Genomic DNA, 288358 nt, shown 5'->3' with positions numbered 1-288358 from the left:
CTATTTCAGAAATGGAGCTCACAAAAATAATCAAAAAATGCATTGCATTTTTTATTTTGTGTTTATTCTGTGGTGCATGCATGAATGGAAAAAGGTGTTTTTAAGCTGCAGCACCTGAGTAGCCCTCCTGGGACCCAAGTGCGATTAGTGGGGCAAAGGTGCTTCCAGCAGCTTCTAAGCTGCGGGGGATGGACCCATTAAATCGCCACCCAGCGATTTAAGGGGGATCCCACCCCCATAATGATGTGGTAAGTGACACGGCACGCACTCAGGGGAACTATCAGTAAGTCTCCCCCGCACCCCCACTGGCCATCAGTCGCCCCCCCCACCCCTCTCCTCTCCCCCCCCCATGGCAGCGACCCCCTCCTCTCCCCCTGCGGCAGCAACCCTGATCCTCTCACCCCCACAGCAGCCGACCCCTCTGCCTCCGCAGCAGCTGACTCTTCTGCCCCCCACCCTGCCGATTGTGGCATCAACCCCCACCCCATGGCAGTGACTTCACCCCCCATGTCAGCGACCTCACTCCCCTCAATTGTGGCAACCCCTCATGGCAGCAACCCCTCTCTCCCCCTGATCATGGCAGACACTGCAGCCAGGATTTCCCTGGGACACCAGCGCGCAAGCACTGACGACACAAGGGTAACTGGGACGGCCATTTTTGTTTTCAAGCTGCCGGTGGCCTTGACCTAGGTAAATTTATCTGGGTTCCCTGACAACTCCGAAGTAGGGCAGGGACCCCATTGATTTTGGAGCCCGCTTACAGGGTCAGATCCTTTCAAGCTGCCTTGTGAGTGGGATATTAACCAGGCAAATTGCCCAGTTAACACCATTTTACAAGGCAGCTTGAAAGCGCCTAATGTCGTAACATGTAGGTTATGTCTGTGTAAATTGATCTTGCTAAGTATTTCTGCTGGGTTTCCAGTGAAATAGCAAATACTTCACTAACAATTTCTGAATTGTTTAATCATTAGTTAATATTTTAATACTTACAGGTTATGTCTAGGGAGATGGAGTTAGTTCCTTTGGGATGTTGGCTGCTTTCCTGACTCAACACCTCATGTAGATGTCTTCAGTGGATAACACAAATGACAAAATGTAACACTTGCTCAATGTTAAGAGGGGAGGCACAGTTGTACAGCTGGAAGAACTGCTGCCTCACAGCTCCAGCAGGCTGGGCTCATCCCTAATCTCCAGCATGTCTGTGTGGAGTCTGCATGTCCTAGCTGTGACTTTATGGCTTCCCTCAGGCTGCTCCAATTTCCACATACATCCCCACAAAAAAGTTGATAAGTTATCTACTGTAAGTGCCCCAGATGTGGAAATAAATGGTAGAATCTGTGAGACAGGGGTGGTGGAATTGATGGGAATGTTTGGAGAATAAAATCGTTTAGGATAGGATTTGTGTGAAAAAAAAGAGGTGGTCGATGGTCAGTGTGGATGCAATGGCCCATAAGGTCTGTTTCCATTGTGATTCCCTTTACGACTCCATGTCCTTGTCAGCAGGAAAATGCAAATGGATTTTGTGTGGAGCTAGAGAGAGAGAGACCACAAAAGCATTGATGACTTATAATAGAAATTTAGAAAGGAGAAGCCACAAGGAAATAATGCAGAATGTTGAACCAATCACATGATCCAATCACAAAACAGCAGTCTGAAATCAATATTCATTTATTATGAGATTCATTGATTACACCCCCATAATACAATGCAGAGGCCACCAATTTAATTACTTAAATTGCACTCTGAGCTTCATACTGTACACTTCACAGAATCCAGAGCAGATAAGCACATTTCAGTTCCAAATCAAAAGCAACATTACACATTCTCTTCCATTTTAATAAGAAATTAGAGCATGCAAAATCTCAAATTTTGGGGACATTATGATTTAGAATAAAACTCTTTTTTTTCAAACATGCAAAACCAATGGCAATGAATTGGCTTCCCGCATACTATTCTGATGAGCAGACTCAATGGGCTGTATGGCCTGATTCTGCTTGAAAGTATTATGGCCTAAACCTTATGATGTTAGGAACTTCAATCACCTATGTTCTCAATCTTGTAGGATAATACTGCTCAATGCTAAAGCCGTGTGGAGTGTCAATAAGTAAAATGGCAAGGAATTTATTTTTAAGGTATTATTGTGAAGAAAATCTCAGTCATGTGTAATCTCTATGAGCTGAACGTTTGAATGAAAACTCAATTAACTTAGAACTCAAGTTTTTATAAAAATTAATTTTTGAAATGTGCAGGTACTGTATTACATTCCAATTACATTTTACTGCAATATGTCAAGTTTATTATCATCAGATTATACAGGTACAACCTGACAACACAGCAATCCCTGGTTTTCAGTGTAAAACATGCAGACACGCATACATACAGATATTCAATGCATATACAGGACACGTATTTCCTCTATACAAATAAATAAACACCGTTTCATGAATATGAGAGACTCGGATGGTTAGTGTGAACAGTTCCTTTGGTCGTTCACCATTCTCACTGCTAGAATAACAAGCTAGATAGCTAGAATAAAAATTAGTGAAACATTTCAATGGGTGAATCAAGATTCTAGGTACGGATGGTCTATCAGAATTAGTGATGTTATAGACGAATGGAACAAAAGCAAAAAAGATACACACAGGCATTAATTAAACGAGAGTAGCTGTAACATTCTTAAGTTTAAGTTTAAATTTATTAATTATAATATACTTTGTGCAGTGAGAAGGTGACTTTTGCAGGTTATCTCTCACATTCATTCAGCCATGCAAAGAGCACATTTCATAGGGCATAGGATTACAATGAATATAAATATCAATTAGAACCAAGCAAGGACAATATGATAGTACTGTTAGGATTCAGGAACCTGATGGCTATAGGAAACAAATGGTCTTTTGACTATTAGTACATGTTTTCACAGTGTTAAATCTTCTCCTCGGTGCGAGGACGAGAAGGTAGTGTATCAGGAGTGTTATGGGTTCTCTACTATCTTTGTAGAGAATGATTTATATCTCACTTACATTTTAATGCTTTTAACATATCTCAATGCTAAAGCTTTTGCTTTTCACACAAGATGGCTGACAAACCTTTAGTGTGACATAAGATGGCTGAAAACAGATCTTGCAAACATGCTTTAGAATAGGCACTGATTGTGCAGACTCTACAAGGACAGATACAATGAAAAGCAAAGCTAAAGTTAGCATAAATATCATTAATTATGTATTTTTCAGGGCAGTCTCAGACCATAATATATTCTATTTTGTCTTATGAAAACTAAACACCAAAAAGCCAGGTGTCAGGGCTGGGAAACCATTTTATCATATATAGAATGATGTAACATTGAGAGTAAGGGTCGTTCAGCCCCTTACTCATTTGAAATTGTATAAATATAGAAGCAACCATCTGTATCTTTGAAGTGAGAGCTGAAACTTCAGAAAGATGACTGCTTGAAGCATCTCCTGACTAATCATCCTCACTTCCTATATACGAATTGATCATTTATAATAAAACCTGCATGCTTTGAAGAGATATTTTTGCTGTGCCTTCTTTAGCAGTCTGATTTCATTTCAGAGGTACGGGCTAACTTGCACATCTTGGGCTGCTTTTCCCAGACAGCAGGAGTAAATGAAGTTCATGAAGGGGAGGGAAGTTTTCCTCATGTTCTTGAACTGATTGCCTTCTATAACTTCTAATCTTGAGCCCAGCATCTCCCATGCCCCAGTTTGATGCATCTAGCAAAAATCCTTTTACGATGAACCTGTCGAAGTTTTTGAGCCACAAGGGGGATATGTCAAATTTCCTTGGTCTTCCAAGTAAGTAGAGGCTTTGCTGCATTTCCTTAATCATTATGTTAACATGTTTGTCCCAGGTTAGATTGTTGGGATATTTATTTCAAAGAATTTAGTTATCTACTCTTAGGTGGAAAACGAGATGATTAAATGTCCAAAATTAAATTCATGTGAAATGACAGCAGGTGTAAATAAAAATAAGGAGCAAAGAAAGTAATTGATTGGTTGACTTTTTGAGGGTGGAGGTTGTTGGCTCCTAAGAAATCCAGTGGGAAAGCAGAGGTGGCACCTGTGAGGAAACAACGTTGTTTAGAAAGGGAAGTCCTTTAGAGGGAAAAATAGCTTAATTCAGAAAGGGAAGTCCTTTAGAGTGAAGAATAGCTTAATTCAGAAAGGGAAGTCCTTTAGAGTGAAGAATAGCTTAATTCAGAAAGGGAAGTCCTTTAGAGTGAAGAATAGCTTAATTCAGAAAGGGAAGTCCTTTAGAGTGAAGAATAGCTTAATTCAGAAAGGGAAGTCCTTTAGAGTGAAGAATAGCTTAATTCAGCAAGGGAAGTCCTTTAGAGTGAAGAATAGCTTAATTCAGAAAGGGAAGTCCTTTAGAGTGAAGAATAGCTTAATTCAGAAAGGGAAGTCCTTTAGAGTGAAGAATAGCTTAATTCAGAAAGGGAAGTCCTTTAGAGTGAAGAATAGCTTACTTCTCATTATCCCATGATCCAAAACGTTAGCTGGTAACTTCATGGATTGTTGCTGATCTATAAAATACATCCCAACATCTCATGGAATGATTTTGGATTGAAATAGCACTAATTTGAACGATTCTCACATGTGCACACTCTAACTTCTGTCATCAAAGTGGAATTCCTGCTCTGCAATCTCAGGTAACAGCCATCAAGTGCTTGGTTTCGAAGTGTTCTTGGGAGTATTTTGACAACAATTTGGACTCCAGTCAATTACAATGATTAATGATGCCCTGCCCCAGGCAGTAATAGCAGCTCTGAGGAGAATGGATGGTCTGCTCCCTCTCAGAATTACAGTATTTATGCTTCTCTCATTGCCCTCATTGTTACCTGTATGTAGCCAACTGGTCAAGAATGCTGCCAGTCATGGAAAGAAGGCACATTCCAAGACCAGGACATCTAGATTCCATAGTTCCATATCAACTTCATTTTAAAATAATTTTTATTGTTCTGCAGCATGTGAACAACTACTGAGCTTAGAAGAATCAAAGTAAGCAGAGACATTGAGGAAAATGCAGGGTGATTCTGCAACACTTGTTTTTGACTGGATATATGTGATTACTTATAAAATCAATGTACACAACTTCATGGATTGTGCTCAATGGGCGGAGAGGTTATCAACAGAAGAGGAATGGTTACAGTGTCATTATGGGGAGTCGAGTTACCTTTCGTCCTAATTCCACATGAGAAATGGCCAACATTGTAAAATTATCAGTGAGGAAATGGTCTGCTGACCTCGTGAAGTGAATCTGGTGAAGTACCACCACAAATGTGGGCAGTTCAACAGCATGAATGAGCATGTACAGAAGAACAGAAATACTTAGATCCATTTTATTATGATATGTGACCATTGCTGTCTTTCCCCTTCTAAGTCATAGTGAGCAAACATTTTCATCTGCCAGAGATGAAGCCTTGAGGAAAAGTAGAATATGGATCGAGGCATGGGTAAGCGCAGTAAAAGTTCTGTGGAACATGTTGCTTTGTGCTGAAAAAAGTTGAAGCTTCATAATAGCTGGACCCATATTTTTTCTCAGATTATTTTTTATATTTTATTTTGGCTTTGAACTCTCAGATCGATCTTATTCCTTCATTTAATTCTATTCTCTCTCACAAGTCATTCAATGGCTCCCAATTCTCCTGCAATCCACCTACAACACAGGTAATTTTAAGTGCCCAACTATTTTAACAACCAAAGGAAGAGAGGAAACCAGAGCATTGCAAGGTCACATGGACAAAATGAGTGGAATAACGTGCACTTGTTTGTTCTTCCTATTTGAGACACAATATAAAAAAGAGATTCATCTGTCAGCTTCCTGATATGAAACAATTGTTCCAATTAGGGAATTAGACCTATATTCAATAAAATGAGGAATAATATTATTGAGAGATACTTATTGAAAGATATTTAAAGGATATTAAAGGACAAAAAGAATAGAAAGGAACAAAATTGGTCGTCTTGAAGATGAGAGTGGTCAGCTTAGTATGGAACCAAAAGAGATGGGGGAGATCTTAAATGTCTTTTTTTCATCAGTATTCACTCAGGAAAAGGGCACAGAGCTGTGGGAAGTAAGGAAAACAAGCAGCGAGGTCATGGAACCTATACAGATTAAAGAGGAGGAAGTGCTTGCTGTCTTAAAGCTGTCTTAAATCCCCAGGGTCTAACAAGATATTCCTTTGGACCTTGAGAGAGGCCTAGTGCAGAAATTCCAGGGACTCTGGCAGAAATATTTAAAATATCCTTAGCCACGGGTGTGGAGCCAGAGGATTGTTTAAAAAAGGCTTCAAAGTTACCTGGAAATTATAAGCCTGTGAGCCTGATGTCAGTAGTAGGTAAATTATTGGAAGGTGTTCTATACAATTATTTAGATAGTCAACATGACTTTGCGTGTGGTAGGTTGTGTTTAACCAATCTTATAGAGTTTTTCAAGGAGGTTACCAGGAATGTTGGTGAAGAAAAGGCTGTGCACGTTGTCTACATGGACTTTAGTAAAGCCTTTGACAAGGTCCTGCATAGAAGGTGAGTCAGGAAGTTTCAGATGCTAGGTATTCGTGATGAAGTAGTGAACTGGATGCGACGTTGGCTGGATGGGAGAAGCCAGAGAGTAATGGTGGATGAATGCTTCTCAGACTGCAGGCCTGTGGCTAGTGGTATGCCTCAGGAATCGGTGCTGGGATCATTGTTGTTTGTCATCTATATCAGTGATCTAGATGATAAAGTGGTAAATTGGATCAGCAAGTTTTCTGACGACACTAAGATTGGAGGTGTTGTGGACAGCAAATAAGGTTTTCAAAGCTTGCAGAGGGATTTGGACCAGCTGGAAAAATGGGCTGAAAAATGACAGATGGAATTTAATGCAGTCAAGTGTGAGGTGTTGTATTTTTGAAGGACAAACCAATGGTAAATGGTAGGTCACTGAGGAGTGTAGTAGAACAGAGGGATCTGGCATTACAGATACATGATTCCCTGAAAGTGGCGACACAGGTGAAAGGTAAAGGTAAAGTTCCATTATTGTCATGTAATACAGCATTTAGAATATAACATACATGGAATTCTTTAACTTTGTCTCCCATAAGGAAGACAGAGAGTTGTCACTTTATCTAGTGCTCCTTACAGGATCAAACTCGTGACCCCTAGTTTACAAAACCAGTGCTCTAACAACTGAGCTATCAGAGCCAGAAACTTGGAGCATATTCCCTGGAGATTTGATAGAGGTATTTAAAATTATGAGGGGAATATAAACAGAGTAAATGTAGATAGTTTTTTTTTCCACTGAGGGTGGGTGAGATACAAACCAGAGGAGATGGGTTAAGAGTGAAAGGGGAAAAGTGCAGGAATGAGCTTCCAGCTGAAGTGATGAACGTAGACTCAATTTTAACATTTAAGAAGAATTTGGATAGGTATATGGATGGAAGAGATATGCAGGCCAGTAAGACTAGGCAAAAAAAAATGGTTCGGCACAGTCTAGAAGGGCTGTGCTGTAATGTTCTATGGTTCTAAAATCCTGAGTAGGCATGACAGGGTGGATATTAAAAGCACTCAGGTGGATAATGGCTGACAGGATATATCTCAGGTTATTAATAGAGACAAGTAATTAAATTATTGGGGCTTTATGAAGATCTTTATATGCCCAGTAGCAAGAGGCGAGTTCTCAAAGGACTGGTGAGTAGCCAATGTTGCTCCTTTGCTCAGAAAGGGAAATCAATATAATCTAGGAAATTGTAGATCACAATAACATCATTGGAAATTATTATTCAAGTTCAAGTTCCGGTTCAAGTTTATTATCATCTATACCACCCGATGAAACAGTGTTCTCCAGTCCTCAGTGTAAAACATGCAGACACACACGAGATGTAACACACATACAAACAAACAATTCATATGCAAGACAAATATACATATATATATATATATAAATAACTAAATAAACATTTTTAGTAAATAGTAGATGGTTAGTGTGAGCAGTTCCTTTAGCCTTTTAGCATTCTCACTGCCCATTGGAAGAAGCTGTTCCTCAGCCTGATGGTACTGGCTCTGATACTCCTGTATCTCTTTCCTGATGGGAGTAGCTGGAGGATGCTGTGTGTAGGATAGTAGGCTTCCTCAATGATTTTGTCTGCCCTCTTCAGATAATAATCCCAGTAGATCCCGTCGATTGTGGGGGTGGAGGGAGATTCCAGTTATCCTTTCTGCCACTCCTACGTTCCTATGGATTGATTTACGATCCAATTTTCTACAGCAACCTTACCACACTGCAATGTAGCCGGCCAGGATGTTCTCAATAGAGCTCCCATAGGAGGTTGATATGATGGAGGCCGGTAGCCTTTCCCACTTCAGTCTTCTCAGGAAGTGCAGTCGCTGTGGTGACGAAAGATTGGATATGTCGTGCTTATTTTTCTTGGAACAAAGAAGGTTGATATAAGTACAGAAAGTTATAAGAATCATAGAAAGTATAGGTAGTCAGATTCATTTTCCCATGGTAGGATGTTTCTATGGTATGCAACACCTTGGACACATGTCACACAGGCCACCTTAATAGTCAGGGCTTCAGAGCGTGTGACAACATCAACTACTGGAAGTAAGGAGAATAGGCATATAATTATGGCAATTCAGTGTATAGCCCCAAAATTAGACTCAATCCTTTACTGACACCTTTTCAACATCACCTATTTCTCAGTTCTTTCACAGTTCTTAGGATCATGTCACTGTGTGTACCTTCCTTTAGTTGCCTTCTACAAATCCTTTCACTGAACAGATCCTCAATCTGTCACAGGTTGAAGAACCATTTTATGAATTATTGAAGGCAAGAAATTATTTAATTATATTGTAGAATAACCACTTTAATAACTCTCACTGACAAAAGCATATTTTCTATATAAAAATATCCCCAGGCTACAGTCAGTACAAAATTACACCAGAAAACTATTAAGTTGCATTAATAATGTAATCTGACTGACTTGAGAGCAAATTTGTTCTGATAATGGATGGATTATCATAAAATTAAGGCTATAAGGACAATAAATATAAGGGTTATTTTTGCACCTTCCAAGTAATAAAGCTTCTTGTGACTCTTAAGATAGCTTTAAGGTTACTTTTTATATTCTATAATTAATAAAATCTATAAATGAATCTATTTTTCCAAAAGGTCAATTCTTCTATATGAAGTTTTAATCACTGTATTATGAATGAGAACAAAATACAAGGGAAAATTACATTTGAAACAAGTTCTATAGATTAAAAAAAACTTGGTTGAAAAGGGGAAAAAAAAGCACATTCCTTAGGAACAAAATTACTTTGTAAAGAACAATAGGATGATTAATTATTAAACTGTTTTCTTGCAAACACATTAATTATTTGGCTCTTACTCCTGTGAAGAAAAGGGATGGCTTGGGCCATTGGTGAACAATGGCATAGAATATATTGAAAGAATATAAGTTAAGGTTGTTTGTCAACTTGTCAGCCACTTAGATGTATTGGCCCTGTGAAGAACCTTTGGATGGAATTTGCAGTAAAACTTTATCACAGCCTATATTTTCAAGCAGGATGTATGCAGCGATGGAAAACTCTAACAAATTGGTGAGATTACATCGGGTGGGTACAGGGTAGCTCTAAAGTAATATGAATCATGTGAAACCCCTTCAGTAATCTGTCTCTTATTTTTCCAAGATACTGAATACATTGCTGGGAAATCCAATATACTATAATCACTTACTGCATATAGGAGAAAATATCAGTGGCTGAACAATTATACAAAATTAAACACTGGCAAGAGAAACATCAATTCCTTTTGCTCCCATCTCAACCCCTACCCCTGCCCCCACCCTCAGAAAAGGCCTCACTGAGTTCTTACATGTTATTTTTTTTAAAATTTGATAAATAATGTAGCTCATCATAGCATTAGTCAAAAAAAGAAATGCTGGAGGGACTAAGTCAGTCAGGTAACAAACATAGAGAGAAATAGACAGTCCTCACTTTGGGTCGGGTCCCTTTTTATGAGACTGTTCTGCAGCTTATCTCAAGATTCCAGCACCTTCAATCTTTTGTGTTTGTAGATTTGCATAAGCTTATTTGATTATATGTGAATCAGCAAAATCCTAGTCATGTAATCTGTAAGATTACACTTATATATAATAGGCAACAAAAATTCAAAGCCACCTCCAGGCATAGTTAGCGTAGCGGTTAGCACAACTCTGTTACAGCTCCAGCGACCTGGGTTCAAATCCAGCTCTGTCTGTAAGGAGTTTGGAAATTCACCCCACCTCTGTGTGGGTTTTATCCAGGTGCTCCAGTTTTCTCCCACCCTTCAAAACGTGCGGGGCAATTGGATGGCATGCGTTTAAATTGTCATAAGGCTTCTCCGTACTGTAAAATTTTATAAAAATTAAGGAAAAATGTCTGAAGGCAAAAAGTGATGGGTTTGCTGAAATGGTGAAGAATAAAGGTGATTAAAGCTTTCAGTTGCTCTGGCTGATTTCTGAGAAAATCCATTCAAAAGATTATAGCAACCATCTCAAGGAAGTCATGTCATTGTCATTCATTTTATGACTGAAGTATTCAGTAAAGTTTTTGCAAGAAATGGATTATTCCTATAATTTGAATATGATTTGCTAGCTCATAAGATCTTCACTCAGGATTGGCTCTTTAGCAGGAGGCATAATGAGAATGTAAAAGTGCATGATTTAAGATTAAGAAAAAGGGAGGCCTTAGGAATAATTTAGAATTATCCTGTTCCAGTTGATTCATTCTCTCTTCTCAGTTCGTTGGTGACTTCTAAAAATTGAGTTCTGTTCATCAGATTTTCTGCAGCATAAATTAATGGATAAGTAAGTATTCTCATTTACATAATAAAGGAATTTCATTGCCTTCCACCATATTTATAGTCAAAGAATCGTTGGCTATTTGGCAGTGAAATAGCTATGAATGAGGTAAACCATTCAAATTAGATCCAGTGAAGTGCCATTGTTGCAGTTAATCTTAAAATGGAATAGGCTTGGGCTGAATATCTTTTTCTCTTGTGCCTTTTTGCGAGTTTCATTATTTTGCATTGTGAGCTGATGGGAAGATGATAGCAGGTGTAAAATGTAGGGAATGAACACAAATGCAATGAACTTTTCTACTTTTGGGAAGACATTCTTGAATTCAAATTTGAACTCTCTTCCCAAATTGGACATCTAATTTACTGGACATGGAACAAAAGTTACCCCTGCAATCCTGGGTCTTGAGGAATCTGGTTAGGGCTTTGTACTCCTTTACATCTGTTCTTTCCCTCTTTTGCTTAAAACTAGCAAGAGATATTTCATCATTTTTAAAATAATTCTAACTTAGAACTTAAAACATACAGCTTGCTTCAAATGTATTTTAATGTATAGTTTCAGCCTTTTCTAATTTACAGTGTTATAATTGTATACTATTTTGAAAATATGTAAAATAATTAATATATTTCACAATCATAACATATATTTTAAAAATCATCTTTAAGGTAATGGGTTCCAAATCTTCCTTAGGAGTTACAGGAATGACCTGATACTCATCATCGATATACTCCTGACTTTAAGTGAGATGATGGTCTAAATCTCAGAGGCTCGGTGAAGGCTTCTATTCGAAGCCTCATCAATTCTTTTTCTCACACTGATGCTGCTGGACCCATTGAATTCCTCCAGCAGATCGCTTTTTGCTCCGGATTCCAGCATTTGCTTTCTTTTTTGTCTCTAATTCTCAGAGACATTTTGCTTTTAGTCGACCTTTTACTGGTATCATGCGGCAAGATTTTCTTTACCTCACTACTTAAATTGGTTGCACGTACTTGCCAACTTACATTAGATTTATTTTATGACACCAAAGTTTAGATACTGGATCACATTGTGCTGATATTCAAGAGCTACAAGTCCAGTTTTGATTTCATCTTGTAGTTCATGCTGGACTCTATTTCTGAATGCAATTGCACCAGAGGTGATTCTGTGTCTGATGCTTCCTGGCATAAGGTGCACACTAAATGCTCTAATGTTCAACACAACATACAGTATCCTCTAACAAATTTGAAGGAAATAAGTTGGAGCAAGTAGCTGCAAATTGTGATCACAGTAGAATGAATATCAGGACTGCACCTCATGAGAGTTTGATGATTTTTCTCAGTTTTAAAGCCCAATTTGCTGGCATGATATGACCTGACTAAATACACAGAGTGCAAGTGATTTTTTTCAGCACTTTGTTACAGATATTCATATCAGGGGTACCTCATTAATAACTTTCACATCAGCATTTTATTTCTTGTGTAAATATTTTGAAAGAATGATGATCAAAGACGATAGTGCATTTGTCAATAATTTTCATTGGACCAGAGTAATATAAATCAATATTATAGGAAACACAAGTCAAGGAAAGCACATTTGTGATGGACTCATTTGGAAAGGATTCTTTGTTCATCCTTGGCCAGTCCATCATTCAATAGGAACAGGACAGAGCATTTAAGCTTTTCTTCCAGCGTCACAAATGATCCTTCATTATCAAAGTGATCTTTCCTTCAACTCAGCACAAGTAAACTCTTTTCCTTAAAGTTTAAATATATTTAAATATATGAACAACTTACCAATGTATTCACAGACATCTTCAATATCTCACTCCAGCAGTGTGTTGTACCCACCTATTTCAAACAGGCATCAATCATATAGGTGCCCAAGAAGGGTGCAGTAACCCGCCTTAATGACTATTGACCAGTAGCACTTACACTTACACTTACATCAGCAGTGATGAAATGTTTTGAAAGGCTGGTGATGAAGAATTTCAGCTCATGACTGAGCAGTGACATGGATCCATTCCAATTCACAATGTGATGGGCCCAGAGGACCCCAAAACCCAGCAGCAATAGAAATTCACCAAGACAAATGGTTACTTAAATAAAAGTTGACTTTAATTATCTTTAAACATGAGAACAGGATCAAACTTTAACTTAACCTAACTTAACCCCCCTTCTAATTCTAAGCGCACATGTATGTAATGTGTTTGTAAGTTCAGAAAAATTATTTGATTCACAGTCCAATCTCATTTCTCACTCCTCCAAGTTCACTGGTTGCAGTGAATTCTTATACTGTGCACAGAATTGAACATTTATGAAGTTCACCAGGCTTTGGGGCTTGAAAGGTAAATGGTTACTGCTCAGGAAGGTTCTTGTAAGTTTTCAGAGAGAGATTTGTTGCTGATTCCTTCTGATCAGCCACTTCAGTGTCATGCCAAAGAAACTTTCCCCAGCACGGTTTTCTAGATGATAATCTCTTTCTTTCAGGTCATCACAGAGTTCCTTTTCTGTTTCCCTTATCTCAGGTGAAACGTTATACAGCCAGCCATCTCCTCTTGAATGGACCACAAGGGCTTTGATGAGGCTGAACTAAGAACTCACAATCCATCTTCAAAATGGGGTTTTTAAACATAGAAACATAGAAGATAGGAGCAGGAGTAGGTTATTCGACCCTTCGAGCCTGCTCCGCCATTCAACGAGATCATGGCTGATCTTAAAGTTCAGTACCCCGTCCCCGCCTTCTCTCCGTAACCTTTAATACCCTTATATTGAAGAAATAGATCTAATTTCCTCTTAAATAGATTTAATGAACCTGCCTCTACTGCCCTCTGTGGCAATGAATTCCACGGATTCACCACCCTCAGGGTAAAGAAATTCCTCCTCATCTCGGTCCTAAATGGTTTGTCTATTATCCTCAAACCATGGCTCCGGGTTCTGGATTTTCCTATCATTGGAAACGTCCCATCTGCATCCATTCTGTCCAGTCCTGCCAGAATTTTATATGTCTCTATGAGATCCCCTCTCAATCTTCTAAACTCCAGCGAGTACAATCCCAATTTGTGCAATCTTTCCTCATAAGTCATTCCTGCCATTCCAGGTATCAGCTTGGTGAATCGCCTCTGCACTCCCTCCATTGCAAGAACATCCTTAGATAAGGTGACCAAAACTGCACACAATACTCCAGGTGTGGTCTCACCAAGGCCCTGTACAGCTGCAGTAAGGTATCCTTGTTCCTATACTCAAACCCTCTTGATATGAAGGCCAACATACCATTTGCCTTTTTAACCGCCTGCTGTACCTGCATGCACGCCTTCAGAGACTGATGTACAAGTACCCCTAGGTCTCTCTGCACTTCCCCATCTCTTAATCTATTGCCATTCAAATAATCTGCCCTCCGGTTTGTATTACCAAAGTGGATAACCTCACATTTATCCACATTGTAGTGCATTTGCCATGTATCTGCCCAGTCCCTCAATTTATCCAAATCACACTGGAGCTTCCTGACCCCCTCTTCCGCGCACACAACCCCTCCTAGCTTAGTGTCTTCTGCAAATTTGGAGATATTACACAAGCTCGCCGGCTTGTTCTCTTCCAGTCCCAGCTGCTGCTGAACTCTCTCTCTCTCTCTCTCTCTCTCTCTCTCTCTCTCTATCCCTCTCCCTCTCTCTCTCTCTCTCTCTCTCTCTCTATCCCTCTCTCTCTCTCTCTCTCTCTCTCTCTGAGAAAAATGACATGACCCTACTGTGTAATTGCATCACAGATTTCCTTATCTTCAGACTACAATCAGTGAGGATTGATCATTCTCATCCACAATTTTCATCAGTATCAATGTACCATAGGGCTGTGCTCTTAGCCTCCTCCTCTAGTCACTTTTCACCATTGACTGTGTGGCTCTGAATGACAATAGCACCATCTACAAATTTGCTGACAATAGCACAGTAGAGAGTATATTAAAGAAAGGTGATGAGTCAGCATACAGGATGGAGATTGAAAACAGCTAAATGTTGCAACACAACATTGCACTCAATATCACCAAAACTAAGGAGCGGATTGTTAACTTCAGGATGGGAAAAACAGAGGTATATGATCCAGTGCTCACTGGGGGATCAGAGGTGGAGAGCTGAACTCATTTAGGTTCTTGGGAGTCTCTATCTCAGAAGACTTTTCATGGACCCAACACACGAATGGCATCATGAAGAAAACATGTTAGCACCTCTTCTTCCTCTGGAGCTTGGTATGACACCAGAAACCCTGGCAAATTTCTACACGTATGGTGGAAAATGTGCTGACCACTTGAATCATGGTCTGATATGGGGACACCAATACAACTGAATGTAAAGCCCTGTAAATGATAGTGGACACAGCCCAGAACATCACAGGCAAAACCCTCCCCACTATCAAGAACATCCACAGGGAATGGTCCCATCGGAGAGCAGCAACAATCATCAAGGATCCACACCACCCAGCACATGCTCTGTTCTCGATGCTGCCATCAGGAAAGAAGTTTTGGTACCACAAGACTGGCACCACCAGGTTCAGGAACAGCTGCTCCCCCTCCACCATCAGACTCCTTAATAATAAACTCAATCAGGGACTCTTACTTGTGTGTTTTATTGATTTTTAAAATTCTTTCTGTATTGTACAGTCCATTTGTTGACATTCATTATCTTTCTACAATTCTTTATTTGGTTACATTTTTATGCTGTGTACAGTTTTATTGCACTACCAATAAGTTGAAATTCTGTCTCACCCACAGGAAAAAGAGTCTGTGGGTGAGGTAGTGCCCACAGAGTACATACATGATATGTATGCACTCTGACAATAAATCTGAAATCTATTTATCACAAAGTGCCTGGCAAAGGGAGAAGAGTTCTGCAAACAGACCAACAGGTTATTTTTAATAGGAAGGAGCGGCATGTTGGCATAGCAATTAACGCAACGACTTTACAGCACCAGTGATCGGGACTGGGGTTCAAATCCCACGCTGTCTATAACGAATTTGTACATTCCCCCATATCTGTGTGGGTTTTCCTGGGGGATCCAGTTTCCTCCCACCCTTCAAGACATACCATGGGTGTAGGTTAATTGGGTGTAAATTGGGCAGCACGGACTATCAGGTTGAAATGGCCTGTTACTGTTCTGTATGTTTTAAAAAAAAGATATTGAGTTTATTGTCATATACAATGTACAATGTACATATACAACAAAATTCTTACTTGCTGCAGCCAAACAGATATTCATTTAAAAAACTATAATAGTAACTTAATTGAATTAAAAAATATAATGAGCACATAAGATAGAGATAATAAATATTCATGGTAATCCTAGTGCAATAGTGCAGAGAGTTCTTTAGTGGTATCGGAGAGGTCCAGGAATGGTGTACCAAGGGGAGGTTCAAGAGTCTGATACCTGAGACCATGACATATAGCCATGTAAAGAGCACTATTTACAGAGGATAGGATTACAATGAAAAGGAAGATCAATTAGCACCAAGCAAGAGCAGCATGAGAGCACTGTTATGGGATTATTAGGAGCCTGATGGCTGCAGGAAAGATATTGTCTTTAAGCCTGTTGGTGACTCTCTTTAAGCCACTCTTCTCCATAGTGAGGAAAAGAGAGGGTGCCTGGGGTGTGATGGGTCCATCAGTATAATGCCTGCATTTACAAGCCAGTGGGATATGTACATGGAGCCCATGCTCTGGAAGGAAATTCACTACCCTCTGTAACTTCCAATCTTGAGCAGAGCAGCTCCATACCACAATGTGATGTACAAAGTAGCTATGTTTCAATAGTGCACCTGTGGAGCTTGTTGATAAACAAAAGGGATATGCCAAATTTCCTTCAAAGAAAGTAGAGGCATTGATGCCACTTTTAACACCATCACATCAATGTACTTGTCCAAGATCAGGTCGTGGGAGATATTTATTCCTAAGTGTTTGAAGCTATCTCTTTGGCTTGGCTTCATGGACGAAGATTTATGGAGGGGGTAATTGTCCACGTCAGCTGCAGGCTCGTTTGTGGCTGACAAGTCCGATGCAGGACAGGCAGACACGGTTGCAGCGGTTGCAGGGGAAAATTGGTTGGTTGGGGTTGGGTGTTGGGTTTTTCCTCCTTTGCCTTTTGTCAGTGAGGTGGGCTCTGCAGTCTTCTTCAAAGGAGGTTGCTGCCCGCCGAACTGTGAGGCGCCAAGATGCACAATTTGAGGCGATATCAGCCCACTGGCGGTGGTCAATGTGGCAGGCACCAAGAGATTTCTTTAGGCAGTCCTTGTACCTTTTCTTTGGTGCACCTCTGTCACGGTGGCCAGTGGAGAGCTCGCCATATAACACGATCTTGGGAAGGCGATGGTCCTCCATTCTGGAGACGTGACCCACCCAGCGCAGCTGGATCTTCAGCAGCATGGACTCGATGCTGTCGACCTCTGCCATCTCAAGTACTTCGACGTTAGGGATGAAAGCGCTCCAATGAATGTTGAGGATGGAGCGGAGACAACGCTGGTGGAAGCGTTCTAGGAGCCGTAGGTGATGCCGGTAGAGGACCCATGATTCGGAGCCGAACAGGAGTGTGGGTATGACAACGGCTCTGTATACGCTTATCTTTGTGAGGTTTTTCAGTTGGTTGTTTTTCCAGACTCTTTTGTGTAGTCTTCCAAAGGCGCTATTTGCCTTGGTGAGTCTGTTGTCTAAGTGTTTGAAGCTATCTACCCTTTCAACATCAACACCATTAATATAGACATAGGTATTGTTATGTCTCTGTGTTACTTGGGACGCTTCTAAAATAAGTTAAAGATGCAAGATTCAAATAACAGAAGAGACTTTACTTACTGATACCTTCCCCCATCACAGAGAACTGTTCACACACATATATATGTATACATACGCCCCACAGTGGTGCACTACAGTTACTACAATGAGAAGGGTGTATTCATGATTACAAAATATTTTACATTATCCTGACTATATAACATCCCTCCTTCTCAGGGTAAAAATAATTGTGTTCTTTCTTACTTTCTTTCCAGTGCAACTTAAGTAACTGAACTTGTACACTAGTTTATTTACATAATTATTTTCAAATAGTTCTTATCGATATCGGACTAGTGGCAGTATGTTCCTTCACCATCTTGTGGATTTGGCTGCAACCATTTGTCTCTGATAGATGCATCTACTTGCAGAGTGAGGGCTTTTTCTCTATCATAGTATCTCAACTCCACTTCTCTGCATATTATTTCTTTGAGCTGGTCAAAACTTCTCTGATGTGATGGTGACCACTGAAATTCCACATCTTCCTTCAGCAACTCTCTGATGTTTTCTGTGTAGTATGACATATATGGTATGAAGAAACTCATGTAATGGACCAAGCCAAGGAAATGTCTGAGTTGCTTTTAGTCCTTTAGGTGGCCATCTCGGCAAAGGCTTTAACCTTCTCTGGGTTTGGTTTACCCCATCAGGAGTGTACACCATTCCAAAGAATTGGTATTCCTTCTCTTTTATTATGCATTTGTCTGCATTAAGTTTAATACCAGCTCTCTTGCTCTCTCCATGGCCTCATGTAGATGAAGATCATGAGCTTTTCCATCTCTGCCAAAAACCTGTCTCATTGATCTTCTGTTGGAACACGTCCTGGCTCACTGTTGGGCTGAAAACTAGTCACAGGAACTTGTATTCTGCCCCCTCTCCTCGAGTCAAAGATCATCTCCTTTGTCTTAATGATGTTGAGAAAAAGATTAGTATCTTGACACCATGCCACTAAGACCTTCAGTTTCTTTTCTGTATTCCATCTCATCGTTATTTGATACCAGACACACTACTGTGGTGTTTTTGGCAAAATTGAGTTGGAATGGTGATTATCTGTACAGTTGTGGATGTAGAGGGAAATTGTAATGGATAAATATTGGGAGGAATTTGGTAAGATTAGTGGGTTACATACATACACACATTTTAAAATAGATCTAATTTGAAATGCTGAAGAATTCATATTCAGGAACATTGCAAAAACTATGGAGAATGTTAAGCACATTTCACAAGTAGGTGCTAATTGAAATGACATCATGAAATAAATAGACCATTGTGTGGACTGGAGCCAGGCTGACTGGTTGAATAACTGCAATGAGAATTTATTTAAGACAACAGATGGGAGCAGAAGGATAACTCATGTTGTTTGCTGAAAAAGGTGGGGTTTTTTGCAAGTGAGAGAGTCACATAGGCTTCCTGGCAGTTGGCAGTTGGAGAGAGAGAGGGAGAGGAGACAAGCTCTCTCAGCCAGTGTGTGTGATACTGAAAGCAGCTGACAGTGCAAGCCAGGAAGCTTGTTGAAACAGAAAGCTCCAGAGCAGTGGATGGCTAGAAGTGCTATCTGTCTGATGTTACTCTTGGAATAGAGGATGGGATGGAACTCTGTGGTAGCTTGAAGAAAGAGGTTACCATCTAGAAGATCCTGATGGGGAAAGTTTCATCAGCAAGACCCTGATGTCACTAGTGGTGGTACCTCAGTTGTGGAAATCCTGGAGCAACAAATGTCTCTTTCTGCAAACCCTACAAGAACCTTCCTGAGCACCAAAGCCTGGTGGACTTTATACGTGTTAAATTCTGTGCACAATATAAAAATTGCCTACAACCAGTGAACTTGAAAGAAGGAGAAGTGAGATTGAACTGTGAACCAAAGAACTTATTTACACACATTACATACACGTGTGCTTAGAATTAGAAGGGGGTTAAATTTGGGTTAGTTAAGTATAGAGATAAGTTAAAGTTTGATTCTATTTTCATGTCTAAAGTTAATTAAAAATAACTTTTGTTTAAATAACCATTTGTCGTGGTGAATATCTATTGCAGCTGGATTTTGGGGTCCTTTGGGCTCGTAACAAAATGAGTACATGTCCTTTAAGAGTGTCAATGTTGAGTATGGTCATGGAGGAGATGTTATCACTCTTCTTCACTGACTGGCATCTGTTAGACGGAAAGTCAGGAATCCATTTGCAGAGTGGAGCATTGAGGCTAAGATCCTGTGAGAGATGAGAAAAACTGACATTGCAATATGAACATGAAGAAATGAAGAAAATAAAATTGATACATAAGTAAATGAATGAAGCCAGTGCAAACAACATGAGACATGGATATTAGAAGGCAGGAAGCTGACACTGTCTGAGTAAGATAAGAATCTCCTACAGCAGCAAGTTCACTGATTGAAGGAGAGAAGGACAGACAATTGAGAATAGAAGTAGAGTTAGTCTGAACGAGATAAGGGTAGCCAAGCCCCAGATAGAATTAGCAAGGCTTGCATAAATAATTAGAAGACCTTAGACAGTATTAGCAAGTTATACATATATAATTAGTAAGCCATACACAGATTTTTCAAGTATGCATATTTAACTAGTAAACCCTAGACAAGATTAATGAACCCTGCAGATGAAGGGACTGTAGCCTTGAGAGTCGGGAAGGTGTGAATGGGGACAAGGGCTAGGATGTGAATAAGGACAATGGGAATAATGGCATAAGAAGACACCGACAGGATACCCCCTGGTCCTCCAAGTATACTGAAACTGCACGTAGGCAGGAAGGATTGCCTCTGCCAAACCCATCCAGGGGGCAGAAGAATGTAAGGGGGAGGGTATTCTGATACTGAAATTTACTGTATAAAAGTTGGGTGAGCCCCAGTGTATGTGTGTATTCCCAGGGTAAGGGGAAGCACCCAACTTTGCATTGTTGTTGTAATAAATGTTCTTTGTTCTCAATATTTGTCTCGAGCAATTTCTTTAAAGGTTCTTCTATTTCTAACAATCCTGAAAGTTTGGAATGGCTTTGCTGTGGAGTATGGAATTGGAGGCAGAGCTGCAGACTATGAACAGGAATCTAATGGCATCCAGGTGTTCTGGGGCCTGTTGAAAGCTAGGGAGATGCATTTGAGATGGATCTGTTTGGCTAATAAACAAATTGAAGTGGATTTAAGTGAAAGACCAACAGTTTATCTCCAGCATGACAAACAGCTATGTATAGAGTAGAAATTAAAGAATGTAGGCTAAATGAAAATCAATTAGCACAAACAAGGGCAGTATGAGAGCACAACTGTTAGAGATAGAGAATTTAGGTTAAAATGGCTTAAGTTAAAATGTGATGATTAATCATAAAAAGGGAAGCCAGAACGGACAGGGAGCTTACTAGCAGCCAAGGGCAAAAAGTTCAGCTGGATATGTTTTTTTAAACATATCTTTTCATGGTCATAGTGAGAGACATGCAGGAGACAAAAGATTGATAAAAAGGGTGAGAAACAGAATTTAGTGTATGTAGAGTTCGCAGCGTAAGTAAAGAACGTGATAATTAAAAATGCAGTTGTACAGAATGCTTTTGCAATACTAACCAATTAAAACAGTATTAATAAGAAGGGGAAGGGCAAACAATAAGGGTATAAAAATCAATGCACTGTATGTATCGGGGCTTAACTGGTGAGAAACCAGTTGAGTCCAACTCTGCAGACTTGTAAATAAAGCTTGTCGTGTCATCAGTTTTAAAGAGACTCATGTGTGAGAAGTTTTATTTCTGACAACAACCATGGGGAAAATTCAGGAGCCTGATGGATGCAGGGAAGAAACTGTCTTTAAGCTTGTGAGAAACAGAAGTACCTTCACAGAATTTGCTCGAGACAAAAATTGAGAACAAAGAACATTTATTATACAACAGTGCAAAGTTGGGTGCTTCCCCTTACCCTGGGAATACACACACATACTGGGGCTCACCCAACTTTTATACAGTTCATTTCAGTGTAGAGATAACCCCCCCCCCTAACATTCTTCTGCCTCCTGGATAAGTTTGACATTAGGCAATCCTGTCTGCCTACGTGCTGTTTCTGTGAACTTGGAGGGCCAGGGGGTATCCTGTCTGTGTCCCATCATGTCATTGTCCTTATTCACCTGCCTTTCCTTATTCACACTTTCCCAACCCTCAGGGCTTACTAACTCTTATATGCAGAACTTGCTAATTCTGTCTAAGGCTTACTAATTACATATGCGGAACTTGCTGACTGTCTCTAAGGCTAGAAGACCCTTATCTTATTCAGACTAACTTTACTTCCTACATTCTATTATCCCTTATCCTATTCATACTGGCTTTATTCATTACACATATATCCATACTAGCTTTCTTCATCTCTCATATTTTCATATTAGTTTTACTCATCTCTCACAAGCTTGATGATGCATGCTTTCATAGTCTTAAGCCTTCTCACCAATGGGAGAAGAAAAAGTGATTCCTTCCAGGGCGTAATGGGCCTTTCAGAATGTTGGTTGCATTTTCTAGGCAGCAGGAGATGTAGTTGGAGTACACGGAGGGGAGGGATGTCCATGGACATCGATATTAAAAAGTCTGCTGCAAGGCCTGTTCTACAAGGTGATCTAAACCTCAGTGGCATCTGGGCACCTTAACTGGAGATTCATGTGCACCTCCTCCAATCTCCTTGACTAATGCTCACACTGTGAACTCTTCTAATATTGGCAAGATCAGGTGTAGATGAGGTGACCTTTCTGCACAGTACTTGTGCTCTGTCAGCAACAGTTTTCAAAAGCATCAGGTTGCATGTCACACAATCGCCTTCACATTCTCACACCAACCTGTCTGACCTCAGACTTCTCCACTGCTATTGTGAGACCAAAAGCAAACTAGCAAAATAACTCCTCGTATTCCACTTGAGTAGTTTTCAAACTGATGGCAGGAACAAGGAATTTTCCAGTTGCAGGTAACCCATACTCCTTAGTTATAGCAAAGGTTAAAAATACATAACTGACTGGAGAAACCACTATTGTACATATTCACTATATGTAAATTACATGACCTTTCCTAGTTGACCCTGCTCTCACTGGCCAGCTCACGACTCCTCCCTTTTCTTTCCCATAAAGGCTATCATGCCACAAGCCCGAGTCCAGTTCGAATCCGGGTCAGTGTGAGTGGCCAACACAGGGATGCTGTCCATCTCTTCCAAATAAAAGCCTTCTTTCAGTCTTTGTGTAACTGATCATTCATCACTGATGTTTCGGGTTTGAGCCCTTAATCAAGGTATGAAAAAGTGCTGACATTTTTCTATATCTTGATAAACGGCTCAAGCCTGAAACATCAGTTATATATTTTTACCCTTTGCTATATAAAGATCACTGTCCTGTTGAGTTTCTCCAGCATTGAACTTTTACTTCAAACACGGCATCGACAGATTTTCATATTTTACTTCCATGTGTATTATTTTCCTACTCCCTCAAGTCCACCTAGGTTCTTTCTTCCTTTGTTCATCTTTTCAATCCTTCACCCCCCCCCCCCCACTCTTCCTGGCTCAATTTAATTATTATCCACCATCAACTGAGTTTCACCTCACTTTCCAGCCCCTTTCACTCTGCTACGCTGTCCATCTTTCCAGTCCCCCTTATCCCAATGGTGTCTTGACCTGAAATGTCAACACATGTCCTTTAACTCACAAACTGTCTGACCTCCTGAGTCCCTCCAGTTGTTTATTTTTGTCCACATCCCAGCACCTTCAATCTCTACTCCCTTTATTGGAATACTGAATTTGGATTTGAATCCTGACAATGGAAATCAATCCTGATTAGAATAGGCTTGTTTTCCTTGGATTTGAAAAGGCTTACTTAATTGAAATACACAAAATAATGAAGGGTGTAGATGGGGCAGATAGTGTGACACATTTCCATTCAGCAGATCTGTCCATAACAAAAAGGCATAGGTTAAAGTTAAGGAGCAAGAGGTTTAGCAGGAATCAGAGGTGAAATCTGTTTTTTACAAACATGCATGGTGAAGGCCCTTCTGGACCATGAAACCCATGCAGGCCAATTTTACCCAAATCCCATATGTGTTTTAAGGGTGAGAGGACACCAGAGAGCCCCAACAAAACCCATACAGGTCACGGATGTAGCGAGAAAAAAAGCTCTCATGACTGGAAGGAGAACACATGCCTTTATTAACTTATAACAAAGGGTAGGATCTTTCAAGGGTCTTCAGTAGGACTCTGGGTTTATGCGGAAAACCTGGGTTATATATAGGTAGATTGGGGTGGACCCTGGGGGAGGAGCCAGCCATCTACACAACCCATCACCAATGAATCTCAGTTCACTGCATTCACCCCTTCCAGCAGAATTAGAGTCTGTGGATGAAGACAGATAACAGAGACTCAACACAAAAAAATATACAATTATTTACAGTTTTAAACGATCTGGAGGTCAGGAAATTCTGGAGGAGCACCTCAGCACCAGTGGGCCTTGGGTTCCTTGCGTCTCCTGGTCCCCTTGTAAGGGAGGCAAGATGGGTGGTAGGGTCTCTGGTTCAGTGTCAATTAAGCATCTAGTTGAGTGTCCATTTACCTTGACAGTCACTAAAGAGTTGCTGAGTTGATGTGGTCTGTCTTGGCCCAGAACCATCGATGCTAGGATCCTCGAGACTCTGCAGTCCTCCTCACTTGAGTAACCCCCTCCTTCCTGATGCGCCAGCAGGCAAGATGACTTCGACCTCTTGACGCAGCAAGATGGCCGCTCTTCTTCTTCTAATGAAGATGATCGCACTAAATTCGAATTTGTATCGTGGCAAGATGGCCACTGAGACTTCTCGTGCCATTTTCCAACTGCCATCCTCCTTTGGCGAGTAGCACAGCAGGTAGGCTCTGGCAAGTTCAGAGCTGAGGGGGATGGCTTGGGGCTGGAGTCAGAGTTGGGAGCTGTGGAGGCTGTGGATTTCCCTAGGGTTCCCTTCACAGAGCAGAACCACCCTCTTTCCACTGCTGGAGCAGACAGAGTCCTTAGCTGGGCTTCGAGCATGAGGATGCTGGCTTCTACCACAGAAGAAGCGCTCCCCAGCACGGGAGTGCACTCTAACATTAGAGGCAGCAGCCGTTAGGGCAGGGGTAGTGGGGGCTTGAGCTGGTCTTGTTCATGGGATTTGGCCAGTTTAATGTGGCTGGCCAAGTCTTTCTTACCCAACTCAAGTAGTCGCTGCCTCATGTATCTCGAGTGGACCCCTGCAACTAGTGCGTCCCGGATCTGCTCTTACTCACAAAAACAGCTGGTAGCCATTTCATATTGGCACTTCTTGGCAAGAGTCCACAGGTCAAGCAGATAGTCGTTGATGGGCTCTCCAGGCCACTGCTAACATAGAGTGAGTTGATGCCTCGCTAGGTCCTTGTTTTGAGACCAGGTACTGAGCCTTCAAAGTCTCGATAGTGGCATCATAGGTTGCACAGTCCTGAATGACTGCATACCCTGGAAATGAGGGCTGACTTCTTGAGTTTGTCAGTGTTGAACACATCCCTGGTCACGTTCAGGTAGGCCTGGAAGCAGCAGCAGCATCTGGGGACAGAGAGTCGATCGGAACATACTCGGTTTGAGCAGTGCTTCCATCTTTTTGTTAATAAGCTAATAAAATTGTAGTGCGAATAAAAGCTCTCACAACTGGAGGGAGAACATGCACTTTTGTTAGCTTATAACAAAGGGTAGGGTCTTACAAGTGTCTTCAATAGGGCTCTGGGTTTAGGCAGAAAACCTGGGTTATATATGGGTAGATGGCGATGGAGCCTGGGGGAGGAGCCAGCCATCTGCACAACCCATCACCAGTGAATCTCAGTTCACTGCACAGGGAGAACGTACCTACAGCGGTGGATTCAAATCCAGGTTGCTGAGGCTGTAATAGTGTTGCATTAACTTCTAACATCATAGCTCAAAAGTTACAGGCCAAATGGTGGTCAATTGAAATAATATGAATAGGCTTCAGATGGCCAGCACAGGGATGGTGGGACTAAGGATCTGTTTCTGTACAACTTGATGACTTTAATATTGTGGGGAGAAGACAAGAAGATCATAGATAAGAGTGAAACGTGAAAGTCTACAGATGTGGTGATTGAAGTAAAAATAGAATACTCGAGAAACACAGCAGGTCAAACAATGCACTCTATATAGCAAAGAAGATGAAACATTGGTTATGTATCTTTATCTTTGCTGTATACAAGCCGCTGCAACCATGTCTGCCTGTCCCGCATCGGACTTGTCAGCCACAAACGAGCCTGCAGCTGACGTGGACTTTTACCCCCTCCATAAATCTTCGTCCGCGAAGCCAAGCCAAAGAAGAAAAAAGAAGAAAAGATACAGTAACCCTATACACTATTTGACTTGCTGTTTCTCCAGCATTCTGATTTTACTTTAAGATTATTGATAAGATGGAGGAAGGCAATTGTGCAGCATAAAATCAATTTGAACAGATGGTTTGCTTCAGCTTTTGCTTTTTGTGTCAGATATTTAATTATATGGTACAAGCCCTTTAATTTTCTGATGTTCTAGTTTATTTTGTAAGAAGCAATTGTCTTAACGAGCAAATAAAAGAACAAGATCAAGCCAAACCTGATTTTTATTATGATTTTATCCTGGAAAGTGATCTGGAAATAATTTTAACACCCTTGAAAGTCAATAATTTTCAAATAATCACTGAGCAATTTTCTCATTACATCTGGCTAATAGAATTTATTTTTTTTAATTTTATCTAGATATTTAAGTATCTTACAATTAAATTCTCATTACCATAATGGGTTAGAGTGAAACAATCTTATCATCATAAAATTTCACAGAATTGATGACGATTTTTGAAAAATTATTTTTATATAATTATACCAGTTGAAAACTGACTGTGTGCAAGTGTGTGTGTGTGTTTGGGGGTGGGGGGGGGAGGGGGAGGGAGAAGATAACCCGAACCATTTCAGATTAGGCACAATTCTGGAAAGTCATTCCTAAGTTCAGTCTTAGAATCCATTGCCAAAATGCAGACTTTTAAACTTTTGCACAGAAGTAATCTTGAAGGAGATGAGAAAGACTGAATGACCGGACTGCAGAAAACTCACAAATCCTCATTGAGTCTCTTCCATAGAAATACCCTTTCATATGAATGGTTGTCACAACTCCCCTTTTCCTTGCATAGGGGAAACAAAATGCATGACTTCCATGATGCTTTCAAAACCCAGGTATGGGTCAATCGAAATGATCATTACTTTGGACAAGATCTGATGCAGCAATTCTCCTACTTTGAAAACCCAGCTATAGGTCAATCAAGGTGACCTTTCCTTTGGTCACATTGGGGATTCAATAATTCCCCTGACAAGGAAAATCAGCTGAATTGTCCATTATCACATCGAGTCATTACTGCTCTGTGTTCAACGAGATGGCAACTCATCAATCAAGTGCTGTTCCTTTACTGTTCCACACACACACAGAACTCCCTCATCACCTGTGTCCTGGAATAAACACCCAATGTCCTTTCCCCTCTCCAAAGCAGAGAATTTGGTACAGCCTGTACAAGCTGTTGCCACCCAGTCTCTCCAAAGCTGTGAATAGTTGCAGCTTATACTAGCCCTTAAAATGATACTCACACTAAATTAAATGGGTGCTCATAATACATTGCGCCAACAAATACAATTTTGCTCTATAAGAGCAAAATTTTAACTGCAAACTACAATGTTTGAAATAATACATTTTCTATAGTTACATGATATAATGCAGACAAATATAACATTTTTCAGCAGCTGATATAAATAATATGCTTCAATTTGCTGCTAAACATTGCAGGCTTCACATATTGAAAGGCAATCAGCAATTACATTATCCTTGCCTCTAATATGAGTTATTATTAAATCATATTCCTGCCGAATTAGACTCCAGTTTAACAACCGTCAATTTTTGCTTTTCATTTTAATCAAAAACACTAAGGGATTATAGCCAGCATACACAAGAAGTCCCTGAGCTGTGTAGATGTAAACATCAAAATGCTGACAATAATTCTTTCTCTATGGTAAAATAATTCTTTTGATGTTCATTGAATTTCTTAGATAAGTAAGTCAATGATGGTCAATATAATCACAACTGTTCTTTTGTACCAACACTGGTCTCGCAGTTTCATCACCAGCATCTATTGCTCATGAAAATGGCTTCTCAAAGTCAGGTGACTTAAGCACAGGCTGGTGACATAAAATGGCTTTCAGTTTCTCAAATTCTATCTGAGACAGTTCTGTCCAAACAAACTTTTCACCCTTCTTCAGAAGGTTACCCCAAGGAAGGGCGATATCAGGAAATTTTTTACAGAACTTTATATAATACCCTTTCATTCCCAAAAACCTCCTAACGGCTTTCTTACCCATGGGAATGGGAAACTCACAAATCATTTGAACTTTTGCCTGGACAGATGCCAACTTGCCTTGACCAACAACACAGAATCATGGCCAAATTCACTTTTAGCTAAATTAACAGTAAGGTTTGCTTTTGAAAGTTTATCAAACTTATTCTCTAACTCCGAGATATGATCTTACCAGGTGTCATTCCCCATAACCAAATCATCAATATAAGCATCCAATTGCTCTAAACCTTGGATCACAGAGTTAATTATTCTTTGGAATGTCCCTGGAGCATTTTTCATTCCAAATAGTAAAACATTGTATTCACATAACCCTGACGAGGTTACAAATGTAGAAATTTCCCTACCCCTGTCTGTTAAGGGAACACATTAGTCCATCTTCATAAGAAACTTAGTCTTTCCAACCTTGTCTGCCCAATCATCCACTCTAGGGATAGGATAAGCATCTGTGCTTTTACCACATTAACTTTTCTATAATCAGTGCAAAATCTAACCGTCCCATCTGATTTAGGCACAAGTTGAGCTTGAATCTGAGGCAAACGTCTAATAATATCATTCTTTAGCATATATTCCATCTCTTGATCTACCAATCTGTACTTTTCAACATTCATTTGATAGGAATGTTGTTTGATAGGTTTGGCATCAACATCATGACAAGTTATTAGGGTTCTCTTAGGCACATCTGGAAACAAGTTTGTAGATTTTAAAAGTAGCTGTTTTATTTGCTCCTTTTCCTGGGGCTGAAGATGAGCCAACTTAGCATCCAAATTCTGCAAAACAATCAAATTGGACAGATGAACTGTGTCAAAGTTTTGTTTGAAGTATCCCATTTCATGGCCTGAAGACTCCTTAGTTATATCTACAACCAATACTGCTGGTGAAGGCTGCTCCTTGCTAAAAACCAAATTCTCAGGTAAGGTTTTAATACGATGACATGGCAACTCTGCATTTTATATCTCCAATCAGGTGTTCTAACTACGTAGCTAACTTCATTCACATTTGACTCTACCTCATACGGGCCTGAAAATGTGGCCCTAAGAGGATTGGAATTTGTTGGGAAAAGGATTAACACTTAATTCCCCGGTTTAAAAGTTCTCACACTGTGTACTAGAGAAATTTAACCAAGGTTCTTGATTCATTAATTGGATTAAACTGATATATCTATCCCCTATAGCTGCAATTTTCTCTAATTCAATTAAATCCAAACCCTTTAAACTGCATTTTAGAACCCTTAAGCCCTCTTCTATTTAATTTAGCAGTCACTTGTCAGCAATCAACAGATATTGCTGGAATCTCTAGATCAGGAAATACTCATAAGGGGTCTCAATATGATGACGATCTTCTGCTATACATATCCAATCCTGACCGTTTGATTCCACAATGATGCAACAACAATAATCACAACATACTTGAGTTGTGAAACTATCAGGCCTTTATTAACTATAGACTGGAACAGCCATCAATCTCATTGACTGATCAAGGCAGAGCGGAATGGGGAGCATACAAAGGGCTATGGGTAGGATCGGTCTCAGGAGGCCAGCAGCAGCCAATCATTCACCCCTCCTTTTAAGAATAGTCCAGCGGTATGAGGAAAAGAAGAAAATATACATACACATATTTTACAGATTAAGTCTGTCAGGGGGTCCCCTCTGCCTCAGCAAATGATATAGGAATGGTTGGGGCACTGCCATAGTGTCCTGACCAGCTTGTGGGATTAGCCTATTGTCACCAGTTAAAGTTTGTCGGGGGGGGGGGTGCAGTTGAGTGGATAAGGGAGTGTGGTGCTGATGCATCATTGGTGAAAACAGTGGCCATGGGTGGAGAGTGGTCAGCTGTAAGCTTAGAGACCCCTAAGATAGAAGTGGGGGAAAGTGTTTGTTGGTGGTCAGTGATGATCGGAGGGGCGCCTGATGGTGCCAGATCCCTGATTGAAGTAAAAATCTGTTATGGAAAACAATGTAGGCATACTGTGGGTTAGCGTGGAGGAGGCAGATCCTTTCGACCAGTGAGTCAGTCTTAGATTGCCTGGCGTGCTTCCAAAACAGGACCGGTCCTTGGGAGATAAGCCAGGTGGGCAGCATAGTCTATGACACAGACTTCCTTGGGAAAGCAAACATCTGTTCATGAGGCATGTTGTTGGTGGCGTTACAAAAAAGTGACCAGATGGAGTGGAGTGTGTCAGGGAGGAATTCTTGCCATTGGGAGATGGGGAGGCCCCATGACCACAGTACCAGAAGGATGGTTTTCCAGACTGTGGCATTCTCCCTTTCTATATGCCCACTTCCCCTAGGATTGTAGCTGGTGGTCCTGCTCGTGGTGATGCCCATGGCCAGCAGGTACTGTCACAGCTCATCACTCATGAATGATCTTCTGCTATACATATCCAATGATCAGGCAATCTAAGACTGACTCACTGGTCGAAAGGATCTGCCTCCTCCACGCTAACCCACAGTATGCCTACATTGTTTTCCATAACAGGCGTGAGGACTCAGTCTCAATAACTCAGTCACTGTAGATGAAGCTGGGGGTACCCAAAGAGTATGAAGATATTGCAGAGGGCCTTGGTAACTGTGGCCATGGTTCTGTCCGGGCATGGGATGGTAAAAGGGAAACAGGACTATTCTTCGATGATTGTAAGGAAGTAGGCATTCTGGTTAGAGGAGGGGAAGGGCCCCTTAAAATCAATGTTTATGCACTTGAAGGGGCAGGTAGCTTTGGTCAGGTACACCTTGTCCAGCCGCTAGAATTGCAATTTGCATTGATCACAGACCTAACAGATTTTAGTCATTGTTTGGACTTCCTCAACAGAGTATGGTAGGTTTTAGGCTTTAATAAAATAGAAAAACCTTGTTACTCTGGGGTGACAAAAGTTATTATGGAAAGTTTGTAGTCTGTCCATTTGAACACTGGCACAGATCCCACAGATTAGAACATCCAGGGGCTCAGTGATCTGTGAAGAGAGTGAATAGTTTTCCAGTGAAGTAGTACCTCCTGTGACATACTGCTTCCACAATGGCCTGGGCCTCCTTCTCGATGGTGGAGTGGTGAATTTCATGGCCCTGGAGGGTGCATGAGAAGAAGGCAATGGGTCTGCCTACTTGGTTGAGTGTGACAGCCAGGTCAAAGTTGGACACATTGCTCTCCAATTGGAAAGGTATGGACTCAGCTATGGCATGCATGGTTGTTTGGTGATGTCATCTTTGATACAGATGAATGCAGCTTGGGCCTCTGCCAGCAGAGGAAACATGGTGGCTTTGATTAATGGACGAATCTTGTCCACGTGGTTGAGGACCCCGTACTAGCAATAACCACACCAGCAGTGCAAGTATGTCAGCTACAATTTAATAAACTAATATGTACACTAAGAGGTCTTGTCTCTCTGCAAGATTAACCTGGAAGACTAGACTGTAGCTCTGGACTGCTTTATATACAAGGTCACTGGGATGACCCCTGGTGACCTAGTGATGTAATTACATATCACCACAGACCCATTGAGCCTAATATGAGAATAACCCAAGGCTTTGATGGTATGTGAGAGGGGTAGTCCAGCAACTGATGCATGTGGTCAGGGTCAGGGCCAATTATGTCATTCTCGACCACACAGCCAAAGATGGCTAGTCGTGCTGTCCGAACACACACTTATGATCACTATAAGTAAGATTCAGGCATTTTGCTGCCCGGAGGAACTTACAGAGATTTACATCGTGATCTTGCAGGTTGTGACCGCAGATGGTTATATTAACTAGATATAGAAAGGTGGTCTGCAGATTAAAGTAGTACACCATGCGGTCCATCTCCCTCTCGAAAACAGAGACCCTGTTTGTGATGCCGAAAGGGGCCCAGATGAAGTAATAGAGGCAGTTTCCGCCTCGAATGTGATGTACTGGCAGTCCATTGTGTGGATCGGGAGCTGGTGATACGCTGACTTCAGATAACCTGGGCCTTCCAAGGACTATTGCTCGCCTCAATGATGCCCAACAAGCACTGAATCTCCTACTTGTCTGCTGCACGTACCATGTACTCCTGGAGGCCACTTGCTTGCAGTTAGGGGTGAGGTTGGTGACCTTGGGGTGAGGTTTGGGGGTCAACCTTGAGAGTTGAGAGGCCACGGGGGGATGCGGCCCATCAAATTGGAATGTCACTTTCTGCAGTTGGCACTGGAAGTCCAGCCCTGGTAGCAAGGGGGTGCAGAGTTGTGACATGATGATTAGTCTGAAATGTTTGTAAACTATGCCTCCAACAGTCAAGGTCATTACGCAGGACCCAACGGATGCCTGCCATGTGTGATTTATACGTGAATGATATCTTGTGTTTGGCGGGCCATACTTTAAGGAATAGGTATTTAGCAGTATTTGTGTAGATAAAACTTTCTGTACTCCTACTATCAAATAAGCAGCTGTTTACTGGATGTTCATCATGGACGAGGCAAGCTCACGTGGTGCCTTTTGGTTCAGGCTGTTTGAGTCCGGTGGGTGCTCACAATCCCGAAATGGCTGACCTCACTCCCAAGGTGGCTATCCTTGCTGTTCCCTCATGCTGTTTATGCCTGGGAAGATGGCTTTTGCCATGCAGTCAAAAATGGGGGTCTCCATGAGTTGCACATGACGTCGCTGGTTTGTGGAGGAGATGGCACCAATCACGCTGTCGGAGGTGACGACAGTCCACACTGGTGCTACTAGGTTTTGCAGATGATTTGGACTAGCAAACTTTGGCATAATGTCCCTTTTTCCTGCACCTAGCATTTACCACATCCTTGTCAGGGCAATGTTTTCTCGGGTGCTTACCCTACCTGCAGAAGTAGCAACTGGGGAGATCACCTGCAATGGCAACCGAAGTCAGGTCACTAGAGGAATGGGGAGACCAGTCGCTCAATGCGTAGGATGATCCCCAGTCCCAGTTTAGTGGTAATCATGGTGACCAAATGGCGGCCGAGTAATCATCCAAATTTTGGAGGGCCACCTTACAGTTGCACACTCTGCATAGGCTCCGGAGGGCCCACCGGTACTCAGCGCTTGATTCCCCACGTCACTGCTTTCTGGTGGCCAGGAGGTGCCTGGTTTAGTCCTCATTTACCTTCTTACAATACTGGGCTTTCAGGATCTCCATAGCCACCGGGTACGAGCTGGCGTTGCTGATCATCGGGAATGCATGGGGGCCAACTCGCGAGAAGAGTAATCTCAATTAGTTAGCATCTGTGGTGATAACGTCCGTGGCCGCCACCAGGAATTCTTCAAAACAATGAAGCCAGTGTTCGAACATGTTCATGGTGTCTGGCGATCGAGGGTCGATGTTGAGCTTCTCAGGTTTCAGGTAATGATCCATGATTCTTTTTGAAAAAATATAGTAAGTAAAATTGATTCACCATCAATAATCACAAAAGACTGGAGTTGTGAAACTATCAGGCTTTTATTAACTATAGACTGGAACAGCCATCAACTTCATTGACTGATTGAGGCAGAGTGGAATGGGGAACATGAAAGGGGCTATGGGTAGGATGGGTCTAGGAAGGTGTGTCCATCCGGCAGCAGCAGGAGAGCAGTATAACAGTAGTCTACCACACACATATTTTGCTACTTCTCTGTCAATTTTGTCAGTTTTCAGGCTATAAATTAAACCTGCAGAAGAGTTTGGAACTCTTCCTGCTCCTTAGATTCCTCTGTCCCTTTAAAAATTATTAAAAATCAATGTAACTAATCTGGGCATTATTATTATTAAACAATAAATAATTTGTTTCAGGAAAACTTCCTTATCCTACTGAATCATGTTAAGAAGTCCTTATCTCAATGCTCTCCCCTTTCAATGGCTTTAATTGGATGTGTTAATATTATCAAAATGAATATTTTGCCTAAATCCTCATATATTTTTTTAAGCTGTACCAGTTTATGTTCTTAAATCCTTGTTTGATTCATTAGATTCTCTCATCTCTTCTTTTGTTTTGGGGCAGTAGTCGAGAACTCCTGTCAGCTTTCAAACATTTCACACTCATTCAACCTAATTTTTTTTAACCAAAGTGGCTTAATATTTGTTCCTTCAATATTGAATATCATTGTTTCTGAAAATGATGATGACTAGAGGTGCCAAGGCAGCGAAACATGGTAAAGACTTCAGACCTCATCACAGACATGATGAATAAATGATCACGGGAGATAACAATAGAAATAACTGCGGCTATGAAAGAACACTATCAAGAGATTGATTCCAAGCTTGAAAAGGTTCTACAATTTCAGCAAATGAACATCATTTGGATGCTGTGGAGCTTGGTTTGGTATCTGTTAATAACTGAATTCAGAATTTAGAAACTCATTATGAAGAAATAGCTGCGAGCAATTTCAAGTTAAACTTGAGTGTGGTCGACTTGGAGAGCAGGAGCAGACATCAAAACATTCAAATTTGGGGTTTAAAGGAAGATTCAGAGAAAGGCCAGTTAACTGGCTTTTTCTCTAAATTACTTACGGAGGTGTCTGGAAAATTATTTTTTCATTACAGAGCCCGTGCTTGATAGAGCACGCCAAAGCCTTCCTCAGAAAATCATCCATGTTCAGTAATTCTTCATTTTCATTATTTCCAAGAAAAGGAGTGTGCTATCCCTGAAGCCTGTCGCAACAGAAATCTGAATTATCTGAGTCAACAAATTAGATTAGTTGATGATTTCTGCCTTGAAGTCATGGAGATGTGGGAAAAGTACGGTGTTGTTGTGGCTACACCATACAACAAAGGACTTAAACCTGGTTTGCTGTACCCAGCTCATCTTATAATCACAAAGGAAGATGGCTACAAGAAATTCTTAGACTCATTGGAGGATGCTCCCAAAGTTCTGGCTGACTGGTTTTAATTTTGTCCAATATGAGTTAATACTTTGTGCCTGAAGTTTTCTTTATCCTACAGGTGAGGAGTCTTCAGCCACAAGAGTCACTGGTTATCTGTGAGTAGCTATTAGTGCTTATTGATATTTATTGGCATTTACTTATTTATTTAATTATAAAGGTCAATTTAATTATTTATTTCTATTTATGTATTTGTTTGTTTAATTAATTTTCCCAGTTGATTTTGAAAGTCGGCTGGGGGCCTAGTGCTTAAGCATTGGTGGTCGGTCGTTAGAATTTGCAAAGGTCAGCTGACCTTGCTGTCCAGTTGGCAAGGAGCCTTCAGCCTGGAGAGTCTAGTGACTGCTGTTAATTGATTATTGTGGGAGGGTTTAATTGGGTAATTAAGAAAGTTAGCAGGAACTATTAAAAGGAGGACTTGCTGAAGGAGCAACCTAGGAAGTGAGTGGCCTAGTGAAGGAGTGAGACTTCAAGGCTTTGGTTAGTAGAAGTAAGGTTTGTTAAGTCTTTTCTTTAAGTTTATATAAATTGCTCTAATCTAAATTGAAGAGTAGGTGATGGAGGCAGTTAGGGCAGTTGAGAGTTCTGATTGCAGGATGTGGGAGGTGAGGGACACCACAGATGTTCCTGATGACTACACCTGCAAAAGGTCCATCCAGTTGCAACTCATGGAAGACTGGGTTGGAGAACTGGAATTGCAGCTGGAAGAACTGTGGATCATAAGGGAGGCAGAGGTAGTGAGAGATAGGAGTTATAGGGAGGGAGTCACCCCTAACAGTCAGGAGTTAGGGAAATGGGTGACTGTGAGGAAAGGGGAGGAGTCAGAGTGCAGAGTGCCCCTTGTGGCTGTTCCCCTCAACAGCAAGTATACTGCTTTGGATACTGTTGGGGAATGTGATCAACAAGTCATGGAGGTCAGGTCTCTGGCACAGGGGCTGGACCCTTAGCTCCGAAGGGAAGGGGGGAAAAGAGTAGGGCTCTTGTAGTTGGGGACTCACTGGTTAGTGGAGCAGGTAGGAGGTTTGCTGGATGAGATTGGGGATCACGGTTGGTATGTTTCCTCCCAAGTGTCAGGGATGTCTCTGATCAAGTTCACAGCATTTTGGAGGGGGAGGGAAAGCAGCTAGAAGTCATGGTCCATGTGGGGATCAATAACTTAGTTAGAAGTGGGGATGAGGTCCTGAAAAGGGGATTATATAGAATTGGGGAAGAAGTTGAAAAGCAGGACATCAAAGGTGGCAATCTCAGGATTGTTGCTTGTCATGAGCTAGTGATGATAGGAATTGGAAGTTGCGGAGAATGAATGTGCAGCTCAGGAGCTGGGGTAGGAGTTTAGATTTCTGGATCATTGGGATCTCGTTTGGGGCTTGCTGACCTGTACAAAAGAGATTGGCTGCAGTTGAAACTGGAGGGGGACCAATATCCTGGTGGGCAGGTTTGTGAGAGCTGTTGAGAAGGGTTTAAACTATTTTGGCGGGGTGGGGGGGGGGGGGGGTTGGGAATCAGAATGAGAGTACGGAGAGTAAGGAGGAAGGACACGTAGATTGGAAGGAATGGAGGGAACAGAATGAAAATATAAATGAAGGAGTGAAGGTAAAGATAGTTGGTAACAAAAGGAGTATATCTAGAGGACAGTCTCTCCAGTGGATATATTTTAATGCAAGGAACATTGTAAATAAGGAGGATGATCTTAAGCCATGGATAGACACATGGAAATATGATATTGTGCTCATCAGAGAAACTTGGTTGCAGGAAGGGCATGTTTGGAAGTTAAATATTCCAGGATTCTGTTGTTTTAGGCATGATAGAATGGGGGAAATAAAAGGTGGGGGAGTTGCATTGCTTATTAGAGAGAACATTACAGCAGTGCTGTGGCAGGATGGTTTGGAGGGATCATCATCCAGCAAGACTATTTGGTTAGAATTGAGGAATGGCAGAGGAATGAATACATTAATGGGAGTGTATTATAGACCATCAAATAGGCTGAGGGAATTAGAGGAGAAAATTTGTAAGGAGATTGGGTATATGGTTGTGGGAGATTTCAACTTTCTGAACATTAACTGGGACACCCATACAGTAAGAGGACTGCATCGGTTAGAGTTTGTGTGTTCAGCAAAGTTTTCTTAATAAATAGAACTGACTCAAGAGGGCGCAGTATTGGATCTCCTATTAGGGAATGAGATAGGTCAGGTGACAAAGGATTGTGTTGGGGAACACTTTGGGTCTAGTAATCACAATACTTAGTTTTAGGCTAGTAATGGGAAAAAAAATAGAGGTGGGCCAATGGTTGAGATTCTTGATTAGAAGAAAGAAAATTTTGAGGGGATGAGAAAAGAGTTGGAGGGTGTGGATTGGGTTAAGATATTTTCAGGGTAGGCAGATAAATGGAGGATATTCAAAAGAGAGGTTCTGAGAGTGCAGAGTGGGTATGTCTCTATGAGGATGAAAGGAAAGGATAGAAAATGTAGGGAGCCTTGGTTTCCAAAGGATATTGGGAACATAAATTAGAGGAAGAGGGATGTATACAACAGATATAAACAGCGGGGAATGGATAAATTGCTTGTGGAATATAAGGAATTATTATATATTTTAAAAATCTTAAGAAGGAAATTAGAATGCCTAAAAGGAGACATGAAGTTGCTTTGGTAGGAAAAGTAAAAATATATCTAAAGGCTTTCTATAAGTACATTAAAAGAGTAGTGAGGGATAAAATTGGACCCCTTGAAGATGGGGGGGGGGCTAGGCTCTGAGAAGCCAGAGGCGATGAATGAAATTTTAAACAATTTTCTTTCTTCAGTATTGACTAGATGAAGTGAAGAAATATGGTAGGGAGCTCATGGATAATATAAGAATTAATGAGATAGTATTGGATATATTAAAAAAGATCAAGGTGGATAAATCTCCAGGTCCTGACAAAATCTTCCCTAGGACCCTGAGGGAGGTTAGTGAACAAATATTGGGGGCATTGACAGAAATATAAATGTCACTGGCCACGGGGGAAGTGCCAAAAGGACTGGAGGATGGCTCATGCTGTTCCACTGTTCAAAAAAAGGATCCAAAAGTAAACCTGGTAATTTTCTGTAAGTCTGACATTGGTGGTGGGTAAATTAATGGAAAGTGTTCTTAGAGATGGTATATACAACTATTTTGAAAGACAGGGTTTGATTCTGAGTAGTCTGCATGGTTTTAAACAGGATAGATCATGTCTAATAAATCTTGTAGAGTTTTTTGAGGAGGTTACTAAAAAGTTTGAGGGGAAAGCAGTGGATGTTATCTATTTGGACTTTAGTATGGCTTTTGATAAGGTTGTCCATAAGAGGTAATAAGGAAGGAGGAAGCATTAGATATTAATGATGAAGTGAAATTGATTCAACAATGATTGAATGGGAGATGCCAGAGAGTAGTGGTGGAAAATTGTTTGTCGAATTGGAGGCCCGTGACGAGTGGAGGGTCTCAGGGGTCGGTACGGGGTCCACTGCTGTTTGTCATATATATAGATGATAGGGTGGCAAATTGGATTAGTAAATTTGCAGATGATGCAAAGGTTGGTGGGGTGGTGGACAGTGAGGAAGATTATCAAACCTTACAGGGTGACATAGGACAGTTAGAAGAGTGGGTGGAAAGATGGCAGATGGAGTTTAATACTGATAAATGTGAGGTGCTACATTTTGGTAAGATTAATCAAAATAGAACATGCATGTTAAATGGTAGACAATTGAATGAAGTGGAACAAAGGGATTTAGGAGTCATGGTACATAATTCTTTTTTTTAAATTAATTTTTAAAAATTGAATCACGTGGATAGGGTGGTGAAGAAGGCATTTGGCTTGTTGGCTTTCATAAATCAGATTGTAGATCACAGGAGTTGGGATATTATTTTAAAAATGTATAAGGCATTGGTGAAGCCAAATTTGGAATATTGTGTGCAGCTTTGGTCACCAAAGGAAGGATATAAACAGTATAGAGAGAGTGCAGAGGAGGATTAAGAGAATGTTGCTGGGGTTTCAAGGTTTGAGTTACAGGGAAAGGTTGAGCAGGCTGGGACTTTATCCCCTGAAGCGTAGAGTTTGAAGGGTGATTTGATAGAGGTATTCAAAATTATAAGGGAGACAAATGGAATCAATGTCGATAGGCTTTTTCCATTGAGAGTGGGGGAGATTCAAAAGAGGGTATGGATTGAGAGAAAAAGGGGAAACATTAGGGGGAATTTCTTCATGTAGAAATTCACTAAGGAAAGAAATATTGATTATTTATTGGTGGGGGTGTGGAATGAACTTCCAGCAGTGGTGGTAGAAGTGAGATTGATGTTAATATTGAAGGAAAGGTTAGATGGGTATATGGATGGGAGAGGTAAGGAGGGTCAGTGGGCTAGTGGGAGAAGATGCTTGGCATGGACTAGAAGTTTATTGTTTGATCATAAAAATGTTGGCTTGCGCAGTTAGTTTATTATAGGATCATGGGAAAATGCGGTCAGCATTGAAAAAACGTATACATGTTTAATAAGTCTGGAAAAACGTTATAATATTCAAATATAAGCAATAGTATTTAAGTTACTCAGTTTGAAAAATTAAATGTGGATTTTTATAGTTTAGAGTCTTAAATTTTTAATGAGTAGATATTATTATGAAAGTTTAAGGTTTAATACTTTGTTGATGTTAATGCATCTGCATATGTTTTATCTTGGCTGATAGTGTAAAAGAGACAGTTCACCTGTGCGTGTGCTTGTATTGTTATCCTTGCAGCAAGCTTGGAGTTTTCACTTTGGTTAAATTTCTTCTTAATAAAATTTGTCTTTGTTTTGGAAAAATTAATTATTTTGGTTTTTTTTAATACAAGGCGCAATAATAAAATCTTCAGCAGAAGTGAGTGGGGTTACAATGTATTTTTGAGCTGGTTGCAACTTTGTTTTGAATATTCAGAGCTTGGAGGTTGGGAAGGGAGGGTTTTTCCTTTTAAAATATTTTTGAGTTTTACATAACCATCCATATACAAAATATTAAAAAGCAAAGAACAATAATGTATACATAACAAAATTAAATACACAGTGTCATTTTAAATTTCATCCCTTAATATTAATTTTCATTTTTTGTTAATATTAATTAATTGATTTATATTTATAATTACAACAAATCACAATATATCTTAAGATCTAAAAAAGGAATATTATGCAGGATAATTATAATTAAACCAACAATTTCACTTATCTGAAAGAAAATAAAAATTCTAAAACAAATCTACCCCCACCCTCTAATCAAGGTTACAAGAAAAATACATATTGAATCAGGCATTGGTGAGGCCAAATTTGGAGTACTGTGTACAATTTTGGTCACAAAATTGTAGGAAAGATATAAACAAAATAGAGAGAGTGCAGAGAAGGTTCACGAGAATGTTGACAGGATTTCAAGGTTTGAGTTACAGGAAAAGGTTGTGCAGACTAGGGCTTTTTTCTCTGGAGCATAGAAGATTGAGGGGGGACTTGATAGAGGTGTTTAAGATTTTAAAAGGGACAGACAGAGTAAAGGTGGATAGACTATTTCAATGTGGGGGAGATTCAAACTAGAGGGCATGGTTTAAGATTGAAGGGGGAAAATTATAAGGGGAACATGAGGGGAAATTTCTTTACGCAAAGGGTGGGAGGGATGTGGAATGAGCTTCCGGCAGACGTGGTTGAGGCGGGATCATTGGTTACATTTAAGTATAGACTGGATAGTTACATGGAGAGGAGAGGACTGGAGGGGTATGGACTGGGTGCTGGTCAGTGGGTCTAGGAGGGTGGAGATTTGTTACAGCATGGACTAGTAGGGCCGAACTGGCCTGTTCTGTGCTGTAAGTGGTTATATGGTTATATGTATCAGGTTACAACCCCTAGAAGACAGACGGATCAGCCCTAGAGCACCCAAATCCTCTAAAAATGGCAATTATGATAATATTCAATAAATGGGCTCCATTTATGCACTTTTTCAGATTAGGATTGATATTCCTCTCTTAGTTTGATCATTAAATCTTCATTTTATGCAAGGCACTGTTTATTACAATTTAAGGTCATCCACAGAACACGCATGTCTGACTTAAATTATCCAATTTCTATGTGGATGTTGATCCATTTTGTGAAAAGTGTAAAATTTATGAAACCTCACATTTGTATGTTTTGGGAATATCCTAATTCACAAAGTTATTGGCAGAATATTTTTAATTCTTTGTCAATGGTTTTTAAGATTAAATTAGATTCTTGCCCTGTAACTGCACTGTTTGGTTTTTCACATGAGCCATATATATTTTTATTGGCATCTCAAGAGACAGTTTTAGCAGTTGATAACCAGTTGGGGAGTTTTAATGAAATGGAAAGATGAATTCCCACTGACTTGTGCATAGTGGCTACACAATGTAATGTTATATTTAAGTTTAGAGAAAATTAGGTATAGTAAATTTGGAGTACTGTGTACAGTTTTGGTCACCAAATTATAGGAAAGATAAACAAAATAGAGAGTGCAGAGAAGGTTCACGAGAATGTTGACAGGATTTCAAGGTTTGAGTTACAGGGAAAGGTTGTGCAGACTAGGGCTTTTTTCTCTGGAGCATAGAAGATTAAGGGGGGACTTGATAGAGGTGTTTAAGATTTTAAAAGGGACAGACAGAGTAAATGTGGATAGGCTTTTTCAATTAAGAGTGGGGGAGATTCAAACTAGAGGGCATGGTTTAAAATTGAAGGGGGAAAATTTTAAAGGGAACATGAGGGGAAATTTCTTTACGTAAAGGGTGGTAGGGATGTGGAATGAGCTTCCGGCAGACATAGTTGAGGCAGGATCGGGATCATTGGTTACACTTAAGGAAAGACTGGATAGTTGCATGGAGAGGAGAGGACTGGAGGGGTATGGACCGGGTGCTGGTCAGTGGGACTAAGAAGGTGGGGATTTGTTACGGCATGGGCTAGTAGGGCCAAACTGGCCTTTTCTGTGCTGTAAGTGGTTATATGTATCAGGTTATGACCCCTAGAAGACAGACGAATCAGCCCAAGAGCACCCAAATCCTCTAAAACTGGCAATTATGATAATTTTCAATAAATGGGCTCCATTTATGCACTTTTTCAGATTAAGATTGGTATTCCTCTCTTAGTTTGATCATTAAATCTTCATTTTATTCTTTTCTTTTCTTTGGCTTGGCTTCGCGGACGAAGATTTATGGAGGGGGTAAAAAGTCCACGTCAGCTGCAGGCTCGTTTGTGGCTGACCAGTCCGATGCGGGACAGGCAGACACGATTGCAGCGGTTGCAAGGGAAAATTGGTTGGTTGGGGTTGGGTGTTGGGTTTTTCCTCCTTTGCCTTTTGTCAGTGAGGTGGGCTCTGCGATCTTCTTCAAAGGAGGCTGCTGCCCGCCAAACTGTGAGGCGCCAAGATGCACGGTTTGAGGCGTTATCAGCCCACTGGCGGTGGTCAATGTGGCAGGCACCAAGAGATTTCTTTAGGCAGTCCTTGTACCTTTTCTTTGGTGCACCTCTGTCACGGTGGCCAGTGGAGAGCTCGCCATATAAGGCACTGTTTATTACAATTTAAAGTCAAACACAGAACACGCATGTCTGACTTGAATTATCCAGTTTCTATGTGGATGTTGATCCATTTTGTGAAAAGTGTAAAATTTATGAAACCTCACGTTTGTATGTTTTGGGAATGTCCTAATTCACAAAGTTATTGGCAGAATATTTTTAATTCTTTGTCAATGGTTTTTAAGATTAAATTAGATTCTTGTCCTGTAACTGCACTGTTTGGTTTTTCACATGAGCCACGTATATTTTTATTGGCATCTCAAGAGACAGTTTTAGCTTTTTAGCAGTTGATAACCAGATGGGCAGATTTAATGAAATGGAAAGATGAATTCCCACCGACTTGTGCATAGTGGCTACACAATGTAATGTTATATTTAAGTTTAGAGAAAATTAGGTATAGTATTAAAGATAAAAAGTTTCAGTTTGAGAAGAAAGGGTTTTTGTTTGAGTTTTTATAGGATTTGCAAGGTTATTTGTATTTGATGTTTGACATATTTTGTTTCAGTGTGATTTGAAGGTGACAGATTTTGGAAAGGTGACAAATGCAGCTGGAGCCCTTTTCACAACATTCATTAATATTGATTAAGACTCATGAGTAACCCTATTAGGTTTATATCATGGAATATTAAAGGTATGAAAGGGACAATTAAATGTCATCGGGTATTTGCCAATGTTAAGCATTTAAAGGCTAATATTGTTTTCTTCAAGAAACTCGTATTGAGAATTCTGACAAAGATAGGCTCATGGCCAAATGGAAGGGACAAAACTTTCATTCTTCTGAAGCTAAAATCAGGTGAATTTCCATATTAATTGATCAAAATATTTAATTTTTACTTTATAGCACTATATCAAATAAGGTCGTTCTATTATTCTTGCAGGTAAATTATATAATTAAGTGGTGGTGTTTGCTAATGTATGCGTGCCAAACACTGATGAGCTGGAATTTTTTGAAAGATTTTTGGGAGTGGACTTTCATTGTTGGCTAAATACTGTTCTAAATCATTCTTCATCTCGACTGGCTAAATCTGCTGCAGCAATCCATTATTTTTTTTAAACAATTTTTGGTATTTCAGATATTTTCCTTTTTTTTTAATATCCTAATAACAGGATTTTTTTTTCAAATGTGCATCATTCTTATTCCAGGATTGATTATTTTCTAATAATTAATTGATTTCATCGACCCAAATCATGTGAATGTCAAGGAATAGTAATTTCTTGTCATGCTCATGTTATCTTGTCTTTGAATTATTCCAACATTCTTTTGCAAAAAGACGTTGGCGTTTTAATTCCACCTTATTCTCAAATAAATTGTTTTTTGAATTTTATGGAAAAATTATTTTTCTTCACTACAAAGTCTTCTCCAACTATTTCTAATCTGATTGTATGAGATATTATGAAAGTGTATCTGAGAGGGAAAATTATTTATTGTACAGCTAATATAAAGAAGAAACTAACAAGGAAAGTTTGGAATTAATTAATAGGATTAAACAAATTGATTTACAATCCACATTAAAAATCCTGATTTAAGAGGATGTCGACGTGATGTAGTAGTGGCCGGACGGTGAACTCCAGCCCTCTCCAGAAAAGTCGGGAAAAACAAAGGAAAATACAAAGGCACAGAAATAAAAGTTACAGAAAAGTGAGTATAAAGGTGGAAAGAAGATGGCGACAAAAAAAGAAAAATCGAAAGCAACGGTAAGAAGAGAGGAAGAGAAGACAAAGGAGGAAAAAGGTGAAGGCCTTACCTGTCCGAAGAGGCCCGCTGCGGAGAGAGAAACCCGCTCCCTCAGGTCGGTAAATAATGGACTACAAAAATGGCTATCTGAGCCGAGTAAAAGTGCGATTCCTCGCGCATGCGCGATGCGAATGAAAAAAAACACACCGACGGGAGGGGGGACCAGCTGGGGAGTCGATCTCCATAGCCGGCAACGACAGCTGCAGAACACCTGCAGCAAGAAGAGACCACAGAAGACAATAGAAACAAGAAAGAAGAGAAGGAAAGGGCACCAAAGAAACAACAGATGGCCAACCCAGAGGAAGAGCAAGAGTACAGTGAAATAGAAGAAGAAAAGAAAGGCAAGATAAAGGATATACTTTCTCTTATTAAAGGATACATGGAGTAATTTAAAGAATGGCAAACACAGGAATTTAAGGATTTAAGAAAAAGAATAAACAACACAGAAGAGAAAATGAATAAAATAGAGATGACCTTAACAGAAATGGGAAAGAAAATGGACAAGATGGAAGAGCGGGCAGTAGCAGCAGAACTGGAGGTAGAAGACTTAAAAAAGAAATTGGAGGAATCTAATAAAAAAACTAAAGAGACACAAGAACTACTAGCTCAAAAAATAGATACAATGGAAAATTATAACAGAAGAAATAACATAAAGATAGTGGGCCTTAAGGAAGATGAAGAAGGCAAGAATATGAGGGAGTTTATAAAAGAGTGGATCCCTAAGACCCTAGGATGTCCAGAACTACAGCAGAAATGGAAATAGAAAGGGCACATAGAGTATTGGCCTCTAAACCACAACCACAACAAAAACCAAGATCTATTTTAGTAAAATTCCTAAGATATACTACAAGAGAAAAGGTACTGGAGAAGACAATGGAAAAAGTAAGAGAGGGCAACAAACCACTGGAGTATAAAGGGCAAAAAATCTTCATTTATCCAGATATAAGTTTTGAACTCCTAAAGAAGAGAAAAGAGTTCAATACAGCAAAGGCGATTTTATGGAAGAAAGGGTATAAATTTATACTAAAGCATCCAGCGGTATTGAAAATATTTATTCCAGGACAACAAAACAGACTATTCTAGGATCCAGAAGAAGCACGAAAATTTGCAGAACAATTACAAAAATAGACTGAGGGATGAAGACGGGTAATGAGAGTAAAAATGATCACGATTGATATGTATGCGGGTAAAGAGGTATAAGAGTGAATAGAGACAATGTGCATACGTGAATGTATCTGTACTTAGAGGAAAATATAGATAGTATAGACAAGAATTAATAAGGGAAGGTAATGGAATAGAGAGAATAAGGAGGGAATTAAAAGAGTGACCTTTGTGACATATGAAAAGTGAAATCTTTTCTGGGGGGGGCGGGGTGAGGGGAAATAGCGGTCACTGCAAAATCAGTTGACGCTTGCGAGTGGATTCGCAAATCCAAATGGAGAGGGGAGATGTGGTTGTCCGACAAGGGATAAAGGACAACTCAGGAGGGGAAGGGGAGATTGGGGATAAATAAGATAGAAATAGGAGAATAAGGAAAATGTTGGATGTTGTAGGAATGTTGTCTTGTAAAGAGTTGAAAATAAGAAAACAGAAATGGAAAAGGAGGAAAGGTAATGATGGAAACACGGAAAGAGAAGAAAAACAAAATATAAAAGGGCTACGCTGAACTATATGACTTTAAATATTAATGGAATACATAACCAAATTAAAAGGAAGAAACTACTAAATTTAAATGAATAAATGTATTCCATTAGAAAAAATAACATATAGGTTAAGAAATAATATTGAAATATTCGAACAAGTATAGGAGCCTTACATTAAATACAATAGCGAAAACTTACCAGGGACAAACGTTACCTAAGTTGATGGAAGGAGAAGGAAAGAAAAGAATGGACTCAGTAGAATTTCTGGTGTATTTTTGTTGAATGACAACATTGTCTGACTGGCTTAATGCAACCTAGATTGTATACCTAAAATGGATGGGGGGGGGGGGGTGGGGGGGTGGCTTGGGAGGAGGTGGGGGGGAGAAAAAGTCACTGTATATGTGTAAAAAAGAAATAGTGTATATCATGGCTAATGTGATTTATGGTGTGAAAAATAAAAAATTTAAAAAAATTTTAAAAATCCTGATTTTATATAAAAGAGTTGAACGTAAAACTAAATTTGATCTTCTTTCTACTTATCCCATTGAACAGCAACTTTTCAGGAGTAAGAGTCAGTTCTACATTCATGGTGAGATGTTTAGAATGCTTTTGGCTAGCAAACTGAAAGGAATGGGTTCTAAAAGACAAATGAATAAGATTCAGATGGGAGATGGTACAGAGACTATTGACTATTTTAAAAATAAATGATACCTTTAGAGAATTCTATTCCAGATTGTATACTTCTGAATCTAATAAAGATTGTATTTCAGTAATGGATTTTATGTACTGCCTTTATTCTCAGAATAAATGTACGAGTCTGGAGGCACCTATTTCTCAAGAGGAATTACTTATTGCAATTTCCTCTTTACAATCTGGTAAATTTCCAGGACCTTATGGCTACACCAATGAATGTTATTTTTTTTTCCCCCAAATACCTTGTCTCATTTAAGTTCTGTGTTTAATGACTCATTTATATTTTAATGAACCTTGTATCTCTCTTGAGGGAAAAAAAGGAGGGACCCTCCTAAATGAGCTTCTTATAAGATTACTTCATTATTTAATATAGATATGAAGATTTTATCCAAAATATTGGTCCATAGATTGGAAAAGATTTTACCATTAATTATTTCTGAAGCTAAAACTGGTTTTATTAAGAATCATTATTCTTATTTCAATATGCACCACTTACTTAATATTTTATATTTACCTTCTTCTGCCCCTGAATGTTTTCTTACTTTAGATGCAGAGAAGGCTTTTGATCAGGTGGAATGGGTTATTTATTCAACACTTTGTAAAAAGATAATTTTGGTCCATAGTTTATTAAATGGATTAAATTATTATATTTGTATCCTACTGCCTCAATTCTTACTAATTCACAGCAATCAAAACTTTTTAATTTTCAGTGGGATACTTGTCAAGGTTGTCCTTAAGTCCTTTGCTTTTTGACTTGGTATTAGAACCTCTAGCAATTGCTCCTCATGAATATGGAGATTTCATAGGGATACATCAGAGTGGCTTTGAACACAAGGTTTCCTTATTTGCAGGTGATCTTTTGCTTTTTGTATCCAATCTAGATGTTTCTTTACCAAGCAAATTAGCTTTATTTTCTCATGTTAATTAGTTCTCTGGGTATAAATTGAATCTGCATAAAAGCGAACTAAATCAAAACATTCTAATTTCTGTTTTAAGATTGTGAAGGATCAATTTTCTTATCTTGGTATAAACACCTGTTTAACAACTTTTTTCTTTTTTTATTTAATCAGGCTAAATTATTGTTATTGAGATGGTCATCTTTATCTATTCCCATGATTGTACATTTTAATTCTATTAAAATTAACATTATACTTAAATTTTTGTATCTCTTCCAATCAATACCAATTTTTTATCCCAAAATCCTTTTTTTGATTTACTTGATTGGCTTATCTTCTACATATGGCAAGGAAAGCAACCTCACTTAAATAAAGCTCATCTTGGGGAAAAAAAAAAACTAAAGGGATGGTGGATTGGCATTTCCTAATTCTAGATTTTATTATTGGGTGGTCAATATACATAATTTGCTCCTTTTGTTACATTTCAGTAAATTAGTTGACTGCCCTTTATGGGTAGAAATGGAACTGAATTTTACTAAAAGCACCTCTACGTTGGCAATCCTAGGGTCTTTTTTAATCCTGTTCTTTAAATAAACTGACTAATAATCTGGTAATGAGACATACTTTGAGAATATAGGCACAATTTAGAAAGTTTTTTGGATTTTGGAGTTTTTCTCTTGCCAGTTCTATTACATCTAACCATCTTTTTCAACCTTCTTTACCAGATACCATGTTGAAACTGGCATAGATTAGGTATTAAATGTTTTAGACTTTTTTTTTCACTTGAAACAATTTTGCTTTAGAGCAACTGGTGGTAAAATTTAACTTACCAAACACTTTTAAAATTATTTTTACAAGTTAGATATTTTGCCCTTTTTATCAAAGATCCCTGACTTTCCATGAATTCCCGAGGCAAATATTCTAGTTTTACTTTTTGATTTACAGCTTTCTCGTGAAGTTTAAATATCAATTATTTATAATAATTGGCTGGACTTAAGAATAAGCTCACTAGTTAAGATCAAGAACAATTGGGAACAGGATTTGAATTTATCAGTTTTGAATGAGGTTTGGGATTCTATTTGTAATCTGATTAATAAGACCTTTTGTTCATTACATTTTTTTGTTGTTGTAGTTTAAAGTGCAACAATTGTAAAAAGTTAAATTATCTTGTTTTTATTCAGATATAAATCCTCTGTGACAAATGCAAAATTTTGATGCTTCATTGATTCACATGATTTGGACTTGCTCTAGTCTAGAAAATTTTTGGAAAGACATCTATCAAACTATCAGTAATTCTCAAGGTCAGATTAGAACCTTGTCCTTTAATTGATTTATTTGGATCATTTCAAGAAAATTGTTTTACTGACTTCAACTCTGAATCTTGTATTACCTTTTTCCTCAATGATACCCAGACGTGCAATTCTGATTAAATGGAAAGACAATGCTCCATACACACATGCACACTGGTTAAGTGATATCATGTCTTATCTAACTCTATATAAAAAAAAAATTAGATATGCTATTAAAGATTCAAATATTAACTTCCAAAAGACGTGGGGCCCATTATCATAACCTGAAGAATTAGGGTTGTTTAGATGCTCTGGCGTTGTCCTGTCTAGTTTCAGGTTGGCGTCACTTGATTCCCATGTATCTTTTTTTAACTTTGCTTAGTGGTCAGGGTTTGATTTATAAGGTTTTCCCCTTTTTATTTGGGATTTCTTTTTTCTTTTGAATTTGTTTTCTTCAATTGTGAATAATGTAAACATTGATAAAATTATTATAGGAGAAGGAAAGAGAATTGTAAACCTTTTACAAAAATAAATGTTATAACTTGAAAAGATTTATAATTTCATTTCTTTCCTTTTTTCTCTTTTGGGTTAGATTTTTTGATGTTTTGCTTTGATATACTATTACCAATGTGCTTTGGATTTTTGATTTGTTTATACATGGAAAAAGGTTTTTCCTTTTATTTTAATTATGTTGTTCATTGTATAACTCAATTGTTTATTTTAAATATTAATAAAAATATTTTAAAAAGAAAAGAGAGGGAAAAGAAGTTCCCCCACCTCAAAAAAAATTCCTTCAAAATACTAAAAAAATGGAGGTTTGGTATTACCTAATTTTAGATTTTATTACTGGGCAATGGATATTTGATATTATTTATTTAGATTCATCATAATGAAAACCAAGGTGCTTCAAGATGGATTGTCTACTAAAAGATATTCTCTCCTTTCAATAAATGGAGCATTCTTGCCTTTTTTTTACTTCCAAGTTGACTGATAATTTGGAAGTTGGACACACTTTGAGAATTTGGTTTCAATTTGGAAAACCTTTTGGTTACCATAGATTTTTATTGATTAGCCCTATTCTATGTAAATCATTATTTTTAACATGTCCAAGATATCGATTATACTCAGTAGCTAAGCTTGGGTATCCAATCTTTACTAGATCTATATATTGATCAAAATTTTGCTTATTTTGGACAATTATCTATTAAATTTAAATTACCTAAATATCACATTTTTCATTATTTACTGATTAGGATCTTCTTAAATTCTTTAATGTTGAAGCTTCCCCAGGACTTTAATCTTAACCTTATTTGGGAAGTATACATTTAAACCTAATCATAAAAGATTGCTTACTGCCCTTTATGAATTACTGTTAAGACCTGGGTAGTATTAAGAAAATGTAGGAACCAGACTTTCAACAACCATTTCCCCAAACTACATTCGATTCAATTTTGAAAAATGTTCACTCATCTTCTCTGTGCTAGGCATTCATTAATTCAATTTAAAGTAGTCCATCAGGCCCACTTTTCCAAGGTTCATTTAGCTAAAATTTAACCTAACATCTCCTCTAAATGTGATAACTGCATAACCGAGAAAGGTTTTGGCTCGGTTTTTAATTTCTGGCATTTTTATTTTGCTCCTTTATTGTTAGTTCTTAATATTAACTTGACTCCTTGTCCTTTCATTGCTATTTTTGGAGTGAGTGGGCCATTTGACTTACTATTGACTTTTTCACAATCCCTTGTAGTGGCTTTTGCATCTCTCATCGCTAGAAGGGCCATTTTGCTGAGGTGGAAAGATACTGTTCCTCCCACACAAACTCAGTGGTTGTCAGATGTGATGGCATGTCTGTCCTTTTACAAGTGATATTTAAACTTTAAAACATAATCTAACAAATTCAACTTCTCATCCTCATTAACCCATTGTTCCTCCAACACTAAAGATTTTCTCACTTGGAGTCCAAACACCAGCTCAAAAGAACTAAAGCCTAATGATTCTTGTACAGACTCTCACTGCAAACAAAAGCAAATGAGCACCCTATCCCAGTCCTTCTCTTTCTCAAAACAATAGCTCCTCATCATGTTTTGAGAGTCAAATAGAACCTCTCCAAGGCCCATTGAGATTCTGGATGATATGCAGATGACATGATTTGGTTAGCTCCTAATTTATAAACTATCTTCTGAAACAGCCTTGACATGAAATTGCTTCCCTGGTCTGATTGAATCTCTTTAGGCAAACTGACTAAAGTGAAGCATTTTATAAGAACTTTCGGCAGAGTTTTAATATGTCTAAGTGATATTGCTTCTGGAAACCTGAAGGCTGTGCACATGACGGCTAACAAATACTGATTCCCAGCTTTTGTCTTGGCAATGGGCCAACACAATCCACAATAACTTTAGAAAAGGGTTTATTCAAAACAGGAGTGAGTTGTAATGGAGACACTGGGGGAAACTGATTAGGTTTATGCACAACCCGACAAATGTGACATTTGTGGCAAAATGTCACATCTTTTCGTAAACTAGACCAATAGAATTGTTTTATAATCTTGTACATAGCCTGCCCTCAGGAAGTCAGCTTGGTGTAAGGAAAACTATGGGCCAAGGTTAAAATTTTATCCCTATAGGCTTTAGGAAATACAGCCTGGTGAACAACTGCCCATTCTTCAATTGCAGGGATATCGGGTGGTCTCCACTTACTCAACAACACACCATCCTTGAAATAATAACCAACTGGCACTTTCTTAATTTCATCATCAGTGAAAGACTTGTCTCTCATTTCAGTAAGAATGGGATCTTTGTTCTGCCCTGCTAGAATCTCTTTTTGGAATAATGACCGATCTTTACAGTCAGGTTTAACACCAGAACTCTGGTCCAATAAATGAGAAGGTAAAGTCTTCAGCAACTCATTACAACCTTTTTGGCTATAGTCCAAGTCACTGCAAAGATCTTTGTTTTGTCAGTGATTGGCTTTACTGTCAACCATATTGCAGGGACAATTTTACCCTCTGCAAAGTTATTTCTTAATAACAATGTCTAGTCTGAATAAAAGCTCTCACAACTAGAAGGAGAATATGTGCTTTTGTTAGCTTATAACAGTGTAGGGTCTTCCAGTGGTCTTCAGAAGGGCTCAGGGTTTAGGCGGGAAACCAGGGTAGATGGGGTGGAGGCAGCCATCAGCAGAACACACCACCAGTGAATCTCAGTTCACTGCACAATGAAACTCTCTCCTGATTGGATCCCTATCCTAATAGGTCCATCATCTAATGCTAATTTCAACACCATCATATGCAGAGGAATCTACTCTGATCACAACCCCAGACCTTGAATCAAATTGATCTCACCCATGGCAATCTTATCGCCAAACTCCAAATCACTGTCCAACATGAGCGACTGCTCGACTCCAGTATCTTGAAGGATTTTCATTGGCACTTGTGGTGACCCTTCCTCTACGGAAACCAAACCCTCCGACACAAAATATTTCAATTCATCCCACTACCTTCCACTGTGGAAACACTTCACTTGTAGATCTGCAGGACTTATTTACTGCATCCAGTGCTCCCTTTGTGGCCTTCTCTACATCAGAGAGACCAGTCACAGATTGAGAGATCGCTTCACTTAGCACCTCCTCTCCATCCACAACAACGACCTCCCAGTAGCCAACCATTTCAAATTTGAATCACACTCCCAGACTTGTGTCTATGCATGGCCTAGTGCACTAACCCACCAGACCACCCACAGGTTAGAGGAACCACATCTTATTTTCCGTCTGGACATTCTCCAGCCAGATGGCATTAGCTTTGACTTTTCTGCTTTCTATTAAACCAGCTCCCCTCCTCATTTCCTGTCTTTACAGCTTTCCCCTCCATTCCCCCTTACCCATCCAGCTATCCCTCCTACCCCTCTTTGTTGCTGTCCCCCCACCTACCATCTCCCCCACTCTTTTGTTTCGACACCTGCTGGCATTTTCTCATGCTTTGAAGGGCTCGAGGCTGACGTGTCAGTTATGTATTTTTAACCTTTGCTACATTTAGGACATTGTTTGACCTGCTGAACTTCTCCAGCATTTTGTTTTACTGTTCAAACGTACACTGCTGCTCAAGGGATTTACTCTCAAGGAAACTATTCTATCCTTCCTCTCCACAATTCCCCACTGCTATATAGTTTTTAACTATAAATCTCTTGATCTCTCCCTTTTTTATAGATGGTTTTATCGCAACAAATCCCAACTTTTTGGGCAGTAACCACCAGCTACTCCTTTTTCACTCTCTGCAAACCCACAGATTTCACAAACACATCAATATCCATTGCTGCTGTTTACCCCATATACTCACAAGCCTTTTAATTGGTTTTTAAAAAAGTAATTTAATCAATCAAATTTAAAATCAATCTATCAATAACCTTCAATTTTGGTCTGATCCTGAATGATCCCCCAATTTGTTAAGACACAGACCACCAGCAATGGAAATTCATCAAGGCAATGTTATATTTTTCCTTTTAAAACTATATTTATTAGTAACTATTAATAATATTACACTTTAATCAAATCAAAACCAACTATGTGCAAATGTACATAAAGTGGAGTGTCTGTTTCTGGATTCTGATATCAGTCTGCCCATCGGAGAAGTTTGTGTCTAATTAAAGCTCCAAAGCTGGGGGTATTGTTCTAAGAGAGAATACTGAAATTGATTCACTTTATCCTTCCAGTGAACTTGTTGTATTTAGCAGAGACAAAATTGCTGTTACCTTTCCAGACTGTTGAGGTGCCAGTTGTACTGTAGTCCATGTCTCTGAAGCAAACAGGAGGCAGGATGCGGGTATTATTGCTGCTTCATAGTTTTGAACCACCTTTTTTCTTTTCTTAAACTACCAAAAGTATGTGTGTGTTTTGGGAGAGGGAGGAGATACCCAAACCATTACAGCTTGGGTACAATTCTGGAAAGTTGTTCCAAAGTTCAGTCTTAGAAATCCATTGTCAAAATGTAAAGTTTTAACTGATGCATGGAAATAATAATGAAGGAGATGGAAGAGGCGGAGTGACCAGATTGCCAAAAACTCTCAAATCCTTGTTGAGTTTTGGTCAGAAAAATATCCTGCCATATGAATGGTTGTCACAGCTCCCCTTTGTGAAACGTATGACTTCCACGATGCTTCCAAATCCCAGGTATGGGTCAATCAAAATGACCATTACTTTGGTCATGGTGGGAATTCAATAATTCACCTGAGAGGGAGAATCCGCCAAATTGTCCATTATCACACAATCATTCCTGCTCAGTGTTTGGTGAGATGGCCACTAGTCAATCAGCATTGTTCCACACAGAGGACTCTCTCACCACCTTTATCCCTGGAAAAAGTACCCAATATCCTTTCTCCTCTCCAAAGTAGCAAATTTAGAACAGCCTGTATTAGCTGATGCCATTCAGTCTCTCCAAAGCTGTGAATGATTGCAGCCTTAAAGTGATACTCACATTAAATGAAACAGAAGCTTATAATAGGAATTAATTTCTCTAATCAACAGCAGCATGAGTAATTAATTTGTGGTATTGAACAAATCCATTCTACAGCCTGAAAGTTCTTCCAAAAAGCAGTTTTTAATTTGTCATGTAAAACAATTTAATCAAAAAACTATTTGCTACACAAGAAATTCTCATGGGATGTCAGATTGCTCTGGATACTCAGTATGTGCACCACACAAACACACACAGTGTGGTCAATGCTTTCCTAAAGCAAGCAAGGCTAGTTTCATCATAAACTGGAGATCATTTGTCTGAATAATTACATAGAGATTGACACTTTTCAAACTTATATTCTCCCATCATGCAATTTCACTCAGGCTTGGAACCTTTAGCATATTCTGATCATGTCAAAAGTTCAAAGTTTAAATTGATTGTCAGAGTACATACATTATATCACACAAAACCCTGAGATTTCCCCATTCTTTGCTGAAACAACCAATCATGGTTCTTCTCCCTGCTTTCCACAATTACAGTATCATCACTGAAGATTAAAGCCATTCAGCATAGAGGCAAGCCCATCAACCAGCGCCCACCAGCATTGATCCTACACTAATCCACGGTATCCTTTCCACACACATTCCCTTCAACAGCTCATAGATTCTACCATACATCTACAAACTGTATGCTAGGGCCAATCTCCAGTGCCAATTAAATTACAAGTGTGCAATACTTTATGGTTTCTTTGACTTCCTCCTGTATTTTATCTGAAAATGATTAAGAAAAATGGAATTTATCACATGTGTGCAAAACACTTTCCCAAATCATCCAAAGAAAAGCCTCATTGGTGAGATGTGTCTAGATCAATAAAATAAAACAAATGGATGAGATAAATGTGAATAGGCACACTGGGAATAATAATGGTAATATGAGGTTTAAAGTTCAAAAATTCCACATAAAATGGGAAATTGGAGAAAAGCATCTGCAACCAGAATTAATTGAAATCTGTCTAAAAAGGAAGCTAAAAATGTTCAATATGCATATGGAAAAAAAAGGAAACCAGAATACTGTGGAATAAGCATGGTAGATTGGAAATAAAATTCAAAACATGTTAAACTGAAGTAAGTTAGGGATATGGAGAGAGAAATTCTGAAGAGGAAATTAAGACATTTTTAGCATGAAAATATTCTATAAATTCTATAAATGTAGATTCTGTAGCAGCATGCCACTAGGCAGGAAAACCAGCCCTGCTTGTAATCCACGCGACGGGGCAGCCAGCCAAAATGGCGCCGTCGGGGGTTTCCCCTTCTCAGCACCGGACTCAGAAGCTCGCGCTGGGGGACCACATGATGCTCGAGTGACGTCGGTGTTCCCCCCCCCCCCCCCCCCCCCCCCCCAGCGCGGTTCTCAGCCAGGTCTGGGCTGGGAGTATAAGTCCAGCCTGGCAACCAGCAATAAATCAGTTCTACTCACTGAGCTCAACCCATCTGGTTGTGTGTTCTTTCAGTAGCAGTGTAGCTGTCGCTACAGTTGGTGACCCCAACTGGTTCAAACATCTTTGAACCCAATATGAGCGAATCTGGGATCAGTGCTATAGCCGTCAAGCTGCCTGACTTCTGGGTTCAGGAGCCGGAAACCTGGTTTGGCCATGCGGAGGCCCAGTTTCACTTCCGCCAGATTTCGTCTGACACGACCAAATTCTACCATGTGGTTGCCGCCCTGGACCAGGCCATCGCCAAACATGTGCTGCACCTCATTCAGCACCCACCTGCCAAAGACAAATACGGGACCATCAAGCGAGGGCTCACCAGATCCCTTGGACTATCCAGGTGTCAGCGTGCCCCTCAGATGCTGCACTTCAACACCTTGGGGGACAGGTCCCCAGTGGAGCTGATGGACAAGATGCTCATGCTCATGGGTGATCACACCAACTACCCACTCTTTGAGTGAATTTTCCTCGGCCATCTGCCCAACAACATCCGGCCGTTACTGGCCCAAGAGAGCTTTACGGACCAGAGGAACGTTGCTCAGAAGGCCCAAGTGCTATGACTCGAGTGATTCCCGGAGGGATCGGCGGTCTAGCAGGTCACGAGGCATGGGCATGACCATGCCAAGCCTGCCCCTAGTGCTGCTGTAGAACACCCAGCCCCTGCAGGGGCCACCAAGAGCATAACGAGGGGCACGGCATCCGCTCTGGGCCTCTGCTTCTACCACCAGCGCTGGGGAGTCAAAGCTCAGAAGTGTCATCAGCCCTGCTCGTTCCAGGGAAACAAGCAGGCCGGCCATTGTTAATGGCTGGGGCAGCTGGACAAGGACACAGCCTCCTCTACCTGCGGGACTCAATCAGCAGCCGGCGCTTCCTTGTCGACACTGGGGCCCAGATCAGCTTCATCCTGGCTATGGCCATTGAGTCCAGGAACAGACCTCCCGTCCGTGCAGCCAACGCAACAGAGATCCGGACTTATGGGAACAAAACAGTTCACTGCCAGATCGGCCAGCGAAAGTTCTCATGGAGGTTCACAGTCTCGTCCCTTCCAACTGCCATCCTGGGTGCTGACTTCCTCCTCGCCCATGGCCTCCTGGTGGACATTCAAAGTAGGTGCCTGGTAGATGCCCGGACTTTCCAGGCCATTCACCTCGATGCCTCCTGCTCACATCAGCCGCAGATGGCCATGATCAGCACGCCCAGAGACTAGTTCCAGTGAATCCTGGATGAGTTGCCGGCCCTCCTCAGGCCACAGTTCTCCATTGCCTCGCCGCTCCACATGGTCCTGAAAGCCTTTGGTGGCTGGCGCCCCTGCAGAGAATATCGATGGCTTAATGAGGCGACGGTTCCCGACTGTTACCCCATCCCTCACATCCAGGACTTTACGACCAACCTGCATGGTGCGAGGGTTTTCTCCAAGGTTGACCTGGGGTGCGGGTATCACCAAATCCTGTGCACCCTGAGGACATACACAAGTCGGCCATCATCACCCCCTTTGGCTTGTTCGAATTCCTTTGCCTGCTGTTCGGGCTAAAGAAAGCCACTCAGACCTTCCAGCACCTCATGGACCTAGTAGGCAGGGAACTGGATTTCGTCTTCATTTACTTGGACAACATCCTCTTTGCCAGCAGGGATCGGACACCACACAAGGGCCACCTACGCACCCTCTTCTCCCGGCTGGCCGACTTCGGCCTCACCATCAACCCAGCCAAGTGCCAGTTCAGGAAAGAGTCCATACAGTTCCTGGGCCATACCATCACGGCCGAGGGAGCCATGCCCGCTGCTATGAAGGTCGCTGCTATCAAGGAGTTCCCACATCCAGATAATCTCAAGGGGCTGCAGGAGTTCGCGGGTATGGTCAACTTCTACAACCGATTCATCCCGGGAGCTGTGCGCATCATGCAGCCACTATTCACCCTCATCGCAGTCAAGCACAAATTGCTCACCTGGATCCCAGAGACCTGTAGTGCATTCGAGGCCACCAAGGATGCACTCGCGAATGCTACCATGCTCGCCCACCCGCACACCAATCTGCATATGGCGCTCTCCGTCGATGCCATAGCCATCGGCACCATCCTGGAACAGCAGGTGAATAGACAATGGAAGCCGCTGGCATTCTTCAGCCAGCTTCTCCACCCACCAGAGCACAAGTATAGCGCCTTTGACCATGAGTTACTGGGCATGTACCTGGTGGTGAGGCATTTCCGCTATTTCTTGGAGAGGAGGACTTTTACCATCTTCACTGACCATAAGCCCCTCACTCAGGTGCTCGCAATGGCAAAGGATCCCTGGTCGGCCCGCCAGCAGCGTTACCTCTCCTTCGTGTTGGAGTTTACTACCTATATTCGGCACAAGGTGGGGAAGGACAACGTGGTCGCCGATGCACTCTCATGACTGGCTATCTGTGTGCTGACACCCGGCCTCTACTTTGACCAGCTTGCCTGGGACCAGAAGTCTGAGGAAAAGACACGAGCCTTCAGGACTGCCATCACGGGCCTGCGGTTCTGAGACCTCCTGACTCCTAGTGGCGAAGGCACCGTCCTTTGTGATGTCTCCATGGGCACCCTGCAGCCAGTTGTTCCCCAGCAGGCAAGTCTTCCATCACATCCACGACCTTTCTCACCCGTCCATCAGGTCCATATGGTGGCAGAGCGGTTCATCTGGCATGGGCTGCAGAAGCAGATCGCGGGCTGGACCATATGCACCAATTGTCCAAGGGCGTGTGCAAGAGTTCGAGCACGTCCGGGAATGGTTCAGCCACATTCACGTGGACATAGTCGGGCCCTTACCAGTTTCCCGGGGCAACAGTTACCTATTCATGGTGGTAGACCGCACTACTCGTTGGCCTGATACGATCCCAATGCCAGACGTCTCTACGGACTCCTGCTCCCAAGCGCTGTTGCATGATTGAGTCGCCTGTTTCGACGTTCTGAATCACCTCTGCGCTCTGGGCACAGCTCGTCAACAGGTTGGGGATAGAGCTACACCGCACCACGGCCTATCACCCGCAGGCCAATCGGCTGGTCGAGCGGCTGCACCACCGCCTTCAGTCGGCACTTATGGCCCAACTCACTGGTCCCGACTGGATGGACGAACTGCCTTGGGTGCTCCTGGGCATCCGCTCCATGCCCAAGGAGGATCTGCAGGCGTCATCAGATGAGCTGATCTACGGCGTACCGCTGGCACTGCCCGGTAAGTTAATCAACTCGCCTCAGAACCCCCAGCGGTTGCCACACAAGCTACTTGCCCACTTGGACTTCTTCGCACCCCCACCGCCGCTCAGACACGGCACACAGCCATCTTACATCCCCAGAGAGCAGCATTCCACAGAGTATGTTTTTATTCAGCAGAGCCCGCCCACGGCACCTCTGCAGAGACCTTACGAGGGGCCGTACAGGATTGTCCAGCATTCAGGGTCTATGTTCATGCTGGACATTGGCGGCAGGCGAGAGCCGTTTACTGTGGACAGGCTGAAGCCAGCTCATCTCGACCCCACCGAACCAGTGATTGTGGCCCAGCCCAAGAAGCGAGGCCACCCAGCTAAAAAGGACATTGGCTCTGGTTCTGGGGGGGCGCTGTGTGGTGGCACACCACTAGCAGGCAAACCGGCCCCGGTTGTAATCTACGTGGCGGGGCAGTCGGCCAAAATGGCACCGTCAGGAGTTTCCCCTTCTTCTCAGCACAGGGCTCAGAAGCCCGTGCTGGGGGACCACGTGACGCCCGAGTGACGTCAGCGCCCCCCAGCGCAGTTTTCAGCCAGGTCCAGGCTGGGAGTTTAAGTCCAGCCCAGCAGCCAGCAATAAACCAGTTTTTTTTCCTCATTGAACTCAACCCGTCTGGTTGTGTGTTCTTTCAGTAGCGGTGCAGCTGCCACTACAATTCATTAATTGTTAATTTCTGAAAATAAAAGATAATAAATTAGTAAAAAGTTATCAAGCAATTTGATTGATTTGGTTTTATGTCATTTACTTAAAGACCTGCAAAATGGAAAAAAGTTGGTCCCATGAAAAATGGGAGGCCTTAAGAAAATTAAGAGCAAACAACTAGAGAAAATATTTAAACTAATAAAGATCAAAGTGCCATACAAGGATTCCAAGACACATAGATGAAGAAATAATTGACATTCTCATTAGATCATTTTGATGAAAGGGTAAAAGTAAGTTCTAAATGGTGGCAGCACTACTAAGACATAACCATCTCAACATTTTTTTTTCAACTGAAAATGCTAGATTTATGAATTAAATTTGAAAATACTGAAAATGCAGAAGTGTGGGAATTATCAATAGAAAGAGAAAGAGGGATTACATTTCAGGGCAATCAGCTTCATCTGGACTGTTCAAAAACTGGGGGGGGGGGGAAAGCACTAGGTGACAGGGAGATAGTGCAAACTCCACACAGGCAGCCCTTGAGGTCAGGAGGCAGCTGTGCCAATTTGCCACCCCTCTGCTCCCAGAGCTGAGCACTCATTTTTACATCGCAATTTGTATCAGGCTACTTTGGTGAAATCTTCATTTTAATTTTTCATGAGAATAAAATGTTTCCGAATTCCTTCTGAAATCTTTCCAAACTCCAGCAGCAAGTAATCAGCAATAATTTGTTTCCTCCTGATTGATGACGTGTAATTAAGAGAGAATGTTATAAACCAAAATGTTGTGGCACCTTATTAGTGAGCACAAGTAAGCAATTTAAGTAGCAATTAGCCATGATCTAATCCTCCAGGCAGTTGCCCATGATGCAAGCGTCAACTCCTCCACAGATACTTTGATCACCAGATCAATTCAGGTCTTCTACGTCGTCTTAATGAAGAGACTTGAGGTTTTCAGTACCATCTTAGATGATCCTTCTCCACTTTGAGTACATTTCATCCAGGAACTCCTATGAGTTGTGGAGACATTAATATTTGATCAAAGAGGCTTTTAGAATTTTTCCATACTCAGAATTTATTGTCATCATCAAGGCTTGAAATTCGGTGTTTGCAGCAGGATCCTGGTCAAACATACATATTATAGCCATCTTACAACATTACTATAAAAAATAAAATAATAACAGCATTAATAGAGCATGAAAAGTAAGGCAGTGTCTTGTTCATTGATTATTCAGGAATCCGATGGCAGCGGAGAAGAAGCTGTCCTTGTGCCGCTGAGTGCTCGTCTTTAGGCTCCTGTATCTTTTCCTCGTTGGTAGTAGAGTGAAGAGGGGTCTTTGAGGATAGATGGAGTGAAGTCTGGTGCCTGTGATTTTGCAGGTCAGGTTAAAAACCCTCTGAAGTTTATTCTTGTCCTGAGAGTTGGTGCCTCCAACTAGAATGTGCTTCACGGTACGCTTGTAAAAGTTTACGAGAGTCTTCAGTGACATACCAATCATCCTCAGACACCTCACAGAGTATAGCCTCTGGCAAGCCTCCTTTGTGATTGCATTGAAATCAAAGTGGAATGTCTGAACACAATGGAACACAAAGTCTGTTTCGGGATTCTGTTATCAGTCTGCCCATCAGAGATGTTTGTGTCTAATTAAAGCCCCAAAGCTGGGGGTATTGTTCTAAGAGAGGATGTTGAAATAGATTCACTTTATCCTTCCAGTGAACTTATTGTATTTAGCAGAGATAGAATTGCTGTTACCTTTCCAGACTGTTGAGATGCCAGTTGTAGTCCATGTCTCTGAAGCATGCAGGAATTATTGGTGCTTCATAGTTTTGAACCGCCTTTTCCCTTTTCTTAAACTACCAAACGCTATGCTGACTGGAGGCAGTGGTAGATTTCAGCACCAATTCCTGCCTTTCATTAAAAATGGCCTCTGTGATTTATAATGTAATTCCTATTTTCCAGGGTCTTTAAAAAAATTTTTTTTTAATTTTTCACACTGTGAACCATATCAATCAAAGTAAATACAAACATTTCCCTCTTAAATATACACAGTAGCTCTTTTCCCCCTACCTTCCCTCCCCCCCTTCCCACCCCCTCCCAACCCATTAAACGTTCCACATATACAATACAATAAAACCATTAAACAATGTCATCGCACAAGGAAAATAAACAAGAAAAATGTGTCCTCTACTTTTACACACTGGATCAAGTCATTTTGTCTTATCATTTTATCATTTTAGGATGTGGAGGTCCGAGGCAAGCCCTCTCTGTTGTGTTCCATGTACGGTTCCCAAATTTGTTCAAATAATGTGACTTTATTTTTTAAATTATATGTTATTTTTTCCAATGGAATACATTTATTCATTTCTATGTACCATTGCTGTACTCTCAGGCTCTCTTCTGATTTCCAAGTTGACATTATACATTTTTTTTACTACAGCTAAGGCTATCATAATAAATCTTTTTTGCGCTTCATCCAGTTTGAGGCCTAATTCTTTACTTCTTATATTACTTAGAAGAAAGATCTCTGGATTTTTTGGTATGTTGCTTTTTGTGATTTTATTTAATATCTGATTTAGATCTTCCCAAAACTTTTCCACTTTCTCACATGCCCAAATTGCATATACTGTTGTTCCCGTTTCCTTCTTACAGTGAAAACATCTATCTGATAATGTTGGATCCAATTTTTTTTTAACTTTTGGGGTGTGATATATAACCTGTGTAACCAATTATACTGTATCATACGTAACCTTGTGTTCATTATATTCTTCATAGTTCCAGAGCATAACTTTTCCCATGTTTCATTTTTTAATATTTATGTTTAAATCTTTTTCCCACTTTTGTTTGGGTTTATAGCTTATTTCATCACTTTCCTTCTCTTGCAGCTTGATGTACATGATCGTTATAAATCTTTTAATTATCATTGTGTCTGTAATCACATATTCAAAGCTGCTTCCTTCTGGTAACCTCAGCCTGCTTCCCAATTTGTCCTTCAAGAAGGTTTTCAGTTGATGGTATGCAAACATTATACCATGAGTTATTCCATATTTGTACTTCATTTGTTCAAATGTTAATAAGTTATTTCCCAAAAAACAATTTTCTATTCTTTTAATTCCTTTTCTCTCCCATTCTCTAAAGGAAAGGTTATCTATTGTAAAAGGGATTAGCTGATTTTGCGTCAATAATAATTTTGGTATTTGGTAATTTGTTTTTTCCTTTCTAAGTGAATCTTCTTCCACATATTGAGTAAATGATGCAATATTTATGAGCTTTTATATCGTATCAGCTTTTCATCCCACTCATAAAGTATATGTCTGGTACCTTCTCCCCTATTTTATCTAGCTCTATCTTAGTCCAATCTGATTTTTCCCTTGTCTGTTAAAAATCTGATAAATACTTTAATTGTGCTGCTCTATAATAATTTTTAAAGTTTGGTAACTGCAAACCACATTGGTTGTACCTCTCTGTTAATTTATCTAACACTATCCTCAGTTTCCCCCCTTTCCGTTAAAAAAAATTCTTATTATTCTCTTTAGTTCATTAAGAATTTCTCTGTTAAGGGAATTGGTAATGATTGAAATAAGTATTGTATCCTTGGGAAGACATTCATTTTAATGCAATTTACCCTCCCTATCAACGTTAGCGGTAATTCTTTCCAATGTTCTAAGTCTTCCTGCAATTTCTGTATAATTTAATTTGTACAGGTGGCTTAAATTATTATCTAATCTAATACCTAGGTATTGGATTGCTTGTGTTTGCCATTTAAATGGTGATTCTTTTTTAAATTCTGTATAATCCGCATTATTCATTGGCATCACTTCACTTTTATTTGCGTTGATCTTGTACCCCGATATTTCTCCATATTGCTTCAATTTCTTATGTAGTTCTTTTATTGATATTTCTGGTTCTGTTAAGTATACTATGATGTCATCGGCAAATATACTCCTTCTCCTTTATTTTTATCCCTTTTATTTCCTGTTCTTATCAGTTCTGCCAATGGTTCTACTGCTAAAGCAAACAGTGAGGGAGATAGTGGACATCCCTGCCTAGTTTACCTACTTAATTTAAATTGGTTCAATACATATCCATTTACTGTTACCTTGACATGGGTTGCCTCTCTTGAGAGCCTCCTCTATACAAAGGCAGAGATACACAGTTACATAAAGAGTATATGTGTGCAGGAGGCTGAAACTGACAAATTCTTCAGCTAGCTTGTACTCTTCCCACTCAAAATTTTGGCGACTTCCAGTGGCAAACTCCTACACATGAAGTATAAAATCTTACACAATGAAAATCCTCTGCAAAACAATCATTGTCTCAGAGTGGGATTTGAAGATTTCACAAGGCAGCTTTTAGAAAGTGATCATTTTTTTAAACAATCATCCCTTCATGCCAGATTTGGTAAACTGTACACTATTGGTAGCACTTCAATCATGAGCTGATATTTGATTGAGGGATTATGTGGGATGACTTAATAATAATGTAAGTTTATTTTCCATTAACAGAATAATGTATTCTGACTATTAAACAGCAGGTATCCTGTCTCCTGATGTGTCACCTTTGAAATTGAAATGATCTCTCAGTGCAATGTGCAAATGTAAAATGTAATAACTTCAGTAACTTAAATAAACTTTTAATTAAACAAACAACCTACCAATGAAATATCGTGGATAATAATATAAATTGTGAGATGCTTAGAAAAGAAACAATACCTTTGAGATGCACTCCTAAGAATCAAGATTGAGCTACAAAGTCTCAAAATAAAGTCTTCAGCACTGCAGGAAATATTATAATATAGGGCACCATAAAGACCATAACAAAGTTGCAGAAAAATTCTTGTTAACTGTACTAAGTTGAAATAAAGTTAAAGTACAAGGGTCCAAAAAAAAAGGACTGGGAGAAAGTAGAAAACATCAGAATGGAAGAACTAGGAAAGGAAGGCAGCAGTATGTCCAAAAGGACAAGGGATGGTAAGCAGATTATTATTCAATTATATGTTTTGAAAGTACACATACATTGTGATAGGCTCTACTAATAACCCCAACGAGTGAGGAATGACAGGTTTTATTATACTTTAGACTTGTAGCTGGCCTGATTCCAAGTGCTCGACTGAGGACTGGGAGAGGGAGGTCGACCTTTATTCCAGGGTCACCAGTGGGGGATGGGTCAGCTATCCATCGGCAGTTACATATTTGCATCAATACACATTGTTGAGGGAGGAGTCACGTGATGGAGTAGTGGCCGGACGGTGAACTCCAGCCCTCTCCAGAAAAGTCGGGAAAAACAAAGGAAAACACAAAGGCACAGAAATAAAAGTTAAAGAAAAGTGAGTATAAAGGTGGAAAGAAGATGGCGACAAAAAAAAATCGAAATCAACGGTAAGAAGAGAGGAAGAGAAGACAACGGAGGAAGAAGGAAAAGGCCTTACCTGTTCGAAGAGGCCCGCGGTGGAGAGAGAAACCCGCTCCCTCAGGTCGGTAGAAATTGGACTACAAAAATGGCTCGCTGAGCCGAATAAAAGTGCGCAACCGCGCATGAAAAAAAACACACCGACGGGAGGGGTGACCAGCTGGGGAGTCGATCTCCACAGCCGGCAACGACAGCTGCAGAACACCTGCAGCAAGAAGAGAACACAGAAGACAATGGAAACAAGAAAGAAGAGAAGAAAAGGGCAACAAAGAAACAACAGATGGCCAACCCAGAGGAAGAAGAAGAGTACAGTGAAATAGAAGAAGAAAAGAAAGGCAAGATAAAGGAGGTACTTTCTCTTATTAAAGGATACATGGAGTCATTTAAAAAATGGCAAACACAGGAATTTAATGATTTAAGAAGAAGAATAAACAACACAGAAGAGAAAATGAATAAAATAGATATGACCTTAATAGAAATGGGAAAGAAAATGGACAAGATGGAAGAGCGGGCAGTAGCAGCAGAAATGGAGGTAGAGGACTTAAAAAAGAAATTAGAGGAATCTAATAAAAAAGCTATAGAGACACAAGAACTGTTAGCTCAGAAAATAGATATAATGGAAAATTATAACAGAAGAAATAACATAAAGATAGTGGCCTTAAGGAAGATGAAGAAGGCAAGAAATATGAGAGAGTTTATAAAAGATTGGATCCCTAGGATCCTAGGATGTCCAGAACTACAGCAAGAAATGGAAATAGAAAGGGCACATAGAGCATTGGCCTTTAAACCACAACCACAACAAAAACCAAGATCTATTTTAGTAAAATTCCTAAGATATACTACAAGAGAAAAGGTACTGGAGAAGACAATGGAAAAAGTAAGAGAGGGCAACAAGCCACTGGAGTATAAAGGGCAAAAAATCTTCATTTATCCAGATATAACTTTTGAACTCCTAAAGAAGAGAAAGGAGTTCAATACAGCAAAGGCGATTTTATGGAAGAAAGGGTATAAATTTATACTAAAGCATCCAGCGGTATTGAAAATATTTATTCCAGGACAACAAAACAGACTATTCTCGGATCCAGAAGAAGCACGAAAATTTGCAGAACAATTACAAAATAGACTGAGGGATGAAGACGTGTAATGAGAGTAAAAATGATCATGATTGATATGTATGTGCGTAAAGAGGTATAAGAGTGTATAGGTATAATTTGCATACATGAATGTATCTGTATTTAGAGGAAAATATAGATAGTATAGACAAGAATTAATAAGGGAAGGTAATGGAATAGAGAGAATAAGGAGGGAATTAAAAGAGTGACCTTTGTTACATATGAAAAGTGAAATCTTTTCTGGGGGGGCTGGGTGGGGGGGAGTTGCGGTCACTGCAAAATCAGTTGACGCTTGCGAGTGAATTCGCAAACCCAAATGGAGAGGGGAGATGTGGTTGTCCGACAAGGGATAAAGGACAACTCAGGAGGGGAAGGGGAGATTGGGGCTAAAGAAGTTATAAATAGGAGAATAAGGAAAATGTTTGATGTTTTAGGAATGTTGTCTTATAAAGGGTTTAAAATAAGAAAACAGAAATGGAAAAGGAGGAAAGGTAATGATGGAAAAACGGAAAGGGAAGATAAACAAAGTATAAAATGGCTACGTTGAACTATATGACTTTAAATATTAATGGAATACATAACCAAATTAAAAGGAAGAAACTGCTAAATTTACTGAAAAAAGAAAAAATTGATATAGCATTTGTCCAAGAAACACACCTAACTGAATTGGAGCACAAGAAATTAAAGAGAGATTGGGTAGGACATGTAACAGCAGCATCGTATAATTCAAAAGCAAGAGGAGTGGCTATATTAATTAGTAAAAATGTGCCATTTAAAATAGAAGAGGAAATAATAGATCCAGCAGGGAGATATGTAATGATAAAATGTCAGATATATTCGGAGTTTTGGAATCTACTCAATGTATATTCACCTAACGAAGAAGATCAAAAGTTTATGCAAGATATCTTTTTGAAGGTAGCAAATACGCAAGGGAACATATTAATAGGAGGAGATTTCAACCTGAATTTGGATTCAAATATGGATAAAACTGGGAAAAAAATTAACAGAAAGAACAAAGTAACCAAATTTATAATTAAATCAATGCAAGAAATGCAACTTTTGGATATATGGAGGAAACAAAACCCAAAAGAAAAGGAATATTCATATTACTCGGCTAGACATAAAACATACTCAAGAATAGACCTATTTTTGTTATCAGCTAGTATGCAAGATAGAGTAAGAAAAACAGAATATAAAGCTAGAATACTATCGGACCATTCACCCTTAATATTGACAGTAAAGCTAGAGGACATCCCTCCAAGAATGTATAGATGGAGATTAAACCCCATGCTACTTAAAAGGCAGGATTTTAGAGAATTTATTGAAAAACAATTAAAAATGTATTTTGAAATACACATTGTTGACATAAAAGCCTTGATAATGCATATGTGATTATGATCGGTCTGACAGCAGTTGCACTAACTTCTGGCATCCTTATAGATGCAGATTAATGCTGAAAATTCAAAGTTGTTGCTCTGTGGTAATTTTTTTCCAGTATTTTCAGTGTTGGAATTTCAAATATTGACAATGTGAATATAATTCATATTTATATTTTGTTGAACAGATGTTGCTTCTTTTTGATTGAAATGCCAAGCCATTCTTACCACTTATTAACCACTCTAGATTAAAAAAAATGAAAATTTAACACTAAGGAACTTATTGTTGATTTTAGGATGGTGAGACCAAGGGACTATGCACCTGTCCTCATTGATGGGACACAGGAGGAAAGGGAGTTCCTGGGAGTCTAGATTGCATAAGACCTCTCGTGGTGCCAGCACATTGAGGCAACGGTGAAGAAGGCATACTAATGCCTCAATTTTCCAAGAGGTCTAAGTAGATTTGACATGCTGTTGAATACTCTATTAAACAAGTCTCCAGGAAAGTATATTGACAGGTTGTATCACTGCCTGGTTTGGAAATTTGACTTTCCAGGAATACAAAAGGTAACAATCAGCTGGATCCATCACAGATCTTGTTAAATTCGAGCTCCTGTCAAGATGCAAAAAGTACAACCAAGCCACACAGTACTATTCAAACTAACTTTATTCGAAAAACACTAGCGGGAATAAGCAATCTGTAGTGCTGGGTAGACAAGTTCACCTCACTAAGACTGTTTGGTCTCATTCAAAGAACACAGTCACAGGGTACAATATTTAAGACATTTTCCTACATACAAATTGGAGAACATTTCTTTAAAGGTATTGCTACAGCTTGTGTTTTACATTTTGCATATCCACTTCCTAAAGACAGGGAAATGATTTTTTTGCCAGATATTTAATCTCATGTACCAGTTATAATTAAGAACATCCTTCTGGTATACAAAAAATCAACAGAAGTGTGGAAGGGTTGCTCACAGTACACATCAGTATCTATTCTCTGCCTGCCTGATTTCTGATTTCCAATTTACACATGTAAATAGCTAGTTTCATAGTAATCTTAGATTCTTGAAGTTGTCAATGGTGACCAAAACTTCAGCACTGAAACAATGCCATTCAGGGACTGAGTGATACTGGACACTTATAGCAGCCTTTAGATCGCATCTAACAGGGAGTAAGTAGTCAGTTAGTACTATTGTGTTCAAGAGATCAGGCAGGCATTAGGATATGGCTCAGTAGAAGAGGTGAGAATTAATTCCTGTCTGGAATGTTCTTGGTTACTCTCTCTCTCTCTCTCCTAGCTTACTGGCAAAGTCTGTGTGATGGTTTCTTCATCATGATTCCCATAACTAGATATTCTATAGCTAATATTGTACAATCTGACACCATAAAGTGACTGTTAGCTCTATTGCACGAGGATAACTCAATATTTATTAACTATTTTTTGTTTATTATGCCTTTTTAATTCAATTGTATACCATTGTAGATGTTTTTTTTATATTTTTGTAGCTGTTTTACAAAGTACCTGTTCAGCTGCAGCAGTAAGAATTTTAGTCCATTTATATGAAAATAAATTCATTATCTATTACCATTGTAGATACTTTTTTTTTCTTTACTTTGGCTTGGCTTCGCGGACGAAGATTTATGGAGGGGGTAAAAAGTCCACGTCAGCTGCAGGCTCGTTTGTGGCTGACAAGTCCGATGCGGGACAGGCAGACACGGTTGCAGTGGTTGCAGGGGAAAATTAGTTGGTTGGGGTTGGGTGTTGGGTTTTTCCTCCTTTGCCTTTTGTCTGTGAGGTGGGCTCTGCGGTCTTCTTCAAAGGAGGTTGCTGCCCGCCAAACTGTGAGGCGCCAAGATGCACGGTTTGAGGCGTTATCAGCCCACTGGCGGTGGTCAATGTGGCAGGCACCAAGAGATTTCTTTAGGCAGTCCTTGTACCTTTTCTTTGGTGCACCTCTGTCATGGTGGCCAGTGGAGAGCTCGCCATATAACACGATCTTGGGAAGGCGATGGTCCTCCATTCTGGAGACGTGACCCATCCAGCGCAGCTGGATCTTCAGCAGCGTGGACTCGATGCTGTCGACCTCTGCCATCTCGAGTACTTCGACGTTAGGGATGAAAGCGCTCCAATGGATGTTGAGGATGGAGCGGAGACAACGGTGGTGGAAGCGTTCTAGGAGCCGTAGGTGGTGCCGGTAGAGGACCCATGATTCGGAGCCGAACAGGAGTGTGGGTATGACAACGGCTCTGTATACGCTTATCTTTGTGAGGTTTTTCAGTTGGTTGTTTTTTCAGACTCTTTTGTGTAGTCTTCCAAAGGCGCTATTTGCCTTGGCGAGTCTGTTGTCTATCTCATTGTCGATCCTTGCATCTGATGAAATGGTGCAGCCGAGATAGGTAAACTGGTTGACCGTTTTGAGTTTTGTGTGCCTGATGGAGATGTGGGGGGGCTGGTAGTCATGGTGGGGAGCTGGCTGATGGAGGACCTCAGTTTTCTTCAGGCTGACTTCCAGGCCAAACATTTTGGCAGTTTCCGCAAAGCAGGACGTCAAGCGCTGAAGAGCTGGCTCTGAATGGGCAACTAAAGCGGCATCGTCTGCAAAGAGTAGTTCACGGACAAGTTTCTCTTGTGTCTTGGTGTGAGCTTGCAGGCGCCTCAGATTGAAGAGACTGCCATCCGTGCGGTACCGGATGTAAACAGCGTCTTCGTTGTTGGGGTCTTTCAGCGCTTGACGTCCTGCTTTGCGGAAACTGCCAAAATGTTTGGCCTGGAAGTCAGCCTGAAGAAAACTGAGATCCTCCATCAGCCAGCTCCCCACCATGACTACCAGCCCCCCACATCTCCATCGGGCACACAAAACTCAAAACTGTCAACCAGTTTACCTATCTCGGCTGCACCATTTCATCAGATGCAAGGATCGACAATGAGATAGACAACAGACTCGCCAAGGCAAATAGCGCCTTTGGAAGACTACACAAAAGTGTCTGGAAAAACAACCAACTGAAAAACCTCACAAAGATAAGCGTATACAGAGCCGTTGTCATACCCACACTCCTGTTCGGCTCCGAATCATGGGTCCTCTACCGGCACCACCTACGGCTCCTAGAACGCTTCCACCACCGTTGTCTCCGCTCCATCCTCAACATCCATTGGAGCACTTTCATCCCTAACGTCGAAGTACTCGAGATGGCAGAGGTCGACAGCATCGAGTCCACGCTGCTGAAGATCCAGCTGCGCTGGATTGGTCACGTCTCCAGAATGGAGGACCATCGCCTTCCCAAGATCGTGTTATATGGCGAGCTCTCCACTGGCCACCGTGACAGAGGTGCACCAAAGAAAAGGTACAAGGACTGCCTAAAGAAATCTCTTGGTGCCTGCCACATTGACCACCGCCAGTGGGCTGATAACGCCTCAAACCGTGCATCTTGGCGCCTCACAGTTTGGCGGGCAGCAACCTCCTTTGAAGAAGACCGCAGAGCCCACCTCACTGACAAAAGGCAAAGGAGAAAAAACCCAGCACCCAACCTGAACCAACCAATTTTCCCCTGCAACCGCTGCAACCGTGTCTGCCTGTCCCGCATCGGACTTGTCAGCCACAAACGAGCCTGCAGCTAATGACATTGGAAATTAACAAAATCATACCATTTACCCCAGGGAGAAGACCCACTTCAATTCTCCTTTTGTCACAACAGGTCAACAAGTGAGAATCCTGATGCATATTTACATTGTATTCTGAATGATAATAAACATTATCATTATTAGTAATGGTTTGTGGACTGGTGAAGTAAAATATTAGAACAATTACTTTTGTGAAATTTATTCAATTTATATGGTGTATGGAATATTTAAAAACAATGGTGTAGAGTTTTGCATCTATTCAGAAAATTAATCGAGTCAATTAATTTTAAACAGAAAATAAACTCGTTAAGCATGTATTATTGTCAAGAACATGTAGTTTATAAGTGGTTATTGACTTCAGAAGGTCCCTTCCATCTCAATCATAATTCCCTTCTAATCATATACTGTCTGTGTGTCTGTGTCTGTGTGTGTGTGTGTGTGTGTGTGTGTGTGTGTGTGTGTGTGTGTGTGTGTGTGATAGACACACATATACAGGTATGCGCCGCTTAATGTCCACAATACATTCTGTGTAACTCGGTGTTATGTGATGTGGACCTTTTGCGAACACCATTTTACTGTATATACTTAGCAAAACTATATGGGATACTGAACTTGCGCAAAATTAAACTGTTTAATTTTTTTAAACTTTTTAAACTTTTATGTAAACTTTTTCTTAGCCTATATCACACACAGTTTAACAAAGAAGATCCCGATCGTCCACATCACTGTTCTCAACTTCCTCATGGTGTTCCACTGGAAGAGTTTCAGGTGGAGTAACCTCCATTGATGACCTGTCACTCTGTGATGCCTGAAGGACCTGGCTGAGGCTCTTCTTGGGGAAATGTTGGCTTCTTCAGGAATATGTCCAGTGTTGTGTGCCTAGTTTGCTTTATCTTTTCTTCATAAATGTATTTATTTGCAGCAAACCCTACATGTGTATTCCTCTCTATCAGTGGAAAACGTTCTGTCCATCTCTTCAACACTCTTCAGCAAGCTGTTAAGGTCTGCAAGGAACTTGGCTAACCCCTGAACAGTGGACCTCTTCTGCACGTGTTCTTCCTCTCCTTCCGTAATTTCCTTTTCCCTTGCCTCTTCTTCAGTTCCGGTTATGTCCTGTGTCCTGTGATCATGATTTCTGACTGAATTAAGTTATAACCCTATCAAACTACAGATGACAGCCGTATATGCAGTCAGAAGTTGCCCAATTGGATGTTAAGTGGTGCACACCTTTGTGTGTGTGTGTGAGTGTGTGTGTGTGTGTGTGTGTGTGTGTGTGTGTGTGTGTGTGAGTGTGTGAGTGTGTGTGTGTGAGTGTGTGTGTGTGAGTGTGTGTGTGTGAGTGTGTGTGTGTGAGTGTGTGTGTGTGAGTGTGTGTGTGTGAGTGCGTGTGTGAGTGTGTGTGTGTGTGAGTGCGTGTGTGTGTGTGAGTGTGTGTGTGTGTGAGTGTGTGTGTGAGTGTGTGTGAGTGTGAGTGTGTGTATGTGTGTGAGTGTGTGTGTGAGAGTGTGTGTGTGTGTGAGTGTGTGTGAGTGTGAGTGTGTGTGTGTGAGTGTGTGAGTGTGTGTGTGCGCGAGTGTGTGTGCGCGAGTGTGTGTGTGTGAGTGTGTGTGTGAGTGTGTGTGTGTGTGAGTGTGTGAGTGTGTGTGTGTGTGAGTGTGTGTGTGTGAGTGTGTGTGTGTGAGTGTGTGTGTGTGAGTGTGTGTGTGTGAGTGTGTGTGTGTGAGTGTGTGTGTGTGAGTGAGTGTGCGTGTGTGAGTGTGTGAGTGTGTGAGTGTGTGTGTGAGTGTGAGAGTGTGTGTGAGAGTGTGTGTGTGAGTGTGTGTGTGTGTGTGTGTGAGTGTGTGTGTGTGTGTGTGTGTGTGTGTGTGTGTGTGTGTGTGTGTGTGTGTGTGTGTGCGCATATTTATATGATAGACATCCATACACACACAATTTATATAGAACAGAATTTGGCATAAAATTATTACTCAGAATCTAGGTTGTAATTTCCTCATAAATAACCTTGTATAAATTATTTTCCTTCTGGCCTTGAAGTACCTTGTGAGTCACTCTAAAGTACTCTAAATGGGAGTATCCATTAATCTACATTGCATACACAGAGAGTCACAATCCCTATTCAATTCATTAATCAATCAAAATCAAAGTATAAATAAAAGAATGAGTAGCTGCCCTCACAACTCAGTGAATATTGCTAGCAGGGCAGGCATGAATTGAATAACGGAGGGAAAGAATGTAGAAGTGCAACCTGTTAATGAATATGATACATGCTGTAACCTTAAAATATTCAAAAATGTTTTTACAGACATTGAAGTGTAACTCAGTAGCATTATGGGAAACCTGATAGCTAATTAATACAGGATCATACATCAATACAAATGAAAGGATGTGACCTGCATCAAAACTGCTGGGTATTTCCAGCACTTGCTTGCATTTTTTTCAAGTTGGCAACATTTTTATATAATTACAAAATGTAAAGCCAGAGAAGCTTTCAGAATATAAGAGCTGTACAGGAAAAAGTAAGGAGATTTCTGGTGCAGGGAAAAAAATCTTCCTGATATAATCATGTGTAATATTAATTGTCATGAACCACTCTGCAAAATGCTTATTATATCTCTTGAAAATGTCAACCAGCTCTCCAGAATATTAGACGGAGTTGGAGAGACTAAAGGTATGAGGAATTTAATTCCATTTGAGACTCAGGCAGCTTAAAGAATAATGGCAGGGATAAATAAGAAGTCAGAGAGGAGAGAGGGGGGAAAGGGTTTTTTTAACCTAGGGGAGTAGGGGAAGATAATTGGATAGATTAGGAGAATGGGCAAAGAGGTGGTACGTGAAATACAATGTTGGAAAGAGTTGTAGAAGTAATAGACAGGCAGAATATTATTTAGATGGGGACAAAATTAAAAACTCCGAGGTGCAAAGGGACTTGGCAGTCCTCGTGTGGGATACCCTAAAGGTTGACCTCCAGGTTGTATCAGTGGTAAACAAGGCATAGATGAAGATGGCATTTGTGGTGATCCTGCCAGCCTACTCCAGGGGAAAACCATTGTACTTGGCTCCACCTGCCGGCCTGTATAAAAACTTGAGCCCGCCCTTTCGGGGGGGCAGTCAGGCAAGGGGAGCCAACAAGATACTGAGACTGGTGTGTACAAGTTTAAGCTAATTAAAGCCTGTGGCACAATGGTGTCTCCCTGCCAGTGTGGCTGATGTCTCTGGGACCAGTACTCCTCCATAAGCACATATGGACCCACAAATCCAACGAGCAGGTGCAACTCCTTCATTCAAACCCAAATTATGCCTATGTCAGGTATTCTAATGGATGTGAGGACACCTCTCGACCAGGGACCTCACACCAGCAAGGGCCCAGTCCTCTTACCCTGGACACCCCTGGCCCATCCAGGAACCCCCAGGAGTCGACACTCTCTCTCCACTCCTCCAGGGGGCCCCACTCCTCATGGATCTGCCCACACCTACACTCCCACTCTGCTAGAAACCATCCCACCTGCACCGCCACCACCCCGGCCACCCCAGACTCAGCCGAGCCTCAGGCGGCCCTGTCCCTACTAATCATAAATCAGAGCTTGTCCTATGAATGTCACAGAGGCACTGACAACCACCGGACCACCTGAACTTGTAGATACTACTCGGTACCGAGAACCCCCTCCCCGCCCCCCCCCCCCCCCCCGAGCAACCGGACTCATTTTAAGAAGGGGGTGAATGTGGTACACTGGCTGTTCTCCTACCAGCCTACTTCAGGGGGAAACCGTTGTACCTGTAGGTAGGCAACCTGGGAGGCTGGCCCCACCTGCCGGCTGTCAATCACCAGCCTGTATAAAAAGATGAGCCGGCCCCATCGGGGAACAATCAGACACGTGGAGCCAGCAAGATACTGAGACTGGTCTGCACAAGTTTAAGTTAATTAAAGCCTGTTGTACATTCTGTGGACTTTGCATCAGAATTATTCCACACAGTAGCTCTCACAGCATTCATTTCTAAGGGGATAACATACATGAGCAAGGATGTGGAGATTCTATAAAGCACTGGCAAGACCCCACTTGAAGTACTGTGTACAGTTTGGGAAAAGACATGTTGGTGTTGGGAGAGGGTTCAGAGAAGATTTATTACAATGATACAGGAATGGAAGGGTTAGTATATGTGGAATGATTGTCGGCTCTTGGACTGTACTCATTGGAGTACAGAAGGATGAGGGGGACCTCATAAAGGTGTTTTGAATGTTGAAAGACCTGGACAGAGTAGATTTGGTAAAGTTGTTTCCCATGGTAGGGGATTCCAGGACATAATTTCAGGATAAACATTCATCAATTTAAAACAGAGATGCAGAAAAATGTCTTCAGTCAGGATTCTGTGGAACTTGTTGCCACAGGTGACTGAGGAAGTGAAGTTATTGGATATATTTAAGGCAGACATTGACAGGTATTTGATCAGTCAGAGCATCAAGGGTTACGAAGACAAAGATTGGGAGTGGGGCTGATTGGGTGGATGGATCAGCTCAAGATTAGAATGACAGAGCAGACTTGATGGACCAATGGGCCAACTTGTGTTCCTATATCTTGTGATTCTGTTAGAAGTAAAGTCATTAGAAATGGAAATGGAAGGGTGAGAATTTGGGGGGGGGGGCATCCAAAGACAATGTGCTTAGCTTTAGATTCAGTGAAGATGGGTGTGATAAGCTTCCTGCTTTAGTGCCACAACGATTCTTTCAGAATTTAAATAAATATATTAAGAAGTTTCTGTGGAAGGGTAAGTTTTCCAGAGTCTCTATCAATAAATTAATCTGGAATTATGAACTAGGAGGTTTAAAGTTCCCAGACTTTAAAAAAATATTTATTGGGCAACCCAAATAAAGTTCACCACCTCCCTCTTTGATGGAGGAAACAAGTCTTCTTGGGTAAAATTAGAACTGCATAAGGTTGGTGAGAAGATAGCAGAATATTTTATACATTAAATGGAATTCTAAATAACTATCTGGTCCAAAGGTAGCCCCCTTACTCAAATATATTATTATAATTTGGAATAAATTCAATGGTCAAATGGTGTTGGGGGGAGCTCACCCAAAACACCCCTGCCCTAAATAAAATATTTCCATTAACAATTAACCATATAACCATATAACCACTTACAGCACAGAACAGGCCAGTTTGGCCCTACTAGTCCATGCCATAACAAATCCCCACCCTCCTAGTCCCACTGACCAGCACCCAGTCCATACCCCTCCTCTCCATGTAACTATCCAGTCTATACTTAAATGTAACCAATGATCCCGCCTCAACCACGTCTGCCGGAAGCTCATTCCACATCCCTACCACCCTTTGCGTAAAGAAATTTCCACTCATGTTCCCCTTATAATTTTCCCCCTTCAATTTTAAACCATGCCCTCTAGTTTGAATCTCCCCCACTCTTAATTGAAAAAGCCTATCCATATTTACTCTGTCTGTCCCTTTTAAAATCTTAAACACCTCTATCAAGTCCCCCCTCAATCTTCTACGCTCCAGAGAAAAAAGCCCTAGTCTGCACAACCTTTCCCTGTAACTCAAACTTTGAAATCCTGTCAACATTCTCGTGAACCTTCTCTGTACTCTCTCTATTTTGTTTATATCTTTCCTATAATTTGGTGACCAAAACTGTACACAGTACTCCAAATTTGGCCTCACCAATGCCTTGTACAATTTCATCATAACCTCCCTACTCTTGAATTCAATACTCCGATTTATGAAGGCCAACATTCCAAATGCCTTCTTCACCACACCATCTACCTGAGTATCAGCCTTGAGGGTACTATTTACCATCACTCCTAAATCCCTTTGTTGCTCTGCACATCTCAATAGCCTACCATTTAATGCATATAACCTATTTAGATTTGCCTTCCCAAGATGTAACACCTCACACTTATCTGTATTAAATTCCATCAGCCATTTCTCAGCCCACACCTCCAGCCTTCCTAAATCACCTTTTAATCTACGGTAATCTTCCTCACTGTCCACAACACCACCAATCTTTGTATCATCCGCAAACTTGCTTATCCAATTCTCCACTCCTACTTCCAGATCGTTAATATATATAACAAACAATAGTGGACCCAGGACCGATCCCTGAGGAACTCCATTAGTCACCGGCCTCCAATTGGACAAACAATTTTCTACCACTACTCTCTGACACCTCCCATCCAACCATTGCTGAATCCATTTCACTACCTCCTTATTTATACCTAATGCCTCCACCTTTTTCCCTAACCTCCTGTGGGGAACTTTATCAAAAGCTTTACTAAAGTCTAAATAGACAACATCCACAGCTTTCCCTTCATCAACCTTTTTTTTAACCCCCTCGAAAAACTCAGTCAGGTTTGTCAAGCATGATCTACCCCTGACAAAACCATGCTGATTACTCCCTATCAATCCCTGTACCTCCAAATATTTGTAAATACCATCCTTCAGAACACTTTCCATCAACTTACCCACCACAGACGTCAGACTCACGGGCCTATAATTCCCAGGTTTACATTTGGACCCTTTCTTAAACAGCGGAACCACATGCGCCACCCTCCAATCCTTTGGCACTACCCCCGTGACCAGTGACATTTTAAATATCTCTGTTAATGGGCCCACTATCTGTCCATAAGCCTCCCTGAGTGTCCTTGGGAATATTTTGTCCGGTCCCAAAGATTTATCCACCTTTATCTTTTTCAACACAGCCATCACTACCTTCTCGGTTATCCTTATATGCTTCAGGACCTCCCCACTATTTTTCTTCAACTGGTTCAATATGTTTTTCCCTAGTGAATACCGAGGCAAAGAAATCATTCAAAATTTCCCCCATTTCCTCTGACTTCTCACTCAGCCTACCTTCGCTATCTACAAGGGGTCCAATTTTATCCCTCACTCATCTTTTACTTTTAATGTACCTATAGAAACCCTTTGGATTTATTTTTACTCTGTCTGTCAAAGCCTCTTCGTGCCTTTTTTTGGCCTTTCTAATTTCTTTCTTAAGATTCCTTCTACACTCCTTGTAGTCCTCCTTCAAACTCTAAGCTCCCTGCTCTTTATACCTCTTGTACACCTCCCTTTTTCTCCTAAGCAAATTTCCAATATTCCTCGAAAACCAAGCCTCTCTATGACTTCCAGCCTTTCCTTTGATCCTCACTGGGACATATCTACTCTGTACCCTCAAAATTTCTTTTTTGAATATTCTCCATTTTTCATTTACACCCTCACCTGAAAATATCCTGTCCCACTCAATACTCCCCAAATCCCTTCTTATTCCTTTGAAATTTGCTCTTCTCCAATCCAGAACCTCAACTTTAGGCCCCTCCTTGCTCTTCCCTAAAACTACCCGAAAACTAACAGAGTTATGATCACAAGACCCAATTTGTTCTCCAACATTAATGTCCGATACCTGACCTAGCTCATTCCCTAACAGGAGATCTAGTATTACACCATCCCGAGTCAGTTTTTCTACTAATTGATTTAGAAAACAATCTTGAACACATTTAACGAACTCTAGCCCATCCAGCCCTCTAACTGTATGGGTATCCCAATCAATGTGAGGGAAGTTAAAATGCCCATGATCACTACCTTATGATTCTCACACATATACGCTATCTCCCTACATATTTGTTCCTCTAATTCCCTTGGCCCATTTGGTGGTCGTAATACACCCCTATTAGTACCCTCATGCCTCCTTCACCCCTCAATTCCACCCAAACAGCCTCACTGGATGATCCCTCCAGACCATCCTGCCACCTCACGGCAGTAATGTCCTCCTTAACAAGCAGAGCAACTCCTTCCCCTTTTTTACCCTCTGCTCTATCACATCTAAAACAAATGTATCCTGGAATATTAAGTTGCCAGTCCTGCCCCTCCTGTAGCCAGGTCTCACTAATTGCCACAATATCATGACCCCAAGTATCTGTCCGTGCTCTAAGCTCATCTACCTTGTTCACTATGCTTCTTGCATTAAAATATATGCATTTCAGAGAATGACCATCACCTATATTCTCTTTTCTACCTTTTACTCTAATCTTCATCCTACCTTTGTTATCGTTATTATTCCTATCTAGGTGGCCATGCTCCCATGACACTGCACTCACACTCTGTTCCCCACCCCCCTGCCAAACTAGTTTAAACCTTCCCCCACAGCTCTAGCAAATCTGCTTGCCAGCACATTGGTCCCCCTCCAGTTCAAGTGGAGTCCGTCCCTTTTGTACAGGTCCTACCTTCTCCAGAAGAGATCCCAATGATCCAGAAATCTTATCCCTTGCCCCTGCACAATCTCTTTAGCCATGCATTCATCCTCCACATCCTCCTATTTCTACCCTCACTAGCGCGTGGCACGGGCAGCAATCCAGAGATTACTACCTTGGAGGTCCTGTTTTTTAACTTCCTACCTAATTCCACATAATCCTGTTTCAGGACCTCATCCCCACTTCTAACTAAGTTATTGGTCCCCACATGGACCACGACTTCTGACTGTTCTCTTTCCCCTTGCAGAATGCTATGAACTCGATCAGAGATATCCTCTGACCCTGGCACCAGGGAGACAACAGACCAACCTGGATCCCCGATCTCTTTCCACAAACGTTCTATCTGTCCCTCTGACTAATGAGTCCCCAACTACAAGTATCCTGTTCTTATCCCTCCTTCCCTTCTGAACCTTAGGGGCAGCCCCTGTGCCAGAGACCTGACCCCCATGACTCATCCCTGGTAGGCTGCTCCCCCCAGCAGTATCCAATGCCGAATACATGTTGCTGAGAGGCACTTCCACAGGGGTACTCTGCACAGGCACTCTCCCTCCTTTCCTCACAATCACCCAATTCCCTGACTCCTGATAATAAGATTCTAGAAACTTGGTCTCAGAGCGAGATCAATATGTCAAAGATTGTTTTGAGCAGGGACAATTTATGATATTTGAACAAATCAAGAATAAATTTGGAGTTTTAAATACATCCTTTTTCTGCTCTCTTCAGTTAAGATCTTATTTAATGGATAGATTAGGTCCAGCACTCTCCTTACCGCAATGTATTGAAATAGAGACTCTGGTTCAAAGGGGATCACAAAGAAATTTATCTCAAAAATGTATTTCTTACTTCAGGTGGAAGCCCCTAAACAAGGACTAGATAAGTCAAGAGAGAGATGGAATCGGATTTGGGAATAGAAATTTTTTTCTGGTCTGACTTATGTCGGGACAACATGAGCAATACAATTGATGTAAGGTATAGGCTGGTGCAATATAATTTTTTGCATCAGCTGCACCTTACTCTCCAAAAAATTAAATCCATTGAAATCTGAATTATCCAATTTATGTTTTTGATGCAGGCAAGATATAGGGATCTTTTTGCATCCGACTTGGTCATGAGCTAAGGTGAGATCCTTCTGGGAAGATTTGGGGAATATCCTGCAACAGATTGCCAGAATTCAATACCCTCAGGTGCCAGAATTGTTTTTATTATGGAAATTAGCAGATATAAAACCTAAAATGAGACTGTCACAATATCAACTGAAATATGTTAAACTTGCTTTAGCAGTGGCTAGGAAATGCATTGCCATTACTTGGAAATCTGATACCCTACTGAGTCTGAAATGCTGGAAGTCAGAAATGCATAGTTGTATTCCCCTGGAGAAGACTACTTACAACCTCAGAAATTAATACAACATGTTTTTAAGAATATGGAATCTGTATATTAGATATATGGGGTTTAACCTTTGATGATTCCACACTACACCCTCCCCCCCACCCCCAGGTCTCCAGAACCACTATCTCCAGTATCCCGAGTGACATTTATCCCTTAAGGAAGGAAGTAAGCTCTGGGTGAATCATGTAATGTTTCATCCGTAAGTAATTAATGTTTTTGGAAAATAGATAATTTTGTCACATTATTTGGGAGAATTATCTCTTTTTCCATTTTCTTTTCCTTTGGGAAAGGGGAGTTTTACTCTTTTTCTTTTTTTGGTTTCCTACTTTTCTTTTAAGGATCAGCACAGTGTGTAATTTTGCATTCATAAACAATAGTGTAGAATTTGATAATTGTGTTGATTCTTCCTTCTTTGTTTATCAATGTGTTGTTTGGTTTTGGTATTTTATTGTATATATCTGTAGTTTTTGTTATTTTGTTTCATAATTCAATGTTGATTGAAAATCCTTAATAAAAGAAAAAAAGAAATGGGTGTGATAGAAAAGTTGACCTGCTAGAGCATATAATATGGACCTCAGTCATACAGTATACATAGTAAAAGAACCCAAGTTAATAGAAGAGGTCATTAACTCTCATCCGAATGAAAATCATGGTAATGTCATTCAAATCAGCATCAAATTTCACACGTATCATGGTGAAACACAGTTCTATCTCATCACTGTCTCCTTCAACTCTTTTAATGTCTCTAAATTGTCTGTCTGCTTGACTGATAGACTGATATCCAGTACTATATTAATAGAGATTTTCTCCACTAAAGGTTAAGGATGAGAGCAGCTATTGTCTTCAATTTCCAAGGAAAACTCAATTGTCTAGACATAGACTCCACTGCAACTCGTCGGAGTCTTGACTGGTGTATCCAAACCCTTGGTAAATTAACCCTGATATAGACTTCTGTCGTGGGTAAACGTACCTCTCACTTTGTTTGTTTTAGATTGGTCACAGTGTTTGAGCTACGGAAAGAAAATAGACACACACACACACCGAGAGCACTTCAGTTTATACAAATCTTTATTACAAATTCTAAAGCTGATATCAAACTACAATATGCAAACCCTTCCCAACTATACTTATCAACGCCTAGACTGGTCCCAACTGCCGAAGCGAGGCAATGACTGCTCACTTGTAGTAGGTTGTCGGTGCACCGGTAGCAGCTTCTCCACCTCCCCTGACCGTCTGGACTCTAGAAGTTCTTCTTCTTGCTGAGAGATGTTGCCACCTCTCGGAGAGTCTCAAACTTCAGCAGCGGGACCATGGCTTATATTACCCAAAAACTGCTTACCCGAGCACCTATTCCCAGCACAAAAAGAAAGATAAGTGAGCAAGCTAGCATGCCTAGGCTTCTATCGAATAATTCAACTTTCTAGCTTATCACTTTGAATACAATGGTTTATTTTGCGTCAAGGTTAGGTCTCTGCCTGAAAGACTGTGACCAAAACAAGCAGGAAGATTAAAAGTTCTTGCTACACAGATGTCTTTTTCTCAGATAACTGCATCTCTAGGCCCCATGGTGGAATTTAGCTTATGTCTGCTGAGTCTCAAGCAGGTTACTGATTCTCAGCCTTGCAGGAGCGAAAGCATGATTTAAATCCTCCAATACAAGACCTCAACAATGAAGACGCTGTTTACATCCGGTACCGCACGAATGGCAGTCTCTTCAATCTGAGGCGCCTGCAAGCTCACACCAAGACACAAGAGAAACTTGTCCATGAACTACTCTTTGCAGACGATGCCGCTTTAGTTGCCCATTCAAAGCCAGCTCTTCAGTGCTTGACGTCCTGTTTTGCGGAAACTGCCAAAATGTTTGGCCTGGAAGTCAGCCTGAAGAAAACTGAGGTCCTCCATCAGCCAGCTCCCCACCATGACTACCAGCCCCCCCCCACATCTCCATCGGGCACACAAAACTCAAAACGGTCAACCAGTTTACCTATCTCGGCTGCACCATTTCATCAGATGCAAGGATTGACAACGAGATAGACAACAGACTCGCCAAGGCAAATAGCGCCTTTGGAAGACTACACAAAAGAGCCTGGAAAAACAACCAACTGAAAAACCTCACAAAGATAAGCGTATACAGAGCCATTGTCATACCCACACTCCTGTTCGGCTCCGAATCATGGGTCCTCTACCAGCATCACCTACGGCTCCTAGAACGCTTCCACCAGCGTTGTCTCCGCTCCATCCTCAACATTCATTGGAGCGACTTCATCCCTAACATCGAAGTACTCGAGATGGCAGAGGTCGACAGCATCGAGTCCACACTGCTGAAGATCCAACTGCGCTGGGTGGGTCACGTCTCCAGAATGGAGGACCATCGCCTTCCCAAGATCGTGTTATATGGCGAGCTCTCCACTGGCCACCGTGACAGAGGTGCACCAAAGAAAAGGTACAAGGACTGCCTAAAGAAATCTCTTGGTGCCTGCCACATTGACCACCGCCAGTGGGCTGATATCGCCTCAAACCGTGCATCTTGGCGCCTCACACTTCGGCGGGCAGCAACCTCCTTTGAAGAAGACCACAGAGCACACCTCACTGACAAAAGGCAAAGGAAGAAAAACCCAACACCCAACCCCAACCAACCAATTTTCCCCTGCAACCGTGTCTGCCTGTCCCGCATCGGACTTGTCAGCCACAAACGAGCCTGCAGCTGACGTAGACATTTACCCCCTCCATAAATCTTCGTCCGCGAAGCCAAGCCAAAGAAAAGACAACTTCCTTCTACACAAATGCAGGATAAAGATCACCAAGAATAAAGGATTGTTTGAAAAGGAAATATTGAGCTGCTTAGTTTTGCTTTCACTAGTTTTGAAGAAAAATAAATAAAATATCAAAGGACTTTTAATAGGTGAAGAGGAGATTCCTTTGTGAAGGTAGGGATTGCCCAGTTAAACTGGAGATGAGGAGTAAATTCTCCTCTCAGAATGCTGTGAATCTTTGGAATTTTATAACCCAGAGCACTGTGGATTCTCCATTACTGAATATTTACAAAAGCGAGATTGATTTTCGTACTACTTAGAATTCAAAGGCTATGAGAAAAGGGAGAACAGTAGAGTTAAGTTCAAGATGTGACTTTTCATAATTCAGTTGAATGGCAGCAAGAGCTTGATTGGGTAAATTGGCCTGCACCTGCTCCTGCTCCAGTTTGTTAAGTTCTTATTACCATTCATCTACCATTGAGTCATTCTGCTTCTGCTTCACCACTTCTGCAGAAATGTCCATTTATGCTTTGTTATCTCAATGCTCAATAAATTAAAATTCAGAACCTGATATTATTATTATTATGCATCAAGAACCCTTCAGGATCACTTTGTGGTTATTGATTTTTTGTTTGTAAAAATCGTAAAATTTTCATTCCTGGTTTTAATTTCCTCCACGACTTTGCCCTTTTCCATTTTTGTAATTTCCTCCACCCTACAAAACATTGTGGTGCTCTTGACCTGGTCTCTTGAGCAGAGATAATTTTAATTAATCTTCAATTGGCTGAAATTTTCCAGGATTTTAGACACGGAAGTCTCTAATGTGGTATCCATGTCTGCAAAAATAGCTTTGAGGATTGACTGTACAATTGTTTTACCAGACATTGCCACTTAGTTTCAAGATGACTGCCATATTAAAGCCTGTTTGTTTGTTCTGTTGTTGGCTCTGTCTAATCTGAATGCTAGTACTCACAGCAATGCTAAATAAACCCACAGACACTGTTGTGATATTGAGGATGGGATATTATTGCTTTGTAGCAATAAAAGCAGAAATCCAATGTGTTGAAATCATAAAACCTGGTGAAACCAAATTAGATATGCTATCAAGGATTCAAATATAACATTTCAAAAGACATGGGGATCATTTATAGACTACTGTTATAATCTAAAGATTATAGGTAAAGGTTCCATTATTGTCACATAATACTACACTTAGAATGTGCCAGCACTTTTTCCAGTGCCCCTCACAGGAACGTACAGCACCTGGTGTTACTAGGTGATCTCCCTTCCAAGTACTGACCAGTCCTGAGCCTGCTCAGCTTCTGAAATCAGACAATCTCAGGCATATTCAGGCTATTAGGTGCAGTTTAGTGTTGTTCTGGAATCTTGGTGCCTTGTTTTCCCTCTCCAAGAAAGTGTTACTTGATTCATGTGTATCAATTTTCAGCCTAGTTTAGAGGAAGGGGTTTTGAAATTTTTAAACTTTTTTTTTCTTTTCATTTTTAAAAAAATGTTATGCTTTATATGATCATATTTGTAACTATTTTTCCAATTTTGTGGCACATTTTATAATTGTACCATTCAGTTGTATATACTTTAAATATCTAACAGTATTTTAAAAAGAAAGAAAACCAGGGGCTCTGAGGAGCAGAATGTAGAGTGAGAATGGCTGGAAATGGGTGAGCGAACTATGAAGAGTATGGAGTTGTGGTAGAATTTCAAAAGCAAAACAGAGAAGGGTAAACAAACAGCAGGTCAGACAGCATCAGTGGAAAAATGTATTAAACAATGCAAATTGATGAGCTCTCATAAATTACTGTTGTGCTATCTGCAAACTTGATGACTGTTGGTTTTGGATCTGGCGATGAAGTTGTCGGTCAGTCGCATGAACAAGGGCAGACTGAGCCCTCAGCCCTGCTGTGCGCCTGTGCTCATTGTGACAGTACTCAATGTTCTGCTACTGAACCTGACGGACTGTGGTCCTTCCATTATAGAGAGGAATGTTGAGTCCCAGCAAGGTTGGCTTTTCCACCAGCCTCTGGGGAATGATCATATTAAATGCCAGTTTGATGCAAGCTGAAAAGGCTATTCAACAGACATTGTTGAATTCGATATTAAATAATGAGCGATTCTACTTGAACTCTCATTATATTTTATTGGACTGCTGTAAGAAGCCAATGACAGAGAAATCAAATAAAAAATGTGTTGGAGAACCAAAAAGATAAGCAAATGGAAGGTCAGTGCTATCCTGCCAGTGTAATCCGACAAGTTCTGCAAAGTTGTCACTTGATTTCATTTGTTTTTTAAAAGTGGAGATCACATAATGATCAGTACACTAAGTCGAGCATGTACAGATGCTTTGTCTAGAAATATTTTAGTCATGAGGTGACGAAAAAAAAATGGCTTGTGTGGTTGTGTGGGAAGATGGTGCTTAAGGAGACGCACAGAGGATCCACGTGCGACACCAGTAACATGAGGCGCATGTGGCAAGGGACCAAGACTTTAACAGATCACAAGCTAACCTTATGAGTTAAAGACGCCATCTCCCTTCTGGTCAGACACAACATCTTCTATGCATGGTTGGTTGAGAAGAACAGGATGACACTGAAGAAAGCTCTGTGCCCCCTAATGATTGGGCCTCCTGCATAGCCACGGCTGAGATGAGGAGAACCCTATCCAAGCTCAACTCACACATGGCAGCGGTACCAAACCACATACCTGGTCAAGTACAGAAGGACTGCGCAGACTAATTGACGAAGAATTTTAGGGACATCTTCAATACCTCACTGCAGCAGTCCATAGTCCACGCGGGTTTCAAGACAGCTTCCATTATTCAGGTACCAAAGGTGGTGACAATAACAGACCTCAATGATTACAGCTCATGGCACTGACCTCTACCGTTATGAAATGTTTAATATGGTAATGGAACGCATCAAAGGGCACGTCCCAGAGACTCTGGGTCCATTTCAATTTGCCTCTGGAAGAAACCGTTACACTGATGATGCTGTAGCCTTGTCCTAGCCCACCTAGAGAATGACTCCTCATACACCAGTCTGCTGTTCATTGACTTCAGCTCAGCATTTAGTATGATCATTCCCCAGAGGCTCGTGAAGAAGCTGTCTTCTCTGGAACTCAACACCCCTCTCAGTAACTGAATACTGTACTTCGTAAAGGAAAGATCACAGTCTGTCCAGGTCAGTAGCAGAACATTGAGCACTGTTATGCCGTGCACAGGTGCACCACAGGGCTGTGTGCTCATCCCACTCCTGTTCATGCTTCTGATCCACAACTGGATTACCAGATCCAGATTCAATAGCGTAATCAAGTTTGCAGACAACATAACAGTAGTCGGCCTCATCAGCAACAATGATGAGTTGCACTACAGAGAAGAGATGGAAAATCTCATAAAATGGTGTGAGAATAACAACCTGATTCTCAATGTGGATAAGATATAGGAGATGATTGTGGACTTCAGGAGGATGAGGAGTGACCACTCTCCACTACACATCAATAACTCAGTGGTGAAGAGAGCACATAACACCAAGTTCCTTGGAGTCCACTTAACAAGAGATTTATCATGAATACACAACTTCTCCTCAGTTTTCAGATTTCAGATTTATTGTAAGAATACATACATGACATCACATACAAACTTGAGATTCTTTTTTTCCTGGAATTAGGCAGAATTACCACTTACTGGTAGTGCAAAGAACAAAACTGTGCACAACATAATGATGTAAACAAATAGAGAACTATAAACAGATAATGAAATGTAAACAAACTGTGCAATTATTATATGTGGTTTGTGGAGAAACATGTGGTCTTCCTGCCTGTCTGGAATATTGTGGATTGAGGGTGGTCACGCGTACTTCCTGTCTGCAACTTATTTGGAAGTCATGTCACTTGTAAATCAAGGTTGCCCCCCATTATTGCACACCTTGACGTTACCTTGTTTAAATTACCTAGGGTCATTATTGGCTAGGTGCACAGATCTGAACTGTATAAAACATCAACGCATAACACATGCTTTCTCTCTACTCGTGGTCCAAACCCCATGCATCACTCCATGCCAGGTCACTACTGTGGACATTGCTAGAAGTGTCATAGGTAAGATGTACACTACACATAAGTTGAGCCATAGTACTGCAAAAGATTAGGGCTTGCAGAGAGCTTCCCACCACTCCCTCCCCCCTCCCCATTTAAGTGTGTGTTTAAATCTCTGTCTTGTTAGAGTGTGTTGTAACTGTATATTACTCAACACTGATCCGCACCCTGAGGTACAGGGATCAGGTGTGTCTGCTAAAGCCACTGTCTTGTTAGAGTGTGTTGTACCTGTATATTACTCAACACTGAGCCGCACCCTGAGGTACAGGGATCAGGTGTGTCTGCTAAAGCCACTGTCTTGTTAGAGTGTGTTGTACCTGTATATTACTCAACACTGAGCCGCACCCTGAGGTACAGGGATCAGGTGTGTCTGCTAAAGCCCCTGTCTTGTTAGAGTGTGTTGTAACTGTATATTACTCAACACTGAGCCGCACCCTGAGGTACAGGGATCAGGTGTGTCTGCTAAAGCCCCTGTCTTGTTAGAGTGTGTTGTACCTGTATATTACTCAACACTGAGCCGCACCCTGAGGTACAGGGATCAGGTGTGTCTGCTAAAGCCCCTGTCTTGTTAGAGTGTGTTGTAACTGTATATTACTCAACACTGAGCCACACCCCGAGGTTACAGGGATCAGGTGTGTCTGTTGAAGTCCCTATCTGTGAGTGTGTAGAAGATGGGCAGCCACTGGTATCGGAGTCCAATCTGGTTCAAATGTGAATGTCTATTAGCAATATTTAGTAAAATAGTAATTGTTTGATGTTCTCTCCTGTTTGTCTCCTGTGTTTTCATTAAAGTTACCTGTGATTGCAACACTTGTGTCCAGACTTGTATCTCTGTGAACCCACTGAACCCATTTTATAACTTCCAAACAGAACAATGCAATGGAGAAAATTTTTTTAAAAATGCCAGACTAAGAGTGCTTCAAAGAGTTGCTGATTGAGTTTGTTGTTGAGAAGTCTGATGATGGAGGGATAGCAGTTGTTTCTGAACCTGGCGATGCTAGTATTGTGGCACCAATGCCTCTTTCCTTGAAGGTAGCAGTGAGAACAGAGAATTCAGTGGATCTTTAATGATTGCTGCTGCTCTCCAATGGCAACATTCCCTATAGATGTGCTCAATGGTGGGGAGGGTTTTGCCTATGATGTCCTTGGCTGCGTTCATTACCTTTTGGAGGCCTCTGCAAATTCCTGAGATAGTAGAGGCCCAGACATGCTTTCTTCAAAATGCCATTGGTGTGTTGGGTCCAAGAAAGATCTTCTGAGATGGTAACTCCCAAGAACTTAAATTTGCTCACCCTCTTCGCCTCTGATCCTGCAATGATCACTAGATCATACACCTCTATTTTTCCCCTTCTGAAGTCAACAATCAGCTCCGTAGTTTAGCTGACATAGAGTGCAAGGCTGTTTGGTAAATTTTCAACCTCCATCTTGTATGCTGACTCATCGCCGTTTTTTATACCCACTACTGTGATATTGTTAGCAAATTTATAGATGGTATTATTGTTGTACCAACCACATAGTCGTGGGTGCAAAGTGAGTAGAACAGGGGGCTAAGAACACAGCCCTGTGGTGTTCCGGTACTGATGGAGATTGTGGAGGAGATGTTCTTACCAATCCTCACTGATTGTAGTCTGGAGATAAGGAAATCTATGATCCAATTACACAATGGGGTGTTGGGACCCAGGCCCTGGAGTTTGTTGATCAGTTTTGAGGGGATGATGGTGTTAAATGCTGAACTGTAGTCAATAAAGAGCATCTTTGGTGTCCAGGTGAACCAGGGTTTTGTGTAGAGCTAGTGAGATGGCATCTGCCATGGATGTGTTGCTATTATAGATGACCTGGAATGTATCCATGTCACCGCTTAGACAGGAGCTGATGCGCTTCAACACCAGGCTTTCAAAAACATTTCATCACTGTTGATGCAAGTGCTATTGGCCAATGACATTAAAGCAAGGCTAACACATTTCTTTTTCAGCACCAGAAGGTGCAACATGACTTCATCTCCTGAGAAGACTGAAATGGGCAAGGATACCAGCCACCTTTTGTCAACCTTCTACAGGAGCTCTATTGAGAGCCTTCTGGCCAGCTGCATCACTGTGTGTTATGCTTGCTGTGAAGAATTGGATCAGAGTTCAATCTCCAGGACTATAAGAGTGGCAAAGAGGATCATTGAAGTCCCTCCTGGCCCTCAGGTCTAATAACATGCCAGTGTCCTACTGGCAGGATGTTTGCCTAAGGCTCTCCATGCCATCCGGTTGTTGCTGTACACCGCTACCAACACCACCCTGCATGAGCACCTCTTTGCTTTCCCTAGGAGATCGGCGAATGGTTCATCCATCCCTCTCTGGTTGGCAACCCCAGGGCCGGTCCTGCTACGGAAGCACGTCAGGGGCCATAAAACAGACCCATTGGTGGAAGCGGTGCATGTCATACATGCCAACCCCCAATATGCGTTTGTGAGGTACCCTGATGACCACAAGGACACTGTGCCAATACATGACCTGGCAAGGGCCGGAGACAACCAAAACTGCCTTGTCAGTCATGCCGCGAATCTGATCACGCTGCACCAGAGCACAACCCTGGAGTCTGAGCCGCCTGCCTCACCGCTGGACGTCCAGGAATCTACCTTCCATGAGGAGGCAGAACCCCATCCCACCAACTGTTCCTGCCTCAGAATCTCCCCTGACAGCCTCCTCTCTGGAGGAGTGCCGCACGGATGCGCTGGCCCCTCGGTGGTCCGGCAGAAGGAGGAGGTCGCCCGTGCGACTAAACCTCTAGTTGGAGGGAGCATCCACCTTTCCATCTGCTTTTTTTTTTGTTCTATCTCCCTGGTTCTCTGTTTGTTCCCGGTAGTTTCTATTTAAAAAGAGGGGTGAATGTAGTGATATTGTTGTGAGTACAGGCTGGCCCACCCTCCTGATGAGATCCTCTCCTAGACTCCTCCTGATCTCCTCCCATGTGACCTAGGCCATAAAGGTAGAGTCCCCTCTCCCTCTCTTCATTTTCCCTAGCCTTGACCCGGGCCAGCAGTCTCTTGTATAATAAAGCCTATTGTTCCCCTTAGTCTTTTACTTATGATTATTGGGGCAACTGGTAGTGCCCAACAGTACAGAATGCTGCTGGTCCAGATGGTTTGTGTGTTTTTGTGCAGAACAGTTGGCTGGGATCTTCAAGGACATTTTCATTCTTTCCCTAGCCCAGGCTGTTGTTCCCATGAGGTTCAAGATTGCCACCATCATGCCAGTGCCGAAGTATCCCACCACTGTGAGTCTGAATGACTTCCATCCATTTGCACTCATTCCCAATATTGCAAAGTGCTTTGAGAGATTGGTTCTATCACATTTGAAGCTCTGTTCACCCATCATCATGGACTCTCATCAATATACCTACCAAAGTCAACTGAAGATGCCATTTCCACACCAATTCACTCTGCCCTGTCCCACTTGGACAGCTCCAACTCTTATTTCAGAATGATGTTCATTTACTTTAGTTTGGCATTCAAAACTGTGATTCCTTACCGCCAAACTTTGCCAGCTTGGTATCAGCTCATCTCTCTGTATTTGGATTTTGGACTTTCTGACTAACAGATCCAAATCTGTTGAGTTAGGCAATCTCTTCATTCTCACTTTGAATGCTGGTGTGCCCCAGGGATATGTGTGGAGCCCTCTCCTGTACTCCCTTTTAACTTATGACTACATTCCTGTATGTGGTTCTAATTCCATATCAAGTTCACAGATTACACCATGGTGGTTGCCTTGATCAGAGGGCATGATGAGATGGCCAATAGGCATGAGGTCCAGCACCTGCCTGCATGGTGTGCCAACAACAACTTGACATTTAACATCCAACTGCACGAAAACCAACAAGGTCGGGTCAGATACAGCAATCTGAACACTTCTCCATTAACAATGGCGTGAAGCAAGGCTGCGTTCTCGCACCAACCCTCTTTTCAATCTTTTTCAGCATGATGCTGAACCAAGCCATGAAAGACCTCAACAATGAAGACGCTGTTTACATCCGGTACCGCACGGATGGCAGTCTCTTCAATCTGAGGCGCCTGCAAGCTCACACCAAGACACAAGAGCAACTTGTCCGTGAACTACTCTTTGCAGACGATGCCGCTTTAGTTGCCCATTCAGAGCCAGCTCTTCTGCGCTTGACGTCCTGTTTTGCGGAAACTGCCAAAATGTTTGGCCTGGAAGTCAGCCTGAAGAAAACTGAGGTCCTCCATCAGCCAGCTCCCCACCATGACTACAAGCCCCCCCACATCTCAATCAGGCACACAAAACTCAAAACGGTCAACCAGTTTACCTATCTCGGCTGCACCATTTCATCAGATGCAAGGATCGACAACGAGATAGACAACAGACTCGCCAAGGCAAATAGCGCCTTTGGAAGACTACACAAAAGAGTCTGGAAAAACAACCAATTGAAAAACCTCACAAAGATAAGCGTATACAGAGCCGTTGTCATACCCACACTCCTGTTCGGCTCCGAATCATGGGTCCTCTACCAGCATCACCTACGGCTCCTAGAACGCATCCACCAGCGTTGTCTCCGCTCCATCCTCAACATTCATTGGAGCGAATTCATCCCTAACATCGAAGTACTCGAGATGGAAGAGGCTGACAGCATCGAATCCACACTGTTGAAGATCCAACTGCGCTGGGTAGGTCACGTCTCCAGAATGGAGGACCATCGCCTTCCCAAGATCGTGTTATATGGCGAGCTCTCCACTGGCCATCGTGTCAGAGGTGCACCAAAGAAGAGGTACAAGGACTGCCTAAAGAAATCTCTTGGTGCCTGCCACATTGACCACCACCAGTGGACTGATATCGCCTCAAACCGTGCATCTTGGCGCCTCACAGTTCGGCGGGCAGCAACCTCCTTTGAAGAAGACCGCAGAGCCTACCTCACTGACAAAAGACAAAGGAGGAAAAACCCAACACCCAACCCCAACCAACCAATTTTTCGTTGCAACCATGTCTGCCTATCCCGCATCGGACTTGTCAGCCACAAACGACCCTGCAGCTGACGTGGACATTTACCCCTCCATAAATCTTCGTCTGCGAAGCAAAGCCAAAGAAGAAAAGAAACAGTCTAGTAAAGCTAATATACATTAAACCAATGTTGAAAATTATGTTTAATATTAAATACTCTGCCTCAGCCCCACTCTGATCTCCTTATTTCTCACCAAAGGCTGAAAAAGCCCATATGGAGAGAAACGAGGATCTGTAGAAGCTGTGATTGTACTTAATGCACAAGAACTGCCAACAGCCAGAACGTTGGTTGAGGTGGAACTGACGTGGGGATTGCGGGAGGGGTGGGGGGAAGGTTGGGCAGTCGGACCGGAAGAGGGTTGTGGGTGGGGGGAAAGTTGGGCAGTCGGACCAGAAGATGGTTGTTGGCGGGGAAGGTTGGGCAGTCGGACCGGAAGAGGGTTGTGGATGGGGGGAAAGTTGGGCAGTCGGACCAGAAGATGGTTGTTGGGGGGAAGGTTGGGCAGTCGGACCGGAAGAGGGTTGCGCCGCCGAGTTTGAACAGTGCCCGAGGACGCCGGTGGAGGTGAGAGCGGAGCTTGGGCACCACGACGACCGATACTCTCAGCTGGTGGCAACTTTCCAGGATTAATCTAGGGGACCCTGCGGACGAGAGGAAAGACCAAACGAGTCCAGATCGGCCTATACGGTTATTCACGACCATTGTGATACTTTGGTTAAAAGTCGGGACCGGCAATCCAGAATTAAAGCACTTTTCACCATCTAGGTATCGGAAGAAGGATGTTTGGCTTGAAGAATCCGTGAAATAAACGTCGGGATTTTCCATTAGATAGCCTCCTGAGGGAAGGTACATAAGTCACCAACTGCAGCCCTAAAGGGCTGGGTCTTGGCGAGTTTCCAATTGTCGAGTAGTTAAGCACCTTGAACCTGCACTGCAGATTCATGGTTTAACTCACAGAAACCTGGTACCTGTGGTCCAGTGCACAAACGCGCTGGAGAAACCCAGCGATCACGCAGAATCCTTAGGAAGTAAAAGGTCTCGGGCCTGAGTCATTTGTCCGGAATCAGGAAAAAACATATAGACGGTTCAGTGAAACTGGGGAGTAGGGAAGAGAGTGAAGGATAGTTTACTGATAGGGGAGGGGAGTTGGAGGAAAGGAGACAGAAGTGCAGGGTAAGAGAGAGGCCTGGGAATTAAGAAGTTGATATTAATGTCTTCTGGTTAGATACTACCAAGATGGAATAAAAGGTGTCCCTCCAATTTGCAGGTGGCTTCGAAATGGCAGTCCATGACGCCAGGGACAGACACGTCAGTGTGGCAATGGTGTGTGCAATTAAAATATTAAGCCTCTGGGAAGCAGAGAGGGGAGGGGAAAATAGGTCTAGTGATGGGATCCTGTTGTAGGGGTGGCAGAAATTGCAGATTGTGATGGATGTTAAGGTTGGTAGAATGGTAGTTGAAGAAAAGGGAAATCTTGTTGTGTCTTGTGGGAGGGGCCAGGGTAGATATGCAGGAAATAGGGATGTGTATGAAGGGTGAGTTAATACCTTCTGAAGGGAACCCACATTTTCCGGAAAAAGAGGACATGACAGATGTCCTGGAATGAAGGTCTCAACAAGGGAGGAGGTGCAGTGAAAATGGAGGAATTAAGAGAAAGGAATAGAATCCTTACAGTTTCTCCAGCACACTTCTATATTGTACTTTATTGCAATAATCAGCTGACTTTCTTGTTTGATTGGTACATGCAGTATTCTATGAATGTGTTCGGAGAAGCATTGGAAAATTTACATCGTCAGTTGCATAAAAAATTTTAGGTGGTTCAGAAAGGCAAGAAAAAGTTTGGTGGTCCTTTGTGACCTGGAAAGCCCTTGAATATGATTTAGGGAATTCAAACAAAATCATTTGAGAAAGATGTGTGTGAATTTGGGAGGAAGCTACAACTTCAGGAACAGCATGGAAATGAGTATAAGAGTAAGGAAATCATGTTGCAGCTATATAAAACTTCATTTAGAATACATCTGGAATATTGGGTGCAATTCTAGCTGCCCCTCTGCATGGTGAAGCTTTGGAAAGGGGATAGAACAGATTTCCAAGGATGCTGCCTGGTTTGGAGGGCATGAATTAAAAGAAAAGATCGAACAGAATTTGGTTGTTTTCTTTGGATGTCAAAAGCTGAGGGGAGACCTGATTTTAAAAATCAATGTCCTCTTATCCTTGACATTTGTAGGCTGGTAATATATTCTATCTATCCCACTCCTAATTTTATATATATGACATTCATACAAGATGAATGGGGAGAAGGTTTTTTACACACTGATAGGTGTCAGAAAGGGCTGTCAGGGATATAGGTGGAAGCAGGTACCTCAGTAGTCTTTGAGAGCCTTTTAGATGCACACATAAATATGGAGGGATATGGATCATGTATGGGCAGAAGAGATTTAGTTTAATTTTGGCACTGTGTTCAGCAGGGGCACTGTGAGTCTATTCCTGTGCTGTTCTGTTCCATGTTAAAGATAGATGGTGGCAATAATCAAGGAGAGTGGAAATTGAGTGTGGATTGTAATGGCAGTAATTGGTTAGTTTGGGTGTGGTCTGATTCTGTAGACAGGAATACCTGAACCAGATGCTTGTTTTGGAGCTCTGCGGTGTCTGCTTAGTTGGGGAACTCAGCCTTTCTTTTAAATCACTGTGCCCAGTCCCTTCCTGAAATTGTGTTATAAGTGATACTGGTGTTTGTGATGGTGTAGAGCCTACCTCACTGACAAAAGGCAAAGGAGGAAAAACCCAACACCCATCCCCAACCAACCAATTTTCCCCTGCAACCGCTGCAATCGTGTCTGCCTGTCCCGCATCGGACTTGTCAGCCACAAACGAGTCTGCAGCTGACATGGACATTTTACCCCCTCCATAAATCTTCGTCCGCGAAGCCAAGCCAAAGAAGAGAGAGTTTGATGCACTGGCTGCAATTACTTTGGTGTTCTCCTTGGTAGTGTCAATCTTAAGTGCATGATGACCCCTCCTACTCCTGTTAGTTGATTGTTCACTTGTATTGTGAGGTGTGAATTTGATGTTTTTTCCAGAAGATGATAAGGAGGGATGACAAAGGTGGTGCACTTAATACAATTTAAGCATGCAATACTTCAAAGTGCCTAATCAGAAGCCTGGTAAACAGCCATAAAATAAGAGGGAAGTGATAAACTTGGCTCTTGACTGGAGGCAAGGTGCAATGTCAAGTAGTTTAATGGCTGAAAGACTATTTGCTACAAGATTCTGCAGGGCTTAGCTCCAGGTCCAATGCTCTGAATAGTATGCATCAATGAGGAAAGAAAATAGTGAATAGAATCAAGTCTGGAGAACTGTGAGGTATTATATTTAGTAACAGGGGAAACCAGCCAGGAGAATGAACATTAGATGCCAGGATACCAAAGGGAATGGGTGAGAGACTTGGATTGTATGTTCACAGAGGCTAACAAGATAAACTGCAGATGGTGGAAAATTGGAGCAGCATAATGCTGGAGGAGCTCAGCAGTTCAGGCAGCATCCATGGAAGGCAAAATACTATCAGTTTCTTTGGCCATGTTCTTTTAAGGGTCATGTTCCAAAATTTTGATTGTCTATTGCATGCAGGTTCACAGATTCCTTGAAGGTAGGAAAGTTATGAGATGGTTAAGGCATCTGTGATATCTGTCTTCATTGTCTAAAACATATAATAAAAGATCAGGGAAGCTGCAATTGTATAAAGCAGCCTTTCTCAACCTTTTTTTTTCAGCAAGCTGCACCCCCCCCCCCGCCAAAACCCATAAAAAAAATTATGTTACGAGAGGAGAAAAGAAAACAAGGCTTTTACTTAAATGTGCTGTAGGGCCCCCATTGAGAATGGCTGAGATAAAGGACCAGTGAGGCCACAACTTGAGTATGATGTACACATGTGGTCAACAACACATGTGCAGGAACTGGAGTTGAGAGGAGATTTGAGATTGTTGCCAGGAATGGAGAACCTGTACAATGGGGAAAAAAACGGGCTGCAGTTTGTGTAACGAGGAGAGTGAAGCTAAATTAGTCGAATGATTATCAGGAAATTGCAAACCTTTTGAAACAGAACCTGATGGAATTCTGGAAGTCGCTGTCTGAAAGGTGGCAGTGGTGAAAATTGTCTTCAGATTTATAAAGTACCTAAATGTAATGTACAGTGTGATGGGCTCAGAAGTGGAAAGTGAGATTGACTCAAATAACTTTTTTTCAAATGATGTCTTGAAGCAGCTGGCAAATCCATTCTGCTAAATGCTTGTCTGTATAAAATGGATACCTGTAGGTCAGACCTGCAGTTTTAACTTCCCAGGTTAGCATCTAAATATCAGGTGCACTTGGTGCTTCACATCTCACTGAAGCAAAATTAATCCTCCAATGAGATAATGTTAGCTTTGGAGAAATGATGTGGAATATAATTGTTTCTATTATCTTGTTTTGATCTGTGATCAGTTCTAATTCCATCCTACTTCATGTCATCCAGTAGGACATGTTCTTAGTGCAAGGACTGTGTGACTTGAATAATTGTGTTGTGGTCGCTTTTATTAAAAACCCCAGACACGAATACACAATACTTATTCATGCTGCAATGATTTTTTTCACCTTTCCATTGACCCGCTAAGACAGATCCTAGCTACTTTGATTGGTGGCTCTGTGACTGTCCCATTGGTGCTACATATTTAGTCTCCACCTTGTTTTTGATGCACATAGGCACTGATTTGTGAGCTGGGAATTGTGATGGGTGGTAATTAGCTGGAAACTTTCTTTGCTCATATTTTTGCTGAAGCCATGAAACTTTGTGGAATCTAGTAGTGTTCAAAGCCGGGCAACTGCCTACATTTTGCTGACCCCTCCCCCCACCATTTTGTTCAGATGACTGTGTACATTTTGCTCATACCTTGATGAGGGGCTCAAGCCCAAAAGATTGTTTATGTATCTTTATCTTGCATAAAGTAAACTGACCTGCTAAGTTTCTCCAGCATTGTGTTTTTGCTTCAACCATAGTGGTGTCTGCAGACTTTCATGTTTTACTCCTATCTCCTGATTGTATATCACTTGCCACTGCCACTATGGGTCTGTGCAACTGGTGAAGCAGTACAAGCTTGGAGGTCAAACTGAAGGCATCCATTGCTATCATGAGATGACGCTTCTCTGTTCAGATAACCTGAACTTTTTTCCCTTTTCTGATTAGGTTTCAAGTTACTGAGACTGAACCATGCAATGAAGACAAATGGAACAAAGTGATCAGATTTCCCAAGAACTATGTCTAATTGATAGGGCCATCACCAGGTACATTTTTAAAAACTCTTTGCTGAACTAAAGATGCTAGTTTACAAAATTGGCTGTAAATTTAGCAAGCTGAGTAGAAAATTTTAGCTAGTTATTTGGAGATCACCGGGCAGTGAGTTTAAGAATATCATTGATGGAACAATGAGAATTAAAGTTTATGCAGAACTGTATTTTAGATACAAGAATTTTTTGTTAAAATCTAAATCAAGCAATTTAGCATTTGGATAAAGTGGTATTTCTGGGAGTGTGGCAGACAGTTTATGGGCTGCCAGGACTCTGCTCCTGGAATTGGGCAGACTGTAAATTGGGTACACCACCGCAAAACAGATTTATTTTGTACTTTTGTTGTCTTATTTTCCTTTTGCCCTATCTAATGTGTCATTTAAAGGGTGGCACTGTTGCAACGCCTTTACAACGCCAGCGATTGGGACCGGACTGGGGTTCAAGTCTTGCGCTGTCTGTAGGGAGTTTGTACATTCTCCCTGTATCTGCGTGGATTTTCTCTGGGGGCTGTGGTTTCCTCCCACCATTCAAATGTTCTGTGGGTGTAGATTAATGGGGTGTAAATTGGACGGCACAGACTTGTGCTGTATGTCTAAATTTTATAAATTTAAATTACTTCAAAGCCACATTCTCTACTAGTCCAATTAAGTTTAATTTATGAGTTGGTTTGGTGTTTTAATACAGTATCATCCAGAGCAAAACAGTTTGAAGTTAAATTCCTCACACCTTTTTTTCCCCATGTATTGGGAAAAGTATATGCAATCTTTACAGCCTGGGGAAAAATTATCCAGTTTTGACTAGGGTACAAGAGAATGATGTGTATTTAATGAGACCAACATTGAAATGAGCTCCAATCTCAATAGAGTACAAGACACTGAAATCAAAGGGAAACTCTAGAGATAAAGACACTGGATAGAAACAAAAGTTAAAAATCAACGATATTGAAATGACCAACTTGATGTAATATTTAACAAATATATGCTATTGTACACAATACGGATTTTGAGGAGGGTGTAGCGGGCCGAATGGCTGTGTAAGATAGTGGGCCTAACTGCTGCCCGTTCAGCTGGCTGATAGTGGGCCTAATCACTGCTTGCACAGCTGGCTGAACAGCCTTGCAACGCCGCAGGCCTGATCACCACTGGTGCAGCCGGCCAAATGGCTACGCGATGCTGTGAACTGAATCGTAGCACACAGGGCAGTTAGGTACTCACCCATAAGATGGTGCTGGGCTCCAGTCATCACCACTCTTTGTGTGCATCGCATGGAAGTGATGACGTTACTTCTGGTCCTGGGTGTCCAGACTTAAAAAGAGAGGCAAGTTTGAATAAACAGTATTGCTGACTAACTACTGGGTCTGGGGCATTGATTTAGTGGCAGTGCTGCAGCAGACACCACAATTAGTGACGCCCACTGTAAGATTCAGCCGAAGCTTGAATCCACAGTTAACATGGATGCAACAGCAGCATTTGCTGCCACAGCTGCAGTTAACGCAGTAGGCATTCACCTATCCCCTTTCTGGGTTCACTAGCCTCATGTATGGCACAAACAGATTGAGACCCAGTTCTGCCTCCATGGCATAACCGCTGAAGACATGAAGTTTTGGCACATCGTCGGAGCACTCGACGCCGCTACAGCAGCTGAGGTGAGTGAATTTATGTGTGGCACATGCCTCTTGAATATGGAAGGGCTGGATGACAGAAGTCCATCCAATTTAATGAACGAAATGCTCACACTAGCAGAGGACCATTTCAATTACTTTCTCTTTGAGACCCTAGTCCTGGCAAAGCTGCTGGGTCACATCTCCCTACCAATAGTGAACTGGATTTCAGCCATCCCCATAATGTAGCCCAGGAGGCTAATAGACTCTACTGCACACCAAGGCAAGAATCCTCCCATATACAGCCTGTGTTCTGGACAGAGACAGCTCCTTTGCCCTGTGCACTGCCCGTAGCTGCAGTCCAAATAAAGAGGGACGAACGAACTGATAGAATGGTGTTTTTGCCTCCGCTGGTGGGGGAAAAATGCCCGCAGATACATGACCCTGTGTACCTACCACAGCTGTGGTGCCAAGCCTGAAAATTCATCTGGAAACTACAAAGGCAGTAGTGGCCTTGGAGGCTGGTACGAGCACTGGCCTCCTCTATCTCCACGATGAAGCTCATGAGCACAAATTTCTCATAGGCACAGGTGCTGAACTTAGTTTATTCCCACCCACATACTTCAAAAAGATGCATAAGCAGCAGGGACTCGCCCTTCAAGCTGCGAACGGAACTTCCATCCCCAGCTTTGGTGATTAAGATAGGGGAGGCGGCGTTCTATTGGGATTCCATTTTGGCTTCTGTCGCACAGCCCATCTTGGGTGCAGATTTCCTCTGGGCCAATGACCTGCTAGTTGACGTTAAGTGAAAGAAGCTAGTCAATACTCATGGTCATAGACCATGCTGAGACATACACCAGAGCATTCATTGCCAACTGGATCGCAAGATTCGGAGGTCTCACACACGTCACCTTGGACTGTAGAGCGTAATTCACCTCCACGTTATGGACTGCCCTTGCGTGCTTTGTGGCACACAAATGCACCACACCACAGGGTACCACCCGCAGTCCAATGGTCTAGTGGAATGTTTTCACCGGCAACTCAAGCTGCACTGAAGCCCGACTGGGTAGATGAGTTGTCATGAGAGTGCGTACCGACCCGAAGGAAAATACTACTACTTTGCAAACAAGCAGCAAACGACGAGTCTCCCTACTCGGGGTGCACGCTGTACACACTGACACCTATGCTGCCCTGCTCAACGAATTTCTCGGAATGCTCACTCCTAAATTCAATTCCTCAAAAATGGCCCATGACGTGGCCCATTACGTTAACACCATGGGCCTGCTGATATACACCAGGGCTCATCACCTCCTGTCAGATAAACTGCAGCAGGCCTAGGCAGAATTTACTGCCATGGAAGAATTGGGTATTATTTGACGTTCCAACAGTTCTTGGGCATCGTAGTTACACATGGTGCCCAAGAACAGAGGTGGGTGGAGAGCCTGCAGCGACTACTGCATGCTCAACGATATAACTGTGCCCGACAGATACCCTATTCGCATATCCACGATTTCACTGCCTGCTTGTACAATTGCCATGTCTTTTCCAAGGTTGGCCTCATCAAGGATATCATCAAATCCAGTCTATCCAGATGACATTCCCAAAACAGCAATTATTACTCCTTTTGTAATTTTTGAATTCCTCAGGATGCCATTTGGTTTGAAAAATGCTGCTTAGATGTTCTAGCAGCTTATGGACGCTGTTGGCACGGATTTAGAATTCCCTTACATAAACTAGACGACAACCTCATTGCTAGTCAAAATGAGCGAGAACACCCATGACACTTATGCCGCCTGTTCCAGCTGCTAGTTGAATTCAGACTTGCTGTCAATCGCACCAGATGTCAGTTTGGCAGAGCGACTATTGATTTCCTAGGGCACAAGTTCACAGCAGAAAAGCGTTCCCCTTATCCACCAAAGTGGATTCTGTAGGTGTGTACCCAAAACCTACCATGCTAAAAGGAGTGCAGAAATTTGTGGGCATGGTGAATTTCTATCACCATTTCATTCCGACAGCTGCCAACATTCTTGGCCCGCTGTTTCAATTCCTCACCACGAAGCGCAAGGAAGTTACTTGGACTGCGGAGGTGGAGTCTGCGTTTGCAGTCACCAAAGACGCTCTGGCCAACCCAGCAATGCTGGCTCATCCTAATCCCACTGCTGCCCTAGTACTCACCACAGATGTCTCTGACACAGCAGTGAGTGCGGTTCTCGAACAGTTTGTAAATGGCTAGTGGCAACCCCTGGCTTTCTCTAACTGCCACCGGAAATGAAGTACAGTGCATTTGATCGAGAGCTGTTGGTGTTGTACCCGACCACACAGCGCTTCCTGGCCACCATTTTGCCACTTTTGCCTTTAGCAAGATATCGGACCCAAGGTCGGCCAGGCAGTATTGCCACTTATCGTACATTTTTGAGTTCACTACACATGTGTGCTATGTGTTGGGAAAAAAACAATCTGGTCGCTGATGCACTGTCCAGACCAGCAGTCCATCGTATTCAGGGTGGCGTGGATATCTCTGACCTGGGTGTACAGGCGTACAGAACTGCCATCACAAACCTGGACTCACAACATGTGGCACCACAACCAAGTCTACTTTGCGACATGTGGGCTATGGGCTGCCCCAGGCCAGTAGTTTCTGCATCTTGGAGACAGCACTTTTTTTACGAGGTTCACAACCTGTCCCATCCTTCCATCAGAGCAATGGTCAAGCTCATGGCAACCAATTATGTATGGCATGGACTTAAGAAAGACAGTGCGCAGTAGGCCTGAATGTGTACCCACTGCCAAGCTTCCAAAATACAGTAGCACACCAAGGCACCTCTCCAGTCTTTCCCAGCGGTGTGCCAATGCTTTGAGCATGTGCATGTAGATCTAGTCAGACCACTGCCAGTGTCTCAGAACATGAGGAACATTTCTCATGGTCATAGACCAATTCACATGATGGCCAGAAGCTATCCCATTGCCATCCAGCAATGCTGAGACATACACCAGAGCATTCATTGCCAACTGGATCGCAAGATTCGGAGGTCTCACACACGTCACCTTGGACTGTAGAGCGTAATTCACCTCCGCGTTATGGACTGCCCTTGCGCGCTTTGTGGCACACAAATGCACCACACCACAGGGTACCACCCGCAGTCCAATGGTCTAGTGGAATGTTTTCACTGGCAACTCAAGCTGCACTGAAGCCCGACTGGGTAGATGAGTTGTCATGAGAGTGCGTACCGCCCCGAAGGAAAATATGGCAGCGTCGTCCACAGAAATGGTTTATGGTTCAGTTCTCTCAGTCTCAGGTGACGTTCACTTCTCGTTTGACTACTGTCCTTATGATCTAGACGTGCTTCAGCAGTTTTGACACCACGTTGCAATAAAAAAGCCAATTCCAACCAAGTGGCATGGAACTTCCAAACAGCATGTACCTCCAGCCCTCCTCAACATTGACTTTGTCTTCGTGTGCAGGCAAGTCCCAGGAACTCCATTGCAATGGCTGTATGATGGCTCTTTCCATGTGATCAAAAGGGATGGGGTTATGTATACTTTAGACATTGGGGGACATTCTGAACTGTTTACTATGGATAGACTCAAACCAGCACATTTGGACCCAACCACCCCTATTCACTGCCCACAGCTCAGGAGACGAGGGTGTCCATCTAAGGCGCGCACAGCTGGTTCATCTCCTTTGGGTGACAATTCTGGGGGCGGGGGGGGGGGTGTTGGGTATCGGGCCGAGTGACTGCATAACATAGTGGGCCTAACTGCCGCACGTGCAGTTGGCCGAATGGCCGCGCAATGCCATGGGCCAAATCGCCACTGGTGAAGCTGGCCGAACTCCTGCGTGATGCTGTGGGCTAAATCGCAGCACACAGGGCAGTTAGGTACTCACCCATAAGATGACACGGGGGTTCCCGTCGGCTCTAAGCCCTGCACTTGCCATGTGTTTCGCAGGGATGTGATGACATCACTTTTGGTCCCAGGTGTCTGGGCCGGAAGTGACTTAAAAAGAGAGGCAAGTTTGAATAAACAGTATTGCTGACTAACTACTGTGTCTGGTGCATTGATTTAGTGGCAACTGCTGCAGCAGATGCCACAAAGTATTCTTTTATAAAAATACACATTTATTTAAATATACAAAAGAAAAAAGGCTGAATGATTTTTTAAAACATTTGGGTGCTTATATACTTTCAGAGGATGTTGGTAGTCTTTATTTATAAAGGTGTTAGAAGTTTTGGTCTCTATGTAGAGCTGACCACCCTATCGATATTCTATGAGGATGGTTTAAATTTTAGCCTCTTGTGTTGAAACAACCTATGAATCCAATGGTTGTTTTCTTTCATTCATGTAAGCAGATGAACATCTAATAGTCATAAAATCTGACCAGAAATTCATCCATTAACTACTGGATGAAATGAACAACTATGCGCTGACAGTGTGTGCCATTGATGTATAGAGATTTCCCTATCTGCCTACATCTCCCACCCAAGCTACTATGGCACACATTAAAGCTTCAGTCTTGTACTGATGTCAAGTATCTTGAAAAAATTTTTACTTTGAAGTGGATGAATGCCAGCTCCAACTTTTAACACTTGGGCACCATTTTTTCCTATTTTACATTTCATTTCCTTCTTAATCCTCTATTTTTCTAACCCTGTAGAAGAATCCCTAAGCTTGTCTTTTAGAAATCTCTATGTTCTTAAACGTGTCTTTGGTTATGATAGTCTTGGAAATAAATTCATCTATCCTCCATTTTCTTTAAAACCTTGTCTAAGTCTTTACCCATTGTATTGACTATATCCCAAAGCCTAGATCACTGGTCAGAACTAGTTCACTATAAATGATCATGACCACTGGCACTGGCTTTATAAATGTCCTCTAATGCCCTCCAATTCAGTTTTCTCTTCTCCAAAAGTTGTCATTCTATAACATCATCATGTCCAACTTCATTGAGCTCCATTGTCAGATGAATGCTTAACCTTTGGGATTCTTCCTGGTACAGGTACACCAACTTGGAGTTCATGGCCAGAAAAATAAATACACTGTACATGGATATTACAAATTCTGATATTCCCTGCCAAGTTACATCATCAAGTTATTGGAAGCCATTCTCTGGCAACAATTAGATAAATAAGAACAGAGGCACACAAGTAAAGTCCAGTTCATCTGTGTGACGACATTGAGGTATTATTGGAGGAGATATGTGATCATCCATGTCAAAAGTTGGCGATGTGAAAGAACATAGAAGGATAGTATACCTTTGTCTGAGTTAGAAATTTTATTTTGTGCCAAACAGTGAATTCATCCAAGAATAGTATAAGGTTGGTTTTTAAAAAAAAAAAAATTCTAATGATTTGAAAATGTATACTTATTTTCTGGGAAAATGCTGATTAGGTTTGTGTTTGCAGCAATCCTTTTATGAAGCAAATATTCTTAATGACTTCTTAATTTTTTTTTCAACAGCTTCCTAGCTATACCTTTAAGCCCTAATATTCGATCATTGAATGTTCACTGCAATCAGATCACTAGAATTGAGGGCCTTGGCCAGTTGTGGCAATTGCAGCATCTTGATCTTTCTTCCAATCAGATAACTCGGATTGAAGGATTGGAGACCCTTGTAGCCTTGCGTACACTAAATCTCTCCTGTAACTTTATAACCAAAGTAGAAGGTTTGTAAATGTGCGACATTGACATTTGTACTTTTCTTAAGGTTACTGTTCAGTTGGATTGTACTAATTTGATTTCCTTATTTTCTGAGCACCTTGTTTGACTCCACCAAAAAAAAAGCATAAGAATTTAATGGATTTTCTTAACACTTTATAGAATGATCATTTAAAGAAAGAAAAAGAGTCGCAAGGTAATATTTCTTTTCCAATGTAATCTGCTCTCTAATATTTGAGCAATTAAGTCCCTTTTCACTGATGGTAAGGAAGTTGTAAAATAACCAGATTTGAAGGGTTTAAGACCTGGTTAACTGGTGTTGGATCTGTTTAAAATCGGGTAAATGGTGTTGGATCGATCTTTTTAAAAAAAATTATTCCTTTGCAGCATGTGGTCTTGCTGGCAATGCCAGCATTTAATGTCTCCTCCAATTGTCTGCATTGAAGAATCAATTAAATGTCAAGGACCTTGATGGGTCTGTAGACACATAATGGCCAGTTGAGTACGAATGCTCTATTTTCTTCTCTGAGGTATATCAGTCAGTTAGTTTGTCTTTTACAACTTGTTGTTATTGTTGATGTTATCTTTCATATTCTCATATTTCATTACATTGAATATGGAACGCTTCAGCACAGGGACTTCAGTCCAAGTGTTTGTGCCAATTACGATGCGCAAGTTTAGCTAAAACTGCTGCTTGCATATGAGAGGCCTCTCAAAACACTACTGAGGCATCTGCCTCCACCACTATTCCTGGTAGCCTATTCCAGACACTATGTAAATAGAAAAACAACTTTCCCACAGCTCTTCATCTCTTTAAACTCTCCCTCCTCCTAAATGCCATGTCTTGTAGTATGAGACATGGAGCCCATTAAATCTATGCCAGCTCTCAAAGTAATACCATCAATACAATTCATTCAGTTATTTGCTTGAAATATGTTTTTTTTTTCACATGCCCAATTATTTTCTTTACACCACCCCATCCCCGTTCATTCATCTACATTAGAATATTAGGGAATTAGAGGTCATTTAAAGCAGCAAATTGACCCCCAACTAGCATGTTGTGAGGTGAGTGGAAACCCATGTGGTCATGGGAATGTGCAATCTCCACACAGAGAGCAGCTCGTTTCAGAATTAAATCTGTATCATTGGAGCTGTCAGGCAGCAGCACTTTCTGCAACACCCAATATCACCAAGAATTTCATGAAATAAAGAATAGCATTTCATGTGGATGTTTTATTTCCTGAAGATAGTTATGCACTGCATAATGCATAATGTTTAAAAATATTATTTGAATTAATGTTTGAAAAATATTATTATGTCTTTAGGACTTAATGGACTTGTCAACTTAACTCGATTGAATTTATCATACAATCGCATTACAGACCTAAGTGGTAAGGAAAGATTCTCTTGCAGTGTCAAACTCGATTATCTGATCTTATTTAATATTGATTGACAAACATTGATATTGTGCCTGGGGTTTCACTGAAAGTTCATTTGAATTGTGTTGATCCTATTTTTTTTGTCATCTACAATTTTGTTTTCCTGCCCAACCTGAAAGATTCTTAGAAATGTAGAAGATCAACCATTAATATTTTTTTTCATTTGTCCTCCTCAAGTTTATTTTAATTTAAAATGTAACAATTACTTGAAATTGATGCATTTGAGACAAGGATTGAAAATGTAGTTTAAATCTTAAATTGATTTCATTGCTGTGCAAAGATTTAATTTAACTTAATATAGCTTACTCTAAAGTGAGAACATGTTTTCTGTTTCCTGATGTTATATTATTCTCTCAACCAATATTACTTTCCTTTTCTTCCCCAAAGCTTTATTTTCTGTTCTTTTATCCTTGGAACCTTGTTTAAAGGGATGGGCAGACCCCAACATTCTATACTCATTTATCCAGGTAGCTGCAAAATCAGACAACTAATGATGATCACTTATCATTTCTATGAATATCAATTACATAAATCATTATGTGTCAACTGCAGTAACATATGCAGTAGTATGGTGAACCAACTTTATTTAGTTGAGACTGGATTAGCATTTCCTCTCTAGGTTTTCGAAACAATGAGGCGTCAAATCTGTATTGTCCAAGCACTGTTGTGATATTTTCCTTCTCCCTTTCGTCCCTCCTTCTTGATCCCCTTTAAAACAATGCAACTCTGAAACACTGAGCCGCCTGTCCTGTCCCTTCTACTACCAAATCTCACTTATCGCCACAGTCATAATTCCCTGTACTGATCCATGCTCAAGTTCATCCTCTTGCATTGAAATAGACCAACTTAGAACATTGTTTCCACCATGCACAATCTTTCTGTTTTTATCTTTGTATGCAAGCTGAACAGTATCTTTTTCACAACCACTCTGCTATTTGCTCTGGTTTTCATTCCACTGCAACTCTGGTATAAACACCTCGGAACAGCAAACTTTACCTTAAAGATATTGGTCCCCTTCCAGTTCAGATGTAAACCGTCCTGCCATTACAAATCTAACCTTCCTTGAAAGAGAGCCCAATAATCTAAGAATGTGAAACTTTCCCTCCTGCACCATATCCTTAGCCATGTATTAAGCTATATTATCCTCCTATTTCTGGCCTCACTAGCATGTGGCACAGGTTGAAATCCTGGGATCATAACCCTGAAGGTTTTTTTCCTTTAACTTGGCACCTAATTTCCTAATTCGCTTTGCAAAACCGCGTCACTCTTTCTACGCACGTCATTGGTCCTGATGTACTATGGTATCAAGCCGCTTACTCTCTTGCTTTAGAATACTGTGGAGTCTATCAGAGACGTCCTTGATTCTGGTACCTGGAGTAACGTATCATCCAGAGTTTTGATCTTGTCCATAGAACCTCTTATCTGTTATCCTTTTTATTGAACCCCCTGGAGCTCGTTCTTCTCCCACCCCCCACTTCCCTTCTGAGCCAAAGAGTCAGACTCCATGCCAAATACCTGACCACTGTGACTTTTCACTGGTCAGTCATCCCCTCAAAGTATCCAAAATAGTATTCCTGTTATTGATGGAATGGCCACAGGATTCCTCCTGCTGGTCACCCAACTACCTGCCTCCCTGTAACTCCTGTATATCGCCCTGTTAGCCTCTCAAATAATCCAGCATTCATCCAGCTTCAGTTCCTTAATGTAAGGAGCTGTAGTTGAGTACACTTCTTACAGATGAAGTCATCAAGGGCACTGGTAGCTTCACTGATTTCCCACATCGTACCAGATGACCATACTGTACCCTGACTGCCATTCCCACTGCTCACTGTGTGGAAATATTAAAAAGACCTTACCTTGTACCTTCTTACTGAGCCTCCTTTTTTCTTCTGCCAACACCTGCTACTTCTTCCGCCTTCTTCACGCCAAAGCCTCTTAAGTCCCAGTCTTACATTGGCCCACTTCTACAATGGTCCTTCCACTTGAGCTTCGCGTTTTATTGGCTGCTGCTCAACCTCTCCTGAGATCTCACACACTCACTGAGTCTCGGCTCCTGCACTCTAAATTTATAACAAACTTAAACCAAGCTTCAGGTACTTGATTTCTGTAATAGCTGCTTTTATGGGATATATTTGAATTTAAGAAATTATTCAGCAAGATGGTGATTAAAATATAACGTAATTTGGTGGACTATCACGGTTGTTTTCTCACAGGTCAACTAGTTTATTGTTGAAAATCCTTCAACTCGCAGAGTTTTCTTCCTTTGTCCCCAATTGTTGGAGGATGACTGTTTACGTTTTTCCTGAAAATGTTCTTTCTGACATCCAAGAAGCTATCATCTAGGAATAGTTATTTTCTTTATCTCTAATTGATGGTTGGTAAATTGTAAACTGTCAGTGGAATCTATCCAAGTATGCAAATAGATTGTAAAATAATTGTGTACAATGAAAGTGAGGTGGGTTTGGAACAGTTGTATCATGATGCCATTAAAGCACATATCTTATTTAAAAATGAATCAGCTGTTTGAGCATGTAGAAAAGTATAGAATTAAAGGAAAGCATGAAAAAATGACTCAAACAGGAAGAAATGCACATGCAAATAGATTTTCTTTACAGTAACATTTCAATTTTTTTCTTATAATTTTTACAGGCTTCTTACATCTCCATGGTATTGGTCACAAATTGAGTCTTTTAGATCTTCATAGTAATTGCATCAGTAACTTGCAACATTTGCTGCAATGCCTGGTAGGCCTGTGCTTTTTAATGGATCTGACTCTTGCAAAAGGTGGAAAAGACAATCCAGTGTGTCAAACAGCAGGTATTATGTTCTTAACAATGTCGAGTTCTGTTAACGTGCTAGAGATGCACAACAAAAATATTACTGCACATTCTCTCTTGTTTTTATTTTACAAGTTTTACTCAATATGACAAGGATTCTGACTCCTGAGCTTAATTTAGAGGTATACTTAGTTTATTGTGTGAAAAAGAATAAACAAATATTTTTTAAAATATGGAACAATACAAGACCTTTTTATGTGATGACAGTTATAATGTTTTCTGTTGATATTATGGATACTGCAGTTGGAGGTATTTTAATAATATTTTAATCAATAAACTTATTCTTTTGCATAAAATGGGTTACTTGACAGTTTCTTTTTCTAATCTCTTATGAACAATCTGATGTGCAAAAGTATTTCTTTCGAACTTATTCAATATTCTGATTGCAAATTTTATTCAAAAAAACAATGTTTTACACAAATGATATTTAAATGATCTTGTTACGATTTTAGAAGAAACATTGAAAAACATTTATCAGTGTCCTGGAACCTGCTTTAAACCCTTTCTTTGGTTATAATGAAATATAAATGCACATTTTTTAAAATATAAGCTTGGACATTTTAAAAGTGCCAATTGTTTTGTTAACAATATTGATTAGTTAGTACTTCCAAGCTGCACATTTAAAATCGTGACTCATCTACATGCAAAGCTGGTAAATAGCATTTGAATTAAAGGAGCACAAGGGATCAAGAAAAACTTGTTCATGTGCTCTAACCTGTATATGTTCTGTGCAAGTTTTATGGTTTTTGGTGGTACATCAGTTTTAAAATATTTGTATGAATTTGCAAAACAAATGATGGGGTCTTACAATTTTTGGACATTATAATCCATTTCCAATTTCTCTGGCAGCTGTGATATACGAGCTTTCACTTTGATTGAATAAAACTATCATTTAATACATGTAGCAACAAGAGATACTTTAAGAGAGACAGATTGTACTCTGAGCATTTTTAAAATGAGCAATTTACTCTCGATGTGAAACAAAAAAAATACTTGAAACTGAAGCCTAAAAAGTCCAGGCAGTTGATTCACTTGGGCATTATTTTAGACTGTTACACATGCTGCAAAAGGAATTTGTATAATAACTCATTTTTAGTTTGAAAATTTCTCAAATCTTTTCAGGTTACAGGGAAATAATGCTTCGGTCTCTAAAGCAATTGACTGCATTAGATGGAATAAAGAGGTCTGGTGAATCTATCCATGCAAATGAAGGAGCTACCTTGGATACACCTGGTTTGGAAGACTACATAGAGTATTTGATAACATCAGACTCGAGCTTAAATGTGGAAAAGGTTTGTTTTTGCTTACGCTCTCTTGTTCAGAGGCGTGCACACTACACCATCATTGCTTTTGCTTTTGGATTGTGGAAGGCTAAGTGATGAAATCAAAGCAACTTAGTAGTGCTGTAGGCAGTGTAGAGCAGCCATTCTCAACGAGTCCACAGACTAAAATAAAATATTTTTTTTTTGTTTTTATGTAGCCAGTTGTAGAGAAGAATGGAAGAAATTGACTAAACTTGACTGCTTCACAGGGAAGAGGGCCCATAAACGTTGAGCAGACTCCAAAGGGGACCCTAGCCAAAAAAAAAATTGAGAACAGTTGGAGTAGAGCATCATCAAAGGGCATAACAATATATAGATTAGTTATGCATATGTGCAATTAACTGGCAAATAGAGCTCAATCCAAGAAAGTGCGGTGTTGAACTTTAGGAGGATGTGTAAGAGGAAAATATCCAGTTAACGACAGGATCCCTATTAGCATTGAGGGATTTGAGGGTTTGTCCATTATTTGATGCAAGTGGATACGTTAGTAAAGAAGACTTGACAGTCTTGCCTTCGTTAGTTGGGTCATTGAGTACAAGAGTAGAGAAGTCATGTTGCAGCTATACAAAACATTGATTAGGCTTCACTTGGGCTGTTATGTGCAGTTCTGGCCACTCCATTACAGGAAGAATGTGGAGACTTTGGAAAGGTCACAGAAGTGATTTATCAGAATGCTGCTGTGGTGTAACACTATTGGTGGGACATCGAGGAGGTTGATGATGTCAGGGGGCGGGATTTCCGCATCTTGGAGAGAGAGGCTCAGGACTAGCAGGGAAATGCCTGTGCATGTAGATATTCACTAAGTGTATGGTAAAATAAAGCAAGCTACGAATGCGACTTCAGGCTCAAGGTCATTTTTATAACGAGCGTGTCTGAACCCATCACGATATGGTGTTAGAAGTGGAGCTTTGAGCCACAGGGAGAAGGACAGACTGAAAGAGTAAAAGTGAAAGAGACAAGCTAAGATGGACGATGGGCCTGAACATGTGGAGTCGCCCCGACTGGGAGTGGCAGCTCTTCCAACGGCGACTTTCAGAATAAAACTTCCAGAACCCTTTGACTTCTCAAAGCCACAGGAATGAGAGAAGTGGATAAGAAGATTCAACTGCTCCAGATTGGCAAGTAATTTAAATAATTCCTCTGAAGCTAACCAGGTGAATATGCTGGTATACTGCATGGGGGACGAGGCTGATGATGTGCTACGGGGCCTAGACTTAATGGGTGTGCAGTGGCTGCAGTAAGGAGAGGGTTCGATTATTATTTTGTGCCTAAGAAGAACGCAATTTATGAACGGGTGAAATTTAACGAGAGAGGGCAGCAGGCTGTAGAAACAGTAGACGTGTTCATTACAGCCTTGTCTGCACTGGCAGAGAATTGAATGTGGGGATCTGCACGACGAACTTTAACGTGACAGTCTAGTAATGGGTCTAAGATTCGTCACTATCGGAGAGGATGCAACTCGACAAAGACCTCACCCTCATGAAAACAGTCACAATAGTTAAACAGTCCAAGGTGATAAAAAAGCAGTAAACTATCTTGCGAGAAATGTCTGCAAGTAAACTAGCAGTAGAAGCAGTGCAACTTAAGAGAGGAAGCCAGCAGGTTTAAAGGAAAAGGGCAGACGTCAGGACAGCAAAAAGTTAAAACAATGACACAGAACAAAGTCGAGTGGAAGACATGCCCCAAGTCCGGAAAAGTACCATTCTGCCCAGCATTTCAATGCCCAGGCAGGAGTGCAGAATTCCACAACTGCAGCAAACAAGGACACTAAAGAAAAGTCTAGGTCAACCCACATTATGAATGAGGTAGCGGAGGACATGGACAAATTGGTCCTCGGAGAAATAGCATCAGGCGAGGAGCCCTGGATGGCCGACATTAACATAGGAGGCAGCAAAATGACCTTCAAAATCGACAAAGGGGCCGATGTTACAGCCATTCCCAAGCAGTTGTTCAAAAGAATTATACCCAGAGACGGAAAGCTAGGAAAAGCACAGAAGCCATTGTGTGGTCTGGGGGAAGTGAAATTAATGGTTCTGAGACCGGCAAAAGAAATGCTCTCATACAGAGAGAGGAGCACCACAGAAGAAGTGTACTTGGTGAGAGACTTACAAGAGGCACTGTTGAGCAGACCAGTTTTGGTGAGACACCAGTTAGTGGCCAGATTGGACACCCTAGACCAGGAGACGGTCAGGAAGGCATACCCCAAACTTTGCAATGGACTCGGGCTAGTACAGAAACCGTACGTCATTAAACTCAAGCCTGATGTGAAACCATTTTCACTGAAAGTACCTCAAAGGATCCCATTACGGTTCATGGGCAAAGTGAAGAGAGAGCTTGAAAGAATGGAGAAGCTTGGAGTTATCAGCTGCATAGAGGAACCTATCGGATTGAGCTGCGGCATGGTGGCAACACCAAAAAAAGAACAAAGAAGATGTTCACATTTGTGTGGACTTGACACCGTTGAATGGATCAGTGTGCAGAGAAAAGTTTATACTTCAGTGGATCATACCCTAGGCATGCTCACAATATTTTACCAAGTTGGATGTGAACATAGGATTTTGACAAATTCCTTTGTCCAAACAATCAGCTCTCTACACAACAATTAACAAGCCATTCAGGCGTTACTATTTCAACCACCTACCCTTTGGTATCTCCTCTGCCCCTGAACACTTCTAGAACAGAATGGTGATGGAGGTTACCGCAGGCCTGGAAGAAGTTATCTGCTACATGGACGATATCCTCATTTGGAGAACCACGAAGGACCAACACGATGCGAGGGTCCATGCAGTCCTAGAACAAGCAGAAAAAGCAGGGATCACTCTCAACAATGTGAAATATGAGTTTGGAAGGAGGCAGATAAAATTTCTGGGGTCCATCATCTCAGCAGATGGCATAAGAACAGACCCAGACAAGACAAGAGCTGTGCAGGACGTGAAGTAGCCAACAAACATTAGCGAGGTCAGAGGTTTCCTTGGTATAGTGAACCAACTAGGGAAGATCATACCAAACCTGGCTGAAAAGGACAGTACTGAGAGACCTGTTTTCCAAGAAAACCAATGGAGCTGGGGACATGAGCAACAGAGGACATTTAGTAACCGCAAGCGAGAGCTATCATCCACACCGGTACTTCAGTTATATGATCCAAATAGACAACTGAGAATATCAGCTGATGGTTCATCATATGGACTGGGATCAGTGTTACTACAGAAGGATGGAGACAATTGGGCACCAGTTGCTTATGCTTCCAGATCGCTAACATAAACAGAGCAACAGTACACACAGCTGAAAAAGAGGCATTGGCACGGACTTGGGCTTGCGAGAGATTCAACGATTTTATTTTGGGACTACAGTTCGAATTGGAGATGGACCACAAACCACTTGTGAGTCTGCTTGGTGGACAAGTGCTGGATTTGCTGCCACCACAAATACAGAGGTTCAGGAGCTGATGAGATACTCATACATGATCTCACACACATCTGGGAAGAATCTCACAACTGCGGATACACTCTCTTGCTTCCCTCAACCAGACAGAATCACGTGCTTACAAAGACCTCATAGAGGACACCAATATCTACGTCGAGACGGTGATGTAAAACCACCCAACAAACGAGAATTCTTGATAGGAGCAACTATGCTCTGACAGTGTGTGTCCAAATTCATAAAAATAGCACAACTCAGCCTGACACAAACTACCAATGTAATTGTTCATTTAAAATTGATGTTTGCACAGCATGGCATTCCAGAGATTTTAGTAAACAACAACGGTCCAAAATTCTCTGGACAAAACATGAAACATGTTAGGTAGGCATTTCCTGGTCAATACTGGCACCGATAAGCATCCTACCCTCCCCCACCCCCACCACCCTCGGAAGGCCTTGACACCCGTAACGTCAAGCAGGGCCCAGCACTGAAAGAAGCTCTTCCATTCGGACTTTTAGGACCCACACCATTCCCCTTCGATTTGGCAACAGGTGTTTTACATGGACCTTCACCTCGCAGCAATGGTGCAACTGCTCCTGTGGGCCGACTTCCTTTGAGCCCACTGCTTCATTGTTGTCCTCGAGGGATGGCGCTTGGTGCATGCCAGAGCATTTTAGACTCTGCCATTGGGGGAAGCCTTGCTACCTGTCCCCTACCTGGACTCTATAACACTCTTAGACAATGAAATCGCCTGCATCCCAGTGGAGTTCCTCTCGATAGTGATACCATAGTTCTTCGCAGCTGAGTCAAAGCACAGGGTAAGACACCTGTTATGGGGTATATTATATATAAATATGTTTTTAAAAGAGATAGATTGTGTGGGTTTATTGTGTAGGTCACTTCACAAACAGAGTAACACTTCACAAAAGACATCTCATTTAAAATGCAAGAGCTATGCATAAGTAGATATTTCATGTCCACAGTGACTTTACAAGAAACTTTGAAGAATGCCTCTGGAGGCTTCACAAGTAGGTGCTAATTGACCTGATGTTGTGGAGTAAATGGACTATTGTCTTTAAAGCAACAGATACCCAGGGAGAAACTGATTCCAGTGCCAGCAATCTGGCTAGTTGTAGTTTGCTGTTCTAAGAGGGGCCATGTGGTTTTTGCAAGTAGAGAGAGAGAAAAGACCAAACAGGATTTTCTCTTCGTGTGAGAGAGAGAGTGTTCTACAGTGGTTTTTGAGGCTGCGACATGGCAAGTTGGCAGGCTGGTTGAAAAGCCCATTTTGAAGATAGGTTGTGAGTTCTGAGTTCAGCCTGTTGAAAACCCTTGTAGTCCTTACAAGAGGGAATGGCTGGCTAGAGTGTGTCTCCTGAAATAAGGGAAACAAGAGGAACTCTGTGGTGACCTGGAAGTGGAGGTTATCATTTGGAAAACCCATGATGGGGCATGTTTCTTCGGCAAGACACTGAAGTTGCTGGTAAGAGGAAATCAGTTTGTGTGTGTCCAACGAGCAACAAATTTCTCTCTCTGAAACCATCAAGAAATCTTCCTGAGAGGTAACCATTTAACTTTAAGCACCAGAGCCTGGTGAAATTTCATAAATGTCAAATTCTGTGCACAGTATAAGAATTGCCTGATGATGGTGAACTTGGAGAAGTGAGAAGTGAATGATTGGACTGTGAGAAAAAGAAATTTTCTGAACATATACACATTATATACATGTGCACTTAGAATTAGAAGGGGGTTAAGTTAGTAGTAATAAGTTAAAGTTTGATCCTGTTTTTATGTTTAAAGAAAATTAAAAGAAACTTTTGTTTAAGTAACCATTTGTCTTGGTGAATTTCTATTACTGCTGGGTTTTGGGATCCTCTGGACTTGTAACACACCACATACTGACCAAGGGGCCCCCAACTGCATGCCAGGGCATGCTGACTCCCACTTGAAAACATCAGCCTAGCAAGGAAAATGGGGATTGTGAGGTGCTCCGACAGTCCCTGGACCTCCCCCCTCCACAGTGTCCAAATCATCAGGGGGTTGGAGACCATGCGGTGACTACTGCTGCCTCAATGAGGTCACCACATTTGACAGATATCCCGTAACCCACATCCAAGACTTGGTTGCCAAACTGCATGGGGCACAGGTCTTCTTCAAGGTGGACCTCATCTGGGGGTACCACCAAATCCAAGTTCACCCCCAGGACATCTACAAGACTGCAATCATAACCCCTTTTAGCTTGTTTGAATTCCTCCACATGCCCTTTGTCTAAAGAATGCAGCACAACCTTTTCAGCGGCTGATGGACAAAATGGGCCAGGACCATCTATTTGGACGATTTCTTCATTGCCAGCCACAACCTGGGACAACTATTCACCTGCTTGAGTGAGTTTAGGTTGACCATCAATCCTGTGAAGTGCCAAATGAGTTTGGACACTATCAACTTCCTGGGGCACTGGATAAGCAGACACAGGGCTACACCCCTCCCCAAGAAGGTTGATGTGGTCCAGTATTTCACTAAGCCATACACAGTAAGAGGACTGAAGGAACTCGCCAGTATGATAAACTTTTTCCGCAGGTTCATACCAGTAGTGGCATGCATCATGCGCCCCCTCTTTGCGCTGATGGTGGGCAAGTCAAAAGATATTACTTGGGACAAGGGGTCTTCCAGGGCGTTCCAGAACGCCAAAGACTCACTGGCCAATGCCACCCTCCTGGTCCACCCCAAACTGAAGGCACTTACTGCCTTGACAGGCAACGCCTCCAGCAAAGCTGTAGGGGGCATGCTGGAACAATTATTGAGGGCCAGTGACAACCCCTGGCCGCCTTCAGCAGGAACCTCTGGCCCCCCAGAGCTTAAATACAGTGCTTTCGACCGAGAGCTGTTGGTGCTATTACTTTTTGGAAGGCCTGCAATTCAAGGTCTTCACTGATCACAATCTGCAGACCTTCGCCTTCATAAAGTATTGGATTTGTGCAGGAAGGGTACCACAAGATATCGCACATATAACCATATAACCGTTTACAGCACGGAAACAGGCCATGTCGGCCCTTCAAGTCCGTACCAGTTCACTTGAACAACTCCACTAGCTCCTCCGAAAACTCCTGAGGAAGTAGAGGCTTTCTTCATGATGCCATTGATATTCAAGAGAAACTGCAACTTCATTCTGATATTTTATAAATGCTTTAAGATTAATATATACAATTTAATTTTTGAAATTTATTGAAATATTTAATGTTGAAATACTGGTGAAAGTTCCCTGGGCTTTTAAATTTGATATTATAACTTTAAGTAGTTGTTGTATTATATTGAATTGTTTAATGTTTCATTTTTGTTTTCCTCCACATACCTAAAATAAAAGCAGACCATGATGGGGGTCCCTGTGATCACTCCACGGATTGATGAGGTACTGGCACATTATCGGCATCGTGTGGGAATATCTGATCCTGCTGGACAAGCATCTGCCACAGAAAGTAGTTCCTTGCCAGATATGGGGCATAGAATGGCTGGCAACACACTTGAAGTATTCAATGAAATGAGAATAAAGAACCTGGAAAAACAAATTTCTCAATTGTTGCAGCAGGTAAATAGAAAGAACTTTCTACAGGAATTGAGAAAATGTTATAGGTTTCATGGAGCAGTGGGTGGCCTGACATGTTTTACTCCGAATGCTTGCTTTATTAACATTTTCTGTACACAATTATAACTGTATTGTAAGTTGAGGTATAGTACAGCATGTATTAGGTACCTAACATTTTATCCGGGATCGTTGGGGCTGGATACCTGCCGTTGTTTGGAATCATTTTAATTTTGGTCCCTTTAAACCCCCCACCCCCGAGTCATACTGCTATCTCTCCCTCCCTCAACCGCTTGAATTGTGCTGCCGTCTCTCCCCCCTCGCCTGAGATGCTGCAATGTCTCCCCTCTCGCCTGCCCAAGTTGTGTTGCCATCTCTCCCCCTGCTCAAGTCGTGCTGTTGTCTCTCCCCCTGCTCGAGTCGTGCTGTCGTCTCTCCCCCTGCTCGAGTCGTGCTGTCGTCTCTCCCCCTGCTCGAGTCGTCCTGTCGTCTCTCCCCCTGCTCGAGTCGTGCTGTCGTCTCTCCCCCTGCTCGAGTCGTGCTGTCGTCTCTCCCCCTGCTCGAGTCATGCTGTCGTCTCTCTCCCTGCTCAATTTGTGCTGTCGTCTCTCCCCCCTGCCTGCACAAGTCATAATGCAGTCTCCCCCTTGCCCGCACAAGTCACGAGGCAGTCTCCCCCTCACCCGTGTCGCGGTGCCGTCTCCCCTTCACCCGCGTCGCGCTGCCATCTCCCTCTCGCCCGCGATGTGCTGCCATCTCCCTCTCGCCCGCAATGCGCTGCCGTCTCCCTCTCGCCCGCAATGCGCTGCCGTCTCCCTCTCGCCCGCGACGCGTTGCTGTCTCCCTCTCGCCCGCGTCATGCTGCCGTCTCCCTCTCGCCCGCGTCGTGCTGCCGTCTCCCTCTCGCCCGCGTCGTGCTGCCGTCTCCCTCTCGCCCGCGTCGTGCTGCCGTCTCCCCCTCACCTGCGTCGCGTTGCCATTTTTATATCTCTCCTCCCCCTGCCCCATTCTGTACCAGCGTCAGCAGAACGGTCCCCTTTTTGATTTCCCTGAGCTGGTGCTGGTATAGTGGATTCAACTGTTGGATTATGAGTACCGACGATGGCCATTGAGTCACTGTCGGGCCGACTGAAAGCGCCGTGTTGAATTCGGAGGCACTTATAAAGTAGCGGAATCCAATGGGATACACGGGAGTTGAGCGAGGATCGTGTCAGATCATGCTTGATGCCAAATCCCATCTTTGATGAGTAGATGTCAATTACTGAAAAGTGCCAGTTTTTGGAGTCTGCTGGTATTCGGAATTTATCCAGAATTCTGGATCCAGGTTAGGCACCTGTATACACATTTTCTTTTTATATTAGACTTTAAAGTGTACATATTAATCTTAACTTTTTTTTTAGGCAGCATTCTTATTGATTAACAGTAAGTGCTCAAATTATTTTGAAATATTGACTACAATTTAGCCAGAAAATAGGTTGTATCTTTTTTGGGCAAAACTTTCCTGTTACTGTGTTTCTTCTTTTTTTAGCCTTTCTACCTTTGAGCATTTGGCTACTAATTAGCCATTCCTTTATCAAATAGTAATAACATTTAAAATGAAACCTCAAATTGTAAATTCCCAGCTGGAATGATTTCCACTTGTTTGATAAGCCCCTGCTCTAATTATTTTCCGATTCTTCATAAATATGAACTAATCTAGTGCAGATAGATCAACACTCCTCAAAGATTGTGCCTCCCATTGAACAAGTTTCAAGTAATCTACAGAATGTTTGGAAGACTTCAACCTATGTTATCTCCACTCTAAATGTGTCTGAAACTTGTACATAGCCGACACATGCATTCATGCACATTTAGTGGCTTTACTCCAAGACTCTTGACTTGTTAACTTTATTTTGGGAGAGAATGAACTTTTCATTAAATATTTGTGAGATAAAGGACATCTGCTACCTATTAATCAGAAACCACTTTTCAGTCAAGACAAATATCAATCATGAAAATCACAACTGCTTACAATATGTCACTCAACATTTAATATTTTGAGGAAAAGTGTTTGAAATCCAGAACCTTAAACCTGGCAGTGTCTACAGGCAGGTTTGATCCCCACTGTCCTTGATGCTTCAGAGGTGTGGATGACTGACAACAGCCATAGAGTACTAGAGATGCAGTACCAAGGGTGGCTCTTTTTAGTTCTCCATATCTATTTTGTAGAAGTAAAACAATGCCAGTGTTTTTCTACAAAAAAATTGAGATTTAATGCACACTTGAAAATCTCCTAACATAAGAAATTGTGTAAACACCAAGGGCTTATGCACATGCTACTGTCCCCTAAAATCTTTACTGCTGTGTTTTTGAAAAGCTTTCAGCCATCTCCCTTGGGCAGGGCATATTTCTCACGTATGTTACTCAAAATAACTAAAATGGACAATGTACGCCAACTTCTGTCTTCCAAGAAATTACCAGCTTTAAGGATATTCTCAAGGCCTCGGAGAGGGGTGGGTGGGGGGAAAAGTATAACATCTTTGCTCACTCATGGGACTTGCTGGTCGATAATGATGGAAATGGAGCATTGAGTATTCAATTCTTTTGGAAGACCTGTATAGATGAGCTGGCCAATTGGATTAAAACTTGAATTAGTAGAAGGAGTGGTTGTGGAAGGTTGCTTTTCTGATTTGAAGCCTGTGGCAAGAGGTGAGCCTCAGGGGCTGATGCTAAGTCCACTGTTATTGTTATCTGTGTGAACAATTTAGATGACAATGTACCATATTTGATGGCATATAAGACCCATAGGCATATAAGACCCATCCCCCCCCCATTTCAGCAGGGAATATTAAGAATATTTTAATGTATTTATGGGTAAGCAAAATGTTTTTAATTCAGTTCTCACTTACTTTGCTGTGTGGCTTCTCCTTGGCAGGTCACCCTGCTCCAGAGCATGGATATTGGTGAATGGGTTCCTCCTGCATCTCTTGCGCTGCTGGCAGGGGCCGGAGTGGTCGGTCTTCTTATTGGGGAAATGAGCAGTGGTTGCTCCGGAAAGCTTGGCCTCGCGCTGCTGGTGGGAGCTGCTGTGGTTGGCTTTCTCATCGGGGGAAGTGAGCGGCGGCAGCTCCAGAGGGCACGCTCTTGCGCTTCTGATTGGTGCCACCATGGTCTGCCTTTTCACCGGGGGGGGAGTGAGCAACAGTGGCGGCACCAGAAAGAATGGTGATGCGCTGCAGGTGCAGGCCGTTGTGGTTGGATTTCTCACTGGGATAAGTGGGCAGCAGCGGCTCCAGAAAACACGGGCCACCCGAGGGAGGTTGCCCCATGAAGGTACGGGCCCGCTTCTTGGACAGCCACAGTTGGGCGAGTATTCAGCGATCAGCTCAGCAGCCATTGTGGAAATGCCGAGTGAACAGCGAGGTATCCCTCCCTCCCTGATACAATGGCCAGGTAGCAATAACGGGTGGACAGCGGGGGATCACTTCCTCCCTGATACTGAGCCACCCAGTGACGATGCTCACTGACGGCGTTACTCACCATTATCACCCTAATTTCAACTTCACATACAAGACCCGGAGTATATTTTTGAGCCAATGTTTTGGAAAAATGTGGGTCTTGTATGCCATCAAGTATGGTAGTTAACATCATTAGTAAAATTGGAGATGTCACCATAATTGGATGGATGCTGAAAAACAATACTCATGTTTATGACAGGATCTAGATAAGTTAGGAAAGTGAACTAAGAAATGGCAAATGGAATATAGCTCTAACAAGTGTTAGATGCTGCACTTAGGCAAGTCAAATTAGTGTAGGACTTTCATACTAAATAGTAGAACCCTGATGAACATTGTACAAGAGAGAGACCCTGAAAGCATGCAAATACACAAAAGTGCTAGAGAAACTCAGCAGGTCCTGCAGCATCTATAGGAACCAAAGCTGCATCGTGGCCCTGAGCCCTTTTGCAAGGTATGAACAAAAGCAAAAAGCAGGCAGGTGCCTGAATAAAATGGTGGGGGGGGGGGGGGAGGGAGGAGCACAGTCCAACAGCCAAGAGGCCATAGTTGGACATGAACAGGAGGGCATGAGAGAAAACTTGCGATTGATTGGGGAAGGGGGTAGCTCTCTGAATACAGAGCTAGAGGAAAGGAGACACAGAGATAGGGAAAGAGATGGCGGGGGAGGGCTATTGGAAACCAGAGAAGTTGATGTTTTTTCACAAAAGTTCATTCAACAAAACACAAACATGTACACAGAGCTACATCCGAACATACTATTTACATTGTTGGAAATTCATGATATGTGGTTGAGAAGGCAATGTTAATGCAGTGTGACTGAACAGGCAGGCTGGTGACTTCTAAAACAGTGGTAAAACAACACCATAGGGAAGAAAATATATTTCTAGTTTTATCTTTAATAGCAGTTACAATACTCTGATAGAATTTTAGAATCTAATCCTGAACTGCAGGTATCAGATATTTTGTTCTGTACCATTTCAAAGAGACAATTAGAAGGAAAGCATCCATTTGAGACTTGTGCTTGCTTGAAGCAATAAAGCCACACACTCATCCAAAGATAAGTACACCTGCAAGACCCTGTGCCCATTTACCTTGATGAAAGACAGAAGTATAGTTTAATTTTAATTTTTTTAAATTTTTCACGCTATGAACCATATTAACCAAAATACACACAAACATTTCCCTCTTGAATATACACAGTGTCATTTTCTCCCCTTTTTCCCACTCTCTTCCCTCCCTCCTTCCCACCCCCCTCCAAACCCATTAAACATTCAACATATACAATACAATAAGTCCATTAAACAATGTCATCACACAATGGAAATAAACAAGAAAATTGTGTCATCTACTTTTACACACTGGCTCAGTTCATTTCATCGTCTTCTCATTCTATCATTTTAGGGGGTGGAGGTCCACGGTAGGCACTCTCTGTTGTGTTCCATGTATGGTTCCCAAATTTGTTCGAATAATGTGACTTTATTTTTTTAAATTATATGTTATTTTTTCCAATGGAATACATTTATTCATTTCTATGTACCATTGTTGTACTCTCAGGCTCTCTTCTGATTTCCAGGTTGACATTATAAATTTATTTGCTACAGCTAAGGCTATCATAATAAATCTTTTTTGTGCTTCATCCAGTTTCAAGCCTAATTCTTTACTTCTTGTATTACTTAGAAGAAAGATCTCTGGATTTTTTTGGTATGTTGCTTTTTGTGATTTTATTTAATACCTGATTTAGATCTTCCCAAAACTTTTCCACTTTCTCACATGCCCAAATTGCATGTACTGTTGTTCCCATTTCTTTCTTACAGCAAAAACATCTATCTGATACTGTTGGGTCCCATTTATTTAACTTTTGGGGTGTGATATATAACCTGTGTAACCAATTATATTGTATCATGCGTAACCTCATGTTTATTGTATTTCTCATAGTTCCAGAGCATAGCTTTTCCCATATTTCATTTTTTATCTTTATGTTTAAATCTTGTTCCCACTTTTGTTTTAGTTTACAGCTTATTTCATCATTTTCTTTTTCTTGCAGCTTGATGTACATGTTTGTTATAAATCTTTTAATTATCATTGTGTCTGTAATCACATATTCAAAGCTGCTTCCTTCTGGTAACCTCAGCCTGCTTTCCAATTTGTCCTTTAAATAGGTTTTCAGTTGGTGGTATGCAAACATTGTACTGTGAGTTATTCCATATTTGTACTTCATTTGTTCAAATGATAATAAATAATTTCCCAAAAAACATTTTTCTATTCTTTTGATCCCTTTTCTCTCCCATTCTCTAAAGGAAAGGTTATCTATTGTGAAAGGGATTAGTTGATTTTGCTTCAATAATAATTTTTCTACGTGAATCTTCTTCCAAATGTTGTGCAGATGGTGCAGTACTGGGATACTGGAAAAGCACCAGCTTTTCATCCCACTTATATAGTATATGTTCAGGTACCTTCTCCCCTATTTTATCTAGCTCTATCCTGGTCCAATCTGGTTTTTCCCTTGTTTAATAAAAATCTGATAGAAATCTTAATTTTGCTGCTCTATAATAATTCTTAAAGTTTGGTAGCTGTAAGCCCCCTTGTTTGTACCTTTCTGTTAATTTATCTAGCGCTATCCTCGGTTCTCCCCCCCCCCCTCTTTCTATAAGAATTTCCTTTCTATTTTCTTTAGCCTATTGAAGAATTTCCCCGTTAAGGAAATTGGTAACGATTGAAATAGGTATTGTATCCTTGGAAAGATGTTCATTTTAATGCAATTTACCCTTCCTATCAGTGTTAGTGGTAAATCTTTCCGATGTTCTAAGTCATCTTGTAATTTCTTCATTAATGGCTGATATTTAATTTTTATAGATGGCCTAGATTATTATTTAGTCTAATAAATAGGTATCGGATTACTTGTGTTTGCCATTTAAATGGTGATTCTTTTTTAAACTTTTGTGTAATTCATTGGCATCGCCTCACTTTTATTTGCGTTGATCTTGTACCCTGACATTTCTCCATATTCCTTCAATTTCTTATGTAATTCTTTTATTGATAATTCTGGTTCTGTTAAGTATACTATGATGTCATCTGCAAATAGACTGATTTTATATTCTTTCTCTTTTATTTTTATCCCTTTTATTTTATTTTCTGCTCTTATCAGTTCTGCCAATGGTTCTATTGCTAAAGCAAACAATGAGGGAGATAGTGGACATCCCTACCTAGTTGACCTGCTTAATTTAAATTGGTTCGATATATATCCATTTACTGTCACCTTCGCCATTGGACCCTTATATAATGCTTTAATCCAATTAATATATTTCTCTGGTAGGTTGAACCTCTGTAATACTTTGAATAAGTAATTCCATTTTACCCTGTCAAAGGCTTTCTCTGCATCTAAAGCAACAGCCACTGTTGGCGTCTTATTTCCTTGTACTGCATGGATTAAGTTAATGAACTTACAGACATTGTCTGTTGTTCATCTTTTCTTAATAAATCCAGTTTGATCTAGTTTTACTATTTTTGGTACACAGTTGGCCAATCTCTTTGCTAATAGTTTTGCTATTATCTTATAATCTGAGTTAAGGAGAGATATTGGTCTATACGATGTTGGTGTTAGTGGATCTTTCCCCGTCTTTGGTATTACTGTAATTATTGCTGTTTTACATGAATCTGGCATGTTTTGTGTTTCTTCAGTCTGGTTCATTACTTCCAGGAGAGGAGGAATTAGTAACTCTTTAAATGTTTTATAGAATTCTATTGGGAGTCCGTCCTCCCCAGGCATTTTATTGTTCGGTGGTTTTTTTTAAATATATCTTGTATTTCCTCTATTTCAAATGATTTTATCAATTTGTTTTGCTCCTCTTCTTGCAATTTCGGTAGTTCAATTTTAGCTAGAAACTCATCTATTTTGTCTTCTTTCCCTTTTTTCTCAGTTCAGTATAATTGCTTGTAGAATTCCTTAAAGTTTTCATTGATCTCTGTTTGGTTATATGTAATTTATTTGTCCTTTTTACTTGATGCCAATACCGTTCTTTTAGCTTGTTCTGTTTTAAGCTGCCAAGCCAGTATTTTGTGTGTTTTTTCTCCTAGTTCGTAATACTTCTGCTTTATTTTCATTATGTTCTTCTCTACCTTATACATTTATAGTGTTTTGCATTTTAATTTTTTGTCCGCCAATTCTCTTTTTTTGTTGTATCTTCCCTTGTTGCTAGTTCTTTTTCTGTACTTACTATTTCCCTTTTTGCTAGTTCTTTTTCTGTACTTACTATTGTTTAATTTTAAAATTGTATCATATTTTTGTAACAGGTTTTTAGGAAAAACACTATATTGTGAGGATGTTGTTTTCCACATTTTAGTCACAGATTTACATTGGCCACCAATAATTGTGTTCCTATTGATTTTGCCGTGACCAAAAATATATTTACAGTAAAGACTTGCATGGTTATTAAGGCTAATTTCACTTAAATTGTCTTTTTTGCAATCAATACTTGTGGAATAGAGGAAATTTACTTTATACTGGATTTCTTAATTCTTAAGGTTCCAGCTACTTCAACCATAGTAAAAGCAAAGCGAGATATTGATCATACATCTGAGAGTGAAAGTGAGAGCTGTAAAGAGAATCGCAAGAAGGGTGCTAGACGAACAAAGATTCCAAGCCACCGACAAATGACTGAAACTTCTAAACAGCGAAGTACCAGGCAGTTGAAAAACAAGAAATTGGAGAGGTATTCCCTTAATTTTATTGCCAAGATATTGATTGTATTCATTTTGCATTAACATGGAATGAAATAATTATCTTGAAAATGAAAGTGCTTTCCCCATGCAATTTAGGAAAGATTTTTTCAACTAATTTTTGTTTGAAATGCTGATTAAGCAACATAAAATCTGTGAATCAGTTGTTAGTTTTGTGTCTAATGTTATGTTATGGAAGAGTGTTTAAGTACTGGACAAGGAGAATAATTCTTAATCATTCGAATAAGAGGACAAAAGCATGGGATTACATTGTGGGATGATCTGCTAAAGTGCCACTGTGAAGAAATGGCACATGTTAATGTATTGATGTACTCACATATTACAGAAATGCCTACTGTAATGTATGAGAACATCAATAAATTTCTATAATATAAATAGTTACACTGTTCAGTAGTGTCATATAGTTATTTTGATAGAAAATTAATTTTCAATGGCACAGGGATTTTCTGGTCTAAAAACATTTTTTTCTTGCAACTGGTTGAAAGCTGCCAGGTTTAATATTGTTTGGCCCTGTGACTCCTTATATTTTTCTGTATGTGGTCCACAACCAAAAACATTTGGCTACCTATGGATTAAGGTAAGAGACTTGACGGTCAAATATTTCATATCTGGAATGAGCTGCCAGAGGAAGCTGTAGAAGTGGGTATAATTATAACATTCAAAAGATATTTGGGTAGATGAATAGATGGCAAGGATATGGACTAAATACAGGCAAATAAGTCTATCCCAGAATATCAAATTGCTTGGCATGGGCTTGTTTGTGCATTGTAGTCTACACTGGGATCTTCAACAGAGGGAGGAGAGTGAAGAAGTACTGCTTTGAAAATTACATAAATCTAAACCAGAAATTTTGGAAATGTGCTTTAGGTATGGTGCGGAGATTGGAATCTTTATCCATTTATCCTGGTTGTGGTCTGGGAGGACATTCTGAAAAAAACAATTACAAAAGTGTATTTTCCACAGGATCTGGAATTGTACCTTCTCAGAAACATTATGGACATGAGTTTTAAACTGTCCAGGTACCAAATTCAGTTTGTGAAGGTTGCCTTGTCAGTAGCCAGGAAGTGCATAGCAGTCACATGGAAGTGAATGGAATACAGAGATGCAGAGTTGTATTCCCCGGAATAAAAATCACATAGAATTTAAGGAGGAAATATGGCACATTTGTTAGGGTATCTGCCACACGTAGGTAGTCAGATACAATTATACCCTTCCTGAATAAAGGAAATGCACCAATCTGTGCTAGTAGTGAAATGATTAAGATCAATGAGGTGAGTCATTTCATAGATGGTATGTTTTTTTTTTCGAAACTTTATTTATTAATTTTAACATATGAAGAAAGTAAGTAATTCACGTACAGAAAAAATACAAAATAAAGTAATACAAGTACAAAGTAACATAGTTAATACAATACCAATCTCGGCATCTCCCCCTAACAACTAAAAACTAAGACTGAAAAAAAAACTATTTTTAACCCCTAAACCCCCCTCTCCCCACCCCCACGATAAAGAGTGAAGAATTAATACTATTAGTATAATAAAAAAAATAAAAAATATATATCTTAAAAAAAGATCGATATATATAAAAAAACAAAAAAATATTAATTAAGTATTAATTATTAATCCAAAATTTTTTTATTATATAAGAATATATATGAAAAAACAAAAAGAACTTAAATGAAAAAAAAACTAATAATAAAAAAACTAAAAAAAAAGAAAAAAAAATTTAAAAAGAAAGAAAAAAAGAAAACATATATATAGAAAAAATATATAATAAAAAAATGTTTTTTTAAAGAAAAAAAATGATTAATTCAAACATTTTAATTGTATATAATCAATAAATGGGGTTGACTTTAACTCATAAAAAGACATCTTATCTTGTATAGAAAAAGATATTCTTTCCATCACCAAACAAAGCTTCATCTCTGAATACCACCTATCTAAAGACAATACATTTCTATTCTTCCAAGTAATTGCTATACATTTCTTGGCCACTGCCAGCGCTAAGTAAATAAAAGAGATCTGGTAATTATCTAATTCTAAATCAATCAACGGTTGCATGTTCCCTAATAAAAATAGTGTTCTTGTATTTTGTTCTCTATCTTTTTTTATTTTAGGTTTCTTTGGGTTTTTCTTAAGTTCCCTTAAGGGTTTGGGACTTTACCAATATTTGGTTCTTTGTATTTGTTTAATTTATATAATCTTTGTTGTTTTTTTAGGGCATGGGAGAGGGGTAGGGAAAAAATAAACTCTGTATGCGATATACTCTTGTTAAAGATATTGTGTTGTTTGTTTGCATTTGTATGTCTTTGAAAATCAAAAATGAAATATTTAAAAAGTACTGCTTTTGAAACATGAAGTTAGAATGGAATTTTTTATTTGAAAAATTACCTTTCAAATATAATCCTGGTCATAGGCAAATTAGAAAGATGACTAGTTGACTAAAAGATTGATGTAGGAAGCAACTTCATATCATGACTCTAATTCCAGTTCTGGAAAAGGGGTTGTAAAGGTTAAAACCTTGTGTTTTGATTCTTCGTTAGTTTTGTGTCTGTCTCTTTAAAAGAGCTATTGTTTGTAGTGTTACCATTGTGACTATGATGTAATAGCCACCCAGATTAACGACTTGCTCATTACTCAACCAGATATGAAAGATGCGTGAGCACGAGAATTTATTCTTTGAAGTTTTGTCTCCTTAAATACTTTTTTGCATCTCTTTAAGCTAGTATCTCTAACCTTTTGTATCATTATACAGTAAATACTTTGTTATTCATCATTATGAAAGTCTTAATGCGAAGTTATGTAAAATGTTTATCTGTTTTTCAACGAATTAAAGCTACAGAGTTTGATTTATTGGATTAAAGAGATTGAAATTCGGAATATCATAGCTCATGCTTTTGGAGGATGATTCTTTGAAATTAGGATAAGGAAAGTGCTGCCTATATTTTGATTCAAACAAAAATTTAATTGTGAACTTTGGAAGAAAGGCTCATTAAATTTGTTTAAAAGAATTAACAATTTAATTTAAAATCAAGAGGCATCTACGCTGTAATAATAGAATATTTCAGAAGTCTTTGGGAACATATCTGTGAATTCCGCAGTTTGAAATTCAGCCAAAAGCTAGCCAGACACCTGCAATCTTGAAAAGATAAGCCACTTTGGCAGTGGAATTGGCAGAAAGCCCAGAATGTGGTCTTCTAAACACAGATAAGAAAGCTTGTGTGCAGCCATACAGAGACAATTCCAGCCAGCAACAACTCTCTTAAAGGGACCAAGATACAAAATTTGTTTACAGTTCCCAGGAACCAGGAAAACTCAGGGCAGAAGCCAGGTTCTGTGTTAAGAACTCAAGATTGATAAGAAATTGTCTCATCGGGCTAAAGACCTCGACTCGAACAAACAGCTCCTCTCAAAGAGTTGAGCCAGCAAGGCGGACCGACAACGCTTGGCAGGAGGTTGGAGCCAGTAGCCAAAGAAGGAACGGCTTCAACTAACAAGCAAGAAAAATACTCTGTCAAGGCACTGCAGGCCTTATTAGCTGGCTTAAAGGTTATTGTTGCAATAACATCTTTGCAACGGTATGTTGCAAAGTCCCACTAGTGCTCTACCAAGCGAAATGCATAAGGTAGAAACTCATTCAGCAGTATCTGAGATTTCAGATGTGAATCCTGATTATAGTATTTCCAAGGTTATGAGCACAGGAAAATCTTCATAGTCTTCAAAGGCATCCAGGGCAAGTACAGCTTCGCTTGCTACAAGCATATCAGCTATACATGCAGAGCTTAAGATTCTTCACGGAAGGGATGCTACTTTTGAAGATGTACAAATTTTGGAATGGCATGTGCATGTTAACACTGTACCAATATTTGGAAATATTAAGGATACTTCAATAGTTCCTAAAGATGTGAAAAGGTCTAAGACATTGTCTGAACAGAAACCAAAGGGAAGCAGACTTGGCTACTACCTGTGCACAACAACAGTGGTTGGAGAAAAAATGTGCTTTAGAGGATAGAGAAGGTGAAATGAAGAATCAGGAACTGAGGCAAGAAGCTAAAATCAAGAAAGAACAAAAGGAGCAAGAAGAGCAACTTAAAAGATTACAAATGGCTAGTGAAGAACAAACTAAATTATTGAATAGAGAAAAGAAAAGACTAGAGCTTGAAGAACATTGTGCTATGAATACGATCAAAGGGAAAGCAATAGCTCAGGGTTCTGCAAAGTGACATACCCAAAGGGCTAGCACCTAACATTCCAGCAGAGCAATGGGTAACGCAGCCACAAGAAACAAATATACTCAAGCAAGGTGCCACGGGTGTCGCTGCTAGTGCTCACATGATAGTGACCAATCCTATGGAAAGAACTAGCAACATTCAATCTCTCCAGAGCACACAATATAAGGATCTTCCCGAAAGGAGAATATTTCAAAAGAAATTTAAACATGTGAGTTGATCATACTCAACCATTGATGTCTCTTTATGTTGCTGGAGAACCAGCTACAAGTCAACGGTCTCCACCAATGCCATCACTTACATTCCAAGGATTCCCATCAATGCCATCACTTACAACTCAAGGTCCTACCCCTAAGACACCAGTTCAAGATCCGTTTTTTCTATTCACCTTAAGACAATTGTGGTGGACAAGACGATATAATATCACTCATGGCAAAACAAAATGAAATCTCTGCTATCGTATCTTAGCAACAAGGTTCATACGGTTTAGCTAAAAAGGAAATTCCAGTTTTTAATGGAGATCCATTCCAATATCTGACGTTCATAAAATCTTTTGAACATCACATTGAAAGTAATTCTAAAAATGCAAAAGATCATCTGTATTTCCTGGAACAGTATACTGGAGGACAGGTGAAGGAATTAGTTAACAGTTGCCAATATATGAATCCAGACCAAGGTTTTAAAAGGGAAAAAGAATTATTGAATCTTCAATATGGCAATGAACATAAAATCGCAAGGGCCCACATAGACAAGATTCTCTCTTGGTCAACAATAACATCAGAGGACACAAAGGCTTTACAAGCATATGTACTCTTTCTGAGAGGATGTTGTAACACATTGGGAAGTAATGTACATTTGCAAGAATGTGCTTGCTAATTTGTTGATTATTATAAACAAATTGCCTTATAAGCTGAAGGATTTATGGAGAACCAAAGTTGCAGAGCTTAAGATTCTTCACGGAAGGGATGCTACTTTTGAATATGTACAAATTTTGGAATGGCATGTGCATGTTAACACTGTACCAATATTTGGAAATATTAAGGATACTTCAATAGTTCCTAAAGATGTGAAAAGGTCTAAGACATTGTCTGAATAGAAACCAAAGGGAAGTACCTTTGTTACTGCTGTGTCAGATACAAGCACAAGAAAGAACAAGGAAACAAAGGAAAAGGAAGATCAGACTGTTCAGGAAAGCTGTTTGTATTGCAAAGATAAACAAGCTTTAGAAAGATGTTCACGATTGGAGAAAAAGTTGCATGACGAGAAATTACCTTTTAAAGAAAAATGGATTATGTTTTAGCTGATTGTGTAAAGGACACATCAGCAAAACTTATAATAAGCGACTCAGTTGTGATACATGCAGTTTAAAGCATCCCAAGTTCCTGCATACTCAACGAAGTAAAGTTGAGAAAGAAGTCAAATAATCTAAATCCAAGATTATCGAGACAGTCAGAGAGGATACTTTAGCTTCGGTTCTTACAGGGGCAGGTGATAAAACTTTCAATAGTTCCTGTGCAGGTTAAAACTAAAAAAGGAAGTTTCCTACTGAAGACCTGCACATTTCTTGATCCAGGAAGTACTGCATCATTTTGTACTGTTGAATTAATGAATAAACAATCTTCATGGAAAATGATCACAGATCTTAAAGACAAAGAATGATGAAAAGAACATTGAAACTAATATAGTTTTAGGTTTACAGATTGCTGGATTGAATAGCAATGAATTTTACGATCTTCCAAGTGTATATACTCAGAAGACTCTGCCTGTGAATAAGGAGAATATTTCACATCACCATGATACCAGCCAGAGGGCTTATCTAAAAGATGTTTGCTTACCTAAGATTGATGCCAAGATTGAGATGTTAATTGGATAAGGTGTACCAAAAGCTCTTGAACCACTAGAAATAATAAGGAGTCAAACTGGGTGAACAATTAATGAACCGTTAGGAGGAAAAATGATTAATGATCAGATGTTGAACATGAATGTCAACAGAATTTCAGTTGTGAAACTTAATGATCTGTGGGAAAAACAGTTTAAAATTGATTTTCCTGAATGTCTCAAGAACTTTCAAAGGAGGACAAGCAGTTTCTGAATTTAGTTTCAAATTCTGTGAAACATGTTGATGGTCATTACTGTATAGCATCACCTTTGCAGAATAGGGCACTTGTATGCCAGATAATAAAATAGTTGCAGAACAGCATATGCTGAATTTAAAGAGAAAATCTTCCTTTCATTTGGAGTATACAAATGTCATGTTGGACATGATAGCCAAGGGTTATGTAGAAAAGATATCAGAAGATATCTTGGAACGTAAAGATGGTTAAAAAATGGTATTTACATCATCATGGAGTTAAACATCCACAAAAGAAGAAACTTTGTGTAGTATTTGACTCTGAAGCATCATTTCAAGGAGTTTCATTGAATTCTCAACTTCTATAAGGTCCAGACATAACCAGTACTTTAATATGTGTTCTGATAAGATTTTGTAAAGAGCCAATTGTAATTGCTGCAGATATTGAAGCGATGTTTCATCAAGTAAAAGTACCATCAAAAGATCGTGATTTTTTTTACGATTGTTATGGTGGCTAACAGATATTACAGTAAAGACATGATTGAATACAGAATGACAGTTCATCTATGTGGAGCAACATCGTCACCAAGTTGTGCAAATTTTACTCTTAGGAAATGTACTGAAGATAATGAAGAGCAATTTGGTTCTCAAGCTACAAGCATCATCAGAAATAATTGCTATTTTGATGATTGTCTTACTTCAATTGTTTCAGAAAAAGAAGCAATAAATCTTTATCAAGAGTTAAAGGAGGTTTCTTCCTTATGAAATTGACTACCAACAGTCGAGGTGTGTTTGGTGTTATTCCTGAGGCAGAAAGAGCAGAGGAGATAAAACATCTTGACTTGGATTGTGACGTTCTACCTGTTGAAAGAATTCTAGGAGTGCAATGGTGTGTTCAATCTGAGGTTTTCAAATTTAAGATTGTTTTGAAAGAACGGCCTTTAACAAGAAGAGGTATTCTCTCAATTGTAAACTCAATATACGATACTTTGGGAATATTGGCACCGGTAGTATTAATAGGTAAGAAAATTTTGCAAGAATTGTGCAGAAGGAAATTTGGATGGGATAAAATTTGGATGGGATAGATTGAGAGTCTTAAAATGTTAGAAAATTTTGAAGTCAAAAGATGTTTTAAACTAACAGACTTTGGAATTGTCACATTTGCTCAGTTACACCACTTTGCTGATGCAAGCGAAGGTGGTTATGGTACTGTCAGTTATTTAGTAGTATGAAATAGCCAAGAGTGAGTACATTGTGGATTTGTAATGGGAAAAGCCAGAGTGGCTCCATACCATAGAGTGGTCATCATACCTCGAATGAAATTAACTGCCGCTACTATGGCGAGCAAAATGGACCCTGTATTAAGAAGAGAATTATAGATGGAGTTAGCAGACTCTGTTTTGGACTGATAGTACATCAGTGATTAAATACATTAATAACAAAACCACAAGGTTTTGTACCTTTGTGACTAACAGAGTTAATGAAATCGAGAAGGTTTTGCATGCTGATCAATGGAAATATGTTAAAATAGTGGATAATCCAGCTGATATAGCATCATGAGGATCAAAAGTTCAATCTTTTCTCAAAAGAACCAACACATGGATGTCTGGTCCTCTATTTTTTCTGTGATCGCAAGAAGAGTGACCTCAAACTCCGGAAGAATTCAAAGAAATTTCAGTGGAGGATCCTGAAATCCAAAACACTAATGTAAATACTATTCAAATGATCTGATCACTCAATTAATTTGCCATCACACCTCATGGTTTCTTAGGTTAAAAACTATGCTTTTAAATCGTGTCAAGGAAATGAATCTGAAGACTCGCAAGAGCTATTACCTAACAGTTGATGAGTTGGCGAATGCTGAATTGGAGATCATTTGTTTTTGTCAGAAAAAGGCGTTGATAACACTTAACAAAATTGCAGAGAGCAGGAAAAAAAACGGTTTTGCTTTCAGAGTTGGAGGTTGTGAGAGAGAGAAGAGACACAGACATTGGTTCCAGAGGGACAAGCTGGCAAGCTTTGGAAGACGGCCTGGTCAAAGGAGAGGACAGGCTGTCCGGTGTTTCCCTTGGAATAGGAGAAACAGAAGGGCACTCTGGTGACCTGAAAGAAAAAGGTTAACATCTGGAGAACCCTGAAAGGGGCAAGTTTCATCAGGAAGACACTGGAGTGACTGATTAAAAGGAATCACTTGTGGATCTCCTGGAACAAGAGAAACTCTCTGAGAACCAACAAGAACCCTTCTGAGTGGTAACCATTAACCTGTTAAGCACCAAAGCCTGGTGAACTTTATTAATGTTAACTTCTGTGCACAGTATAAGCATTACCTGAAACCAGTGAGATTGGACTGTGAACCAAAGAACTTTGCTGAACTTTTACACACATGTGCGCTTAGAATTAGAAGGGGGTTAAGCAGGTTAAATGAGCCAATAGAGGTAAGTTAAAGTTTGATTCTATTTTCGTGTTCAAAGATAATTAAAAGCAACTTTTGTTTAAGCAGCCCTTTGTCATGGTGCATATCTATTGCTGCTGGGTTTTGGGGTCCTCTGGATTCCCTGTATCCAAAATGCTTGGGACCAGATGTTTTTCAGTTATTGGATTTTTTGGGTTATCAGAACAATGGGTTTAAACATCTCCGTAGCATCAGCAGAATAATTGTATCAGCGGTTAAACAACAAAAAAAAAGACTTTGAGCATGAAATCGTATTTAATATGTACTGAAAAACAACTTGATCTCTGGTTTGTACAGTACATGAGAGCTCCGTTAAAATCAAAATGGCGCCATCGGAGCGTCAGAGCCCCACATGGGCAAGTCAAGTGATGAATGTTTTTCAACTTGTGATTTCATGTTAGCGCTGCAAAAAAGTTTGGTTTTTGAATCTCTTTGGTATTCAGAACTTCATGTACAGGGAAATGTACTGTAATAGGAATATCTGAAGGCCATGTGTGAAAATGAATAGTGAGCTTTCCAGAAATAGCTATTACTTGGCTGAATTAATAAAAAGGGTAGCTTTTAAAAATAGACTTCAGCATAATTACCAAGGATAGGAAAGGAACAAGCAAGTGGTGTAGCTGTGGTTAATTAGAGAAAATGTAATTGCAGTAGATAAAAGGATCATAACTGGTAGAAGGTTAGAAACAATCTATGCTAATTGAATTGCATAGTTGGTGAAGGATTGGTCTTACTAATAAAATTATGTTACAGACACCCAATAAGTAAGGGCAGCATGGTTAGCTTAGCAGTTAGCACAATGTTGTTACAGCAGCAATGATTGGGGTTGGAATCCAGCGCAGTCTGTAAGGAGTTTGTACATTCTCCCTGTGTTTGCATGAGTTTACTCCAGTTGCTCTGGTTTCCTCCCACCATTCAAAATATACTGGGGTTGTAAGTTAATTGGGTGGCACGGGCTTGTGGGCTGAAAGGGCCTGTTACCTTGCTGTATGTCTAAATGTAAATTTAAAAGTAATGTGGGTCCTGCCATCCTCAATGATCACTCTTTTCCTACAGCAGCATCATGGACCTTGAAGCTGCTTCCTGATCATCAAGATGAAATCGAACAGGGGGAAACTGGCTGATAATTGCAGTTACAGCTAACCAAATCAGCATTCAGTGTACATGCAGTGTCAGAAAACCTTCTGACTCGGTATCAGTAATGATTAACATTTGCATGTACATAAATGGCATATTGATTAAGAGAGAATGTAATTGTTTCTCATGCTATCAATAGTATTACCTTTGAATACTGGTCAGACTCTCACCTCCTGACTCTTGAAAGCTTTTCCTACGAAGCATAGGCAAGGAATACAGTAGGACGCTCTTGATGAAGAGACAATATTCTGAGAGGCATTGATAAGGTGGACACCCAGCACCTTTATCTCAGGGCGTGGATAGCAAACAAACACCAGAGGACATCTGTACAAAGTGAAGGGAGGAAAGTTTAGGGGAGATGTGTTTCTTTTGTAAGTGGGAGGACAAAATAAAGCATTCAGGAGAAGCGATTTATGGCTAATTTTCTTCTTGTATATATGCCATGTTTACTGCTGTGCTTAACAATGCATTAAGGCGTCTGTGTACAGGCACCATTCATGAGTGTGATAATGGCTCCTAGCAGCAAAATAGTAATGGGTTTCTTGAGAAGACAACATACCTCCTTCTCAAAAAAAAGTGCTTCTTTACTTCAAAGGTGAATTAAACATTTTAACTATAAAAATAAAATTTTCAAATTTCACATTTTCAGCAAAATTGCACTGTTGGCAGAATGTTGCTTTTCAACTCTGTAGATTTTGTTGCGACTGTTGAACTCTGCGATGCTGGTGGTTGTGCAGGTGGTTGTGTTGCTTTCTGCTTTTCACCTGCTGATTGCAGAGCTGATGTCGCGGTGCTAGTGTTTGAGGTTTTGCCACGTTGCCATACTAGTAGTTGATGTTGTAGAGGTTGCTGGTATTTCTGGTGTTGTTGGTGTTGCAGCTCTCTGCTTTGCCAGATCTGGTGTCGGGCGGATGTGGATGTGGACCCTGTTCCATCTCAGCCACCTGCCAGATTCTGTCTCCATGATGTAGGATCTTGGCATCTCAGCTTTACCGACAAACTTTGCCAGGCTCCAGGTTTTCATCACTGGCTCTTGAACGTGCACATGCTGCCTTCTGAATTGCTCTAGTAAGGTTTGTCTGTTGTAGTACTGATGTCCTCCCTCCTGTACATCAGCCAGCTTTCTTCTGGTTTCCTCCTGATTGTCTGGAGGATGGATTTTGCTTGGCAGGGTTGTATTGTATTTCCTACCATTCAAAATCTCTGCCAGGGATTTGATGTCGGCCCTCAAGGGTGTTGCCCGTAGTGACACAAGAGCAAGGTAAGGGTCTTCCTTCATCTCTTAACACTTCATGAGTATGCGTTTGACTGACTGCACATGCCTCTTGATGAACCCATGGCCCTTGGGGTAATGTGGGGATGATGTTGTGATGGTGAACCCATATTCTTCAGCCAGCTCCCTGAATTTATGCGATGTGAATTGGGTCCCATTATCACCTATCTCTTGCTCAGGTATCCCCTTTTCTGCAAAAAGTGCTCACACCACTGAAGTGATGGCTGATGCTCTCAGGTTGTTCACTCTCCTATTGAATGGGAACTTAAGGTAGTAACAGGCCACAATCAGCTACCACTCCTGGTTCTCAGTGAACCATTTCTCCATTCCCATGTGGGCTTGATGTATTTTCTGGAGAATTTCATTTTGCATTGTATCGGGTATGATCAGTTGCAACACCACCAGCAGAACACCATTCCCCAGCAATGTGTCATCTCTGTCAGACCAATACTAATGTATTGCAGGCTGCACCTGTTTTCTCTTCTCTGGCCATCCTTATACCACCTGTTGGGAGAACAACTGCAGCACATCATCCTTAGTGGTTTCTTCCATGATCTGGCTTATATTTGCTGCTGGTCACACTGACAAGGTAATGTACCTCGATCCCCATGTCCTTCATCTAGTACTTTTTCCTTTGGGGAAAGGCGTGACAAGGCATCGGCAAGCACTATTTCTTTCCTAATTTGTACTTCAAGGTGAAGTCATAGCATTGAAGGCAGAGGAGTAGCCTCTGCAGTCTAGCTGGTGCCTTGCTTAACTTCTTTTTCTAGATGTGTTCCAGTAGGCAATGATCTCTCTCCACCACAAACTGTCTTTCGTAGAGGATTTTGTGGAATTTTTTGCATCCATACACGACTGCCAATTACATATCTGGTCTCTGCTATTGTCAGGGCTTTTGAGGTGAAAGCTATTGGTTTTCCTTCCTGCACCAACACTGTCCCCAAGGCCTCTGGTAGAAGCATCTACTATAGTGTGACTTTTTTCTGTCATAATAGTTCAGTTCCACTTCTCTGCAGAGTATGTCTTTGAGCTGGTCAAAACTTCTCTGATGTGATGGTGACCACTGAAACTCCACATCATCTTTCAGCAATTATCTGAGGCTGACTGCATGGTCTGACATGTGTGGGATGAAGGAACTCGTCTATTGGACCAAACCAAGGAAACTTTGTCATTTGGGTATTCAATCTCAGCAATGGCTGTGACCCCATCAGGTGTGTACACCATTCCAAAGAACTGGCATTCCTTCTCCTTGATGATGCATTTGTCTACATTGAGTTTTTTGCTGGCCCCTCTTGTTTTTTTCCATGGCTTCATGTAGGTGAAGATCATGAGTTTTCTCATCTCTACCATAGACCTGGATGTCGTCTGTGATGCGAACAGTACCCTTGCATCACCTGTAGATCTTATCGATCTTCTGTTGAAACACATCCTGTCTTGAGGCCAAAATGTAGTCGCAGGAACTTGTAATGACCAAATGGAGTTTTGAACGTTGTGAGCAGTGTTGATTTGTCCTCCAGCTTCATGTTCCAAAATCCATTCTTAGCATCTAACTTGCTGAACATTTTGAACCCTGCTGGTTCTGGTGTGATGGAATCCAATGTCAGTGTTGGATAGTGACTGCTCTTGATTGCTTGATTTAAGTCTTTTGGGACCAGGCATATCCTCAGGCAGCCATTTGGTTTTTCCTTTACCACTATGGAATTTACCCAGTCAATTGGCTCCATTACTTTTGATATCACTTGCTTATTGTTCATTTCCTTCAGTTCTTGTTCTAGCTTTTTTTTAAGCTCTATCCTCGCAGCATGGACTACTGGTTTACAGTTTGGATCTATGGTGATGTTTTACTTGGAGTCTCCAAAGCCATCGACTAAGTTATTTGAAGCATTCAGGATACATGTTCATGAGCTTCACCTTGTCTGTGTTTGGGAGGACAGTGCGCAGTCGGGGAGTCGCTGTTGATTCTCTTGGACATTTTCATCTCATGGATCTCATGGTTTACAGAGATTAACTGTAATTCCTGAGAGCTATTCAGACTTAGAATTGCTGGTCCATCAGCATCTGCCACAAAGAATGTACACATGATGTACTTTCCTTTATGACAGCCTCTGATTTTGGTTTTTCACGGGTCCATCAAAGGCTGTGAGTGTGATGTTTCAGATATTCCTTCATTATGTTTTCAGGGAACACCTGGCGGTAGAGTCAATTTCCATTTTGAGGCAACATTCTTCAGCCTATTGAGGAAATTATCCACTGACTCATCGGGCTCTTGCTGTAAGTTCTGGAATTTATATTGTTTGATTCTGTGGTTAGATCTTGGTTCCAGGTGAGAGGAGAATTTCTCATATATGTTCTCCAGATCATTCTTTTCCATCTAGGCAAGCTCCCAACTGTTGAATAGGTCTAGTCCTTGTTCCCCTGTCCAAAGGATAGAACTAACCTTTTCCTCCTGTGTGACCCCCTTGAGGAAGCTTTTGAAGACCAGGTTGCACTTCTGCCAAAATTTCTTGAAGGTTTCTAATGTTGTCGTCTTCGCAGTCCATTACTGCTACCGCGGCAGTAGCTATTTCTTCCTGCACTGACATTCAGGTGATTTTTTTCTTTTTTCTGAGCAGATTTCTAGTGTTTGTAGAGATCCAAAATCACCTATATGGCATGGTTTTCAGTATCTGCCACCATGTTGTGTTCCTTTTGCAATTGGGAGGACAAAAGCACTCGGGAGACACTATTTATGTCTAACTTTCTTGTTGTAATTGCACCATGTTTACTGCCGTGTGTAACAATACATTAATGCGTCTGTGCACATGTGACCATTACAGTATTCATGCTCCTCGCAACAAAATAGTCATGGGTGTCTTGAGTATACAACAGGAGACATCAAGGTTAAGATTTTTTTTACACAGAGAGTTGTGGGTGACTGGAATCCCTTGCCAGTACTAGTGGTGAAGGCTGAAACGTGAGGGACATTTAAGTGCCTCTTAGACAGGCACATGGATGAAAGAAAAATAAAGGATTACAAGGTAGGAAGGGTTTAGTTTTTTTTTGTAAGAATATATATAGGTCGGTTCAACATCGAGGGCTGAAGGTCCTGTACTGTGTTGCAGTGTTCTATGTTCTAATGGTTGCTCCAATTATACAAAGTAGGCTATTTATTTAGCAATGCTCTGTCCACTTTTTAAACATTTACTCTAATAACTAATAACTCGAATAACTGACTGCAATTTGCACTCTGTAAGATATCTGACAGTAGCTCAACATTTCTGTCAAAGCTGTGACCAAGATCACCTGAAATACTAAGATGCCAGGCTGGGAAATAGCTTCTTCCTGGAGGCTGTAAGATTGATGAACAGTATCCTGTAATCTTGGGTCTTTATAAATGAAATGTATAACTTGTTCTGAAATATTCATCCATATTTATTTTGTATTTTATTTTTATGTATATACGTGATTATTATGTGCAATGTATTATGTGTGTGCACTGTGGTTGGAGAAGTGCAATCTCATCTGGTTGTGTATGTACAATCAGATAATAAACTTGAAAACACCACAACTTGCAGGCTCCTCTTCAAATGAAACATCATTATTTCCCTGCCAATATATTAACAATTAGGGAACTTTGAAAATAACAGGAATTTATTATTTACTCTAGTATGGATGTCACTGTTAGGATCAACAGTTACTGTTCTAAAGATGTCCTAGCATGGTCACATGGATGTATTTGGGCAGTATCGGGGTCATGGGCTGGAAGAGCTGCTACTGCGCTGTACCTGAACTGCCCCACATCAGGAGGCAGCTAAGAAGTAGTCACATTGGTGGTCTGAAGTCACAAATAGTTAAGGGAAATTACTTTCTTGAAGTGTGTGGTGAAATATTTGTGTTTCACTGCAAATTAATAATTTCTTGGTTCTTGATGTTTTTCCATGATTCCTCAAATATTATGGCGAGATTTGAACTTTCAGCCCCCAGGGGTCAAAAGTCCACGATTCTGGATATTTGTGCAATAATTTGACACTACATTGACACTCCCATTCTTCCTTATTGTTACCACATTGTGTGAGAACCTTCATGCCATAGACTTGAGCAATTCAAGAAGATTGCTCACCTTTTTGAGAAGAGCTGCATTTGCAGAAATAAGATTTTTGCCAGAGATGTCCACATCCTGTTACATGTACCAATACAGTATTGTACTTGGGTAGGTACAGTAAGATGGTCTGTCGTTCTGTTGCACAGTGGTTGTATGTAATTTATGGGCCAGTGATTTTCATTTGGCTGTTTTACCAATCTTATAAGAGATGCTGACAGAGATATCGAGGGAAATAAAATAGAACAGTTTTCACTGTTTACCATAGAAGGAAACCTCACAAGGAAACCAGTTCATTTTTTCTGTTTGTGCCAGAATATGCCTGTGATCAAGGGCATAAAGCATCTGGAACCTTTGTGGAAAAACACGATCAACAACATATCACATTAACCAATAACCTGAAACATCAACTGTTTCTTTCCCTCCACAGATGCTACTTGCTGAGTTCCTCCAGCAGTTTTTTTTTGTTCCATACATTCTTTTAGTTTGCATGTTGCTCTTCCGCCCGGCACAGCTTTGAAAACTGTATACTTTTCCCCACTTCTGAGGGATAGTTATTAGCCTCTTTCACACTTGCATCCCACTAAATCGACCATTCAGTGTCCTGGGATAGGAATAGGGGTTTGGCTTTTCACACTTGACTACTCCTAACTGGGACACTGAACAGTTTCACACTTGCAAGGAGCCATCCCCGGGGTTAGGACTGCTCTACCTTCTAATGGTGAGGTCATGACGCATTGAGTGATGGTAGACCTGCCCTAAATCCTGATCAATGTATTATCTTATATTTGAACAAGATTAATTATGCCTAATTATGACATAATTAAGCTTTATGTACAGCACAGTATCTGCAGACCTATATAAGCCTTTATAAGAGATCGTGGGAAAGTGCTAGAAATAAATAGCAATAGCGGACAATTTTTAAACTGGGTGGGAAAGTTGGTAGTGCTTTAGAGCACAATTTATACAGTGTGGGAAAGTTTGTAGTGCTATCACATCCAAGTTCTAAATACGGTGGGTAAAAGCGATGATGGACCTGCCCTCCCAGAATTCCATGCAGCAGCAAAAGGGCTGTATGCATGGCTGCATGCACAGAACTTTCATGGAGGGATTTCTCTGCTGCAGAACATTCTGGGAAGTCAAGTCTGCCATTGCTTTCCCCCCCCCCCATAGTCTTTATAAATTGTGCGCTATAATGTGACCAACTTTCCCACGCTGTTTAAAAATTGTCCGCCCTTGCTATTTATTGCTATTTATTTTCTCTCTCTCTCCTGCTGCGACTTTCCCATGGCAAAGTTTATATCCATTTTAATTTTTCTTCCTTCACATTCCTACACTCTTACAAAAACTTGGATCATTTCAATCCCACAAAGCAATGGCCTGTTTTACACTTCCCTGATTGCAACACTGGCATCTCCACATGCCGGGGATTTTACTGGGGTAGAGGCCATCAATCCCCTGGCATGAGATGATGTCATCTGATGCCGGAGTTGAGCTGATTTGCTTTCACACTAGACACTTTAACAGCTGATTGGTGGTTAATTCCTGGGTTCATTTGCAAGTGTGAAAGGGGCTATTGACTAGTTTCTCTTTTCAAAGATGCTGTTTAACTGAGTTACTGTGGCATTTCTGTTTTTGATTTACTTTAATATGTTCCCTTAAATTTTTATAAGATTTGGGCTTTCACTATATTCTTTTGAGTTGATGTCAGTTTTTTTTTGTTTACCTTCCAGGAAAGTGCCATGGCATGTTTTTGTATTTAAATATGCCATTTACTTATGGACAGAAAATAAATCAGTTCTATCCACTCAAGCAGTTTTGATATACCTCACTGTCTTGGCGTGCTGGTTTACAAAATTCTAATAATTTTGTATCATGTAAAAAGTTTTGTTATTTCCATTTCTCTTTTCAGGTTTCTTTGACAAGTTTGCATATTGATTTCCAAATGCATATCCATGTAGAAAATTGCATTGTGGACAGATAATCATTGGGTTACCAGATGCCGTCTTTATTGCTGATTCTGATATTTAAAAATTGATATCTGATAAGATCCAATGTTGCAGATATCATAAGCTTTCTTTTAGGGTTACAGTATCCTTGACTGATTTTGTTATCCAATGTTGAAATTTCAATTTAGTTTGGTGCAGATTATTTCTGAATGACAATTAAAACTAGTTGTCTCAATCTTCTGCTTTCTGGGTGTTCATTCCAATCACATTTCTTTGAATAATCATGGAAATTTATGACAGATGGGGGCCATTCAGCCCATCCTATCCATTCCAAACAAAAAGATAAATTGAGAAAAAAAAATCCTCTGCTCTTTGTTTTTTCATTAATCTTTACACTGTGGATGGTCTCTACACCCACCTCCAAATCTGGTCATCACAGCCCCCATTTTTCACTCCCTTAAACATTGGTCATCTCTGTAAACCATGCCATTGCTTCAACCAATCCCACATTCACTGGGATGGAGTACTTAAAATTAATCAAATAAAACTGATTTGAATCTCATATTTGCTGTAACATGAGAAACAATGAAGGTATCAAAAAATGTTTCTATTGGATAAAAAGGAGCCATATCCAAGTTTACCACATTTCAAAATATAAAGCATCTAAATGCATACAAAATTAATATTTTAGCCAATATGTATTTCTATTAAACTCACAAATTAATAAAACATCCTTCAAGAGGGTGAACCCTCACAAAATGTCAGGTCCTGATGGGGGTGTCTGGCAGGGTACTAAAAATTAGTGCCAAGCAACTGTTCATGGACATTTTCAATCTCTCACTGCTGCAGTCAGATATTCCCACCTGCTTCAAAAGGGCATCAATCATCCCGGTGCACAAGAAGAGCAGAGTGAGCTGCCTCAATGACTGTCGCCCAGCAGCACTTGCCTCTATTATAATAAAATATCTTGAGAGGTTGGGCATAGCCAGAATTAACTCATACCAAAGTAAAGACCTGGATCCTCTACAATTCACCTACCACCACAACTGTCCCACAGCAGATGCAATCTCACTGGCTCTCCACTTGGCCTTGGATCACCTGGACTACAGCAACACAATCATCAGGCTCCTTTTACAACTCAAATTTCAATAGCATAAGAATGGTCAGTAAGCTTCAAATCTTGGGGCTCTGCACCTCCCTCTGCAACTGGATCCTTGCCTTCCTCATCTGAAGATCACAGATTGGTAACAGCGTCTCTTCCTCACTGACAATCAACAAAGATGCACCTCAAGGATTCCTGCTTAGCCCACTGTCTACTCTCTACACCCATGTCTGTGTGGCCAGGCACAATTCAAATGCCATCTATAAATTTGCTGATGGTACCACGATTGTTGGCAGAATCACAGACGGCAATGAGGAAGCCTACAGGAGTGAGATAAATAAGCTATTTGAGTGGTATCACAACAACCTTGCACTCAATGTTAGCAAATCTAAGGAAAGGATTATGGACTTCAAGATAGGGAAACCAGGAGAACACAAACCAGTCCTCATCGAGGGACTAACAGAGATCTATCCTGGGGATAGATGCATTAATGAAGAAGGCTTGCCAGCAGCTATATTTCATCAAAAGCTTATGCAAATTTCTACAGATGTACCATGGAGAGCATTCTGACTGGTTACATCACTGTCTGGTATGGAAGTGCCAATTCACAATACAGGAAAAGACTACAGAGAGTTGTGAACTTGGCCAGCGACATCATGACATTTGTTTTCATTCTATTAATGACATGTGTAAGAGGCAGTATCTCAAGAAAACAGCCTCCATCATCAAGGACCTTCACCACCCAGGCCATGCCCTCTTCTTACTGCCACCCTAAGGAAGGAGGTACAGGAGTCTGAAGATGAACATCCAAGGTTGGAAAAGCAGTCTCTTCCTCTCTGACATCAGATTTATGAATGGACAATGAACCACAGACAATACCTCACTTTTTTGTCTTCTTTTGCACTAATTTATTTATTTTTAAATAGTGTATTTACGGAAATGTAATATAGCAATTTTTGTTCCTGTGATTCACAACATTCCTGCTGCAAAATCACAAATTTTGTGACAAGAAACCTGATTTTGATAAATTCACATTGTTATTATATAGTTAACATTTGGAACATTGAAGTCTTCGTAGACTGGGAAAAATTTAAAACAAACTGGAGACTGCAGATCCTGGAATTCGAAGCTAAACACAGTCTGTTGGAAGAAATGGAGCAGCATCTGTGAGAGAAAAAGAATGGTCAACTTTTCAGGTCAGAGCCCTTTGATGTCGGGGCTCCAGCCTGAAATGTTTTTTTCTTCCACTGATGTTGCTTAACCTATTGAGTCCCTCTAACAGTTTAACTGGAGAAAATGTAACTGAATGGCATGTGAACTGATAAGACACCTAATTACATAGATGGAACTGAGATTCAGCAAAAATCTAACTGGCTTTGTGGTACTTGGGTTATTCTAGTTCATCTTCAAGGAAGCAAATCAATTGCAGCTATGTGATTTAAAAAAAAAACCCACAACTGGCATGTTTTTTTTTATATATATGATGTGGCCTCTTTGTCTTCAGCATTATAGGTAAGTGCAAACATTTTTTGTCAAATTTGCTTCTATTCAATGAGGACAGAGTTTTTTTGAAATACTAAATTGAAAAAAACAGACTTTTTCTATTCCACATTATTTTTGGCTGTATTATGAGGAATGGATTAACTGTTAATATAATCATAGAATTCAATATTTTGAATGGAATAAGTTAAGTAAGTAATTATGGTTCTACTTCTGATTTACAATTTTCATGTGATCTGTATATGATGTTGATTTGATTTGTTATTAATTAGAAGACCATGAATAAAGGGTTTTTTCTATTAATAAAAAAATATTTGAAGAAAAAACCAGACTTGATGGAATTTGCATAACGAATGATGTTTGCATCACACCTACAGAGAATTAGTAGGTAACAGAGAATAACTATATTCTGGGATGGTATGAAGGAACAATTGGGTTATAGAAAGTTTTAAAAGTTTGAAATTATGTAATTAATGTTCAGAGAAGGACACCCAATCTATAGACTACTGCGAGTAAAATATTACAAGTGATATTGTAGCCTTAGATTTTAAAGTACCACCTTGGGGCAGAAAAGAGTATTGAGAGTAGAAAGCATTGAATAGAAAGCGTTAAGGAATTGCATGTCAGTCTGCAGCTGCATCTGGGGATTTTGAATCAAATCCATTAAAAACAGAAATCTGGAAATACGGAAATACTAGACTGGTCAGGCATCTTCTTTGGAGAGAAACCGATAATACTCTAGGCCAATAATCTTTTAGTTAGAATTGTTGTAATTTGAATTTGAAGTACATCAATTTTTGTTTAGATGGAATATAAATTTGTTACAACAATATAATGTGCCTATACTAAAACATTTAATGAAGTTATGGCGGATAAAGAAAAATAAAATTACAGGCTCAAGGGGTAAATTATCGGCTTTGACTCCGTTGTATAATAATCAACTTATTCCTTTTTCAATACATAATCGAATTTTATTGCATTGGAGATTTAAAGGTGTGAAAAATTTGGGAGATTGTTTTAAAGAGGGTAAATTTTTATTTTTTAATCAGATGAGGGAAGGTTTTGGTATTGATAAGAACTCTTTGTTTCTTTATTATCAAATTCGATCTTTGGTAAAATGTATGTTTGGTAGAGATATGATTTTACCTGAAATGACTAAATTTGAGACTTTTCTTATGAAGGTACCAGAGAAGGGTTATATTTCATCTATGTTTCAAATATTACAGGATGGTATGGATAGAAAGGGTTGGGATAGATCTAAAAGTAAATGGGAAGTGGATACTGGTTTTATTTTTTCCGAAGATGATTGGTTAGATATCTGTTATGATAGTGTAACTAGATTGATAAATGCACGTTATGCAATGATCAATTATACTTAACATGTGAAAAATTTAAAAAGTATGGTTTTCATGAATCAGATTTGTGTTTTAGATGTGGTGATACAGTTGGAACTTTTTTTCATGCCGTTTGGTCATGTATACATACACAATCTTTTTGGAAGAAAAGTCAATCGTTTTTAGAATATCTGTATAAGATTAAAATAGTTTTAGATCTAACAGTATTTTTATTGGGTAGTTTGCAACCTTTGAAAGGCTTGGGATTAGATAAGTTTCAGCTTGCTTTTGTATATTTAGCTTTATCCGTAGCGAAAAAATGTATTTCTAGTAAGTGGAAAGATACATATATGATTGATATTAAAGAAGGCATAATGAGATGAAATATTGTTTAATAATGGAAAAATTACATATGTTTCGTGTGATAATTATAATTTTTTTATTAATAAGTGGTTGTTATATTCAGAATATTTACATTTCAATTTACATTGATTAGATCTTAATATGTATATTTCATTTTTCTTTAATATTTTTTCTTTTTTCTTTCTTTATGGCTCTCCTTAGGAGAGTTGGCTAAGGGGGGGTCTTTTCTTTTCTCTTTTTTTTCTTTTTTTATATATAAAAATTACATTATGGTTAATTGTATATGTCATATATTATTTGTTTTTTGAACAAATAAATAAAGTTTAAAAAAAAGAATTGTAACTCGAAATATAATGTGAAATTCAACTACAAAAAGTAACAGGATACTGGGATTCTTTTTTCTCAGAAGTCACATTGACAATATATTAAAATTGAAGAGAATTTTTAAACATTTTTGACAAGTTCCCAAGATAGCAGCTTAAGTAAAAACATATTTTGCAGAAATCTTTTTGCATATTAGTTATAGACAACATGGAACTCAGCAATAGTATGAATATTTGTTGTTTATTTAAGATTGTCAGCCAGTTTCAACGCTATAAATGAAAAGTTAACTGATCATTTCCAGTTGTGTGTGTGCATTGCTGCAGGGAACCCTACTTGTATAATAATAGAATGAAGAGATTTGTGTATTGTTGATATTGAATTTTAATAATATTTTCTGCAGTAGATTGCAACTGACACTGTTATCTTAACATCCTTGGGGGGGGGGGGGGAGGTTTTGTGTTATTATTTAAATTTACAAAAAATTAATTGCATATTGATTTAAGCCTGTCTGAAATTATAAATCCTGTCTATTAACTAGAAGCCATTCCATTGAGATTGCTGCAAATGGATTAGCTAATGCAATACAGCACTGGTTTTGAATAAAGATTGTATCTTGGAATTAATACTCATTTCCATTTCTAAATGTATGCAATTTCAGCAAATCTATTGAGTGTGCATTGTGTGAATCCTATCAGAAATACGTAGAAGATAGGATGGGAGTCGCAAGAGAATCTTTCATCTTTAGTCTATTCTATTCATTACCATTTATGTTGAAAGCTAATTATGTATGTTATTAAAATGCAAAGTTACAAACTTACTAAAATGCTCACCTTGACTCAATGTGAACTTCGCAATTTTTTAATATGAATTTTTGTACTTCATTTGCAAATGTGTGCAAAACCCATTGATTATATTTTATAATTTTATAAGCTAGTTTTTTAAATTTTTAATGTTGACGTACATGTGACGGACACTTTGAGAATCAAAATGTATCACTTTGTCTAAGCATCTGAACTTAAACACCTGTTTTATTTATAGCATTAAATATTTTAATAAAAAGTTAATGAAATGCAATGTAATGAAGTAAAACAAACAAAATCAGTGACTATCAAAATTAATTTGGCAAGACAGGATGTTACAGTTATGGCTGGAGTAAAGCTGTACAAAGAATAGCCAGCCCCTCTGTTCATAATGTTATGAGACATTCCTTGAATGCTGGTGAGACCAGGAGTGGAAGAAGAGCTTAGCTATGTTTGTATCCATCCTTCACCACAAAGGGAAAAAGGGTGATACAGGGCCCCTCAGAAATTAATGTGGACCAGTGAAGGGTTCAGCAGCTGAAGGAACCACAAAGGTGGTGGGGCTGCTGGTGACTAGAGACGAGGAACCTATGAAGGTTGTGCGCTGCTGGAGACTGCAGTCAAGGGACTCGCACCAGGCTGTGGACTGCTGGAGACTAGCTCAAAACTGGCTGAAGAGGTACCCGGTATCAGAACCAGGACGTGAGAGGGTGCCGAGGGCGCTGAAGGGTTCTTAATCGTATCGGAGATTTGGATCTGGAGCTCAGGTTACTGATGGTTTGGACTGGATTCTGAGAGGCTGTAGAGGCTGTGGGAGCACTGGGGTGAATCTACAGACACTCAGTGACTCTGGGTGGGGGGATTTTTTTTTTGCTTCTCTTTCTCTGAATGACTAAGAGGCACTTCAGGCAATTTCTGCTGATGGCGAATCCATCTGCCTTACAGTAACCAAAAACAAATTGGTGTAATATGACATTGATTTTATTACATTGTGGCAGCACAGCACTAGGCAGGCGAACCGGCCCTGCTTGTAATCAACGCGGTGGGGCAGCCGGCCAAAATGGCACTGTTGGGGGTTTCCTCTTCCTCTCAGCACAGTACTCAGAAGCCCGCGCTGGGGACCATGTGACGCCCTGGTGACATCAGCGCCCCCAGCGCAGTTCTCAGCCAGGTCCGGGCTGGCAGTATGTCCGGCCCAGCAGCCTGCAATAAATCAGTTCTGCTCACTGAGCTCAACCCATCTGGTTGTGTGTTCTTTCAGTAGCAGTGTAGCTGCCACTACAACATGACAATAAATTCTATCTTAAATCAACTCTATGTGGGGCCACAGGAGATGGGTGAAGTCTTCTATGAGTACTTCTTTGTTTTTATTGTGGAGAAAGACATGAGAGTTGAAAAATGAGGGGCAGTCTATGGTAGTGTTTTGAGAACAGGCAACGTCATAGTCGAGAAAGGACTGAAGGTCCTGATGCGTACAAAGGTAGAGAAGTCTCCTGGCCCCAATCAGATCTATCCGAGGATACAGTAAGAAGCTAGAGAGGGAATTGCAGGTGCCCTGTTTGAGAATGCTGAGCTATTATATAGGTGAGATGCCAGAAGACTAGAGGATGGTAAATATTGTGCCTCTATTTATGAGGAGCTACAGGAAGAAGCTTGGGAACTACAGGCCAGTGAGCCTAATATCTGTGGTTGGAAAGTTACTAGAGAGCATTCACTGATTAGGGAAGTCAGAGGGAGGTCGTCTCACAAATCTGATTGAGAATTTTGAATATATGACCAAAAAGGTTGACAAAGGCAGATATGGATTTTAGCAAGGAATTTTTTAGGGCTCCACACAGTTGACTGCTTGAGAAAGTTGGATCGCATGGGATGCAAGGAGAGATAGTAGAGTGGATTAAGAAAAAGCATAGGGTGATTGTGAAGGCTGTTTTTCAAACTGATTGCCTCTATCTAGTGGTGTGCACAGGGTTTGGTGGTGGGCCCATTGCTGTTTGTTAACCGTGCCAGTGATTTAGATGAAAACTTGCATGGCATGAAGAGCAATTTTCTGGATGACACTATAGATTCCAGTATTGGAGATGGTGAAAGTTATTGCCAAAGATTACAACTTGATTGATTGCACTGATGAGTGAGGAATGGTTGAAGGAATATGATCACAAGAAATATAAGCTGTTACATTTTGAGAAGTCCAACATGGGTAGGGCCTATACAGTGAATGGTAGAGATATGCGGAGTGTTGTAGAACAGAGATCTAAGAGTACAGGCACATAGTACCTTGAAAGCGGTGTCACAGATTGATTGGGTGGCCATAAATGCTTTTGGCAGATAGACCTTTATCAATCAAAGTATTGAGTATAGAAGTTAGGAGGTCATGTTGCAGTTATACAAGACATTGGTTAGGATCCATTTGGAATATTGTTCAGTTTTGGTCTCTGTGATATGAGAAAGATGGTGTCAAGTTGGAAAGGGTGCAGTGAAGATTTATGAGGGTGTTGCCAAGGATTTGGGGGTAGGGGGTCCTGAGCTATACGGAGAGAACTACAGATTTATTTCTTGGGGCACGGGAGGATGAAAGAGGATAGAGGTATTCAAAATCAAGAGAGAAATAGATCAGATGAACACAGTATTTTGCCCAGAGTAGGGAAATCAGTCACCAGAGGATGTAGGATTAAGGTGAGAGGAGAGAGATTGAATAGGAACAGGAGGGCTAAATTTTTACACAATCTGTGGAGAATGTATCGAACAGGCTGCTGGAGAAGGTGGTTGAGGCAGGTACTATTGCAACTTTTTAGAAAATATTGGATGGATATATGTATAGGAATGATTTAGAGCAGGTGGGATTAGTATAGATGAGACTTTTTAGTTGGGGCAGCAAAGTTGGGTTGAGGGGCCTTTTTCCATGCTTTATGATTCAATCAAATTTGGATTTCTTTTCTGTATACATCTCTTTTAAATTTTTATTTATAAATTTTAAAACCACCCCAAAAAATTATGTAATATTACAAATCCATTACAAATATATATATTTCTATATATAGAAAGGAAAAAAAGAAAAGAAAAAAAGAACCCCTCTATTATTCCCTCCCAAACTTTAACAAAAAAAGAAAAGATAAAAATCCGTTAAATGGAGAGAGAGGCGGTCGGGTGGCCAGCACTTGGGGGAGGCGGCCGAGGGACTGGCACTTGGGGGAGGAGGCCGAGGGACCGGCACTTGGGGGAGGCGGCTAAGGGACCGGCGCTTGGGGGAGGCGGCCGGGTGGATGAGGGACTGGCGCTTGGGGCAGACAGCTGGGCAATTGGAAGGGGGTGGAGGTGGATATGGCAGCACAATTCGGGTGTGCTTTCCAAAATCCAGAAAAATCCAAAATTCGGAACACACTGTCCCCCAAGGGTTCAGGATAAAGGATCGTGTGCCTGTACTATAAAACTTATAATATGTGAAGACCTATTGGGAGAAAGGGAATGCCGGAGTTCCATATTTTACAAAATACATCTTGATAAAAGATTTAATGGATCTTTCAGTGAAAGGATTGATGGAAATACCACCACAATAAGCAGCTACTCATTTTTTGCAGCATTGATTCGATTGTAGATGTTGAACATTTTTCTTTCCTTGGCTGTATTTCCTATTTTAAAGTTGTCAAATAATTACATGCATCTCCCTGATGTTAGAAATGAATTTGCTGCATGACATAGATCAATCTTGTGATTATTGAATAAGCCAATAATTTTGAAACTTAATGCTGGCAAGAATTTTTGGTCATGTATTTTCATATTTGTCATGGTGTTTTATATACTTTAAATTTATCTTCCTCCCACCTTTATAGAACCTTTACAGTATAGAAACAGGCCCTTTGGCCCCTTCTAGTCTGCCAAACTATTTTTCTGCCTAGACCCACTGATCTGCACCCAATGTACAGCCCTCCATACCCCTTCCATCCATGTACCTGACCAAATTCTTTTTAAATGTTAAAATTGAGTGCGCATTCACCACTTCAGCTGGCAGCTCGATCCAAACTCCCTCCACCCTCTGTGTGAAGAATCCAGTTGACTACTTCACCATAAGTGTCTGAACCTCCCATGTGGGACCTTGTCAAGGGTCCCATTTATGTACCATCCACAGCCTTTCCTTCAGCTTTCCTGGTAACCTCAATAAACTTGTGAATGAGAATATTAATGATTAAAAATATAAACCAGGAAGCATTAATATAAAAGCATCAAAATGATGCAAAGGGGAATATGTTATTATCCAGAATGTAAAATGAATATTTTAAAAGCATCTGGAGAAAGTCAGATGAGTGCATAGCTGTTTGATTAACTAGTCCAAGTGATATTGGTGAATGTCTTTAATGCGCTGAAAAATGTTAAGAAATTGAAATGCAATTTTTGTTGACTCAGGGTTGAACAGCTTTGCATGAAAAAAATAAAATCCTCTGGCAAGCAACTCCGAAGTGAAGAATTCTCCAGCAATTCACCTATAGATTCTGGTGAACTTCAAGTCGTGAGAAACACACCCAAGGATACTTCAATGCAAAAATCTCAATGTAAATTACAAGACAATAAGGAAACTAATATAACTGAGGAGTCAACATACAGGGTAATAGAAATGTGAATCTTTTTTAAAAATTGGTCATTTCTGACTGATGAACATGTTTCAAAAGCATCTGATCTTGGGCAGCTTGTACTCGTATGGAGTCAATAGATTACATGGCAAATTTCAGTAATGTTAAAACATTCCATTTTAAATTCTATGAGCTGTCCTGCAGTTTCGCTTGAAACATTTTGAGAATTCAATTATATTCCATGAAAATTATATACCACATATATTCAGGTTTATTTTCTAATACTGTACAGTAACTAGTTTTAAAATGTCTCCATGGTTAGATCTGGAACTCTCATTTAAAAAACTTTGAATACAAATATTCATCTGTGGCAATATATGTTAACATAATTTAAGGACTTTCTGCAGTTTCTCTGTCTGTGCCCTTCAAGTGAGAAATTAAATCATCCCTCTCACTGCACAAGTAGATGTAGTGCAGACATTTTTAAGAGTATACAGATCTCATGAGATCATATCCAAGCCTCAGCAGCCAAAAAGCACCAGCATAAACTGATTGATCAACTGGTCATTTAATCATCCTTACTATATGCAAGTTAACAGCCATTTGTGTCCACATAAAAATAATTTATAACTTGGAATGTGAAAAAAGCAATTTACTTATAACTGTAACTGAAACACTTGTACGGTTAATTTTTTTTAGGTACTTATTCAAGAGTTGGACCAAGAACGTGAAACGAGGTGGAAAGCAGAGCAAACTGTGAGACAATTGATGGACCACATGAAAAGCTTACAAAATCAGGCTATTGAGAAAAAGAATTTTCAGGATATGGCTATGCATACTTCAGACAGGTAGAATCACATTTGATATTTGTTCTCAAATTTACAATGCAGTAAATATACTGGTATGCAAAAACACTTGGCACTGATATAAAGGTGGCTTTGAAATTTAAGAGCCAAGCTTAAATCTGATACAGAATTGGAGAAATACAGTGGGCGTGAGGTAACCTTTACACATACTATCAGTATTAATTCATTTTCATGCAGAATGCTAAACCTGTTTACCATCATTTTTTGTGTGCTGGTGGCACCTCAGAATTTAATGATTTTATTGCACAATGGTGTATTTTTAAAATTGGTCCAGTTTAATGAAACAAATTTGTGCTTTTTTTCATATTAGAGCAGAAGATGCCACAGGTTTCTACAGTGTGTTCTGTACATTATTTGCTCACGCTGGAGAGCATGAATATTATGCATATTTGAATGCCAATTAAGAGGGTTAACTCTTCTTTTAATCATGCTAAGATTCTAGTGTGCTTTTAGAGCTTCAGTTACTGAGGCAGATGTATGGTATCCCATCAAAAGTAACTATGCCAATCATGGTACGATTGCAAAAAAAACTTAGGCTTGATCTATTCTAGTAGCTGCTGTATATACCAGTCGAGTTGGCTGATGTTTGTGGGCAATACTGTAGTGCAAATGGTGGAGCAGCAGCCTTTCAGTGGCAGAGACCCGAATTCATTCCTGACTTTGGACGCAGTCACTGTGGAGTTTACATGTTCTTCTTGTGATCATGTGAGTTTCCCCTGGGTATTCCAGCCCTCCCAAATGTGCCACTCTAAATTACCCCAAATGCGCAGAAGAGTGATGGAATCTTCAGGGAGTTGATAATACCATGGGAAAGTAAAATAATGGATTTAATGTGGGATTATTGTAAGTGAGTTGTTGATGTTGATCGTCAGTGCAGCTATTCCCATTCTGGGAATTTTTTTTTACTATTTCATTTAAGATCAACACCTATAGAACAAATTAAAAAAAAACATATATCATATTATTACAGTTATATATTAAATACATGTTGATTTATATAAAGAAAAATGAAAAAAAACTACAAAGAACCCCATCCAAACCCTAACTAAACCTTCCCTCCCAACCCCAACCTTTTCTACCCCTCACTAAAAATACTAACTATTAAAAAAATCTAAATTACTAAAATACATAATGAATATGGTCATATATTGGATTGGATTGCTTTAGGAAACGCTCAAAAATCCCAAAAACATTTCACAAGAAAACATTATTTATTTTTAAGGGAAGACTTCTCTGGTCTTCAAAGGAATTATTTATAATTTCAAACCTAATGTTTGAGCATTCAGGCTCCAAATCTATCAAAATATAGAATATGTACCTCTCAAATTACATGCAATTTTTTCTAATGGAATACAACTTTGAATCTCTGTTTGCCATCTTCCTAATGTTAATGAAACATCTGATTTCCAAGTACTAGCTATACATTTACTTGCTATTACCAAAGCTAATTTAAAAAATTTCAACTGAAAATTTAGGAGTTATGTTTTCAAAAATTTCCATCAAAAATAACTCAGGGTTCAACGGAAAAACAACACCTGTTGCAAAAACTTACTAATAGAAATCAAAAAAAAGGTTTAACTTTTGAACAAGATCATGGAGAATTAATAAAAGTTCCAATATCTTCACCACATCTAAAACATTAATCTGATATATTTGATTTCCATTAATTCAATTTCTGAGGTGTAATATATAACTGATGTAAAAAATATAATGAAGTAATCTATATCTTACATTAATTGTATTAGACATGACCTCTTTACATAATATTTGCCAGATTTGTTGATCTATCGATATAGTTAAATCTTGTTTCCATCTTTCTCTTGACTTAAATAAACCTAATTTAGTAGCTTTCTCTCATAATTTCATATGGTATTGAAATAAACTTTTTAACAATTCCATCAACAATCAACTGTTCTAAATCTATAGAATCTTTTAATACCATATCTGGTCCTAATTTCTCTCTTAAATAACGTCTCAATTGAAAATAACAAAAAAGAGTATTACGTGGGATATCATATTTAATTCTTAACTGATCAAATGACATCAATCTACCACTCTCATAACAATCTTTCTTTCTTTGGCTTGGCTTCGCGGACGAAGATTTATGGAGGGGGTAAAAAGTCCACGTCAGCTGCAGGCTCGTTTGTGGCTCATAACAATCTACTATTTTAGAAATTCCTTTAGTACCCCAGATATTTAAAAAAGGGTTATCTTTTGAAAATATTATGAGGAGTAATTAATGATGTTTTTTGATGACAAAAGACTTCCATCATTTTCTAACTTAACCTTATTTCAAATATTAATCAAATATTTCAATAGTGGAGCATCCCTGTCAGCAACCATTAACTTTGGTTCCCATTTATAAATAAATTCCTCAGGTATACTTGCTCCAATTTTGTTTAACTCAATTTCCTCCTATGGTCTGGCCAAATTATCTTTATCTGTCTCAGTTAATCTAGATAATGATATTTGCAACATATAATTATCTATAATAATTTCATCCTGTAATGATTCTGAAGTGTATAGTTTTTCATAAAATTCCCTAAAAGTTTAATTTATATCTTGTGGTTTAAATGCCACTTTCTTATTATCCAGTTGTATTGCATGAATCGTTTTTGAAGTTTGTTCTGCCTTTAATTGCCAAGTCAGAACTTTGAGTTTTTCCCCAATTCATAATATTTCTGTTTAGATATAAGGATCATTTTCTTTGATTTATAAGTTGACATTGTATTATATTGTAATGTAGCGAGGTCGCTACGGATATAGCTTGGTTATAGCCCTAAGGCTGTAGCTCAAATCTGCAGGAGAAGAAAGACACCTACATCTACACCAGTAGAGTTTATTTAGTGGCAGCTCTGCCTTTTATAGTCAGCTTGGCCATGTCACTACTGGGGCGTGGCTTGAGCGGACCGGTTTCCAATTGGTTATCTCAGATGCCTGGGCCCCAATTTGGGCCCCCTGCGATCCACTGGCAGTGATTGGCCAATTTCACCACTCTGCTGGTGGCCTATGGAAATGGGTGCTTCTGCCCGCATGAAAAGCTGCATTTGATGCCCATTTCCTATGTCGGCCCAAGCACACGACCTCCCCCCCAACCCCCCCAAACCGGCTATTGGGGCTCTGTTTTTAGGAGGCCAACCCCTGCGCCGTGGAGTCGGGTAAGTGATGGGCTGGTCAAAGTCCAAGTAGGCCAGTTTCAAACGGTCGAGCGTGAAACTCTCTTCCCTGCCGCCAATGTCCAAAACACAGGTTGTGTCATTGTGTTCCTCGTAAATCTGCTGTAGAGTTGGCCGGTGAGCCCCACACTGAACAAACACATATCTACAGTCAGTAAAGTTTTTTGGGATGCAAATGCAGGGTTGACCATGGGGTCTAGGTTTAGACCAGGGTGCCTAGGCATTCACATAGTCGGGACAATGTATTCGCCGGGGGCTCCCCTGGGTCCTCAGGGAATGTCACGAGTTCACCTGCTATAACTAGGGGTGTGCCATAGACTAACTCAGCAGAGGATGCCCTGAGGTTCTCGTTAGGTGTGATGTGGATGCCTAACAGGACCCAAGAGAGTTAGTTGGCCCAGTTAGGTCCAGTAAGCCATGCCATTAAGGCTGCCTTAAGGTGTCTGTGGAACCTTTCTACCAACCCTTTAGCCTGTGGATGATATGCTGTAGCGTGGTGGAGTTGGATCCCCAGAGTGTGGGGTAAGGCGCTCCACAGACTGGAAGTGAATTGGGCCCCCCTTTCCGATATAATGTGTTTGGGAACCTCAAGCCCGTCTGCATGCTTCTGTGGAAGCTTCTGATAGTGGCATTGCCTCTGGACATCTGGTCATTGTGAGAAGGTAACGTGTGCCTTTGGATATGGGTAAGGGCCCCACAATGTCAATGTGCACGTGGCTGAAGCGGCAAAGTGCTGGCTCGAATGCCTGTGGTGGAGCCTTGATGTGAGTCTGGATTTTGGATGAATGGCACTGAGTACAAGTCCTGGCCCACAGGACAGTTCTTTGTGGAAGCTATGCCAGACATACCTGTTCACCACCATTTTGACTGTAGTCCTGATGGAAGGTTGAGCCAAGTTGTGGACCGAGCCCCTGCAGCCGAATGACAGGTTGAGCTTTACCCCTTGAGATGTCACAGAGCAGCTTGCAATTGCCAGGGGCGATCTGGATGCCCTCCAGTTGTAATCTGGTGAGTGCTGTCTGATACACCAGAATGTCAGGGTCTGCTTGCTGTGCATGACCCAGGGTCACGTAATCGATGCCAGGGGGTAGGGTTGAGCACTGCCAAGGTAGCTGGACGGGATAGGGTATTGGCCACCATGTTGGATTTGCTGGTTATGTGTTCAATGTCCATTGTAAATTCAGATATGTAGGACAGGTGCCGCTGTTGCCTGGTTGACGACAGATCTGACACCTTACTGAAGGCGAAAGTAAGGAGTTTGTGGTCTGTGTAAATTTTGAACTTCCTTCGCTCCAGAAAGTAACGAAAGTGCCAAATTGCCAGGTATAACGCTAACAGTTCTCTATCAAAGGCACTGTACTTGAGCTCTGCTGGCCTGAGGTGTTTACCGTAAAAGGCCAGCGGTCGCCATTGTTCATTCACCATTTGCTCAAGTTACCCCCAACCACTGTGCTGGAGGCATCTACCGTGAGGGTGGTCGGGGCAGGTGCATGAGGAGGGTGGCAGTGGCTAGGGCGATTTTGTTGGCCTGGGAGGCCTCGAATGTCTCCTGGGTCCTTTGTATGTTTTTGCTGGGTCCTGCCGAGAGGGAAAAGAGTGGGCTCGTGATGCGGGCCACTGCAAACTCTTGAGGTAAAACACAGGATTCTGTTGACACCGTGATTAAATGAAAAAACACACAAATGCTGGAGAAACTCAGAAGGTCAAACAGTACCTTTAAGTAGCAAAGGTAAAGATACATCACCAACGTTTCGGGCTTGAGCCCTTCACCAAGTTGCAAACTCCTGTAGTTCCTTCACTGTCGATGTCATGGGGAAAAAGCAAATTGCATCGACCTTAGTGGGTAACGGTCTGGTTCCATATTGGTCGATATGATGGCCCAGGAAGTCAATAGTTTCTCGGCCAAACTGGCACTTGGCCAGTTGATGGTTAGGCCAAAATTGCTCAGCCTGCAGAGTAATTATTTTAAGTGGGCAGCTTGCTCGGTGCGGGTATGGCTGGCGATTAAAATGTTGTCAAGGTAGACAAAGCCAAAATGCAGATCCTTGCCCATTGCATCTATCGGTCTCTGGAAAGTCTGAAATGCATTTTTTAACCCAAAGGGCATGCAGAGAAATTCAAACAATCCAAAGTGGGTTATGATGACAATTTTTGGGATGACTTCAGGGTGTACTAGTATCTAGTGATAATCCACCTTTGCGAATATCTGTGCCTCTTGCAGGTTAGTGGTGAAGTCTTGGAAAAGGGGATATCTGTTCAGTATGGTGGCCTCGTTGAGATGGCGGATGTCTCCGTACGGCCTCCAACCACCTGCTGCCTTGGGGACCATACAATGCCGAGTTCCTCAATCTTTTTGAACTTGCCCCTGACTCAGTCAAGTTTCTTGGAGGGGAGACGCCATGCCCTGGTATGGAGGGAAGGGCCCAGTGGAGTGATTTGGTGCCTCACCCCATGCTTGGGTTCTGCCAAATGGAAGCGAGGCATGGTGATGGAGGGGAATTCTGCTAGGACCCAAGCGAATTAATTGTCGGCAATACTCACTGAGTGCAGGTGGGGGGTGATGAGTTCAGTGCCCTTGAGCAAGACTGAAATGTTCGGGCGTGTACCAGCTGTTGCCCCTTGATATCCACCGGGAATGTGTTGGCCCGCAGGAAATCTGCACCCAGTAATCATTGATGCATGGCCGCCATCGTAAATTTCCAAGTGAACCGTCTGTCCCCAAAGTGTAGGGGAATGGTGCGATGCCGAATGATCGGATGTTAGAGCAATTTGCAGCTTAGAGCTCCCAGTCCACTTTGCCACAGCGGGCCTCCAGGTTGGTCGGGGGAATGATGCTGTATTGTGCCCGACAAGGAGTCTTGAATGTGTAGCAGGCTATGCAGTTGGCTGGTCATCGCAGCCATTAACGATGGCTGGCCTGGGCGTTTCCTGGAATCTGCAGTGGGAGCGGCATTGACGGGAATTGTACTGATAACCAGTGGGGTGTGGGATTCAGGTGGTCAGTCAGTTGGTGGTCTTCCTGGCAGGACGCTGTTCACATGGCACTGTCACCTGCTCGATGAAGCACAAGCATCCCTCTTTGCCAGCTTCATGGGGTCATCAAAGTCTTTCTCTGCGATGAGCTGCTGGATATCCTCGGGCAGCCTCTCCAGGAAGATCTGCTGGAACAGCGGGCAGGAGGTGTGGCCATCATTGAGAGCGAGCATGTCACTCATGAGGGCGGAAGGGACCCTGACCCCCATTCCGTCAACATGCAACAGTCAGGCAACACGCTCGCACTTCGAGAACCCGAAAATGTGGATTAATAGCTCTTTGATGTCCACATAGCTTTTTTCCGGGAGTTGCTAGAAGAAGTCGATGATGCAGTGTCTTGATCCAGGGCACTGACCACATGGTAGTAACTTGTGTTGTCCATGGAGATCCGTTGAATGGCGAACTGCGCCTTGGCTTGCTGGCACCACACCCATGGTTGCTATGTCCAAAACCCGGGCAGCTTCAAAGCTGCGGCGTTGATTGCAGGTTGCTTTTCCATCTTTAGGTCCAAAGCAGGACCAGTCGGGGTCACCACTGGAGCAAGGTCACTACGTCTACAGCTAGGTTATAGCTCTTGGTTACAGCCCTAAGACTGTAGCTCGAATCTGCAGAAGTAGAGTGTATACAACACTGAGTTTATTCAGTGGCAACTCTGCCTTTTATAGTCAGCTCAGCCATGTCACCACTGGGGTGTGGCTTGACCGGGACAGTTGCCAATTGGTTACCTCAGATGCCTGGGCCCCGATTGGGTCCCTGCGATCCACTGGCGGTGATTGGCCATTTTGCCAGCAGCCTATGGAAACGGGGGTTTCACCCTGCATGATGCTTTGCCAGTCGCCACATTCGTCAGCTGTTTCTTATGTCGGCCTGAGGCACTGGCCACTGCACTGACTTTTTATTAATTAAATGCCTATGTTTATCCTCTTAAAGTGATTTTTGAGTATCCTTTTCCAATACTTATATTTCTTTTTCTAATTTATCTATATTTTTTTAATTTTTGAAGTAAAACATAATCTGTCCTCAAATTACTTTCAAAAGCATCCCAAATTATAAATTTCTCCTCTATTGAATGAAAATTAAAATCAGAAAATAGTTTAATGTGCTCTCTTATAAAAGCATAAAAATCTTCCCTCTTTAATAACAAGGGATTTAATCTCCATCTATATTACTGACTGCTGTTTTTCAGTAAATTACAATTCCATCAACAATGGAGAATGATCAGATATTATTCTTGCTTTATAATCATCGCCAGTGGGCTGATATCGCCTCAAACCGTGCATCTTGGCGCCTCACAGTTCCGCGGGCAGCAACCTCCTTTGAAGAAGACCGCAGAGCCCACCTCACTGTCAAAAGACAAAGGAGGAAAAATCCAACACCCAACCCTAACCAACCAATTTTCCCTTGCAACCGCTGCAACCGTGTCTGCCTGTCCGCATCGGACTTGTCAGCCACAAACTAGCCTGCAGCTGACGTGGACATTACCCCTCCATAAATCTTCATCTGCGAAGCCAAGCCAAAGAAAGGAGAAATCAATATGCAAAACCCTTTATTTTGAGTTGAAAGTAAACATAAATCAATTCTAGAATATGCATTAAATCTATTAGAATAAAAAGAATAATCCCTATCTCTAGGATGTTTCTTTCTCCATCTATCGACTAAGTTTAAATCCTTCATTAAATATGACATAGTTTTAGTTACTTTAGATTTAACTATTGTTCTTGCTGATCTATTTAATAAAGGATCCAAGCAAAAATTGAAATCACCTCCTACTAAAATATTTTCATATACACCTGCCAAATTTAAAAAAGTATCTTGTATGAAATTTTTATTGTCTAAATTTAGTCATATATATTTAATAAAGTCCAGTCCTCAGAAAATATTTGACAATTTACCATTATATATCTACCTGCAGGATCCATGGTCATACTCTGAACTTTAATTGGTAAATTTTTCTGAAATAAAATCACTACTCCCTTGGCTTTGGAATTAGATGAAGAAAAAACTACTTGATCTGCCCAATCTCTTTCAATTTTTGGTTTTCTTTTTCGTTTTAATGTGTTTCTTGTAAAAAAAAACCCCAATATCCACACAATATTTTCTTTATTTTTATTAATCCATTGATTTCATTAATATTAAAACTTATAATCTTAATTGCCTTATTCATTTTTCCTTGTTTTCCTTGTTTTTCTTTTCATCATTCCCATCCAGGAAGAATTCTCATAAAATAATTTGGTCCTGAGCGTCGCCATCTGCAATCTAAAAACATTAAAATAATTCAGATTAAATACAATGGGTTTAATTATAAAGAAAAAAATAAATAAATCCCCACCCAATAATACTGTAAAAGTCAACACTACATCCCTCCATTTTACAGGTCATGGCTAAGCCATGAAAACACATGCCACTGCCAGAAACCGACTTAACACATTCCATGACCCTCATTGGGGGAAAAAAACTTGATTTAATCAACCAATCAATTCCATAAGAATAGATAATATCATATCATTTCTTCATCCATCAATAAAAAAAAGCTATATTAAATTAATTGCAACAAATCAGTGCCTTCTGTTACTTGAACTTTAGACAAACTGAGCAGATTCTTCAGCTTGAACAAAATTTGTTAAAAAAATTATGTTGACCTGACACAAAAATGTTCAAAGTAGCAGGATAACGCAACACAAATACATAACCTTTATCATTCAAAACTTTCTTAACTGGATTAAATTCTTTCCTTTTCTTTAACAAATTTTGGCTCAAATCTGGATAAAAGAAAATTTGATCGCCTTCATAGTCCTTCTCATCGCCAAACTTAAGAGCCTCTCTCTATCCTGATAATTCAGAAATCTAACCAGGATAGATTGGGGTCTCTGGTTTGGTCCTGGCTTTGGTCTTAAAGCTCAATTAAAATCTTGTCTTCAAATATCTTTGGTATCCATTCTTGAAAAAAGTGAATCACATCTTCTCCTTCTGTACCTTCGGATAATCCCACTATTTTAACATTATTTCTTCTGCTTTAATTTTCCAACAATTTTTCATTTATCAAGATTAAACTAGGCATTGAATCTTCAGACATATTAGATCTATCTTCAATATGCTGCACTTCCTCTCGAATATCTTGCACCTTATTTTCTAACTTATCCATCCTTTGTGTAACAGTATTCATTACCTTCAATGTATTATCTGCTTTAAACTATCAATTCTTTTGACAACAATTTAAAATTATTTTCCAAAATCAAATTAATTTTAATTTGAAGTTCATCAATTTTTGATTCAATCTTTCTTATTTCTTTCTAAAAAGTTTTTTTCTTCCCTCTGGTCTGTTCCTCTTTTGAACTTGACGTATCCTCTTTTCATACACTTCTGAAGCTTGTTCCACTGGGCTTGTGTCTCCTTCATGTTCTGGCGTTGACATGCTAGACTGTCCTTTTAAGAGACCTTGAATTTTTTTTCTCTACCTCCTTTTCTATTGCACTGTGCATGCCCAACTTCTCGCATGTGTGCAATGCAGTTTTAGATTTTCCTCCAGTGCCATCATTATGGCTTGGCGTGAAGAAGGCTCCGGAGGAAAGTCCCTCTCCCAGGTCCTCGCCGGTGGATCCAGAAAGTGCCTCAGCGGCCTGCTTCGACGCTAAGGTGGGCCCATTCTCTTTTATCTTCTCCTCTTCCGACTTCTTAGTAGGAGTTACCAGTAACTTAGATTTTTTTTTTCTTAGGTGACATCTTAAAAATTTAGTTAGATGTTTTATACTAACTTTAAAATAATTTTCTTTAAAAAAAACTTTTCTTAATAGAAAACTTTCTTTACTCATCCCACGGGAGTTATGAGGTTGCGTGTCGTCCCTCACGGCATCATGTGACATTTTATTTTTCTCTCCCCGACCCCATTACTGGGAATTTATATGACAATTGCAATGCCCAGGATGTTCAGCAAAGTGTTTGAGTGTTAAAAGGAGGTTTGAAAATGTTTCTTGCCTGGCAATTTTAGGTATGAATATTGCATGCTGATTATCCCAAGTTAACATTATCTGGAAAATGTTTGTCAATTCCCTAATGATAATGCCAATGTCATGGGGCTACTACTGATATCATGCCTCTGAATTGGATTTATTTTGTCCACATTTTTATCGAAGCTTTAATGAGACTTGATCTAAACCAGATTCTGCATCAGATAGCAGGTTGTCGGTGAGTAATCACCATTTGGTAACACAGCAAGTGATGTCTTTTATTATCTTGCTGCTTATTAGGATCAGGCTAACAAGATTGGATTTACCCTATTTTTGTTGCACAGGTCGTGTCTAGGGAATTTTCCATTTTATCCATCCAGGTTTGGATTTGAGTTGAATCTAACATTTCATCAGACAACTTTTTTCATGTTGAATTCTTAATCTCATTATAGGTTTGAATTTATATTTTTAATGATTTACCATATATACGTGTGTAAAATTCGATCACCTCCCCCTGCCTCTCCATAGCTTCCAGATCCTTCCTGTAATGTGGTGACCAGAACTGAACACAGTAATCTAAGCATGATCTCACCAGAGATTCGTAGAGTTGCAACATGACCTTTCATCTTGTCGACTCAATCTCCCTTTTAATGAAGCCCATAGGCCTTCCTAACTAGTGGCAACCTTGAGAGATGTATGGATTTTGACCCCAAGGTCTCTCTATTCCTCCACACTGTTAAATATCCAACCATTAACCCTGTACTCAGCCTTCTGGTTAGTCCTTCCAAAATAGATCACCTCACACTTATCGGATTGAACTCCATCTGCCACTTTTTCTTTCAACTCTGATCCTTTCTATATCCTTTTGTAATCTATAACAACCTTCAACACTGTCCACAACTCCTCCAACCTTGTGCCATTCCCAACCTACTGACCCATCCTTCTACCTCTTTATCCAGGTCATTTATAAAAATCACAAAGAGCAGGCATCCCAGAACAGATCCCTGCAGCACTCCATTAGTCATCGACCTCCAGGCAGAATACTTTCCATCCACTACTACTCTCTGCTTTCTGCATGCAAGCCAATTTATATTCTACAGAGCCAAGGTTCCAAAATGGATCCCATGCCTCATGACATTCTGAACAATTCTCTTATGGGGGACCTTGTCAAATGCCTTTATAAAATCCACATAGATCACATCTACCACCCTACCTTCATCAACTTGTTATCTTCTCAAAAAACTCGATTAGGTTCATGAGGCACAACCATCTCTTCAGGAAGCCACGCGGACTATCCTTGAGTGGACTATACTTCTCCAAATGCTCATAGATCATACCTTTAAGAATCCTCTCCAATAGTTTGCACACCACTGACGTAAGATTCACTGGTCTATAATTCACAGAACTCTTTCAAATAATTTATCTACTACTGACAACAGGCTCATCTCCCTAAAATTACCTGGCTTATTTTTGGAACCTTTTTTAAAGATTGGCACAACATGAACTACCCTCCAATCCTTTGGCTCCTCATACGTGGCTAAGGACATTTTGAATACATCAGCCAAGACCCCTGATATTTCCACACCAGTCTCCCTCAAGGTCCGAGGGAATATCGTATCCAGCCGGATGATTTATATATTTTCATTGATGTAAGGCAGCAAGCAACTCCTCCTCTTTAATCTCCATACGTTCCATGACCCTTCTGTTTGTTTCCCTTCCTTCCTTACGCACAATGCCAGTTTCCTGAGTAAATACTGATGCCAAAAAAAACTAAGTTTTCCCCAATTACATGAGGCTCCAGACATATTTGGCCACTCTGATCCTCTACGGGAGAGGGAAAGGGGTGGACAGCAAGAAGAAAGAAAACCGAGATAGGGAAGAGAGGGAGAAAGGGGAGTGGGTTTGCAGAAACTGGAGAAGTTGATGTTAATACCATCTGGTTGGAGAGTCCCCAGATGGAATATTAGGTTTTACACCTCCAATTTACACGTGGTCTTGGTTTGACAGGTACATGAGGTCACGGACAGACTTATCAGAGCAGGAGTGAGGCGCAGAATTGGAATTTTCCTTTACCTGTTAGCCCTCCTGATTTCCTTCTTATTTTTCCTGCATGTTTTAACCTCCTCAAGTATCTCATTTGCTCCTTGTTGCCTATATCTGCTATACACCTCTCTCTTTAATCCTTGCAGGAACATACAAACTCTGTACTCTTAACTTTTACTTTTAAAGACCTCCCACTTACCAAAAACATCTTTGTCAAAAAACAACCTGTTCCAATCCACACTTTCTAAATCCTGTCTCATATCCTCAAAATTGGTCTTTGATCAATTTTGAATCTCAACCCAAGGACCAGATCTATCCTTATCCATAATTATCTTGAAACAAATGGCATTATAATCACTGGACCGTGTTCTCCAACACTTGCTTCTGTCATTTGTCTTGTCTTGTTCCCTAGTAAGAGATCCAGTATTGTACTATCTGTAGTAGGTACCTTGATATATTGATTTAGAAAACTTTCTTGAACACATTTGACAAATTCAGTCATCCAGCCATTTAACAGTATGCAAGTCCTGGTCAATATGTGAAAAGTTAAAATAAAATAATTTACTGTTGCAACTCCATATTTCCTGCAGCTATCTGCTATCTCCTTGCAGACTTGCTTTTCCAATTCTCGCTGACTATTGTGTGGTCTATAATATAACCCCATTAATATAGTCATACCTTTCCCATTCCTCAGCTCCACCCATATAGCCTCAGTAGACAAACCTAGTCTGTCGTATCTGAGCACAGCTGCAATACTTTGCTATATTTTTATGAGCAAGGCCACTCCTTCCCCTTTCGTCCTCCCCTTCCATTGCGTCTGAACCTACGGAACCCCAGAACATTGACCTGCCCCTCCTGCAATCGTCCTTAAAATCAGTGAAAACTAAATAGTATGTTTTCAACAAATGCTATTCTTTGTTTGTGAATAATTTTTGTAATGCAGCTTTTGTTGGGACTTGATGTGGAATATGTTCAAAGTATTTTCTTTCAGTGCTTCAGTGATTCTATAATGCCTTGTCACCAATGCCATAAAAATTTTGTTGAGAAAGACTTCGACAATTTTCCGGAGGATTGATCTGTCGAATTTCAATTGGAAATGGAGAAATTGAGGGTGGAAGAAGAAGGATAGAAATTGGAGTTTGAATTGCAGAGACAAAAATGAGGCAGAGGAAGCTGAAAAACTAAGATGATGAAAAACAAAGAAAATATGACCGAGAAAATTGAAAGGGACAGATGATTTTAATTGAAGGTTAAAAATTGAGATGGAGGGAGGTAAGAATTGAGGCTATAACTCCTGGGGAAAGGTTTTTGCCTAGTAGAGAGGTGAATCTAGTTCCTTCTTTTGATGAGGGAGATGCTGATACATATTTTCACCTTTTAGAAAAGGTCGCTTTGAGCTCAAGATGGCCAAAAGAAAAATGGCTTCTTGTGCTCCAAAGTGTATTGAAGGGAAAAGCACAAATTGCATGCTCTAGTTTGACTACAGAGCAAGTGGCAAATTATGATAATGTTGAAACCTTATGAGTTGGTTCCAGAAACATATAGACAAAAAATTTAGAAGTTTGGTGAAAACATGGAACCAATCTTGTATGGATTTTGCTCTGGGAAAATCTATATGTTTTGACCGTTGGTGCACCTTAAAAGGAATAAATAATGATTTTGACAGATTGAGAGGATTGATATTAATTGAGGAAATTAAAAGGTATGTTCCAAATGAGATTATACTTGGATGAGAAAGACGTATGTGGACATGGCAACAAACGACTAGGTTAGCAGATGAATATGCCCTGATTCACAAAAGCAAATGTCAGTATGGTAAGCATTTTCAGAGGGTTAATGTGAAGCAGATTAGTAAGCCTGAAATTAAGTTTGGAGAGAATATTAAGAAAAAAGATGAAGGTAAGGAGGAAAAGGACAGAACTTCTGGATTTATATGTCATTTTTGTAAGAAACCTGGTCATGTTCTTGCAAATTGTTTAGCGTTGAAAAAGAGATGAGAAAAGGAGGTATTACCATAAACGTGTATTTAGACAGTTGAATTTAATGAGATGTTCCATACTTGGTAAGGATGTTATGGATGTATTCAAACCTTTTGTGCCAGAGGGCTTGGTTTCCGTAAAGGATGGAAATTCGCAGGTTCCAGTTAAATTTCTTAGTGATACTGCGGCTGCTCAGTCTCTGTTGTTGGAGAATGTTTTAACTCTTGATCAAAAGACTGACACAGGAGAACGACTTTGATTAGAGGTGTGGGAGGTGATGTAGAGTCAATATCTCTGCACAAAATAATGTTGAATTCAGAATTAGGTAATAATAATACCAGATTATTTTATGATTGATTCAGGCTTAGTGATCAGTTACCTTTTTGATTTGCCAGTTTTATTTTTATTTGCTTAAATTTTTATTATATTCTACTTCCAGGCTAAAAGAGATGCTTGTGAAAGAGAAGGAAAGCAAAAGCCAATTACAAGCTTATATTGCAGAGTTAAAAAAGAAAGTAAGAAGTCTTACAGAGGAGTTAAGAAAGATGAAATGTACTGAGGAGGATCAACGTAAAGTCTTGAAATCTCTTGAAGAAACTCTTTTGAAAATGGAAACACAAAGACTACAACAACGGACTATGGAGGTATTATACAAATGAATATATGATTTGTTAGATAAAAATAATTCACTATGTTACATTTTGTGTCAATTGTGTTGTACGAAAGCTCCATGATGCAGTACATCGCAGAGGGTGTGGCGAAATGGCATAGGTGAGAGATGTGGGAAAACATATCTCTCAACAGATTAAAGAAAAGCCCGATTTTACAATAATTTTCTAACAGTATAAAAGTTTTCTAAAAGTTTATGATAAGAAATAAGAAATAAATATGAAGAAGACTAGATTTTTAGGTGAGACCTACCTTGGAGTTGGAGCCTGGAGACTCGGGTGGTGCTCCTCCTCGCCCCCAGCAACAACAGGCCGCTATCCCAAAAGTGACACTGGCACCAGTGCCATGGAGCTCCAGACAAGATGGCACTGAAGTCAAGAGACACTCCTTCGAGGAAACTGGAGAGGTAGTGAGCATGCGCACGTCTATGCGCGTGTGCACTATCCTGAGTATTTTTCTCCCTTTGGGAGTGTGGGGGGCTGGTGCTCGCTGACCCAGTGATCCGGAGTTGGTGGAGGGCCATCCTAGGACCCGTAGGGGGAAAGGAAGACAGGTTAAACTGGTGGAAATAGAAGACCTGGGGGTTGGAGTTACTGAACCTGTAAGTCCTGAAGAAAAACTGGTAGTAAGGAAGAGGAAGAGGTTGAAGAAGAAATATCTCCAGCTGATGGTAGGCCTACAGCTAAATATAAAGATTATTTTGCACAGCAATTCCAAGGTAAGTCTCAACAGATTTCTTCTGGTTTTACATCTGTGAATAAACAACTTTCTAATTTCATGGAGGATATAGCATCTGTTAAAGTGGATGTGGCAAAATATGCTAAGGTGGTGGATAAAGTACAAGAAAACGTTAAAAAGATGAAAGACCAAATTGAGGATTGTGTTTGTGATATTGATCAATGTCAACAGAAATTGAATACTTTGGATGTTTCTTTCATTGGGTAGAGAATAGAAAAAAATGATTTATTAAAGAAATTTGATTCTTTGAAAATCAGAGCCAGAGGAACAATGTGAAGATTATGGGACTTCTGGAAGATTTTGAAGACTCTGAACCTGTAATTTTTTGTTCCAAGAAGTTTTAGGATCAGAATTTTTTCTGAACGGGCTGGAATTAGGGCTCATAGAGCGATTAGGGAAAAAAAACTATTACGTGGTCAACTGCCTCAATCAATTTTGGTAGGGTGTCTTCGTTATCAAGATAGAGAGTTAATTTTACGGTTGGCAGTGCAGAATGCTCGTCAACATGGAGGTCCATTGATGGTTAAAAATAGAAGAGTGTTTTTCTATGCGGACCTTAGTCAAATTATTATTAAAAGATGTAAAGAATTTAATTAGGCAAAAGCAGTCCTCTGGCAGAAGAGTTATACATTTGCTTTCAGTCTTTTATGGAGAGTATGGAACACAATTTTTTGCTGATGATGAAGATGCATTGATATTTGCCAATTCTTTGCCTGATCTTAAAAAGGGACAGTCTCCATCTTCTCAGATTCAGAAATCAAGTGGTACCTTTGGAAAGAACGGTAATGGAGAACGAAAAGAGAGAAGGAAGGAAACCTTGAAAGATTAGAAGGATGAGCCATAGAAGAAGGAGAGTAGTGATTCTGAATAGATATTCATTAATGATGATCAAGTGAATAAGGACTTGGAAGAAGCTTATCATACCTGAACATTTCTTTTATATATACTGTTTGTTTAATTCTGCTTGGGAGGGATGCAAAATCTAATTGCATCTCTAACCAAAATTGTTGGTCACTTAATGGCTTAGGCTGCTACCTGTATAGTGGTGGGGGGGGGGGGGGGGGGGTAGTACAATAAGTACTTTTTAGGGGGTGGGGATTTATTATTTTTTTTATTCTTTATTTGTTCTAACTTTCTTGAGGAGATGAGGATTAATTTTGCTATGTTTTATATGGATGGGGGTCCTGCTACATGGGTTTGGATGGTAGTGAAATGAGATGGCTAATTTAACATTTGCAATATTTAATGTGAATGGGTTCAATAATCCAATCAGAAGAAAATGTGTGAAAGCTTATATTTAAAAATTAAAGGTAGATGTTGCATTTTTGCAGGAGACACATTTAACCGAAAGGGAACATCAAAAATTAAAGAGAGATTTGGTTGGTCAGTTTTTGCTTTTCCCTTTAATTCAAAATCTAGAGAAGTGGCAATATTAGTTAATAAAAATTTGTCATTTAGTTCAGAATCTGTATATGAGTCAGGGGAATGAGTTTTGATAATAAATTATAAAATTTATTCAGATTTTTGGATACTTGCGAATATTATGCACCAAATGTTGATGAGATATTTTTTCAAGATTTTTTTTTAAATTTAGCACAATCTTTTGATTAAATTAGTTGTTGATTTTAATTGTTGTTTAAAACCTTTAGTTGATAAATCTGGCAAAATAACAACTAGAACAAAATGGCTAAAAAATTAATATCTTTGATGAAGGAAGTGAATTTGGTTGATATATGGAGTAAATTAAATCTAAAAGAGAGAGACTTCGTATTATTCAGCTCAATATGATACATATTTGAGAATTTTTTTTGTTATCAGTTCAGTTACAAGGTAATGTGGTATTGGTTGAATACAAGTCTAGAATTCTGTCTGATCATTCACTTATTTTATTGACATATACAAAAAGGGAAAAAATGAGATCTACATAACGTTAGAGATTTAGTCCTTTATTATTAAAATTTTTGAATTTTGTCATTTTATTACTGAATAAATATGACAGTTTTTATATATAAATAGAAAATCTGTAGATAGTAAATTTGTATTATGGGATGCATTAAAAGCATATTTGAGAGGTCATATTATTAGTTTTACATCTAAACTTATAAAGCAATATTTAGCTGAAAGATATGTTAGAGAAAGAAATAAATATTTTGAAAAAGGAATTACAAAAAAAAATCCTTTTGAAAAGGGGAGAAAAGCACAATTGATTTCTAAGAAATTGAAATATAATACATTACAAACATAGATTTGAAAATTTATTGCAAAGATCTACACAGAAATATTAAGAATCAGGGGAAAGGATAAAATCTTAGCATGGCAGTTGAAATCTGACAATGAATGCTATTAGAAAAAAATTGAGAATTTCATATAAACCTCAAGATATTAATGAGGAGTTTACAGAATTTTATAAGGAATTGTAGACTTCAGGAGTTGAGCAAGACCAAGATAAAATTGATAGATTTTTAAGTAAATTGTGATTGCATATTTTAAATGATTGGATGAGAGAGGAATTGGAGAAGCTGATAGATAATAAGGAAGTATCTTTAGCTCTTAAATCAATACCCAATGGCAAGACTCTAGGAGAGGATGGGTTTACTACAGAATTTTATAAAAAGTTTCAGAAGTTATTATTACCATTGTTTAGTGAAGTTATTAGAACAAGCTAGAGAGACACAGTCTTTACCAGATTTTTTTTTCACAAACTGTTATTACAGTTATACTTAAGGAAGGCAGAGACCCTTTGAATACAGGATCTTATAGACCAATTTCATTGTTAAGTGTTGATTATAAACTTGTGACTAATGTTCTAGTCAATAGAATAGCTCAATTTTTACCGAAGTTAATTCATACTGATCAAGCGGGGTTTATTAAAAAATGTTACTCAGTGGATAATATAATTAAGTTAATTAGTTTAATTAATGTTTCACAGGAGAAATCCAACTTACCCATAGTCATATCATTAGATGCTGAAAAGGCATTTGATAGAATTGAATGGTATTTTTTATTTAAAGTATTGGAAAATGTTCAATTTGGTCCAATATTTATAAGTTGGAGTAAGGCATATATAACAGCCTATGGCTAGAGTTGGGACAAATGGACTTTTATTTGAATCTTTTAGGTTAGAGAAATCAACTAGGCAAGGTTGTCTTTTGTCACCTGCATTATTTGCATTGTTTTTTAAATTTGTCACACTATCAACCATACTGACCAAAATACATACAGATATTTTTCTCTTGAATATATACGGTGTCATTTTCTCCCATTTTTACCCCCTCCTTTCCCTCCCTCCCTCTCCCCCCTTCCCATTTATTCAAAGTTCAATCTATAAGATACATTAAACCTGTTAAATAATGTCGTCACTTAATAAAAATAAACAAGAAATTTTTGTCTTTTACTTTTATATACTGAGTCAGTTCATTTCGTTGTCTTCTCCTTCTGTCATTTTAGGTGGTGAAGGTCCATGGTAGGATTTCTCTATTGTATTTCATGTATGGTTCCCATATTTGTTCGAATATTGTGATGCTATTTCTTAAATTATATGTTATTTTTTCTAATGGAATACATTTATTTATTTCTATGTACCATTGTTGTATTCTCAAGTTGTCTTCTAATTTCCAGGTTGACATAATACATTTTTTTGCTACAGCTAGGGCTATCATAATAAATCTTTTTTGTGCTCCATCGAAATAGAGTCCAAATTCTTTATTTCTTACATTACTTAGAAGGAAGATCTCTGGGTTTTTTGGTATATTGCTGTTTGTGATTTTATTTAATATCTGGTTTAGATCTTCCCAAAATTTTTTCACTTTCTCACATGTCCAAATTGCATGTATTGCATGTCAGCACCATCTGCTTAACATTTGCAAGAAGATTCACATAGAAAGGAATAAAATAAATTATCAACTACCAAAATTAATATTGACACAAAATCATCTAATCCCTTTTACAATAAATAACCTTTCCTTCAGAGAATGGGAGAGAAAAGGGATCAAAAGAATAGAAAATTGTTTTTCGGGAAATAAATTATTATCTTTTGAACAAATGAAGGACAAATATAACTAACGATGCAAGGTTTGCATACCACCAACTGAAAACCTACTTGAAGAACAAATTGGGAAACAGTCTGAGGTTACCAGAAGGAAGCAATTTTGAATATGTGATTACAGACACAATGATAATTAAAAAAATTATAACAAACATGTACATCAAACTGCAAGAAAAGGAGAACAAGGAAACAAACTGTAAACCTAAACAAAAATGAGAACAAGATCTAAACATAAAGATACAGAATGAAACATGGGAAAAGCTATGCTCCGGAACTATGAGAAATACAATAAACTCGAGGTTACGCATGATACAATATAATTGGTTACACAGGCTATACATCACACCCCAAAAGTTAAATAAATGGGACCCAACAGTATCCGACAGATGTTTTCACTGTAAAAAGGAAACGGGAACATTATTTGCATTGTTGATAGAGCCTTTAACACAGTTAATAAGGCAAGATAGTGAGATAAAGTTTATTACATTGGGTTTTAATGAATTTAAGATTAATTTATTTGCAGATGATGTGTTGAATAAAAAAAATAATTGAAAGTTTTACAGGATAGATTAAGGGAATATGGGGAATTATCTAGATATAAAGTTAATTGGGAGAAAATTGAACTTATGCCATTGCTTGGTGCAGATTATGCTTCTTGTTATGATATTGTAAGATTTAAATGGACAGATCAAATTAAATATTTAGGTATTAAAATAGATAGACATATAAATCATTTATATGCATTAAATTATTTGCTGTTATTTTCTAAAATTAAAAATGACTTAATTAGATGGAAAGACTTACCGATAACTAATGGGCAGAGTGAATTGTTTTAAAATGAATATATTTCCAAGACTTCAATATATTTTCCAATCTATTCTGTGTAAAGTACCTAAGAAATTTTTACAAAGATTTCGATGTAATAGTGAAAAAAAATTTATGGAAAGGTAAAATGGTAAGGGCAGCTACTCAGAAATTAATGTGGAAATATGAATTAGGGGGTTTATAACTCCCAAATTTTCAAAATTATTATAAAGCTGTTCAATTAAAATTTATTAATAGAATATTTGATTTTGATAACTTGCTAACCATGGGCAGATATAAAGTTAAAACGAATTAATGAAAATAGAAGAGATCAATTTGTATATAAATGGAATGAAAAGTTGTTATATTTGCATAGATCACCAATACTGTCTCATTTGATGGGAATATGGGAGCAAGTGAATAAGGAAATTGACACCCAAGGTAAAATATCTAGATATACTCCTTTGCATCAGAGTCAGCTTTTTCTCTTTACGATTAATAATCAACTTCTTAAGATTTGGAATCAGTATGGTATTAATATAGTGAATAATTGTTATGAATTGAGTCATTATCTTACATTTGAGAGACTGAAAGAGAGATACTAAATACTAACCTATACACTTTTTTTGTTATTATCAAATCAAATCGTTGTTGCAAGATTTTTATGGGAGAAATTTGGAGCTCCAAAGGAATCAAAATTTGAAATCTTAATTCGGGAAGGTGGAAAGAAAGGATTTATATCTGAAATGTATAAATTACTGCAACAAAAAATGTTTAAGATAGATTTACATAAGTGAAGATTAAAATGGGAAAAGGATTTAGGGGTGGAATTTAGTATTAGATCATTGGCAAACTATTTGTAAAAATAGTATGACAAATACTATTAATGTTCAATATAGACTTAGGAACATAGAAACATAGGAAGTAGGAACAGGAGTAGGCCAAAAATGGCCCATTGATCCTGCTCCGCCATTCAATACGATCATGGCTGATCTAATTTATGACCTAACTCCACCTACCTGCCTTCTCCCCATATCCCCTAATTCCTCTATCATGTAAAAATTTATCTAACTGAATTTTAAATAGGTTTAATGAGGCAGCCTCAACCACTTCCCTGGTTAGAGAATTCCAAACATTCACTACTCTCTGGGAAAAACTATTTTTTCTCATCTCTGTCCTAAATCTACTCCCCCGAATCTTGAGACTGTGTCCTCTCATTTTAGTTTCCCCGGCCAGCTCAAAAAACCTTCCTACATCTATCCTATCCATACCCTTCATAATCCTATATGTTTCTATAAGATCTCCTCTCATTCTTCTGAACTCGAGCGAATATAATCCTAGACGATTTAATCTTTCATCATAAGTCAAGCCCTTCATCCCAGGGATCAACCTAGTAAACCTCCTCTGGACCGTTTCCAAAGCCAGTATATCCTTCCTCAAATATGGAGACCAGAACTGGACACAGTACTCCAGGTACAGTCTCACCAGTACCTTATACAGTTGCAACATTACCTCCCTACTCCTGAATTCAATTCCTCTAGCGTTCCATTTGCCTTCTTAATAACCTGCTGCACCTGCAACCTAACTTTTTGCGATTCATGCACAAGCACGCCCAAGTCCCTCTGCACAACAGCATGCTGTAGTTTTTCACCCTTTAAATAATATTCAACTCTTTTATTTTTCTTGCCAAAGTGGATAACCTCACACTTACTAACATTGTACTCTATCTGCCAGACCTTTGCCCACTCATCCAGCTTAACTATATCTCTCTGCAGACTCTCCACATCCTCATTACAATTTGCTCTTCCACTCAATTTGGTGTCATCCGCAAACTTGGCTACATCACATTTTGTCCCCTCCTCCAAGTCATCAATGTAAATGATGAACAGTTGTGGGCCTAACATTGACCCCTGCGGCACCACACTTACCACTCTCTGCCAACCTGAAAAACTCCCATTTATCCCGACTCTCTGCCTCCTGTCAGACAACCAATTTTCAGTCCAGGCCAATAGACTTCCCCGAACTCCACTTTCCTGTAACTTACTGATAAGTCTCTTGTGCGGCACCTTATCAAACTCTTTCTGGAAATCCAAATATACAACATCAACCTGTTCCCTTCTATCCACCGCACCCATTATATCCTCAAAGAATCCTAACAAGTTTGTCAAACAAGATCTTCCCTTTCTAAAACCATGCTGCATCTGCCTGATTGAACCCTTGCGTTCCAAAAGTTTCACTATTTCATCTTTAATGACAGCTTCAAGCATTTTTCCAACTACAGACGTCAAGCTAATTGGCCGATAATTTCCAGTCTTCTGCCAACATCCCTTCTTAAAAAGTGGCGTGACATTTGCTGTCTTCCAGTCTGCCGGGACCTGCCCAGAATCCAAGGAATTTTGGTATATGACCACCAATGCATCAACTATAACTTCTGCCATTTCCTTCTGCCATTTCCATGTGCACCCTTGGATGCACATCATCAGGACCAGGTGATTTGTCTGGCTTTAGTCCCATTAGTTTCTCCATCACTACTTCCTTTGTAACAACTATTTTATCAAGGCCCTTCCCAACATTCGCATCCTTAACTCCGCACTTGGGCATGCTGGACGTGTCTTCCACCGTGAAGAGTGACGCAAAATATTTGTTTAATGCCTCGGCCATTTCCTCATTTTTTGCTACCAGTTTTCCTTTCTCATCCTCCAAGGGTCCTATGTTAACTCTGGCCACCCTCTTCCGTTTTATATATTTATAAAATTTTTTGCTTTCTGTTTTTATATTTTGTGCCAATTTACTTTCATAATCCTTTTTCCCATTTCTTATTACCCGCTTTGTAACCCCTTGTTGTCTCTTAAAGTTTTCCCAATCTTCCAGTTTCCCACTGCTCTTTGCAGCTTTGTACACCTATAAGATCTCCAAAAGCATGAAAGCTCCAAAATCCGGCAAGTGGGAAGAGACCAGCAACGCGAGTCGGGCGGCTGAGAGACCGGCAGTGCGAGTTGGGCGGGGTTGGGAGAGAAGGCAGGGCGACTGGAAGGTGATGGTGGTGGATACAGCAGCACAATTCGGGTGGGCTTTCCGAAATCCAGAGAAATCCGAAATTTGGATTCCAAATTTGGAACCCAAGGGTTCCGGATAAAGGATTGTGTACCTGTAATTTGAAATCTTCTGATTTATGATTTTGATGTCAGAAGAATTCAGTATGGACATGTGAAAAAGTTAAAATTTTTTTGGTCTATGATTAGAGAATTTTTACAAAATGTTTTTAAAATTAAATTTTCTTTGGACCCATTAATTTTTTTAAAGTTAGTGATATAAGTACAATTAGTTTGAAATTCGATTTGGATAAATTTCAAGTAGCTTTTTTTAGATTAGCATGAGCAGTAGCAAGGAAGTGTATTGCAACTACATGGAAAGATCAAATAGAAATTAAATTACAATGATGGCATTCAGAATTGAGATCTTGTATTCCTTTGGAGAAAATGACATAATTTGAGAGATAAATATTTTGTTTTTAGGAAGATTTGGAGGCTTATTTGGATTATATTGATTTTAAATTTTTAAGATCTGGACCTGTATGTCACAGGACTTCCCCATCATATGATGATTAATTACTGTTATTTTTGGTTATTTCTCTTCAATGTCTTTTTCTTCGTTTCTTTTTCTTCTCCTTTCTTTTCCTAAGGGTAGAGAGCTTTAGAGGTTAAGGGTTGGGATGTTGGAAGGGGGGATTAGTATAAAGGACTGGGGAGGTTTAGGGGGGAGGGATTATATTTCTTTTTTGTTCTTAACCATGTTTGTTTGAAGATGTATTTATATATTTAATAGTTCCGTAATATATATTTATCTTATGACTGAGGTCATAACTCAAAAAGTCTGAAATAGGAATAAAGCCCCTATCCATTCCCCCAACCTCTAAAAAAGGAAACTGATTTTCATGGAAATATGAAGAGGTGCAGGCAATAAAGTTGGTCATGTACGAAGATGGGTCATTTAAACATTATAATGAAGCTGTCAATTCTTTAACACAATAATTTTCAAACCTTGGAGAAAACTTCAGGTAAGGTTAGCTCCACAAGGCAAGGATCTCTACGGCTCTCTTTGTGAACAAGGAGTGAGATCATGCTTCCCCAAGGCTGAACAAATTACCGTGCAACTTTGTCTATTAATTGCGTTACACTTGATGCCAGTGCAGTGCTGTGATGCACCCAGCAAGTATGCTTTCACTGTTGCTCCTGTAGAGGTTGTAGAGAGACACAGGGACATGCTGAATTTCCGTGGCCTCCTAAGGAAGTAGAGGCTTTGGTGTGCTTCCTTGACCATTGTGTCAGATCATTAGAAATTCCCAAAATCTTGAAGCTATCAACACTCTCCACTTAAATGACATTGATATGGTCAGGAGATGGTCAGTACCTTCCTTTTCATGAAGTTTATAATCAGCTCCTTACTGATATTGAGGATCAGAGATTGTTGTCAAGTTACCATGCCACTGGACTTCATCTCTTTTTTGCACTTTGTCTCAATATTATTTGATATTCAGCCAATAATTGTGATGTTGTCAGTGAACTTAAAGATGGTAGTGGAACAATATTTGCAATCTGTCTGTTTCACCTTGCCTCCATGTCGCCAGTCAACATAAAACAATAAAAAATAGAAGCATAGCCAGGTTGTTCAGTCGGATCTGCCATTCCATATGATCCTTATTGGCCTTTTATCTCAAGACTTCTCTCGACACTAACACCACATCCCTTAGTTTCCTTAATATCCAAAAATCTAGTGAACAGCCTCAAAATAATAACTTTGCCTTCCAAGACGAAGGTGTTGAATTCTTTACCCACAGGCTATTACAGTTTGAATTCTTCAATCATTATGAATATTCAAGATGGAGGATATTAGGAGAATTAAGATATTCTGAATTATACTGGGGAAGTGTTGCTGTGTGATCTAATTGAAAGGCCAAATGCCTTTTCCTTCTATTTACCGGTATATTTCTTAAATGAAGGCCTTAGCTGTTCTGTCCTACAGTTAGGAAGCTAACAAATGTTGTTTCTGGTGCTGATACCATTGCCACCTTTGCATGCAATGCATTTTCTTTTTGATTGGTGCAAGAGCTTGTTTGAACCAGTTGCAAATGCCTAATTAAATGATTTGTGAATGTTTCAGGTCATTCGATGCAATTTGACTTTATTCATTTTACATCTTTAATGAACTTGATTATTATTGTGTGCAGATGAAACAAGTTCAAGAAACAGAGCTGAAAGCTTCAGCAGCCCAAAGAGAAGTCGAGTTGCTACAGATCTCCCTCCGTCAGCAAAAAGAAAAAGTACAGCAACTACAGGAGCTTCTCACTTGCAGAGAGCAAGAGCACAGGTGTGGGGAATAATGATGACAGGATTGATATTCATTTGAATAATTTAATGGAACTGTTCTTCCTTGGTAATTACCTATGCCTGATGCTATCATAAAATAATAAATGCAGACCAGTAATTCAGAAAATTGCCTCTAATTTTAAACTGTTTAAACTTGAACATCAATAAATAATTTTTTTTTAAAAAATGTGCTTTCTATTAAATAGCTTGTCGCATTGCCAGACCTTTCCTAAGTGGTAAGGTCAAAAATGGAGAACTCTTATGTGATTGCACATTATTTAGTTCTTTTTGAAAATCATCAGATAAAGAATCATTACATACCTACTATATATACTCATGTAATAGTTGATTCTGTGCAATAGTCAACCCTCCCCCCCCCCACCATTTTTTTGGCCCCAAAATCATGTTTTTTTGCTTATATCCCATTTAAAGGCAATCTCCTATTTTTGACCATGACCGCTGACCCATTTGATCTCCCGATGCTCCGACTGCAAACTTGCTTTGGCTGCCCACACATCTGAGCTCCCAACCACCAACCCATCCAAGTTCTCTACACCCTGACTGCCCACCCCACCAGAGCTCCCAATGCACCAAACATGGACCCTTGCCACAGCCGCCCGCTCACTAGAGCTCTTGATGCCCCAGCCACATACTCTCTCCTAGGCCCCAGATGCCCACCCATCCGAGCTCCCGACATCCTGAGCTTGGATTTTCCATCTGATCACCCGACGTCTTGGTCAAAAGTATGACCTCAAAATTTGACCCGAAAAATTGATCCAAAAATCTCAACTATTACACGAGTATATACAATATATGTAACAAGACCTGGACAACATTTGCATGCAGACTAATAATCTCCAACATGAGAGAGGTTAACTGCCCACTGTTGTCACATAGTCACATTCCCCTTCCCAAGTCACCCCACCTGGCCCCAGTACCATCATCCTTTGAAATCCCCATTATCCCAAGGATAAATTGGACTAACCACAGGGTAGCTATAAATACAAGTTTCTTGATGCATATAAACTCACCTAATTCCCCAGAGCCTTTTCACCATTCACAAAACAAAAGTAGGTAGTGTGATTGAATGCTCTCCTCTTGCTGTTACTAAATTGGATTTCTATGGTTCTTGCTACACAAAATAATTGGATGCTACCAAGCTTAAATTAGATACCAGCATATTTTCTGTTCATCATATTTTTTTTAATAAATTTTAACTATCTAGCACAGTAGAAGGGGCTCCAGGCTCATGAAGCATGTGCTACCAACCCTGTATGTTTTGGAGCATGGGAGGAAACTGGAGCAACCAGGGAAAGCTTACCCAGGTGATGAGGAGAACATAAGAATTTCTTCCTGACTTGCCAGATTCAAGCCCACTTAACTGGCGTGGTAATAACATTGAGCTAAATACTATGCTAGTCATGCTCCCCTTTGCAGTGCCCTTTGTCACAGGTTTTGTATAAAAGTTATTTTGAGCTTTTGAAGGGTGAGAAGCATATCAAAGTAAATTAGTGCTGTAGCTGGTTTCAGAATGATTTCTATAAAAGAAGCATGATGGATCAAACTCATTTTTCAGTCAAAAGCGCTCTACAAAGTGCCTAATTTGCAGAGGTTTCTGGCTATAAAATTGATCTGCATGTTAACAAGCAAATACATCTTTAGATCTGCAATAATTTTGAAAAGTTTTACAATTGCATTTCGTCAGCTTGTTCAAGTAGCACAGATTCTGCCATGTGCGGTTTGGCTCTCCATAGTTCCCACAGTCAGATTCAACATCCAATCTGGAAGATGATCATGGATGCAGCATCTTTGAGATTCCCTCTCCCAGAAGCAGATAATTAAATTGGTGATTTGCAAGGTACATTTTATAGTGCCACTGGGTAAGTGGTTCCAGATTTAGTAGGTTTCTGGATTCCATGTTGTCTCTGTAATTTCAGTGCAACACTGAAGTTTAAATGCCTTTGTTGAGAAAATTGGTTCCTCTGTCAGAGTTTATCAGATGTTAATGTTTTGTTTTTAATTCAACTTTTATTTAAATAGCTTGTCTGCTGCATTATTTGTTGATATTTATTGTCTAATATTTTATAAAAAGATTTTAGTACTTTGAATGATATTGAAACTTGGATAAACAACTTAATAACTGGTTATTTTTAGTATTGCATTATGTCACATCTACTATTTTGGTGCATCTCTAATCAATAGATGCAGTTGGTTGCAATGATTTAAATAGATCACTGAATATTTATTGCCAAGTAGATAATTAGATTTAACTGTTTACTTTACTTAGTACATGAAAAACAATAATTGTAAGTTGCAATAACAGCTTAAGTAATTATTTTGGTTTATCATTAATCATTCGGCAACCAAAATAAATTGTTGGTATTACTTATTGCCTTCATATTAAAATTAGGGAATTGTGGTGGTGTGAGCATTGAGAGAGACACAACCACTAGGTTGAGGGTCATTAACAACTATTTTATTTGAATTTGGAACATACCCCTTTAAGGGCAGCGCTGGATCAGTCACGCTGTGCGTGATGACGACTCAGAAGCTCCCTGGGGTACACACCTTGCGGGAGATTCGACTGGGGAAGAAACCCTCAACGGCGCCATCTTCCCAGGGCTGCCCCGCCATGTGGTGTTACAAGCAGGGCCAGTTTGCCCTGAATGAGTGTGCCACCACACAACCCCCCCCCCAGAACCGGCTACACGTCCTACCACTTGGGCGGGCGGCCCCGTCGCTTAGGCTTGGCTGTCTGCACCGGCTAAGATAAGTCCAGATGGGCTGTCTTCAGCCGGTCCAGCGTAAAAAGTTCCTCCTTCCCCCCATTGTGTAGGGTAAAGGTTCCTCCGGTCCGGTGCAAGACTTTGTACGGCTCCTCCTACGGTCGCTGCAGCAGTGTGCCTGCGGCCCCCTTCACACGAAAATGAACTGAGCCGAATCGAGTTCTTTGGGGAGGTAGATTGGCTGAGTGCCGTGGCATGTTGGGGGTGGGGGAACCAGGGAGCCCAGTCTCCTGTGGAGGTCCGCCAGCAGGTTTGCGTCGGTGACCATGGTGTGGAGGTCTGAGCCGAAAAACTCACCTGGTAGGGAAAGCAGTGCGCCGTACAACATCTCCACTGCCGAGGCTTGTAGGTCCTCCTTGGGTGCCATCCTAATCCCGAGGAGGACCTAGTGTAGCTCATCCACTCAATCTGGTCCGGAGAGCCTGGCCATGAGCGATGCCTTCAGGTGCCTGTGGAACCTCTCCACCAACCCATTGGACTGCGGATGGTATGCCGTGGTGTGGTGGAGCTTCACCCACAGGAGTTGCGCCATCTGGGTCCACAGGGCGGACGTGAACTGCCCGTCCCTTTCGCTGGTGATGTGCGCCGGGACTCCAAATCGGGCGATCCACTGGTTGACCAGAGTCCTGGCGCACGTCTCTGCAGAGGCTTCCTTGATCAGGATAGCGTCCGGCCACCTTGTGGCACGGTGGACCACCGTGAGGAGGTTACAAGCCTCCCTTGACATCGGCAGGGGTCCAATGATATCAACGTGGATGTGTTGGAAACTGCGAGCTGCCGAGTCAAAGTTCCGTGAGGGAGTCTGTGTGTGTTAGTGGACTTTGGAGGTCTGGCACCTGGTGCAGTTCCTGACAAGCTCCACCACCTCTCTCTTGAGCCCATGCCACAAGAACCACTTAGCGACCATACGCACTGTCATCTTCACCGCTGGGTGAGCGAGGTCGTGGACTAGACTGAAGGCCCTTGCTCTCCAGTGTGGCGGGACTACCAGACGCGGCGTACCTGTTGACTCATCACAGAGCAGTGTGTCCAGGCTGCTGGGCAACTGGACGTCTTCATGTTTGAGGCCCAAGATGGCGGTCCGCAAGGCCTGCGTCTCCGTATCATTCCTCTGGGCCTGTGCCAGTTGAGCGTAATCTAGGCCGGGGGGTGAGAGTGTTGATGGTGGGTCATGAGAGTGCATCCACCACCACGTTGTCTTTACCAGCCCTGTGTCGGATGTCGGTCGTGAACTCCAACACGTACGAGAGGTGGCACTGTTGTCTGGCGGAAAACGGATCATTGGCCATCGCCAGTACCTGGGTGAGGGGCATGTGGTCCGTGAAGACTGTGAACGGCTTGCCCTCGAGGAAGTAGCAAAAGTGCTGATGGCCAAGTATAGCGCCAGGAGCTCCCGGTCAAAGGCGCTATATTTGAGTTCTGGTGGGTGCAGCTGCTTGTTGAAAAAGGCCAGCGGGCGCCAGTGTCCATCTGTTCTAGGACCCCCCCTCCACTGCCGTAGCTGAGGTGTCCACGGAGAACGACTTTGGCCGTGGGTGCACTAGTAGTGACTTGTTGGCTGGGGCCTCCTTCGTCACGACGTAAGCCTTATTCGCCTCTTCTGGCCAGGATAGAGTCTTTTCTTTGGTGGGCATCTGCGTGAACAATGGGCGCATGGTGCGAGCAGCTCCGGGGATGAAACGATGGTAAAGGTTCACCATCCCCACGAACTCCTGAAGGCTTTTTAGGGAGGGGGGGGTTTGGGGAAACGTTGGACGACCGCCACCTTCTCCAGTATTGGTGCAGCCCTGGCCGCCGATATGGTGTGCCCAAGAATTGAGGGTCTCCTTGCTGAACTGGCATTTGGCTGCGTTGACCGTGAGGCCGAAATCCGCCAGGCGAGCAAAGAGGGTGCGGAGGTGGACCTTGTGTTCATCACGGCTGCGACTGGCAATGAGTGTATCGTCCAGGTAAATGAACACAAAGTCCAAATCCCTCCATACTGCGTCCATGAGGTGCTGGAATGTTTGGGCTGCGTTCTTTAGGCTGAAGAGCATACCCAAGAACTCGAAGAGGCCAAAAGGGGTGATAATGGCCGTCTTACCCACGTCATCTGGATGCACCGGGATTTGATGGTATCCCTGCACTTGGTCCACCTTGGAGAAGATCCGTGGGTCGTGGAGGTTGGCAGAGAAATCCTGTATGTGGGGCACCGGGTACCTGTCGGGGGTGGTTGCATAATTCAACCGCAGGTAGTCCCAGCATGGTCTCCAGCCCCCAGACGATTTCGGGACCATATGGAGCGGAGATGCCCAGCCACTGTCTGAGTGCCGGACAATTCCGAGTTCTTGGAGTTTGGAGAACTCCTCCTTTGCTTGCTGGAGCTTCTCAGGTGGCAGCCGTCTGGGCCTAACATACAGCGGGGGGCTTTAAGTGACGATGTGGTGGAAGACCCCATGCCGAGGCACAGTGGCGTTGAAATGTGGCTCCAGGATGGCGGGGAACTCACAGAGAATGTCAGCGAACTTATCTCTGGCGACGGCTACGGCAGCGATTTCGGGCCTGCAGGCATCTGCTGTGTCCACTCGTGTGGAGTGGAATGTTCAGACGTTGGCCAGCCTCTTGCCCTTCATATTGATGAGGAGACTGTGAGCCCTCAGGAAGTCAGCCCCCAACAGCGCAGTGCCCACGGAGGCTAGGACGAATTTCCAGTGGAACTTCTCCCTCCCAATCTAGATCTGTGCCCTGTGGGTGCCGTAGGTTCTGATGATGGAGCCATTGGCCGCCCTCAGAGTTGGACTGTGAGATCGGGTGTGAGTCTCTAATGTGGTGTAGGGGAGGACGCTCAGCTCAGCCCCTGTGTCCACCAGGAATCGGTGCCCGGTGGACCTGTCCATCACATGAGGAGCTATTAACGGAGGCTGGCCTGGTAGTTTCCCTGAAACCTGCAGAGTTGGCTAGTTGGCTACAGGCTTGTGCTCCCCAGCGCTGGTGGTAGAAGCACCAGGGTGACTGGCCCTCCTCTGGCTTGGTCTTGGGGGCGGGCGGCGGTCAGCTGGTTCCTGGTCGTGCCACCAGATTGAGGGCTGCCTCATTCTCCCTCTTCGTGAGCCGGGGGGCGTCCGCACGGGCGGCTGCTTTTCTCGGGTCTGAGACATCCTTGTCCGTAAGGTGCAGCTGAATGTTCTCTGGCATTTGCTCTAGGAATATTTGGCAGAAGAGAAAACAAGGCTTGTGGTCTTCCGCCAGGGCCAGCATCTCGTCCATCAGCGCCAAAGGACTACAGTCTCCAAGCCCATCCAGGTGTAGGAGCCTGGAAGCCCGTTGCTGGGGGGTGAGCCCAAAAGTTCCCAGCAGCAGATCTTTAAGGGCAATGTACTTGCCAACCTTGTCTTAAATATATTTACTGAACATATTTATGATGTCGTCCACCCTCGCCACCGTATATTGGTCATCATCTGCGGAGATGTTGCGGAGTTGAAACTGTGCTTCCGTCTGCCCGAACCACGTTCTCGGTCGGTCATCATCTGCGGAGATGTTGTGGAGTTGAAACTGTGCTTCCGCCTGCCCGAACCACGTTCTCGGTCGATGGATCCATTGATGGAGACTGTGTTAAGCTCTGCCGAATCCATGGTGTTCATGAGTCCAGAAATTTATCTGGGCTCGTCAGGATCACCACTGTGGCGGTATGAGCAGTGAGAGAGACACAACCACCACGTTGAGAGTCGTTAATGACTGATTTATTTGAATTTGGTATGTGCCCCTTTAAGGGGCAGGCATTGGCTCAGTCACCCTGTGTGTGATGACATCACAGAAGCTGCCGGGGGTGCGCACCACGCAGAAGATTCGACTGGGGAAGAAACCCCCGACGACGCCAACTTCTCAGGGCTGCCCCGCCACGTGGCGTACAAGAGGGGCCGGTTTGTCCTGAGCGAGTGCGCCGCCACAGAATCTTAATTGGAGGATTTTTTTTCTATTATTGAGCTATATTTAAATGGTTATATTGTTAAGTGTTGATATGTTTTGGGTTGTTCCACTTGCAATAATTTCCATTTTTTTCCCATTATTGTTACAACTGCAGATGCAACTTCCTGATCTCAGCAACTAACTGTGGATCCATTCCACACATCCCTTATCTTCATTTTTTCTGCTTTCCTCTGTCTTCTTACTCTTCTATTGCCCATCTCTTATAATGCGCTATTTACAAATATCTATCACCTTCCATCTATACAATATTGCATTACTCTGTTTGGATCTGTTTAGTTAGTAAAATTCAAGCTTCTTTTATTGTCATGTAAACACAGAAAATGTAATATTACACAAAATTGCCTTTTGCCTCCTTAAGGTAGAGTCACCATTAATGTCGCCCAGCGCTCCTTACAGAAAGAGAGTCGCTTCAAAGTCACTGAGTGTCTGTGTATTCGCTTCTGGTGCTCGTGCGGCCTCACACACAGCTGTTCAATCCTTTGGCAACCCAAGCTCCAGATCCAACCCTTCAATATGATCAGGAAGCCTTCACCGCCTGAGGCCCTTCAAGAGCCCTTCTTGCCCTCAGCACCCTCTTGAATCTTGGTACTAATTCCAGATTCTCATGAGCCATTCTCGAGCAGCTGCAGTTTGTGTGGGTCCCTCATCCGCTGAGTCCCTTGCTGGTTCGCTGCCGTGTTCACCTTCCCTGTAGGGTCGTTTACTCTGATTCTCCTTCTCAATAGGGTGTGTTCTGTCCGTTTCTGGTCTGATCCACTGCTCCTCTGAAGTCTGCAACCACTCACAGCTGCTGCCGAGCATAGGTGGTGCCATCTTGGACTCAGACCTCCATGGTTGCCGTTGGCTCCTTTAAAAGTCTTTTTAAAGCCTTCATGGAGCCATTAAAGCAACACTATGTTTCCACTTTTCTGGGTTTGCACCATCGATAGCACTGCTGTTAGAGCAGCTCTGGCAGCTCCATTTTGTCTCCTCTGTCATAAGGTAGTGATTTAGTTTCAAACATCTTGACAAAGTAACATTTTTAGCAAAGATCATGAATTTGAATTTATTTATATCTGGGCGAATGGGTATGTCAAGCTGGTCATCAGTTAATAAATTACGTTTTTCCGAACCTTTGATTCAGATTCTGTTGAAGTTTGCTTGTCTTTTACCTCTCAGTACTGATTAATGCTCAAATTCCAATTTGTCATCTTGTAGATGTCCACCTGTGTATTTTTAATTTCTGCTTTTGATTCACATTATCATTTCTGTATGGTTTTGCTGCTTCATTACTCATTAATTTTTAACCTTTGATTCCCAAAAGAGTTATCTACTTTTAATCCTAACATTCCTTGTGGTGTCATCTCATCTAGCTAATAAACAAATTTTGACTGACATTAGCTTAATCTCAGTGATATTTTTGCAATCCATCAAGTAAATATGTTCAGTAAATATATTTAAGACAAGGTTGGATAGATTTTTACATAGTAAGGGAATTAAGGGACATGGGGAAAAAGCAGGGAGGTGGAGATGAGACTATCATCAGATCAGCTATGATCTCATTGAATGGCAGAGCAGACTCGATGGGCTGGATATTTAAGATGATTGTATAATTAGTCATACAGTTATTCAGCACAGAAACAGACCCGTTGGCCCAAATCGTGCTGCAAGATGACCTTTGGAAATACATTGACATATCAATGAGCACCATCCTTTTTGAATGGAAAAACTACTACTAAAAAAAAATGTCCTTTTCAGGATGGCCTAAATTAGTTTACCCTCCAAAAGGACTAAAATTGTTTTTTAGACAGCTATAATACAGGGAAAACAGCAGCCAATTTGAACAATATTAAATTTTAACTTATTTATTACTTCAAGCCTTACTGCATTAAGGAGAATGATTCCTATACAGGTTGTACCTCTCTAATCTCCTGTGGTCCGGAACATTTTCAATCTGCCATCATTAGTTTGTGGATCTGCCACCAGGGCGGCACTGTTAGCAGTGCTAATGCGCCAAAATCTAATTACACAACAGCCCAGTGTTTCGGTGATACAGCCCAGTGTGTCGGTGATACAGCCCAGTGTTTCGGTGATACAGCCCAGTGTTTCGGTGATACAGCCCAGTTAATTTCTTATATTCAGTTGTATTTTAGCTCCAGGATATCCCCTTGGGGATCATTTTCTGTTTTCTGGCATGTTCTGTGTTCCGGTAATGGCCAGGTCCCAATGTTGCCAGATTAAAGAGGTACAATCTGTACTAGATGTCCATATATGATTAGAGCTGTTCTTTATATCAGTAATTCCTATATTGACTATATATCCTCTCGTTCTAGCTCCCTATTCCCTAACCCACTAGGAGCAAACAATATTGAATATACAGTAAATTATCAGATGATAACAGCTGGCACCAGGAACATTTCTTCCAGTTTATCATTAGGGCAGCCTCTTCTTGCAGACCTCATGTCTTCAACAGGCTTCTGCCTTTTTCAAAAATTGGTAAAATGGGGGAAGGAAAATAATGAAAAGTAAAATAAATATGAATGAAGCTGAATAAATATGAATGAGAATAAAATTAAACTTGGCTGTTGTAATTATCAATTGGCCAGTTCTAACTTTCAATGTTCCAACTGACCCTACAATTCAATTTCAGGACTATTTTCTACTCTTTAGAAAAGGTCACTGGCTGTGTCAAAAAGAATTAGTATAAAAATTAACACCTTTTTTGGGGTCATAACAGCTACCACAGATCTTTTCTACGTAGCTCCACAACATTAGCAACAACAGGAAAGTTAGCTAGAGTAAATAGTATTTTCCCTGCAAATGTCATGAAATATCATTTCTGCTTGAAGATAATCATAGACTTGATAATTTACCTTGTATCCCTTAATCTCAAAATATGCTGCTTTAGGGTTATTAAATTATGTTTTATTCTATAGGAAAGAAGTAGAATCCAGAGTTACTTTAAATGGTCCAGAATTTCAAGATGTTCTGTCTCGAGAAATAACAAAAGTACAAGAAAGGCATGCTCAAGAACTGAAAGGCTATCAAGAAAAAAATGATCTTTCTAATCAACAATATGTTACATTGGAGAATGAATTTCGGATGGCTCTTACTATTGAAGCAAATCGATTTAAGGAGGTAATTAATGAGCATAATTATACCTTCACATAAAATCATCTTAAGTCTATAAGAATTGTTTAATTTAAAATGTAATGTTTGCTGTGACAAGTACAACCATAATGTTTAAAGATAATGAGACATTTAAAGAGAGATAGAGGAATTCTATGTAGATGTTGTGAGTGAAAACAAGAAAGAAAGCAGAGACTGGATGTTGAAATTAAAAGTGAATGTCATATTTAACATTTCAGTTAAATAAGATACTGGAGCACAAATTAATGTAATATCAGAGACTGATTTTAAGAAGATTAGAACCAGACCAAAGATGTATGGAACAAAAGTGAAGGTGACATGATATTCAGGTACCGATATTACCAGTACAAGGAGAATGCATGGTCAAAGTGAAACACAAGGACAAAGAGTACATGCTAGCATTCATCGTGGTACCAAAGGATGTACAGGCCATACTATGTTTAACAGCCTGTGAGAAACTGAACCTGGTCAAAAGAACCCGCATTGTGGAAAGCGAAGGAGAGCCAGTCTATGATGAACTCATGAAAGAGTACAATGACCTATTTCAGGGTCTAGGCTGCCTTCCAGGAAAACACACAATCAGAGTGGATAAGCATGTGCCACCGATAATACATCCATGCAGAAAAGTTCCATTTGAGCTTCAAAAGCAACTAAAAGCAGAGTTGGACAGGATAGAAAGCCTGAACGTGATTCAGAAGGTAGATGAGCCAATGGAGTGGGTGAGTTCACTCGTCACTGTGGACAAAAACAATGGAAAGCTTAGATTTACCTGGATCCAGGAGATCTAAACAGAGCAATAAAAAGAGAACACTTTAAGCTTCTGACGCATGAAGAAATCTTGTCATAGTTGGCAAATGCAAAGTTTTTCAGCAAGTTAGATGCATCATCAGAATTTTGGCAGTTAAAATGGGATGCAGCAAGTTCAAGACTGTGCACGTTCACTAGGCAGATACAGATTCCTAAGGTGACCATTCGGAATCGCTTCAGCTTCTGAAGTGTATCACAAAACTATCCATATGGTCTATGAGCACCTGGACAGTGTTGATACCTCAATGGATGACATCATAGTATGGGGAACCACGAGATTGGAGCATGATGAGAGACTAAGGTAAGTGCTGGAAACAACAAGGAAAGCAAACCTGAAGCTGAATAGAGAGAAATGCCAGCTCGGGGTGACAGAACTAACATTTATAGGAGATATTATTGGCAGTGAGGGCATCAGACCAGATCCCAGAAAGGTGTCCGCCATTGGGAACATGCCAAGACCACAATGCAAAAAGGATGTACAGAGGTTTAATGGAATGGTCAGCTTTATGGGTAAATTCATATCCAACCTCTCAGAGAAGATGGCTCCATTCAGAAGACGAACAGAAAAAGAACATTGAATAGGAGTGGGATCATGACTATGAAAAGTCATGGAGGGAACTAAAGAAACTGCTCACAGAGGAACCAGTTCTGAGGGTTACGACTCAGCGAGACCCATCAAGGTATCATCAGACACATCACATAGTGGGCTCGGTGCAATCTTCGACAAAAATATGATGACAGGCAACCCACTGCATATGCATCATGCTCAATGACGGACATGGAGACGTGATACGCTCAAATTGAAAAGTTGCTGCTCAGCATCACATACGCCTGTGAAAGATTTCATCAGTTTGTGTCAGGACAAGCAATTAGTGTGGAGACTGACCATAAGCCCTTGATTGCATTGCTCCAAAGGCCATTAAATTAATGTCCAGTAGAATACAAAGAATGATGATTAGGCTGCAACACTATACACTGAATGTTTTGTACACTCTGGGTAAGCTAATGTACACAGTAGACATGTTGTCTTGAGCTGTTGACATGAGAGAGCCCGCAAAAACCAAAATGGATAAAACCATGAACACCTTCGTGGTCAAGATCACGTGCACTGCCCATATCAGATGTAAAAATGGAGCTCATAAAGTCAGAGACAAACAAAGATGAAACACTGAGACAACTGAGAAAAAGCATCTTGGATGGATGGCCCAACATGAAGCAGGACTGCTCACCTGACATTGCAGAGTACTGGAACTGCAGGGTAGAACTATCAATGGTTGAAGATATCTTCTACAAAGGAAACAAAATCCTTATCCAAAAGAGTCTGAGAAAAGAGATGCTAAAAAGGATTCATGGAGGACATCTCCAAATCGAAAAGTGTAAGAAAAGAGCACAAGAGGTGATGTACTGGCCAGGAATCAACGATGATATAACAAATGAAGTGTCAAACTGTACAATATGCTGGAAATATTAAGCAAGCAATCCTGCAGAACCACAAAACCCACACCCAGCACCATACAGACCTTACCAGAAGGTAGGCGCTGACCTATTTGAATGTCAAGGGAAGGACTATCATGTAGTCACAGACTATTACTCCCTGTATCCAGAGGTGTGTAGACTGAACACCACCACTGCAGATTCTGTAATATCGGATATGAAAGCCATTTTCTCCAGACATGGCGTGGCAAGCAAGGTCTTCATAGACAATGGACCCAGTTTTGCAATTTAAAGTTCCGACAGTTTGCCAAAGAGTGGGACTTTGTACACACCGTGATAAGTCCTCATTTTCCATAGTCCAATGGTCTAGTGGAGAAATCAGTATGGACAGTGAAAAGACTGATGAACAAGGCAAAAGACAGTGGAACAGTCTTCTACCAGAGCATGCTAGTATACCGCACAACACCGCTTGAGTGTGGTATGTCACCAGCACAACTCCTTATGGGATGTGGGTTAAGATCAAATCTACCCATTCAGGAGAACCTCCTAAAAGCAAAAGAGGGGTAGAAGGTGAGGAAATTCAAAGAACAACTGAAATAAAAACAAAAGTATTACTTTGACAGAGGAACAAAAAACCTACTGGAACTCTACACTGGTGACCAAGTAAGGCTAAAAGACAAAACAAACTTATGAACTCAGAAGGGAACTGTCCTTAGTGAAGATCACACACCATTCAGACAGAAGAAGGTGCTGTTCTGCAAAGAAATCATTGAGATCTTCTAATGGGACCAGCCACAGTATATGGAAAGACATATACTGTTGAACAACCTGAATACACAACTGAGAAGTCATCGTCTGAGGCAACAACTCAGATTCAAGGACAATCAATCAGAAGATCGTCAAGACACATGAATCCTCCTAAGAGAGTCATTGAACAAATTTAAAGATTCCTATTATAGAATGAAGTAGTGCTATCTTTATCGCTCTTCAAGTTTTAGTGTATGCAAATGTGAACACACAAAACAAGTTTAAAAAATGTTAACAATTTTGATAATAATGAAAATGTAATTTCATGGTGTTAAAGTTAAAATTGCAAAGTTATACAAAGGAAACATGTTGGTTAAAAGTAAGGTACTTTTGCTTTAAGAAAGGGAGATGTAATGATAGTGATCATGTTTGCATGGCTACTAGCAATGCTTTACTGTTTGATTAGACTTGGCTGCCAGCAGGAGGCTGACACACAATATGCAAGATCTGTAATGGATACTTGCAGCCTCATGGCATGCCTCTTGGTGCTGTTTACAACAAATTTAAAGTAAAGGACCTTTTCCTTTATCCATGTGTTGCCTATGAACTCACACACACGAAAACAAGCTGAAACATGTTGTTATAACTTTTCAGCTAAGAGTTAAATCAGAAATTACATCTTTGGGTATGATAGATTGATTGAACCAGAGAAAATTGTTTTCTTCTTTGTCACTGCTGGCTAAATATATACAACATGGATCCTTCTGGTCCACAAGCCCATGCTGCCCATTTACACTCAATTAACCTACAACCCCCACCCCCCCCCCCCAGTACGTTTTGGAGGGTGGGAGGAAACCGAAGCCCCTGGTGAAAACCCACGCAGGCATAAGAAGAATAAAGAAACTCCTTACAGACCGCTTGGGATTCGAATCCCGGTCTCTGATACTGTAACAGTGCTGTACTAACCGTGCCGTCCTGTTCATAATTTTAGCAGCATTCTTAATGTTTGAAAACAGACTGGCAGTATTTTAATAAACATTAAAATGGTTCGATAAAAAGACTTGTGGGTTCAAATCTGAACAATAAATTTGAGAAAATAATGACCAGTTTAAAGAAAAATCTGGCCATTGGCAGAATTGACAGACATTTAAAAACTATATAAAGTTTTATGAAAGCAGAAAATGTTCATTTCCTCTGTTCAGATAAATCTTATGGAGTGTGAAGCAATGTTTTAAGATAACTTTTCATCAGGACTGTCAAAAATTCAAGTCTATGAAAAGTATGAGGATGTATAAACCAGTTAAAAGTGGAAATAACTAAGGAGTTCACAATTAGGTGAACCATCATGTTCAGGAACAGCTGCTACTCTTCCACCATCAGAATCCTCATCGACAAAGTCAATCAGAGACTCACTTAAGGATTCTTACTTGTGCACTTTATTAATTTTCTTTGCTCTCGGTATTGTACAGTCAGTTTGTTCACATTCATTATCTGTTCGCATTTCTTTTCATTGTTTACATGTTTACACTCTGTACAATTTATTTTTTGTACTACCAATTAATGATATTCTGCCACACTTACAGAAAAAAGGAATCTCAGGGTTGAATGTGATGTCATGTATGTACTCTGACAATAAATGCGAAAATCTGGGAAGTTAGCAAAAATAAACAATTTAGACTTTTGTAGCATCTTTCTCAAAGTCCTGATAACCAATAAATTATTTTAAAGTGAGGTCACTTCCAGTGCGGAAAATCCCAGCCAATTTGAACACAATAAGTTAAAGTGATGTTCAAAATTGTTGAAATCTATATGAAATCTGGAAGAGCTCAGCTCATGCTGAGTTATTCCACAGATAATGCTGCAACATAGCATTCCTCCCAGTGAAGCAAAGCTATGGAACGCTTGATGTATTAAAAGTGCAGTGCAAATTTCTTAGTCAGGACAGCACATGGATTGGATTGATACTCTGGTTCAGTTTAGAACTGTGCTGCATGGTTCCATTTACCAGAGTTAGTCCTGACCTTGAGTGTTGTCTGCAACAAATGTGCATGTTCTTTCTGTGATTGTGTGGTTTTTCTTCCACATCCAAAATACGTATTAGTAGGTTACTTGACAATTGTAAATCTCCACTTGTGCAGGTGGGTGAGAAGAGAATCCAAGGATGGACAGGGTGTTGCTGGGCAAGGAAATAAATGGCAAAATGGCTGTTGAGAGTACTAACTGAAAGGCAATATTGACCTAATGGACCAAACGTCTGTCCCCCATATTATTGGAAGATATAAGAAATAAGGAAGATGAGAAATTCACGAATAGAAGTTGTTAACTTTGTGTGTATATAACATGGCCATCAAAGTAAAGGGGAGAAATTACCTTCTTCTTTGGCTTGGCTTCGCGGACGAAGATTTATGGAGGGGGTAAAAAGTCCACGTCAGCTGCAGGCTCGTTTGTGGCTGACAAGTCCGATGCGGGACAGGCAGACACGATTGCAGCGGTTGCAAGGGAAAATTGGTTGGTTGGGGTTGGGTGTTGGGTTTTTCCTCCTTTGCCTTTTGTCAGTGAGGTGGGCTCTGCGGTCTTCTTCAAAGGAGGTTGCTGCCCGCCAAACTGTGAGGCGCCAAGATGCACGGTTTGAGGCGTTATCAGCCTATAGCTACCTATAGCTAATTACCTATAGCTAATTAAAATGGTATCAATGTGTGTTTGGTTTTGATTTTGCAGTCTTTAGGTATAAATTTTAAGATAGTCAAATGGATTGAACATTGGCTGAAAGGGAGAGGCCAGAGAGTGGTAGTGGATAATTGTCTGTCAGGTTGGAGGCCGGTGACCAGTGGTGTGCCTCAAGGATCTGTATTGGGCCCATTGTTGTTTGTTATATACATTAATGATCTAGATGATGGGGTGGTGAATTGGATTAGTAAATATGCAGACGATACTAAGATAGGTGGAATAGTGGATAATGAAGAAGGTTTTCAAGGATTGCAGAGGGATTTGGGCTGCTTAGAAAAGTGGGCTGAAAAATGGCAGATGGAATTTAATGCTGATAAGTGTGAGGTGCTTCATTTTGGTAAGAAGAATCAGAATAGGACATACGTGGTAAATGGGAGAGCATTGAGGAATACAGAAGAGCAGAAAGATTTAGGAGTAACGGTACATCGTTCCCTGAAGGTAGAAACTCACGTGAATAGGGTGGTGAAGAAGGCTTTTAGTATGCTGGCCTTTATCAATCATTGCATGGAATATAGGAGTTGGGAGGTGATGTTGAGATTGTATAAGACGTTGGTGCGGCCTAATTTGGAGTTCTGTGTGCAGTTCTGGTCGCCTAATTATAGGAAGGATATAAACAGAGTGGAGAGAGTGCAGAGAAGGTTTACCAGAATGTTGCCTGGGTTTAAGCATCTGGAGTATGGGGAGAGATTGGACAGATTGGGTCTTTATTCTTTGGAGCGTAGAAGGTTGAGAGGGGATTTGATAGAAGTATTTAAGATTATGAGAGGGATAGACAGAATGGATGTGGATAGACTATTTCCGTTAAGAGGAGGAAAGATTAAAACAAGAGGACATGAGTTAAGAATTAAGGGGCAGAAGTTTAGAGGTAACATGAGGGGGAACTTCTTTACTCAGAGAGTGGTAGCCGTGTGGAATGATCTTCCGGGAGAAATAGTGGCGGCGGAGTCAATTGTATTATTTAAGAAAAGGTTGGACAGGTATATGGATGAGAAGAAGATGGAGGGTTATGGGCATTGTGCAGGGAGGTGGGACTAGAGAGGGGTGTTTGGTTCGGTGCGGACTAGAAGGGCCTAATGGCCTGTTTCTGTGCTGTAATTGTCATGTTATTATGTTATTTTTTATAGAATTGTCGTAATTTTCAAAAAGTCTGTCTTACTGGCTATCCAATTGGGACTCTGTGTTCCCTACCACACTGGAAGACATAGTTCGGTCCAGGATGCAAAAGATCAGAGTTGCTGCTGAAGTCTATTATGAGACAAATGAACCTCAGAACTATAGAATACTACAGCAGAGAAATAGAAATTAGTCTGTACCAAACTATATTCTTCCTCGTCCCATTGACCTGCACCTGGACTATAGCCTTCCAATCCCCTCCCATCCACGTAGATATCCAAATTACATCAACCACTTCCACTGTCAGCTCATTGCACTTTCTCACCATCTTCTGTGAGATTGTTCCGCTGAATGTTCCCCTTAAACAACTCACCTTTCTCCCTTAATTCATTCTTGACTTACCCTCAGTGGATAAACCCTGCTTACATTTACCCCTCATAATTTTGTATACCACTATCAAATTTTTCCCCATTTTCTGAAACTCCACGGAGTAAAGTCCTAGCCTTTCCCTATTGCATAGGACTTGATGTTGTGCCGACCTATATATTCCTTTTTAAAAAAAATACTGAACCCTCTCTACCCTGTAACCCTCTATTTTTCTTCAATCCATGTGTCTAAGAGTCTCTTAAATGCCCCCTAAAGTTCACCCCCATCACCTCCACCTCTGGCAAGTTATTCACAACTCACAACTCTGCATTAAAAAAATCTTAACCCTGATGTCTACCCTAAACCTTCCTCCCTTCACTTTGTACACGTCCTCTTGTGTTTGTTATTGCAGTCGTGGGAAACAGGTGCTGGCTGTCCACCCTATCTCTGTCTCTCATAATCTTTTAAACATCTATTAAGTCTCCTCTCATCCTTTTACACTCCAAAGAAAAAAGTCCAAGCTCTGCTAACCTTGTTTTTCAATCCAGGCAACATCATGGTAAATCTCCTCTGCACCCTCTCCATAGCTTCCACATCTTTCCTAATAATGAGGTGACCAGAACTGAACACAATACTCTAAGAGTGGTCTCACCAGAGATTTGTAGAGTTGCAACATGACCTTTCTACTCTTGAACTCAGTCCCCCTATTAATGAAGCCCAGCATCCCATAGGCCTTAACTATCCTATCAACCTGAGCAGCAACCTGGAGAGATGCATGGATTTGGACTCCAAGGGCCCTCTGTTTATCCACACTCTTAATTAACCAACCATTAACTTTGTACTCAGTCTTCTGGTTTGTCCCTCCAAAATGCATCACCTCACACTTATCCAGATTGAACACCATCTGCTACTTCTCTGCCCAACTCTACAACCTATCTATGTCTTTTTGAAATCTTCGACAACCTTCAGCACCATCCACAACTCCTCCAACCTTTGTATCATCTGCAAACTTACTGACCCATCCTTCCACCTCCATCCAGGTCATTTATAAAAATTACAAAGAGCAGGGATCTCAGAACTAATCCTTGTGGTACTCCACTAATCACTGACCTCCAAGCAAAATACTTTCCTTCCACTACTACTCTCTGCTTTCTATCTGCAAGCCAATTTTTTATCCACACAACCAAGTTTCCACTGATCCCGTGCCTCATGACTTTCTGAAAGAGACTCTCATGGGGAACCTTGTCAAATGCCTTGCTAAAATCCAAATAGACCTCATTTACTGCCCTACCCTCATCAATTTCTTTTGTTCCTCAAAAAATTCAATTAAGCTCGTGAGGCACAACCTTCTCTTCAGGAAGCCATGCTGACTATCCTTTAGTAGACTGGACTTCTCCAAATGCTCATATATCCTATCCTTAAGAATCCCCTCCAAATCCCCTCCAATAGTTTGCATACCACTGATGTAAGACACACCAATCTATAATTCCCAGGATTTTCCCTATTATCCTTTTTAATCAAGGGGACTACATTTTCCATTCTCCAATTCTTCAGCATCTCGCATATGGCCAGAGAGGACTTGAAGATCATAGCTGTTGTTCCACTTCCAACAGAAACCTGGGGTTTATTGCATCCAACCCCGGAGACTTATCAATCTTGATGTTTTTAAGAATATTCAACACTTCCTCTTCCTTAATCTCCTCCAGGCACATGTTGCCTCCTTTATCCTTTAGCGGTCCCACCTTCATTCTTGTCATCCTTCTGTTCTTCACATACGCATAGAATGCCTTGAGATTCTCCTTATTCCTACATGCCAAGGCCTTCTCGTGACCATTTTGAGCTCTCCTAAGTCCTTACTTAAGCTCCTTCCTGGCCACCATATACTTCTCATGAGCCCTTTGTGTTTCCTGCTTCCTCTATCTAATATTTGCTTCCTTCTTCCTCTTGATTAGCTGCTTCACTGCTTCGTCAACCATGGTTCCCTTTTCCGATCATCTTTTCCCTGTCCCAGTGGGATAAACCTATTCTGAACCCAACACAATTGATCCCTAAACTTCCTCCACATTAGTTCTGTGCTCTCACCCATGAATATTTGTTTCCAATTAACTCTCACTAGTTTCTGCCTCATCCCATAATAATTAACCCTTCCCCAATTAAAGAGTTTACCATTTTGCCTGCTTTTATCCTTGTCCATAGCTATGCTAAAACTCAGGGAGTTGTGGTCATTCTCACCAAAATACTCCACCGCCCCCCCCCCCAACCCCCGAGAGGTGTCCCACCTGATCAGATTCACTAGCCAGAATTAGATCCAGTTTGGCCTCCCCTCACGTCAGCTGGTCCACATACTGTGTCAGGAATCCTTCTTGATCACACCTGATAAATTCAGCCCCATCTATCCATCTTGCAGACGAGAAATGCCAGACAATATTAGGGAAGTCAAAATCACCTCCAACTACAGCCCTGTATTCCAAAATCTGCCTCCTTATATGCTCCTCTGTGTCCTGAGGGCTATTTGAAGACCTATAGACTACTCCCAACACAGTGATAGCTCCCTTCCTATCTCTGACCTCCACCCATACTGTCTCAGTAGACGCCTCCTATGCAGCATCCTCCCTTTCTATAACTGTGATACTATCCATGATCAGTAATGCTATTCGCCCACCACCCATCCCCCTGCCCCCCCCCCCCCCCCCCCCAGCCCTCCCAGTTATTTTATCTCCAATTCTATTCCTTTTAAAATACCTAAACCCTGGAGCATGTATCAGCCAATCCTGCCAAGTCTCTGAAATGGCCACAACAATGTAGTTGCACGTACTGATCCACACTCCATTCATCCCCTTTATTCCTAATTCTCCTAGCATTGAAATAGTCACATTCTTCCCCTCGAGCTTAATATATTTATGCCTATTCTTCTTCACAAACTCAGAACACATAGCAACACGCTTTTGACTTTCTGCCCTATTCTTAACACTCACATTCTAGTTCCCACCCCTTGCCAAACTAGTTTAAACCCTCCCTAACACCTCTAGCAAATCTGCCTGCCAGGATATTGGTCTTTTTCCAGTTTAGGTGCAGCCCATCCTTCCCCAGAAGAAATCCAAATGATCCACAAACCTGAATCCTTGACCCCTGCACCAACTCTTGAACCATGCATTCATGTATCACAACTTCCTTTTCCTACTCTCTGGCACGCGGTACAGGCAGCAATCCCAAGATTACCACCCTTGAGATCCTGCTTTTTAACTTCTTACTTAACTCCCTATACTCCCTCTGCAGGACCTCTTCACTACTCCTATCTATATCTTTGATACTCCTATCTATTCCCACGTGGACTATGACATCTGGTTGCTCACCCTCCCCTTCCATAATGCTATGAACACAATCACAGACATCCCTGACCCTGACACCTGGGAGGCAATATACCATCCTGAAGCCTCTATCTTGCTCACAGAACCGCCTATCCACTCACCTAACAAATGAGTCCCCAATCGCTATAGCTCCTCTCTCCCCTTCCCTTCTGAGCAAAGGCCCAGCCTCTGCACCAGTGGTGTGACCACCACGACTTGTCCCTGTAACTCAGCTCGCGTCCAGACAAAAACTTTGTATATTTTATTTGCACTCTTTCAAAATTATCGATATCCTTCCTGTAGGTAGGTGATCAAAACTGCACACAATATTCCAAATTTGGTCTCACCAATGTCTTGTACAACTTCAATTATAACATCCCAACTCGTATACTCAATATTTGGATTTATGAAGTCCAAAGTGTCAAAAGCTCTAATTGCGACCTGATATACCTGCGACACCACCTTCAAGGAATTATTTATTTGTATTCCCAAATTCCTCTGTTCTACCTCACTCTGCAGTGCCCTACCATTTACCATGAAAGTCCTACCCTAGTTTGTCTTCCCAAAGTTCAGCACTTCATACTTGTCGGTACTGAAGAACACTAATTCTGAAGATTAAGGACTCAGTCGTTCCAGGAAAGAATTTTAAAGTCAGCACCAAAAGATCAAGGAGAATTTGGGGTTATTTTCTGCACATATCAGATGTAAAAGTGGAAATAAAAGTAATAACCTTTTGAAAAGGTTGTGGATAAATAATTCTATTAGGAAGTTGAAGGAGAAAGGAAATTAAATGCACCAAGTGGAACCTTTGAGTTAATGAAAGTGTTGGCTGAAAATAAAACTTACTTGTATTTTACTTTAAATTCTTGATGCCAATCAGTGACTTTGCTGTGCTTTCTAGTAAGAAGAGATTTTAAAGAAGTAATCTTGATGCCAAAGAAACTGGTATTTCTGGAAAATTAATAATATCTTGAATGTTTAACAAAATAAATTCAGCATTTCAAACATTCTGACACTTTAAATCAGTGTTTCTCATCCTTTTTTTCCCCACTTTAAGTAATCTCTATGCCGTGTGATCTGGAGCTTAAGGTGGTATATGATTGTTTTCTGAATAAAGATTGTTTTCTGAATCAATTAGTAGAAGAACTGATTCGGGACAGTGTAATACTGGATCTCCTGTTAGGGAACGAGCTAGGTCAGGTATCAGACATTAATGATGGAGATCCAATTGGGTCTAGTGATCTTAATTCTGTTAGTTTTAAGGTAGTTTTAGGGAGGAGCAAGGAGGGGCCTAAAGTTGAAGTTCTGGATTGGAGAAGAGCAAATTTCGAAGGAATAAGAAGGGATTTGGGGAGTATTGAGTGGGACAGGATATTTTCAGGTGAGGGTGTAAATGAGAAATGGAGGATATTCAAAAAAGAAATTTTGAGGGTACAGAGTAGTTATGTCCCAGTGAGGATCAAAGGAAAGGCTGGAAGTCATAGGGAGGCTTGGTTTTCGAGGAATATTGGAAATTTGGTTAGGAGAAAAAGGGAGGTGTACAAGAGATATAAAGAGCAGGGAGCTGAGAAGTTGAAGGAAGACTACAAGGAGTGTAGAAGGAATCTTAAGAAAGAAATTAGAAAGGCCAAAAAAAGGCACGAAGAGGCTTTGGCAGACAGTAAAAATAAATCCAAAGGGTTTCTATAAGTACATTAAAAGTAAAAGATTAGTGATGGATAAAATTGGACCCCTTGTAGATAGTGAGGGTAGGCTGAGTGAGAAGTCAGAGGAAATGGGGGAAATTTTGAATGATTTCTTTGCCTCGGTATTCACTAGGGAAAAACATATTGAACCAGTTGAGGTAAAGAAAAATAGTGGGGAGGTAATGAAGCATATAAGGATAACTGAGGAGGTAGTGATGGCTGAGTTGAAAAAGATAAAGGTGGATAAATCTCTGGAACTGGACAAAATATTCCCAAGGACACTCAGGGAGGCTAGTGGACAGATAGTGGGGCCATTAACAGAGATATTTAGGATGTCACTGGCCACGGGGGTAGTGCCAAAGGATTGGAGGGTGGCGCATGTGGTTCCGCTGTTTAAGAAAGGGTCTAAATGTAAACCTGGGAATTATAGGCCCGTGAGTCTGACGTCTGTGATGGGCAAGTTGATGGAAAGTGTTTTGAGGGATGGTATTTAAAAATATTTGGAGGTACAGGGATTGCTAGGGAGTAATCAGCATGGTTTTGTCAGGGGTAGATCATGCTTGACAAACCTGATTGAGTTTTTCAAGGGGGTTACAAAAAAGGTTGATGAAGGGAAGGCTGTGGATGTTGTCTATTTGGACTTTAGTAAAGCTTTTGACAAAGTTCCCCACAGGAGGTTAGGAAAAAAGGTGGAGGCATTAGGTATAAATGAGGAGGTAGTGAAATGGATTCAGCAATGGTTGGATGGGAGGTGTCAGAGAGTAGTGGTAGAAAATTGTTTGTCCAATTGGAGGCCGGTGACTAGTGGAGTTCCTCAGGGATCGGTCCTGGGTCCATTGTTGTTTGTTATATACATTAACGATCTGGAAGTAGGGGTGGAGAATTTGATAAGCAAGTTTGCGGATGATACAAAGATTGGTGGTGTTGTGGACAGTGAGGAAGATTACCGTAGATTAAAAGGTGATTTAGGAAGGCTGGAGGTGTGGGCTGAGAAATGACTGATGGAATTTAATACAGATAAGTGTGAGGTGTTACATTTTGGAAAGGCAAATCTAAATAGGTCATATGCATTAAATGGTAGGGTATTGAGATGTGCAGAGCAACAAAGGGATTTAGGAGTTGTGGTAAATAGTACCCTCAAGGCTGATACTCAGGTAGATGGTGTGGTGAAGAAGGCATTTGGAATGTTGGCCTTCATAAATCGGAGTATTGAATTCAAGAGTAGGGAGGTTATGATGAAATTGTACAAGGCATTGGTGAGGCCAAATTTGGAGTACTGTGTACAGTTTTGGTCACCAAATTATAGGAAAGATATAAACAAAATAGAGAGAGTACAGAGAAGATTCACGAGAATGTTGACAGGATTTCAAGGTTTGAGTTACAGGGAAAGGTTGTGCAGACTTGGGCTTTTTTCTCTGGAGCGTAGAAGATTGAGAGGGGACTTGATAGAGTTGTTTAAGATTTTAAAAGAGACAGACAGAGTAAATGTGGATAGGCTTTTTCAATTAAGAGTGGGGGAGATTCAAACTAGAGTGCATGATTTAAGATTGAAGGGGGAAAATTATAAGGGGAACATGAGGGGAAATTTCTTTATGCAAAGGGTGGTGGGGATGTGGAATGAGCTTCCGACAGATGTGGTCGAGGCGGGATCATTGGTTACATTTAAGGAAAGACTGGATAGTTACATGGATAGGAGAGGACTGGAGGGGTATGGACCGGGTGCTTGTCAGTGGGACTAGGAGGGTGGGGATTTGTTACGGCATGGACTAGTAGGGCTGAACTGGCCTGTTCTGTGCTGTAAGTGGTTATATGGTTATATGTGGGTGGAAAGAAAAAATTTGAAAACCACGGTTTTAATCGAATCTAATTGACTCATTATGTGCATGGTTTCATAACTCCAAAGGAAATGGGCCAATGACAATTTTTCTCAAAATATTTCAGAAACAATTGAGTCTAGAGCAGTGACTTTCAACCTTCCCTTCCCACTCACATACCACTTTAGGCAATCCCTTACTAATCACAGAGCACCGATGGCATAGGGATTACTTAAATTGGTATATGAGTGGAAAAAGGTTGAGAACCACTGCTTTAAATGCATGATTTTTAAAAATATTACAGATTCCTGAATGAGGGAAGGTTTGTTGTGCGTTCCACTTTATTCAACTAATGTTTCTCGCTGTCTTCTCGTTTAAGCGTCTCGTGTGTTTCGTTAAATTACTGTGTGTGTTTTAACTTGTCACTTGTATTGAAAGGACATGAATCATTGAATAACCTCCTTATATCAATGTTCATTTTTACCTTTGTTCATTTGAGTCTATAATCTTGTTCTATATTATTAGCTATTTATTTATTTGGACATGCAACACGATAACAGGCCCTTTTGGCCCATGAGCCCATGCTGCTCAATTACACACATTTGACCTACAACTCAGTACATTTTGAAAGATGGGACGAAACAGAACCTTTGGAGGAAACCCATGTAGTCATGGGGGAACTTACAAACTTCTTACAGACAACGCCGGATTCAAACCAGGGTTACTGGCTCTATAACAATGTTGGACTAACCATGGCACTCAATTCAGTTTGAAATAATTTTATTAAAAAGAGGAGTGGGCAGGAGTTTTATCTGGTGTCTGAACCTTGCTCTGCCATGCAATAAGGTCTTGTCTTATCTGATTTTTGAGTTAACACTAGTTTGTTGCCTGTTCCTTATAACCTTTGACTGCCTATAGTCCAAAAGTCTGTCTCAGCCTTCCATATATTCAATTCATCCTGCCTGAGTTATAGATCTTCTGAGAGAAGAAATTTTTCCTCATAAATTGGTGACACTTAATTTTAAAAAAAATTGTCCTCTAGTTCTTGCTTACCCCAGGGGAACCAACTGAAAAACCTCACAAAGATTAGCGTATTCAGAGCCGTTGTCATACCCACACTCCTGTTCGGCTCCGAATCATGGGTCCTCTACCGGCACCAACTACGGCTCCTAGAACGCTTCCACCAGTGTTGTCTCCGCTCCATCCTCAACATTCATTGGAGCGACTTCATCTCCAACATCGAAGTACACGAGATGGCAGAGGCCGACAGCATCAAATCCACTCTGCTGAAGATCAATCATATCTCCAGAATGGAGGACCATTGCCTTCCCAAGATCGTGTTATATGGCGAGCTCTCCACTGGCCACTGAAGTCTTGGCTGCTGCCTTGTATAGTTTCTTCAGAATCTTTTCATATAGAATTTGCATTCCACGTACTAATTTTGATGTTCAAAATTGTCCTCAGTTCAGAAAATAGGTAGTAATTTGTTTTTAAAGTTATGAGTTTTTTTTTGCAGATTGTCAAAAGGAGCCCTGCAGTTCCAGAACTGTAAAATGTGTTGAATAATTATTTTATCTAGGGAATCTGTATAAGAAGCACATGTATAATTAGCAAGCAAATATTACACCCAAATTTGCAGCTAAACATCAGTCAATAGAAGTTTAAATCTCAATGTTCAGGCTGCATTCTGTCCTTCTATCTTCAGATGATTTGGAAAAAAAATAGAATGGTATGTTACTCAGCATTTCTGCCTTGAGTTCATGAGTAAATAATTTTGGACAATAAAGGGTGAGATGGCTAAAGACCAATTAACACTAATCTCTATGATCTCACTGATCTCTATGTTGTTTAGTCTGTTATTTTTTTTAAATGCAGGTAAAGAATGGCTTTGATCATGTGACTGCAGAACTAGCAAACTATAAACAGGCACTTGCTCAGTCACAGCAGAAGGAGAAACAACTGGGGATGTTGGTTAAGGAACTGACTACCTTGGTGAAAGAGCAGAAAGTTAAGATAGAAGAACTGGCAAAATCCAAACAGGAAATAATTTTGGAACTTAAGGTAAAGTAAACCATAAATATTTTATGATATTCAGTAATTATTGAAAATAATGAAATTGAAATGTTTTGCTCTGTTAGTACCTTGTGTTCTTCTTTATTATCTATTTTATATTTGTACAATTAAAGAAGATACATTTTGCATATAGTTTCATGCTTCCGCCAACGTATTGGCAATGCAGAACTGGTCAATTGGTTTTTTTTTCCACTTTCCAAAAAATATGAGGTTTGTAAGTTAATTGATCTATTTGAGTGGCATGGGCTTGTGAGCTGGAAGGGCCTGTTACTGTGCTGTGTGTCTAAATTTAAATTACCAACAATGTAAAAAGGTCTTTTAAATTGCTAGTTCTAATGTACCTCAGAGGTTATCACTTATTAACTAAATTGCATGTATAAAAATATAAAATATTGCATGTTTCCTCTCTTCTACTTAAGGTCTAATGGTTGCAGTTTTGTTTTAATTAATAGTATTCAGAATTTCTCAATCATTGTATTTCAAATTACTGAAGCAAATTGTTTAAGTCTGGATCGAATCTCACATTTTATAAATGATTTGTGTGTTAAAATGCCTTTAATTTTAAAATGGATTTTGAGGTAGGTGATAAAGTTTCAGAGAAAGCTGCCCACAAAGATGGTCTGATCTGCAGTGCAGACATTTGAAGCATAGGATGTTGTCAATTCAGGTGGATCCCTGGGATTCATGATAAGATACTGTTAGTCAGCTGGTTGTGTAAAATGTTTAAAAAAATTATTTGCAGTAAAGATTGTAATTTATACATGACTAAAGTAGAAGCTGTAATGAAAATTTGTTCATTTTTCTATAATTTTGTAATCTGCATTACCTTTAAATTTTTGAGCATTGAACTGTATAAAACTTGGTTATTTTTGAGCTTAAGTAATTATGACTAAAGTACAATTTAAAAACACTCAGCTCACACAAAACATAGCAAATTTGGAAATCAAAAATAGTTTAAAAATGCCTCAAGCTATTGTGAATTCACTCATTAACCTGATTACACTGGGGATGATTGCAAGACGATGAAGTTCTATTGCCGGTGAAACAACAGGGAATTGATGAGGGCTCCTGAATTTCCATGTTTAACTGTGCATACTTCAGAAATTGCTACATTTCATGGTCCAATGACAATGATCTCTAATAGTTTTACTAATATAACTCCAAATTCCAGGCTCTTCAGTAGTTACCTCGATTTATTTGTATGCATTTTTCTCAATTTAATGGTAATGAGCTTATCATTATACAATGTACATATACATTGAAATTCTTGCTTACTGCAGCAAGATATTTTGTTTAAAATATTCTTCAATAGTACTGTTAAGAAAGTGATAATAAATATAAACGATGGATAATATCCACAATTACAGTAGTTCAAGAAAAAAATTAGACAGGTCTTTTGGTTATGGTGAGTACTTTATCATTGGGATTGTAAGGGGAGGTTCAAGATCCCGATAGATGTTGTTTAGAAACTGTTCTTGAACCTAGAGGTACTGGTCTTCAGGCTTCTGTTTCTTTTCCCCAAAGGTAGTAGCAAAAAGATCATGACTGGGGTGATGGATGTCTTTCATGGTGTTGGCTGCCTTCTTGAGGCAATGCCTAACACAGATAGCTTCCATGGATGGGAAACCAGAGCCTGTGAAGGACTTGGCTAGGTTTGCTACTTTATGCAGCCTTTTGTGCTCTTGGGGAGTCGAATAACCAAACCAGGCCACGATGCAACCAGTCAGTATACTTCCCATATACACCTATAGCTATTTGAAAGAGTATTCAATGATGTGTCATTTCTCCTCAGACTTGTTAGAAAGTAGAGGTGTTGGTGAGCCACCTTTTCTTTTGCCTTGATGCAAATATCAGCAAAGTTGAGTCAGTTATTTTGATTTAAAATATAAAACAAGCTGATGGAGGAACCAAGTCGATCACTTGTTGCCATTTCAGGCCAAGATCCTGCGTTAGGCCTGAAAGTGAAGATGGGCAGAAAAAAGAGGAAAGGGTGATGGGTAGGCACTAACTAGTTGATGAACCGTGGAGGGGTAAAGGATGATGGACAAATTGAACCAGAATGGGGAAGGGATCTGGTGGGTGAAATGTGTAAGTAGTAGATAGATGGAATCTGCAGGGGGAGCAGCATGAAAATGGAAAATGGGAGGATCAGGAGAGAGGTAGGGGAACACAGAGGGAAAATTGGAGAATTCAGTGTTAATACCAATGGGTTGTAGACAGACCAGAGTGCTATTTGAGATGCTGTTGTCTAATTTGCATTGGGCCAAACCTTGGTAGTGGAGAAGGTTGAGGGCAGACAGGACAGTGTGAGATTGGGAAGGGGATTCAAAATGGCATGCATTTAGGAACTTGGGGTTGTCATTGCTGACAGTGCAGGTGCTCTTCAGATTGGTTGCCAAGTCTGTGATTGGTCTTGCTGATGTGGAGGAGCTGTAAGTGCAGGAGGCAAGGTTGGACGAAGTGCACATGAATTTTTCTTTCACTTGTAAGGGTTGTTTTTATCCCTGGATGGCAATAAGGGGGGATGTTTAAGAATACCAGATACCATCTGACTTCTATTTTATAGATTTGTCTGTTTTCACCTGCCTCTGTCTTCTAAACTTAGAAGAAGCAGAAACAGGCCAATTCAAACTTACACCCCGGTATGTGTTTGAAGGGTGGGAGGAAACTGGAACCCCTGGAGAAAACCCACATAGACATGGGTCTCCTTACAGACAGCGTGGGATTTGAACCCAGGTCACTAGTGCTGTAAAGCCGTTGTGCTAACCACTACACCAACTGTGCTGCCTATTTATATTGCCAATCGTCTCTCTCCATTCTCAGCCCTAATGCAGGGTCTCAGCCTGAAATGCCAACAATTCCTTTCCCCCCCATAGATGCTGCTGAACTTGCTGAGTTCCTCCTCTAGCAGATTGTTTTTTTTACTCCAGATTCCAGCATCTTTAGTTTCTTATTTATTCCTGTTTATTTAAAATCTTAACATAAGTTGTGGATGTTAAAAATATTTTTTGCACTTTAATTAAACAGTGCAAATTATTTTCAAAAATAATTTAGCATTACACAATACACATATTAAACAATACTTCCCCCAAGTCACTGATTGGTTGTGGGGAAGTATTGTTTAATACACATATTGCTTAATTCATGTAGAAAATGATTCATTTTATTATTTCTCTAATGCAAAAGAGCATCCTCTGCATGCATCAAAAAATATGTTGGCACATAAATTCTGTGAAAGTGATTTTATTCCATATTTCAAATTTTTGAGTTTGCGAGTTTTATGAGACAATTTTCCATTACACAAATGGTCGCAATGCAGGATTTGTCTGTTCATGAAGAAAATTGGAAAGTTAGTGCAGAAAAATGATGAAGTACATTCCTACTGTACTGCGTATGGAGAATGTAGGTAGGCCTCTCTGCCCCTTGCACCAGCTCTGTCATTTGGTAATCCTTTACTTGTGCTACTTGGTTTTTCTAACCTTCTTTAAAAATTCTATTGATTTCTAGCCTGATGTTTCACAGGTCTTGAAAGAACATTTGGTATCTTCTGAATAAAAGAATTTATTCATCTCAGTCCCAAATTATTTTTAAAAAATTGTAACCCCTAGTTCTCGACATCCTAGATAGAAGCCTCGTACCTTCTGAAACTTTGTAAGAATTTTGTTTGCTTGGTTCACTTTACGTCCATTCATCCTATCCCAGTAATCAATTTGGTGAAGCGTATTGCATCTTCTCCCATTGTGTACACATTTTCTTGGGTGAGAGATGTGGTCTGTGTACACTATTATATATGTGGTTTCACCAGGCCCTATCTCATTGCAGAATTCAAAAGTACAAAACGAGGTCTGAATCAAAGAACTGCAGATGTGGGAAATCTAAAGTTTAATAAAAGACAACTTGTTGAACACTGACAAAATACATTGTGTGGAATCCTTTAAATCTATAACATTCTAATGTTGGTCATCTTAGTTCTTTGATCAGCATTTTAACTCTCGTGCCAGTTAGCACTTCCCTTAGTAACAAGGGATGTGAACTTTGAAGGATGATGTATCAACTTCTGTAATTTCAGAGAAAGAGTGTATGAAAAAAAAAGGGTTTTAATGATTCCACCACTAACGTTACAGAGGATGCTGGAAGAACAACAGAAATTGCCTGAGAAGGATTATTATGAATAGTTTTATATTTGAAATTCTTCTCATTTATGATATAGAGCCGGTTCCAAGCATTTGAACATACAGTTGAAGAAGACAAGCGGAAAACTGTTCAGATTGAATTACTTAAGCAAGAAAAATCTAGACTGATTTCGCAACTAACTGCGCAAGAATCTGTGATTGATGGCCTTCATGCTGAAAAAAAGATCTGGGGACAAGAGTTAGCTCAACAAGGTGAGCATTTTATTTAAATGAATTGATTGAAAAGTAAAAAATGTAAATATTCACTTTCACTTGTTTAACTTTAAATCCAACACAGCCATAAGTAAAGAAAGTTCTTTTTGCCAATTACTTTAGCAAAAATTTAAATCATAAAGCCTGTAATGTGGCCATGGGTTATGTAAATGGGGAAAATAAATGAGCTGAGAAGGCAAAAATATAAGGGAAGCAGCATAATTTTAACTAGTGTTAATTGTTGACAAAGCTGAGTTTTTGATTATAAACCATTTACAAAGGTAATTCAAGTTTTTGTAGATTTTATGGATGACCAAAAATTGGTCAAACGGAAAGTACATTATTTGGTGGCGATTTTAAAAAAAACTTGAGTTTTGTCACAAAATCTTCAAATACTTTTCAAAAATAAATTTCTGGCAGTGAGGACTGTGGACGTGAGGATAGGGGTAGTGCCTTAAGATTGTTCTTAATCAACATTGGTTGAGTCCCACCTCTGGTGTTGTTTGAATCATTCTATCCATTAGGGCATTGAAGTACAAGGTTATCAGGAACTAAGATAATCAGGCAGGCTGTCAGTCAGATTATGAGTCAGTCTGTCATCATGATACTGAAAGGTCTTGTTCATGTTTTTGGATTATTAAGTTCATCTTTATTGTCACATTTTCTGACATGCGCTGTAAAATTTTATTTAACGAGCAGTCCAGCTAGTCAACTTGTACATCGTATAGCAAGTAAAACACTATTCAGAGTACAGAGCTTAGATAACACATAGCAGATACTGCATAATTTTACTTGTGTAAGGTTCATATGAGAGTCTGATAACAGTGGAAAAGAAGCTGTCCTTGAATCTGATGGACTGATGGATGGTGATCTCACACTCATGAATCTTCTTCCCTACGGGAGGATTATGAAGTGATCTTAACCAAAGTGGGGTGAGTCTTTTAATATGCTTTTCCAAGATAGTGGGATGTATAGTTGGGGGGGGGGGGGGTGTGGCGTGATGGTCTGAGCTGTTCCCTCTGCAGTTCTTTGCAATCTTGGATGGATACCATGCAGTGATGTACCCTGGCAGAGTACTTTCAACAGTGCATTTTTAGATAATGTGTCTACTTTCCTCATGCTTCTGAGCAAGTAAAGGTGCTTTGCGCTTTATGGAGATGTTACTCCTGGAAACTTAAAGCTGACCACCATGTCCACCTCCACACAGCTGATGCAGACAAGGGTCTGAGCACCACCTATCTTCCAGGACTATGGCCAGCTCCTAGTCTTGCGGACATTGATGGCTAGTTTATTGTCCTGACACCAAGCCAGTAGTCCCTCTATCTCCCTTTTTTCTGACTTGTTTTTTTAGAACTGGCCTACGACACTGGTATCATCTGTGAATTTACAGCTGGAATTGAAGCAGTGTTTGGTGATAGTCACATGTCTACAGGGAGTACAGTAAGGACTGTGTACACATCCTTGTGAAACATCAATGTTGAGGATGCTAATGGAAGAGAAGATGCCACCAATCCTCACTGATTGCAGCCCGCAGGCCATGAAGTTGTGAATCCAATTGAAGAGGCGGGTACTGAGGTCATGATCATTGAGTTTGGGGATGAGTTTATTTGGCACTGTTGTGTTTAAGGGTGCAATTGTAGTCACTAAATAATAGTCTGACATTGATGTTCTTTCCATTTTCCAAGGCTGAGCATAGGCTCATGGAGATGGTGTTTGCCATAGACCAGTTGTGGTGGAAGATCAGTAGGTCGAGGCTGGAGTTGATGTGAGCCATGGCCAGTCTCTTAAAGGACTTCATGATGATGGTGGCAGAGCTGCCAGCTGTTGTTTAGGCCTATCATATTCTTAAAACAGTTTGTTGGTTAAGTTGAAAATGTTAATGAATATAAAAATTATAGTGAAATTAATTCATGCCCTAAAGTGAAGCAGAAATTTTGATTGTAATTTTGAAAAAATTAGAAGCTAATGCCAGCTAGAGCCATTGTCTGGAATAGTCCTTTGTGTTCAATTTGCAAAAAAGTGGGTTCTTAAACAACATTCTCACATTTCACACGTTAAGAGAATGATATGGTAAACTCTTTCCCTGTGTGCAAATGTTACAAGCTGCATTGCTAGTTATCAGTATGAAGGCTCTTGCAACTTCCAGCATTAGGTGAGGTTTATTGCCATCTTTTGTGGAAAGCTTTCCTCACTGGATTTTTTTATTGTTACTGGTATTGTAAAAATTAGCCACAGCTTAGTTTTAGGCTGGCTAAGTCATTGCATTTTAATATCTTCTCACATTCACCCACTCTTGTAAATTTCTATAAATGTTGAACTGTCCAGATTTCTTTAGATCCATTTCAAGCAATCTAAAATTTATTATGTAGGAATAATATCTCTAAAGTGCCATCTGGAAACTTGAAAAAAAATCATTATATTGTTTATTTTCATTGATTGAATTTGTGTTGGGGCAATTTATTATTGACAGCATTATAATTTGTTTGTATCAAATTTCTCTCTGCTGTTTGAATGCCAATGTAGACTCAACAATACTTGAATGCTCTAAGTATCAATGAAGAAAGCATCAAAGACAGTGAAACAAAACTGTACCAAAATAATTATTAGCATCATTTCTTTTTTTCTTTGGCTTGGCTTCGCGGACGAAGATTTATGGAGGGGGTAAAAAGTCCACGTCAGCTGCAGGCTCGTTTGTGGCTGACCAGTCCGATGCGGGACAGGCAGACACGATTGCAGCGGTTGCAAGGGAAAATTGGTTGGTTGGGGTTGGGTGTTGGGTTTTTCCTCCTTTGCCTTTTGTCAGTGAGGTGGGCTCTGCAGTCTTCTTCAAAGGAGGCTGCTGCCCGCCAAACTGTGAGGCGCCAAGATGCACGGTTTGAGGCGTTATCAGCCCACTGGCGGTGGTCAATGTGGCAGGCACCAAGAGATTTCTTTAGGCAGTCCTTGTACCTTTTCTTTGGTGCACCTCTGTCACGGTGGCCAGTGGAGAGCTCGCCATATAATACGATCTTGGGAAGGCGATGGTCCTCCATTCTGGAGACGTGACCCATCCAGCGCAGCTGGATCTTCAGCAGCGTGGACTCGATGCTGTCGACCTCTGCCATCTCGAGTACCTCGACGTTAGGGGTGTGAGCGCTCCAATGGATGTTGAGGATGGAGCGGAGACAACGCTGGTGGAAGCGTTCTAGGAGCCGTAGGTGGTGCCGGTAGAGGACCCATGATTCGGAGCCGAACAGGAGTGTGGGTATGACAACAGCTCTGTATACGCTTATCTTTGTGAGGTTTTTCAGTTGGTTGTTTTTCCAGACTCTTTTGTGTAGTCTTCCAAAGGCGCTATTTGCCTTGGCGAGTCTGTTGTCTATCTCATTGTCGATCCTTGCATCTGATGAAATGGTGCAGCCGAGATAGGTAAACTGGTTGACCGTTTTGAGTTTTGTGTGCCCGATGGAGATGTGGGGGGGCTGGTAGTCATGGTGGGGAGCTGGCTGATGGAGGACCTCAGTTTTCTTCAGGCTGACTTCCAGGCCAAACATTTTGGCAGTTTCCGCAAAGCAGGACGTCAAGCGCTGAAGAGCTGGCTCTGAATGGGCAACTAAAGCGGCATCATCTGCAAAGAGTAGTTCACGGACAAGTTTCTCTTGTGTCTTGGTGTGAGCTTGCAGGCGCCTCAGATTGAAGAGACTGCCATCCGTGCGGTACCGGATGTAAACAGCGTCTTCATTGTTGGGGTCTTTCATGGCTTGGTTCAGCATCATGCTGAAGAAGATTGAAAAGAGGGTTGGTGCGAGAACACAGCCTTGCTTCACGCCATTGTTAATGGAGAAGGGTTCAGAGAGCTCATTGCTGTATCTGACCCGACCTTGTTGGTTTTCGTGCAGTTGGATAATCATGTTGAGGAACTTTGGGGGACATCCGATGCGCTCTAGTATTTGCCAAAGCCCTTTCCTGCTCACGGTGTCGAAGGCTTTGGTGAGGTCAACAAAGGTGATGTAGAGTCCTTTGTTTTGTTCTCTGCACTTTTCTTGGAGCTGTCTGAGGGCAAAGACCATGTCAGTGGTTCCTCTGTTTGCGCGAAAGCCGCACTGTGATTCTGGGAGAATATTCTCAGCGACACTAGGTATTATTCTATTTAGTAGAATCCTAGCGAAGATTTTGCCTGCAATGGAGAGCAACGTGATTCCCCTGTAGTTTGAGCAGTCTGATTTCTCGCCTTTGTTTTTGTACAGGGTGATGATGGTGGCATCACGAAGATCCTGAGGCAGTTTACCTTGGTCCCAACAAAGCTTGAAAAACTCATGCAGTTTGGCATGCAGAGTTTGAGCTATTTAAAATGTCTATTATATTTCTGTCTAATTGTCAAGAGTTGTCCAATGTATTTGTTGGAATCCTTTGAATATTTTCAAATTAATAAGATTGTATATAAAACTATAATGTCATCTTGTGGTTTTATAAGTAATATTTAATTTTTAAGAGGTCTTATCGAAAATGAAACTCTGCACTCTGTTCCTGGTAAAATCGTTACATTTACTGTTTCGCATGCTGACATGGAATTTCACTTTCAGTTTTTAATCCAAATCTCAATTTTAGTGTTGTCTCTGTTCAGCTTCATTTTTTTTGTAGAACAGTGTATGCCTTTACTATAGGATTTTAATGGCATACATTGTGTACTCTCTGGATTTTCAGTTGATTACACTACTGAGGAATTAATCCAGAATATTTCAAATCATTCTGCAAAGCTATCCTTAACCTTTTTTTCATCATTTTGCTATTTTCCTCCCTAATTATCTACTCCTATGAAGTCCACATTTATTGGATTCCCTGATTTGTGTCCCACTTAATGTAATCACCAATCCTTAAATAATTCTGAGATTAAACCAGCATGATCGTCATTTTTGTAACCCACCATGGGTGGTTGGGTGTGTGCTAATTTCTCTAATAAAGAATGATTTGCAATTATCCAGAAAAGATCTGCCTCACATTTCAAAACTGGATACTACTCGATCAACCAGCTCTGGGAGCTATCGTCTAAACATTTTACAATTCTCCCACCCTCTGTATGAGACAATTTTTCTCATCAGATTAGCTTAGAGAATTTTCTACATTTTCCATGGTACTTCTCAGATTGCTTTTGCAACTACTGTAGATTTGCCCTTTCTGATATTCTTCTGTTAATAAATAGTTCACAATTCTGCCTTTGGATCATTCACAGAAAATACTTGAAATAAAAATCAAGCAACAACTTAATTTCTCCCCCCCACTTTGTGGTTCTTTTTACATTGGTATCTTTACAAAATACTGTATGTGTTAGATTGAAGCAAAACATCCTGCACCTACTTTTCCTTTTAAATGGTCTTTCAGCTTATCTTGTTTCCATAAACAGTATCTTATGCTCTCATTTGCTTTTTCATTATTCTTATAATTTCTAACAATCTTCTTTAAAAGATGACTCCGAATGAATGTATCTTAAACTATTTAGAAATGTATTCAATGTGAAGCACTGTATTTTTTTTGGACAAATGATGATGTGACTTACAGAGGGATCTCGGGGTGAAAGTCGTTAGCTCCCTGAAATTGGCAATAAAAGTGGCTAGGGTTGTAAAGATGTACATCGTGCATGCCTTCTTCACTCTGGGCATTGAGGATAAAAGTTGGGAACCTGTGTTGCAGCTGTATGAAACATTGGTTTGGCCACATTTGGAATATTATGTCCAGTTCTGATAGATGCATTATAAAGAGGATGTAGAGGCTTTGGAGGGTACGCAGTTGAGGTTCAACAGAATGCTGTCTGGATTGGAGATTATTAGCTCTGAGCGGCTGGACAAACTTTTTGAATTGTTTTCTTGAGTGTGTTGAAAACTAAGTGGAGACCTGATAGAATATAAATCTTTGAGAACATAGGTAGTATTTTTCTCAAGGAAGAAATGACAAAGATGCAAGGGCATAGATTTAAGAGAAAGGGGGAAAGTTGAAAGAAGATTTGTGAGCTAAGTTTTTTTTAAGCCTCCATTATAGGTGTCTGGCATGTGCTGCCAGGGGAAATAATGGAAGCCAATATGATAGCAACATTTAGGAGACATTTATACATGTGCATGAACAGGCAAGGAATGGAGGAATATCAGCCATGTTCTGGCAGATGTGAGGTTTAAATCAGCATCATGGCTGGCACAGACATGATGGGTCAAAGGACTGGTTCCTAAGCTGTACTGTTCTACTTGTGATACGAATTTAGCTCTTTAAAATCTATATAACCTGAACTAAAGTTGTGATCAAGAATGTTTCAATAAAAATTGAGAACACTCTTGGAATGGTTAAAAAAAAACAATGACAGGGTGAACTGATTAAATTATTTACATGCTAAATAAATAATGGAAAATATTTTCTGTAGTTGTTTTGCATGTTAAATTCTCATTCATTGTGAAGATCATAAAGATCTTAACAGGCTCAGTTTGAAGATATGCAAATTGTATCAGTAAATGTGATTTTATCCGTAAAATTTAAAATGAGTCTTGCGTTGTACAAATTAGATTCTGTTCTCATCAGTATACAATGTTTACCACACAGGCTCTTCTTTGGCACAAGACAGAGGAAGGCTTGAGGCAAGGATTGAAATGTTGACCTTAGAGATGGAATCCCTAAAAAGGCAGAATGAGCAAGACATGAATGCTTTGAAGATCAAAACAAAGATAGTGGATGATCAAACTGATACTATTAGAAAACTTAAAGAAGTGAGTTTCTCATTCTTAAAAATAATTAAAGACTGCTGAATAGGAAATATTGTATTATTATATTTTCTCAGGGAAAAACAATCAATAGAAGTAGATCATACTAAAATTCAAATATATTAATGCTTTGTATTTAAATATAAACATAAATTATTTAAATATCAACATAAATAATTGCAGTTTCAATAAATTGTATTTGTTGATCAAATATTATTACTTCACAACAGATTTATCAAGTAATATTTGACAAAAGTTATTAGATTAATCAACCAAAGTTGCTTACCAATGGGTTGTAATGAACATATTAGAACAGACAGGCAGATGGGTGCAGACAGAGAATCCCAAAGACTATGGCCTTGACACCTGAAGAAGCTCTGGGGATGTTGAAGACACCAAAACGAGAGGAGTGTGGACTTTAAATATTGATTTGAATGGGATTCTGAAAGGATAAGGCATGCTTTTTTTTGTGAATGTGCCAACTGTTTAGCAGGTCTAAGGTTGAGCTTTTGTTTTATGTTTGTGGGGTAGAGTGGGATGTGGATTTTCTGGTGATTGGAGGGTCAGGATAGTGAGGTTGATAGATTGATGGGTTGAGACTGGACTTGTGTGATGGGATTTGCAAATCCCATCTCAGAACATGTGCAGTGGAGCTGGGAAAATGAAAGATAAGTAATGGTCTAGCTTTAAATTGAAAAGATATAGTTGTTCCTGGAATGTTCAACTGTGATTCTTGTTCATCTTAAATTTCCCTAATGAGCTGTGCATGAGGTGTGGCATACACCCCAGAGTAAAAATGGTCATTATTGTGTTTTAGTCAAGATAAAGATTAGTTGTTATTGTTTAATGTGCAGAAAAACAAATATTTTGAAATGATAGGCAGACATAGTTTGGCGTAGTTTCACATAGTTTACAAATTCGTTATTTTGTTAGTCTTTGGGCACTCCAGGTACCCAAAGTTGAACGTTTTAATGCATCTGTGGCCAGCTTGAAGTGTACAATGCTTGGTCTGTATTAATCAAATAAAACAGTGTATTGCTATTACTGACTAGTGTTTACATTTAAAAATGTTTTCTTTTCGAAGAAAAGTTTGGTCCCTTAATGGACAGTTTAATTAAATGTGTTTTTTTTTATCTAAACCTTGCCGAAGACCATACAACCCTTTTTGTTTTTGCTCCAGATTACAGGATCTGCAGGCTCTTTTGTCTCCATTGCATGGATAATGTCTTAACTATGTCTTAGCTCTTGTTCACCACCATTTGTTTCCCCATGCAAAAAAAAAGTGCATAGTGGCTCCTTTGGCAGTCTGAATACAGCCATGGCCTCGTCATTCCATTTATTTTTATTTTAATAAAAATAAATGAAGCTCCATTTTAGACATTTTAGATGTCTAAAATAAATGAATAGTTTTCATCATCTTTTAAGGAAGATTCAGATTTCCTCTATGTTTGTGTGAAAAAGTTCTTATCACTTGGCTTAGCCTAGTGTTATGCTCCTTGTGTTTTATATTCCTTCACAGGAAGAAGTTTTTTCTGTATTTGTGTAAATTACTTCATTAATTTAAAAGCCTTTGATTGGGTTCAGTGTCAACCATCCTAAAGAAAGGCAAATCTGGAATTTATCCTTGTAATTTAATCTTTGTTTGAATCTGAAACAATACAGAAAATGTCAGTAATTCTTGGCTATTCGTGCAGAATTATTGGAGAGAGTCTGTTTGCTGCCCATGTGTCCTTTTTCTCTCCACTGAAGATTCAGTGAACAATATTTCAAAGGTTACATTTAAATCTGAGGAATCCCATGAAATTTGAGGTACCTTAGAACTGAGGAAAGTTTATGTCTCTGGAGGTCATTCCATATTTCCTAAAGGCACAAGAGACTATTTACTCTTTGGTCACAGAACAATTCTATTGTCCTACTGAAGCTCCGATAGCTTAGTAATTAGAGTGCTGGTCTTGTAAACCAGGGGTCGTGGATTTGTTCCTCGCTGGGACCTCATTTCTGTGAGGGGCGCTTGACAAAGTTGCAACTTACGATAGACAAAGTTAGAGAATTTCATGTGTGTTACATTCTTAAAAAAAATGTAGTATTACAAGATGATAATAGAACCTTTACCTTTGATTTTTCCTGTGGCCTATCATCTCTACAAAGCCTCAACTCCTTCCAGATTCTGCCACCTGTCTATGCTAAGGAGCAGTTAACTAACCAATCTGTATACTTTTGTAATCTGAATGAAAGCTGGAGCGCCTCAAAGAATGCAATATGGTCAAAGGGTCAGCAATATGGTCAGCAATATGATCCAAACTCTACAAGACAACACTGAAAATCATGTTTGAACCTGCCTCAGTTGAGCTTTGAGCAACAGTTCTTCTAGTTTTCCATCAATTTCACCACATTGTGTACGTGCCAATGGAAAAAGAGTTAGCCTATCTATTTCCACCTGCCAATGTTAGACAGAGAAAACCTTCCACTAAACCATTGGACTGGAAATGATAGGCCATTGGTCGACGTAGTTGCGTTCCCAGCAACTGTGCAATTGTGGACCATAACCCAGACGTAAACTGAGCTCCTCTGTCAGATATGCATGGGTAGTTCAAAATACACTATCCAATTGGCCATGAGGGCTCTCACACAAGCTGAGGCAGAGGTATCGGAGAGTGGGACAGCCTCTGGCCATCTCGTGAACCTGTACTGTTGTGAAGAGGTAAGTAGCACCCTTGGATGAGGGAAATGGGCCGACGATATCCACATGGATGTGATCAAACCTGCGCTGCGTGGGTGCAAAAACCTGTAGTAGGGCTTTGGTGTGGTGCTGAACTTTTTAGGTCCGGCATTGGATGCGTGTCCTTGCTCAAGCACCGACTTGTTTGCTCAGGCTGTGCCACATGAATTTGCCTGACATGAACTTTGTTGTCATCCTAATTGAAGGGTGAGCCAAACTGTGTGTGGTGTCAAATACACGATAAAGCCACAGAGCAGACTGATGGATGCGTCACAAAGTAGGGAGGCATTGCTGGACCAAAATGTATGTCATTCAATTTTAGTCCCGATATAGCAGTGTAATATGAGCCCATCTCTTCATCTTCCAGCTGATCTGATGCCAAAGCGGTGTAGGCTATACCGGGCACAGGCGAATGGAGGAAAGCAATGATGGTGCAGAATAGCGTGTCAGCAACTTCACTTTACTCCCCGTATCGTAGTCGTAAACTCTGAAATGTAGGAGAGTTGTTGTTGTCATGCTGACCACGGATCTGTCATCTTGGCAAAGGTAAAAGACAACGGCTTGTGATCCATATAGACCATGAACCCTCTGCCCCCTAGAAAATAGCAAAAATGCTATATCGCCAAGGAGAGGACTAGGAGCTCCCTGTCAAAAGCACTGTACTTTTGCTCTGGTGGTCTCAAATGACGACTAAAGAAAGCTAGGGGTTTCCAGATGCCGTTGATGAGCTGCTCCAGGACCACATCTACCGCAGTGCCCGATGCACCCACAGTCAGAGCCATTGGCACGTCAACCAACAGATGCACGAACATAGTGGCACCTTTGGCAGTCTGAATACAGCCATGGCCTCGTCATTCCATTTCAGTTCCTTGAGATATCCGGACAAGAGTTTGAAAAGTGGCTGCATAACTTTGACTGCAGCTGGTAAGAAATGATGATAAAAGCCAACAAACTCCTGCAAGGATTTAATGGTAGAGGGTCTTGGAAATTTCCAAATGGCCTCAACCATGGAAGGTAGTGGAACTGCTCCATGCTAACTGATGTCTAAGGAAATTGATAAATCGATTGATGTGAGGCAAAACTGGCATTTGGCCAGGTTGATTGCTAACCTGTGGTATCTAGCCGCTGACATAGTTGATAGAGATGGGCCCAGTGCTACTGCTGCCAGTGGGTGGCAATAAGGTTATCATCCAAATAAACAAATGCGAAATCCAGGCCCTGGGTAACTATGTCCATTAGGCATTGAAATGTCTGGGCCACATTTTTTAATTTGAAAGGCATACGGAGGAATTCCAATAGCCCGAACAGGGTAATAAAGGCAGTCGTTGGAATGTTGTCCAGGTGAACTGGGATCTGATAGTATCTGTGTCACCAGTTTGATATTGGAGAAAACCTTAGTGGTATGAAGGATCGCAGAGAAATCCTATATATGGAGAATCAGGTATCAATCTGCTTCACTGATGTTATTCAGGTGCTGATAGTCCTCACAAGGTCTCCACTTTCCAGGGGTTGTTAAAGTCTTCATCTGCAAGAAGCAAATGGATGTCTTCTGGCTTTTGCTCTAGAAAAAGTTGCTCAAAAAGCAGACAGGCCTTGTGTCTGTCCATGACCACCAGCATCTGGTTCATTAGTTTGAAAGGAGTGTGGTTGTTCAGGTCATCCACATGGAGAAGTTGTGCTGGCCTGTTGCATCAGGAAAGGTCAAAAATACGTATGAGCAGGATTTTGATGGCTTCATACCTGTTGTTGGCTGGAGGCTGGCGTAAGAAATCGACGCTATGCTTTACGGTGTCTTGGTCCAGCAATGCAACACCATAGTAGTACTGTGGTAATCTGGCAAAGATGGAACTGGGCCTCGGCCTGCTTGAACTAGACCTATGGCTGTTGGGTCCAAAATACTGGAAGTATGAGTGCAACGGCATTCTGTGCATCCATAATGATGTCCAAAATGTCATTTGGACTGTCAGGGTCACCAAGGTAGTGAGTGGTGCAATGAATAAAGCACAACAGAAGTTGTCTTTGAGTTAAACCAGCAGAACTGTTCAATGGAATCTTCACAGGAGCTTAAATAATGTTGGTGCGCTATCACAATCACCCAACCTCTGAAGTCATGCACCTCCCAGAGTTCTTTGTGCTTCCCAGCCACCGGGAATTCCTGATCCTGCAGGGGCCCACAACTACGGACCCTGGTTTGATAGTGGAGTGGTGCAGTTTGCCATAATATTAATTTTTGGAGAAAGTTTTAATAAATCATTGAATTGAGAATTAAATTTCACTACTATTTGGATATCTGTGAACCTTAAATACTTGTGTCTGGTTTATCCTTTTATCCTGAAAAAGCCTTCCACATGGAAAACATACTGTTGTTTGCCCTTGCAGGGTTTGCAAGAAAGAGATGAACAGATTAGGAGAACTAGGGAACAAAACTTACAAGATCAAAGGAATTTCCATGAACAATTAGAGAATGAAGCTGCTATATCACAAGATCTGAAAGATAAATTTGAGAGGCTTTCAGAAAGGAAAAAGGAATTAAAGCAACAGCTTGAAGAAAAAGAAGCTGAACTGGGAGAAACAAAAAGGGCTTTCAGGTAAATGCTGAATATTGCCATTGTTATTTTTATATTACATCTTCAACTGCATGATGGTCTATTTTATTTTTGAAAATTAATGAGCCTGAGTGTGATTATCAACATTGGACCAATTGCCTTAAATTTCAAATAATCTGTACAGAATGATGATTTCATAATAAATTAGCTTCCTCTGCTACACTTTCAATTCTCTTTCTTATTAGCTGTTGTTAATTTTCTGCATTATTTTCTTGTGATGTGCTTGACCAGTATATGGCAGGGTAGTAAAAGCTGGAAAAAAAATCCATGTATTACTCATCTCTTAAATCATTCAGTTTGTTTTACTGGAATGGGTTTCTTTGTGGCAGCTACTGTATACCCACTGATTAGTGTTTTTTTTTAACCAGTACTTCTACGTAGAACCATACCAAAGACACAAACGCTGAGTCTAGGCTGTGCTACCAGTCTAATGCAGTAGTGAGGCATTTGAAGAAGAGAAGCCATGTTCTCCCCAATGTCGTGACACAAAAGAATATTGCCTTTATGTTTTCAATTTAAATATTTTCATGGACAATTTGCAATGTCCATATTGATGTTTTTCCTTGTTGATATTTGAGATTCCACCTGAACTCGATCTTAATTGAAAGAATTTAGTAGAAGTTGCATAATAATTATGTGAAAGTGACAATCCTGGCTAAAATCAGACCTTGCTAGAAGCTTTGGATAATCTTGTTTCATTTTGAAGAGTTTGGATGTTGACTTCTTAACTAAAGATTAGAGGTGTATTTCCTTAGACTTATCAAACAAACACAGATTTTTGTCCTGAAGCAGTTTTGTTTTCTGATTTAAATTGCTTACTTGTCAGACTGATGTAACTAGAAAGAGATCTGATGTTATACTCAAGCTGATTACAATAAATTGGCAAACAATAGCATTATGCTCACCTCGACGCTAACCGAGCCGCCTAAGAACAGACAGACCATCCCTTTCACACAACTCTATTTATTGGAAGGTATTCTTGTGAAAGGCAAATGAACTATATGAAAATTGATCATTATTTTTCAGTTTGTATATTGTAATTTTTTTTGCCAATTGCCTCTCCTATTACTGATTAATGAAAAATAATCATCAACCTTTGTAGTCATTCAATTTTAGTCTCTTTAATGACTGCAATTCCTAAGTGGCTATCATAGTGGAATGGAAGATAATGTTCAATTCGATAAGCATATTACTGTAAATGGGATAATAATTAATTATTATGCTGCGTACTTCCATTGAATGCAGCTTATTGGGGGATGCAGTCCCTGGATCATCAGTAATGTGATCGTATTTAACAATATTGCTGCAAAAACATAGGGAAATAGATAATTAAAATTCCAGAATTACAAAAGTACTCCGCATTCATTTGAGAAAAGGTTGTTAATGAACTAGCAGATACACCTTATTGAAGGTATTCAGTTTCCTTCAAACTGTTTTGTTCTTGTTTGAAATAAAACCAGTAAATGCAACATTCAGATGTTCAGGGTGTATCTGGAGAGAGAAAATGCACGTTTTGGTGGGTGACCTTTCAAAGCTGAGTATTTCCATGAACCGTTGGCTTTTAGTTTAGATTTCCAGCATCTGCTATGGTTTGCCTTTGTCTTTTGTCTTCTAGTGCTATAAATAAGAAGTGGCAAGATAAAGCCGAGATACTGACAAAATTGGAAACGCAGGTCAAAAACATGAAAGAATCTTTTGATGCTAAAGAAATAAAACTTGTTGAAGAGAGAAACAAAGCATTGGAAGGTCAAAAGTAAGTTTTGGCAACAATAAAGAAATCATGAGAATTTAGTTAGTTACTCTTCTTGCTGTTCCAGTAATGTGCAAGTTTAGCAAGAAGTTTCTCATTCTTACAATCTGCATGTCTCTGTGTAAAGTTTGTCTTTGCAGCGCTGCCTCCATCTCAAACATTGTCATCAACATTTGGTCTGCAATTATACTTGGATATTTTTCTTTGAGTAACCAAAATTATAAAATCACAATTGTAATGTTATTGATCATATTAATGTCTTTTAAATAATGTGTCTTCCAATCCTTTGAGTTTCTAGATCTGTTTTATCCCTTTGCTTGCACCTTTTAATCCAACAGATAAATTAGTACTGCAGTTATTGATTTTGTATATAATCTTGATTGAAAGAATGCAACACGAAATCTAAAAGTTATAATTGGTTTCCTTTCTCACATAACTTAAATATGAACTTTGGTAATTTGTTCTCTAGTTTTTCTTCAACTTCAATCTCAAGAATATAAAATAATCCATCATTCTGTGGACTGACATATATTTATGATCTTGAAAAATTAGGTATGCTTCACAAGCTTAGGAGGCAGAACCCAAATCACCTCTGGGGGGAAAAAAAAAGATTTTAAATCCTGAAGAAAATAACTACTAGTCAAAATGCAAAATAAAATCTAAGTTCAAGTTTATTATCACATGGACCAAAATGCAATGATAGAGAATATTTTGCATGTAGATCTGTTAGAAATAATATGTAGTACAACAGGTAAGACAAAGTATAAAAGTTCAGAGTTAAAGAGAAATGTAAGTTGGTATGGAGTGAGGGCAGTATAATTGTAATATTTTGAGGTTCATTCAGGAATCTGATGATGGCGGGAAAGAAACTGTCCATAAGTCTGGTGGTGCATCATCTCATGTTACCATTACTGGAGAAAGGTAAAGAGATTGTTGATGGAATGAGTCTTTTAATATGTTGGCTGCTTCTCCAGGATAGTAGTAGTTGGTGGAGGGGAGGGAGGAAAGTATGATGGCCTGATCATTGCACACAACCCTATGCAATTTCTTGCAGTCTTAAGCAGCGCAGTTCCACTGTCCCATAGAGTGATGCACCCTGACAGAATGCTTTCAATGTTGCATCTGTAGAAGTTGTTAAAGGATACAGGTGACACGCCAAATTTCCTCAGGCTTCTGAGGAAGTGGTGATGCATTTTTTGGGGCCATTGCATCAACATGGGTGAACCAATTTAAGAATTTTTGATTTAAGAATTTTTGATAGACAATGTTACTAACTTTACTAATTTTTTATATTAAGTTTGAGTTAAATATATGTTTCATCTTAACTCTGTTAAATATGTGCATTTAAGTTTGATTTAAATATGTTTTTTAAGTCTGATATCTTAGTATTAATTACTTTTCTTTTTGTTAGTATTTTAATCAGTTATGGTTTTGTTTTTTTTTGTAAGTGGGTTTTTTTTCTCATATATTATTAACTTTATTAATTCTTCACTCTTTATTTTGGGGGAAAGGGGGGGTTGGACTAATTTGAGTTGAGTTATTAATGTGTAATAATTATTGGGGAGGGTATAGTTTATTTAGATTACTGATACTGTATTGTAATTTTATTATTTTGTTCTTAATTTTTTTAAATGTAATTCTATATGTTATTCATGTTATAAAATCTTAAATAAAGTTTAAAAAAAAAATGGGTGAACCAGGATCAGTCACTGGAGTTGTTTACATCTCTTCTTCATCTCCATGATGTGGACTGAGAAGTGAACTCGGTCCACTTCCCGAAGTCCAAAACCTGCTACTTTATCTTGCTGATGTTGAGAGGTTGTTGTCCTTACACCAAGTTGCTGGTCTCTCTATCCCCCGATGATGTTGGAGATGCTGCCTACGACAGTGGTGCCATCTATGAATTTATAGATGGAGTTGGAGCTGTATTTGGTCAAGCACTCAGGGATTATAGAAGGGGGCTGAGTACTTGGCCTTGCAGGGCCTGTGATAGTGGAGGAGTGCTATCACCAATCCTCAATGATTGCAGCCTGCAGGAAAAAAATTTATGGATGCAATTGTAGAATGGGTTGCAGAGACAAAGGTCATGTGGTTTGGGAATGAATTTGTTTGGTACTATTATGTTGAAAGCAGAGTTATAGATGATGTTTATGTCCTTCTTGTCTAGATGTTCCTAGCTGAGTATAGGGCCAGGGAATGGCACCTACTGTGGATCTGTTTCAGCAAGATGAGAATTGGACTGGATCATGGGTGGCCCACATTGGATAAATGTGATTTTATTTTTGATTAATCCTTGTCAAGAGGTGGAAATGTGCATTCATATAGAGATATTGGATTGCCTATATCTCTGGAAAAATTTAATAATTTATACAGTTGAATCACAGCAGGCCAACAAACATTTTAAGGATCTACAGTAGATAATTTATTAGTGCATGAAGTCCAGGATATCTTGTACTACTGAGCAGGGCTTGTATACCTGAAGACCTTTCCTTTGCAGTGTACGTAAAGGAAATTAGTTATTTTGTATTTCACTAAATAGTTGACCTTCAGATAAGTCAGGTCCTCATTTTCATGGTTTTATTATATATCGGGTGTATAAGTTGACACCCTTCTCCCCCCCCCCACCCCGCACTTTTCTGCAAGGAACATGCTGGAGATTGGTGTCCTGGCCTCCCAGCAACAACCCAAACTTTGTTACACCACCCCAATCACCAAGTAACAAATCTGTAAATTAAGCAAGCAAGTAAAAATGGAGCTGGGTCCAAGTCTTCAGCATCTGCTGCAGCCGGAGTCGGCGACTCCATTCTCAACACCGGTGCCGTCCACATCGAAGAAGTCGCCTTGGGCAGGAGCGGTGACCTCTGTCTCCCAGGCAGGAGCTGAGACCTCAGCCTAACAGAAAGGAGGGGTGACCTCAGCCTGCCGGGCAGGAGTGGTGACTTCAGTCTCGTGGGTAGGAGTGGCGACCTTGGGCTCTACAATTGTAGAATGTCTGGGTGGGTTATGGTGGCACCCAGCAGTGGGGAGGTGTCGGGAGTGGCGGCGCAAGCGGTGGGGGGTGTGCTTCTAGGGTAGTCTTATATGTCGAATCTATGTCGGGCAATTTTTTAGTTGAATTTAAGGTCTCATTTTTGTATCTGCCATACAAGTTAAACCCCAATTTTGGGGGGTTTCATGACTTTACTTGTACACTGAAATAAACGATAAGTCTGCAATTGGGATTGGTGGAGGATTGCAAGGCTGAGAGGTGGTCTGGGGAATAAGGTATTAGAATGGTTTAGAGAGAAAATTAGCTGTTAAGGATTGTGAATTAAGTGAGGGCTGGAGAACAAACAGGGTTCAGGATTGAGTCGAAAAGTACAATTTTTTTTAGGTCAAGTCCCCTTTATATAACATGGTAGCAGACCTCAAAGTTCTTTGAGCAGTAATCCATAGATGACATATCCCACCATTGTTTAAAAAAAAAAGAATTTTAATACCTCTATGCATCAGCCACATAATAAATCCAAAAGTATAATTGCAGACTTTGTATAACTTATAATAAGAGGTACCCCTTTGCAATTGCATTTCACTTTCTGTTAAAATTAAATTTGGTAGTGGCAAAAATATGTACAATATGAACTGATTGCTTGTTTTTTATAAAAATTGTATTACAGTGCCACCACCTGGTGTTTCATCCAATTAACTGGCCTGTTAATTTTATACCTCTCAGGAATGTATAATTTTAAAAGTTGACTCAATTATTCAATGCAAGGCTAAGAATCATATCTAAAATTATTTAATACTCAAAATTTTATAGAGATATGAAGAACTCCTCAGCTATGCAACCCATTGCTGTAAAATACAGGTGCTCCCCTACTTATGATGGTCTGACTTGTGATTTTTCAAAGTTATGATGGTTTGAATCCATACTTACAATTTTGAATTTCGATCTGTTGCGATAGGCGGTACACTACTCTCTCGCGATGCTGGGTAATGGCAGCATCACACAAGACTATCGTACGGGGTACTCTTTCGCGATGCTGACTCTAACCACGCTCGCAGTCTCTGTAGCGATCACATGAATGAGTGCACCGTAAACAACCCATCAAAAATGGTAGGTGCGGTATTCTTTCTCGACTTTCAATTTTTCATTTTGTAATGGGTTTGCTGGAACGTATCTCCATCATAAGTTGAGGAGCACTTGTATCAAGAACTAGGTCTTAACATTTTACCTCAATTCATAATTAGCTTCTTAGTAAAACTGAAAAAACTTCATAAATTTTAAATTTTGATTAAATTACTTTATGATGTCAGTTTAGCACCCCTTTCCCTATCTCCACTTTTTTTTTACACACCATAGCAAATTGTAAATATAAAACTGAAATATTTTGAATTACATTACTTTTGCTATTTTATTTGGCATTTTAACAAATTATTATTTGCCTTAATTGAAAAATTGTAACATCCCACTGACACAAAACCTCTAAAATGGAGAAAGGGCTATTCAGAATGGCAAAAATTCATTTGTCAGTAAAAATCCCAAAGTAAGCACTGAAAACCTTCTCACAAACTATCTTGTTAAGATGCCCTACTTTTCACAGAATTTGTAGCCAAGCTTGAGCTTGAGGGGTTTTCTAAGATGATGAAAATTCCTATTTTACATGTAGATTTCTCATAATAGCCTTAGTTTCCTTGAAATTAGAAACAAAAGGAGATTGTTAGTCAGTTTTATATACAGTAAAACTAGAATGTCTTATCACTTGACTGTGGACAAGTGATTACAAATTTATATATTTTATGAGTTTGCTTTTCATATTCAAATAGTGGAATTGTTTGCATTCCAAAAATATTTATAAACATATTGATGTGTGTTTTGTCCAAAACCACCAAGGGCTGCAGTGGCAAAACTTCATTCCATGGATGATGCATTCAGGCACCAACTTGAGGCTGTACAGGTGTCTCAACAGACCCAGCTTCTGCAGTTGGCAAATGAAAAACAAAAGGAAATTGAAGCAGCAAAAGAAAAGGTAACATGCTCTCTTCCTAATACACAGAACAATACACATGATACCTCATCACAAAATATCATGCATTGTTCCTGTTCTTAAGTAAGCATGACAATCAATTCATGCACAGTAATCTCTTGCAAATGAAGTTAAGTGAAAATGTTACATTGAATGTAAGAGGAATCTTAAGAGAGGAATTAGGAAAGCTAAAAGAAGGTACGAGAAAACTATGGCAAGCAGGGTGAAAACTAATCCAAAAGAGTTCTACAAATATGTTAATGGTAAGAGGAAAGCTAGAGACAAAATTGGTCCCTTAGAAAATCAGAGCGGAAAACTGTGTGTGGAGCCTAGAGAAATGGGGGAGATATTGAACAGTTTCTTTTCTTCGGTATTCACTAAGGAGAAGGATATTGGGAGATGTGAGTTAAAAAAAAGCAAATTGGGTAAATATGGGGAATATAGAGATTACAAAAGGTGTAGTTTTAAGGCTTTTGAAGAATATAAAGGTGGATAAGTCTCCGGGACCAGACGGGATCTTCCCCAGGACATTGAGAGAAGTGAAGGAGGAAATAGCAGAGGCTCTGGCGGTAATTTTCCAAATGTCATTAGATATGGGGATAGTGCCGGAGGATTGGCGCATTGCGCATGTGGTTCCGTTATTTAAAAAGGGTTCAAGGAGGAAGCCTGGCAACTATCAGCCTGTAAGTTTGACGTCTGTGGTAGGTAAATTAATGGAGAAAATTCTTAGAGATAGTACTTATAAACATCTGGATAGACAGGGTCTGATCAGGAGCACTCAACATGGATTTGTGGGAGGAAGGTCATGTTTGACCAATCTGATTGAATTTTTTGAAGAGGTGACTAGGAATGTGGATGAGGGTAGCACAGTGGATGTTGTCTATATGGACTTCAGTAAGGCCTTCGATAAGGTACCACATGGAAGGTTAGTTACGAAGGTGCAGTCTTTAGGTATAAATTTTAAGATAGTCAAATGGATTGAACATTGGCTGAAAGGGAGAGGCCAGAGAGTGGTAGTGGATAATTGTCTGTCAGGTTGGAGGCCGGTGACCAGTGGTGTGCCTCAAGGATCTGTATTGGGCCCATTGTTGTTCATTATATACATTAATGATCTAGATGATGGGGTGGTGAATTGGATTAGTAAATATGCAGACGATACTAAGGTAGGTGGAATAGTGGATAATGAAGAAGGTTTTCAAGGATTGCAGAGGGATTTGGGCTGCTTAGAAAAGTGGGCTGAAAAATGGCAGATGGAATTTAATGCTGATAAGTGTGAGGTGCTTCATTTTGGTAAGAAGAATCAGAATAGGACATACGTGGTAAATGGGAGAGCATTGAGGAATACAGAAGAGCAGAAAGATTTAGGAGTGACGGTACATCGTTCCCTGAAGGTAGAAACTCACGTGAATAGGGTGGTGAAGAAGGCTTTTAGTATGCTGGCCTTTATCAATCATTGCATGGAATATAGGAGTTGGGAGGTGATGTTGAGATTGTATAAGATGTTGGTGCGGCCTAATTTGGAGTTCTGTGTGCAGTTCTGGTCGCCTAATTATAGGAAGGATATAAACAGAGTGGAGAGAGTGCAGAGAAGGTTTACCAGAATGTTACCTGGGTTTAAGCATCTAGAGTATAGGGAGAGATTGGACAGATTAGGTCTTTATTCTTTGGAGCGTAGAAGTTTGAGAGGGGATTTGATAGAAGTATTTAAGATTATGAAAGGGATAGACAGAATGGATGTGGATAGACTATTTCCGTTAAGAGGAGGAAAGATTAAAACAAGAGGACATGAGTTAAGAATTAAGGGGCAGAGGTTTAGAGGTAACATGAGGGGGAACTTCTTTACTCAGAGAGTGGTAGCCGTGTGGAATGATCTTCCGGGAGAAATAGTGGCGGCGGAGTCAATTGTATTATTTAAGAAAATGTTGGACAGGTATATGGATGAGAAGAAGATGGAGGGTTATGGGCATTGTGCAGGGAGGTGGGACTAGAAAGGGGTGTTTGGTTCGATGCGGACTAGAAGGGCCTAATGGCCTGTTTCCGTGCTGTAATTGTTATGTTATGTTATGTTAAAAATATTGACCAAAAGTTGTCTGCTCTGCCGTGACTAATTTGTGTTCTTCATATTCATTCAGCCAAACAAGGCCGTGATTTAACAACTCCAGTAGCACTCTTCCAGTACTGAAATGAGATGAGGTTATGGGGTAGATTTCTTTTGCAGTTGGGCATATTAGATTACCTCGGTAAAGGATATCAAATAGGTAAAATTTCATATTAGTCAAGGTTATAGAGTTATATAGCAAGAAAACGGGCCTCTCAGCCCAAAATTCCATGCCAACCAAGTTGCCTATCTGAACTAGTTCCCTTTAGCTTGCTTTTGGACCATGAAGGAAATCAGGGATAACATTAAAACAAAGATGGGGCATATAAAGTGGCATAGGAAAATAAGATAATCTGAGGAATGGGAGAAATTTAGACTTCTATAGAGAAAGAATAAACTTGCAGGGAACTTAAGAGCTGACTGGAAGAGTTCCTATGGGTATGTAAATAGAGATTAATTAGGTCTTTTGCAATCAGAATTGATAATGGGAACAAGGTAATGGCAGACCCATTGAATAAATAATTTGGTACTGTTATTTGTATCTGCCTTAGAGAAGACTTTCTGGGAATGCAGGAGGTCAGAGAGGCTAACATGAATAAAGAATTGACAGAAATTATTATCAATTGTGAAATTTGTGTTAATTGGGGCTGAAAGACAATACTCCCTTTTGATAGTCTGCATTCCAGAATACTGAAGGAGGTAGCCTGAGAAAGAGTGGATCCATTAATAATTATTTTCCCATTTTCTCTACACTCTTGATCATTTCCTTTGGATTAGAGGGTAGATACACTGCTTTTAAAGAAAGGAAAAAAATAAAAACCAGTGAATTACAGACCAAATAGGCTAACTTAAGTAGGGAGGAATATGCATGAGTCAATTAAAGCTGTGCATTTGGAGAAGAGTAACAGGATTATTCCCAAGTCAGCATGGATTTATGAAAGGGAAATTATGCTTGACAAATCTTCTTGACAAATTTTTTTTGAGGGTGTAACCAGTAGAATAAATAATGGTGAACGAGATTATGTGATGCATTTGGACTTTAAAAGATTTTTGATGAGGTCCAGTACAAGCGATTGGCATACACAGAGAATGATTCTGATGTGAATAAAAACTGGTTGGCAGGCAGGAATCAGAGAGAGGCAATAAATGGGTCCTTTTCATATTGGCAGGTAGTTACTAGTGGGATACTATGAGAATCAGTGCTGGGACCCCAGTGATTTACAATATATATTAATGATCTAGATGAAGGAATTGAATGCAACATTTCTAAATTTGCAAATGACACTGATCTCGGTGGCAATGTAAGATGTGAGGAATATTTAAAGAGGCTGCAGAGTGACTTGGACATATTAGGAGAGTGGGAAAATGCATGGCAGATACAGTATAAAGTAGATAAATGTGAGGATATCCATTTCAGTGGCAAAAACAAGCAGGCATCTTATAATATGAATGGTGAAAAAATTTCTTGGAGGTGTAATGTGACCGGGTGTCATGATGCATTAAACATTGTTGGAATTCAGGTGGCGATGAAAGAAAATGGCATGTTGACCTTTATTGTGAGAGGTTATGAATATAAAAGCAGGAAGGTGTTACAGTTTTATAGGACCTTGCTGAGGCCATACCTTAAGTTCTGTGTACAATTTTGGTCTTATAATCTGAAGAAGGATATTCTTGCTATTGAAGGGGTGCAGCGAAAGTTCACTAGGCCTGATTCCTGGGTTAGCAGAACAGACATATAAAGAAAGATTGGATAGATGAAGGTTATATCCATTGTAATTTTGAAGAATGGGAGGGGATCTCATCAAGAGGTATAAAATTCTGGCAGGACTAGACAGGTTAGCTGTAGAAAGAATGTTTCCCTGTGTTTGGGGAAGCCAAAAACAATGGATCAAGGTCTAACGGTAAAGGGAAAGCTACTAAAAACTGAGATGAGGAAAAACATTTTCACTCCCAGAGCTATGAACTTGTGGAACTCTCTACCACAAAATATTGAGGCCAGTTCAGTAGAAATATTCAAAAGGGAGATGGATGTGGCCCTTTATGGCTAAAGGGATTAGGAGGTCTGGAATGAAAATAAGTATAGGGTTCTTCTGATTCAAGCATGATTGAATGATGGTACAGACTCAAAGTTATGAATGACCTCCCTTAACCCACCACCTCTATATGCTGACTCGAATCACCAAATTTACTAGCTCGCTTTAGATTCCATGGGATCTCACTTTTCAGGCTAGCATACTATTAGTGACTTTGTAAAATACCTTGCTAAGTTCAAGGCCAGTGTGACATTTTCTCCTTTGAGTTGATTGACAGAAAATATGTTTGGTTCTGAATTTCTCATTGTTCAATTATACCCTACTGTGGTAAACCACTTACCAGCAAATGAACCGTCTCCCAAAATGGTGGACATGCTGTGAAAAATGCAGGAAATTGGCTTGTATCCAACACAGGTTTTTAATCTGAGCTGATGTCATCACTGGTGATGTACTTCTTGTCCATGTGACAGAAGCAGTGATGTTTATAAGCCTAGCATACAAGCCTGGAGGAATCGAATTCCCTGCGTATACATCAACTCGACAACTGTACACCAACGTCTGTAGTAGCTCAATATAGAATACTTTGCTACATTGGTGACACTGACGATCCAAACAATATTTGGACCCCAACATAGAAAATTTTTCTTCAATGCATGCTTTGGCTCTGAAACTGCCAATGTTTCGGACCTCACAACCACGTGTATGGTTTGACCAAGCAGAAGCCTAATTCCAGTTGGGGCAGATAACATCTGATACCATGTGATACTATTATGTAATAAGTGCCCTGGATCAAAAGATGGCATGCTGAGTTTCCTATTTTCTGTAGCAGCCTCCGGAGAAGGGCAAATATATGATACTCAAGAATCTGCTCATCCATACCTTGAGCAAGCAGCCCATTTACTTCACTTGGATAGCTTGGGAGACAGTGGAAGGGCATAGGCCCTGCCTCATGTTCAAGCAGACCTTTCTGGAACAGTTGCCAGAAGATATCCATAGGGTGCTGGCCAAAGAAGATTTCAGTGACCCACGGAGAATCGCGGCCCATTCTGTGGCGGGCTAAGAAAGAATGCATGACATCCGTAGGACAGGTCACCAGATCCCCCTCACTGTAGCAGGACCGTGCAACTCCAACATTAGATCGTAGCAGGGTCGATCAAATTCGTTGTCAGACCGCCAGTTGGCTAGGAGACAACTGGATGAAGATAGCACCCATTGGTGTTTCTACCATCAATGATGGGGTGCAGAAGCTCACTGCTGCAGACCTCCCTGTGCATTTCAGGGAACATGCCAGGGCCAGCCATCGCTAATGGCTGTGGCAGCTGGCCATCAAGACAGCCTTTTATGTGTCTGGGATAGACAATCCAGCCGACATTTCTTGGTGGATACAGTGTGCTTCCCCCTTCGGGGCGTAACATACGTAACTGAAAACCCGACCCATCATTAAAAGCTGCAAACTGCAGTACTATCCAGACATTTTGCACAGATAAGATCCTGCTTCGGTTCGGCGATAAACATTGGCCGCAGTCGCACAACCGCAATTGGGAGCTGATCTCAGAGCACATGGCTTGCTGGTTGATCTAGAGGGATGAAAGCTCATTCATACCAACACTTTCCAGATCTTCGCACTAGGTGAGGTAAATCTGCCAGCCCCACATTTAGATACCGTTACGCTTTCGGAGAATGAATTTTCCAGGTTGTTGGCAGAATTCCCCACAATAATTACAGTGCAATTCACCTCAGCAATGCCGAAACATGGGGTGCAGCACCATATACCAACTGAAGGGCCACTGCTGCATGCCCGACCTCGGAGACTCCCTCCAGATAAACTTTGTCTAGCAATAGAGAAGTTTGAAAGGATGGAGGATCTGGAAATTGTTCAACTGTTCGATACCTCCTGGGCCTCCCCACTCCACATAGTACCCAAGGCTACAGGGGGATGGAGACCCTGCAGTGATTACCACAGATTGAACAAGGTTAGCACACCAGATCACTACCTGGTACTGCATTTACAGGACTTCACGTCCAATCTGCAGGGAGCCCACATCTTTTCCAAGGTGGGCTTGGTCCAGGGGTATCATCAGATCCCGGTCCACATGGATGACATTTCAAAAACAGCTATTATAACACCCTTTGGCCTTTTTGAATTCAGAAAGATGCCTTTTGGGCTCAAGAATGTCATGCAGACTTTCCAACAATTAATGGACAGAGTGGGATACAATCTCAACTTTACCTTCATATACCTAGACGACATATTTATCGCTAGTCGCAGTCGTAAGGAACATCTGTCCCACCCGCAAGGTTTTCACTTGTTTGAATGAGTTTGGGCTGAACATCAACCCAGCCAAGTGTCAATTCGGGATAGCGACCATCGCCTTTCTGGGCCATACAATCGACAAACATGGAGCATAGCCACTATCACCAATTTCTACTATCGGCAGTTCACATCATGCACCCACTCTTTGGCCTGTCATCAGGCAAGGCAAATGATCTCACTTGGGATGAAGAATTGTCAGCAGCATTCTAGAATGCCAGTTAGCACTGGCTAATGCTGCGTTACTGGTCCACCCAAGAATGGATGTCCCAACAGCCTTGACAGTGGATGTGTCCAGTACGGCAGTAGGAGGGATGCTTAAACAGTACATCGATGAACATTGGAAACTGTTGGCTTTATTTAGCAAGCACTTGAGACCACCAGAACTAAAGTACAGTGCTTTTGATTGAGAATTGTTGGCACTTCCTAGCTATCAGACATTTCAGGTACTTCCTAGAAGGCAGGCATTTCACAGCTTTTACGCACCACAAGCCACTTACATTTGCCTTCACTAAGGTATCAGATCCATGGTCAGCTCATCAACAGAGACATTTATCATATATTTCTGAGTTCAGGACAGTCATCGAACATATCTCAAGAAAGGGCAATGTAGTGGCATATGCACTGTCTCACCCAAGGGGTGGACTATATTGTGTGAAGGAGCTCAAACTCCTGTGTGATATATCTACAGGTTGCCCACGCCCAGTTATCCCAGTGGCCTGAAGGCAACAGGTATTTGACACCGTACATGGGTTGGCACATCCATCGATCAGAACGACTGTCCAGATGGTAACCAACAGATTTGTGTGGCATGGCCTTCAAAAACAGGTTAGCAATTGGATGAAGACATGCACGCAATGGCAGATATCCAAAGTCCAGCAACACATGAAAGCCCCACTACACTCTTTTGAGCCAACATATCAGAGGTTTGACTACATACATGTGGACATTGTAGGCACCCTGCCGGTGTCATGTGGTTCCTGTTTTCTTCCCACAATAGTGGATCAGGCCACATGGTGGCCAGAAGCAGTTCCATTGGCAGACATGAGTACCAACATCTGTGCCAGGTCCCTCATTTCTGCCTGCCAGTGCACATCATGTCTGACAGGGGTGCCCAATTCTCATCAAGCCTGTGGTCAGCAATGGCCACCCTGGTTGGAACCAAGTTGCACCACACAACTGCGTATCATCCACAATCCAACAGACTACTAGAAAGGTTCCAAAGGCATTTAAAATCAGCCCTTACGGCATGTCTGCGGGGACCTAACTGGGTTGACGAATTGCCATGGGTACTCGACATATGAACAGCACCTAAGGATGATATAGGTGCCTCTTCAGCAGAGCTGGTCTATGGCATGCCCCTGATGGTTTCAGGAGAATTTGTATCATACTCATCAGGATGAGAGGAGAAGCTTGCAGTGGTCTTAAGCAAGCTCTGTGAGAAACCTGGTTCTTTAATGCCGATGCTGTCATATCAACAGGGTCAGGCCAGGTCCTACATACCCCAGAACTTGCAGGACTGCAAGTACATTTTCGTACAGAAAGGTGCACACCAAGCACCATTTCCAGTGTCTGTTTGAGGTACAGGTACACAATCCTTTATCCAGAATCCTTGGGGGACAGTGTGTTCCGAATTTCAGATTTTTCCAGATTTAGGAAAGCCAGATTTAAGCCCAACCGAATTGTGCTGCCATAGACTCAATGGTACGATGTACATTTTGGACATTGGAGGTAAAAAGGAAGCTTTTGCAATTCACTGCCTCAAACCTGCCCATCTTGATCTGGACAGACCCACTGTAGTTCAGGCACCTTGGCGAAGAGCAAGGCCGCCCAACAAAAAAACATACAGACTTTGTATATCCACAGTGGGATTGCTGGTTCTGTGTGGGGGGAGTCATGTGGAGACCCACTTTCCAGCAAGTGAACCAACTTCCAAAGTGGCGGACATGCTGTGGAAAATGCGGTGTTACAAACCCAGAGGACCCATAAACCCAGCACCAATAGATATTCATCAAGTCAAATGGTTACTTAAACAAAAGTTGCTTTTAATTATCTTTAAACATGAAAACAGAATTACACTTTAACTTACTGCTATTGATTTAACTAACCTAACTTAACCCCCTTCTAATTCTAAACACACGTGTATGTAATGTGTGTGTGTAAGTTCAGAAAAGTTCCTTGGTTCATAGTCCAATCTCACTTCTCATTCCTCCAAGTTCACTAGTATCAGGCAATTCTTATACTGTCCACAGAATTTAACATTTATAAAGTTCACCAGACTTTGGTGCTTGAAAGATAAATGGTTACCGCTCAGGAAGGTTCTTGTCGGTTTTCAGAAAGAGATTTATTGCCTTGCTGATGAAATTTGCCCCTTCAAGGTTCTTCAGTTGATAACCTCTTTCTTTCAGGTCACCACCGAGTTCCTTCTTGTTACCCTTATTCCAAGAGAAATATTAGACAGCCAGCCAACTCCTCTTGTATGAACCGCAAGGGCTTTGACCAGGCTGAACTAGAACTCACAACATGTCTTCCAAATGGGGTTTTCCACAAGCTTGCCAGCTTGTCCTGTTCCAGTCCCAGCTGCAGTTGCTGGCTGTAACATTGTGGAACTGATCTCTGTGTCTCTTTCTCTCTCTCTCTCACAGAGAGAAAGCCTGTTGACTCTCTCTGCTTGCAAAACCACATGACTCTCTTAGAACAGCAAGTTCCCCTCCAGACAATATGCAGCTCCAACAAGCTCTTTCATCTGTTGCCTTTTTGTAAACAATAATCCATTTGTGAAGTCTCTTGGGCACTCTCCAAAGCTCTTGCAAAGGCTATGGGGCTGATACTGGAGCATTAGCAGAGCTCCAGTATTTCAAACAAAATCTGTGTTAAAGTGTTTGTATATAACCTACTCTAACAAACCTTTCCCAATCTATCTCCCAAAAGCATGTCTATATACTCTGTCACAGCAGGAAATTGACCTGTATCCAGAACAGGTGTTTATCTGAGCTACTATCTATGTGACAGAAGCAGTGATGTATATAAGCCCAGCATGTAAGCCTGGAGAGATCAGTCTTGCACTAGACTCCACAGCACATACATTGACTACACTGCGTATACATCAACTCGACGTGTACACCAACTTATATAGTTAGCTCAGTTTGCTACGCTACATCCATTATTCACAAGCACAATAGAACATGTTCATGTTGCTTCAAGGAAAGTCTACTACAATCTTAAGATTACATTGGTAAATAAATTTCCATTAAGATAAACATTATTAATGATTCTACCCATAATGCCAAATGTATATGTCACTTTACAAATAAAGCATTATTCAGTTCAGTGTAAGTGTACCACAATATCAAACACTTCCCATTTTTCAAAGTGTAACTGCATTCAAATCATATTTTGCATAGGAGCAAAATACAGGATTACTTTTACAGTTGGTGGACATTTGTGGATTTCTATACAATTGAACCCATTCAATAAGAAATTTGTAACTTGGGCCCTGTGTGCTTATTTCCCTTCATGCAACTTTGAAAATGAATCCACATCACAGATATGTTATTATCCTGAGTTTATTATAGAGAAGAGAACGATGTTAATCAGACTGCAGATGCTGGAAATCAGAAATTAAAATCAGAAAATATTGAAAGGATTCAGCAGGTCAGGCAGCATCTGTGGAAAGAGGAAGAGAATTAATGTTTCAGATCAAAGGCCAGGTTGGTCAATCTCTTTTTGACTTGTTTCAAGCATTTTCTGTTTTTATCTGAAGTATATTAGCTGGTATTTAATTAGTTATTCTAATCATTTAATAGGGATTATATTTACCATTTAGTTATAAGCATTTATGTATTTATTTAAAATTTCTCATTAAAATGTTTTGGCATTTTAAAAGCATATATAAATTAGTTCTTATCACAATGAAAAAGAAAGCTTTTCAGCCCGAGTCTATGCTGGCTACCATGATAGCAGATGCATTCCCTTTCTCATATCTGCAACATCTTTCTCACACTGGAGCACTTGTAGAAAAGCAAAGCATTGATGGAGAGATCCTGTCTACTCTATTCACCAAGTGCTGCCACCCATAGCTGTCATGAAGAATGAAACAATAACCAAATTCTAGATTGTAGATATCAAAATACCAATGTAAAGAACAATGCAAGCAAAGTTAGAAAGTATGAATATCCCGAGCACTTTAAAATGAATCAAAATCTTTCAAATGCAAGTTATTTAAAAATTTCTTTTAAACTACAAGAAATAAAATATTTTTTGATTTGCTAAATAAATTGTTAATTCATATTGTGACAATGTTCCCTTGGCATGTTGTACGAGTTGAAACCCAACAATTAAACCCAATAGATTTAAGATATGATTTATTTTAGGAGGACTTTCATTTGCACATAATTTTACATTGTACATAAACACAAATTTAAATATTTTCAACCTCTTGCAAAATAAAATGTAATCTTTAATAATTTCAGGTCTATCAGGTGGAGGAAGAAATGCGTTATCTTCTCCAAGAGACAGCAAATAGCAAAAAAAACACAGAAGAGAAGATACGCAAGCTCACCAATGCTCTTAATGACATCAAGCAAGAACTGTAAAATTGCCACGGATTCAAATAATTATAAAATCTCTGCTATTTATTAAGTGATTATTTGAATAATTCATAAGAAGCTATTCAATCCCACTAACTGGAAAATATTTATTTTCATTAAATGTCTGATGATTAGCTCTTATTCCGATTGATTACTCACCATGGGTAAATCTAAACTTGAGTTGTCCTGAGTTAGTTATTTTCAGTGATGAAATATGGAAGCAAAAGCAGAACTTACAATATTTTGGCATTACTTCAAGTGCAAGAGCCTTTTTATGCTATCTTCCCCTATCCTAGTCATTGGACATATATTTGTAGAGATCATTAGTTTTTGTCACATTCATTAGAACAAGAGCAAAATATTGTGGCTACTGGACATTCTAATTAGGAGAAAGTGTCTCCAAAAAGATGTAGCATTAACCATAAGGTAGATAACGTTTCAACCTGAAATTTTTACTGTGTGCCCTCTTGTTCTAATTAGCATTCCAACTTTTATTAAATAATTGAACAACATTGAGGACTATCCCATTGATTTAGTTGAAGTATTGATGAACTTGTACATGTGGAACTGTTTAATTCTGAGAATGTCAATGGGGAATGAAGGTGGTGTTTTTGTTCTTTTGTGGGATGAGATTTTTCTAATGGGTAACAACTTTGGGTTCAGTTTTGGTACTGTATTATAAGGTTAAACCATCCACTTGGCTAGTATAGTATATTTTGGCATCTCTGAAATACTAGGCTGTAAAGAAATTAAAAGTTTTGGGTTGCATTCCTGGGCAAGATAAAGATGATTCCTTTGCTCCCATTAACATAGAAAAAATAGAATATAGAAAAAAGAGGAAAAGAACAAGTGCAAATAAATGCATTAGACTGTTTCTAATTTGAATTTAAATTAATGTGGGGGAATAATGTTGTAATGTATTTTAAGTTGATTGGTTTAATATTCAAATTTGTAAATGTAAAATTATTTAATTCAAATATTTTGTACAATTTTCAAAAATGTAAATTATAATTACATTTAATCTATATTAGTTTCTGTGCAATTTTGAAATTATGAACATCTCGACTACCTTTTGGATGATTAAACCATTTGTTAGAAAAATAATATTTTGCCATCTTGATGAAGCTTTTAGTTTACTTTGTTTGCTTTTAAATTTTGAACTTGAGATTTTTGTCATATACAGTACATAAGTACATTGTAAGATCATAAAACATAGGAGTAGAAATAGGTCATTCAGCCATGGAGTCTGCCCCACCATTTAATCATGAGCTGATCCAATTTCCCACTCACCCCCATTTTCCAGCTTCTCCCCATAACCTTTGATGCCCTGGCTAATCAAGAACCTATCAATTTCTGCCTTAAATACAGTAAAGTCCCTGGTATCTCGAATTGCAGCCTCAACAAACTGACAAAGAAAAATTGATGAAAATAAATAGGTAAAAAATACCTCGCCGTTAGTTCTCAATCCACACAACCACACAATCTTAGACAACTGGAAAATACACTTATCCAGCATCTACCGATTCGTACCAGTTCTGGAAACCAGGAATTTTTACTGTAAACCCAATGACCTGACCTCCACAACTGCTTGTGGTAACAAATTCCAGATTTACCATCCTCTGGCTAAATATACTCAAAATTCATCCTTGCTGCAGCCAAACAGGTATGAAAGATATACCAACTACAACTGTACACATGAAATTACCCAGTATGGAAAAAAATAGTTAATATAAAAGACAAAATATTCAGTTACAATTAGTTCAAGAAAAAAGTGTTTAAATTGTGTAGACAGGTCTTTTTGTGATCCTAGATAGTTTCTGGTTAGGGTATTAAGGGGAGGTTCAAGAGCCGATTTTTTTTTGTGGGGTTGGGGGGCGGGGGGGGGGTGGTGGTCAAACTGTTCTTTAACTTTGGAGATGTTGGATTTCAGACTTCTGTACCTTCTTCCTGAAGGTAGTAGCAAGAAGAGATTGTGAACAGGATGATTTGGGCCCTTTGTGATGTCAATGTCTTCCAATGGACGAGAGGTCCTAGCGCATGATGGACTCTGTCATACTTGCTGTTTTCTATGTTACAAAACCAGGCTCTGATACAACTAGTCTGTATACTTTCCAAAATACACCCGTGGAAATTTGATTAGAGTATTTGACGCCATGTCAAATCTTCTCAGACTTCCTATAGAGGCATATATGTGCCTTCTTCGCAGTTGCCTTGATGAGCTGGCACCAGGAGCCAACGTCGGATTTGTGCACTCCTAAAAACTTAAAGGTATTAACTCCACTGCAGTCCCATCAATAAAGACAGGTGCATAGTTTCTTGTCATTGTAATTATTCTCTAGTTCAGTTTTTGGTTAACAATGGCCTTTCCCTCAACAGACATAACTGAAGAAATACCAAATGTTTACTTTTTTATATTCTGTTTTAAATTTGCAAATCATTACTGAAAATGTTCTTATTTCATTTTATATCTAATCTTGTCCTAATAGCCATTTTACTTAACATCTTGGCATCTCCAGAATTTCTTTTCTCAATATTTCATACCAGTACAGCTCTCCGAATGGTTTCTTCCAACTTCAGACTAGTTTCAAAGGGAACGGATGCTGGCATAATAAATTTTGGATATGATTTATTTATCACTGCACAATATGGTCATCTTTCACACATGGTATAAATCTTTTTTCTATTTCTATCACTACATTTATTTTAGTAGCTGCCTGAGCATTCTATTTAAATTCCTTAAATAACCATATCTAACCATTTATGGCATGAAAACAGGCCATCTCAGCCCTACATCCATCCCAGTTCACTCAAACAACTCCGTTAGCTCTCCCCATCCATTCTCCGCCCATAACCCTCTAACTCCCCCTCTTATCCATGTATATATCCAGCCTCCTCCTAAATGAAAAAAATGACTCTGCCTCAACTATTTCCTCTGGAAGATTAGTCCATTCAGTCACCACTCTCTGAGTGAAGAAGCATCCTCTAATGTTTCTCCTAAAATTTTGCCCCCTTACCCTCAACTTCAACTTCTGTCCTCTTGTTTTAACCTCCCCTGCTCTCGGGGGAAAAGTCTACTTGCATCTAGTCTATCTAATTCCCTTCATAATTTTAAACACTTCTATCAAATCCCCTCTCAACCGTCTACATTCCAATGAATAAAGTCCTAACCTCTTCAATCTTCTCTGCACCCTTTCCACCTTATCTATATCCTTCCTATCATTTGGAGACCAGAAATGAACACAATACTCCAAATTTGGCCTCACCAACTTTAAACAGTTGCAGCATCACCTCCCAGCTCCTATACTCTATGTTATGATTTATGAAGGCTAGCATACCAAATGCCTTCTTAACCACCCTGTCAACATGGGAATCCACCTTCAAGGAATGCTGTACCATAACTCCAAGATCTCTTTGTTCTTGTGCATTCCCCAGTGTCCTCCCCTTTACTACATATGTCCTATTTTGATTATTTCTACTGAAATGAAGCACCTCACACTTCTCTACATTAAATTCCATCTGCCATCTTTCAGCCCCTCTCCAGACAAACCAAATCCCTCTGTAATCCCTGGAAACCTTCCTCACTATCCACCACTCCTCCCATTTTCGTATTGTGTGCGTATTTTCTTACCCAATTAAGCACCCCATCATCCAAATCTTTGATATAATTTATGAACAGGGGACCCAGCACCGATCCTTGAGGTACTCCGCTCGTCACAGGCTTCCATCCTGACAGACAATTGTCCACCGTGACGCTCTGCTGTCTCTCCTCCAGCCACCTCTGAACCCATCTTACTCTTTCTCTATTAATCCCTAGTGACTGAACCTTTCTCACTAACCTTTCATGTGGAACCTTATCAAAAGCTTTGCTAAAGTCCAGATAGACTACATCAACTGCCCTACCTTCATCCACCTTTCTTGTCACTTCTTCGAAAAAATCAACAAGGTTTGTCAAACATGACTTCCCCTTCACAAACCTATGTTGGGTGCTCCTGATCAATCAATCCCTGCTTACCTGGATTTTTATACACATCGTCTCTAAGAATACCCTCCTTAACTTTCCCTACTCATCCCACAATTCTGCCACCATACCCAGCATTTGCACCAAAATAGATGAGGCCTGAGCATGGCTCCACACGAGCTGACAGGATTCCATTGCTCAGGTTTGTCTGTCTTGTCTCTGTGCCTTTTGTAAACGACCAATCACATAGAGAAATTCTCAGTTTTATATGGTTTGAACAGCCCCATTTGTTCTATCAGTTGTCATCTGATCAGGTTCCCAAATTGATTTGAATCTAGCTATTTCAGACCCCACAAAAACTGAGTGGAAGCAAGTCAAGGTATCAAGGGATATGGGGGAAAGGCCAGAATTTGGAATAGATGGGAGAACATTTTAGTTGTTGAGCAGACTCGATGGGCCGAATGGCCTGCTTCTGTTCCTTTATCTGGTGAAATCGGAGTTAGCCCCAAGAGAGTCTAAAGATGAAATGACCACAAGTTTTATAAATCATTTGCACTTTTATACTAAGGGAACATTTAAAACAATTCCAAAGGTACAGATCGGTCCCCCAGCTGCTGGAGCTCCGTTATGTTGAACAGTCATTAACGGACAAGCCATTCGGCCCATGACGTCTGTACTAACATGCCAGTTTGAATCCCTTTCTGCCTGCAAATGATACATATCCTTTCCATTCTCCGTGTATTTTTAGAAGCAATACATGACACTTAAGGCACCATATGAAATCTCGCCACTAGATTGCATAGAGCTACGGTTGGGGAGGGGAGGGGGTTGGGGAGGGGGTTGGGGAGGGGGTTGGGGAGGGGGTTGGGGAGGGGGGTGGGCAGATGCCGCTGTGGCAGAACCGCAATGGCTCAGGCAACTCCTGTGAGTTTCCTCCAGCAGTTTGCAGCTGCTCCAGTCCGGAGAAAATATCGGGCAGAAAATAGCCCCAGTTTTAACGAGGCGTTCCTTCGAAACCGACCTCCGCCGGGTTTTGCTCCGTTGCCATGGACGTCACTTCCTGGATTTTAAACCGGCGAACGGCGCGCCCTGCGCTGGTGGATTGGTCGCGGCTTCTGCGGTCGTGACGTCACCGCCGTCCGCGACGATGGCCGAACCCGGCGGGGACGCCAGCCTTTTGAACGGCGTGGGCGGCAGCAGGGGCACGAGCCGGCACGAGAAGAGTCTCGGGCTTCTCACCACGCGCTTCGTGTCGTTGTTGCAGGAGGCCAAGGACGGGGTGCTGGACCTCAAGCAGGTCAGGTGAAGCCCAGCCCCCTGGGCAGGGCGACGGCGGGGCGGCGGGACCTGGGCAAGAGCCCGCTCCTCAGTTCGGTGTGCCCGACCCCTGGCCCCACCTTTCCCCACCTCGCAGCCCAGAGAGACGAGCGCTGCCCGCTCTTCTCGCCAACAGCCTGGCCTGGCTTTGTATGACATTGGCTGCTCCATCGCCACCATCTGCAGAGCGGGTGGGTGGGTCGGGGGGGGGGGGGTGTGGGGTGGGTGGTGGAGGGGGGGTGGGTGGGGGGGGGCTCAAAAAAGAGTCGTCCCTTTCCGCAGTGGTGGAAGTAAAAATACAAACGCTGGAGAAGCTCAGCAGGTCGCAAAGGTGAAGATGCAGCACTCACGATTCGGACTTGAGCCCTTCATCAAGGGGTGGGCAAAGGGGCGGCAGGTGTCCCAGCAAAAATGGGGAGGGCAGGGGCAGGAGGTAGTGGGTGGATGAGAGAGGGAGGGCACACCAACAAGCGGGGGGGGGAGAGCTGGAGGAAAGACCATGGGAATGGGATGGAAGGAAGTGAGGGAGCCACACCTCCTCCTTCGCCACCATTCAGGGCACCAAACAGTCCTCCCAAAGTGAAGCAACGCTTCCTTTGTGTTTCCGCCGGAGTTGTCCACTGCTCCCTTTGTGGCCTCTACGTGGGAGAGACTGGGACATCACTTTGCTGAGTCTCAGGGGTCTGCATCAGTCCCAGTGGCCAACTGCTTCAGTTCTTCACCCCACTCCCAAGCTGTCCATGGCCTCAGACCAGTAAATTAGAGGAGCAACACTTAACTTTCCCTCTGGGCACTCTCCAACCAGATGACATTAACATTGGCATCTCTGGATTCCACTAGTGTACTCTCCATCCTCCCTCCCTGCCCATTTCCTCCAGCTCTCCATTCCTTCCCCCCGCTTGCTGGTTGCTCTCCCACCCTTATCCCGCTATTTCCTCCTGCCTTTGGCATTGTGGTCCTGCCCTTCCCCTCCCCCACCATTTTGTTCAAGCGCCTGTCTACATTTTGTCATAACTTGATGAAGGGATCAAGCACAAAGCGTTGGTTATGTATCTTGATCTGTATTGATTTTTAGATAGAATTTGAGTGATTTCACAGGTCTGAATAATGTTGGAAGTCTCAGCCTTGGTCGTTGCACACAGATGACCAAAACTCTAAATCTCCGTTTCCTATGTGAGTTTAGACAGCATACCGGAAGTGCGGTAATTAAAGAGGTGGGAATTGCAACGCGTGTCACCAGTATGTGCTATTCATTAGCTCGTTGTTCACAGAATGCTTGCAGTTAACTTTAGACTGCAGGTGTTCCAGGAAATGTACCGGGGCCTAGCAGGTAAAATATCAGAACGGGAATGGCACCTCAATCCCATTCCAACCTTTGTTCACAGCATGCGTTCCAGGAAAATGGCAATAATATCCTGGAACTCAGCGGCTGTGTGTATATAAAAAAAAACCACACATTTGATATAGAAAGTACACTGAGTTTCTCCAGCATTTTGTTTTTTACTTTTTTTCATTCCTTTCAATGCCACACTTGAGTGAGTGGCAATCTGTTCTGGGTGCAACGAAGCCTGCAGTTAATATGAGAGTTGCACCGTTGTCTATCACCAACACTGTTGCATAGTAATGAGTGAAAGATGGAACTGGTGAATAGCTGGCATAAGTAACACAATAAATATAGAAGGAAGCCTTTGTTTTCAGGTTTCTGGGACTTGCTTCCTTTTAAAAGGACATGCTGAACTGAATTAATTCATATAAAACTATATGAGTATCTGTTTGAAGAACACTGAAATTGTACACTTTTATTGTAAATGTAAGTTGTTTAATTAAACAGTCTGAATAATGTATCATAAATATGATTAACCAAATATTAGAGGGAAGGATTATTTTTAATTGGGTTGATGTAGAATGGAATTGTTGCAATTGTAGAATCTAGAAAACTAGTCACTGATGGAATGTTTTTTCCCTTTGATATCCATGGACTTCAGTTTTAACAGGGCCACTTGATGTCATATTTGTCCACATGCTGCCTTAATATATATATAAAAAAGTCACACACCTCACCTCTCCAATTCAGTTTGTTGGTCCATATTGAGACTTCTGGAGTAAGTGGACAAGGCGAAACCCAACCTGAGTCCCTGATATTGCTGAGCAGGTTATTGGTGAGTAAATGAAGTTTGATAGAACTGTTAATGACAATTCTTCACTTTGGTGATGATAACAGTAAGGAGTAGGAGTCATCCCTTTGGCCCCTCTAGCCTGCCCTACTATTCCTAAACCAGACTATCACAGTGCAGACCTTCAGACCACAATGTTGTGCTGACCTATGTAAACCTACTCCACATGGAGATCTTGGCTGATCTTCTCTCTCAATACCATTTTCCAGCTCTCTTCCCATATCATTTCATTCCAGTGATGAACTCAGTTTTGAGTACCATCAGTGATGTGGCTTTCTGAGATATAGAGTTAGAAAGATTCATCATGAGTAAAGAAAAAAAAAATTCTCCATTTCAAGTCTTTAATGTCCCACTTAATTTTTTAATTTAAATGTTTACATTTAAATTTAGACATACAGCACAACAGAACTACAGAACATTAAAACACAGAAACAGTTCTCTTTGGCTCTTCTAATCTGTGCCAAACCATTTTGTTGCCTAGTCCCACTGACCTGCACCCAGTCCATAGCCCTCCATCCACCTACTTGTCCAAATTCCACTTAAATGTTAAAATTGAGCCCACATTCACCACCACAGCTGGAAGCTCATTCCACATTCCCACCACTCTCTGTATGAAGAATTTTCCCACTCATGTTCCCCTTGAACTTTTCCCCTTTCACTCTTAACCCATGTTCTCTGGTTTGTATCTCACCTAACCTCAGTGGAAAAAGCCTATCTACATTTACTCTATCTCATAATTGTAAATACCTCTATCAAATCTCCCCTCATTCTTCTATGCTCCAAGGAATAAAGTTCTTACCTGTTTAACCTTTCCCTGTAACTCAGCTCTTGAAGTCCTGGCAACATCCTAGTAAATCTTCTCTGCACTCTTTCTATCTTATTGATATCTTTCCTGTAGTTAGGTGACTAAAACTGCACACAATACTCCAAATTTGGCCTCACCAATGTCTTAAACAAGCTTACCATAATATCCCAACTCCTATACTCAATACTTAGATTTATGAAGGGCAATATGCCAAAAGCTCTTTTTACAAAGCTATCAATCTGTGACACCACTTTCAGCGAATTAAGTATCTGTATTCCCAAATCCCTCTGTTTTACCACATCCCTCAGTTTCCTACCATTTATCTTGCATGGTAGGAAACCATGCCGAGCTCCAAGGCCACCCTGTTGCCTCCAACCTCCACTTGACCGACAAGCTGATCGAGAGCCTCCTGTGTGGTGCATGTTGAACCCTGCCCCCTTGCTCAGCCTGGCCGAGGAAGCAAAACAGTCTGACACTGGGTGACGGACGTACGGCTGGTGAGGACCGATGGATGGTGGGGGTAGGCCCGAGGCATTTTCTTAAAGGGACCGATATCAAAATGATTCTGAAATCAGGAAGATTCCAAGCAACTCCAGGTATCTAGTCCCAATGATTCTGGATAAAAGGTTAGGCACCTGTATAAAAAAAATCCAAGAAAAACCTCAAGAAAGAAATCAGGATGGCTGAAAGACATGAGGTTGATTTGGCAGAAAATGTAAAGGAAAATCCTAAGAGTTTCTACAGGTATATTAAGAGTAAAAGGATAGTAAGGGACAAATTTGGTCCCCTTGAAGATCAGAGTGTTTTTTTACACAGCGGCTGTGTACCATCATGCGCCATACAGGAGGCTCTCGATCAGCTTGTCGGTTAAATGGAGGTTGGAGGCAACAGGGTGGCCCTGGAGCTCGGCCAAAAAGTGGTCGGAGCCAGTGGCCAAGCAGGGCAGAAAGCTGTACATGGGGTGCAGAGCTGTAGGAGGAGCAGGTTGGCGGGGCGGTGGTGCTGAGCACCGACAGCTTTCAGGCACTCCACCAACTCATCAGATCCCGGCAGCGCATCACCATCTGTGGACTGACTGCCCCTATCTAACTCACCATGCCTGCAGCAGGGGTACAGTGCTACTGAGTTTACGGAGTGCTGTACCGGATTGCAGCGATGGCTCAGTGAGGAAGCAGTGGCCGTCTTTGTTACCCATAATCTGCCAGATCCAGAGTGGTTCCAGCTGCGTGGTGAATTACGGGAAAGGAAGATGGCCATTGCTCTCGCATTAAGCCAGCCGCCGATTCTTTCTCTCCCACCAGGTGCTCAGAGCTGAGAATCATCTTTCCACCAGTCCCACAGGGACTGTGGGGGGGGGTAACTCTCTGATAAATGGAGAATTTATTACGGGAACTTAACGTTACTTATGTGAAATGTTATCTACTGAGAAAAGTGCTGGATTTTGGAGGTTGTGGTTTTCAGAATTTCGGAGAAAACGTTAGGCACCTGTACTCAAGTTTGGATCTCAAAATGGAGGCAAGTCGGACGTTTGTTACTCAGGGCCAATACGTCATTAAACTGGAGCCACAGCACTTTGTCCACGGCCCACACCGCTTGCCGCAGGAAAATCTCATTGTCCACCACCATCAACACCTGGCCTGCACTCACCTTCCCTACCTCGAACACTGGGTCCGCCGTTGCCTTCGTGTCCAGAAAAAGTCATATTTGGTGGCAGTGGAGTTTCAGTGCCCTCCCAGCTCCTGGATCCCCGTGACTGATGCGCAACTTTTATATTTACATTTATTTTTTCTTTTTTTTTTAATTTATACTGTAGTTTTTTTTGGTCATGTGTACGGATGATCATAAGTTGCATTGTCATAAGTAGGATACCACCTGTACCTCATTGGCTCCATGTTGCCTATACCTGTTATACACCTCTCTCTTCGCCGAACCAGATCCCCAATATCCCTCGAAAACCAAGGTTCCATATTGCCTTCAAACCTTGCCTTTGATCCTGATGGAACATAAAAACTCTGTACACTTAAAATTTCACCTTTGAGGGAACTCCACTTACCTCGCACATCCTTGCCTGAAAACTATTTATCGCAATCCATGCATTCTAGATCCTTTCTCAGTTTCTCAAAATTGGTCTTTCTCCAATTTAGAATCTCAACCCAAGGCTCAGACCTATCCTTCTCCATAATTAACTTGAAACTAACGGTATTATAATCACAGGACCCAAAATGTTCCCCTACACCAGGGGTGTCAAACTCAAATTCACAGAGGGCCAAAATTAAAAACTTGGACTAAGTCGTGGGCCAAACTAAATATTTATTGAAAATTTTCAACAACATCTGCATGTTTTCTCTTCTTTCAACATGTGTTATGTTAAACTTTTTCTTATTAAAATAAATGTTTAATAATAGTTTTGGTTAAACTCTTTCCAGAAGAAGCATTAACAAATGAGAAATAAAATATTCAATCAATAATATTTCTCTATAGCCTTGAAGCTCCTTTTAAATGTTTTTTTTTTCACAAGCCAACAAGTCAAAAAAATAACAACTTTCTTCAATGACAAACAGGTTTGTCTTTTAAAATGATGAACATATAGTCTCCCTCCCATCTGTCTTGAAAGGTCCTATTTTCCGTCTTTCGTTTGGCCATTTTTCGTAAGGGGTTTATTACATGTGAGTTCGGCGACAGGTCGCAGATGCTAATGAAAGGAAAGAGAGGAGGTGGGGGCGATTAGCAGGCTGACGGGCCGGCGCCAACGCATTTGCAAAGCATTCTGGAATTTGTAGTATTAGCTGTGTATGCGCTATACTAGCACGGCGGCCAGCGGGCCAGCTCTAATACATATTTGATATGATCTTGCAGGCCAAATATAATTATATCACGGGCCAAATTTGGCCCGCGGGCCTGAGTTTGACATGTGTGCCCTACACATACTTCTGTCACCTATCCTGTCTTGTTTCCTAAAAGAAGATCCAGTATTGAATTCTCTCTAATTGGTACCTCAATATATTGATTTAGAAAACTTTCCTGAATATGTGACAAACTCCAAGCCATCCAGCCCTTTTTCAGTATGGGAGTCCCTGTCAATATGTGGAAAGTTAAAATTTCCTACTATCACAACCTTATGTTTCCTGCAGCTGTCTGCTGTCTCTCTACAGATTTGCTCCACCATTTCTCATTGACTCTTGGGTGGTCTATAATTCAACCCCATGAGTGTGGTCAAACTTTTCCCGTTCCTCAGCTCCACCCATATAGCTTCAGTAGACGAGCCCTCTGGTCTTTCCTACCTGAGCACAGCTGTGATATTTTCCCTGATGAGCAATGGCACTCTTCCCCCTTTCATCACCCACCCCCCCCAACTCCATTCTATTGCCAAAACATTGAGCTGCCAGTCCTGCCCCTCCTGCACCCATTTCACTAATGGCCACAATGTGATAATTCCTCATGCCAATCACATTCTAAGGTCGTCCCCCTTTCCTACAATACTCCTTGCATGTGGTTCTCAACCTTTTTCTTTCCACTCACATGCCACTTTAAGTATTCCATAGGCACTCTGTGATTAGTAAGGGATTGCTTAAGGTGGTATGTGGATGGAAAGAAAAAGTTTGAAAATCACTGTTTTTAATCGTACCTAATTGACTTGTGCACGGTTTCATAACTCCAAAGGAAATGGGCCAATGACAATTTTTCTCAAGCAAAATATTTCAGTAACAATTGGGTCCAGAGCAGTGATTCTCAACCTTCCCTTCCTACTCACATACCATCTTAAGTAATCCCTTACTAATCACAGAGCACTTATGGCATAGAGATTACTTAGAGGCATGTGAATGGAAAGAAAAAGGTTGAGAACCATTGATATAAATGCACCTGAGAACATTTCCCCAGGGAAAACCCACGCAGACGCGGGTAGAACGTACAAACTCCTTACAGACAGCGTAGAATCTGAATCCGATCGCAGGCGCTGATTGGCTACATCAACTGTGCAGCCTTGTTATTAAACTGTGAACCCTAGTATTGTGGACATCCAGGGGTAGCACCCGCCCTGTTGAATCCTCAAAGAATGGTTTATGTTTCAATGTATCACTTCTATTCTGAATTCCTCTGACCTCTATAATCCTTTCCCATTTCTGGCACTTTCATTGCAGTGACGCTCCTGAGCAAATATTCTCCCCTTTTGTTCTGTGTCAGTGTATAGATATATTTTTAGGAGATAAATTGGGAATGGGTTGTAGAGTAAGTCACATACAAACACTTTAAAGCAGATCTTATATAAAATACTGGAGCTCTGCCCATGCTAGACATGTCGGGGCCAACAGTCTTTGCAAGAGCTTTCGAGAGTGCTTAAGACACTTCACTTTGTTGTTTACAATAAGGCACAGATGAAATAACTTGTTAGAGCCACAGATTGTCTGGAGCTGTTCTAAGAGGGTCATGTGGTTTTGCAAGCAGTGAGAGTCAAACAGGCTTTCTCTCAGAGAGAGAGAGAGATATCACTTCTACAGTGTTACAGCCAGCAACAGCAGCTGGGACTGGAACAGGACAAGCTGGCAAACTTGTGGAAACCCCATGGTGGAAGATGGGTTGATTCAGCCTGGTCAAAGCCTTTGTGGTTCATGCAAGAGGAGAGGACTGGCTGTCTAATTTTTCACTTGGAATAAGAGAAACAAATAGGAACTCCGTGGTGACAAAGAAAGAGGTTATCATTTGGAGAACCCTGAAGGGGCAAGTTTCGTCAGCAAGACACTGAAGTGGCTGATGGAAGTAAATCTGTTGTGGATGTCCTGGAACAACAAATCTCTCTCTGAAAACTGACAAAAACCTTCCTGAGTGGTAACCATTTACCTTTCAAGCACCAAAGCCTGGTGAACTTTATAAATGTTAAATTCTGTGCACAGTATAAGAATTGCCTGATACTGTTGAACTTGGAGGAATGAGAAGTGAGATTGGACTTTTCTGAACTTTCATACACTTTACATACAGGTGGGCTTAGAATTAGAAGGGACTTAAGTTAGGTTAGCTAAGTCAATAGTGATAAGTTAAAGTGTGATTCTGTTTTCATGTTTAAAGATAATTAAAAGCAACTTTTGTTTAAATAACCTTTTGTCTTGGTGAATATCTATTCCTGGGTTGGGGTCGTAACATTTCCCTTTATGACATTATGTTTTTTTTTTTTCTTTGGCTTGGCTTCGCGGACGAAGATTTATGGAGGGGGTAAAAAGTCCACGTCAGCTGCAGGCTCGTTTGTGGCTGACCAGTCCGATGCGGGACAGGCAGACACGATTGCAGCGGTTGCAAGGGAAAATTGGTTGGTTGGGGTTGGGTGTTGGGTTTTTCCTCCTTTGCCTTTTGTCAGTGAGGTGGGCTCTGCGGTCTTCTTCAAAGGAGGCTGCTGCCCGCCAAACTGTGAGGCGCCAAGATGCACGGTTTGAGGCGTTATCAGCCCACTGGCGGTGGTCAATGTGGCAGGCACCAAGAGATTTCTTTAGGCAGTCCTTGTACCTTTTCTTTGGTGCACCTCTGTCACGGTGGCCAGTGGAGAGCTCGCCATATAATACGATCTTGGGAAGGCGATGGTCCTCCATTCTGGAGACGTGACCCATCCAGCGCAGCTGGATCTTCAGCAGCGTGGATTATGTGCAGACAAGCCAAACAGTTTCTTTTCTGAAAGCTCTTTCTCAAGCAAATGCAGGAGAAAGATTATGAATTATTTCAGTGTCTTCCATCTTGTCATCCAAGGCTCCAAATGCAAAGAAGTTTTACTTTGCCCTTTTCCCATTTTTTCCTGCAAAACAATTCATTCCAGACTGAAAAAAACAAACCCTTGCCAGTTTGTCACATTGAACCACTATGGTTAGTCCACAAGCTTCATTTCATTTGAAATTTCAATTTCCCCATTCCATTCTTTATTCTGTTGAACTTGTGTATAAACCTGAGGGACAACACCCCAGCTTTTGTTTAGGTATTTCACAGCATTCTGGATTTAGCACTAATTTTGAGCAGAAAAGTAAGCTGGGTGCAGTGTCATTACAGTATCAGTTCACCCTCTCTGACTGAATTTTTGACATCCTCGTCGATAGTGTTACCTCCTCCACACTGGCCATCAACTCAGTCATCTCAGGCTGTCGGCTTAGTCCTCTACTGTACTCTCTGTACACTCTTGACTGCATTGACAAGTTTGGCTCCAGTGAGACCTACAAATTTACTGACGACACCACTGTGGTTGGCCTAATGACTGAAAATGATGAGCCAGGATACAGAATGGAGATTGAGAATCTGGTTGGGTGATGCCAGGACAACAATCTGGCTCTCAAATTTACCAAGACCAAGAAACGTGTTGTTGATTTTAGAAGGAAAGGCCATGGACCACACAGTGTACTACATTGATACGATGGATCCTTCAAGTTCTTGGGAGTCCATATTCCAGAAGACCTCTCCTGGAGCCAGCACATTGAAGCAACTGCAGAAGCCCTCTTCTTTCCAAGGAGTCTGGGAAGATTTGGCATGTTGTTGAATACTCTTCTATAGGTGCACTGTTGAAATTATACTGACTGCTGCATCGTAGCCTGGTTTGGTAATTCGAATGCCCGGAAACACAGAAGGTAGCAAGCATATTCAGGTCAGGGTAGGCTCCAAACCTCCATCCATTGAATATATCTATGTGAGGCGCTACCTCAGGAAGGCAGCCAACATGATAAAGGACTCCCATCACCCTGGTCACAACATCTCACTGTTACCTTCATGGAAAAGGTACAGAAGCTCAAAGAGGATTAAGAATTTTTTTTTCTAAATGCATTCAGGCTCTTGAACCTCCTTGTTTTGCTAATCAGGGATTGTCTGCACTAATGGAATGTCACTTTTTTGCACTAGATAATTTAATATTTTTTTATTATCTTTCTTTGTATTTATTGTCCCTTTATAGTTCAATTAAGTATACAATTGAAGTTTTAAAAAAATTTTCATAGTTTTACAAAATAGCTCAGCTGAAGCGAGTATTTACATTGTACAAAGTGTGTGACAATAAACTCAACATTCATCATACCAGTACTACACGTTCTTCACCTTCCCATTATTCACCCTGATATGAAGAAGCATAAAACATTACTGAAGGCCTGACAACACCAAATCCAGCAATATTTTCTATTTGGGGGTCAAATGCACTTAAATGGTCCTTCAGATTGCCACCTGCTATGGCTGCATTTTTAAAAATCAACCTTTATTAATAAAAGTGACGAAAGCTTGTGATTTGATTTCCTTTAAATAATTTTTTTTAATGAGAAGAGATGTTTTAAAGTAATTTTAAACTTTATTTATTATTTTATTTGTGTTTAACAGATTCACTGGGTGTTGCTTGGGATGTTGAATGACCAGATAATATTGTGTTTTTGTTTCTTTGACAGAAGAGGATGTGGGGTGACCTGATTGAGTATACAGTACAAATTTATGAGAAGCATGAATAAAATAGATAGTAGGAAACTTTTCCCCATTACAGATCTGTCCAAATAAAAAAAACTCATGGGCATAGCTTTAGTGTTAAAAGATCAGAAAGTTTAGCAGGAACTTTTCACCCAAGTCAGTGATTAAAATCTGAAATAACTGAGGGGCTGGTTAAGGAAGGAACCCTCACAACTTTTCAGAAATACCTGAAAGAGTACTTGAATTGCTGTGGCATGGAAGGCTGCTAGTTCTTTCTTTGGCTTGGCTTCGCGGACAAAGATTTATGGAGGGGGTAAAAAGAAGGCTGCTAGTTAATTGCTGGTAAAATAGCATTGTTAGGATGGTCATTTGATAGCCAACATGAACTCAATGTGGAGCATAACTACTTCTGTGACTGGTGTTTAGTGAAAAAAGCCTTTAACTTTGTATGAGATGTCAGAAGGTCATCAGGGCAATTTGTGTACAAAAATTTGCCTGGCTGCGTAAGGCCAATGTGCCACTCGTAGATCATTCTGTTTTACAGCAAGGCCAACAGAACATTTGGTGATGTGGAATTCCCTGAGAGGGAAATACAGGATATGAATCGGGTTAAGTACATTTCAGCCCATTAATTTTCACAACCTTGCATCACCAACATTGCTCATCTTTATTTTTACGTTTAGTCGATGTTGGTAATAACCTTTTACTTGTGCAGTTGCTATTTTTTACTTTGGACCATTGAGATTGAACTCCAGCCTTCTACTTAATCTTCTCTCTTGTTGTCCCTTCTTTCTCACCCACTCCACTTTCCTGCTTCTGTACTTGATTAAAGCCTATTGAATCTACAAGTATGAAGATTTATTAACAACTTGAAGTGTTAGATAAGAGCATGAAGGGTATTTTGACAAAATTTACACATTTTACTGAAAATTATGAACATATTTTTCTACAGATTTTCATTCTTTGGATGATTTACCATCCATACCATGTCATTTTGCAATTCATGTAAGAATTTAGGGATGTGAGAATTTTACCGTAATAAGCCCAGTATAAATATTTTGGGTTTTTTTGTGTGCTTATATTCTGCTTTGATTAGTATTTGGATTTCCAAAATTTCAGTGTTATATGTTTTCTGATTTAATAGTTCCTTGTTGAAATTATTTCAGTGCTATGAGGTTTTGGGTATTTTTTCATAACCACATTTTTAATATTAATTTACAGGCTGCTGATATACTTGCAGTAAGACAGAAAAGAAGAATCTATGACATCACCAACGTCTTAGAAGGAATTGGCTTAATTGAGAAGAAATCAAAAAACAGCATCCAATGGAAGTACGTTAAACTAACAAAAGTTACATTATAGAGTCCTTGATATAACACAGAAATGAACCCTTTGATCCACCAAGACACCACTTAATGTCAACCACTCTTCTAGGTTTCTGTAAAGGGCACTGGACAAAGTGGCGACTCTGTCCCCCTTACAGTGGACAAAAGTTAAAGAATTTCGTGTATGCTACATTTGAAATGTAGTATTACATGACAATAATGGAATCTTTACCTTTTGTACTGATCATACGTTGAAGCCATTCATTACATTCTCCCCACATTCCCTTTAAATACCCCAGATTCTACCAGACACTAATGCAAAAGAGACATTTAAGTTATCTGAGTGATCATTTACATTACCTGCTTGCATGTCTTTGGGAGGAACTCCACATGCAGAACATGCAAACTCTACTCAGACCACGCCTGAAGTCAGCATTGAACTTGGATCTCTGGAGCTCTGAACAAGCTGTGACACTCTGCCACCCCTTATATTCTAAAGTTAGATTCAGGGGTTGTAGATAGCTGTTTGCATGCAATTAGAAATTTAAGATGGGATGAAGATCGGCTAGAATCCAGGAATATGTGAAATTGGCAGAAAGTTTGCAAGTAATTTTAAAGTAGAATTGGATCATGATTGATTTCATATTTATTGTCAGAGTATATACATGACATACAAACATGAGTTTCTTTTTCCTGCAGGTGAGGCAGAATTACCACTTAAAAAAACTACACAACTACACATGTAAATGAATAACTAAATGCAAACAAACAAACTGTGCAACAGAGAGGGGAAAAAAATGAATAAAATGCTGAAGTCAGAGTCCTGTAAATGAATCCCTGATTGAGTTTATTGCTGAGGAGTCTGTTGGTGGAGAGGTAGCACAAGCTTGAACCTATACCTCTTTTCTAATGGTAGCAGAGAGAAGAGAGTGTGTGCTAGATGGTGTGAATCTTTGTTGATTGCTGTTGCTCTCCAATGGCAGCTTACTCTGTAGATGTTCTTGATGGTGGGGAGGGTTTTGCCTGGGACGTCTGTGTCCTCTACATTTTGCAGGCCTTTACGCCCAGGGGTATTGATGTGCCCATTACAGACCATGACGCAGCTGGTCAGCCCACTTTCCACCACACATCTATAGAAATTTGCCAGGGTGTCCAATGTCATACCAAACTTCCGCAAACTCCTGAAGAAAATAATAGAAAATTTCAGAAGGAAAGATGAAGAAAGGCAATACCAAAATTTGAAAGGGAGTTAATGAACAGTGAGATACGCAGGTGGACATTGTCTTTTATGAGAGAATGTCAAGTTAAGGTGTTTAAAAAAAAAAAAAAAAAAGAAACAAATATTGTATTTAGGGGTTTACATTTAGTGATGAAAAAGTAGGTTTTCAGTTTAACCTTTATAACCAGGTTTTTGGAAGGTTGTCACTGTACAAGAATTACATGAAATTGAAAATACTGAAAATTATGATCCTGCTCTACTAAGCTTTCTGGCATCTCCAGTGTTTTCCTTTTGGTTGCAGGATGACTATAATGTTTTTGGGAATGTTACCATCTATATGGTGGACAAACATCCCTTGTGCAAAAATAAACAATAAAGGTGGATTTCAAAATTAAAGATATTATTACCAAAAAGGAGAAATCTGAATATTGAGATCAGTTTAAAATTCAGCAAAGTTGGATTTGATTATTAAGGGAAAAATAGAATGTAAGGGTAAGCTTGCAGAAAATGCAAGAACTGTTGGTAAAACCTTCAAAGGGTTTGTGAAGGAAAACAAAATTAATAAAGATAAATATACCTTACAGTCAGAAGTATAAATTTATGATGGGGAACAAAGAAATAGCAGGAATGTTGAGGAGCAGTGTTTATTGATGGGGAGAAATTAAATGCAAATGATGCTGGGGAAAATAAATGGATAAAAGCACTATAAATCCCAGGTGCTTGAAAAGCTTCATTCCAGAGTATTTGAGGAAATAACTTCAGAAGTCCTTGAAGTGGTGGTAATTTTCTGATCGTTTTGGAGTCTGGAATAATTCCATTGATTTGAAGGACACCTAATGCAGCAGTATTTCAGACAAAAAATATCAATTATAGACTGCTTAGCTTTGCATCAGTGATGGGAATGTGCATCATGAATGATGTAATAGCAGAGCACTTGGAGAAATGTGACAGGATCAGAGGCCGTGTGTATTCATGAAAGGGAAATCATGCTTGACAAACATAAATTTTTTTTGAGGATGTAAGTAGAAGAGCACCATATATTTTGGCGTATAAGTCAAAACCCCTTTTTCAGCCTCATTTTAAGGGTTCTATGGTATAGCTGGCATATAAGTCAACCACCATTTTCTGGCTGCCTGAGGTTCCCCATTGACCGGCATAAACATCGACCCCCGTAGATCGCGCGTGTTGATCTGCTGAGCATTGGCTAGAGGTTATTGCTGTCATGGAGGGTCCATCGACACAATGCAGCACATGATGAAAATAAGAAGTGAGCTTTAAGTTGAAAGTGATAGAAATGGCCAAGAAAACCAACAACTGCGCTGCTGCAAGAAAATTTGATGTGCGTGAGAAGTTGGTGAGAGATTGGAGGAAGAAAGAGGAGACTTTAACAAAAATACCAAAAAGGCAAAGTTCTTTGAGAAAAGGAATCACTCGTTGGCCAGAGTTGGAAAATCACGGTGTAGAATGCGTATGTGAACAGAGGCAAGATTGCTACATAGTCACACTAAATAAAATTAGAATATTTGCACTGCAAATGTGGGCCAAGTCGGACCCAGACTTCAGTGATGATTTTGAGGCTACTGTAGGCTGGTGCAATTGTTTCATGAACAGGAAAAATCGGGTATTACACCCAAAAAAAACAAAATTGCACAGAAACTACCAAAAGACCTTGATCATAAAGTAAGTTTTCACCAGTTTATTATACGAAACCAGCAGAAACACGAGTTTGTTTGGCAAATGTCGGAAACATGGATGAAACCCCCATGAATTTTGACATGATGGGCAATAGAACAGTGGAATGGAAAGGTGTTAAAACTTCAAACCAGAAGTACAGGCCACGAAAGGACCAGGTTTATTGTGGTGTTATCGTGTATGGCTGATGGGACAAAGTTAAAGCCCATGGTAATCTTCAAACGCAAAATTAAACCGAAAATGAAATTCCTTGCATGTACATTTGTACATCTTCATGAAAAAGGATGGATGGATGAAAATGGTGTAAAACCATGGATAGACAATGCGTGGAAGAAGCAGCCAGGCGGTTTACGCAAAGAACAGTTGTTGGTCTGGGAATCTGACTGCTCCAGGAATGGAATCTACAGTCTGACTTGTCAGTGTCTCTGAAGTCAAATGAATAGAATTGTTGCAGTAGTAGCAGAAGCACGAAAATCTGTTGGAATGTAATTTTTTTTTTTTTGCTTCAATTACTTTTATTCAGTTGTCTCACCTGCACACGTCCTGTGAATTTAATTTCTTGTGGCTGAGTTTAACTTGGTAGTGTTATTTTTTATTTATGTGCAGTATATTGTTTGATGGTCCAGTGTCAAAAATGGTCTAAAATCCTAAGGTAAAACAAACATATATAACAGCGGTTTCTCTAATTTGTCAAAGCAGATCTGTTTTAAAATGCACGTATAATCAGGATTTGTAGGTAAATGGTGGATTCTGTTATTGAATTTTTATTTATTTGATTATTTTTTTATCTATTAGTTGTTTGGAGGATTCACTAAACAAGTATTGTGAGCAAATAGCACTTGTCTATCTTTTAGATGGTCAATAATGATAATGTGAAAAGCTGCTTTTCTAACACAAGGTTAATTAGTTATACTGTACATGTTGAATGAAGGTAAGCCTTTCCTAGATGTGCAAAATCATTTATCTGCTACACTCTGGCTATGTCATTTTTGTTTCTTTTAATAGGGGTGTTGGTCCTGATTGCAATACTAAGGAAATTATTGATCGATTGAGATACCTAAAGGCAGAGATTGAAGAACTGGAAATGAAGGAAAAAGAACTGGATCAACAAAAAATATGGCTCCAGCAGAGTATTGAAAATATAACTGATTATACAAATAATAATAGATATCCTTTTTTTCTGAGTTACATTTTTTATCTAAACTTTATGTAAAGCAGTGAGATTCTGATTGCTAGAGATTAATATTGTATCTTAAATTATAAATTCTTTTGATCACTTGAAATTTGAAACAAATTAGCAAACAAGTAGTACAACATGAAGGTTTTGCTTATATCTTAATTAAAGTCTTGCATAACTAATAAAATTGCTGCCTCAGATTCAGTGACCTGGGTCCGACTTGCTTCTATGCTGTATCTCTATGCCTAAGATTATCATTTGTTATTTTCCTTATCTGTTTTACATTGGCATATACAACTCATGAAGATGTCTGCAATTGTTTTCAAGGTTTGTTAATACCTGTCCTTACAATTTTATGCTTGTCTATTCTCAGAATGCTAAATTGGATCCCCTTCCAAATGGTATTTATATTTGCTCAACATGCTTGCAAGCATTGGGTGGTAGTTTTCTGAAGCAATGCCATAGTGATAATGGTCCAGAGACCACTCTCTGTTTTTTGTGCATCCTTTTGAGGAAATACATAATCAGCACCTGAACATCATAAGGAACGACACCTTATTTTCCGTCTGGACACTCTCCAGCCAGGTGTCATTAACATCAACTTCTCTGATTTCTGCTAACCTTTTCTTTCCCCTCCCCCCTTCCAGTTCTCCCCTCCCTTCCCCCTCCACTCACCTAAATATCCCTCCTCCCCCTGATCGCTGCTGACCCCTCCCTCCGCTATCATCTTCCTTTGCCACCCCTCCCCCCCATCCTTTTGATTGGAAGTCTACTGACACTTTTTCATACCTTGATGGAAGGGCTCAAGCCAGAAACAGCAGTTATGTATTGTTACCGTTGCTACATAAAGGACCAGCTGAGTTTCTCCAGCATTTTGTGTTTTTTTTTTAAATTTCCTAAACATCTCCCTCTGGTGTATTTGCATAAGAGCTGTTTTCAGCACCAAACTGGAACAGAACAAGTATAATGGTTAACACAATGAATTATCAATATACTGTATCATGCTCTTTATTTTGATAATTTTTATCCCATTCAGTAAAGCTTCTTGGTGTGTAAATGATTTCCAAGTCTTTTACCTTGGTAGGCCACAGTGGTTTTAGCTATGGGATTCTTACCTTTTAACCATTAATTTGTCTGAACCTTGTGAATACTTTAGTTTTAAAGTTCAAGTGACAATGAAGCACTTGGAAGCAATAAAATTTTCCAGTTTTCAACAGCAGAGAATTCAAATACACTACATTAGTAAATCATTATTAGCAAATAGAGCTTTTAGAGCTGTATTTTCAAGAATTACAATTCAAAATGTCATGTACTAATATAATTTATGAAACATTAAATTAGGTTTAAAATTAATGTTCTTCACATATTTGAGTGGCTTGAGGAAATTAGGCCAGATTTCTTACCCTGGAGGAATGAAAAAATGCATTGCTTTTCTCTTTTTCTGAGAAATACTGGCTTTTAGGAAATGAGTAAATTTAAATTGATGAATAATCTTAATATTTTTTCTGATTTTTTGCAATTTACTCAGAGGCTTTAAGTGTTTAGAATTTCTGTGGAAAATTCACAATCTTTTTGTTGTCTATGTAGAAATTCTCAATCCCCTGTGAAGAATCAATAACTTCAAATAAGTGTTTCATATACCTTTGATTCCATTTATGTAAATACTGAATAGTAGAACCTAGATTCAGACACCAAGTTCATACGAAACAAAGTTCTAATCCATTCGTGGTTTCATAACAGGTGATACACTCCTTGCCATCCAAGCCCCTTCTGGTACACAATTGGAAGTTCCAACTCCTGAACTGGTATGTTTCACTCGAATACTGTGCCTCTTAATTGTCAACATTTGAATGAACATTTTAAGGTGGCAATGTCCACTTCAGTTTTAATATTTTTATGCATGAGGAGTATGATAACAAGTTGTAATAAGCAATCAGTAAAGTTAAATTTCCTGTTCACGTATCCTTCAAAATTCCCACACCCCTATGATTAAGCTGTGGTATGCATTTGGAGAACTCTAATTGTAACATTGTTTAAAAAAAAACTTATCACATGTTCTGTTTGTGTTGCTTGACTTTGGATCGGAAGATTGTAAATTCAAATCTTGAAAGCCATCATCGAGCGATAATCCAATTTTTTACTGAGGGATTGTTGTATCCTAGGGGTATCTTCTAATGGGCTGCTGGTCTGAGACTTTTGTAACTGATCAGGTGACTGTTAAAGTCTCATTAAACTATTTGAAGAAGATGGATTTTAGGTCTCATTAACCTAAATATCGGTTTATTTATCATATTACTGTTTTCAGATACTTGTAGTAGTTGTATTTGCATTTGCTTGCATTTCACATCATTCATTTTGCTGTGATGGTTTACTATGAGAAGGCCTGAATGGTGCTCTTCAGTTCTGAGTTGTGCAGTTTTGGAAATAGGTTTTTATAAAAATCAGGAACTGCAATTTGAAGGAATTCAGAAATAATTAGGAGATGTAGAGCAACTTTAGGACAAAATGAGTATTAGATTTAATCTCTTATTTTGAAACTGCATCAGCCTAGAGTATTGCTTATTTTTTAATATTATTTAAAATTTACAAACCACAAAAGAATTGACAACGAATATTGTATATCATTTTGAAGATACAAAAGAACCCCCTCTCCCTTACTCCCACCACCCCCCCCACCCCATCCAATAACCCCAAGAAAGAAAAAAAGAAGCAGATTTAAACAATCACAAATGCAATCAACTGCCATGGATCAAGACACCACCACCACAACGAGGTGCAAGAGATTCAAATTTTTAAACCCATTTGGTCTAATTAAGGGCTCCATACTGTCTGGAAAAAATGATAATTGTCATGTAAATTGAGTTATTTTTTCCAGTAGAATACAAGATTTCATTTCCATATGCCATCTCTGCAATCCCAAATCAATCTCATTTTTCCAAGTGATAGCTTTACATTTTCTCGCAATAATCTTAAAAATGCAATTTGATACATAGTCATTCTTACTTTTAAAACTTTCTCCAGAAATTCCTTGCCATATCCAAAATAATTTAACACTATCACATAACCAAGTTGAAAGTAAAAAAGAACCTAGTTCTTTGCAACATCTAAAACATAAATCTGAAGAAATTAAATTATATCTCTTTAATTTCTGAGGTGTTAAATACAACTGATGTATAAAGTTATAATGGACTAATCTATATCTCACATTAACAATGTTAGTCATACTATCTTTACAAATAGTTTTCCAATCATCTTGATCTATTGTTATTCCCAAATCTTTTTCCCACTTTAATCTTGATTTATGAATGTCTAATTAAGGCATTTTTCTTTGCAATAATTTATACATTTCTGAAATAAATTTATTTGTACTACCTTCCGTAAGTAAAATTTCAAATTTTGATTGCCTTGGTAATCTTAAAGTATGTCAAAAATTATCCAATAGTAAAGCCTTAACTTGATAACAACAGAAAAAAGGTATTGTTTGGAACATTATATTTTTCTATTCTTTGAAAAGAAATAAAGTTACCAACTACATAGCAATCTTGTACTGTCTATCTTTACCTCACACATGGTTAAGCAACATACAAGAATATCTGAAAGGGCCCCGATAATTTTTTTCCTAGTTTCCCACCACATCCAAGGATACATTTGGTCAGACCAAATTTATCCATCTTTATGCACCTCAACACAGCCAGCATCTTCTCTTTCATATGTCAAAATGTTTCAGGTCAACACTGTTTTCTTTTCCAAATCCTCACAACATCCATGATCTCCTCCCATGGTAAATACAAATGAGTGGTATTATTTTTTAAACCAATCCATGTCATGCAGCTCCACCCCGATTACCACACTGAATCTTGGGGACTTAAATACAAATAAAGAAATACCAGTATGTTAGCTAACAGAGCAGCATGCATGGACATAGAGCTTGAGAGCTGCTTACGCAGGCAAGGCTCTTCAACTCTTCCTCTGTTACATTGATAACTGCATTGGTGCTGCCTCCTCCACACAAGATTACCTTGTTTATACACTTTGCTGTTAACTTCCACCCTGACCCAAAGTTAATCAGGTCCATCTTTGGCAACCCTCTCCCCTTTTAAGAACACTGTCTCCATTTCAAAAGACAAACTATCTATATACATCTTTTATAAATCCATTAACTCCCATAATTACCTGATGCCTCTTCTTCCCACCCTGTCTCCTATAAATGATCTATTCCTTTCTCAATTCCTCCGTCTCCACTGCATTTACTTTCAGGTCTTCTATTACAGGTCATCTGAAATATCTTCTACCGATAAGAAATTCTGCCTGGCCCACAGGAAAAAGAATCTCAGGGTTGTATTGATGTCATGTATGTATTCTGACAATAAATATCAACTTTGAAATGTGACTTCCCCTCTACTGCCGTTAACTCAGCCCTCATCCACATCTCCTCTATTTGGCACACATCTGCCTTGGCCCCTTCTCCCACCCTAAGATGCAACAAGGACAGAGTTCCCCTCTTAATTTACCTACCACCTCACCAGCCTCTGCATCCAACATATTATTCTCAACAATTTCTGGCTCCTACAATAGGATCCCACCACCAACACATCTTCACTTCCTGCTTCACTTTTCTTATGGATCACTCCCGTCACACTCTCTTGTCAACCAATCCCTGTAACTGTTATGAGCCCAGAGGACCCATAAACCCTGCAGCAATAGATATTTACCAAGACAAATGGTTACTTAAACAAAAGTTGCTTTTAATTATCTTTAAACATGAAAATAGAATCAAACTTTAACTTATCACTATTGACTTACTTAACCTAACTTAACCCCCCCTTCTAATTCTAAGCGCATGTGTATGTAATGTGCGTGTAAGTTCAGAAAAGTTCTTTGGTTCACAGTCCAATCTCACTTCTCATAGCTCCAAGTTCACTGGTTTCAGGCAATTCTTATATTGTGCACAGAAGTTCACCAGGCTTTGGTACTTGAAAGGTAAAGTTCTTGTCAGTTTTCAGAGAGATTTGTTGTTCCAGGACATCCACAACTGATTCCTTTTTAATCAGCTACTCCAGTGTCTTGCTGACGAAACTTGCCCCCTTCAGGGTTCTCCAGATGATAACCCCTTTCTTTTAGATCACCACAGAGTAGCTTTTTGTTTCTCTTATTCCAAGAGAAACATTAGACAGCCAGTCCTCTCCTCTTGCATGAACCACAAGGGCTTTGACCAGGCTGAACAAAGCACTTACAAACGTGTCTTCCAAATGGTGCTTTCCACAAGCTTGCCAGCTTGCCCTGTTCCAGTCCCAGTTGCTGTTATTGGCTGTTACACTACAGAAGTGATCTCTCGCTCTCACTCACTCACACAAAGCCTGTTTGACTCTCTCTGCTTGGAAAACCACATGACCCTCTTAGAACAAGTTCCACTTCAGACAGCCTGCGGCTCCAACAAATTCTGTCATCTGTTGCCTTTTTGTAAACAACAATCCATTAGTGAAATCTCTTGGGCACTCTCCAAAGCTCTTGCAAAGATTGTTGGCCCCGACATGTCTAGCATGGGCAGAGCTTTAATATTTTAAATAAAATCTGTTTTAAAGTGTTTATATGTGACCTATTCTAATAAATCTTTCCCAATTATACTATATACTATCAAATGACTGCAAATAATGCTGCTCTTACACCACTTCCCTCACCACTATTCAAGGCCCAAAACAGTCCCTCCAAATGAAGCAACACATCTTTAAATTAGATTATATACTATTTATTGTCATGTAATAAAACAGAAATGTCATTTTACACAAATTTCCTTTAGTCTGCCATAAGGCAGACAATGATTCACCATTAGAATTGCCCGGCACCCATTACAGTAAGAGAAGGAGAAGCAAAAGAGTCTCCTAAAAGTAATAAGGATGGGAACAGCTTAACACAGCATTCAAGTTTTATTTTTATAATATTTAAGTATTTCAATTGGAACATGCTCCCAATAATCAAGTCACATGGAGCAGTAAATATGGGGTAACAAATTTACTGTCAGTTGATCAACTTGAAATAACCTGTAAAAGTATTTGTTCTTATGCATATTATATGACATCAGTCCTATTGCAACATGATTGACCCTTAACCTCTGAAATTTTTCTATTATACAAATTCATTGTAATAAATGTTATAACTTCACCAGACTAGAGTAATGGATGGATGTGTGATAAATGTATAACTTTTGTTGAGACTATTAAAATGATCGCCATATCAACCTTATGTTCAAGTACTCAAAAGATTAACCAACATCTTTCTTTTGTATTTCATATATTTAAATATTGATTTTTTAATATTTATATTCTCTTCCCAATGAAAGGGACCGAATGGACAAAAAAAATACCAGATTAATTTGAAGAGTCATTCAGGACCTATTCATGTTCTTCTCATTAATAAAGAGTCCAAGTGCTCGAAGCCTGTTGTATTTCCAGTTCCCCCACCAGATGACCTAATACTATCACAACAAGGTCTTGGAATACAATCAACTGCTCAAAAATTCCCTTCGACTACACCATCAAATCAAGTTGCCTCATTAAAGGAATCATATGTTGCTCAAGTTCCATTAAATAGACCACCATCTGGTAAGTGACTGAATGTTAGTGACATACATTGATGTATGTTATGATTAAATAATAAAAGCCTCCAGTACAATTTTCATTTGATTGTGTGTCATATATGACGATATAAAATTGAACTTTGCTTGTTTTTGGTAAGAAAATGCAAGATGATGTCTATTTCCTATGTATTGATTGAAATGTAATAATTATTTTAAAATCAGATTGTGGCATCCATTTACCCAATATTGCACCAGAAGTCCCTTACTCAAACATGGCAGATGCGCCAGAAATTTACAGAAGGGCAACAGTTGAATCACTCCAGAACATTCAGGAGCAAAATGGATTACAATCATTGCTTCCAATAGATGTTGCGAGCATTTTCAAACATCCACCTACATCATGTGAGCACACAAAGACAGAAGGTTCAAATGGTAAGAAAAATATATGATAGACAATCTGGAAGATGCACAAATAGCATCTCCAATTTGAGTATGAATGATTTTGTTCTCTTTTTATTATCAGGAACATCTCAACAAGTTGTTTATCCAAATTTAAAGACTTGGCAAATATTGTAACTGATTCATTTTCTTGAACTGAGGCAATGAGGAGCTGCATTACATTAACCTAAACAGGGCCAAATGCTCTTCCTCCACTACAGTATAAAAGAATTAGTACTTTATCATGTATATCATTTTTTGGTTTAGAATTAGTGCAGGTTGTGTAGGCTGGTTCAGTATCTTTTGTCGTTCATTAGCTCTGAGGAGAGATGTGCAGTTTTCTTGAGTATCGCATGATAAATAACTGCAAAATACTGAAGAATTGACAGCAACTGTGTAATACCCAGGATGAGTTGCTGTCTTCAAGACAATTTAGCAAATATTTTAATAATATTATTCAATTGGTGTTTTATTCAATTGAGTAGCCTGTGCTACTCAAGTTTAAGATAATTGGACTGGTTGCTGTTGTCAAAAGTTAACATTATTTATCATTGTATAAACAATACAAAGTGCAAACTACAAGTACAGTTTCAGAGGAGGGTGAAGATTGAATCCCGTGGCCTGTGCATCAAGTAGTGGCTGTACTCTATTCTGGATTATATTAATTTGTTGGAGTATTAGTTTATGTGCACTAGTTTATGCAAATATTCTTAATTCTCATGACAAGAGCTGAACTCCTGCCACAGCAGACCTTTTTCTGACTCTGATTGTTAGAGTTGAGAGATAGAATTCATTGGTAAATACATACATGCAATATAACCATATAACCATTTACGGAGTGGAAACAGGCCATGTCGACCTTTCGAGTCCGCACCGGTTCACTAGAACAACTCCACTAGCTCAACTAAACTGCTTCCCTGCAGTTCTTTGGGAAGGTTGATCGGGGTCCGCATTCTGCCTGGTCTGTTTATGATGCTCGCCTCACTTTAACATAGCAAATGCCCTCTGGCCTAGATAACCAGAGAGGTGTGTAAAAATATCGAGAAATTGGAAATGGTCAGTGAGCCCCAACTTTGCCACCATTGTCCAGTGTGAAAATTAATAATCATGTGGAACAAATAAATGGGTTTTGAAACTTTCATTCATAAGTCATCGATGCTGATATTCAACCAATCAGAATGTCACATAATAAAGCTTGCAAACAAAGATGCATCTTCCTACTCTGAGCTGACGTTTAACTGCACACACAGACCTCTTGCACAATGCCTGATTGGAGAAGTGGGGGATAAGAATCAAAACAAAGGAAACACCAATTCATAAAGAACCGTGCAGATGCCATAAACCTGAAATTAAAACAGAAAATGCTGGAAACACTCTGTGAGTCAGGCAGCATTTTGTGAAAAGAGAAACAGTACAAGGCTAAGATGTTTTTTTACAGAATAACTATTTCTCTTTCTACAGAAACTACAGCAAATTAGCTCGTTTAACCCATTTCATTCTGCTTTGTCTTCAGATCCTTTGAATTTCTTTTCTGTTCAGTAATTTTCTAATTCTCTTTTGAAGTTTCTTAATGACTTAGTACCCTTTACCCTCTTTCAAGCAGTCCTGACTATTGAGAACATTTTACTTGTCTCAGCTTATAATGGCAGTCACATTAAACTTGTTTTCTCTCTCTCATTTTAATAATTTCCATTATGTTATTAACTTCATCTAAATCCATAATAATTTAAGCTCTGTGAAATCGCAGTCTCTCAAAGGAGAACAATTCTGAGGTCCCAGTAAATTGGCGTGTCAGCGACCCATATTTAAAGTCGGGTCGGGTTGGAGTATTCTCTCTGAACCAAGAAAAGCCTTTTCAGTGCGACCTTTCACATAGGGACCTGACATTCTGGTGCAAAATGAGTCGGGACCTGCAGCGTTACAGCGTCGGTATCCCAGGAAGGCAGATAAGCCTTTTACACAGGAGCTGATGCATTGGCTCTGATACCACCTACTTTGGCGGGTAAGTACTGGGATGAAAATTACCCACTCCCCAATACCATGTTGGTCATGTTCGCACAGGTAAGTCAAACAGTAAAAAGGCAATTAAATACTGACTTTCAGGGGCAGTGTGAAAGCATGTTAACAGAGCTCTTGAACCCTACCTTCTCAGTATAGGTTCAAGGTTCCTTTATTGTCATGTAATAAAAACAGTGCAATATTAAAAGGAATTTGCTTTAGTCTATCGTAAGATTAGCCATTGGCAGAGATATTAGTATTTTATCTAATTTCTCACAATACCTGTAAAGCTTTTTTTTATGTTTTAGCTCCTCTTGATGGAGACATAATTGATGAATTCATGTCATCAGATGGTAAGTTCATTTTATCAATTGCTACTGTGAACTATAGTTTTGTTGTCTCGAAGCCCTGCCAAGCTCCCCTAAGTTTTTTTTTAAAAAGATCCTTCAAATCCCTTTTTTTTTTAAATTGCTCCACCAAGTGAAACATCAAAAAGGGCTGTAACTTCCAATTGTAACAGTTAAGTGACACTCACTCTGTTGTTTGACATTTTGAACAGCATACTTGGCTGAGGGAAGCAGGAATGAGATGCATTGAACAAAATCATGAGGTAGTTTCAAGCACATTCTGCCCAATTACACCCAAATTATAGGAAAAGATGAGATTTAATCAGATGAAGATTACACTAAATAGCAGGGCAAGCTCATGGCAAAGTGATAATTCTTGCTCCTAATTCTTAAGCTTGTATGCAAGTTCAAGTATTGTCTTCATCCTGAGGGAATCCACACTGACATGCATTTTCAGTGGCAACCATTGTTGAGAGGGATGGATCATGAGGTCAAGGGGCAGCCTCTACTTCAGTGGCTGCAAACAATAGTGTGTTCTCAAACCACAGCAGCTGAGCAGAGATACAGTGGGAGTCACAGCATAACCTGTGGTCTGATCAAAGTTCAATTTTTCTTTTTTTGCATTTTAGTATTTCTGCCAGCTTTCCTGTCAAAGGGAGAGTGGTATCACCCAAGCAAAGAAGCCAACTTGGTATGACAAATGTTTGGAATGAGGATTTAAAAAGTAATTGGTTGCAGTCATTGTAGAATAAAGATATTAATGAGTTGTGGTTTGATGTTTCAATTGTTAGTTGCTCTCACACTCACAAGAAAAACAAAGATGATTCTTTTTCTCTTGCTCACTTGATGTAACAGTCAGAAGAGTTGCAAAACCTAATACTTCTGCAGCTTTCAATAAACAACAAACCTGGTTTAGAATCACCATGCTATTTGTACCCCCACTTATCCTCCCTAGATTTATTTTCCCATGGAGAGTGCTGCATCTCTTGATCTTACAGTTGTGGCAGTTGACTTCATTGAGTTGGGAGAATAGAAGCATGTGAATGTGATGGTTAAGGATAACCTCATTGACATCAGAGATGCTCCTGTGATCACACAATTTATCAATATTCATTGAGGCTCAAAAATGCGAGCAGGCAATTTTTAAGATTCTGCAACCAAGGAAGTGCATTCTGATTGAAAGACAAAAGAGTTATTTACAGCAGGTGACTAGTGTTTTGATTGCGTTTTAAACAGTTATTTTCCCCCAGTAATATGCTCTGTTTCTCTAACAGTGTTTCCTCTTCTTCGACTTTCTCCTCCACCAATTGATGAATACAGTTTCAACCTGGATGAAAATGAAGGTGTCTGTGATCTTTTTGATGTACAGATTTTGAATTGTCGATTTTAACCTATGTCACACATTCTGTGATGTCAAATCTACCTCTGGACCACCAGTTCAGCTTTCAGAAACTATTATTAGTTTGTCAAAACAAAAGTTTAAGGTTTCTGAACTTGTGTCCTTTTATATGTTTAAGTCTTATATGGACATTTTTATAAATGGTTCAGTTTTTTTTATAAGACTGCCAGGTAGCACACAATTGAATGTGATACTGACAAGGAATAGTCTCCTTATTGTTAATACAAAAGTATTTGCTTCACTAATGACTTTCCTACTGCCTTTTAGACAGAGTGACAAAAAAAGAGATTATCTTATACACTGCACATTTTAAGTGCCTTTGATTCTTGCACTTTAGGAGAAATTTTTGTCTTGTAATAATGACAGGGAAACCTGCCTCATTTTAGAACTGATTTAAGTAATCTCCTAATGTGCTGTTAGTTTACCACAGGATGTGTTTGTCTTAAGAGCATTAGATCAATTTCAAATCAGAGGAGATTTAAGACAGGATATTTGAAAGCTAAATGCACCCAAAAGACCTGACGTTATCCATCTGCAATGTTTTTCATTCCTACAACATTTATTAAAATCTAATGGTGAAGAGGTTGGCAATCTGATTAATCAATGATTGGACTGTGACAAGTAAATTGACTTTTTGGTAGTTATTGCAGTAACTAAATGTGGCCGATCTTCTTCATCCCTCAGTTGGATTTGTGAAATAACTTTGATAACTAGTTGGTCTAAGTGATTGTTTGGGCTTAATTACTTTGTACATCTTGCAAAATGTTGACATTTGCATTTTCTACACGGAACCATTCACAAGCAAGAAAGTTTTTCATACAATTCAGTTTTTATATTTACCAAAGTTGTGTACTTTTTGTAAAATAAAAGGTACATAAGATAAAACTTTCATTTTTTGTTGTTGGAGTCCTTTTATTTCTTCAAAAAGAATTATAGTGGTACCTAGGGTTGGCAGTAGCTCACAATGGAAGAGCATTCTGGAGTTTCAACTCCATAATAGAGTCCTGAAAACGTCAAAATCATTTATCACAGCTGATATCTCTGCAATATCTTAAACTGTTATTTTGCTTCTAGCATGCACACAAATTCCTTTTAAGATGATGAGTAGGTCACCTCTTCTCATTTGTCAGACTTCTAATTTAATCAAAAGGACCTTCAAATGCATTCCACAGTTAGTGATTTTTTTCTCCCCTTTCAATAAGGAAAATCTCAATTTCTGATTCCTATAGCCAGGTTCAAATACCTAGAGGGAACACTATGCACACTGCTATTTACAGGGCTTTGCAACTAAGCATGTGGATGTAACTAGCTTCAGTTTCTAAATTTAGATTCCTCTAGACTTTAGATGTAGGATCAGGCAAAGAAAGCACTGCCCTCTTTAAAGGAGAACCAATAATTATTGGTGAAGGCACAGTTGCCATTGGTGAGTGAAAAGGGGCACATCGGATAGAGTTGAGAAGGAACACACTATATGAAGAAATATGAATTGCAAAATTTATCTCATGCCCCTTTTGAGCTTTGGTCATGCTTGCAATCAAAAAGTGCTTCATTACTTTATTGTCATGTATGTACATAAATACACAAAAATAGTCATCTTTTACCTCCATAAAGGCACACAATGAGGAATCACTCAGCCAACACCCCCACCAATAAAAGAAAGAAACAAAAGAGAGCCCCTCCAGCGAAACTAGGTGCTCATGGATTTGTCTCCTGCACACCCGCAAGTTTTGCAGCCACAGCCTCCTAAGCGGTGAACACATTTACTGCATGACCATGATCCTCCACATCCCATCTCTCACTTTAAGCCTTCTTCCTCCTCCTGGACACTTTGTTCCAGTCTTGCCTACACTGGATCTTTACATTTCCAACTCTCACCATGACATCAGTGTATCGACTTCACTACTCCCCTTGCTCATTCCAATATCACTCCATTGGAATGCCTCGCCCTCCAATCTCTCCTCACCATCAAACCCACAGACAATGCTAATGATGTTGTGGTCTGGCACACTGACCTCCATGTGGCCGAAACCAGATGACAATTCTCAGACATCTCTTACTTATCCCTCCAACATAGGGGTCTTAAAAGTGGTCGATATCAACCCCTGAAGATTGATGGGGTCAAAAAATGCCAAGGGAGGGGGTCGATTGAACCTTTGGGGTCAAAAGATGTCCACATTCCTGCACAGGAGCCCGACATCCCTTCTCCTGCCCAGCAGCCCAAGGTGACTTCTTCAATGCCATCAGCACCACAACTGATTTTGAGAATGGAGTTTCTGTCACCAATACTGAAGACTTGGACTCGGCTCCGCTTGGCATCTTCCCGGCAAGAAGCAAAGGTTTTGTTTTACTATTATTGAAATCACGTGGTTGGTTAATTTATAGATTTGTTACTTGGCAATAGGGGTGTTGTAACAAATTTGGGTTGTTGCTGGGAGGCCCAGACACCATGCATATGGAATGCAGTTTCGCTTACTAATGCATAGGGAAACTGCACGTTCACCTAATTATTATTTATTTATTTTTGTTCATGCCTGGGCTGGATAGGATATTCCCTCTGACATTGAGGGAGACTAGGGCCCTGGCTGATATGTTCAAAATGTCCTTAGACATGGGTGAGGTGCCAGAGGTTTGGAAAGTTGCTCATGTTGTTCCATTTAAAAAGGGCTCCAAAAATAAACTGAGTAATTATAGGATGGTGAGCCTGATGTCAGTAGTGGTTAAGTTATTGGAAGGAGTTCTGAGAGACAGGATATATATGTATTTGGACAGTCCTCTTTTTACATTAGTTATTGAACCTTTGGATCAGATGATAAGGCAAGATGATAATATTAAGGGTATTAAAGTGAAATGTGAGGAATTTAAAATTAATTTATTTGCAGATGATGTTTTGATATATTTAACAGAACCTCAGAATTCTTTAAAATGGTTACATGATAGTTTGGAACAATATAGTGAAATAAAATTAAATGGGGAAAAAAGTGAGATCATGCCATTAGCAGAAGTGGATTATACTTGTAAACATATTGTTAAATTTAAGTGGTTGGATCAAATTAAATATTTAGGCATTAAAGTGGATAGTAATTTTAATCATTTGTATGAATTAAATTATTTATCGTTGCTTTATAAAATTAAAAATTATGTGAATTGATTGAAAGATTTACTGATTACATTAATAGTAAGAGTTAATTGTATTAAAATGAATATTTTTCCTAGGATTCAGTAATTCTTTTCAATATATTCCTTGTAAGATTCCTCAAAGATTCTTTAAAGATTTGATTTCTATTGTGAGAAAGTTTCTATGGGAAGATAAAATGGTAAGGGTATCTTTACAAAAATTAACTTGGAAATATGAATTAGGAGGTTTACTTCTTCTGAATTTTCAAAATTATAAAGCAGCACAATTAAAGATTATTAATAGAATGATTTGGAAAAATCATTGGTATGGGCAAATATTGAATTATCTCAAATTGGTGACAAGATGGATCATTTTGTTTATAAATGGAATTATAAGTTATTGTGTAATTATAATTCACCTATGTTGATACATTTATTGGGATTATGGAGTAGAATAAATGATGTAATAGAAAAAATTTCAAGTAAAACACCCTTATATCAAAATAAGCTTTTTCCTTTTACACTTAATAATCAGTTTTTGAAATTATGGAATCAAAAAGGAATTAAATTTGTACAAGATTGTTATGAAGCAGGTTATTTTATTTTTCAATGAAAGAAAAATATGAAATATCATCAAATATGTTTTTGTTATCAAATTAAAGCTTTATTATTGGATAATTTTGGACATACTTTACAGTTACCTAGACAATCTAAATTTGAAATTTTACTTACAGATGGTGGGAAGAAGGGATTTATATCTGAAATGTATTCATTATTACAGAATAAATGCCTAAATTAGATTTATCTTCTTCTCTCTTTGGCTTGGCTTCGCGGATGAAGATTTATGGAGGGGGTAAAAAGTCCACGTCAGCTGCAGGCTCGTTTGTGGCTGACAAGTCCGATGCGGGACAGGCAGACACGGTTGCAGCGGCTGCAGGGGAAAATTGGTTGGTTGGGGTTGGGTGTTGGGTTTTTCCTCCTTTGCCTTTTGTCAGTGAGGTGGGCTCTGCGGTGTTCTTCAAAGGAGGTTGCTGCCCGCCAAACTGTGAGGTGCCAAAATGCACGGTTTGAGGCGATATCAGCCCACTGGCGGTGGTCAATGTGGCAGGCACCAAGAGATTTCTTTAGGCAGTCCTTGTACCTTTTCTTTGGTGCACCTCTGTCACGGTGGCCAGTGGAGAGCTCGCCATATAACACGATCTTGGGAAGGCGATGGTCCTCCATTCTGGAGACGTGACCCACCCAGCGCAGCTGGATCTTCAGCAGCGTGGACTCGATGCTGTCGACCTCTGCCATCTCGAGTACTTCGACGTTAGGGATGAAAGCGTTAAGGATGGAGCGGAGACAACGCTGGTGGAAGCGTTCTAGGAGCCGTAGGTGATGCCGGTAGAGGACCCATGATTCGGAGCCGAACAGCAGGAGTGTGGGTATGACAACGGCTCTGTATACGCTTATCTTTGTGAGGTTTTTCAGTTGGTTGTTTTTCCAGACTCTTTTGTGTAGTCTTCCAAAGGCGCTATTTGCCTTGGCGAGTCTGTTGTCTATCTCATTGTCGATCCTTGCATCTGATGAAATGGTGCAGCCAAGATAGGTAAACTGGTTGACCGTTTTGAGTTTTGTGTGCCCGATGGAGATGTGGGGGGGCTGGTAATCATGGTGGGGAGCTGGCTGATGGAGGACCTCAGTTTTCTTCAGGCTGACTTCCAGGCCAAACATTTTGGCAGTTTCCGCAAAGCAGGACGTCAAGCGCTGAAGAGCTGGCTCTGAATGGGCAACTAAAGCGGCATCGTCTGCAAAGAGTAGTTCACGGACAAGTTTCTCTTGTGTCTTGGTGTGAGCTTGCAGGCGCCTCAGATTGAAGAGACTGCCATCCGTGCGGTACCGGATGTAAACAGCGTCTTCATTGTTGGGGTCTTTCATGGCTTGGTTCAGCATCATGCTGAAGAAGATTGAAAAGAGGGTTGGTGCGAGAACACAGCCTTGCTTCACGCCATTGTTAATGGAGAAGGGTTCAGAGAGCTCATTGCTGTATCTGACCCGACCTTGTTGGTTTTCGTGCAGTTGGATAATCATGTTGAGGAACTTTGGGGGACATCTGATGCGCTCTAGTATTTGCCAAAGCCCATTCCTGCTCACGGTGTCGAAGGCTTTGGTGAGGTCAACAAAGGTGATGTAGAGTCCTTTGTTTTGTTCTCTGCACTTTTCTTGGAGCTGTCTGAGGGCAAAGACCATGTCAGTAGTTCCTCTGTTTGCGCGAAAGCCGCACTGTGATTCTGGGAGAATATTCTCGGCGACACTAGGTATTATTCTATTTAGTAGAATCCTAGCGAAGATTTTGCCTGCAATGGAGAGCAGCGTGATTCCCCTGTAGTTTGAGCAGTCTGATTTCTCGCCTTTGTTTTTGTACAGGGTGATGATGGTGGCATCACGAAGGTCCTGAGGCAGTTTTCCTTGGTCCCAACAAAGCTTGAAAAACTCATCCAGTTTGGCATGCAGAGTTTTGCCGCCAGCCTTCCAAACTTCTGGGGGGATTCCATCCATACCTGCTGCTTTGCCACTTTTCAGTTGTTCGCTTGCCTTATATGTCTCATCCAGGGTGAGGACCTCATCCAGCTCTAGCCTTAGGGGCTGTTAAGGGAGCTGGAGCAGGGCGGAATCTTGGACTGAGCGGTTGGCACTGAAAAGAGATTGGAAGTGTTCTGACCATCGGTTGAGGATGGAGATCTTGTCGCTGAGGAGGACTTTGCCGTCTGAGCTGCGCAGCGGGCTTTGGACTTGGGGTGAGGAGCCGTACACAGCCTTTAGAGCCTCGTAGAAACCCCTGAAGTCGCCAATGTCCGCGCTGAGCTGGGTTCGTTTGGCGAGGCTAGTCCACCACTCATTTTGGATCTCCCGGAGTTTGCGCTGAAGATGGCTGCATGCGCGACGGAAGGCTTGTTTCTTCTCTGGACAGGACGGCTTTGTAAGGTGAGCCTGGTGGGCAGCTCGCTTCTTTGCCAGCAGCTCCTGGATTTCCTGGCTGTTTTCGTCAAACCAGTCCTTGTTTTTCCTGGAGGAGAAGCCCAGTACCTCTTCAGTGGATTGCAGTATGGTAGTCTTCAACTGATCCCAGAGGGTTTCAGGGGACGGGTCCGTGAGGCGGGTTGCATCGTCGAGCTTTGATTTGAGGTTTGCCTGGAAGTTTCCTCTCGCTTCGTCTGACTGCAGGTTTCCAACATTGAACCTCTTTCTGGGGGCTTTACTGTTCCTGGGCTTTGGCTTGAAGTGAAGGTTGAGCTTGCAGCGAACCAGCCGGTGGTCAGTGTGGCATTCCGCACTAGGCATGACCCTGGTGTGGAGCACATCTCGTTTGTCACTTTCTCGCACCAGGATGTGGTCCAGGAGGCGACAATGGGCCCCTCCTGTTGGAGCTCTGCGCAGAACAGCGGCTTGTCATTACAAACACCCTTTTTCAGCAGAGGGACAGCCTTAAGACCACCTGAATGCATCCCCGATCCAAACGTTAGATTTATATAAATCTAGGTTAAAATGGGGAAAAGATTTAGGAATAGTTATTAATCAAGATGATTGGAGAGATTTATGTAAAGATAGTATGACTAAAATTGTTAATGTGAGATATCAGTTAGTTTGTTATAATTTTATACATCAGTATTTAATTCCAGAAAAATTAAAGAGATATAATTTAATTTCTTCAGATTTTTGTTTTTGATGTCAGAAGGAAGTAGGTTCTTTTATACAATCTACTTGGTCATGTGAAATGGTGAAACCTTTTTGCAAGTGACTTAAGGATTTTTTAGAAGTTATTTTTAAAGTGAAGTGTGTATTAGATCCATCAGTATTTTTGTTAGGTAATATTAAGAAGTCGAGTTTAGAATTAAGATCAACTAGATTTCAAATTGCATTTTTGACATTAGCATTGGCACGAGCCAGAAAATGTTTAGCGATTACTTGGAAAAATGAGACTGATTGGAGTATATATAGATGGCATATGGAATTGAGATCTTCTATTCCATCAGAAAAACAAAACATAATTTACGTGATAATTTTTTTTTTAATCGTAAAACTTGGAGCTATTATTTGGATTATATGGGTTCAAAATTTTGAATTCTCCAAGCACATATTGTGGTTTTACTCTAATCCATGGTAATTAATTAATTAGTTAATTATGTTTTTCTGGTTTACATCTCCCTTTTTCTTTTCCTTCCTTTTCTTTATGGGGATAGATTAGTTGGCATTGGAAAGGGGTAGGTGGGAGGGGTTACATGGGAGGAGGGTAGGTTGTAGGGTGAATAGTTTCATATATATATGTTTTTTTTTGATTATATGTATTAATAGTATTAACTTTTCAATGTATGCATCATGGTTTTTAATAAATGAAATACTTTTTTAAAAAAGTATTTGGACATTCATGAGCTGATTAGGGATAGGATAGTCAGCATGGCTTCATGCGTAGTAGGTCACGTTTAATGAATCTTAAGAGTTTTTTGAGATTACCAAGAAGGTGGATGAAGGAAAGGCAGTGGATGTTGTCAACATGGACTTTAGTTAACCCTTTGACAAGGTCCCAAATGGGAGGTTAGTTCAGAAGATTGTGACACTAGATATTCAAGGAGAGGTTGTAAACTGGATTTGAAATTGGCTGTGTGACAGAAAACAGAGGGTGATAGGATGTCTTCTAATCTGCTGGAACATGCCCATGATCCAGAGGATTTTGATACTTGACTACAAATGCGTCGATTATAACTCCTACCATTTCCCTCAGTACCTGGGATGCATCCCGCAGGACCAGGGAATTTGACCGCCTTCAGTCCCATTAGTTTGCTCATCTCTTTTGTAACAATTATTTTACTGAGGCCCTCATGTCCCTTCACATTCCTATCACCATTTTTTGTCATGCTGGACATGTCTTCCATATGAGAAAACTGACACAGAATAGCTGTTCAATGCCTCGGCCATTTTCTCATTACTGAATATCAATGTCGCTTTCTCATTTTCCAAGGGACCTACATTGACTCTAGTCACCCTCTCCTATTTTATATATTTATAAAAATTTTTGCTATCTGTATTTATACTCTGTTAATTTACCTTCATAATCCTTCTTTCCTTATTTCTCATTTAATTGTCATTTTTTACCTTTTAAAGTTATCCTAATCTTGTAGTTTCCCACTACTCTTGGCTACTTTGTACACGAGCTTTTAATTTTATACGATATTTCCTTAGTTAACCAAGGCTGACTCTTCCCTTTCTTACTGCCCTTACTTTTTTTAAAAAAGGGAATATATTCTTGTTGAGCACTGTGAAAAATCTTTGAAAGTCTTCCACTGTTCCTCAACTGTTCTGCCAACTAGCCTGTGCTCCCAGTCCACACTGACCAATTCCCCCCTCATCTTGTTGTAGTCTCCCCTGTTCAAGCATATTACATTAGTTTTAAATTTAACTATTGCACCCTACATCTGTATGAGGAATTCAATCATACTATAATTGCTCTTTCCAAGAAGGTCCCTAACTACTAGATTCTACTATCCCAGAAAGTGGTGAGAGTGTGAAATGAGCTGCCTTTTAATGAGGTGAATGCAGGCTCAATAGTGTGTTTCAATAATAAATTGGATTGGTAAATGGATGGGAGAGGCCTGGAGGGTTATGGAATGAGAGCAGGTTAGTGGGACTATGGAGATGATGGTCGGAATAGACTAGAGGGGCCAAATGTCCTGTTTTCTGTATAACTATAGTGTCCATAAGGGATCAAGGATTTCATGAAGGGGTTGATGATCTAAAAAGTTTGGGGACCCATGCTCCCACCAAAATACATCAAACCACTATATCACAAACCACCTCTGAACTCATCACTTCCAGTAACCTCACTGGTATAGCCTTCAACCTTATTGTTTCCCAACCCCGCACCACCCATTTCTACCTTGTATCCAAGATCCACAATTTTCCCAACAGACCCATTGTTTCCACGTGCTCCAGCCCCACCGAATTAGTTTCCGCTTACCTTGACTCTGCTTTATCCCCCCCGGTCCAGCTTCTCCCCATCTACACCATTATTAAAATATGCTATCAAGCCTGCATTCACCACATTAGATGGCAGCTCATTCTACACTCATATTTCACACTCCCTTCAAAACGTCAATAACTTTGAGTTCCCGGAACTTGATCACATCATGTTTTCTTTGGACATCCAATTCTGAAACACCTACATTCCCATACCAAAGACCTCATAGCCCTTCATTTCTTTCTTGACAATAGACCCAACCAGTTCCCCTTCATCACCACCCTCCTCTGGCTAACATAACTTGTCCTCACTCTCAATAAATTCTCCTTTGACTCATCCCACTTTCTCCAGGTCAAAAGGGGTAGCCATGAGTACCCACATGGGCTCCAGCTATGCCTGCCTTTTTGTTAGCTACATAGATCAATCCATGCTACCAGCCTACACAGGCAAGGTCCCTCAATCCTTCCTCTGCCTCATGTACCCATGGTGAGCTCGTTGACTTCAACTTTGCTGCCAACTTCCACCCTGACCTCAAATTCAGTTGGTCCATCTCTGCCAAAACTCTAATTTTCCTCAATCTCTCTGTCTCCATCTCGGGAGACAAACTCTCGACAGACATAATCTACAAATCCACAAATTCCCATAGATACTTCAACTACACCTCTTCACATCCAGTCCCCTGTAAGGATTCCATTCCTTGCCCTCAATTCCTCTGTCTCTGTCGCATCTGCACCCAGGACAAAGACTTCCATGCCAGATCATCAGAGATGTCCTCTTTCTTCAAACAACATGCCTTGCCCTCCACCACCGTCAATTTGGCACTCACCCGCATATCCTCCATTACCCGCACACCTCTGCCCCACGCACAACAAGGACAGGATTCTTCTTGTCTTCACCAACCACCCCACAAGCCTCCACATCCAACACAACCTCCTCCGCCATTTCTGCCACCGACTACATGATCTCACCATTAAACACATATTCCCCTCTCTGCCTTCCACAGGGACCACTCCCTCCGTGACTACCTTGTCTACTCCTCCCTCCCCTCCAATAATCCCCTTGGTATCTACGCCTGTGACCACAGGAGATGCTCCACTTCTCTTCCCTTCCCTCACCACCATTTGGGGCCCCAAACAGTCATTCCAAATGAAACAACATTTCATTTGTGAACCTGCAGGGGGCGATCTACTGCATCCGGTGCTCTCGTTGTGGTCTCCGCTACATTGGACACACTGGCCGCAGACTGGGAGATTGCTTTATTGAGTGCCTCGGCTCTGCGCACTGCAATAGTGTGGATCTCCCATTTCAATTCCCCATCCCATTCCCTTGCCGAAATGTCTATCCATGGTCTTGTGTCTGCCAGACTGAGACCACCCGCAGATTGGAGAAAAAAACCCAACTCTTCTTCTGGCTGGGCACCCTCCAACTCGATGGCATTATATCAACTTCTCTTTCATTAAACCACCCCCCTCCACCTCACTTTTCTTTTAACCACATTGCTTCCTCCCACCTCTGTCTTTTCCTTCTCCTTTCGCTCAGACATAATCAATCCTCATCTCTCCCCTTATCGCATCCAATTAATATCTTTTGTTGGTCTGGACTCCTCCCCCAGCCAGCACTGTCTGGATTCTGAGATTTCCTGTTTTCTTTGCTCATTCTGCTTATTTCTTGAAGAAGGGTTCAGGCCTGAAACATCGGTGATATATCTTTGTCTCCTATAAATGCTGAAAGACTGGCTGAGTTCCTCCAGCATTTTGGCGTGTTTTTACCACAATTACAGTGCCTGCAGACATTTGTGTTTCACTTGGTGAATAGGAGCTCCTGGTTCTGAACTTGCAATACAATCAGCCAGAGCCAGAGGCTCTACAGGAAATTTAAACACCATTTTGTCCAAAACAAAGAAATTGAATACTAAACTTGAGGCATCATAACTGTCCAAAAACTTACGCCCAACTCCAAAAATATTTGGATATACAACTGACTTAGAAATAAGGATGTCTGAAAGCCTGCAGGAGGAAGCAAATGTCCATTAATGCCAAAAAATATAAAATATGGGCAATTGGGTAGCAGAAACTAATGTGGTTTGAAGGAGACTGGTAATTTTTTTTTTGCAGCAAATTGCCTCTGGTAGACAAAACTTCAATTGGTTCTGTTCTTTGTCTACCAAAATGAATTTAATGACTTTTCTCTTTTGGCCATTGCAATTTCAATGGAATTATTTTTGTATTCAGGAATTCCTTTGCTCAGCTAAGTGGCTGAGGAAATGGTTCAGGGTGCAGTGTTTCAAGTTCTTGGTTCATTGGAATCTTTTCTAGGGAAGGGGTGACCTGTACAAGTGGGACGGGTCGCATCTGAACATAGGATTACTAATATCCTGGCAAGGTGTGCTAATGCTGTTGGGTGACCAGGGGTTAAACTAAATTCTCAAGGGGTGTGGGAGCCAAATAGTAGACGAAGACGCAGTTGGTGCACAGAGACAGCTGGTAGGGAGTTTATGTGGAAGGACAGGTAGGTAGATGGGTAAAATTACAGCCATTGGGATGTTGCAGAGACAGAGTGAAAAAAAGAAATACAGAGCTAAAGGTTTTGTATCTTAATGCATGCAGCATAAGAAATAAAGTGGATGACCTTGCAGTTCAGCTATAGATTGGCAGGTATAATGTGATGGCCATCAAGTAGTTGTGGCTAAAGGATGGATATCATTGGGAGCTGAATGTCTAAGGATACATAGTGTGTCGAAAGGATAGGCAGGTAAGCAGAAGGGCTGGCATGGTTCTGTTGGTAAGGGACAGCATTAGGTCATTAGAAAGAGGTGATATAGGATCATGAGATATAGAATCAGTATGGGTTTAGTCAAGAAATGGATAGGGTAATGGACACTGCAGTTATGTACAGACCTCCAAACAGTAGCCAGAATGTGAACAATGAATTACAACTGCAAATAGAAAAAGTGTGTTGGAAGTGCAATGTTTATGGTAGTCATGGGGGATTTAACATGCAAGTAGATTGGAAAAAACAGGTTGAAACTTAGACCTCAAGAGAGAGAATTATAGAATACGTACAGGATGGCTTTTTAGAGCAGCTTGTGATAAACCCACTAGGGGAGCAGCTGTAGTGGATTGCATGTTGTGTAATTCACCAGCTTATAATAAATTAACCATTAGGGAACAGTGATCACAATATGATTGAGTGCAATTTGAGATTTAACAAGGAGAAACTAGAGTCAGATCTGTCGGTATTAGAGTGGAGTCAAGGGAATTACAGTAACATGAGAGAGGAACTGGCCAATGTAGATTGGAAGGAGGCATGAGTAGGGAGGACAACAGAGCAGATGCAGTTTCTTCAAGAAATAAGGAAGGTGCAGGATCGTTACATACCAAAAAAAAGGAAATATTCTAATGGAAAAAATGTCACAAGGAAGTCAAAGCCCAACATAAAAGCAAAAGAGAGGGCGACAAGGAAGCAAAAAAAAGTGGAAAATAGATGAAAGGGAAGTTTTTAAAAACCTGCTGAACTAAAAATCTCATAAGGAGAGTAAAGTATCAACGTAGGCTAGCAAATATCAAAAAGATTCTTCAAGTATATGAAGAGTAAAATAGAGGCAAGAGTAGATATACAACCACTAGATAATGACACTGGAGAAATAATGATGGGAGACAAGGAGATGGCAGAGGAGCTAAATTAGTATTTTTTCATCAGGCTTCACTGTGGAATATATTAACAATACGCAGAATGTCCAAGGGTATCAGGGAAGGAAAGTGAGTGCAGTTACTATTTCAAGGGAAAAGGTGGTCAGAAAGCTGAATATTCTAAGGGTAGATAAGTCTCCTAGACCTGGTGGATTGCACCCTCGAGTTCTGAAAGAAGTAGCAGAAGAGATTGTGGAAGCATTGGTAATTAACTTTCAGGAATCAATAGATTCTGGCATGGTCCAGAATACTGAAAAATCATAAATGTCACCCCTCTATAAAAGAAGGGAGGGAGGGATCAGAAAAGAAATTATAGACTCTTTAGCATGACGTCAGTGGTTGGGAAGATGCTGGAGTCAATTGTCAAGGATGAGATTACGGAGTACTTGGAGGCACATTCAAGATAGGCCAAAGTCAACATGGCTTCCTTAAGGAAATATTTTGCTTGACAGTCCTATTGGAATACTTTGAAGAAGTGACAAGCAAGCTAAAGGAGATGCAGTGCATGTTGTGTATTTGGATTTTCAGAAGGCCTTTGTCAAGGTGCCAAACATGAGACTACTTAACAAGAGTCCACAGAATAATATGAAACATACTAGCATGGGTAGAGCATTGACTGACTGGCAGGAAGCAGATAATCAGAATACAGGGTTCATATTCTGGTTGGCTGGCATTTGCTAGTGGTGTTCCACAGAGGTCAGTGTTTGCTCTGCTTCTTTAGTCATTGTATATCAATGATTTAGCTCAGCTACTTTCAAACTTTATTCAGCGATGCCCACCACACCCCCCCCCCCACCCTACTCAGAACACTGCTCAAAAATTTTGGACCCCCTTCCCTGTGAAGTAGTCAAGTTTTGGTTTCTTTCCTGCTTCTCTATTACAGACTACATAAAAACCATTAAAAATATTTGCGTTACATGTGGTGAAAAGAAAACAAGGCTTTTACTTAAATGTGCTGAGACTCCCGGGTGGGGGCCTTAAGAGTCCCAATTAAGAATGGTTGATTTAGATTATGGAATGAATGACATTGCGACCAAGTTTGCAGATGGCACAAAGGTAGGTGGTGGACCAGATAGCTTTGAGGAAACATAAAGGTTGTAGAATGACTAAGGCAGATTAGCAGAATGACAGAGATGTGGCAAATTAAATATAATGTCAAAAAGTATACAGTCAGGGAGAAAATGGAAAATTCTCAGATACAAATGGACCTGGGAGTCTTCGTGCAGGATACTCTGAAGGTAAATTTGCAGGTTGAATCAGTGGGGGAGAAGACAAATGCAATGCTGGCACTCATTTCAAGAGGAATAAAATAAAAGAGCAGGGATGTGATGTTGAGGCTTTATAAGGAACTGGTGAGACCTCACTTGGAGTTCAGTGAGCAATTTTGAGCTCCTCATTTAAAAAAAGAATGTACTGGCGTGGGTGAGTGTTCAGAGGAGGTTCACTAGGACAATTCTGGGAATAAAAGGGTTATCATGTGAGAAGCATTTCACAGCTCCTAGTCACTACTCATTAGAATTTAGGGGAATTGGTGGGGTGGGGTGGGGAGGGTTCTGAAGGTGGTGCCAGGATCTCATTGAAACATTTCAAATATAGAAAGACATGGAGAGAGTAGATGTAGAAAGGTTTTCCATGGTGGGAATGTCCAGGACAAGAGAGCACAGCTTCACAATTGAAGGGTGTGAAACTTCCAGTTGGCTGTGGTATGAAGTAACAGTGTGTGTTACTTGCTTCTGGTTACTTTTCATTTTCCTTCATTTTTAACTTTTATTTACAACCAAAGTGTTCTGTGCGTTTCATTATCAGTCTTTTTTACCAAGATTTGCTTTACAATGTCACAAGAGGGGCTAAAGCAGGGAAAAAAAGAAGAAATGCTGATAAGCTTAACTACAGAGACGATCACAGAGTTAATGGAGCAGTTTCACCAATCGTTGATGAAAGAATTTAAAATGGCTTGGGCAAGATTGAAATTAAATTTGAACAGATTTATTCAGAAGGTCAAGAACACAGTGAGCAGTTGTCATCTATTGATCTCAACTTAAATTGAGTGTTACTGTGTTAAAAAATGAGAAAATGCATGTTCCAGTCTAACTGACACCAAGTCGAAATTAATGACAAGGGTCATTGATCTGGAAAGCAGGAGCTGAAGACAAAATATACATATTTTGGGCCTGTCTGAGTCTACCGAAAGGGGGCATCTTGCAAAATATTTTTCAGGACTCCTCTGCAAGATGTTTGGGAGAGATTCTCTCGCAACACCACCTGAAATTGATAGAGCTCACCGTTCCTTAGCAACCAAGCCAAATGAGGGTGAGACACCGCGATCTGTCATTCTCAGATTACATCATTACCAAAATAAAGATTTTATGATCCGTGAAGTCTGACAAAGAGGGAAGCTAGAGTATCATAGTCACCATATCAGAATTGTCGAAATTTATTGTCCTGAAATAATGAATCAACATGTCAAGTACAGAGAGGTTATGTCAGAACTGTATAATCGGGATTTTAAACCTTCATTGATATACCTTGCTCGACCTTGCATTACACTTTTTAATGGTCGTAAGAAATGGTTGAATTTGATTGATGAGGATTAGAAGTATATTGATGATCTTCCTTCTGCATCACACCCTGTGTGAACTGTTATTTCACTGTTTATATCATTTACCATACAAGATCCATAGGATGAAGATTGGTTGCTTCTAATTTGCTTTAATATTTTGTAAGGGTGTCTTTTGGTATTCAATTCATTGAGTTATTTAATTTTCTTAAGAGTTATTAATAATGGCTAATTGATTTTTGTTAGTTGGAATATGAATGGGTTGAACCACCTGTTCAAAAGAAGTGTTCTCACATGTCAAGCACCTTAAAACTGCAGTAGCTTTCTTTCAAGAACATATGTTCGTGGATGTGATACCTCTTGTCGCATGTCCCAGTGGAGGGGTCAACATTTTCTTTTAATTTTTCAAGCTTTGAATATCAATCAAAATATTCCCTTGGTTCAGCATAATGTTGTTTTAGATACAAATGGGTTATGTTATTGTCTCTGGGAAATTATACAGTAAGATGGTTGTATTAGCTAATATCTATGCTAATAGATGACACAGGGTTGTCCAGACTTTTTTTTCCGTCCCTACTGAACCTAGGCATATATTCTCTGATACTTGGAGGGGATTTTAATTACTGGTTAGATCCTGTTTTGGATTGTTCCTCTCTTAACCCAGTTATAATGAGCAAGACCACCTTAGCAATTCATTCTTTTTTTTTAATCAAACTATGGTATTTGTGATATCTGGCATTAAAAAAAAAATCCTAATAGGAGTATTTTCCCCCTCCCCACACATTCACCATACTTTTTCAAGGATCGAATATTTTCTTATTGATAACCAACTGATTTCACAGACCTGTTCTTGTGAGTATCAAAGCACTGTAATATCAGACCATACACCTTCAAATCATCTTTGTTCTTTCCTGACTTCCCTCAAGTTAGTAGGTGTTGGCGTTTTAACTCGACATTGCTCTCAGTTAATTATTTTTTTTAATTTATGGAGGAACATATAATTTTTCTTCAAAACTAATACTACACCATAAACTTCTAGTTTGATTGTAGGGGACACCCTGAAAACTACTTAGGGGGAAAATTATTTCCTATACTGTAAACAAAAAATGATGGCTAATAAAGAAAAAATAGAATTAATTACTCAAATTAAACATAGATCAGCAATATACTCAGGTTATGAACCATGAATTATAAAAGAAAACAAATCAATCTTCAAGCAAAGTTTGATCTCCTCTCAACACATACAATTAAATGTCAACTTCTGAAGTAAATCTCTTTTATATTCATGGAGAGAAATCAGGGGATTTGAAACTAAGCATCAA

General features: G+C 40.2%; 2 protein-coding genes and 1 long non-coding RNA gene across 13 annotated transcripts; 2 read left to right on the top strand and 1 right to left on the bottom strand.

Moving 5' to 3' along the window:
- Positions 1–92881: 92881 nt before the first annotated feature.
- lrrcc1 (leucine rich repeat and coiled-coil centrosomal protein 1) lies at positions 92882–240782 on the top strand. Of its 8 annotated transcripts, none has more exons than XR_011352452.1 (21): positions 92908–93248; positions 97621–97718; positions 104779–104984; positions 106302–106367; positions 109065–109232; positions 110375–110544; positions 117356–117577; positions 125590–125777; positions 152815–153013; positions 153678–153826; positions 168459–168663; positions 179503–179642; positions 189309–189510; positions 205438–205623; positions 209846–210020; positions 216582–216745; positions 221838–222046; positions 223680–223817; positions 228688–228823; positions 238838–238972; positions 239735–239814. XR_011352452.1 is itself a non-coding variant. In XM_069922028.1 (20 exons), exons 2-20 carry the CDS (start codon positions 97660–97662, stop codon positions 239855–239857), a joined length of 3105 nt encoding a protein of 1034 aa, XP_069778129.1. In that variant the 5' UTR covers positions 92882–92966; positions 97621–97659; the 3' UTR covers positions 239858–240782. The 8 variants fall into 8 exon arrangements, 6 of the variants coding, with proteins under 6 accessions (XP_069778129.1, XP_069778128.1, XP_069778127.1 ...); XR_011352451.1 differs by having other exon boundaries at positions 238810–238972; XM_069922028.1 differs by lacking the exon at positions 238838–238972 and having other exon boundaries at positions 92882–92966; positions 239735–240782.
- On the bottom strand, positions 238813–245304 carry LOC138755654 (uncharacterized). Its single transcript, XR_011352453.1, has 2 exons — positions 244491–245304; positions 238813–238928 (listed from the first exon to the last, which is right to left on the bottom strand). It is a non-coding gene; the product is annotated as an uncharacterized lncRNA (long non-coding RNA).
- LOC138755653 (transcription factor E2F5-like) lies at positions 244869–272572 on the top strand. 4 transcript variants are annotated; one of them, XM_069922031.1, is made up of 10 exons: positions 245017–245106; positions 247112–247285; positions 256734–256843; positions 260754–260917; positions 261211–261252; positions 262666–262730; positions 267263–267524; positions 267722–267931; positions 270244–270288; positions 271557–272572. In XM_069922031.1, exons 2-10 carry the CDS (start codon positions 247130–247132, stop codon positions 271670–271672), a joined length of 1170 nt encoding a protein of 389 aa, XP_069778132.1. In that variant the 5' UTR covers positions 245017–245106; positions 247112–247129; the 3' UTR covers positions 271673–272572. The 4 variants fall into 4 exon arrangements, with proteins under 4 accessions (XP_069778134.1, XP_069778132.1, XP_069778133.1 ...); XM_069922032.1 differs by lacking the exon at positions 245017–245106 and adding an exon at positions 245114–245317; XM_069922033.1 differs by lacking the exon at positions 247112–247285 and having other exon boundaries at positions 244869–245106.
- The last annotated feature ends 15786 nt before the right edge of the window (positions 272573–288358 follow it).

The sequence above is a fragment of the Narcine bancroftii genome, chromosome 2, assembly GCF_036971445.1.
Source record: "Narcine bancroftii isolate sNarBan1 chromosome 2, sNarBan1.hap1, whole genome shotgun sequence".
In the NCBI taxonomy this organism is placed as follows: Eukaryota; Metazoa; Chordata; class Chondrichthyes; order Torpediniformes; family Narcinidae; genus Narcine; species Narcine bancroftii.
This window is presented reverse-complemented; position numbering and strand designations above follow the sequence as displayed.

Bases quoted from the DNA above. Each gene is read 5' to 3' on its own strand.
- lrrcc1 (XM_069922028.1), top strand. From the start codon at position 97,660: ATGGAACAAAGTGATCAGATTTCCCAAGAACTATGTCTAATTGATAGG. The intron at 106,368-109,064 runs GTAAGGAAAGAT...TAATTTTTACAG, and splicing joins TCGCATTACAGACCTAAGTG to GCTTCTTACATCTCCATGGT. The intron at 153,014-153,677 runs GTAATAGAAATG...AATTTTTTTTAG, and splicing joins CTGAGGAGTCAACATACAGG to GTACTTATTCAAGAGTTGGA.
- LOC138755653 (XM_069922031.1), top strand. From the start codon at position 247,130: ATGTCATATTTGTCCACATGCTGCCTTAATATATATATAAAAAAGTCA. The intron at 256,844-260,753 runs GTACGTTAAACT...TTCTTTTAATAG, and splicing joins AAAAACAGCATCCAATGGAA to GGGTGTTGGTCCTGATTGCA. The intron at 270,289-271,556 runs GTAAGTTCATTT...TTTCTCTAACAG, and splicing joins TGAATTCATGTCATCAGATG to TGTTTCCTCTTCTTCGACTT.